Source organism: Ictidomys tridecemlineatus, unplaced genomic scaffold (genome assembly GCF_052094955.1).
Source record: "Ictidomys tridecemlineatus isolate mIctTri1 unplaced genomic scaffold, mIctTri1.hap1 Scaffold_61, whole genome shotgun sequence".
NCBI classification, from domain to species: Eukaryota; Metazoa; Chordata; class Mammalia; order Rodentia; family Sciuridae; genus Ictidomys; species Ictidomys tridecemlineatus.
Window position 1 is genome coordinate 1465 of NW_027524175.1, and position 288358 is coordinate 289822.

Here is a 288358-nt window from a genome sequence, read left to right on the forward strand (position 1 = left end):
GGGGGCGGCCTGCGGGGTTCGGGGGGCCCGCCGGCAGGGTGGGGGGGGGGCGGCCGGTGTGGGGGCCTTCAGCGGCCATCGTTCCGGCCGACCGGCTGGGTGGTGGGGGCAGCCGGCGAGGTTGGGGGTCCGGCCGGCGTGGGGGCCTTTAGCGGCCTCGTTCCAGCCGACCGCCGGGGTTGGGGGGGGCCGGCCCGCGTGGGTGGGGGGGTTGGCCGGCGTGGGGGCCTTCAGGGGCCTCATTCCAGCCGGCCTGCGGGGTTGGGGGGGGCGGCCGGCGGGGTTGGGGGGGGCGGCTGGTGGGGGTGGGGGGGCCGGTCCGTCAGCTTTGCAGGGGCCTGCCAGCGTGGGGGGCCTTCAGCCGCCTTGTTCTGGCGGACCAGCGGGGTTGGGCGGGCCGGCCAGCGTGGGGGCCTTCAGCGGCCTCTTTCGGGCTGGCCGGCTGAGTGGTGGGGGCTGCTGGCGAGGTTGGGGGGGCCGGCCGACGTGGGGGCCTTCAGTGGCCTCTTTCCCGCCGGCCGGCGGGGTTGGGGGGTCGGCCGGCATGGGAGCCTTCAGCGGCCTGTTTCCGGCTGTGTTGGGGGGGCGGCTGGTGGGGGTTGGGGGGCCCACTGGCGTGGGGGCCTTCAGCGGCCTCGTTCCAGCGGACCGGCGGGGTTGTTGGCAGCTAGGGCTGTGGTGGTGGCGGCGGTGGCAGCAGCTTCCTTCCCGCCACGAGGTAAGTCAGCGGGGCTGGGGTCCGCTTGGGGGGAAGTAGGGGCGGCGGCAGCTTCCTTCAGGCGGCAAGGTAGGGCGGCGGGGCCGGGGTCCTGGGGGGTGGGCAGTTAGGGCACTGGCGGTGGTGGTGGCAGCTACGTTGTCACAGGGTGTCCGAGCTACCGGTGTCCGGGAGCTGCGGGGCCTTTTGGATGCTCCTATAACTTGGCAGCTGGGGCTGCGAGCTGTCTGTGGGCTGCCTTCCCCACAAAGGGCCGCAGAGCTGTGTGGTCGTCTGCGGCAGTAGCGACAGTGGCAGCAGCTCGCCTATGAGGGCGCAGACATTTGTTGCAGTTCTTGGGTCTTTGTTGTTTTTCCTTGGGCTTTTACCCTTCTTTTCATTAATTTTGGATAAAATGACCCCCGTGATGTAAAGATAGAGCAAGGAACATTGGTGACATGGGGAGCTTTGCAGAAAGTGCAGTTTGGATTCTGCTTTTTCATTGGTGATGGCCAGATGAATCTTCACTGCTGGCCCTGGAAAAGGCTAGGACAGCTTGTTAGTTGAGTTTTAAATTTCCCAGTTTGTGTTTAAAGGTTTTAAGTGCATAGAAGAGGAATGTTCGCCTTAAGTAAGCATATGAGCGGATAACAGGGAATGTTTTCCTCTGGAAAGGGAATTTGGTAGCTCTGACGCATGTCAGTCTGTGAATATTTAGACCTGTAGTGACTTTTTAACATTTTTCATAAAAATCTGTTATTTACAGTGTGTCATATGTTGTTAATACTCCTTGCCTTAAGTTCCCCAGCAAATCTTTTTCATGTCTTCTGAGAAAGTAGACAATTGACAGATTATCCAAGGAATGGAAAAAAACGTGAGTGGGTTATTTCCACAGTCCCTGAGAGCTGGCATTGTAAGACTCATCCTATCCCCAGTAACATTTTCATACAATAAATGTGAACACTTTTGAAGCCTTTTTATAAAGATACAATTTGGGAATGATATTAAGATAAGGAAAAGCTCTTAATTGATTTCTTAGATTAACATGTCTTCCCTTTTCTCTTTTCTGTTCAGTGGCCTCGTTCCTGCTGGAAAACTTGGAAAACTTATCACTTAGAAAACTTCATGAAGATGGCCAGTGATAAGCAAATGTCCGATGATGATGACAGCCCCAGCACCAGCACTGGCAGTTCAGATTCAGACCAGCAAGACCCTGCTGCTCCAGAGCCTGAAGATCATGAAGAAAGAACCTTCTGCCACCCAGTGGAAGAAGAGCACCAAACTCTAGCAAAACCACTGCTAAGTTATCCACTAGTGCTAAAAGGTAACATTGTCAGGTTGTCTTCCAAGCAATTAGATGCTTCCTTTCGTTTCCTTTTGTGAGTTATACTCTTGAGTGAAATTAGCATGTGTCCACGTGGGTGTCAGTCCAGGCATCTGTGGTGGCAGCTTCATAAAAAGAAATGTGTCACTTTTCATGAAAGGAAATGATCAAAAAAGTTTATATTTGCTAAAAAATGTTGAATGTCAGGAATTGGTTTTTTTTGAAAGCAGATTTTAAATTTGCTTAGTTTTACAAACAAGTCTTTAAATCCTGCATAATAGATATAATTTTTTGTAGTTATAGTTATCCCTCTTTGTTCTTGTGAGAACAAATAAAACTGAAAAGTAGCCATTAACAATCTCAGGTGTCACTTTGCTGTTAAAACTTTGCACATCTTTAAAACTCGTGGATGTTCTTGACATAGTAGTGAAAATCAACAGCAGGAAAAAACATTTTGTTGGTTGTAAGTGAAAGATTATTTGTTTCCTGCTGACTTTTATTTTCTATGATGGCAAAAAAAAATCCATCAATGGGACTCCATCAGTGATAGTGGTTGTATTGAGTAGAACTCTTGTATCAAACATAAAATGTACCTATAGCATTACCTAATGTTGATGTTTTGTTGTTTTTCATTGATCACAACTAAAAGAAAAAGAAAATATAAAAACTTATTATTGTATTTTATAGCGATTCATGTTCTTATTTTTCTATACATTTTTACCGTCATTGCACCATTAACCAAACACTAATGAACTTGAGAATATTATATTGAATAGCAGCAGTCTTTGAAATAATTTAAAATTCTTCTCAGTGTGTTGTAATCTTATGGAGAGAACATTAAACAACTTTTGAAAACATTTTAAATTTCAAGAAAATCAGAGAAATGCTCTTTTTCCCCTTACCTCAAGGCCCTCTTTCCTCCAAGAGTATGAAATTTAAATTTACGTGCTGTACCTAAGATCAGAGAAAAGAAATGGTTAAGATTGCTAAAATAGTCCTTGGAAGTTTTTCATTGGTAAAGGTATTTGTAAATTTTAAACTTTTTTTTTAAACAGATAAAATATTGACAAAACTATTAATGTACTCTTGCAATAGCTTTCTAATTTTTACCACAGTAAAAGTGGATTGAAGTCATTGTCAAAAATATTCTAGTGCTTTTTCTCCTTCCGTTTTGTCTTATTTGCATATAAGCTTGAAAAGAGAATTTCTTTGGTAAGAAGAGTTTTAAAATAGATTTTATATCTTTTTGTTGAGTAGTAGTGGAGGGCTTTCTCAAATCAGGTGTAAATGACTTATCTATTTACAGTAGCAAGTGAGAAAAAATCTGCAATTTTCTGTTAAGGAGTTTGGGTTATGCCTCTGAGAACAAAGAGGAAGCAGCCATGTTAGCATTACTGAAGGCAAAACCAGCCTTGCATTTACCTGCATGATGGTAGAGGGCATTCTGATTTTCTGGTTATTCTGTAGACTGTCTCAAATCTTTTTTGTCTGTTCTCATTTCACTAATGGAATTCAGAAGGATTTAGCTGAAGTAACCCTTAATCCTCTCCTAACTGCAGGTAAGAAACAAATTTTGTTGTTTTGATTTCTAAATTGTGGAACAATATCAGGAGATGAATGTATTATCCTTGTATGTATGTGCAGCAGAAGAGGCTAGCTAGCTATGTTTGCTTCCTTAAAGCTTTGCAAGTGCTTTAAACAAAAATTGCCTAGGTGAATTAAATTAGGAGAAAAATACTATTAGCATGTATCATATATTCTGTACTTATGAATATAGTGATCTTGTGCTTCTTGCTGAGATTTGTTTGAGTGGTGTTGATTTTTCTGTTGTTTTTCTGTGGAATATATTTATTCACAAGTATTTTGTAGAAACCTGTAAGGTTTTAAGATTTAAAGTTAGTGCTTGTGTGCAATCTGAATTGATTTTCCAAATTTAGAAATTTTTAAATATGCTGTTACAAAATGTAAAAGCATTAAACAGGAGTATAGTTGTATCTGTTTGATTTATTCAGTAACTTGCCTAAAGGAAAAATTTTATGTGCTAAGCTATGGTTGTAGTTGTTATTTTCTAGAAAACACATTGTTGGAATTATTTACATTTTAAGCAAATATCCTAATGACTTGGGAAAATTCTTAGCAGTAAATTAATTGGAATTGTGAGAAGAATCAAATTCAGTGGAACTCAGAATTTAAGATTGGTTGACAAATTGTATTAAAAGTAGCTGATTGATTTTTTTATTTGTGTCTTATATAGTGTTCTGTTTATTTTTGAATGGTGACTGTGTGGTTGACAAAATTTATCAAATTTAGAGAGCAATATTATAAATAAATTGCATAGAAGTATGTGCTCAAGAATGAGAGGGGAAGGGATGCTATAATTAAGGAAGTGTTATGATTTGATATAAAAATATTTTGGTGTTTAACCTGTGTTTTTGCTACAAATTGTGTTTGCTCATGTTGATCAGCACCATCTCTGAAGTCTACTTGAGACATAATAAGGAATAATCCATTTGCTATTTATTGTGTTAACCAGATCCCCAGATAAAGGGGATCTGATCCTGATTTATCCAGTGAATTAACAGTTTTGCTTATATTTGTAGTCGCAGCCATTTCAGTTTAAAAGGAGACATGAATGTGAATTATAATTATTATATAATTATAATTATAAACAGAGTGATATTTCAGATCTCAAAGTATTACTTAAAAAGTATACTGCTCAATAGTGTAGCCACTAGCCACATTCTGACTATGGACCAGGATGTTGTGGTTAGTTGAAAATGTGATATGCTGTAAGTGTGAAATGCATACTGGATTTTGAAAACTCAGTACAATTTGTAAAAGAATAAATATTTTAAAGATATTTATTACATGTTGAAATAATATTTGGCATGTTTAGTAAGTGTTTTAAAAATTGTATTTTTATCATTTTAGCATAGTTATTAGCAAATTCAAAATTACGTGTATAACTTGCATTATAATTTTGTTGAACAGTATTGCTTTAGAGAAGAAGTAAATCAGTATTTCTTTTAGCCTCTAAATGGTGTGTCAAATCTGTACCATGTAGGAGGTCAAGTTAAATTTGTTCTGTGGAAGAATCACTTAACTTTCAGAGTATATTCTGATAATTTCCATTATGAAAGATGTAAAGATCTGTCAATTTAAAACTCACATGTCTTAAAGTTGCATGTCAGGTCAAACTTTTTTAAGGGTTTCTGTTGATTTTCTGCAAATGGCTTAAACCAGTGTATGAATATACATCTAGAGAACATAGTAGACATATTGAATGCTTTCAGAGCAGTAATGTATTGGTACATTTGGTAAAGGAATGTACTTTAAGTGTTTAACCCAGGACTGTTTCCACAAGGTCACAGGATTATTTTAGATGGAGTAAAATCTTTCTGTGAAATAGAAAGTAAGTTTCACTTATCGCATATTTTTTCTCTTTATATACCAGATTTCATTTAAGTTCATGAAATAATGCTTAACATTTAGTGATTTAACTAGTGAAGCAGTAAAACTTTGGGCTTGGCTTGTGCACAGTATCGTGGAATACTTATATCTATTTTCTTTTGTCACAGTCTTTGGTGACTGTTGGCTATTGAAACGGACATCTTTTAACTTCTCTTGTTCTTTAATATCTGAGTTTCTTTGTGGCTGTGTGATTCAGGAAAAAAAACAAATGTAAAATACAAGTTTCTTAGGAAATTAGAAGTTGTTTCTTACTACTTTGGGGAGAGACTTTTTTCGATATACCTCATATGTAAAATAATGCAGATGTTTTGTGTGTCTTTGATTTCTTCTGGGTAGAAGATTACTTCTTGTAATTTTGATAGAAAAGCCTAAATTTGTATTGTGTTTTTGCTTTCATGCCAGAAAATGCAATAGATTTTGGTATTATATTTCTTTTAACTCATAGCTGCATAAATGAGAATTTTAGCTTTATGGTGGTTGTATTATTTAGATTTTTTAATTTATGTTGTAATTAAAAATGGGATTCCACAGTCATAAGTACATCTATAATTTGTGGGTTAATATTGCATGAGACCTTTAAAACCTTATGCTTGCTACTTCCAGGTACAATTATTTAATTATGGCTTTTGGTAAGGTGTGTGTGTGTGTGTGTGTGTGTGTGTGTGTGTGTGTGTGTATAAACTTGTCAAAGTATGTGACAGTGTTAATTATCCCTCAGGGAAGAAATGTTAATTGTATCTGGGTACATTCAGGAAAATGTTGAATGAGATATAGGAAAACTAGATTTACTTGTACTAGGGAGATTTGTCTTAAACCCCATCTTTTGTTTTAATTAATAAGTTATTCTTTAGTTACATAATTAGGTCTATATACACATCCAGGATGGCCTTTGGGTAGATATCATTGTCAAATTAAATGCAGGACTTTAAAAGTGTTTGATTATATGTCAATAGGAATACTTCTTTTTCTTTTAGTAAAAAAAGGTTTATAAATATTTAATTTCTAATGATTTGATGGTATTTTAGGTTTTAAGTATTGAAGGCCTGTGGGCCAGTGCATTTTAAACACAGGGAAATAATATATGTTTTTTTGGTTTACGTTTATACTTTTTACATTCTATATTTTAGATTAGGGTATAAAAATCAATTCACCAGTAAGGGGGAAGGGAAATTATTATGAACATCCCTTTGTTTTACAGAAAGTTTTGGACGATAGTTGTTTAGTAATGTGTTGACATTTATGTTCTATTTTTCAAAGGATGTGCTTCCTTTTTCACTTACAGTCAGCACTTGTGTAAACAGCAAAAGTTTAGAAAGGTGCTGGATTTCTAAGTTAATCTTGAATTTCTTTTCCTGTATAGAGGGTACAAACATGTACTCCTAAATATTAATGGGTTTGGACTGAATCTATGTTAAAGAAGATATTCAAGAGTAATTGTAAATCATTTTTGGTTAAGGAGAAGGCCTTATGGGGGGGTAGATATTACAGCTTCAAGTTTATATTAATCATATGTTGACTATCAAAACCTGAAATCAGCTACAATGATACTTGTAAATATTATAATACTTGCAAATTTTGTTAACTTCCCTTTTTAAAAGAAAGAAAAAGAAGTAGCATAAGTTCTAAGTCAGATGTTGGCAATTTGCACATAAGAGTAATTTTCTGAGGATAAACTGTGTTTCTGATGGTTGCCATATCTCTCGCTATTGTCCAGTGTAGATTAGAACTTTGCTAATTAAAGGGTGATCTTCAGACTAGCAACATCTGTATCACAGGTGTGATTGTTAAAACTCAGTATGTTGTTTTCCCCTAACCAGAAGTACTGAGTCCAAATCTGAATTGAGTAAGATTGCTAACTGAATTGTATGTCTATTGAGGTTGGAAAAATCCTGCTACTGAAGCAAGACTGTTCAGATCCATGCTGTGCCACTATTGGCATGCCACTTTATAATCCTGCTACTGAAGCAAGACTGTTCAGATCCATGCTGTGCCACTATTGGCATGCCACTTTATATAAGTTATGGGATATTTTTGTTCTTCAGTTTCCCAAGTTGTAAAATGAAGATTAAGTTGATCTCCCCATTGTATAATTTTTGTGAGGATGAAATGAATTTCTTGAAAGTTTTGTTAACCACATAAATTGGATCCCTAAAGTGGATACAGCATGATAAAAGTAGGTGAGACAGTTTATCAGCATGCCCTCACTCTTGCTGGTGTTTGCTCCAGTGCATCCACATCCTACTTATAGGAATAATTGCATCTTAATTCATCATCTAATTATTCAGTATATATCAAGCAGTTTGTTTTTAATGTGAATAAAAGCAGGATTTTAAAAACTTGTTAAAACAGAAAATTAGCCTAAAAGTGTTGATCATAGATGAACAAATACTCAATCCCTTCCAAAAAAATATCTATAAACTTAATGATACTTAAAAAGAATGCCTTGGGGCTGGGGCTGTAGCTTAGTGGCAGAATGCTTGCCTAGCATGTGTGAGGCACTGGGTTTGATCCTGAGCATCACATAAAAAAAACATAAAATATATGCATTCTGTCCATCTACAACTACAAAAAAATGTTTTAAAAAGTATTTATAAGAATACTATGACTATGACTGCCCAGTAAAGTATAAAAAAAAATTTTAGATAGTTGTATTAGTTAATGTTTTCCCCTCTTTAAATATCCCATTTTAAGAGTTTGTGATTTCATTCAGAACACAGTAATTTCAATATTTGTAAAATTTACACTCATAATAGTATAGTTTACCAATTACTTCAACATAATGTAGTGTAATTCCAGGCAAAACAGTGAGTTGGAATTCGAAAAAAATATTAAGTAACTCATATTCGTTACTTTTTTCATAATTGTGATATTTAATATTAATCACTTAAAGATTATTTAGCTATCATTTCTATTTGCTTATAGAAAGTAGTTGATAATTACAATAATCCTAATTGTGTCTCCCATATATGCCAGTGGAGCAGAAGGACTCAGTTACCATTGAATAACTCAAAACATTTATCCAAAGAGTGATTGATTGAAAATAATATCTCCCCCACATAAGGTCACATTTTTATTAGCTGTCTATTATGTTCAATGACGATAATGTAAGGAGAAAGTGGGTGAAAACCTTGGGTACTTTTTAAAAACCTAAATGGTTATTTCAAAGCAACATGAAGTAAATTGTTAATTTTCTTTCTGCAAGTAAATGATTGGTACCTTATTCTCTCCTTGAATGTGTTGCTGTAACAAAATGTAGATTATGTTTAATTATGAGGAAAATCAACAAGTCTTGCTTAGAGTACAAGAGCATTCAGATTGAGAAAATTGAATGGGAAAACTTTATCTTCCATTCTTCTCTTTTCTATAAATATGATATAACAAAACCACTTGTAGATCTATTAGATCTACAGGCATATAAAGTGATGATTTTTCTTTCCGTATTACTTTAGACAATAATTGTATTTGGCGGGGCTGGGCTTGTGGCTCAGTGATACAGTGTTTGCCTAGCATGTGCGATGCCCTGCGTTCAATCCTAAACACCACATAAAAATAAATAAATAAAATTAAGCTATGTGTCCAACTACAACTAAACATTAAATTAAAAAAAGAATTGTGTTTGGGCATTTTATTAGAATTTAAAAGATGAAATATCTTTAAACATTTAATGTTTTTTTGCATCTTGATCACAGAAGTTTTTGCCTCTACCCCATATTCATAGTCTAGGAGATAGTTGACAATACCTGGAGACATTTTGCTTTTCAAAACTTGGGGGAAAAGGCTCTAGTATACAACAAAGAATTGTCTCCCTTCAGGAGATCTTACTGAAATAAAACATATATATGTTTCTGTTATGTTTTACTAGGAATATTGAAGTAACTTGTGACTACAGAATGCACGTCGCCTTTGTATTTTCTTAGTGATGAAAATAAAAACCAAATGAAGAACATGGCTTTCTCTCCAGTGTGTAATTTAATGTCAGAATCTAATATAATGTAATCATCACTTTCTGCAATCATAGAAAGTAATGTAATTGCCTCTTCGGTAAAAGATGGGAAGAGAGTATCAATATCAAATTTGGAGAAATGGTAAGAGTAAGGGAAGCATCTAGAAGAGATGGGAAGGCTCACTCTCTAACCACAAATTCTGCACACCTCTAGTTTTCCACCTCCTACCACATATCAGGCTTTCTAAAACTTTACTTTTTATTTTTTGCCTTAGATAACTTAACTAAAAATTATTCCAAAATTATGTAAAATAAATGTAATTTTCCATTACTAAACTTTTGTTTTCCATAACACATTAAAGGGAAAATTAAATAATAAAAACAGACATAATAAATTCTTGTTTGATATAATCATTTAAATATCTTTTTTAGACAGCAGTAATTCAAACAAAATACTTCCCTGACTTAAAATGTAATATTTTATATTAATGAATCAGGAGGCTAAAACACTAAAATTGTCAGACTTAGTAAATCCTTCAAATATTTCATCTATAGAGGCACAGTACACACTTAGTGTAAATTATAAAAGTTTTTTTTTAAAATATATAAATTCCAGGTCAAAATATATCAAATCAAACATATATCAACTTTGCTTCTCAATTTACTTCTCAATTTACCTCTCAATGTAATCATATTTTGTTGACTCTAAATAACATCGTCTGGTAACTGATAGTGACATTAAAATTTGTATCATCTTTCTGCTAAAATATAGTAAGCTCTACTCTGAACCCCTCATTCATAGGTCTTACATCTGTTATCCCATCGTCAGCAATAAAGCCAATGAGATTATTCTAAAATGTAAACGTCCCCATGTTATTCCTGTCTTTGCTTATTAAAGGAGCAAGCAATGTACTCTCTAATTTCTCTTTTGCCTATTTTCCCTTTGATATAGAAATATAATGTGCATTTCAATCAAATTAAAATCTTTCAGTTCCCTTAACTGTCTAATATATTTCTAGTTAGGCAAATGATGATGCACCTCCTGAAATCCTATTTTCTTTTCACAGACCTCTCAGTCTCGCTCTGCTCCATCTGTAAATATCCAACTCCTCTTTGGGATCCTTATAAAAATCTCCCTTTTGTGGATACACTTTATACAGTCAACTTGATGACTTGATGCTTCCCGTCGGTTCTATTTTGGAAATATTTGCAAAACTGCATTTATTACCTCATATCACAGTTATTCATTCACGTCACTATTTCCATTTGCTGACTATGAAAGAAAACCTTTCTGGTTTTGGCATCCGCCTTGGCAGCAGCAGTCGGAGAAGACAGCCTGGAAGACCTCCTCTTGGGCTTTTACTTAGCCTCACATTCTTCAGAGCTGACCTTCCTCTGGAGCTTCCTGGCTGAGAGCACAAGGCTCACACAGGTGCTGCAGGCAGTGGCTTTTGGGAACCTTCTGAAACTGTGCTGCCTGGCCACTGCTGCTGTTCCCACCACATGAGTTGCTGCGACACACCAAGTATTCAATTATTTTAATGCAGTTTTTATCATAATTGAGACATAACTATAGGCAATTTTAAATCTCTAAATTTTGTGATTTTAGCTACAACGAACCTTATAAAAATCAAATCCTTACTCTTATGTTTTGTTTATTCTGCTTTCTAAATAAGTTCTCATTTTGTCATTATTGCCAGTGCTTACAACCCTCCTTTCTCTTATCTCTAGCCTAGAGAACAGTGACCTGCCCCTAGTTGCTCTTCCTGTCATGAGCCTCTCTCAAGTGTGCCATTCTCCCCTCTCACAAGCATTAGTTTCTAAAATAAACATTTAACCATGTCATACCCACAAAAGTGAGAAAGTATTCTATTATTTATACAATAAACTCAATATTTATTCATATGTCCCCCAGCTCTTCCAAGCATGATCACAAATAGTCTTCCAAATTCCCCGTAGGAACAAACTCAGCCCCACTAATACTTGTTCACATAATTCCTTTGCTTCACACAATTCCTACCTCTTCTGATTTTTATTGCTTCTCTGTCTCTATTTATGGTTAACATTTGCCAACATAGCCTCCATTGCCTCTAGCTCTTTAAGCTTCACCTTGAATTCTCTTTTTTTCATGCCCCAAAGAATTTCTGCTGCACCATCATTGCTTTCCCATCCTAATAGAAGTGAGAGCTTATTAATCTAATATCCATATACTTTTTCAAAAGCTTTAATCATAACATTAAGTGTGCTTTGTCTCAGTTTTTACAAATAGATATCTTCTCCATTATGATGCAAATTCTTTTAAGATTGGTATCATATTGTATCATTTTTTATATCATCAACATCTAGTATATAAAAGGAAAAGTGAAAGAATAATCTAAATATAAAATATATCTAAAGTTTCTAGTTACTGTGTATTATATCCAATATTCAGAGCTATAATATTAGTTCTATATTTTGTGACAAGGAACTTCTTACAATAATTCTACAGTGCAAGTGGACACAAACTTTAAAGCCCAAATGAAAGCCCCACACCACTTACTTTCCCCAGTAATAAATGCTACTTTGGGATTATGCTAATAAAATCTAACCTTCCATTAGATACATGATTTCTGACTATTCTTTAATAAATTACCTCTTAAACAGAGTAAAATTAGAATAAAATAGACAACAATGTTCTATTACAAAAATGCGTTTCATATTTGATGTTAGAATACAACACATTTGTTTTCTAAGTTAGATTCAATAAAGATAAGGAGCTTAAAGTTATCTGGACAGAAGAAGAGAAAGGAATCAGTCATCAGTTAGAATGAAAGAAAGCCCATGATTGCACTTGAAAGGGTGTTAGCAGAAGCTGTCCAATAAATTCACAGAAGATGCTTCTGCTTTAATAAATTGTTGTGCTATCAGCCAGGCACGGTGGTGCACAACTGTAATCCCAGTGGCTTAGAGGCTCATGAGTTCAAAGCCAGCCTCAGCAACAGCAGGGTGCTAAGCAACTCAGTGAGACCATCTCTAAATAAGAATACAAAATATGAGGGCTGGGGTTGTGGCTTATAATATAGTGTTTGCCTAGCATGTGTGAGGCACTGTGTTTTATTCTCAGCACCACATATAAATAAATAATAAATAAAGGTCCATCAACAACTAAAAAATATCTAAAAAAATGCAAAATAGAGTTGAGATGTGGCTCAGTAGTCCAGGGCCTCTGAGTTCAATCACTGGTACCCAAACAAACAAACAAACTGTTGTACTATCAAATCCTTTTGTAGCACTTGAGCTTCACTTTCTCTACTTGTGCTGACAGATCAAGGTTTTGTTTGTCCCAAATCTATAATTTGGTGCCAATTGTCTGTTTATCTTCTGAGCATGAAAGGGAAATCTCAGCCTTGAAAAAAATTTTATTATTAGTGTTATTATTATTGGCCTGGTAAGAACAACAATAGTACTTTTATGAAGCATAAGAAAATTTAGGGTTCTAAGACTTTATTCTGGAAAAAAAAAGTAATTTTATAAATATTATTTCATGTTCAAAGTATATTCATATACAGCCTTACATTTTCAAATGACCAAATAATGAGGAACACTTAAAAATAATGTGTTTCATTATTCACATAGGTGGTAATAAAGTTGTAGCTTAAATTTTAGCATTAGTACTCATTCTCTAATTTTGTGTTATTTCTATTTATTGTCAAACATCTAACAATACTTTAGGAATAGGATGTCAATTTTTTATGTTCATAAAGTTCAGTGTAAAATAAAAAAGAATTATCCTCTTGATTATGGCTAATATTTTCTGTATAATCTTATGAATCATTACTACTGGATTAGCATTTTTCAAAACCAGGATCAAACATGTTTTTTTTCAACTTTATTACCTTTTTATACCTATTATTAGAGTAAATAAATTGGCATCATAACTTTAAGTTAATTTTTTTTCACATAATGGATATGCTAAAATTAAATCCATTCCTTTATATAGACTTGTAGAAGCTACAAGCAATTTTCTGATGCTATAAACAATGTCACAGTAATCTTCATATATAAATACTATATATATATATATATATACATATATATATATGTGTGTGTATATATATATATATAACTTGTTATATTTTGGAAGAATATTCATGAGCTAAAAGTTGTTCATATTTTTTAGTATTTTTTAAAGTCAGAAAATACATTAATTTGTTCTTTGATTAGTCCAAATGCAGCTTAAACTTTTCCCATTGTCCTCCATCTTTTACAACACAGTTGTTTTCAGCAATTTAATTGTGGAAACAGTAAAGACATTACACTGAAACAACTCTTAGTAGGCAAAAATTTTTAAAAAAATGTTATCACTAAGAGATAATCTCCATTGATAAAGCAGTGGATGAGTTGGTATTTTTATTTGATCAAAGTTATTACTCTGATCTGTTTAATCTGTTCCCATCTTGAACACCCTTCATTCTTCAAACCTCATTCCTGCTACTCTCTCTGAATTGGCCCCTGGGCTCCTCACTGTTGCTCCCATCAGGCCAGGCCCATTTCATTCTGTTTTTGCTCTTTCCTCTGCCTCAGACACTTTACCCCTAGAACATAGCTAGCTCCCTTATTTCCTTTCATTCTTTATAGAACATCCTTTTCTCAATGAAACCTTCCCTGGCCATCTTATTAAAATGCAAACCCTGCTCCTTTGAGACATTTCCTATCTTCTTTCCCTTTTTTCCTCTTAGCATTTGGCATATTATTGAAAATATTGTTACACTATTCAATATTGTTACATTATTTATTTATATTGTTTATTGTGACTTCCAGTGTAATGTGGGCTTTACAGGGAAAGGCTTTTTCTTCTGGTTTGCTCTTAAATCTGGACTGTCTGACAAGTTGCCTGGTTCATAGCAGGCACTCAGGAGTAGTATTTGTTGACTTAGTAAATGAGTAGTTGAATATTAGATTGTAGTTGACTGGCATATCAATATTTATGGATTTGAAAAACAACATGAAATGAAAAAATAAATAAAAGCCCAATACCCATGATAGTGTTTGCATTTGGAAAGTCAGGGAGGGAAAGGAGATTGAAGAGATTCCAAAGCAGCCATATTGATATCATTGCCTTTCTCTTATTAAAAGAGAATTTGGCCAGGCACAGTGGTGCACACCTGTAATCCCAGCATCTCAGGAGGCTGAGATAGGAGGATCGTGAGTTCTAAGCCAACCTCAGCAAAAGTGAGGTGCTAGGCAACTCAGTGAGATCCTGTTTCTAAATAAAATACAAAATAGGGCTGGGATGTGGCTCAGTGATTGAGTGTCCCTGAGTGCACTCCCCAGTACCAACAACAACAACAAAAAGAGAATCTGAGCAAATATTACAAAATGTTATAATGTTATAAATGTTATAAAAACAAAATTCTGGATGTTTATTACATTATTCTCTGTATTTTTCCAATTTGTAAAAATATTCAAAAAGTTTTTCAAAGTAAAGATTCAAATAAGACACACAAAGGCACATGTCTTTCATACTGTATTCCTGATTTTACATAATTAAAAAAAATTACAGTGAGTAGGGCCTTAGAGAATTACTCTCATTCATACTTCCATTACTGCTTTGCAGATAGACTTCATTAAATTCTTTGCAGGACTTAATTTTATTTTGTTTAGTGTTGTTAAAATTATATTTTTTCTTTATATTCTAATTTGCTATGATAAAAAAAGAGAAAGTACAGAAGGTTGTGAAGTAAAAGGGAAGACTCAGCCTGGGAACCTTTTAAAGATGTTCTTACCCTCCCCTAAAGTTACAATTTAGGCAGCCTAGGAGTGTATCTAGTGGTCTGGAGATGGTGAAGTTTTCCAGGTGGACTTCTACATCTAAGTTTTTGAGTAATTTTTTAAATGTCTAATTTTATGCATCAAGAAATTGAGTTCAACAGATGTGAAATGACTTTTCAAGGTGTCATTGCAAGTGAAGGATGAAACTGGATGGCGCTTGCATTAGAGGGTGATAAATTTGTTGGTATTTCCATTATGAGTCATTCTTTTGCTTGAAACAGTATCTTTGCTGATGACTACACCTTGCATTTTGTGGGTACTCTATAAATATTTGTAGAACAAATGAATTGATAATGTTCTGAATACTGAAACCCAGTCTATATACTGGTTTTCCAGAGATACCTCTTGCAAATTTTAATCTATTATCAAATTTAGGGAAGAATATTAAGGCTTTCTGAATTATTTTGAAGACTTTCATAGAGTGTTCCTGGTTTTGTTTCTCAGACAAAATATTTACTAATTTTTAAGTTGGGATGTTTTATGATATGTCATATGATTGCAAAAAATTTGCATAGATTAAAAACATACAACCACTAGTTAAGTATTCACAAAATTCGGTAACTATATATGTAAGTAAGCTATTTTTCCTTTTTATTTTACCAGATAGAAATATTCATTGAAGAATATTTTTACTTCAGAAGCTAAAATAGAGCATGCATCTAGGCATGGTGGCACACACTTATGATCTCAGAGACTCAGGAGGCTGAAGCAGGAGGATCACAAGTTTGAGGCCAGCCTCAGCAACTTAGTGTGAGCCCCTGAGCAAATTGGCAAGACTGAATCTGAAAATTAAAAATAAAAAGGGCTGGGAATGTGGTTCAGTAGTTAAACCCCTTTGAGGCCCCTAATGCCAAAAAAAAAAAAAAAAAAAAAAAGGAGAGCATGCAAGGTGTGTTCTTTACTTTTCTAAGAATATTTTGTTTGAGAATTATGAGCCCAAGTCTATGGGGTCTAAGTCTAAGATATAAGCTATAGAGGCAGGTACTTTCCATTTCTGCATGAGGATGGGCCATTTTTGGTTTCTTTGGTTCAGATAGGGGAGACTACTAGAGGGTCACCTGTCTCTAGACGTACTTTCAGGCTTGAGAGAGGATAAGTCATTGTGCTTTAAAAAATGAGAAATTTTATGGTATAGTCAATAGAGATATGTAAATGTTTATGTGCGTATTGTGTTTTGCTGTAGTTTACAAGATACAAAATAATAGACTCACTAAAGTCCTCAAGAGATGGAGTTCTGAAGGGTATGTTAGATTCTTGTTTGTGAACGATAGAAACCTGACTCAGGTCCTTGGTGTAGGTAGTAGAGAGAATCTGTAGGCTGTTGTACCTGAGAAGTCTAGGGGTTGGCTTCAGTGGTGGCTGGGCAAGAGCTGTGTGTGTCCTTCTGTTTCTCAGCTGTGTTTCCCTGTTTTGTCAGTTTCATATTTCGTTCTTTTTTCTCTTTTCTGTTTGATTTTACAAAGTTGTTTTTTCCTGTATCTTCAAGTTCGTGGATATTTTCATCTATAATGCTTCATTTGCCTTTCTTAACATTCAGGTGTTTTTCATCTTAAATACTTTAATTTTTATCTATAGAAATTAAATTTGGGTCTTATATTTCATGTCTTTACTTGCTTCTACAATGAATGGAATGTGATTATAGCAACTGTTGTAATATCCTGAATTCCATCATTTGTGTCATTTATGGGCTTCCAGTTGATTGATTTTTCTCACTATAGAACACATTTCTTTTCTTTGCATACCTGGCATTTTTTATTGGAATTCAACATTGTGAATGTTACTTTGTTTAGTGCTGCATATCTTTGGTTTACTCTGATTACCTTTGAGCTTTATTTTGGAATACAGTGAAATAACATACAAGTAGGTTAGTTTTTAATAATCTTGTTTTTTGCTCTATTATGTGGGGCCATAGTGTCATTAACCTAAGGCTAACTTTTTCCTTCACTACTGAGGCAAAACTTTCTGAGGACTTAATGCTCCCTGAATTCTGACATTTTCCACTCAGGTTTGTGGGTGTAGCAGCACTGTATGAGTCCGACTCTTGTACTGTTAGCCTTTCTGATAGCTCTTTCCCTGATAGAGAGCTCTTCCCACAGACATGTGCTGACAGTGCTCAGCTGAAGACCCATTGAGGACTCCTTGAAGTTCTCTCGGCAGCTCTCCCCTCTATGGTCCTTGCTTCATGAACTCAAGCTTGCCTTAATCCTGCCTCCCACCTCTCTCTCCTTAGCTGAGAGAGACTGCCAGTCTTTGAGTAGTGACTTTTTCCTGGGCTGAGGGTTTGTCTCAGTACGCTGGAGCAGTCTTAAGTCTTACTTTGTGTGTTTCTCTTCTCTCAAGGATCACTCAAGTTTTCTTGCCCAGTGTCCAGTGTTTTATAAGCCAGGGAATCATATCTTTTTTGTTTTTAAAAATCATTTTAGGCAGGATGGTAAATCTGGTCTCTGTTACTCCATCTTGGCCAGAAGAGGAAGTTTGAGTATAGGTTCTTGTGACTTCATTTAAAAAAAGACTTTTAACCACATGATTTTATTCTCTTTTATGGCTGAGTAAAATTCTGTTTTGTATATATTTGCCACATTTTTGTTATCCATTCATCCACTGAAGGGCATCTAGGTTGGCTCCACAGTTTAGCTATTGTGAATTGTGCTGCTATAATGCTAAGTGAAGTTAGCCAATCCCCAAAAAACTAATGCTGAATGTTTTCTGTGATATAAGAAGGCTGATTCATAGTGGGGTAGGGAAGGGGAACGTGGGGGAAATAGACGAATTCTAGATATGGCTGAGGAGTGGGAGGGCAAGGGAGGGGCAGGGGATTAGCAAGGATGGTAGAATGTGATAGATATCATTATCTAAAGTATATGTATGAAGACACAAATTGGTGTCAACATACTTTATATACAACCAGATATATGAATAATTGTGCTATATATGTGTAATAAGAATTGTAATGCATTCCACTGTCATTTATTATTTTTTTAAATCACTCAATAAAAAAATAAATATACCCTGTCGCTATTTAGATAATATACACAGGATAAAGTTTTAATCATTGGGAATAAGTTATGGTCCTTCAATATGAGGGATGAACTGACAATTTCCCTCTCCAATTATCTTCTAAATTAAGTAATTTTTATCAGAAAGTGACTGCATACCATATATATACACCAATGCACAAGCAGAAGCATGTCATACATGAAAAAAAAAAAGAAAGAACAAGTATAGACCTTTGCTTGGCTGTGTATGGACATTCCACTCTAGATGTGCCCTGATCGTCTCTAAACTTTACAGTTATATATATAGAAAGTAAAGCATATTCACATTAAAAAAAAAAAAAAAACTTTGACTTTGTAGTAGGAGCCCCAAACCAATATCCGTCATAGCTATTAATTCTAATGAAAAGAAACCCCTGTCAGTTTCTATATAATAAGCCTAAGGCTCAGGCTGATTTCAGTTGGGTCATGTGTCCCAGCATGGATCAGTTACAGTGACCTGGGAAGTGGTATGTTTCCACTGACCAATCAGAGCCGCTATCCCTTGTTGGGATGGTGCACTAAAACTGATAGTACTGCCATGCCATATCTATGAGGAGTGGGAAATGTTTACCCCTAGGTGAGGGGATGCTAGACCAAAAGATAGTAGGGAATGTCCATATATGATAGAGAATGAGAGTGTCAAAGAAGAACAAAAATTTTTATGGTAATTGGGTTCAAGAAACTGAGATACTTTAATCTGAGCTTCATTAAGCTTCAGCACAGGGGGCTGGATAAACCGCTTTCTCAACCAGCAGAAGTTACATGGGGTCCAGGGAAAAAGATCCAATAGGTGGTGAGAATAGTAGGGGAAAAGAAGAAAGTATTCACTATAAGTTTAGCAGGTATGTTTTATGATCTAACATTATTTCTATTCTGTGTTTTATTTTTTTAAATGTAGTAATCTGAACTTGAAAGTTGACAAATATCTAGTGGTAGGATTTTCCACCTTTTAGTATATATGAGAGATCTCTTTGTCCTCTTATACTGCAGGTGTCAGGAAACAGGACTTCTACCCTCTAAGGGGAAGCAGAGTTTAATGAAATGCATAGTCTTTAGAATAAAATCTTCAGAATTCGTAGGTCCACAAGAACACAGTACTGACTCTGAATAAACGTGCCAGTGATTCTTTTAGCAAAAAACTACTCCTTTTTAAAAGGTTCACTTATTTTTGATTTTTCCACTTAAAGGGTTCACTTATTTTGATTTTCTCCCGGGTTCTCATCTAATTAGAATGTTCTTTGTAAAATGTGTAGGAAGGGGGCTGGGGATGTGGCTCAAGCGGTAGCGTGCTCGCCTGGCATGTGTGCGGCCCGGGTTCGATCCTCAGCACCACATACCAACAAAGACGTTGTGTCCGCCAAGAACTAAAAAATAAATATTAAAAAAAATTCTCTCTCTCTCTCTCTCTCTCTCTCTCTCACTCTCTCACTCTCTCTTTAAAAAAATGTGTAGTAAGTAGGAAGGAGATCTGGACTAGGTATCATAAAATCATTGTTCTTTAGTTTGTTTCTAACTGTGACTTGAGGCCAGGTTCTGGCCTGTTTTTTTTACGGTAGATTGTCTCTCTAGAGGAGACATGGTACCTAAAATGGAAGTTTGATTTGTGAATAACTGGGAGCTGGGTTAGTTAAATTCGCTTTCTAGACTAAGATATTAGATATAATGGATTTTCCAAATATTGGAGTCAGTAAGGATTTGGGTTCTATACCAAAAAACAAAGACAAGAAGCCAAAACCTTACCATTTGAATTGAGAATAAAGTCAGTGATTTTTGGACCTTTTCTTAAAGCTAGGAACTACACTTACAGATAAAATAAAAGCTGATTGAAGGGGAGAGATGGAGAGAAGAGTTAGCCTGACTACACCTGTTATTTGAGCCTGTGTTCTTGGAGGCACTGGGAATGCTGGCCAAGCTGGTTGCTCCTTCCAGCTCCAAAATCTTGATTTCCAAAGTGTAGGGCATGTCATGACTTAGTGAATATTATTCCCTTAAAGTATTTTTTAAAAGTTTGTTTCTTATAATGAATTACTTTTATTCACAAAATACTGTGTTTAGTACTTTATTAGTAAAATATAACAGAAGTTAAATACTTCGCTGGGGTACCAAAATCTCTTAAGCAAAAATATTTATCTCTAGTTAATTGTTAAAAATCACTTGCCTATTTATAACATTCTACTAATTCATTAATTTTATTTCTTGAGGTGTTAACATTTTTATTTATTTTTCATGATAGGGGCCTGATCTAACATTTTAATTAATTCATTTTCAAACAATATTTTTCCTTACCTATTATTTAATTTAAGCATATTTTTGAGAAAAAAAATTAAATTTATCTTTTTGGAACCGGGTCATTATCATTATCATTATTGTGCTGCTCTTTCTATGCTGGGGGAATATGACTGGGCCCTGGAAGCAAACATAAAAGCTCAAAAACTCTGTAAAAATGACCCTGAGTGAATCAAGGATCTAATTCAGCAGCATGTAAAGTTACAAAAACAAATAGAAGACCGACAAGGTATTTCACCTAAGATTCTTTTGGTTACAGTTGAGTTTTCTTTAAAGTTTCAAAGGTGGGTTTCTTGGATTAACAGAGGATCATAAATCAGTTCTCAGATGATTTGTGCTTATTTTGTTATGTTATCTTCAAGTTACTTATGTTTTCTATATCTTTCTGTGTAGAGTTAGTAATATGTTCCATTAGGTTATTATACATGATTTGTATTTTTTATTTGAAACAGCCAGTAACTAAATTATTTATTCTTCTATAGAAAAATATTCTTTTCAGAAATTTTGAATAAAATAAATGCTTTTGAAAGGAAATTGTGTAAAACTTTTCATCATTTAAGTTATTTCTAAAAGAAAGGGCCCTTCAATAGAGTTGCTTAATTTGTTTGCACCAAGTTTGCAAATAATTCTATAGCATGTTGAACATCTATAATCAGAAATTGGCTGTGCAGGCTAGGACTTGTAAATTTCCATTCTTCAACCTTGTTTTCTGTACTTAGTCATTTTTCTTTCTCAGTGCTTGAAAAAGTTTCTTTACACTTTGAGTATCTAGGTCTTTCCTTTTTTTTTTCTTCTTTGGATATTCAGTGTCTATCGAGCTGAGCTGAGCAGTTTTGTAACTAGCGGATGTTGTCATCCAGCTGTTAACAAGATTCTTAGATTGTGAGCTCCTTGAAGACAGGTACCGTCTCTGATTCAAATCAATATATTACTGTCATCTTGTCAGTAATCACATGCAGTGGGATGTCAGACATGGTGTACAACAGTTTGTTGACACCATTCTGAAATTACTGACATCTAGGATTGTAAAATTGTTTTGATTTATTTTTCAACTTTCTAAAGTTGTTTGATGTTCTTAACTCAGCTTAAAGGAAATTTGAAAATGTGTTGAAGTCTGTTTTGCCAATCCATTGATTACTCTGTGTGTGTGTGTGTGTGTGTGTGTGTGTGTGTGTGTGTGTGATTGACTTTTATAGGTCGAACACCAAATAAGAATCCAATTAAAGCTTTTTATGAAAGCAGGTGAGTTAATATCAGATCAGTAGCTACTACTTGGAATTACTTTGCCCTGTGAACTTAAGAATCACTTGTGTTTGTCATTTTAAAAACTTAAGCGCAACTATAGTAAATTTAGGGATGGGAGAATAAGAGGGTTCTTTTTTTTTTGGTGTGTGTGTTTGCACACAAAATATCAGGTGATCTGTGAGTTGTCAGATTTATTTTATTGAACCACTTGGATGATTAGTAGCCTAATTTAGTGAGAAAAGAGGAGTGGAATGTTAATTTGAAGTTATTGTGCTTGACGGGGAGCAATTGGTCACGGGGTCCTGGCAGTAGAGAGCTGATACACAGCCTTTGCCTCATGCCCTTCCTCTCTGCCCTGGAAACGTTGCCCCAGCCTCTTGATACTTTTCAAAGAGCACAAATCGATTTAGGAATGCTTATAAGAAAATAAATAGCCAGGATTCTACATTTGCTTATTTGGCAATTTAAATAGATTAAGCCTTTCTCCCTTGATAAGCACACAGGATAGTGAAGCTGTTAATATGTGAAACATGAAGATTTATTTACTTTAATATTAGAACCCAGAATACTAGCCTTGAACTGGTTTTAAATAGTACTTATGTATAAAGGCTTATCTGAGAGGTAGAGGATCTTTTCAAAACAGTGGTACCTTGCTTTCAAGGAAGAAAGGCTATAATTGCTGCAACCTGTTTGTTTGAAGGATAACTTTTAAAAATGCTCATTAATTAGTAGGAATAAAGGGGTCATTTCTTTTATCCCATTTTAGGGCCTATATACCTAGGAATTTATCAGCACCTGCTTTTAGTACTTCACTTAACTTTGTTGAGACGGAAAGAGATCTCAAAAATACTAACTACAAGATGGCAAATGGTGGTAATCAGAATCTAAAGGTAAGCTCAGTTAAAAACTTAAAATTATTTCAGCTATTAATAGTAACATGTTGGTGATAGTGGAAACCAACTATTTTGGTGGTATAAACTCTTACTTGTTGAGATCAAGAAAATTATTCTTGTTTTGGATTTTGTTTTGTTTTGTTTTTGGTACCAGGGAATGAACCCAAGGGTGCTTAACCACTGAACCACATCCGTAGTGCAATTATTCCTCATAACTACAACCAATTATACCTCATACAACTACATAAAAATAATATATTTAAAGTCACAGAATTTCTTCTGAAATCACACTTACATATCTTTTTTTTTTTTTTTAACCAGGGATTGAACCAGAGATGCTTACCCACTGAGTTAACCACATCCCCAGCCTTTTTATTTTTTTTTATTTTGGGCCTTTCTAAGTTGCTGAGGGTGGCTTTGAACTTGGAATCCTCCTGCCTTGGCCTCCTGAGTTGCTGGGATTATAGGAATGTACTGTCAAGCCTGACTATATTTACAGGTATTAAAAGTATTTTTTTCTAGATATAATTTTGCCATTTAGTCCATTTTTATACCCTCCTTTTAGGTCACCCAGCCAGTCTCAGGAATGAGTGACAATGGGGTCTGTTGGCCAAGTCACTTCTGCCCCTCCCTGTGTTTTGGATTTGTCTTTTTCTCCCTTTTCTGATTTGTAATCTGTTTGTGACCTGGCACTGTAGCAGCTCACCAGCCAACTTGTGCTAAGCTGGTGTGCCTAGGAGGCACTCCTTCCCCACCTCTGCCAGGGTGTATCTACAGCTTCTGTTGCCCTTTCATGGCTGTGCTCAGTAGCAATCTTGGTCTGATGGTTTTTTTCAGAGCACCACATTAAGGCTTCTAGCCTGCCTCTGAGGTCAGGTGACCCAGATAAATGTGTCTGAGTTTTCCTCTACCTGTGATATACATCCAACACTCAGAAGCTATCACTAAGTCACATTATATTTCTCTTCAAGATTTGAGGAAAGAAAAGATCATGATGTTTTGGCATTGGGTGGGTGATGGGCATTGAAAGGAACTTTCTTAATATACCGTTAAGTCCTCAAAATTTCCAAGAGGCTGTATTAATTTAGGGAGAAGAGCACAGGAATAATGTGGTAATATTCAGTTTAGTCATTGTCGAATAGCTGCCACATGAGACATTGTTCTAGGCATCAGAGATAGAATTGTCATTCAAGAATTTGTCATTTGTCTTGATCTCTGGTCACTAGTTATCATTTTGTATGCTTACTTATACTTTTAGACTTAGTAACTAGATGCATATTTTAAGCGCTTGAGTGAATTCTATCATATTCTACTACAAATTCTATTACACGGCCATTGAATTCTTATTTTTTTTAACAGTACATTATAATTATACATCAAGTGGAATCCATTGTTACATTCTCATACATGCATATAACAATTTGGTCCATTTCATTCCCCAGTACTTCCTCTCCCTTCACCCTGGTCCCTCTCCACTACTCTGCTGGTCTGTCTTCTATTTTCATGAGACCGGTCCTCTTTTTTTCTTTATTTTTTCTCTAGCTCCCAAGTGTGAGAGAATATATGACCCATGACTTTCTCAGTCTGGCTTCTTTAACTAAACATGATGTGCTCAGGTTCCATACATTTTCCTGCAAATGGCATAATTTTGTTCTTCTTTATAGTTGAGTATAACTCCATTGTGTGTATGTATCACATTTTCTTGATCAGTTCATCCATTGATGACCACCTAGACTGGTTCCATAGTTTTGACTATTGTGAACTATGCTGCTACAAACATGGATATGCATGATCACTATAGTATATTGACTTTAGTTCTTTTGTATAAATGCTGAGTATTGGTATAACTGAAATGGCTATATTATTTTTACAGTCTCACTAGTTTTATTTTCATGGGCAGGTGGTAGATGAGGCTTTGAAGGTAGATGATTGTGACAGTCATCCTGAATTTTTACCACCACCAAGTGAGTATTTTTTCTTATATAAATCGTTGCTGAGTTGTCATAGTATTACCTAAACTTTATGCCCTAAAATTTGTACAAGCCTCATTTATATTTGCTCTTGTTCTCATTTTAATTTATAATGCTTCTGTATAAGTCAGCTTTCCATCACTATAATGAAATATTTGGCAAACGCTAGCTATGATGTAAAGAGAATTATATTATGGCTCATAGTTCTGGAGATGTGAAGATATGGTGCCTGTATTGGCTCAGTGCTGGTAAGGCAGTGGATTGCAATGGCAGGGAAAATGTGGTGGAGCAAACTCCTCATATCCTGAGCCAGGAAGCAGAGAGAGAAGACAAGACCAGGCTCCCACATTCCTCTTCAAAGGCATTTCTCCAGCGATTTAACAAACTTTCTTCAAGATTCTACAGCACTTCTTAATATTGCCACCCTAGCGACTAAGCCTTTGCACGTGGACTTTTGGGGAACACTCAGCATAAACATGGCAGTTTTTATTGTTAAGAAAACATTGAGTATTTGAAATCAATGCTTGGTCTTTTCATTACTTAATACATTTAATTTTGGAACTTCAATAAGAAGAATGGAAAGGAACACTTAAGCACATAGCATTTCTTGATCTGTCCTTAATCACTTTTAGGCCACCTTTGTTTCTTGTTTTTGAAAGTTTTCATTATTATCTCCCTTTCCTTAATCTCAGCAGCCTTTATTTCTTTTTTTTTACATTTTCCCCCTAATCAATCTCCCTCTGAAATTTTTAATACCATACGTACTGCTTGTCTGTTTACATACAATATGTTCATCTGTGCTTTATATATAAAAAGAACTAGGCTTTTTCGTCTCCCAACAACTTAATTTTTTCACTGTATTTGGGGTAATACTCAACTCCTGTTGAGAATGGATGTCTGTTGTCAGGTGTGGTGGTGCACACCTGTAATCTCAGCATCTTGGAAGGCTGAGGAAGGAGGATTGCAAGTTCAAAGCCAGCCTAAGCAATTTAGCAAGGCAATCAACTTGGTGAGATGCTGTGTCTAAATTTAAAAAACTTTAAAAGGGTTGGGGATGTGGCTCACTGATTAAGTACCCCTGAGTTCAATCCCTGGCACCAAAAAAAAAAAAAAAAAAAAAAAAAAAAGAATGGATACTTTAGTCCTTTGGAACTACTGTAGCAAAAATACTATAAACTGGGTAGCTTTAAACAACAAACATTCAATTCTCACATTTCTGTAGGCTGGGGAATCCAATATTGTGGTGCCAGCAGTTTTGATATCTGGTGAGGCCTCTTTTTCTGGTTAATGGATGACCTTTTTTTGGATAATGGGAATTGAACCCAGGGACTTACTATTGAGCGCGATCCCTTGCCTTTCTTATTTTTTATTTTGAGAAAGGGTCTTGCTAAGTTGCTGAGGCTGACATTGAACTTGGGATCCTCCTGCTTTAGTCTCCAGAGTTGCTAGGATTACAGGGTGTACTACTGTGCCCAACAGTAGATGCCTAACTTTTTGCTGTGTCCTCACATAATAGAAGGATGGGGGCATCTCCTGGGGCCTCCTCTTATAAGGGCACTAATTCCTGTACAAGGTCTTTACTTTATGACCTAATCACCTCCTCAAAGTTCTACCTCCTAAAACCATTGGGGATTAGATTTCCAACATAACAAATCTTGTGGAAACACATTCAGCCCATAAGAATGCTTTAGGCTAATTCCTTTTTAGTTTTAATTTTGAGGAAATCTTTCTCACGTGGATTAAATGCTTCTCTGTTTTTTAAAACAAGAGTTTAAGGAAATAGACTTTTTTTAATGATTCTAAAGGTTATTATACCCAATAGTTATTTATCTCAAGCTTTCATATAGAGTACCTTTCAAGGTTATTGAAGTGAATTGTTGGCCTCCAGTTAGTGATACCCTGTTGCTCTCTTTACTTTCTCTCATTTGTTTTCTTTTGAATGGCTTTGTTTCTATCCATTTTTATCTTTTACTACCTACATTCTGTCTTCTCTGGTGTCTAATTCCACATGTTGAACCCCTGAACATTTGCAGTTCGTTAGCAATTAGTGTGCTTACAGTGAGTGGGAACTTAGGTGTTTGTCTAACCTATTGTGATTCCAACACCATGTGAAACATCTTTGAGGATTAAACTTTTTTTTTTTTAGAATGGTAGTTTTTAATTTGTTAATATTTCTTAGGCCATTTTTAGCAGACAACACATTTAACTAATTTATTTAAATACTATCTTCTCATCAGTATCCACGTTCAGTAAAAGAACTTGAAATCCCAGGATTAGGGTTAAATAGTTTCGCCCAACCTCACAAGCAGAAATTACACTAAGACACCTGTACCTTTCGTTTCTGAAGCTACTGAAGCCAGCTTGGGCTCCACCCTTCTTATTTCATTGACCTTGATTGGCTCTGTGCTGTCCCCACAAACCTAGCACATATTCTCTGTCCTTCTGCCATGCTCACTCTTCCATGTAGCTTTGAATGTGTCACTCCCCTGCTACACAGAGGCTTGATTCCTGCCAGTGGGATAAAGGCTAGCCTGATGACTCATGGGTATCTGAAGCAAAGGGTTTGCGAACACTCACCCCAGCCTGCCTTTGCAGTCATTTTCTAGCCTTCTATCTTGCTAGAGCTCTTAAGATTGTACAGGTTTACTTAGTATTTATAAATGAACTCTACTCTTGGGTTCCAACCAGTCTGTCCAAATCATTCATCTTAAGACCAAAGAAAGGCTGCATCCTCACCAACCCTTTCCCCAACCACTCTGCCTTAGGTGGGTGATTTCTTCCTTCTGTAGTTAGGAGAGAAGTCACTGGCTGTGGAATTAATGTGTCAATAATGTCATAGACTTTTCTTATCTTCATTACTAAAATGATGTGTCCTTTCTTTCTATCTGATTGTAAAATCATTTCCATTTTACAGTTTAGATAGGTGAAGTGATGAGCTCATGGTTAAGCATCAAGGAAGTAGTAGAGCTGGAACTTGAGTTCAGGCATTCTGACATTAGAGCATGTGTTATTAAGCAGGATGCTGTACTGGTTGTACTTAGAGGGAGGTACAGTATTACTGTTTTATTATATTAATATAATTATTGAGATGGTACCTGAGTTTATGAATTGAATTATGAATTTAGTGTCATTTTTGGAGCCATATGGATGCTTTACCAATTCTAGAAAAACTAATAAATTTTATCTCATATACCAGAACTTGCTTTTGTATGAAGCTTTTAAAAGTACAGGGGCCAACTTTTACAACTTAATAGTAAAAAGACAAATAATCGAATATACAAGTATATAATAGACATATCTGCAAAGAAAATATAGTGATAACCCATTAGTACAATATTGTTAACCATTAAGGAAATGCAAATAAAAACACAGTGAGATACTGGTTCATACTCTGAGGATATGCATAGATATTAAGTGTTGGCAAGGGTATGGAAATATTATAACATTCATACTTTGCTGGTTGTAATGTAAAATGGTGCAGCTGCTTTGGGACAATAAGATTGGCAGTTCCTCAAATAGTTAAACATAGGGTTACCATGTGACACAGCAGTTCCACTCCTAGATTTGTACAAAAAAAGGAAAACATGTTCTCCCCAAAACTTGTACATGAATGTTTATAGCAGCACAATTCATAATAGCCCCAAAGGGGGAACAACCCAAGTATCCACTGATGAATAGATAAACAATAAGTACTGATATATGATACAACATGCATGAATCTTGCGAACACTGTACGAAATAAAAGAAGCCAGACACAAAGATCACATGCTGTATGATTCTGTATATATGAAATATCCAGAATAGGCAAATCTGTGTACAGAGACAGAAAATAGATTGTCTAGGTCTGGGCATTAGGGGAAAAAGATGAGGAACTGCTAATGGTATTGAGTTCCTTGTTGGATGATGAAAATGATCTAAATTTAGATTGGTGATGGTTGTACAACATTTTGGATATATTAAAAGTCACTGAACTGTATTCTTATGTAAGTTTTATTATATTTATATCAACAAAGCTGTTACAGAAAAATAAAGCACAGAGATTATTAGATTTTTCTCTCATTATACCATATTGGGATGGAGATATACAAGTTATTGTCAACAAAAAACCAGTACTGAAAGCATGGTGTTAGTCTCTTGGGGGCTTCTAATTCTCTAGAGTATTAACAAATACATGTGGCAGAGATAGATGAATGTGAGTGTTAGGATTTTAGATCAAGTTACATTGAGAAAGAGATGAATCATAGGATTTTCAGGCTTGCCCTAAGGCTTATTTTTATCTTAATTTTTCGATTTCTCTTAATTCTTTCCTTTTTTTCCTGGTTTCTGGGCTGTGAACCCAGAGATATTTTACCACTGAGCCATTCCCAGCCCTTTTTTGTAGATTATCTTGAGACAGGTTCTTGCTAAGTTGCTTAGGGCCTAAGATGATAAGACTAGCCTTGAACTTGTGATCCTCCTGCCCCAGCCTCCTAAATCACTGGGATTACAGGCATGCACCATTACACCCAGCTTCCCTCTTGATTCTTAAAGGAGATTTATAAAAACTATAAATTACAAAACCAGTTTTGATGATAACAGAGGACAAGATTTTGATTCTGACTGAAATTCTAAAAACAAGAATTTTGTTCATTTCTCTTTGTTTACATATCTTTGTATCAGCTTCCTTTTAAAAGGAAAATCTTTAAAAATTGTATACATATAATTTGTCCTGGGTAAAAACATTCATTTCTATGCTAAAAATGTTTTGATGGCAAGAGGAATCACAAGCATTTTTTATTGACAAATCAGTGTTGTGATACTATCAGATTTGCTTATTTTGCTTTAGATGCTGTTAGAGAAATTTGTTGAAGAATGCAGGTTACCTCCAGTGCCAGATGCTATTTGTTGCTATCAGAAGTGTCATGGATATTCCAAAATCCAGATATACATAACTGATCCAGACTTTAAGGTAAAAAATGAAATGTACAATGGAACATTAACTTGCAAAGTCATGCCTTAAAAATGAATCCAGAATAAATTCTGTAATTGGAGGCACCCAAGTTGTCACCCTGCTTGCCCCTTACCCTGGACTTTTTTAGGTCATCTCACATGGGAAGCCAGGGACACTGAAATAAATGTTTGGGGCTGGTGTGGTGACCATAGAAGACAGGCTAGCTAATTTTATTTCCTCCTCTAGCCATGTTTCATGTAACTGCCTCTTCCTTAGGAACATAGAAACAAAGTGAGATTGTTACCTCTAATTTGTTGGATTTCTAATGCCTTGTAAAAAATTGAGTCCAAGAATATAAAGGCCAGTGCAATCACTGAATTAAACCCAAAAACCTAACTTGTGCTTAATTAAGTGATTAACTTTTTGGTTTATTCAGGAAGATAACTGTCCTACTCTTAGATTAGTAGATCAGATGAAATGTTTGTTAAGATATTTGATATTCTGTAAAGGCTAATGCAGATGTCAGCTGTGGAAATGAAGATTTTTGCCAAGTTCTGTATCTATAGAACTCAGCATTTTGTAATACAGAGTATTTTATCCCTCTTCAAGGAGATAGATTATGTAGTTATATCTGCCAAGTGAATGCAACAGTTCTTTTTATCTTAATATGTGTGCTATGAGGGAATGAGTAAGTGCATGTGCATAGACATCTTTAAAATGTGAATTAAAATGTTTTGAAATCCAGGGTTTTATACGAATCAGCTATTGCCAGTATTGTAATATAGAATTTCACATGAACTGCTGGAAGTTTAAAACAACCACCTTTAATGATAAAATTGACAAGGTGTAAACCACAATAAAGATTGTCTGGATTTTTAAAATATGTATATTGAATGTTTAAAAAAAATTTTAAAAAGTCTTCAAGTGAATATAAATTCCTTCTTGAGGATTCTAAACTTCATTAGAAAGTTTTAAGTTATGATTTTAACAATAAAGTGGAAAATGAGTTTTTAAATTTTATACAAGTATGAAGGGAGTAACTGTAGAGGCCTTTAAAAATTATTTAACTAACTTTTGTATTGTGATGTTATAATCAGAAATAAAAATTTAATTTTTTCTTGTTTTAAAATACAGATCTTAAATTATGCACTGACAATTCAGCTCATCATAGATTGAAAGCGTTGATGTAGAATTAAGGTTCCAACATTTTAGTTTTTTTTACCAAAATTGGTTAAGGTAATTTGTCCTAAGAAATTAACTTAAATTTTATACTGCCATTTCTCAGGGGTTTATTCTTATTATCAATATAATGATTAGTTAATCCATTAGTTAGAATACTTTGGAAGAGGGCACAATTTTACAGTCTTATTTCCTTGTTACAATGTTTATTTCTGATATATATAATCTGTGGACTTAACAAAAAGCCTTTTTTAATAGCCCTATGCAAACCATTATCTCTAGTGGGAAAAATGTGATTATATTAGGTGTCTTTTAGCAGTTGGAATTATTTAAGTTTGGTAGAAACTAATTTTCACATAGATAGCTAGAGATATAACTGTAACCCTGGAGCCACTTCTACTGTCTTTTTACTTACATTGAGTTTTGTAAGCTATATACTCTCCATTAGTTGTCTTAACCATTTCCAGAATTCTAAATACCTTCTATTAATTAGTCAGCTTTCACTATGATATGCTGAAGTAATATACAACCCAAATATTATGACTAACAATGAGAGGGTCTTTTCTTGGTTATATTACTTGTCCTGAAGTTTTGTCGTTGTTGGCCAGGATTGAGCTGCAGCCGGGTCTATTCTCTGTGGCCATGTTCTTTATTTCCAAATCCAAGTTGTACTTTTTTTGGAACATGTTTCTTTAACAGAGGGAAAAGAACAATAGCCAGTTCACACTGTGTTTCCTAGAGTGCTCATTTAGACCTGGTGTATGCTATGGCAGTTTGACTTCCTTTACCACAAAGCAAGTCACAGGGACAGGTCTGCCCCATACGTGTGGATACAGTCTTCCTATAAGAAGGCTCTGAAATAGCAGCAATCAGGCACTTTCGTTGCCTCCCTAAAGGAAATTTCATGGTATATTTTGAATGTACTTTGTGGTTAAAATAGTATATGTGTTGGGGCTGGGATTGTGCCTCAGTGGTAGAGCACCCACCTAGCATGTGTAAGACACTGGGTTCGATCCTCAGCACCACACAAAAATAAATAAAATAAAATAAAATAAAAGTATTGTGTCCATCAGCTAAAAAAGTAGTTTAAAAAATTGGTATACATGCATAGATTTATCCCTCCTACACATACCATTCTTCTTTTAAATCAAATAGGATTTTCTACAAGGAATTTGTCTTACCCCTGACTGTGAAGGTATCATTTCTAAGATTATCATCTTTAGCAGTGGTGGTCAAGTTAAATGTGAAGTAAGTATCTAATAAAGGAGAAACTTTATTAAATTTGTAACCAAAATGTTTACACCTGTTGTGTGATTTGAATCTCGTCTTTTGTAAGAAAAAAAAAGTTATATCATTTTAGAAAATAAATATTAGGACATGCATTGCAGTGAAGCATTTTCACATTCTTTTATTTCCTCCTAGGAAAAGCATACTTTTTATATTGTGGTTTTACTCTTTTTGATAACTTCCATTTTATTAATACCCCAAAAGGGGTAGTGGTGGAGGTGTGGGTTTTAGAGAAGGGGAAGAGTGCCTTGAGGGATTACCTTTAACATCACCATCTGAATGTGGCAGGAGTGGGTAAATTATAATATATATATATAATTTATTGGATCTTCTGCTTACCCTTAATTATTTAAAGTTTCTTCATAAAGTGTGTCTACTCTCTTCTTTCTCTTTTCAGTAAATTATTTTGCTAAAGCTTTCTGGGCTTTTGTCTGGGTCAAAACATCATCACTGTTCTGTATCAAATTGAACATTGTGTGTGCTTCTGAAATATTTGTTACTTGTGGTTTTGTGCTTTATGTCATGGGAGTATGAGACAAATTTTGAATGTCTTTGTTTTATTTAAGTTTGAACACAAGGTCATAAAAGAAAAGGTTCCTCCAAGACCTATTCTGAAACAGAAATGTTCTAGGTAAGATTTTTATCAATCAATCAGTAGTTTTTATATTGTCTCTTAGTATATAACTCTGTTAAATGCAGATTTCTAAATTGTGCTATTTTTTAAAATTGGCTGTGTACACATATATAAATAAGTATTTTAAAAATTATTTTTATGGATATTTAAAACAGAACTAGCTTTAGAATGATTAAATACTGAAAATTTGAAAAAGTCACTATTTAGTGGCGGAACTTGTAAGTAAAATTATAACATTTCATGTTATGAAATTACTTATCAACAGATTTGGCATTTAACAAAAATTATATAGTTAGCTTTTGGCTTTTAATTTCAAAAGCATTTTTGCTTTTTTATGTTTCTCCACTTTAAACATTTTGAACCAATGACTATTTCTTACCTTGAAATACTTAGTGTATTGTCAAAATTATTCACCTCTGTATCTTTCTGTTCAGATCAAATAATTCCAATCCTTTTTTCTTTTCTTTTCTGTCCTGCTTCTTGTTTTTCATCCTAAAAAGTGATTTTTTTTCTTATAATTTGTGACCAAGAAAAAACAAAAGAAAAGATGTATAGAATTATTTGTTGAAAAGGAATCAGTGTAACCAAATCAACCAAATTCCCATGTTGTTATTGGGTGAAAATAATATTTTATTATGGGATCTTGCTTGCAGAGTACATGTACAATTCTTATTTACCCTACACAGTAATTTATATACATTATGTACATGGAAATAACATCTATACAAATTATACATAGCTTTCTTAATTAAAAGTCACAGCCTATTGCTTGGAGAATGTTTTCTATAGTAGGCAACAGAAAGTAGTTCATTGAGCAATTAACAAAGGTAAATTGTCACTAATTGTAAATGTTTATCAGCCTAGAGAAGCTAAGACTGAAAGAAGACAGAAAATTGAAAAGAAAGATCCAAAAACAAGAAGCAAAAAAATTAGCACAAGAAAGAATGAAAGAGGACTTAAGAGAAAGTAATCCACCCAAAAACGAAGAACAGAAAGGTATGCAGAAGTCCAAACATGATAAGAATAGTATGCATTTGCTTAAACGTACAAATACAGAATTATAAGGCTCATATTATTATTTAATTGAAGTATAGATTTCAGTTAGTATTTTCATACTATCACTAAAATATAGAATTCAGTTAAAAGCGGCGCTCCCAGGGTCCTCCGGGGCTCACAGGAAAGGCTGTGCACACCCAGCGCACGGGGCGGAGCCTCTTGCAGCCAGATGGAGGGCGAAGTGCCGGGCTTCTTAGTAGCCTTCCAGGCGAAGGGCCAACCGGAGGCGATGAGGACGAGGGTGCAGGAGCAGGACTTACAGCAGTGCGGCCTGACAGGTAAGTGGGCTGCAGGAGAAGGGCCGCCCAGACACGCCACGTGGTGCACACCAACTTTTCGGGAGCGGGGTCTCCAAGGAGGTTTTCCCCGTGGGCGCCGGGGCTTCCCCTCCACCGGTAGGGGGTGGGTGGAGCTCGGCCTGGGGCACTTCCGGGTAGGGGGGGGGTTGGCGAGGAAATGTGCCTGGTGGGGCCCTAAACCCCGGTCCAGGCGCTCTGGCTGTGAGGGTGGCGCTGCGGTCCGACTTGGAAGACGCACCGCCCCTTTGACTCTCCTGAAGGAGCCTGCGCGCCCCGCAGGTGGCTGGCCGCTGGGTGGTTGTCCTCCCCGCACGTTCGGACCAGGGACGCTCGCGCCTTCCTGCGCGGTCAGTCCGGGTCCCGTCCTGCCCTGGGGAGACACCGCAGTGACCCTCGCAGGCCTCCCCGGCCCGTTCCTCACGGGAGCCTGGGACGGTCGCGGCGCCCGTGGGAGGCGGAGTCGCCGTCAGTCGTCTCACGGAAGCTCTGGTGGGGGGGGGGGGGCTGTGCGGCTCGGTGGAGAGGGCTCGGCCCGCCCCTGACTGTGGGGTCCCACCCGCGGTTCAGTGGCTCCCGCGGTTCAGTGGCTCTCGGGAAACGAGGTGCCGCCGGCTTCCCGCAGAGGGTGGTGGGCGGGTGGAGAGGGGCCTGTGTGCGCGCGCGGCTGGTCCGCCACAGTGACCCGGAGAGACTGCAGGGGACTGCGGAGGTGGCGGGTCGCCGGGGAAGCCTTGGGAAGAGCAGTCGGGGTGTAAACTACCAGGCAGTGCAGGGAAGAGGGGGAACACTGGACCCAAGGGTAGCGACTGGTCATCCTGTTTGTTAAAGTAAATGGATATTTTGGGAAACTGTTTGTGAGCTAAGATTTTTCTTTTCCTGATTCCAGCAGTGTTCTTTGTAAAACATTTGGGGAAATAGCCTATGCCTTTGGTGGGTTCCTGGATTCCTGGTCCTGGAGGTAGATACCACCGTCATGAGCCAGTTCTGTGATGGTTATCCAGCAGTTGTACCAGGAAGCTAAGCCGGGGGCTGCTTTTCCAGCCCTTCCTACAAAAAATTTTATGGTGACCTAATTCCCTATATTAAATCCTTTTCTGTCTAACTTCTTTTTGGATAATTTTTTTTTTTACTTTTGCAGTCATCTTCTAAGTATTAAATATTGTTATCTTTGTATAGTTTCATATCATTTTAATTAAACATGTTATTATATACTAATTACAGATTCACATGCAGTTTTAAAAAAAGAGATCCCATGGAACCTTCCTCAGTTTCCCCAGTGATAATATCTTGCAAAACTTCTGTAGAATATCATAGTCCAGACATTGACTGGAGTTTTAGAACAGAGGCCTGACTCTGGAGAGCCAACAGATCATTTAGAACAAGAGGAAGCTTCAAACTGCAAGGCATCCTGATCTCACAAGAGGGGAAGGTTAATCATGGCAAGGTCTTTTGGGCGCGGGTACCTGGACTGCCTCATTATAGTCACCTCCTCCTAATCACATCTGGTAAAGGGTGAGTGATTAGATTGGGTAATCCAGGGTAACTCAGTATCGTCTCCCCACCTCCAGGCCCTCAACCTTAGTCAGGGCTGTGGAGTCCTTTTTGCCAAATAAGGTAACATTCACTGATTCTGAGGTCTGTGCATGAACTCTTTTGAGGGTCACTCTTTATCCACCACTTTAACCTTTTACTTTTTTAAATATATATCTTTATTTTTACTTATTATTTTATGAGGATCGAACCCAGGACCTCATATGTGTGACGCAAGTGCTCTTTCCACTGAGCTACATCCCCATCCCATCAACCTTTTACTTTTATTTTATAGAGATAATTATAAATATATATATAACATAAATATTTATAGTGTCTTGCCATCCTTGTTCAGTTTTAAACACCCTTTATGTAGCAGCATCTCCATTCTTAACCCTGCTTCTCTGTTGGCGCACAGTGTAGTCCTGTTTTCATTTTGTCCTTTAGCAGGAGCAGTCCACATCCCAGTTGTACTAGGTTGTGGGGAGGCCAAATAAGGTGCTGGAGACAGCATGGGAGACATGGTTTATCTGGGAAAGCTTCTAACAGATCAGTGACGGTTCCAGGAAGAGTTCCGTGGCAACAGACTGAACAGATAGCATCTGGGTCCCTGAAGGTGCTTCTCCAAGCAGTACCTCTCTTGCTCCTGGTGTTTTGCCTGGTGGCTCTGGCCAAACAAGTGATATGTATCCTTTCCACAGAGCCCTCAGTTCTCTGCCCAGCCCCATTAAGGGAGGAGGCTTACATGTTAGACTGAGGAAGCAGTGACATCAGCATTAGTTTGTGTGTATGACCAGCATACATGCAAGAAAGTAGCTTTTTACAGATAACACTAACTTGCCCTAGTGCCCAGTGTGCATAGAGAAAGCCAGTGTCCCTCAAGATGATATGTATCTGGACTTTCCAGCCTAGGCTTGATCTCATTGGTCCCTTAATTTTGCTAGGTTTTTGTAAACAGAAAGGGAGCATTCAGGATCATGATGTTTTACTGTCCCCCTTTTCTTTAAGGGACAATATAGCAGGAATGGCAGATTTAGATGAGTGCCATTAAGCAAGCATATGAACAGTCCATGTGTTGTTTGTCACATCACTTCCAGGAATACTTATTTCCAGAAAAGGACAGTGGCTTGAGACTGGGTATTATAGAACAAATCCCAGGCTGAGTTTCTCATTGATCAAGAAGATTATATAACAGTGACTGGCTATTTCAGGGCTTTGAATGGTAACCCAAGTCTGCCCAAAAAGAAATTTGGAAATCAACTAATGTTTGTATACATAGAATGTCCCAATAAAAGATAGAGCCAATAAAGTTTGACATTAAGGGAATGTAAGCCATGTTCTTCATTCAAAGCCTTAGAGCTTAGCCCACATATGTGCTGAAATGTCTGCTCTCTGGTTTTGCTCTATTTTTTATTTCTAGGAGTTCATTTATGCCCTTATCAACTGAAGGGAGTCAACTGGCTAGCCCAGGGATTCCACTGTCAAAATGGCTGCATCCTGGGAGATGAGATGGGCCTTGGTAAGACCTGCCAGGTATGTTACTTTGAAGAAGCACTGTTTACCTACACCAAAACACCTCCTCACAACTCATTACCATATATATATATATAATATATATATATATATATATATATATATATATATATATATAATTTTTGGTACCCCAGATTGAACTCAGGTGCACTTAAAAACTTAATCATACATCCAGCCCTTTTTTGTATTTTATTTGAAGACAGTGTCTCACTTAGTTGCTTAGTGCCTCGCTAAATTGCTAAGGTTGGCTTTGAACTCATGATCCTCCTGCCTTAGCCTCTGGAGCCAATGGGATTATAGGTATGTGCCACCACACCTGGCTTAATACCATCTTTAAGTGCTGTTACATATGTGTGTGTGTGAGGGTGTATGTGTGTGTGTATGTATATATATATATACTAGAATGTGAAATGCTTAACTTTTAAGAGATCACAACCTTGGGATTGATTTTTCTAGTTGTAGGGGTAGTTATTAATTATGTCATTACCTTTATATGAGCATTGACATGTGTCTGTGAGAAAAGTTACTTGAGTTACAAGTGCAGTTAATGGGCCCAGGTTTAGGGCTTTTCTCTGTGTGAAGCATATATACTTGCCCAAGGACCAAATTGACTGTGCTCCTTAGTAATACTATATGAAGTTAACTGTATTATTTCTAATATTACTCTCTCTTTCTCAGTGGGGGTGGGTTGGGGTCGGGCTGCTGTCCATTTTTCTACAGTGATAGAGAAATATGGAGGAAGTACCCTATGTTTTCCAAAATAAAACTTAGACTCTCTGACCTTAAAAGGGGAGAATGAGATGTGGCCCCCTCGGGCATTGATCTAGTGATTAATGGTGGAGTGTTGAAATTGATGCTTCTGCGAGAATAATAAGCAATACTGCCCTGGGTTGACACATGGCCTTTGATTAATGGAAAATTCAGTCACAACACCTCTTGGGTTAATCACATAAGGATTACTTATCTGAAGGATACAAAAGATATCTTGGTATAATCATGATATACGTCAGAGGCAGCTTGATCAGAAATCAGGAAGATAAAAACTTTTCAATCCCAGGAAAGTTTGACCAGTGGTCACTGGAGAGAATGAGCAAGGGTCTCATCATCCTTTTAGAAGTTCAACTGTCCCCTCCAATGCTCACTATATATATAAACTTTAAGCTGGAGCAGCGGTGCACATAGGCTAGTCTGATCATATGTTGAAGCCTCCTTTACTTAGGCCAGATGTATCTCATCAATCTTGGCATTATTCAGAAACAATGCAACCACTTATATAAGGTCCCCTGAGATTCATCACTTCTCTCTCTTGGGCAAACAAATCTGTTCCTGGTATATTCCTGAACGAGAAATATGAAACTAAAATCAGTTTCCTAGAGGTATCCTCCCTATAATCTCCTTTGTCTCAGTCATTGAAATTGTCCTACTGACTTCACAGAGAGCCAGCAAATTCCACTTGTCCTTTGCCTTTCCACCTCTACTTTAAATTCTCTAAAAAATATACCAACTCCAAGTCTGTTTTGGTAAAAGAATGTTTAGAAATTTTGCATCTATATTATGAAGGATATTGTTTTGTGATATTCCTTTTTTATACTAATTTTGTCTGGTTTTAGTATTTGGGTAAAGCTGGCCTCATAGAATATATTGAAAAGTGTTCCTCTTCAATTTTCAGCAAGAGTTTATGTAAAATTGTTCTCATTTCCATTTTAGATGTTTGATAAAATTCACTAGTGACTCTAAATTTATTTGGTAGACACTTCTGATTTGTGGTAATAAAAGACAAACTTTCTCTAAATTGCTTCTTCAGGGAGCACTCAACAGAATGGTTTTAATCCAGTTAAGCCACTTATTAGAGGGATGCTCTGGGCACAATTTGGGCTGGGATAGTTAAATGAGAAAATCATTTCCTTTATAAGATTAATATGATTGTGTCAAAAAAAATGAACTGCCACTCTGTCATCACAGCACTCTAACCACAGCCATAAGCAGCAAGGTATGTTTTACATCATTGAAGTTACAGTGCACGCCTAGCCTATATGGTTTCTATTCATTAATGTAACATTGGCACTGTAGTTTTGCATTTTATTATATTCACAATCATTCAACTGGCATCGAGAATTTATAATTTGCTTAAACATCCTATTGATGAGGAATCATGAGTTCCCCCTTTTTGGGGTTACTTAAATTAATTTTGATGTGAACACCTTTGAGCCTATAGTTTTCTCAGGATTTTGAATTTGATCCTTAGGGCATATTTTTTCCTCAGAAATAGCACAGTATTTGGGGATGCAAGCTCTTCACGTGTTTTTGTTTGTTGAGAGCAACTTTAGAGACATAAGTGTACTCAAACATGTCCTGAAGTATGCACATTTGGCTTTGCAAAGTTTCATTTCATACTCCTACTTCTTGTGAGAATGATTTATTGTCTGTTTTCTGCATTTGAATATGTGTTGTAGATATATGCATGTACAACTATGGCATATGGATCTCTCTATACAGTATGATTATAATGCACCCATTATGAAAGACCAAAGGTTGTATCTGTTTTGTTCACATATAACTTGAGCTTAAAACTTGAGCCAGTAGAAGGCACCCTCTAAATGGTTATAGAAAGAGGGAGAAAGTTGGGGAAGAAGGAAAGCACTCTCATCAGAGCAGCCGAGCCAAGGGCCAAGGCTGTGATGTGCGGGTACTGTTTGCTGTCAGGTCTTAGCACTTCTGGCTTAATAGTTTCAAAGTACTCCTGCTGTTTTCCAACAGGTGTATTGGTTTCATTGATTTTTGTTCTTTCCTGATGTTTTTCCCTTTGGTTCAGTTACATAAATATTGAGCCTCATTGCTCGTTAACTCTTGAAGTAATTAAACACTATCAATTTCCTTAGCAAAGACACTGAGCTTACCTGATGTCGTTCTAAGAACGTACTAGTTTCCTAATATGTGGAAGATTGTATGGAATTTCTTTATAAAGCAAGTCATGTATAACAGTTTGTGTTCTCTGCCTATGGTTGTGGGAACTTTATGGTTGTGTCTCCTGGAAAGGTGATCAAAACTGCCTGCTTTGTTTCAGACGATTGCTCTCCTCATTTACTTGACGGGAAGGTTAAATGATGAAGGACCATTTCTGATTCTTAGTCCTCTGTCTGTTTTGGACAACTGGAAAGAAGAAATGGAAAGGTACAGAGTAGATGTAGCTGAACTTGTATTGTTTATGTTAAGATATTTTTCTAGATGATGAATAGAAGATCATAAAGCAAAATCTTGTCATATTCAATGATTTTATTCCAGAAAGGTTGAACTGAAACAGTGTAGGCAAGACACAAGATCTGATAGGGGAGGATCCAGTGGGTGTTACCCTTCTACAATTTAAAGGCTAGTACTTATTCTCAGTAAATTTTGCTGATGTAAAGGAGAAACTGTCCTTCTCACAGTAACATAGGAAGTAACTAAAGTGAGAAACATCATTGCATTTTTAGTTAGCACAAGACCCTCTTAGACTTGATCCTTCTCCCTGCTTAACACAGACCTTATCCTGGGGTTTAACCATTATTCTAGGTACAGTTCTGTGACCAGCACCTAATGAATGGCGTCTGCACACTGCAGTCCGCCCATGACATGCACACACCATCTCATGGCTGTGGCATTTGGGTTCATCTGATTCTTTCCTTGGATTTAGATTTGCTCCAGGTCTTTCTTGTGTAACATATGCAGGGGACGAGGAGGAAAGAGCCCATCTTCAGCAAGACCTAAAACAGAAGTCACGTTTTCATGTGCTGCTGACTACTGATGAAGTATTCATTCGTTTCTCCTAACCTGGGACCTTAGAAGTTGTAGAACCCACTGAATTATATTGACTTTTTTTTTTTGAGAGCACACATTTTTCTAGGAGGACATCCACCTTCATCACATTGTCAAAGAGGGACTGTGACCAAACGAAGTGCAGGATCACTGTGCTTCAAGGTAGCTAGACATATTTCCCTCTCTACTGGTGGATTAAGTGGAAAGCTTCCCAGAAAGTGGCACTTTAGCCCTCTTTGTTGATGAACAGGAGGAGTCAGGTAGCAGGGCAGAGGGTTTCATGTACAGAGGCATCATGTCTGATAACCGGGGGATAGGAATGCAGTATGCCTAGTTTCAGTCTTGTTTTAAATCCTTATCTAAGTAAGTCCTCCCCCCAGCTCTTCTTGGCTACTTAATATCCAACTTGTCTTGTTTTGAAGTCTCTACTTAACCATAACTTGTATCTGTTTGTGTGATAGTGCTACTTAGAAATTGTGCTTAGTTTTTAACTTAGTAAACAAGTTAAAGGCTTAGATCCTGTGGTTTAAGAGTTAACAAGAAATAATCAGAATTTATCAATACCAGTCTTTATTTTTTTAATTCTTTTTTTTTTATTTTGGTACCAAGGAATGAACCTAAGGGTACTTAACCACTGAGCCAATCCTCAGCCCTTTTTGTTTTTGAAGACAAAGTCTCAGTAAGTTGCTAAGGCTGGCTTTGAGCCTGCCACCTTCCTGCCTGAGTCTACAGAAGCTGCTGGGATTCAGGTGTGGGCCACCATGCCCAGCAATACCAGTCTTTTTAATGTGTCTTCCTTAATTTTTCAGATTTGCTTGAAAGATGCACCGTTTCTAAAATCGTGAGTATACTGTACCTTGTCAGAAACTGTGCTGAATGTGTGGAAGTCTTGTCTTTTCTTACATTTTTTTGATACTTGGCCTCTTTCCTGATATGTCTGGTCTGTCTTTGGGTCCTGTGGATGTATAGGCAGGCATGGTGGGAATTCTATGATCTAACCTCTACTCATTAGTTCTGTGTTATTGGGATGGTTTCTTAATTTCCATCAACTTCAGTGTCCTCATCTGTAAACTGGGGGTAGTTACCTTTTGTACTTTGGATGACTGTTGTGACAACTGAGATTAAATCTACATGGTTGATGTTTAGCAGATTACTAGAGATTTTTATTACTAGCAGATTTTTATCATTTTTTGGTTTTATTTTGGTACTGGGGATTGAACCCAGGAGTACTCTACCACTGAGCAACATCTCCAGTCCTTTTTATTTATTAAATTTTTAAATTTTGAGACAGGGTCTTTCTGAGTTGCCAAGGAAGGCCTTGAATTTGTAATCCTCATGCGTCAGCTCCCAGAGTCTCCAGGATTACAGGTGGGCCACTGCATCCAGCCTGGAAACTGGATTCTTTACACTGTAACTTGCACAGACACGTTCTCAGGACTGCTGCTTGAGATTTCACTGTAGTATAGGAGCCTTTTCCTGGCAATTACCAAGCAGCAGTCAGTGCTGTAGAACTGACTATTTGGAAAAGAAGCTTGAAGTATACTTGTAATTTGTCCATTTAACTATGTCTTGTTACTGGGGATTGAACTCAGGGGCATTTACCACTGAGCTGCATGCCCAGCCCTTTTCATTGTTTATTTTGAGATAGTCTCACTAAGTCGTTGGGACGGGACTCAAATTTGCAATCCTCCAGCATCCCAAGTAGTTGTCATTGTAGGTGTGCCCCGTTGTACCCTGTGTGCATCTTTCATACTCAGAAGGTTTTGTTCTCAAAGGGCCTTATCAATATTTTAAATATTTTTTCCTCATCCAGATTGTTGTGAATGAGTTTCTGTTTTACTCTTACTTTGATGACTGGGCCCAAGATTTTATGATTCCCTCCGGTATTTTGTTTTACTTAATTTACATTTAAATGAGCATATGATGTGTTCCCTCTTTTTCTTTCTTTTTACTTTATTTCATTTTATGTCGTGTCACGTTATTTCATGTCATTTCATTTTATGGTTCTGGGCATTGAGCTGAGAGCCTCCCAACTGCTCTTCCACTCAGTCCTTCCCCCAGCTCTTCTTGGCTACTTAATATCCAACTTGTCTTGTTTTGAAGTCTCTCCATGGAAAGGGAGAGTTACTGGTAATAACCAGGAAAGTAAATTATAGAGCTGCCCCATGGTCTGTACAATAGAGGGATGAGGAGTACAAAGATATCCATGAAACATGGTACTATCTGGCAGGTCTCAGAAGGTAATAAGATTGGGACATAAATGTTCTTGGGTACTTTATGTAAATTGTCCCATTTTGGTTTCATGAAAATCCTAGTAGGCAGAGATTATTATTCATTTTACAAATGAGGAAATTAAGAGATTAAGAATCCAAGTAAGGCAGAGCAGACATTCAAACCCAGCACTTGGTGCTTTGGGCCTCTTTTTTTTAATGTTTATTTTTTTAGTTGTAGTTGGACACAATACCTTTATTTTATTTATTTAGTTTTATGTAGTGCTGAGGATCAAAACGAGGGCCTCGAACATGCTAGGCAAGTGCTCTACTGATGAGCCACAGCCCCAGGGCCTGGACCGTGTTTTTAAGAGAGTGTCTCTAAGTAGGTAGAAGCATTGAAATGTCACCTTATTCAGTAGAAACACATTTTTACATTTCAGTCTGTTCTGAATGCATTTCTGGGTGGATTTAAGAGCCTTAGTAATAAAGAGACATTTATAATATTGACTCATATCAAGAATCCCAACAACATAGTTGTTTCTTTTAGTATGTTTGTTAATGTTATATTTCTCCATTGCTATATTTTACATTCTGAAAATAGGCAATGTGATAAAATCTGCACTCAAGAGGTTTATGAAGGCCATTTAAAGTTGTATGTTATCGCCATGAAATATTGAAATCTTTTGGACAACAGACAGTAGACTTGTAAAATCTTGGATCGAGAAGATCAGGAGTTCCCTTGTTGGACTCTCCATTCTTGTGTTGGAATTCCCTCTACTTTCGTTTCCGGGAAACAATCTTTAATTTCCTTTGATGAGTGATTCAATCCACTTTCACTCATTGAACCAAAATCCACTTCACTTAGCCTTTTGCGTTAAATAAGCATTTTTAGATGTTTGTGTATATACATATCTGTGTCTAGTCCTTCCAAAGGAATAAAACCTAGTCTGTTTTGAGTGGAACTATACTATGAATGCTCACCACCTATGTCATAACTACTATCCAACCTCATGGGGACCCTGTCTCCTTATAATCCTAAATATATCCCCTGCTTATTCTGCCCAGTGCTCTCCTTGGACTTCCTGCCCTCTCTTTGGATCCCCAGTTCAGTCTTCTCCTACTCCACTCTCATTAGCTGAGTGTCTATCTCTGGCTCTCTTCCTCTCAATTTTCTCATTTTTTCTTCCTCTGAGGAGGAAGGCTTCCTTTTTTTTGTTGTTGTTTTTCTGCAAATATTTATTGAATCATGGTCCAGATGAGGCCATAGGGATAGAGAAGATTAAGACATTGACCTTGACTTTCAGGGGTGTGTAGTCTTGTAGCAGATGCGGACAAACAGAAACAAAGGCAAAAGGGTGGCATGTGCTCACCAGTAGGTAGAGTGCCAGTGTATTTATTAACCTGCCCACCGCCTATACTGTGAGCCTCTGTGATCAGATTTCCCACATTTAATTCCTTCCCTCCAAAATTCCTCTTACAGTGCTTGTGGGACACAAGAACTGTGTAAACATATTTATTAAATGGTTTAAATAAGAGGGAAAAATGGGAGATGCTTAAAAAAGAGTTGAGTAAAAGTGAGGAAGAAGATGATATTATTAACAGCTAGTACTTATTGAGATTTACTGCTATAGTTTGGATCCTATATATCTCGCAAAGGCTCATATGTTAAAGTCTTGGTCCCCAGCATGAAACTGGTGAGAGTGTGTGGAACCTTTGAAAGGTGAGCCCTCATGGGATGTCTTCTGGTCATTCATTGAGGATGTGTCCTTGTAATGGGTAGCAGGGATCCAGCCTCTTCTTTGCTCTCTCTGTCCCAGCCTTGAGATAGCTGGCTTGCCCTGCCATGCCCTTCTGCCATGGTGTGCTTAACAGCAAGGGGTTCAGCTGATGGTGGACTGACCCTCCAAAATTGTGAGCCAGAGTAAAACTTTTTACTTTATAAACTCATTATCTCAGCTACTTGTCACAGTAGCAGAAAGCTGACCAACACATTCATTATGGGTTAATTATCTTTCTTTGTATTAGTTTTTTTATTTATGTATGACAGCAGAATGCATTGCAATACATATCACATATATAGAGCACGTTGTTTTCATATCTCTGGTTTTATACACAGTATATTCACACCATTCATGTCTTCATACATGTACTTAGGATAATAGTGTCCATCACATTCTATCATCACTTCTAAACCCATGCCCCCTCCCTTCCCCTCCCACCCCTCTGCCCTATCTAGAGTTTGTCTGTTCCTCCAATGCTCTCCCTCCCTACCCCACTAAGAATCAGCCTCCTTATATCAAAGAAAACATTCAGCATTTGGATTTTTGGGATTGGTTAACTTCACTTAGCATTATTCTCCAACTCCATCCATTTACCTGCAAATGCCATGATTTTATTCTTTTATTGCTGAGTAATATTTCATTGTGTATGTTTGCCACAGTTTTCAATCCATTCATCTACTGAAGGGCATCTAGGTTGGCTCCACAGTTTAGCTATTGTGAATTGTGCTGCTATAAACATTGATGTGGCTGTGTTCCTGTAGTATGCTGTTTTTAAGTCCTTTGAGTATAGACCGAGGTGTGGGATAGCTGGGTCAGATGGTAGTTCCATTCCCAGCTTTCCAAGGAATCTCCATACTGCTTTCCATATTGGCTACACCAATTGCAGTCCCACCAGCAGTGTATTTTCTCCCACATCCTCGCCAACACTTATTGTTGTTTGTGTCCATAATAGCTGCCATTCTGATTGGAGTGAGATGAAATCTTAAGAGTACTTTTGATTTTTATGTCTCTAATTGCTAGTGTTGATGAACATTTTTTTTTCATATATTTGTTGACTGATTGTATATCATCTTCTGAGAAGTGTCTGTTCAGGTCCTTGGCCCATTTATTGATAGGGTGGGTTGGTTGGTTGGTTGGTTATTTATTTATTTATCTATCTATCTATCTATCTATCTATCTATTTATTTATTTATTTTAGTGTTTAGCTTTTTGAGTTCTTTATATACCCTAAAGATGAGTGCTCTGTCTGATATATGAGGGGTAAAGATTTGCTCCCAAGATGTACACTCTCACAAATTGTTTCTTTTGCTGAGAAGAAACTTTTTAGTTTGAATCTGTCCCATTTATTGATTCTTGATTTTAATTCTGGCACCAAAGGAGTCTTATTAAGGAAGTTGGGGGATAATCCCACATGATGGAGATCAGGGCCTACTTTTTCTTCTATTAGATGCAGGGTCTCTGGTTTTATTCCCAGGTCCTTGATCCATTTTGACTCGAGTTTTGTGCATGGTGAGAGATAGGGGTTTAATTTCATTTTGCACGTGGATTTTCAGTTTTACCAGCACCATTTGTTGAAGAGTTTATCTTTTCTCCAGTGTGTGTTTTTGGTACCTTTGTCTAATATAAGATAATTGCAATTTTGTGGGTTAGTCTCTGTGCCCTCTATTCTGTACCATTGGTCTACCAGTCTGTTTTGGTGCCAATACCATGCTGTTTTTGTTACTATTGCTCTGTAGTATGGTTTAAGGTCTGGTATAGTGATGCCCCCTGCTTCACTCTTCCTGCTAAGGATTGCTTTAGCTATTCTGGGTCTCTTATCTTAGCAGATGAATTTCATGATTGCTTTTTCAGTTTTTATGAGGAATGCCATTGGGATTTTGATTGGAATTGCATTAAATCTGTAAACTGCTTTTGGTGGTATGGTCATTTTGATAAAACATTAATTCTGCCTAACCTAGAGCGAGGTAGATCTTTCCATCTTCTAAGGCCTTCTTTGATTTCTTTCTTTAGGGTTCTATAATTTTCTTTATACAGATCTTTTACCTCTTTCCTTAAGTGGATTCCCAAGTTTTTTGTGTGTGTTCTGGGGTTTTTGTTTTGTTTTTGGTTTTGTTTTTGTTTTATTTTTATTGTTGTTGTTTTGAGGTTATTGTGAACGAGATAGTTTTTCTCATTTCTTTCCAGAGGCTTTGACACTGATATACAGAAATGCTTTTGACTTATGATGTTGATTTTATATCCTGCTACATTCATTTATTTACTAGTTCTAGAAGTTATCTGGTGGAACTTTTAGGGTCTTCTAGGTGTAGAATCGTATCATCATCAAATAATGCCAATTTGAGTTCTTTTCCTATATGTATCCCTTTGATTTCTTTCGTCTAATTGTTGTGGCCAGTGTTTCATGTACTGTGTTAAGTAGAAGTGGTAAAAGAGGGCATCCCTGTCTTGTTCCAGTTTTTAGAGGGAATGCCTTCAATTTTTCTTCATTTAGAATGATGTTGGCCTGGGGCTTAGCGTAGAGAGTCTTTATGATGTTGAGATATGTTCCTGTTATCTTTAGTTTTTCTAGTGTTTTGAACATGAAGGAGTGCTGTATTTTGTCATATGCTTTTTCTGCATCTATTGAGATGATTACATGATTCTTATCTTTAATTCTATTGATGTGATGACTTACATTTATTGATTTCTGTTGAACCAACCTTGCATCCCTGGGATGAATCCCACTTGATCATGGTGCACAATCTTTTTGATGTTTTTCTATTCCATTTGCCAGAACTTTATGAGAATTTTTGTATCTTGTTCATTAGAGATACTGGTCTGAAGTTTTCTTTTTTTGATATGTCTTTGCCTGGTTTTGGAATCAGGGTGATATTGGCCTCATAAAATGAGTTTGGAAGTGCTCCCTCTTTTTCTATTTCCTGAAATTAATTAAGAGTATTGGTATTAGTTCTTCTTTAAAGGTCTTGTAGAACTCGGCTGTTTATCCATCCAGTCCTTGGCTTTTCTTGGTTGGTAGACTTCTGATAGTATCTTCTATTCCGTCATTTGAATTTTTTTTTAAGAGAGAAAGAAAGAAAGAGAATTTTAATATTTATTTTTTAGTTCTCGGCGGACACAACATCTTTGTATGTGGTGCTGAGGATCGAACCCAGGCCGCATGCAAGCCAGGCGAGCGCGCTACCACTTGAGCTGCATCCCCAGCCCATCGTCATTTGAAATTGATCTGTTTAAATTGTGTATTTCATCCTGATTGAATTTAGGCAAATCATATGACTCTAGAAATTTGTCAATGCCTTTGAGGTTTTCTATTTTATTGGAGTACAAGTTTTCAACATCATTTCTGATTATCTTCCTGTTTGTCTGTAGTGTCTGTCGTGGTATTGGAAGGAAGGCTTCCTTTTTATAGGCCAGCCTTTACACAGACGTTTGTTTTAATTTTTCAGGTATTGTCCTTCCTTACCCACTTTTTTGTTTGACACACTTAGTTTTACAAGTGCAAAAATAATGCAGTGGGATTCCATAATGTTTACCAATAAAATTAAAAACTTAAAAGTCTTATAACGCCCACTTTATTATCTTTTGCATGATTTTCACATTTTTAAAAGGATATTCAATATTTATACCTTTTTCATTATTGTATTTTGCAGCTACCATTTATCATTTTATCACCTATTATTAGATAGTTTATTTTCATTTTTTGTTATTTTAAGTTAATGCATCTAGAATATCATCCAATCTTTTTCCATATTTTGGATTTTTTAAACAGCTTTCCACCAGTAGCATCTGTTAAAAATATGATTCTAGTACTGAAACTTCTTGAGAAATTGCTCTCGTGACATACCATACCATAAACTTGCTGTGGCAGCAGCCCCCAGTGACCTCCACGTTAACAAGTCCAGTGGCTGCATCATCCTGGACATCTCCGTGATCCTGTTCACCACTCTCCCATTTTAAAGTCCTACTCCTTTAGCTGCTGTGACATCACTGTCTCCTGATTTTTCTTATGGGTTTGAATCTCTGCTCTGCTCTTATGATCTTTACCTAGTTACCTAGCCTTTCAGAGTTTTAGTGTCCTTGTTGGCACGATTATGGTTACTTGTCTTATTCCTTGGATTAAATTACACACAAAGCCACAAGCACAATGTCTGTTACAGAGTACAATATGATAAATGTATCCTTCCATTTCTGTCTCTGGCTCCTTACTTTCTGCATAGAGCTCTCTCGTATGAGGGGAAAACAAAGCACATGGTAACCTTTCCAGATAGGAAGGTCATGATGCCAGGTATGCTTCTATCAGAGTGGGCTGTTAGTTTTTCTAACAAGTCATAATTGTATAGTAAGATGTGATTGTGAAATATATTTGAGCTACATGAAGCTGAAAGTTTGGATTTTCTCTCACAGCTTCTCCTAGAGTGTTCTTGTTGTGGATGAAGCCCACAGATTGAAAAGCCAAAGCTCTCTGCTGCATAAGACACTCTCAGAGGTAAACTCAAAGGATAGTCTTAGTTTTTACACACACCCCTTCCTTTTTTAATAGACTTTATTTTTTAGAGCAAGTTAGGATTACAACAAAATTGAATAGAAGGTAGAGAGTTCCCATATATCCCCTGCCCCTTTACAAGCCTAGCTTCCCCCATCTCAGCCTCTCCCTGAAGAGAGATGTTAAAACTAATGAAACTACATTGGCACCACAGTGTCACCAGAGTCCGTAATGCTGGATTCACTCGCTGTTGCATGTCCTGTGAGTTTGAACAAACAGGTGATGGCATGTTTCCACCCTATAGTATCATGCAGAGCAGTTTCCTGGCTCAGAAATCCTATACCCATCTGTTCACCGTTCCTTCTCCCCTCTAACTCCCCTTTAAAACCACTTAGTTTAGTCTATACAGAGCCAACTAAATTGAAACTTTATTATTATTATTCTAATTTGTAATATATGATAGCAGAATGCATTACAATTCACATTACCCATATAGAGCACAATTGTTTATATCTCTGGTTGTACACAAGTAGAGTCACACCATTCGTGTCTTCATACATGTACTTCGGATAATGATGTCCATCTCATAAATTAAAACTTCTGTATTAAGACTTCTGCAGAGCTAAATAAACCTATTTTGGAGGGCAGTGACAAAAGTAGTATTTAATATGGCTAATTACTATTCCTTTCTCTTTTATATAGAAGATAACATTTACTAAAATCTAGTTATCAAATGAGTCAGACCCTACCCCAATAAAATGCATTGTATTTTTGGAGATGTTTCAACTCTCTTTTGAGTGCTTTTAATTTTTCTCTCTCTCTTTTTTTTTTTTTTTACAAATAAAGATCTTATACTCCTGTCTGCAGTTGTAGATGCATTGGATATACCTTATGCCTCCCCCAATTTACCTATTTAGAAACTTACCTTTCACGTGGAGTCATGAAGAGACCAATTTCTTACAACATATTGCCTTCAGTCTCTCGTCTGTTGTATTTTTAGTATGATACACTTGATTGCATTCCCTTCTCTTGATCTCTTGTATCATTCAGCAAAGTAGATGAGAAAGATCATTGTGGCCTGGAGCTGCCCTTGTTTCTGAGAAGCCAATGAAATGTGAAGTACCTTGTTGACTTGAAAATTTGCTCATTCATGAGACCACACTTGTTAATTTCTGAGATAATCAAAATTTGGTCCTCATCCTATAATAAATCACTTAAATTTAGAGGTCATTTAGAAGAAAATCTTAGACCTGGATTATGTATTTTAATATTTATTGGCCTAAAAGTTGCAGTGTTTAGAGTTTTTACTGAAGATATCATCATTTTTATTAGTTTCAAATATTGTTATTTCCTGCCTGGTAGGGCATCCTCTATCTCTGCTGTCCTCTTTGCCTTTTTTTAGGGACCCTTGATTACATGTCCTTCCCAAGAGTTTGTACTCTATATTTAAAATAATACACATGCATAGGATGTGACTTTTCCACATTACTTAATTCTGCTGGTGTAAGTTCTTGTTAATGTCAGCTCAGAGGTTGACCTTGCTTGGCCTGATATCTGTTGTTACTGTTTTTCTTCCTTCATTAGTCTCTTATCCTCCGTGTTCCTGTCTGTTTCTCAATGTTTTTCCTTTTTCTCTTGGAAATGCTGGGGTTTGACCCAGGGCTTCATGCATGCTAGGCAAGCGTTCTGCTGGTGACCCACATTCCCAGCCCTGTTTCTCAAAAATTTACAAAATCCCTTTTTATATTGGACTGTCCATGGCTTACTATCCAGAAACATCTAGAAATCTTGATATCTTGACTCTGATATATTGCAAAGTTTATGAACAGACATTGTGTCAGTGTAAATCTTGCTGTTTGCTTGTAGCAGAGAGGCCTGATGCTATAAATAACTTTGGCTTCTTAAACTCTTTGAATGAATGTGTTTACTCAGATACTCCCATTAATTCCCCCATGTAGGTCATAACATAGTTTGACTCCTCACATAGATTGCATTTAGTAACCCTAGTGAATACTCATGTAATACTCAAGAGTTTACAACTCGATGTCACTTACATGCTTACAAGAGTGTCTTCTTACAGATTATTATCCCCTCCTTATGGTCGAAACTGGAGAGGTATTATTTCTCAATTAAATAGAGTGTACAACTTGAACCTGAGCCTTCTGATTTCATTTGCCTTGGTTCATTGTGTTATATCATGTCCCTCTGTGTTCAAATAAATGTTGTGATGGGTCACTTGGTTTTGCTTACCAGTGGTAGAGATTTTTAATTGTGTTAATTTACATATTCTAGTTCTCGGTGGTCTTCAGTCTCCTGTTGACTGGAACTCCTATCCAGAACAGCCTCCAAGAGCTCTACTCTCTCCTCAGTTTTGTGGAACCTGACCTGTTTTCCAAGGAACAGATGGAGGATTTTGTTGAACGTTACTGGGATATTGAAAAAGAGTCCAAATCAGGTTAATTCCCATTTAGCAAATTATCCCCAAGAGATCTTGACACAGAAACTTCCCTAATGCATAAGAGTTGTAGATTGAAAAGGAAGAGAATCAATAACTGGAGAATGCCTTCCAGGGAGAAAAACCACCACAGATATAAGGCAGATGATGGTCCCTCATGTGGTATCCACTTGTTTGCTATCCATGGCTCTTACTTGTTTGTTACATGATTCTGCAGTGGGGCTTATTGGTTCACTTTTGGAAAAAGTAGAAAGTACCCACTGATATGTGTGCTTTTTTAAAAACCAACTTCTAATTTTTTTTCATTTTTTTTCTCTTTGTGGTATGGAGATTGAACCCAGGGGTGCTCTACCACAGGGATACATTCCCAGTCCTTCTGTAAAAAAATGGAGACAGGGTCTTGCTCAGTTTCATAGGCTGGCCTTCAGCTTACCATCCTCATGCCTCAAGTTCATGTTACCATGCTGCTTCAACTTGTAATTTATAAAAATTATAGACTTTGTTAACTTTCCATGCCACTTGCCAGTGGAGAAAAGTAAGTGCATGCTATAGACCCAGACTACTGTTAAGAATTCTACAACACTGCTGTTTTCTTTTAACCAGAAGTTCGAGATGATTGGGATGTGGAAGGGAAAAGGGAAGCCTTCATTCGTATAACCGTAGCTTTTTCTTATACCTTTGCCACTCTGCCTTGTGGAACATTCCCATAATATCTGAATACCCTAGGATGATTGTCCAAAACAGATGGCAGGGGGCCTCCCAATGATTATGTGTGTGCTGGTTAAATAAGAGTTGCAGAGGGTTCTTAGAGCAAAAATTCCCAAACCACAGGGTAAAGATGACTAGCAAACCTGCTCTGATTGATTACTCCCATGTTTAGAGTTGTCAGATATGGGACATCTAATTACAAATGACAAGGGACACACTGGTACTGAAGAGCTATGAATTGTTTATCTGAATTTCACATTTAACAGGTTGCTTGTATTTTTGTTTTCTGTTTCTGGTTTTCCTACATGATGTATACTTCCAACTTAGTGTAGCTTTTGAAGTCTAAGATGCCTGTAAAAGAACAAGGGATTAGAAGTTTTTAAAAATCCACTTTTAATGCTCGCCATTTTCACATTCACTTGTGTGTCCATGGATAAGTGGTCTGATTTCTCTGAGCCTCACTTAACTGTCATAAACATGGAGACAGTATTGCTCACCCTGCATTTCTACGCTGTATGCTGATCAGTGAGATGGAATGAAGAATACCCTGGAAAACAGTGTCTTGAAAATGAGATTATTCCTAAGAAGAATCCAGTTCTTTGAGTGTTGTAGTTTGGGTATTAAAAGCCAGTAACAAGTCCAGAAGGAATAGGAAGAAACCAGGATAGGGAGAAATGATTGGTCCTCTAATTATGGTGGTTCAGCTTATAATTTTTTGACTTTACCACTTTACAAAAGCAGCAACATTCAATAGAAACTGTACTTTGAATTTCAAATTTTTATTGGTGTACCTATTTGTACCTATGTTTGAGGTACATATTTATACCTGTTGATGTTTTGCATAGTGATCACTTAGGTCATTAGCATATCATATAGCAAAACCTTTATCATTTCTTTATGTTGAATATATTCAAAATTCTAGATTCTAACTGGTTTAAGATATAAAATGCATTATTGTTAGTTATATTAGAATGTTCAATATAATCATCAGGGAAATGCAAATCAGGAACATAATGGGAAACCTCCCCCCCCCTTAGAATGGTTATTACAGACACCAAACGCTGGCAAGGCTGTGGTGGAAGTGGAACTCTGAGACACCCGGGTGGGAATGGAGATGGTATGGCCATCGTAAAAACCAGGATGGCATTTCCTCAGAAAACTAAATAGAACTGCTGTACAATTCAGCAATCCCATACTGGGCATATAGTCGAAGAAGGGGATCGACATGTCAAGAGATGTCTGTGCTCCTGTGTTCATTGCAGCACTCTTAACAGTACCCAGAGTGTGGAGCTCACCTAGGCGTCCATTAGCAGATAAAAAGGAAATGTGGTGTAGATACAGGATGGGATGCTCTTCAGCCATAAGAAGGCATGAGTTTCAGTCTTTTCCCAGACTTGGGATAGGTTGTAAGGTAATGTCCTGTGAGGCGGGGTGGCAGCAGCGAGGCACCACTCCCCAATGACTCAGCGACCCTGAGGGTAAGTAACTGATACCACACAGTGCTCTGTGTTGTCAGTTGTTTAGTCACAGGCATTCAGCACATTACATGAAGTATTCACAGTTTTTCATAGAAGAGGCTTGGGTTAGATTATTTTGCTGAGTGGACTAATGTAAGTGCTGAGCACATTTGAGGTAGGGTGGGCTGAGCTGTGGTGTTTGGTATGTTAGGTCCGTTCAAGGCACTTTTTACATCTAAGATATTTTCAGTTTGTGATGGGTTTATAGGAATGTAATCCCTTTGTAAGTCCAGGAGCATCTGTAACTGAAAACTTACTGTACAGACTTAGAACGCAGAATTAGCATGAAAATGAGGAAAGTGAGTTGCTCCATGTTCTCTAGTAGTTCGGCGCCTCTGCTGTATTTTTGTACCACACTCTTTTATGTTGTTTCCTTCCACAGCAAGTGAACTTCACAACCTCTTGCAGCCGTTTCTGCTGAGGAGAGTGAAAGCAGTGGTAGCTAAAGAACTTCCCCAAAAGACAGAAGTAGTGATATACCATGGCATGTCAGCATTGCAGAAAAAATACTACAAGGCTATTTTGATGAAAGACCTAGGTATTCAGAGGACACTTGGTCCATTAAGAAACTAAATGGGGATGTGATTTTTGTGCAGGGAAATATTTATGATTACACTCACTTTGTGTAGCAAGAATATAAGGTAGAATTTTGTATTCTGAATGATATGCCAATCACCTGATGTGGAACAATAGCAGTGTTAAGTGTAGCTCAGACTTGGTTGTTGCATGATGGAATTTCTCTTTTTCCTCTTGCATGGTTTTTCTTATGCCTGCAATATAGCAAACACTTTTAAGTGTCTACTCATGATTTTTATCCTCTATTTGCTTTTTTTTCTCCCATCTTAAAACCACAATAGCAGTTAAAGAAGAAATTTTAGAAGTTTACAATTGTTTTAACAAAGCACTGCTAAGTTCACCTTGTAGACTTCCTTCTCAAAACAAAGTGAGGAGTAAGAAAATCCCATATGGATATGATTTTAATTCTCAGTGCAATTGATTGCCATTTGGGAGGGTAGTATAAACTTGAGGGAAATACTATGAAATGAGAAAGGTTATGTTTGTGTTTTGTTTGTGTTTTGATTTGTTAGTCCCTTTTCCTCTCTATCTTCAAAATTTCAGATGCATTTGAAAATGAGATGGCAAGGAAAATTAAACTTCAGAATATCTTATCCCAGCTTCGAAAGTGCGTGGATCACCCGTATTTGTTTGATGGTGAGCCAGTGTCCTGTTTCCCCCCATTATTTTTCATTAGTAGTTCTGTAACCAAAATCATAGCCAGAGTCTTCAACAGAACTGCTGCATTTATGTGTCTACTCTGCTTCTTCTCATTTTCTGTATATTAATGATATCTCGTGTTATTCATACTGAAGATTTCTTCACATGTCCCGTAATATTCCTTAAGCTGCTTTCCTTTTTCTCTCTTAATGCAGGATCCATTGCATTTGCCTGGACTCTACTTTTCTGCAATCTAGAAATGTTTCTAAGATTTTTTGGAGGGCAGGGAGCTTTTCTTTCTTTCATGATAGTGACAGTTGTGGAGAGGAAAACTGGCAGCTTTACAGAATGGGTCATAATGGCGATTCATCTGACCCTTCTTTAGGATTGGATTTCCTTTTGTCTTGAGCCCTCTCGGTCACTACGCCCAGTTCTCTGTGTTCTCTGTGATGCCCAGGCATTGTCAGTTCACGTTTCGTTAACCTCTCAGATCCCTTGACACAGCAGATGGCTTCCTCCTTGGGATGCTCTTCACTCAGCTTCTGGGTAGCAGTTTTTCCTGCCTTTCTTCCTGTCTGCATGCTCCTGCTCTATGTCCTTTGCTCTCTCCTTTCATCCTAGTGACTTCTGTACATGTCCCTCTAAGCACTGCTCTTGTTGCCACAAATTTATGTGTAGTGTTTCATTTTCATTCCCATTGGGGTTTTTGGATGCACTCTGATGGCTGGCCCTGGAATTCCTTAGTGTAGAAAGATTGCAAAAAGTCTGCTGTACTTGTTTTAAGGAGTCTGCCAAGTACCATTAGGAGCTGTTTAAAAGTTTAACAGAACTTTAATCAAGTGCACATTAGAACTTTTTTTTTAAGGGAGAAGGGCCATTAGGAACATAGATTTTGAAGGACATCTTCCAGAATATTCTGACTGCCGCCTGTACCTTGAGAATCACTTTTATACACACCTAAGCCTATTTCTTGATTTCTTATCTAGAGTGAGAGCCTTAGAATTTCCTTTGTGGATCTTCTTGATCTCTGGCATCTTCCTTTCCCTCAGTTTCCTAAAGAGTGAGTTTGTTTCTTAGATAAATACTTATTAGACTTTTTGGATGTGCCAGGCTCTGCAGTTGATATTAAGCAAATAATTAGAAAATGCCTCGAATAGGTGAGACTGAAGGGCCTACTGCATTAGAAAGAGCTTGGGCTCTCTCTGTTGCCTACCTATTGGGTTTTCTACTTAAGAATTTTGCCCTGACTCAGGGCACACAATTAGGATTGGGCTCTCTGCTTTCCAGGTGTGGAGCCAGAGCCTTTTGAAGTTGGAGACCACCTGATTGAGGCTAGTGGGAAACTTCACCTGCTGGATAAGCTGCTGGCATTCCTGAATTCCAGGTAGGAATAGGTTGACATGTACTGCTCTTGGGGAGTGACTAGTTCAAACCTGAGTAATGAAGAACTTACTGATTCTTGAGACTGATTCAAGTTCCCTTTTTTAGAAGCCTGGAATTCAGGGCCTACTTTCTCTGCAACTGTACACCCACCCCATTCTATCTCATCCAACCCCACTCCTCCACCTTGATCCTTTCTTTCCTGAATTCCTGCAGCATTTAGGATCCCAGTCCAGGACTTGGCAAGCCCTACCTTACTCTGCTACCTTGTTGATCAATGTATGTTCACCTCATCTGTCCAGCTATGTTGGTTGCATCCACAAGGATGAGTCAACATTGAGCATTTCTTTTAAAATTGCCTGCTGGTTCCTTGAATTGAACTGACACATAATAAAGGTTGAGTAAACATTGGTTCTTGTTAATCTTTGGAATTTGATTTAAACTCAAGGCGTAGTTGGGGAATACTCTTTCCCTGAAATGCAAGTTGGGTATCAGAAGATGACATTTGGTTAGTGTTCAGCAGCCTGGTATCCAGCATGTACATCTTCATCACCACAGGAAAGGGGGAGTCTAGGAAAAGACAAGAGACTCAAGAATTTCAGAATTGTGCCTTTAGGATGATTGCCCCAGGTGTGGCCTGAACTAACTTAAAACTTCAGATTTGTCAAAATTGCCCAGTCTTTTGCAAATTAAATAATTGCATGTCCTGGGGCTGGAGTTGTGGCTCAGTGGTCGAGTGCTTGCCTAGATAGCACATGTGAGGCCCTGGGTCCAATCCTCAGCACCACACAAAGATAAATAAATAGCTCAGTGACTAAGCACTCGCCTCACATGCGTGAGGCAGGAGATTCGATCTTCAGCACCATGTACAAAAATATAAATAAATAAAACAAAGTTATTATGTCCATCTACAACTAAAGAAATTAAAAGAATAAAATAGATAAAGGTATTGTGTTCAACTATGACTAAAACGTAAATATGAAAAATTGTTAATAATCATAATTACATGTCTTACTGTATTTTATGGCCTTTGACGTATCTACCATAAGTGTGTGTGTTAGAGATGGAGAAGAACCTATAGATACCTTCCATCCAAGTTTTTCATGACCTCGAAAGGTCACGCCCAATGTCATATAGGTAGTAAGTGGCAGAGAGAGATAAGAATCCAGGTACTCACCTTCAAACTCAGTGCTTTTTCCAAAAATATGGGGCTAGAGCCTGGCCGATGTTCTCCCTAACTCTTGGTCTTACTCTCCTGGCAACATTAAGGTAAGTTCGTTTTCTTAGAAAAAAAATTTTTTTGACAGCATTGTCCTTGTTTGTTCAGGCAAATTTAAAACAATGTCTGATGATAAGGGCTGTCACCCTGATTTTGTTTCTTCTACATTATTTTGAATTATCCTTTCCTTTATTCACACTCTATATGTAAGTTTCTTGTGTACCATGGGGGATTGCTTCTCTAACATGATGCTTTTCGACTTTTCTAGATGGTAATGACTTGTACCGCCAAGTGGGAATAGCAGTAGATAGCCTTCCATAGCTCTTCAGGATCTTGGGGAGTGGGTGCACACACATTTGTACCTTGCCTTTACTCTTCACATGTATATTTATTTTACTATTGAAATGAAACTTCTGTCTTCATTGAGTGAAGTGATATTCCGGAAAGAGGATCCTTGGTTACGACAGGGCTTCCACACTCCCTGGTGAATTGACAGGTGCCCTGGGACTGCTCTGAGGGATGCAGCTACATGTGGAGGCACTTTGTCTTCTTGTATAAAGTATTCAGAGTTTCTGAGAAAGTTACAGGACATTGATATTTCTACTTTAGCATTTCCCTTATGTGTAAAGTTATCCCCTTTGGTCATGTTGCCTGAGGGTCACTCCCCGTAAACACTACTAGAGTTGGCAGTTTCTCCTTTTCTTCTTCTTGCCAGGGGTCATTGCGTCTTACTCTTCTCTCAGATGACCCAGATGTTGGATATTCTCCAGGACTATATGGACTGCAAAGGTGACTCCCCTTGGCCACTACATCATCTGAGAGTCATAAGGGGTGTGGGAAGGTTACCGAGGAAAAAGTTAAAGACAAAGAAGGTGAAAAGTCTGAGGAGAGGGGACAGTGGTGTGTGAAGCAAGATCAACAGCAGGGTAGAGACGCATGGGCAGAAGTAACACCCACATTCTCACCAGGTGATGTAGGTGATGGGTATGGAGCAGACATTGTGAAAATGCTGAGTGGCTTCAAAAATGTGTGAGTCGAGTTTCAGCGACAAACACTTGCAGTGTCTCTCGACAGCTCAGCAGTTGTGTACTTATGCAGGATTAGTAAGAAAGGGAAGATAGATAGTATGGAGATCCCACAAATCAAGCAGAGGGAGGGTGAGAGCAGTTATTTCTGTGACAATAGGGGATGTAGGCAGTTACTTGAGAACTCTGCTTAATATATAATAAAATTGATGTGGGATAATGGGACAAAGCTTGAACAGGGGTTGATTTTTGAGCCTGTGGGAGAGTATCAGCCGCAGAAATAACTGTTTTAAAGTTTAGTTGGGAGTGGTCTCTCAGATCTACTTGATGCCCCCCAAGTACTGCAGTAACTGGACACTTCAGCTACTGGCACATTGAGGAATCTCGAGTACCAAAACATGAATTGAGATTATAATTCCCCTTCCTGACCTGATGCGTGGTGACAAGTGGAGAGCCCTAGAGCTTCACTAAAAAGCAGGTGCTGGGTCATCAGGTAGGCTCCCAAGCGCTTGTCTTACTGCTTGCCTAAGTCAGGATTGTGTCTCAGTAGTCACCAACTGCCAGTGTGTGGATATTTAGGGTGGCCTGGGAAGAGTCAAAACCAAATATTACCTATGCAAATGCCAAAGACTTTGGCTGCCTGTGGTTTTAAAACCCAGGATAGTGTGTTATGGTGATTTTTTTGGTGAAGTGATGAATTTTTTTTTTTTATTGGTTGTTCACAACATTACAAAGCTCTTGACTGAAGTGATGAATTGTTCCCCTAAATTTAGATCTTTCAGACTGGGGTTGTGGCTCAGTGGTAGAGCCCTTACCTGGCATGTGAGAGACAATGGTTTGAATCCTCAGTACCACATAAAATAAGAAACAAGATCAAGTTATAAAACAATTGATATTTTTCCTTTGGGCTTTATTGAAAGTAGGGCAGGCTTGGGTGTGGAAAGGACAAATAGGCATTGGCTTAGGAATGACTCGATTATTTTATTTCCTAAGAGTCCTTGCAAAGAGTAAGGACCTGTGTGTGGTTGTTGTCTTCTCTACGTAAAGGCTACAGCTATGAGCGTGTGGACGGTTCTGTGAGAGGCGAAGAGAGACACGTGGCCATCAAAAGCTTTGGACAGCAGCCCATCTTTGTTTTTCTCCTGAGCACCAGGGCAGGTAAGCCTATGGGTGTTGAGGAAGCAGACAGTCATCCCACCACTGGTACATTTTCCCCTAATTCTCTGAAAGGAGAGGTTCTTACCAAGGAGTATTGAAAAAAGAGAGAATCGAAGCACTTACGTAGCCTAGTACTGGACTTCTCGTGTGGAGCTCTTTTCTGTTCAACCTGTGAAGCTGTGATCGTGAGAAGGGAGGCTGAAACCTGGGCCTGTTGGAAAGTAATTCTAATCCACTTAGACCACTGACCAGGAACGTCCTGTTTTGTTTTGTTTTTAATTTGGGGGAAAGTTTTATTCACATTCATTCATTCTCCTTTCTAGCCATGAATTTGGAAAATAAGATAATCTCTTTTCTAGTTTCCCTTCCTCCAGGAGTACCTCTGAAAGAGTGTTATAAAGTTTAATAAAGATTTGTTTAAAATATGACTAGAGTGAAACTGACAGCTATTTATAATTATTATGGTATTGTCCATATGACTTAATCATAAATAAATGACACTTGTGGTTTTGCCAGTTGCTTTCACATAGTATTAAATAATTTGAAATCGGTTTGGGGAAATGGAATTTTTCTTACATTCTGAATCAAAAAACCCTAAATTAATTTTGAATTCATAGTCTGGGTTTCATGATCTTATTTTTTTGATGGTAATCCTGATGGAATAGATATAGGAACACAAACAGGAATTGTGTCCTTGATGATAAAGAGATTAATGTCTTTATGGAATGAAAGGTCATCCTTATGTAGAAAGCACTTAGTAAGTGCTTTGTACTATATGGGTCTATAAAAGAATTGTTAGATATGACCCTTGAGTATCAGGAGATCATTTCTCTAGTGTGTGTCTTAAAGCCAATAATAAGATACAATCAGATTCCTTTGGTCCAGTCTCTTCCCAGGTCATATACCACACCCTGTCATTCAGTCCCATTGTCTCATGATTATTCTTTGGGGAAGCTCAAAGGATGTGGTCAAAGGCATGGTCAGTGTTGGGAGAGGAATTCCATTTATGTGTTTAAGATTTTTTTTTTTTAGAGGAAGAGAGAGAATTTTTTTAATATTTATTTTTTAGTTATCGGCAGATACAACATCGTTGTTTGTATGTGGTGCTGAGGATCGAACCCAGGCCACACGCATGCCAGGCGAGCACGCTACCGCTTGAGCCACATCCCCAGCCCCGCGTTTTAAGATTTTATTTTTCATATTTAGAGAGCAAATAATGTTTGAAACATCTAAAATTAGTTAATCTCCTTGGAGGCCTCAGAGTAGATTATCTAGAAGCTGAAGCAGTCCTGGACATTAGCCTTTTTCACGCACTAACTGTCATACGTGCCATCGTGTTGTAGCTATACCTGTGCCGCGTTTTCATTTAATGTTTCCTTCCAGCTTTCCACGGGGTTGTTACCACATATTGCCGGCAGATGGCAGCGATAGCTTAGGAATATGTCCCAAACAACTAAATGCAGCTTAAAATATCTTTGGTGAGGAAGGGCTGCACTAGCCACTATTAACTCAAGAGAAAGATAATTTTTTTTTAACTTTTTTAGTGATGACAAAGCAACTTTATTATTATTATTATTATTATTTTTTTAGAGAGAGAGAGTGAGAATTATTTATTTTTTTTAGTTTTCGGCGAGCACAACATCTTTGTATGTGGTGCTGAGTATCGAACCCGAGCCACACGCATGCCAGGCGAGCATGCTACCGCTTGAGCCACATCCCCAGCCCAAGAAAGATAATTCTTATGGAACACAAACACATTTTCAAATGATATGACTGCCTTGATAATTAGCATACAGTGGACAAAAAGGTTCTGGAGCCTGGCACATTAGTGCATGCCTACAGTTTCAGCTACTCAGGAGGCTGGCTTGAGCCCAGGAGTTCAAGGCCAGCCTGGGCAACACTGTGAGACCCTGTCTCTGTCCCAGGAGTAATGACCTCAGATTCTGGAATATGGGATGGAATCCTGACTGTTTTATCTTCTAGTGGTGCAACTTCAAATAAATCCCTTAATGTAGCTGTTTCCATTTCAGCATCTGCAAAATGAGAATAGTGCTAGCAAGGACACAGGGTTGTTGTGAGGGTTAAAAGAGTCAACACATGTAAAGTGCTTGGCAGTAGTAAAATAGAAGTGTAGCTCTTATTATTGGGTATAACTTAGCCTTTCTCCGTATTCAGTCATTAGTATTTCTTTATTCCAACTTTGATTTTATAGGAAGACTTCAATGAGAACGTTCCTGCCTGGCTTGTCTTACATCCAGCCAGGAGTTAGTAGTCCTGTAGAAAGGAACCCTTCATTCAGTTCTTGGAACAAGCCCTTTTAGGCCTGTTTTAGCAATGAGCTCCAACGACCCTGGCTAGAGTGTGTTCTGTACAGTTTCCACATTTATCAAAGAGAAGCCTGTGGTTTGCTTCTTAGTACTCTAAATTCCTGAACCCAAAGTGCTCTTTTGGCCTTTTCCTGCACCATTGGAGAAAGACCAGAGAGTTGTTGCATTGAGTGTTCTTGTCTTGAACTGATTTTACGACATCTTCTTTGATCAGTGTGGAAACCAGTACAGGAAGACACTCTCAGGTTTTCTCCACTCAGAGGCAGGTATCATCTGCTCTAATCATAGCTAGTGTCAGGTCTTCCTACCTTGTTGAAGCTGCAAGTGTGGTCATGTGTGTTTCTTACTGCCCACTGCAGACCTCTCGTTGTTTTAAGATACATTTTTAGTTGTAGATGGGCACTGTTTTAGTCAGCTTTTTCACCTCTGTGACCAGAACCAACTGTGGAGGAGGAATGTTTATTGGAGGGTTCATGGTTTCAGAGGTCTTAGTCCATAGAAGGCCGACTCCATTCCTTGGAGCTCCAGGGGAGGCAGCATCATGGCTGGAGAGTGTGACTGAGGGTAGCAGCTCACATCATGATCAGAAAGCAGAGAGAGAGAGACTCCACTGTCCAGATACAAAATATATACCCCTTATCCATGTGCCTGCTGAACCCCTTTTTCCAGCCACACCCACCTGCCCCAGTTACCACTCAGTTAATCCCATTAGCAATTCATTCACTGATTAGGTTAAAGCTATATCCCAGTCATTTCTCCTCCAAACCTTCTTGCATTGTGTCACATGTGAGCTTTTGGAGGATACCACATCTAAACCATAACAGATGATACCTTTATTTTATTTATTTTTATGTGGTGATGAGGAAGGAACCCAGTGCCTCACGTGTTCTATCACTTGTGTTTTATCACTGAGCTACAACTGCAGCCCCCAGACCTCTTATTTTTGTAGCTGTTTTCTGAAAGAACTTGTATCCTTATTCACAGACTGTTTGAAGCAAAATCCAATCAAGGTTTTCAAACAAATATTAAATGTCTTCGTGCAATTAACTTAAGCATCCTTTTCTTCTGCTTACTTCTCATTCTGTTATATTTGATAATTAAATTTTCCCAGTTCACGCAATGAAAGGTGAGGTAGCACTTTTGACCACTGTAGGGTGGTCAAAACCTGAAGTTTGGGGCAGAAATTTCAGTTTGAAGGATGAAACCAGTCAGTTGGACTGATTTCAGATTTTCAGTAGGACCCAGTCCTGCCTTGTGTGTTTTCTAGTTCCTTATTTGTGTGTTGCTGATCATGCTCCTTTTTTGTATGGTTTTCAGGTGGAGTTGGCATGAACTTAAAAGCAGCAGATACTGTTATTTTTTCTGACAGTGATTTTAATCCTCAAAATGACTTGTGGGCAGCTGCCAGAGCTCACCGAATTGGCCAGAACAAGTGAGTGAGTTAGTCATTGGCACCTTTCTGCTCTGTTGGCTTGCAGCTGTGGATTGGGGAGGAAGGTGGACCATGTAGTCCTGACAACAGTGCCACGTTGGAGTTAGAGTCCACTGGGTTTGAACCCTGTTGTGCTGCTGGCTTGTAGAATCATGTTGGGGGATCAGTGGTCCCATGATCAGTTCAGACTCACTTTGTTGAAAAGAACAGTTAAATTCCAAAATGATTAGAAGAAACTTAGAATTTATTTAGTTCATGTTTCTCACGTTAGATCCTAATTCAGTTTAAAAATGAAGTTAAAGCCAGTGGGTGCACATGCCTGTAATCATTATCAGCATGGGAGACTCAAGCAGGAAGATCAAGTTTAAAGCCAACCTTGCAACTTACCTAAACCCTGTCTCAAAACTTTTTTTTAAGGCTAGGATTATAACTTCATGGTAAAGCTCTCCTAGGTTGGGTTCCCAGTATCACAAAGAGGAAACAAAGTTGTGTTCAGCTACCCTTTGACTTGAGGTAACATGCCTGCCAGGGGTTATCCTGGCTACGGATGAAGGCCCAATAATGGTCACTTCATCTTCCTTCCTCTTCCTCTTTTGGGGAAAAGTTCAGACAGAAGTTGAGGCCAGATTTCTCTAACAAATGCTCAGGTCCCAATGAGCAGTGTCCTTTTCATTGTTCCCTGAATGTGTCATTTGGTTTTGCTTCCTTTTGGGTGTATTTTCCTGGCATGCTTTTTTCCCCAGCTTTGCAGACTTCTAACACTGCTCTCATTTGACTCCCGTACAGGGCTGTAAAAGTGATCCAGCTGATTGGCCGAGACACTGTGGAAGAAATAGTTTATAGGAAAGCAGCCTCCAAACTGCAGCTCACCAACACAATCATAAAAAGAGACCATTTTACTCTGGGAGCCCAGAAATCTTTGGCTGATCCTGACCTCCAGGTAAAATGTGTTCTTTTTAGAGTCTCATGATTTATAACCAGTACTATCTTTGGATGAGAATGCAAATAAAAGATGAGAATAAAATAAAAGCATTAACCACCCATTGTTGCAAATTACACATTTTTTTCATTGGCCTAATTCTTACCCTCTCAGTACCTAACTACATGCAAGGTGCCATACAAGCTAAAAATGAGGGTGGCATTTAAAGGCAGAGAAAATAGAATAAAGAGAATGAGCTTTGAACCATCTAACTTGGATTGAAATTCACATCTTATCCCTTATTGGATGTATGACTTTGAGCATGTAACTGAACATCAAGAATCTAATCTCTTTATGGCTTCTAAAGATGAGTGTGCCACGAGTTACCTCAGAGAGAATTTGTTTAAGTTAAAAAAAAGGAAGAAAAAAATTTTTCTTCCTTATTTTTAAATCAGTGATGATTAGTTCCATAGCTCCTCTTTAATCCCAGACGCTTTGAGTAGTGACTTACAGTACTCATTCCATACTCAGAGATGAGTGAACAAGATTAGGAATTCAAAATTATGCCATAGGATATAGGGATGAAAGCACTAGAGTTAATTTGTTGAAGAAGGAAAAATTAGATGGGAGTCAAATGCTGTCTTAGAATATCCTAGAGAACTCTCTTTTGGTAGGAGGTTTAGAGTTATTCCTTAGCAGCAGCCTTTGAGATAAAATTGAACCTATATTATAATATACCCCAAGTCCTTCTGAGGGATTAGATGCAGAGAGATCAACCCCTAGTGTCTAGTATGATTCAAGCATGAAGAGAGTAATAAATGTCTGAGAAAAGGTAGTAGCTGTGGGAAAGTCTGCTGTAGGAAACTGCAGAGAAATGACAGGAGTTGGCTATTGTTTTGAGGCAGGCAGTGAGAGAGAGCAAGTTCCAAGATGGCTTTAAGCCTTTAAGCCTGAAAGATGAGAGTAGAAAGTAGGAAGATAGGGATAGAAATTAGAAAGATGAAGATAATGTAGGCTTTAGTCAACAGAATTTGTAGTAAAAATCAATATACATTATTGTTAGAGGGAGACTCAGAAAAGAAAGGAATTAGAAAAATTTGCAAGAAAAACCAGGCTTTAAAAGGATCAGCTTATCAAACAAAAAATTCAAGACGTATATGAAAGGGAAAAAATTACACAGTATTACAAGCAGAATCATCAAATTTACAACTAGCCCAAGCATGAGTTTAAAAATGGCAGTTTTCTCACATCTGTATCTTTACACATCAGCATTGCAGACAGGGAAGGCGCTGTTTTTGTTAGGGAGTCACTCACCTGCAGGAAAGGGTCACAGATTTGGGGGTACTAGAACCCGAAAGAAGAACCCTAGGTTTTGTTTGTTTGCTTGACTTTAGTTTATCTTAGAGAGTAACTGGAGTCTTTGGCCTTTTGTGTTTTGAGTCTTCTGCATGCTCATCTGTCATGGTGGCCGGGCAGGCTGTGCATTTTATTTTCACACTATTGAAGAGGCAATTTCAAATGGAAGGTGAAAGCTTGAGAGAGTGGTGCGTGTACACTGTAGGTGTCTAAATATACTTCTTTACAGGACCTTGGGAGAGGAGCTCATCATGGGCTGTTGTGAAGGCACAGGCGTCAGGAGTTAGAGGAGATGCTTCCCCAGTGGAGGGAGCTCCAGGCATTCAGTCAGGGGTTTCCCTGTGGCATTAGCTGCTAGCACATCATTGTGAAATGCACAGGCACAAACTCTGCCATGGGACCAGATCCTGGGGCCAGTAAAAACTATGGGCTGGTAGAGAGGACCTCGGTGGGACTTCCTGCCCAAGCCATGGCAAGAAATCACACTCTGGTTCTGTCTTGATTCTTTCCTCCCCACCAGACTGTGAGTTATTTATGGTTGCCAGGAACAAGGGTGATAACTCACTGCCTTGTCTCAAAATACAGCAGGACATTTTTTTAAGTTATTAAAAGAATCTAATAGTAAAAGACGTGGTTATGGTTTGATAAATCTAAGCAGTATAGAGCAGTGAAGTCCTGAAAAAGGAAAGCAGGTTCCTTGTTTTAGAAGGAGAACACAACAGAAACAGAGAACAGATAAAGATGCGGTGAACACTTATTGAATGCGTACTGTGTGCTAAGCATTGTGTGTCGTGCACTTTTTCCAGTTGTTTTAGAAGAAGAATAACAAAAAAATGAGATAGACGTTGTCTTTACCTCCATCTTAAGAAATTTTCCAAACATCAGATTCATGACTCTAATCCGAGCACTCTTTAACTTCCAACTACATGCTCTTAGTTACTATAATAAAGTGGTTTTCATTTAAAAAATGGGTAGTTCCTTAAAGACATGTTGTGAGTGAGCAGTAGCGAGGGAAGCCAGGAGACATAGTCCAAGGAGTGGAAGAGGGAAGGGTCCCAGTATGGACTGAGCCTCATCATAAATACTTGGCTTTCTTTTGTTTTGGGTACTAAATGCCAAAGCCATTTGGCTTGGTTATATATATGTACACCAAAGTTAAATATAAATATGACAGGTATGGTTTTGCTTAGTTTTTGTCATAGTTTTCATCTCAGGTATTTTCAAGCTAAAGTTTCCAAGTTACAGAATAGGCAATCTAGAGATAATTAACCAAATCTAAAAGGGCAAAATGAAAATGAAGTCCCATGATGTGGATCCCAATTGGTTCAGAATTCCTAAGAGATAGTACTTAGGGAGGTGGAGAGTTGCAAGTAGCAAATGAAAGCCAGGTAACACTATCTAAGATTCTGGTTCCTGTAGCCATAGGAAGTAGGCTGAGTATATCCCCTAGGGGGAGCAAGAGGGCAGGATGGGGAGTGCCGCAGGATTATCCAGGGAGACTGAAATTGAGAAAGGGCTTTTGGGTCTGGTGATCAGGGTGGTTATGGTTTTGCCAAAGTGGGTCTCATAAACCACTGTAGTATCAAAGCGGCTTGGCAAGGACAGGTGGCAGCTCATGGTGAGATGAGGTATTCAGTGGCACCTTCTCTTTATAAGAGTTTGGCAGTGGGAGAGGTAAGAAGGTAGCCAACAGGTTCTCTGAGTTCTCTCAGGACTGCTGGAAGTGCCTGTAAAAAATGCTGGTGAGAAGTGCTATAGAAGATGCTGGAATCATTTTATCTGCCCCCACTCCTCAAAAAAATTGGAGGCCCAAATTTTTTTTGGTATTGTAAATAATTGTCAAAGTCAACATCTCTGATCATCATTTATCACCTCTCTGCTTATTCCTCATCCAACTTCAAAACAGCCTGGCAGGTGTCATTTGTGATGGAAGAGAAGAAAGTCCATCAGGGAAAGAATTACCTGGTATCATTTAGACACTTAGCAAGTCACACATCCTCATCTGTGTTTTCATGAGAACTAACTGGGTCTCTCGTTTTCTTCATTCAAGTTGAGTGACATACTGAAATTTGGCTTGGATAAACTGCTGTCCTCTGAGGGGAGCACCCTGGAGAAGGGAGACCTGGAGTCCATCCTGGGAGAGACAGAGAATAGCCAGTGGGCCTCTGATGCCCTGCCTGCAGCTGGAGGAGGGATCAGAGAGCAGGAGGAAGGAAGTGAGTTGGGGTTAGGTGAGCCAGTGTCCATCACCTCAAGGTAGGGTGTGAGTGAGATGCGTCCCCACGGGAAGTCTGGGACCTTTCTTTCCTACCCAGCCCTGTAGTCATCTGATGACATTCTTAAGGCTTCCTGGTCCAAGAACTGCCAGAGTAATCCTTGTTCCCTTGAAGCTGGACTTTGAATCCAAGTGATGGTATTAATGTTTATGGTCCTGTCAGTCTCAAGGATTAAATTTGAACCTTTTCTCCCTTGACACAGACATCTTCTCTGGAGTTTATTTGGTAAACCTCCTATCTTTATGATGGTGCTTTGCACAGTGATTCCTCTTCTCAATAGTAGAATGTTTTTTAAATTGCAACTGATATTTATGGACATTTATTGTGTTCATCAACAGTACTGACTATGTCATGTGCTTTAGGTCGTTTAAGACCCATGAGGTGGGGGGCTGGGGTGGTGGCTCAGCGGTAGAGCACTCACCTCGCACGTGCAAGGGCCTGGGTTCAATCCTCAGCACCACATAAAAACAAAAGTAAAAATAAAGGCATTGTGTCCAACTTCAACTAAAAAAATACATATTAAAAAAAAAAGACCCATGAGGTGTAGGAGATCATTTTGTCTTCCTTTTTCTTTTTTCTCAAATTTGGTGTCCCCCCCTTCTCTCTCTCTCTCTCTCTCTCTCTCTCATATATATATATATATAATTTAGTTGTAGATAGACAGCATGCCCTTATTTTATTTTTTTAATGTGGTGGCTAAGGATCGAGCCCAGTGCCTCACACATGCTGAGTAAGCACTCTGCCACTGAACTACAACCCTAGCCCCAATATTTATCTTTTTGTCCATTTTCTGTTCTGAAATATTTGAATTTCAGACTTGAAAGGGTTTTTTTTTTTGTTTCTCATGATTATTTTTAAAATGACTGTTCTCCTGTATCAGCAAGAGGGAGTCAGTATGGGCTGGTGTGAGAGGGTTTTACGGACCTTTTAAAACATTTTTATTCATATATGACAGCAGAAAGCATTATAATTCTTATACATATAGAGCACAATTTTTCATATCTCTGATTGTATACACAGTATATTCACACCCAGTTCCTGTATTCATACCTGTACTTTGGATAATAATTATCACATTCCACCATCATTAATAACCTCATGCCTCCTCCCTTCCCCTCCAACCCCTCTGCCCTATCTAGAGCTTGTTGTTCCTCCCATCTCCCACTCTCTATCCCACTATAAATCAGCCTCCTTATATCAAAGAAAACATTCAGCATTTGGTTTTTTGGGATTGGCTAACTTAGCATTATCTTTTCTAACTCCATCCATTTACCTGCAAATGCCATGATTTTATTTTCTTCTATTGCTGAGTAATATTCCATTGTATGTGTGTGTGTGTGTGTGTGTATGTGTGTGTATACACACATACACACACACACACACACACACCCCACAGTTTTTAATCCATTCATCTATTGAAGGGCATCTAGGTTGGTCCCAGAGTTTAGCTATTGTGAATTGTGCTGCTGTAAACATTGATGCATCTGTGTCCTGTAGTATACTGTTTTTAAGTCCTTTGGATATAGATTGAGGAGATGGACAGCTGGGTCAGACGGTGGTTCCATTCTCAATTTTCCAAGGAATCTCCATACTGCTTTCCATATTGGCTGCACCAATTTGCAGTCCTATCAGCAGTGTATGAGTGTGCCTTTTTCTCCCACATCCTCGCCAACACTTATTGTGGTTTGTATCCATAATAGCTGCCATTCTGACGAGTGAGATGAAATCTTAGAGTGGTTTTGATTTGCACTTCTCTAATAGCTAGTAATGATGAACATTTTTCATGTATTTGTTGACTGATTGTATATTATCTTCTGAGAAGTGTCTGTTCAGGTCCTTGGCCCATTTATTGATTGGGTTATTTTTTTTTTTGGTGTTTAGCTTTTGAGGTTCTTTATATACCCTAGAGATTAGTGCTATATCTGATGTGTGAGGGGTAAAGATTTGCTCCCAAGATGTAGGCTTTCTATTCACCTCACAGATTTGTTTCTTTTGCTGAGAAGAAAGAAACTTTTTAGTTTGAGTCCATCCCATTTATTGATTCTTGATTTTAATTCTGGCACCAAAAGAGTCTTATTAAGGAAGTTGGAGCCTAATCCCACATGATGGAGATTAGGGTCTACTTTTTCTTCTATTAAACACAGAGTCTCTGGTTTTATTCCCAGGTCCTTGATACATTTTGACTCGAGTTTTGTGCATGGTGAGAGATAGGGGTTTAATTTCATTTTGTTGCATATGGATTTCCAGTTCTCCCAGCACCATTTGTTGAAGATGCAATCTTTTCTCTAGTGCATGTTTTTGGTACCTTTGTCTAATATAAGATAGTTGTAGTTTTGTGGGTTAGTCTCTGTATCCTCTGTTCTGTGCCATTGGTCTACCAGTCTGTTTTGGTGCCAATACCATGCTGTTTTTGTTACTGTTGCTCTGTAGTATAGTTTAAGGTCTGATATAGTGATGCCCCCTGCTTCACTCTTCTTGCTAAGGATTGCTTTAGCTATTCTGGGTCTCTTATTTTTCCAGATGAATTTCATGATTGTTTTTCTATTTCTATGAGGAATGTCATTGGGATTTTGATTGGAATTGCATTAAATCTGTATAGCGCTTTTGGAAGTATGGTCATTTTGATAATATTAATTCTGCCTATCCAAGAGCAAGGTAGATCTTTCTATCTTCTAAGGTCTTTTTTTGATTTCTTTCTTTAAGGTTCTGTAATTTTCATTATATAGATTTTTCACCCTTACTGAGATTCTTAATTCAAGAGTTCCTTCTAGCCTGGCACAGTGGTGCACACCTGTAATCCCGGTGACTCCAGAAGCTGAGGATCATGAGTTCAAAGCCAGCCTCAGCAAAAGCGAGGCACTCAGTGAGAACCTGTCTCTATTAAATACAAAATAGGGCTGGGGATGTGGCTCAGTGGTTCATGCCCCTGAGTTCAATTCCCAGTACCTCCCTCCCCACCCCATCCCACCCACCACAAAAAAGAGTTCTTTCTCTCATCAATACAGAGAAGCACAGTGGCTTCAGTAGGGTGCTTCCTTTACTGGTAGGGAAAGGGCTGGGTGAGGCTTTTGGTTTTGTCCTTCTGAATTTTCTCCCATTGCTTCTCTCTTTCTCCCTGCCATAGACTGTCGAAGGCTGTCTGCATTACCCCTTTCTCACCCGAGGGCAGAGCGTCCCTAGATGTCTGACTGCGTCTCCTTCCAGCCCTTCCTTTGAATTCCTAAGCAGCCACTGCTCTGAACTACCAATCTCAGTCATCCTGGGGTGACCTCATTCTGGAGGATGAACTTCATCTGTCTGGCACTCCTGGAGCCCCACTGTCCTGCTCCTGTGCAGTCTCTGTCTGCCTCCCCAGACCAGTGAGGGCTTCAGAGCTCAGCTGGTTTGGGATGTTCATTCTCTGTTTACCTCAAGTGGAAGTTTATAGTAGTTCCCGACTCCTAATTTTGTGGTAGGCTTAGATTAGGGGTGGTTTCATTATCCTTGTTGACTGGTGTGGTTTTTATGGAATATATGGAGAATTCAAAATCTAGGCAATTGGCATTATTTTACAGAACACAGTTCTTGGACTTTTCTTGTGTTTTATCTTTAAAATTTGTTATGATACTATCACATTTATATTCTTCAAGAACTCTTTCTTGTTCTCAGCTTGTTGTTTTAATCGTATCCTATTCCCATTTCAAGGATATAATATCCTCCCCGAGGACATTTATTATAGCTTTTTAAAATATATCTCAGGGAGGATATTTATTATATCTTTTCAGAAAGTGTTACCCTGCCCACTGTATTATCTCTTTTTCCTCTATTTGCTTTTCCTTCTTCCTCCTCTTTTTAAAAGTTTTGTTTTGGAGTCTCTCGTTCTTGTTAGCAGTTTATCTGAAACATCTGGTGTCCTCTGATCATCCCAAAGCTGACAGGCAGCTCTGTTGTGAACAGGTGGGTGGCCTTTGGGCCTCATGCCAACAGCACTGGTTGGCAAGCCAGCTCTTGCACTGGGGGAGTCAGATTTGAAGATTTCACTGGACAACTCATTGTATCCTAAGACGAGTCCTATACCATTACAGTGAAATTGGTGGTTTAAATTGGAAAGACAGGGAGCTGAGGGCACATGGTGCTCTTGGTGTTTGGTGTGCTGATCCTCTCAGTTCCTCCATACTGTGGTGCCTGTGCTTGTGCATCTGAGTTTTTGGAGGACTGAAAGGGTTTCAGTTCCTGCAGTCAGCCCCAGCTAGATACCAGTGTTTTGGTTCCACAGCTCTTTTGAATCTGTTGTCCTCTTCTTATGCACTTTTTATCTTCCAAAGAATTTGTGCACTGTTTCATCTACCATTGCCTCATATATCTTTTTAGAAATCTGTGTATTGTCCTTTAGCTGTTTCAGGTGAGAGAAAAAATAGATGTGTGTGGTCATATTTTTAAGTTGTATTTGGTTACCTTAGTACCAAGTTTCCACCCTTTTCTGTACTCATCTAGATTGACTTTATTTACTAGAACAAAATAAAATTGCAGTGTTTTCAGAAAGATAATTATGTATCTCAGTCTACCTACAAAAAAGTTACATTTTTGCAGACAGTTTAACTGTTGGATTCTCTACTTGGATAAAAATTTGGAATGTTGTCTTCGATGACTGTCTTGATTCTCTTTGTGGTAGATGGTTCCTCTGGCAGGACCCAGATGAGGGTCTAGACCTGTGGGCTCCAGCTGCCTCTTCGAAACAGAGTGAAGACATAAAGCATGGTTAAAAATAACAAATGAATATGAAAGAGGAGTAGTTAGAGCAGCCCATTCACAATTAAGTATAAAGTAAGGTTGCTTTATCTTTAATGCCAAGTTTTTTAAAAAGCACAGTTATATGGTAAGCTGAGCATTCCCAGAAACCTGCCTTGGGAGCATACGCAAAACCTAGCCCCGCCCAACTCCTCCTTTGAAGGTGGAAATGGAGTTGCCCTCCCCTTGAGCCGGTACTGGTTAATGGAAGTGAACCAGGAACTGAAAATAGGCTACTGCCTTCCCATTTGTTTGGCCAGCGATTTACATCATTCTGTCTCATCCAGAAGGTGTAAGATTTCCATTGCAAATAGAGATTGTGGAGAGGGGTCAGCAGCTGGACTAGGGGAGTAAGATGTTACTTTTCCTGGTGGTCCTTTGGATTTTGCTTTGCTTTCCAACGCCCTGTGCAAACGGAAGCATGGCTGATGGTTCTTAGGAGAAAAATACATGAATAGTCTTTTAATTGGTTCCTTGATCATTCTTTTCTCTTTTATTACAATTTTAACTTTTAAGTGACTCGGCTGCCTTCTCTACTATTTGGTCATGAATTTCTTTTTTTCCTTCTCAACAAGGATTGTTCTGGGGACCCAAGTGCTGTCAGCTTTTATAAGGAATGTTGATTACTTTATATGAAATAGGATGGAAGGAGGTTGATTAAACCCTGTGAAATGAGAGACAGTTGGGGAATTCTGGGAAAGATGGCAATGGACAAAGATTAGTGGGATCACAATGTACTTCTACAATATTTGTGAGAGGGATGTGTGAGATAAGGATCAGATTTTTTTTAATAGCATCAGGTATCAACCAGCACTAATGAGTGAAAGCTAAAGGGAGGCAGCTTGAAAGTCTTTGCAAGAAAGGATTTTGTTCATAACTATAACTTCACAAATAATGACTCTCCCAGGATTCTCTGAATTTCCCCTCTGAGAGTGGACCATTTGAGTAGAACCAGAGTATCAAAGAAGAAATTTTAAAGTCTAGTAAAAATTTATATGTGGATTTTTCAAAATGCTACAAATAGTTGATTCTTTGCTGTCTTTAAACAATATACAGTAATCACAAGAAAAGTTCCTTCTGTTCTTTGTGTCATTAGTTCTTGGCCTCACTCAAACCTAAGTGATGATGTGGAGGAAGAGAGCACACAAGATAACATGGCTATTAGCTTCCAGTTTAGAGGCTTGTCCTGGCGAACATTTCTTCTCTTTTCATGAGGTATAAAAATATAACCAAAACCCATCAGGACACATTTTATATGGCTAAAAATTTATGCTTTCATGAAAATAGGAAAGAGTATTTCTGATTTTTCTTAAAGTTTTCAAATACATCTAAATAGTAGATAGAAAAGACAGTGGAATGAGATTACCATCATTACCCTAAGTACACATATAAAGACACAACTAGGGGTTGGGGATGTGGCTCAAGCAGTAGCGCGCTTGCCTGGCATGCATGCAGCCCGGGTTCGATGCTCAGCACCACATACAAAAAAAGATGTTGTGTCCGCCGAGAACTAAAAAATAAATATTTAAAAATCTCTCTCTCCCCTCCCTCCCTCCCTCCCTCCCTCTCTCTCTCTCTCTCTTAAAAAAAGACACAACTGATGTGACTCTGTATACAACCAGAGATATGAAAAACTGTGTACCATATGTGTAATATGAATTATAATGCATTCTGCTGTCATATATAACAAATTAGAATTAAAATAAATAAATTTTTAAAAAAGATTTAAAAAAGTGGGAAAATCAGAAACTAATATCATTCCATGCTGTACATATCACTTCCCTTTCTCAAGTACAATCTGGCACAAAATGTGTTGAGAAGAGATTCCCCTCCAAAAAAAAATCCACTGGGGCTGGGGATATAGCTTAGTTGGAAGAGTACTTGCCTCACACGCACAAGGCTCTGGGTTCAATCCCCAGCACCACCAAAAAAAAAACAAAATCTGATATTACATCCAATGGTATGAACAAGATTTAAAAAGCCACATAACCATACTGAGAGCACAAAGCACACAAAAGGCTTTCTAGATTCCAATCTAGAAAAAAAAAAAACATATCCCAAGGAAGGAGAACAATGTTCTTGCAATTACTTTTCTCTAAGGAGTGTCTTAGTATGGTGATGAATGACCTTTTTTAACCCCCAGCACTGAGGATTGAACTGAGGAGTCCTCTACCACTGAGCTACGTCTGCAGTCATTAATGTTTGTTTTGTTTTTATTTTTCTTGAGACAGAGTCTCACCAAGTTGCCCAGGCTCTCCTCAAACTTACCATTCTCCTACTTGTCAACCTCCTGAGTAGCTAGGATTATAGGCATGCACTATTGTACTGGCTACAAATTATGTTTTTAAATCAGGAAATTGTCATTTAGAGAATATTATTCCCATAAGTTCTTTCTATATAAATTATTATAGAGCAAGCTTCACACAACCAATTGAAGAGACATTATTGTTAATAGATTATCCTATATTGTAGTTAATCGTATGGAAAAGAAACAATGTAGCAAAAATGAAATCATAAAAACAAAGACATTTCACATAGTAATGTAGATTAAAATGTCATACAACTATAAATTCCCCCAAAATGCGTGGACCAAGATCCTACCCAAGATTGAGACTTGAGGAAGGACTGACTGTATCCTTTAAAGGCACAAACTGATTTTTTCTTCTCTGTGGTACCCTGTACCACACTGTAAAGAAGCCCAGGCTATCTTGCTGGAGGGAGAGTCCATTTGAAGAAAGCCCCTGACATATGAAAGACCACATGGAAAGGGAGACTACAGAAAGCCAACAGTCAGCACCTTAGTTCCGGACATACAAAGCCATCTCAGACCTTGTAGTCTAAATCAGGCGTATGCTGTATGGGTGAGCCTAGGTGACACTGGAGCAGAACCTTGGTTAAAGTCTTGACTTACAAAAGTATGAGAAATAAAATGGTTGTTTGTTTAGTAGTGGGGATTGAATTCAGAGGCTCTCGACCACTGAGCCACATCCCTAGCCCTATTTTGTATTTTATTTAGAGACAGGGTGTCACTGAGTTGCTTAGTGCCTCGCCATTACTGAAGCTGGCTTTGAACTCTCGATCCTCCAACCTCAGCCTCCTGAGCCACTGGAATTACAGGTGTGCACCACCACTCCCGGCAAATGGTTATTTTTTAAAGCCACTAAATTTTGGAATTTTTAAAAATATAACAATAGATAACTAAAACACTGTTTATTGATGATTTGTAGGGCTTTTATTTAATGACCAGTTTTATTAAAGAATACCCCATTTATTTCTACTGTGATCAGCAAACAAACTGAAATTCAATATTTAAAATTTTTTGCCAGGAATATAACCTATCTTGCAAATTTCCATGAGGACTAGAAAAGAATATATATTCTGGAGTTGTTGGGCATTGTCAGTCAATGTCAATAAGGTTAAGGTGGTTGATAGTTTTGTTCAGACTCTTGTGTATCATTAGTGATTTTTTTATAGTGTTACTATCAGTTGTTAAAAGGGTGTTAAAAATTCAAAGTATAGATTTGTCTCTTCAGTTTTGTCAGCTTTCATATATTTGGGGCATATAAATGTTTGGTTGTATGGTGTCATGTTTCTGTGTTCTTAAAAACACATTATGGTATTATGAAATGTCTTTCTTATCTCTTATAAAACTCTTTATCTTGAATTAAATTCATCTGATGTTAGTATAGCCTCTGCATTCTTCTAGGCTTACTATTCATGATGTATTTTTATCTATTTCTTGTTTTCGTTCTATTCATATTTTTATTTAATGTAATTAAATAAAATTACATTAAATAAAAATTAAATTTTTTTAATTTATCCATTAGCTTTTAGCTTTATTGCTTTTCATTATTGTTTTAGCAATGTTTCCAGGAATTATGAAATGCATTCTTTAATTTATCACAGTTTTCATAATTTAAATTGTGTTACTTTCTCACATCTCCCCAAGTCCTTTGTGCTTTGTTGTCATACATATTACAGCTGTATACCCTATGTTTTTTACCATAGTCATGTTTCCAAGAAATTAAAAGAATAAATATGTATACATATTGACTTTTATATTTACCTACATTTTAGTATTTCTAGTACTTTTCATTTCTGTTTATGGTGCATTGTCTTTAAAAATATCTACCCCAAATTCTCCACATTCCTGTATCATGTTGCTTCTCTCATTATGAAGTAATATCTATTTTCCCACCCGCTGAGTCTGGGCTGGTCTTTTGTCTTGTTTTAATGAACAAAATATATTTTTGGTGAAAGTGATGCCATGCCAATCCTAGACCTAACACCTTGGGAAGGTGTATACCTTCTACTTTTATCCTCTAGAAATCTAATCAACAAATAAAAAATTTTAGAATGACTGAATGACTAAAAGCATTTGAGGAGATAAGCCTTACCCAACCAGTTGAGCTAGCAGACATGTAAACAAAGCTATTTTGTCAGTTCTACCTTTGGTTAAACAATCCCTGCTAAAGGAAACCACATAAGCACTAGTAAATACCTAGAGCAAAGGACCCATCAGGTTATGTAAAGCCAAATCATAGAATAAGGAGAAATAACAAAGAATTTTTATTTTAAACCATTAAGTTTATTACACAGTGAACTAAAACACACAGTGCATCTGTTTCTACCTGATGGATCATCTCCTTTTATCCTGAAGAGGTTCTTTTAGCATTGTTAATAGTAGAGATCTATTGATGTTGAATTTTCTTACTTTTTATTTATTTGAAAATGTCTATTCTGCTTTCAGTTTTGAAGAGTATTTATCCTGGATTAGCAGTTTTTGTCTTCTAGCACCTTAAACCTTTCCGTTAACTTTAATCTCTCATTTCTGATAAGAAGTCAGCTATCATTTTAGTCATTTTTACCTATGTGTAACACACCACTTTTTTCTAATTGCCTTCAAGACCTTTTTCTTCCTAATTGATTATTTACAGTTGACTCTGATGCATCTAGATGTGATTTGCTTTGTAACTAACTTTAGTATTCACTGAGTTTCCTAAATCTGTTAACATCTTTTTTGTTAATTTGAGATAATTTTAGCCATCATTGTCTTAAATATTTTTTCTGTACAATTTATGCCTCTATTCTTCTAGAAATCTAATTATATGTATGTTAGGTCACTTTGTCCTGATAGTAACCAAGTCTCTATTTTTTTCTTTCTGATTTTTAGACCAGATAATTTTTATTGGTCTATCTCCAAGTTAACTTTTTGCTGTTTTTGCACTATATAATCTGATGATAGATTTGTTTCATGAATTTTTCATTTCAAATACTATACTCTTTATTTCTTTTAAAAGAAATTTTTCATTTATATGTTGACACCCATATCTACTTATTCATTATGATTAAGCTTTTCTTTAATTCTTTGAAATTAGTTATAAAAACATTATAAATTTTTTTTCTGCTAATCCTAACATCTGGGTCAGCTCACGGAACTTTTTTTATATGTGACATTTTCTCTCGTGGTTCTCTGCCGAAGTCTGGCTTGGCACAAATCAGGAGCCACTTGTCAAAAAGAAACTAACTTTATTTTTAGAACTACAAACGCCAAACAAAACAGCTCCAGGGAAAAACCCTCAGAGCCCAACTGCCACCACCGGCTTCCACAAGCCTCTCTCCCCCACACCAGCCTTTTCCTCCCCCAATCCTCCTCCTCTTGAGGCCGATTGGCTGGGTTGCGTGGGCAGAGCCAAAGAAGTCACCCAATGAGCAGCTCCGTGGAGGAGCCAATCAGCTAGATGTTGCTGGGGCAGCTGTGAGCCAATCATCAGCTGGCAGTCTGAAGGGCAGGGAAACAGCCCAATGAACATCACCACAGAGGAGCCAATCAGCTAGATGTTGCTGGGGCAGTCTGAAGCTTGCTGGCAGCTGGAAGTTTGCTGGGGCCCCTTTGGCTGTGGCTCTCAACATCTCCCCCTCTCTGTTTAAACAACAAGCATGTGGCTTATGGACCGTGCCTGCCTTAGGTTGTCCAATACATATGGTCCTTACCCGTCTTCGGATGAGCTGACCTCAGGGCGTCAGCCTCCTGTCTTAGGTTGGTACCATTGTAATTGGATCTTACCCGTCATTGACTACCGGTCCAGTACAGCCACACCTGTGGAGAGGTCTCAGCGGGGGGGGGGGGGGGGTGAGGTTCTTTGCCTCACCTCTGTTGACCCCCAAATTTTAGCTGAATGATCATGACAAGCAGAAGGGAGGAAGATATACCAAGTCAATTGACGGTTCTGTAAGCAGTTCAGTGTAAGTTCTGTAAGCAGTTCAGTGATGGCTATTGCAGAAACTGTAGATTAGTTTTATCTTTGTCTTCACCGGCACAGGGATGAAGATAGGAATTCTGGCAATAATGACTAAAGAAAAAATTAGGTAACATTCCAGAAGACACTAAAAGAAAACAATTTTCTTAACAATTTATATTATCTTCATCGGCACTGGGATGAAGATAGAAATTCTGGCAATAATGGCTAAAGAAAAAATTAGGTAACATTCCAGAAGGCACTAAAAGAAAACAATTTTCTTAAAAGAAAACAATTTTCTTAACAATTTATATTATCTTCATCGGCACTGGGATGAAGATAGAAATTCTGGCAATAATGGCTAAAGAAAAAATTAGGTAACATTCCAGAAGACACTAAAAGAAAACAATTTTCTTAACAATTTACATTATAGTGAAGAGAATTACTAAATATAATGAAAACTAAAGGTGAGAGTAAACAAACAGATCTGTTAACCTCCTTTTTTGTTTACATATTAAAACAATTCTTAACAGTTATTTACCCAATTTAAATTAAACCATTTAAATCACGTGAATAAAAAAAAAAAAAATATTTGGATCCATCTTTTCATGAGCGCTCATCATATATGATATAAGGAAATACGTACATTGGACATACATAAATTCAAACATATAACACAAAACACAAGTGTGCACACATAATATAATACATACAACACATAACATAATAGTAAAGGCCTTATAACTTTTTACAGGTAAAATCTCTATTGCAATGTTTAAAAACTCTATAGTCAAAAAAAAAAAAAAATAGAACTGATCAGCAAAACATTAACCTAGGTCTGTATGAGCTCAAAAAAATAAAATAGAACTTCATGATATGGGAAAGGGCAATAATAAAATAGATATTGAAAAAAGCATCCTGGTTCTGTCGCAGATGTAAGGATAGCCAAATTGGAGTTTTGGATATCAGCTATTATGGATTTGAGCTAAATCATCTTCTTTTTGGTCTGTAGAAATCGCTTTAGTTAATCTCTCTGGAATCCAAATCGGCTGCTGTTCTCTCTGTGGAAACACAAAAACAGACCCCCGACTCCAGACAATCACTGGGTCAGGATTTTAGTTAATCTCTCCGGAATCCAAATCAGCTGCTGTTCTCCCTGTGGAAACACACAAACAGGCCCCCGACTCCAGACAATCACTGGGTCAGAACCTTGGTTAATCTCTCTGAAATCCAAATCGGCTGCTGTTCTGGGTCAGAACCTTGGTTAATCTCTCTGGAATCCAAATCGGCTGCTGTTCTTCCTGTGGAAACACACAAACAGACCCCCGATTCCAGACAATTACTGGGTCAGGACCTTTCCATTGTCCTGTTAGAATATCTTTCCAAAGTACCTTGGGCTTATGTACATTTTTTGGACACATATGCCTTTCTGCAGCACTAAGTCCTGATGAATCCAAATTTAAAAAGTTTAGAGTAAAAAGCGTTATTTTAAGTTTATCTTTGGGGAATATATACCCCTTCCCAATTCCATCTTTTTGCTTTAATAAGTACATTTTAATAGTTTGATGAGCTCTTTCAACTATGCCTTGACCCTGTGGATTGTATGGGATTCCTGTTATATGAGTAATGCCAAATGATGAGCAAAATTGTTTAAAAGAAGTAGACGTATAACCAGGGGCATTATCTGTTTTTAACTGTTTTGGAATGCCCACAGTGGCAAAATTTTGTAAGCAATGAGCTATAACATCTTTAGTTTTTTCGCCGGCATGAAGGGAGCCCATCAAAAATCCAGAAGAAGTATCAATTGTAACATGCAAATATTTTAATTTTCCAAATTCTGGCAAGTGTGTGACGTCCATCTGCCAAATATGGTTAGGCATCAATCCTCTAGGATTGACTCCAAGATTAACTTGTGGTAAAAAGGTCACACAATTTTGACATTGTTTTATTATTTGTCTAGCTTGTTCCTTAGTTATTTTAAAACGCTTTTGTAAAGTATTAGCATTGACATGGAATCTTTCATGAAAATTTATAGCTTCTTCTAGTACAGAGAAAATATGTATGTCACGTGTAGTTTTATCTGCTAAATCATTGCCTAAACTAAGGGCTCCAGGCAATCCTGTATGTGCCCTGATATGTCCTATAAAGAATGGATCTTTTCTGTCCCAGATTAAACTTTGTATAGTGGAAAACAAAGAGAAAACAGTAGAAGAAGGGGAAATTCTACCAGCATCTTCAAGGGATACTATAGCATTAACTATATACTGGCTATCAGAAAATAAATTAAATACAGAATCTTTAAACATCACAAAAGTTTGTAATACTGCATTAAGCTCTACCTTTTGAGCTGATTGTTTGGGTACTAAAAATGTAAAAGTTTGATTAGGTGTAATTATTGCTGCTGTACCATTATTTGACCCATCAGTGAATATATTTGGAGCATTCATGATAGGTGTTTTTCTTGTCATTTTTGGAAAAATTACAGGATGCAATGACCAAAAAGACAATAAAGGATTAGATGGTAAGTGGTTATCAAATGAAACATTAGATTTGCACATTATTATTGCCCAAGTATTTAACTCATTAGCTAATTCATCAATTTGATTCATAGTATATGGAGTAATAATTTTATGGGGAGAAATTCCAAACACTGCCTTTGCTGTTTTTATTCCTTTGAGTATTAATTGTCCTACAGCCTCAGGATACCTAGTAAGAATAGTGTTAGGAGAATAAGATAAATGTATCCATAATAATGGACCTTCTTGCCAAAATACTCCTGTAGGAATATATTTTGTTGGTAGTACAATAAATAATAAAGGCAAACTTATATCAATTCTATCCAAATGCATATTTTCCATATATGTTTCAATGATTTTTAATGCCTTTCTTGCTTCAGGCGTTAACATTCGGGGTGAATTTGGATCTGATGGACCTTTTAGGATATCAAATAAAGGTCCCAATTCTCCTGTTGGAATACCTAGATAAGGCCTTATCCAATTTATGTCTCCTAATAACTTTTGAAAGTCATTAAGTGATTTGAGTTGATCAACTCGTATTTGAATTTTTGGTGGACGGACCATGGTTGAGGATAATAGAACTCCTAAATAATTAATTGGAAAATTTAATTGCACTTTATCTATTGCTATCTCTAGATTATAATTTTTTAATAAGTTTGTAAGTGTGGCATAACATTCTAGCAATGTGTTTTTAGCTTTGTGTGCCAATAACACATCATCCATATAGTGAAATATTTGTAGTTCAGGATTTTGATTTCTAAGTGGCTGGATTACTTTGTTAACATAAATTTGACACATAGTTGGGCTGTTAGCCATCCCTTGAGGGAGTACTTTCCATTCATATCTCTGATCAGGACCTTCATGATTTAGTGCAGGGATAGTAAATGCAAAACGTGGACTATCCTCAGGATGAATTGGAATTGAAAAAAAACAATCTTTAATATCTATAACTAAAACATACCAAGTTTTTGGCAAAGCAGACAATTGAGGAATCCCCGATTGAGCAGGTCCCATAATGACCATTTCATTGTTAATGGCTCTTAAATCTTGCAGTAATCTCCATTTACCAGATTTCTTTTTGATGACAAAAATGGGAGTATTATGGGGAGATACAGAAGGTTGTATATGTCCTTCCGCTAATTGTTGTTTGACCAGATCATGGGCTACTTGTGTCTTTTCTTTAGTCAAGGGCCACTGAGGAACCCATACTGGTCTTTCTGATTTCCATGTAATTTTTATTGTCTCAGTGGCCCTTTGTGAAAATCCAACCCATGTCTGTCTGTTCCTTGATCTATTTGTATTGGTGCTGCTATACATTGTTCTTGTCTTTCTAATCTTTTTCCTTTCCTAAAACCTTGTCTAGCCATAATAGTGGGTGCATTTTGATTGATATTATTTGTTAATGTCAAACCTAATTGATCTAAGACATCTCGTCCCCATAAATTTACGGGAAGATGATCCAATACATATGGCTGTATAGTTCCTTCACATCCTTCAGGATCCTTCCAATCTAATAGCATTGCACTTCTATCGGGATTAGTCGCCACTCCTAGGCCTCGAAGCGATTGAGTGGCTTGTTGTAATGGCCAATGTTTTGGCCATTCTTGACGAGAGATGATGCTAAGATCTGCACCTGTATCCAGTAGCCCATTAAATTCATGTCCTTGAATATTTAGTTTTAGCATGGGGCGAGAATCTAAATTTAAAGAAAGCATAGCCCAATCTACACCTGTGGAGCCTAATCCCTTGGAACCTCTTTCTACAACATGACTGGAAAATTTATCATGTAGGCTTGGTATTATTAGTAACTGTGCTATTCTATCTCCTGGTGAAATTACTGATATACCCTTTGGAGAACTGGCTATAATTTTTATTTCACCTTCATAATTGGAATCAATTACCCCAGGACTTATCAAAAGTCCTTTTAGAGTAGAAGAGCTGCGTCCCAATAATAAGCCTACTGTTCCTTTGGGAAGAGGTCCTTTTACCCCTGTGGGAATGATTTGAACTCCCATCTCTGGAGTTAGTACTGATTTGGTGGAGGCGCAGATGTCCAACCCTGCGCTCCCTCTGGTTTGTCTGATGAGGGATCTGATGTGCTGGGCACTACCCTGATGGGGTTGCTGGGGTTGCTGGGTTCCTCCAGTGCTCCGTATATTTGTGGTTTGGGGCCCCGGAGCATTGGGGCCCCCTGTCCATTTTTTGGCAACGGAGCCCGATGCCTTTGTCCACGATATTGTGGATAAACACCTTGTCCTTGTTCGTTTTTTGATAATGGAGTACCCTCTATGGTGGTTTGAGGACGGTATTCATTAGCCCAATATAATGGAGTACCCTCTATGGTGGTTTGAGAACGGCATTCATTAGCCCAATGTCTCCCTCTACGGCATCGTGGGCAAATACCCGGTATTCTACTTGTTTGATACCTAGTTTTGTTAAACCCTCCTCCTATGGGGCAATTCCTTTTAAAATGTCCTGTTTGTTGACAATTGTAGCATGTTCTTGGCCTGGCATCTAAAGCCTGTTTTACTGCAGCTGCCACAATTTGCCCTTGTTCATTAATGTCTCTGGCATCCAAAACTTGTTTTACTGCAGCTGCCACAATTTGCCCTTGTTCATTAATGTCTCTGGCATCTAAAGCCTGTTTTACTGCAGCTGCCACAATTTGCCCTTGTTCATTAATGTCTCTGGCATCTAAAGCTTGTTTTACTGCAGCTGCCACAATTTGCCCTTGTTCATTAATGTCTCTACATAATTTAATATATGTGTTTAAATCTTCCTGTTTCCATGGTCTAATGATATCTCTACACCAACGATTCGCTTGGTCATAAGCCAGTTGTTTTATAAATGGCATTGCTTGTTCTGTATTCCCAAAAACTCTGGTAGCTGTTTGAATAAGCCTATCTACAAATTCAGCGTAAGGTTCATTAGCTCCTTGTATTATCTTAGATAATTGACCTTGTAAACCTCCAGGTTCTTGTAAAGACTTCCATGCCCTAACTGCATCTACAGCAATTTGTAAATATACACCAGGATCATATGCAAGTTGTTGCTGCCGATCCTCATAAGGTCCCTTTCCTAACAACATATCTAGATTTCTCTGAGGATAACCAGCTGCTGCATTTCGACTAGCCGTCTCCTTGCAAAATTCCTCATTGGCAACCTTCCATAACAGGTATTGTCCTCCATTTAGCACAGCTTTACACAAACTAGCCCAATCTGCTGGCGTCATGCTTAAGTTGGTAATGGATTCGACCAAGCTTACAGTGAAGGGTGCTTGAGGACCATAGGTTGCTACAGCCTCTTTTAGCTCCTTCACTGATTTGAAATTTAAACCCTGGTAAGTTCGCTGCCCTCCTACCTCAAATACAGGGCATACTTGAGATCCTGTCTCAGGATCCAAACTATCAACTGCGGGGGTTGGGAGTCTCTTAGCATATGGAGGTGGTGCTGTTGATTGGACACTTATGCCCTCTGGTGATAGAGTGCTGTTAGTAGCAGTCTCCTGTAGAGGTGGCGCTGTTGGTTGAACACTTATGCCCTCTGGTGATAGAATGCTATTAGTAGCAGTCTCCTGTAGAGGCGGTGCTGTTGGTTGGACACTTACGCTCTCTAATAAAAGGGTCTTATTAGCAGTCTCCTGTTTTAAATTTTCCCCTGATAGATTTTTCTGCTCTAAACTTTCTTCCTCTGTCTCACTATCTCGAAAGACCTTCTCTTTCACTTGAATCTTTTCCTCTTTCTGACTAACTTGAGAGACTTCCTCTTCTACTTGAATCAATATGTCTTCTTCTTCCTCTACCTCTGTCTGAACTGAAGGCTTTGGACTAAGCAAACTAGATACCAACGTCCACAATGACAATGTGCCAACTGGCAGAGTCCCTGGGTTGTTCTTTTCTATTCTTTTTAAATCTTCACCATGATGGTTCCATTGTGATATATCTAACAGCTCCTCCTTAAAAAGCCATGGGCTATATTCTTGTATTACATCAACGTATGCCCTGACTGCTCTTGATTTTACTGGGAAGCTTCCTTCCTCTAACAATTTACTTAACACTCTTTCGGTTTGTTTTTTACTAATTGCTGATCCCGTATTTCTACTATAATACAACCCAACAAGATGACGCCAAACAAAACCGAGACAGAATCCAATAAAAAGGGAACCACACAAAATCATTATAACAGCCTTTCTATCCTCCTGACATATGCATCCGTCCTTTCTCCCTATCTGTTCCTCAAACGCAAATAGTTTTTCCTCAGATGTGAGTGGTTTTTCTTCCCTCTTACTCATCTCCAGGGACAGGAAAGTTAAAACAAAAACGAAGCAAAACAAAAGAGGAGACTTAGAATGGCTCCCCATCCTCTCGCCCTGCCCTCAGGGGCGAGCAGTTTACTTACCCTCAGTTGCTCCCCGTGCGAGCCACCAAATGCCGAAGTCTGGCTTGGCACAAATCAGGAGCCACTTGTCAAAAAGAAACTAACTTTATTTTTAGAACTACAAACGCCAAACAAAACAGCTCCAGGGAAAAACCCTCAGAGCCCAACTGCCACCACCGGCTTCCACAAGCCTCTCTCCCCCACACCAGCCTTTTCCTCCCCCAATCCTCCTCCTCTTGAGGCCGATTGGCTGGGTTGCGTGGGCAGAGCCAAAGAAGTCACCCAATGAGCAGCTCCGTGGAGGAGCCAATCAGCTAGATGTTGCTGGGGCAGCTGTGAGCCAATCATCAGCTGGCAGTCTGAAGGGCAGGGAAACAGCCCAATGAACATCACCACAGAGGAGCCAATCAGCTAGATGTTGCTGGGGCAGTCTGAAGCTTGCTGGCAGCTGGAAGTTTGCTGGGGCCCCTTTGGCTGTGGCTCTCAACAGTTCTCATTTTTCTATCTTCTTTGCATTCTGGCAAAATTTAATGATATTCTACATGCCTATAATCCCATCGACTCAGGAGGCTAAGGCAGGAGGATCAAGAGTTCAAAGCTAATAAATTATGCATGGCACACATTGTTTAATTTTGCATGTAACTTCTTTTTAGTGCATCAATGAGGTTTTAGTGACATTGTCATCCAACACTTGGCCTTTGTTGTTCAGGGAATGCCTTCATGATTTTAATACTGGTTTTCCTATTCAGACTGTGGATTGGGTTTGAATATACTGTTATCAACCACCTGGTCTTTTAATTACTCATCCCAGTAAACTTATAGTTTTTGAAGCATTTGTTTCTCAGATTCATGACACTGTTAGAACCTGAAGTAGTAGCTAATGGGTATCTGTGAATTCTTTTTTTTTTTTTTTTTTACTTGTAGTAGATTGTCTGAAACAGGCATATTCTCCTCTGTGTTTATCCAAACCTCCCTGTCATGTGCACTACAAGTTACAATTTGGAAGTTACTGTATTAAAATTCTGTCTGTTCATGGTTCTAGAAGAGTGATGTTCTCTCCCAAACACTGGTTACTACAGCAGTATTTTTAATATTGTAAAATAAGAATAAAGGCTCTGAAGGCCAAAGATTTTAAAAAAGTCATTTTACAAATGTTATGTTAAATTAAAACTGAGCTTTGCTGTAATACTGTTTTCTCTTCAAAATGTGATGGTACAGGAAAGGTGTTATATGAAGGGGTGGTATTGCAGGGGAGCATTTTATATTGAAGAAGTAAAAAAGTTATAATATTTATAATTTTGATGAGTTTATTTTTATAGGGAAGATTTTTCTCCCCTGAAATTTTTTCTGGTATAGCAAAATGTTTCCATTATTAAAAATTGAAATTGTTAAAAAAAAAAGAGTTCAAAGCTAGCCTCAGCAACTAAGGGATGCACTTAGCAACTCAATGAGACCCTGTATCTAAATAAAATGCAAAAAAAGGGCTGAGGTTGTGGCTCAATGGTTAAGCACACCTGGGTTCAATCTATGGTACCAAAAAAATTTTAAATTATATTCTGGTCATTTATAGATAATATATCATAAGAAGTCTGGATTATATTGTCTTCCTATAAAGGATATTCTGTTTTATGTGTCATGCAGGCTAATTACTGGTGAATTGTTTTGATCATATTAGATTTGGTATTATTATTATTATTATTATTATTATTATTATTATTATTATTATTATTATTATTATTTGGTACCAGAGATTGAACTCAGGGTACTCAATTACTGAGCCATATCCTGTTTTGTATTTTATTGAGAGACAGGGTCTTGCTGAGCTGCTTTAGCACCTCGATTTACTAAGGCTGGCTTTGAGCTCGTGATCCTCTTGCTTCATCCACCTGAGTCACTGGGATTATAAGCATATTCCACCTCGCCTCACTAGGTTTGGTATTTTTCTTTATTTCCATATTTCATGGTGCATTATACTTGTACATAATGGTGGGATTTGTTGTTATGTTTTCATACATATGTACAATATAGTGATAAAACTTAGCCAATATCATTCTTGAGTATTTCTCTTTTACCTGCTTTCCTCTCTCCCCTGATCCCTTTCCTCTATTCTACTGATCTCCCTTTGATTGTCATCAGATTCCTTTCACACACACACACACACACCTTTCTTTTCTTTTTTCCTTTCTGGCTGCCACATACATTTTCAGCATGAATCAATTTTGATTTCAAATTTAGGTCTACCATTTTCCCTTTACTCTTTTGTGTGTGGTTCTTTTTGCTAAGGCTTATTCCTGAACTCTTAATTAAGTACCTGATATATTAGTGAAGCTGTTGCAACCTGACTCTGCTGGAAACCATTTCTTCCAACATTGCCATTTAGCATCATCTTCAGTCTCCTTTATAGCAGTCAAACTCTGCTAAGCCTTAAAGAGTCTCATCTGGTACATTCCTATCAAAAATGAATTTCCTCCAGGCTTTTAGTATTCTCTCTCTAACACACACATAATTACATTGCACCCACCATAAATAGCTCAGACATTCTTGTCCACAAAATTCCAACCACTATGATAATCTTGCACTTTGATAATTTTCTCCTTAACTCAGTATGACCACCATCTTACTTGAGCTTCATCTCCCTAATTGTGTTTTGTGCACCAGGCCTACAGTCATGTCTGAAATTAATACCTGAAAATGTTTAGTTTTTCTAGTTTTATACTCTTTTGTGTCAGGAAAACAAATCAAGTACATTAGATCTATAACAGTTTCAAGTAAAAATACTAACTTATATCTTTGCCCATCAATAGTGGTAGAGACAATTAGGTCACAACAACAATTTCATTGTCCATGGAACGAAAAATTAATTGAAAGAGTAAACCCAAAATGGATATCTGAAAAATAAACTGGTCAAAATTAGTAAGGCAATCAGACTTAAATAATCATATATTTCACCAATAGCACTAGCTTAAATGTATGAGTCTACAATAACTAGAAAAATACATGTTAATGGCTAGAGTCATAAAAGTTTCTATTATGATAGGCAGTCTCTTATGATGCTTTAATATTATATGATAGTTGTGAAATGATTACAAACTAATAATGAACATAATCTATTTGAAGATTAAAATGTTCTTCCCTGTATTATCTACAAAGTTTAGATAAACCTCAAAATGCCCTGGAAAAGAAATTTCTTAAGTCTCATCAAAATGAACTGCCAGGTTTTTTCCTACATTTGACATGACACAGTGCCAAGATTTCTAGTCCTGAATACACACTTTCTATAGGGAAGAGACTTTTATCTTGGCAATTAATAGATCATTTATCTCATTTCATACAGCCAATTTTAGTCGTAAGAAAAGAAATGTTTATGTATTTATTCTGCTGACTTTAATCTATAATCTAATCAGGGATCAACAAACTTTTCCTGAAAAGAGACTGATAATAAATATATTAGACTTTGTAGGCAAGTCTTCATTGCCACTCAAGTGCCAGTGTAGCACAAAACAGCCTAGACTGTGGGTAAATAATATAAGTTTCTGTGTTCTAATAAAACTTTGTTTACAAAAGCAAGTGTTATTGTTGGACATCGTGGTGTGCTCCAACAGTCACAACTACTCAGAAAGCTGAGGCAGGAAGATTACTTGAGCCTAGGAGTTTAGGCCAGCCTGGGAAATAAGAGAGAGAGAGGGGGGAGGGAGGGGAGAGAAGAGAGAGGAGAGAGAGGGAGGGAGAGAGAGAGAGGGGAAAGAATGAAAGAAGGAAGGAAGGAAGGGAGGGAGGGAAAAAAGGAATAAAGAGAACAATTAAAAAAAAACTGTCAGGCTCATCACTGTTCCAGAGTATTAATGTTTATGCTCACAATAGATGTTTGGCTAGGCTGTATACATACATACATACATGCATACATGAAAGCAATTCTGTTCTTTTGTTTGCTTTCTTTTATTTTTTCCATTTTTTTGTTGATACATTATAGTTTTAAATCATGGCAGTATTTGTTGTTACATATTTCCACATGCACAATATAACACTCCAGTTTGGCCTATATAATTCCCCAGTATTTTCCCTTCACTCCTCCATCTCCTGGTCCCTTTCCTACACTCTACTGATCTCCTTTTGATATTCACTTTCTTTTCCTTTTTCCTCTCTTGCTTCCACATCCGAGAGAAAACATATGCTCCCTTGATCTTATGAGTTTAGCTTATTTTGTGTAACAGAATGTTCTCAAGTTTCATCCGTTTTCCAGCAAATGACATAATTCATCTTTATGACTGAATAAAGCTCCATTGTGTGTATATGCCACATTTTCTTTATTTATTCATCCTTGATAAGCACCTAGTTTGGTTCCATAGTTTGGCAACTGTGAATTATGCTGCTATAAACATGGGTATGCATGTACTACTCTAGTATTATGACTTTAATTCTTTAGGATAAACATTGAGTAGTTGTATAGCTGGGTTATATGGTGGTTTCCTGCCTAGTCTTTTGAGGAACCTCCATACTGATTTCAATAGTGGTTATATTCATTTACAATCCTATCAACAGAGAAAAAAGTGTCCCTTCTTCACATTCTCTTTAGCATTTATTATTGTTCATATTCTTTTTTTTAAGTAGTTGGACACAATACCTTTATTTTTATTTATTTATTTTTAATGTGGTGCTGAGGATCGAAACCCGGGCCTCGAACGTGCTAGACAAGCAATCTGCTGGGGTTTTTTTTGTTTGTTTGTTTTTAAGGGCGGGGAGAGAGAGAGAGAGAGAGAGAGAGAGAGAGAGAGAGAGAGAAAGAGAGAGGGAATTTTAACATTTTTTTTATTTCTTAGTTTTCGGCAGACACAACATCTTTGTTTGTATGTGGTGCTGAGGATCGAACCTGGGCCGCGCGCATGCCAGACGGGCGCGCTACCACCTGAGCCACATCCCCAGCCCCAGCAATCTGCTGTTGAGCCACAACCCCAGCCCCATATTGTTCATATTCTTGGTGGCTGCTATTCTGACTAGAGTGAGATGAAAGCTCACTGTAGTTTTGATTTGCATTTCCCTAATTGCTAATGATGTTGAACATTTTCATAGATTTGTTGTCCATTTTTATTTCTTCTTTTGAGAAGAATCTGTTTAATTCATTTGCCCAATTAAGCTAGGTTATTTGAGGTTTTGGTATTAAGTTTTTTAAAGTTTCTTATATAGTCTGGATATTAATCCTGTGTCAAAGAGTAGTTAGCAGGGCTGGGGATGTGGCTCAAGCGGTAACACGCTCGCCTGGCATGCATGCAGTGCAGGTTCAACCCTCAGCACCACATACAAACAAAGATGTTGTGTCCGCCGAAAACTAAAAAATAAATATTAAAAAATTGTCTCTCTCTCTTTTTTTTAAAAAAAAGAGTAGTTAGCAAATATATTTTCTCCCATTCCGTAGGTTCTTTCTTCATGTTACTAATTGTTTCCTTTGCTGTGTAGAAGCTTTTTAATTTGATGCCATTCTGTTTATTAACTTTTGTCATTATTTTCTGAGCTTTAGGAGTTCTAATAAGAAAGTCATTGCCTGTACCTATATGCTGGAGTCTCAAACCTATATTTTCTTCCAAGGATTTGCATAGTTTCTGGTCTGATTCCTGGGCTTTTGATCTCTTTCAAGTTTGTACAGGGTCTAGTCTTATTTGTCTACATATAGATAACCAATTTTCCTGGCACCATTTGTTTAAAGCCTGTCTTTTCTCCCAATATATTTTTGGCATCTTTGTCAAGAATCAGATGACTGTTAACTATGTTGGATCTTTTTCTGTGTCTTCTCTTCTTTCCCATTGGTCTATGTATCTGGTTTTATGACAGAGCCATGCAGTGGTTATTTCAATAGCTTTGTACTATAATTTGAAGTCAGGTATTGTGATGATGCCTCCAGCTTGCTTATTGAATTAGAATTGTTTTGGCTATTCTGAATATTTTATTCTTCCAAATGGATTTCAGGACTGTTTTTTCTAGGTCTGGAAAAATGACATTTATTATTATTATTATTATTTTAAATTTATATATGACAACAGAATGCATTACAATTTATATTACATATATAGAGCACAATTTTTCATATTTCTCTTTGTATACAAAGTATATTCACACCAATTCGTGGGTATTTTGATGGGAATTGCATCAAATCTGTATGTTGCTCATAAAACCAATTTCAAACATATACAATCATATTAGTAGTGATTTTAGTGTCCAAAAAGAGATCTACTAAACAATAATTACTGGGCTGGTATGGTGACTTGTAGTCCTAACTACTCAGAAGGCCAAGCCAGGAGGATTGCTTGAGTCCAGGAGTTGGAGATCAGGTTAGGCAAAATAGCAAGACCCCCATCTTAAAAATAATAATAATTACTGATGTCAAAACACATCTCAATCATTATGATAGTCACTAACTCTTCATTGTTTTCCTTGAAACTCTAATATACAATTAGTGAATGTCAATTTAGGACTAATTGTGCTTGTGCCTCAGCCCTACTCATCATGCCCAGCCTAAACCTCCATCTTCCCTGGATTTAAGGACAAGATACTTGTTTAAATTCCACTTAAGTTATATGATCCCTTTACTTAAAGTCTAATATTTTATTCATTTTTATTAAGTCTAAATCCTTATGCTTGATTTTCAAGGAATTTCATAATCTGACCTAAGCACACAAATATGTCATCCTTTATAGAATCCTTTCCTCTTAGCAAAATGAGGTGTCCTTACTGTCCTTTAAACATACTTCTTTCTGCTGAGTCTTTTATGCTGTTTAATTCACTTGCCTTTTATTCTCTTTTTAGAATCTGAATCCTATGTACTTATCCAGGTCTAGCTCAAATCCCAAGACTCATCCCTTACTTTTAACTCTTTAGTGTTTACAATTTGTACCAAAATACATTTTAGTATTTATTTTGTGGCAGGGTAGGGCCCTTGCCACCCTCCCACTACACTAACTTTTACCAAGGAGGAAACTGGTGTTACCAAGAAAGACCTGTTTATAATTTAGGAGTTCCCATTCTCGAGATTATAATGAGGATCTAGAGTCACCTCCACCCTTGGAGATAGATCCAAGATTGGGGTCCTTCGGCACAGGTGTAAAGGTTGATCCATTGCCTAAATCTCTTACATTGGCACAGAGGATGATGTACACACACACACACACATACACACACACGCCAAAACTCAGGAAGGAAGGAAGGAAGGAAGGGAGGGCGGGAAGGAAGGAAAGAAAGAAAGGTGGGCGGGCGGGGGGGAAAGAAGGAAGGAGACCCTTTGAAATCCATTGAGAAATGATACTGTTCTGGTCAACCTCACAGAAAATGGATATTTCTTGTCATTTTCTGACTTACCATATTGTGACCAAGCATAGTGCTATTATTTTATTTTTCTACTAAGACCTTTACTAGGATTCACCTGGTTTATAACTTTCTAATTTTAAATATAACTGAATCTGCTGGAAGGTGGTGGCAGAGTCTGTAATCCCAGATATTCAGGAGGCTGAGGCTGGAGGATCGCAAGTTTGAGGTAATCTTGGGGAACTGAGCCAGACTCTGTTTCAAAATAAAAACTAAACTGGGCATGGTGGCACACATCTGTAATCCCAGTGGCTCAGAATTGTGAAACGAGAATTGGGATTTCAAAGCCAACCTTAGCAACTTAATGAAGCCCTGAGTAACTCATTGGGACCTATCTCTAAATAAAATACAAAAGAGGGCTGGGGATGTGGCTCAGTGGTTTAGTTCCCAAGAGTTTCATCTCTGATAGCAAAAAAAAAAATTAATAATAAATGAATAAATAAAATAAAAAGGGCTGGGGATGTAGCTCAGCAGTAGAGCACCCCTGGATATTTGTACTAGGGAGTACAAAAAAAAAGAATTTTCAATACATATTACTTTTTGTCTAGTTTATTTCACTCAGAATCTCCCTGTTTTTGCTATTATCAATAGTTCTTTATTCTTGCTAAGTATGTTTCCAAAATTTATTATCTATTTTCCTATTGATATACATTGGGGATTTTTTTTTAAGTAAACCAGGTTATATTTATACAGTGGAAAATTATTAAGCAATGAAAATAAGAAGTACATTCACATTCAACAACTTGGATAAATCTTATAAAAATACATATGGAGCTAAAAAAGCCACATACCAAAGAACACATGTGTATGATTACACTGTATAAAGTAACAAAACAGCCAAAACTAATCCTTGTTATTAGAAGTTAAAATAGTGCCTAACTCTGGGGGAGCGGAGGGAATAATTAGGGGAGCAATGAGAAAGGGCTCATGAAAGTGCATTTGATGTCCAATTTCTTGACCTGGGTTAGGGTTCAGTGGATATGTTTACTTTGTGATAATTCATTGTGCTATACGTGATTTTCTTTTGTCATATTTAATAAAAGAGAAGCTCTATTAACAGTAAAAAAATCAATCTCTACATTCATGTAATAGTTAGTAATCAAATGTCTACTATATGGTTAATATGAGTATAAGGGTTCTGAGGCATGTAAGACAGACATGTTCCCACAGTCCAACATTGGGGATTTTTTGACTATTACAAATAAAACCACCATGAATAGTTGTGCACAAGTCTCAGTGTGGATGTATGCTTTTATTTCTCTGGAGTAAATATCTCGACAGATGTGATTTAATTTTTAAAGCAACTGCCAAACAGTTTTCTAACAGTTTGTGCCATTGTTTATACTACATGTTATAGTCTGCAGTTCTAAGAGAGATACCATAGTCTTCATCTTTGTCAACATTTGTTATGATGAGTCTTAAATTTTGTCCATCCTACTGTATGTGTAATAACATTGCAGTTTTGATTTACATTTCAACTTATGTTGGATATCCTTTCATGTGCACATTCACCATATTTGTGTCTACTTTGGTGAAGAAAAAAAGTCTTCTGCCCATCTTTTCAAATTGGGTGATTTTTCTTATTAATAAGTTGTAAGAATCATTTGTATATCCTAGATATCATTCTCTTGAGAGAGATATGTTTTGCCAATACTTTTTCCTAGTCTGTCAGCTTACCTTTCCATTTCCATAACAATGAATATACAATAGACAAAGTTTGTTGTTGTTGTTGTTTTTGGTACTGGGGATTGAACTCAGGGTCATACCACCACTGAGCCACATCCCCAGTCCTATTTAGTATTTTATTTAGAGACAGGGTCTCACTGAGTTGCTTAGTGCCTCACTTTTGCTGAGGCTGGCTTTGAACTTGCAATCCCCCTGCCTCAGCCTTTTGAGCCACTGGTATTACAGGTATGCACCACCACGCCCAGCATGAGACAAAGTTTTTGAGGAGAGAGAGGAAAAAAGAGAGCACGAGGCAGAGAGAGCTAGTTAGTTTTAAAAGCCTCTGCCAAGCAGCTTTTTATATTTTCTTCCAGAAGTTGTATAGGTTTAGCTGCTACATTTAGGTCTGTAGTCTATTCCTACCAGTAGTGTGTGAGGGCTCCCATTGATCCACATCCTTGCCAACTTATTATTATCTTTTTGATTATAACCATCTTGATAGATGTGAAGTAGTATCTCACTGAGGTTGTACATTTCCCTAATGGTGCTGGGTATACTTTCATTTGCTTATTTGCTTTTGAATATTTTCTTTGGAGAAATGTCTATTCTAATTTCTTGCCATTTGTCTTTTCATATTGAACAATAAGAATTGCTTGTATATTCTAGGTAGTTATATTCTAACTACATGAATTGTAAATGTTTTCTTTTATGATTGTGTTTTCACTTTCTTCGATGGTAGCCTTTAAAAGTTTTAAATTTGATGAAGTTCATTACTTTATTATTTTTTCTTTTGGTGCTTGGGCCTTTGGTGTCTTAAATACAAAGTCATTGTCTACCCCAAGACTTACCTATGCTTTCTTACATTTAGTTTTGGTTCTTACATATATATGTGTTGTCCATTTTGAATTCTTACATTTATGTCTGTGGTCCATTTTGAGGTAATTTTTATGTGGGGTAGGGCTTAACTTAATTCTTTTGCATTAAAGACTATATCATTTTGAAATATATTTTCATTTGGAATGCAATTCTAGGATATCAGTTTTTTTTCTTTCAGAACTTGAAAATGTTGATGTACTGTTTTCTGGTTTGCATGGTTCTTGAATGAATTTTGACATTTTAGTTTCACTCCTTTGTACATAATGGTATCTGTTTTCTGTAGATGCTTTTCAATTTTTTTCTTAGCACTGGTTTTAAGCATTTAGTGTAAATTTGTGTCATCTTTATCATTTTTCTTATTCATTGAGCTTTTTGAATCTGAGTGTTCATCAGATATAGAACATTTTTATTTATTATTTCTTCAAATGTGTTTTTCCCACCTCTTTTAGGAACTACCGTAACATATATATTGGACTGGTTGAAGCTGTGCATACTGATGCTTTGTTCAATTCAGTCTCTTTCTCCGTGTTTGATTTTGGAGTCTTTATCACTGCATATTCAGTTTGCTGATATTGACTTCTTCAATGTTGAATCTGCTGTTAATCTCATTCAGTGTAATTTTCACCTTAGCCATTGTTTTATCTGATTTTATCTAATTTTATCTAATTCAGACATTTTTATATCTTCTTTTTCTCCTTTACATGCTTATGCTTTTCCATAGCATCTTGAACATATGGTATACAACTGTATTAATGTCCTTGTATAATAACTCTATCACAGTGTAATTAGTGATCATTTTTATTAATTTTCTTTTCAACATGGGTTATATTTTCCTCGCTCTTTGCATGCCTCATACATTTTTATTGGATTCCAAACATTGTGAATTTACCTTGTTCAGTACTGGATATTTTGTATTCTTTTAAATATTCTTGAGCTGTGTACAGCTTTTTGCTGAACTATCTTGGAAACATTTTGTATTCTTTTAAATATTCTTGAGCTGTGTACAGCTTTTTTTCTGAACTATCTTGGAAACATTTTTATCTTTTTAAGATTCGGCTAGACAGGAGTTACCTTAAATCTTGGGCTATTTTGTCCCTTTTACTGACTATGTTACTTGATGCCCTTTTATTATAGATTTTCCATTCTAGCTGGTGATTACAAAAATTGATCTGCATGCCAACAATCACCACCACCTTCCATTCTGTTCCTTTCTGAAGGTTCTTTCTCTGGCCTTACATGTGAGCCCACTGTTACATAGCCGCAGACTTCAGGAGAACCCTCCATAGATGTCTAGAGAGCTAGTGCATGTACACACTCTCCCTGCCTCTGCAGTTCTCTACTGTTTCCTTTATTCTGCTCTGGGACTTCTAGCTGCATCGGTCTTTTCAGACTTTAAAATCCATCTCTTCAACTCAGGAGATTTTCTATTTGAGTTTCCCTTCTCTGGATGTGGCCTGAAAAATTCTTTCCAGGGAGTAAATTGGGATAATCCTAGCACTCATCTCTCATGCCTAACTTTATCTTAGAGGTCACTCTTATGCTGCTTATTATCTAATATCTGAGAACTGTTGTTTGTATTTTGTCCACTTTTTTTTCCAATGTTTCATATGCGAGGGTAAATCTGTTGCCCCTCTTGGAGAGATTTAGTCTTCCATAAATGTTTAACACTATTCTCTGGCACATCATTTACAATAGATGAGGTTCTTCCTGGTAACAGCAGCGGTAGGCCTACTGAATGCTCCTAGGCAAGTGCCTTCACAAATTTCCAATGGTATATGTTATTATCCTGCCAATTATTTGTTTCAGATATGTTTTTCTTGTCTCATTTAGATTGTACTCTGACATTAGGAACCCTTCATATCTTAGAATTTTATGTCCCCTCCACCCAAACTGGTCACATTTATCTTTAACAATTACTCAACCCTTACCCCGTAAGAATTCCCTTTGAGGTATTAAAGAATAATTCACTTGAGATTATTTATCTCCATGCCAACAATCACCACCACATTCTATCCTGTTCCTTTTCTGAAGGTTTTTAATATAACCTTATATTAAACATGTTAAACATCAATGCCACATATTTAAATGCTATGAGTAAAAGTGAATGCTGATTCATCCACTAATTGTATGTATCCTGGTAGAAAGAACTACCACTACCTTATTGTGGCCAGTTGAGAAATTTTCTTCTCATTATCCACCAAACTAGTTAATATGTCTTTAAGGCAATAAGTTTAAAAAATAATACTGATAAATCAAAATATTGAAAACTGTACAAACTAAGCAGCTAGTTCTTCAGTAACTGGAAGCACTGACTATGCATATAAAAGTATATCTGATTATGAGTCAAAGTAAATATCAAGAAGGTAATATGCAATTAGATCATTTTGCTCTTCTGATTTTTCCACCAATGAATTATCATTAATTTCTATTCTACAATAAGAAAAAATCTAAAACATACCATATTCTATAATAAGAAAAATAAGAAAAAATTAAAACTAGTTTTAAAAGATCTACTTAAATATTCCAGTATCATGTAACCAAACAACTACTCTCCACACAAGTATGTTTTTATTCAACAAACACATTCAGGGGTACATTCCTGGAGTTGAGGATGCATGCTGCTGAGAGGTGGACCTTAAATGCCTTGTTCTCATAGCTTATTTCCTCTCAGTACTATTTATATATGGGGGCTTAATAGTTAATATATGTGTTTAGGTTAATAGTGTAGTATATTTATAATATTATTGGAACCATGAGTTTATCCAACAAATCATTTGTTAACTCTCTCATACATTCTAGGCATTTCCCTAGTCACTGATGTAACAGTAGTGAACAAAACAACTAATTTCCTGCTCCTGTTGGAAATTGTGTTTGAGGTTGGGTCAGAGCAGTCAAGTAGATAAACAAATGTAAGGCAAGTGGTAAGAGAAGTCTAAAGTGGTAAGGTAAGTCTGAAGAGAAAGAAAGGCAGGGTAATGGGCTTGATAGTCATGGCAAGAGGCTCTATTTTGTGTAGGATGGCCAGGAAAAGCCTTTATCACATGAAATGCCACTGTTACAGAGACATGATAAAGTGAGGGGGTAGTTAGCTAGTTAGATGATTTGGGCAGTTAAGGTTGAGGCAAAGTTGCAAGTGTAAATGCTCTGAAGCAGGGGTGGGATTGGTGTATTTAAATGGAACTAACAGACAAGAGAAGAATGTTAGGAAATGGGGAGAAGAGGATGAGGGGAGTCGCATTGAATAAGAACAGTCCATAATAAGGCAGGGCAATCCATAATAAAGTCATGGCTTTTTTTTCTTTTTTTTCCTGATACCAGAGATTGAACCCCCAGGGGCACTTAAACACTGAGCAACACCCACAGTCCTTTTTAAAATATTTTATTTAGAGATAGGGTCTCACTGAGTTTCTTAGGGACTCACTACATTTCTGAGGCTGGCTTTGAACTCAGGATCCTCCTGACAGCCTCCTGAGCTGCTGGGATTACAGATGAGTACGACCAGGCCTGGCTAAAGTCATTGCCTTTTATTTGGAAATGGGAAGCTATAGGAAGATTTTGAGCAGAGAGACACAATCAAATTTATATTTAAGAATATCACTCTAGTTGCCATCAGGACAATAGATATTGGGGAAAATGAGGGCAGAAGCAAGGACAGAAGAAGGCTATGAAAATCATTCAGGTGACTTATGATGTGGGTTTGGCCTGTATATTGGCTTAGCAGATGCAGAGGAGTGGTCAGATTCTGGGCATGTTTCAAATGCTTATTTGGAAAGAAGGAAGTCAGAAAAATAAATAAATAAAATGCTTTATAATTTATATCAAATTCTAGAAAATGCAAAACAATCTATGATGACAGGAGATGTTTGGAGACAGCCCAGAAAAGGAGAGGGGAGGGATTACAAAGAAGGATGAAATAATTTTGATTTTGGTGATAGTCTCATGGGTATATTCATGTCAAAACTTATCAAATCGTACACCTTAAATGTGCAATTTATTGTAGGTCAACTATATCTCAATAAAATTATAAAAATAAAGACATAATATTGTCTAATGGACTGGAGTTGGAATGTGAGAGAAAAGAGATCAAAGGTGGTTTGTAAGTTTTGGGCTTTGAGCACCTGGATAATGGGAATTAAATTGTCATTCTTATTTCTGAGATAGGGAAGACTGAAAGCAGATTTTGAGAGAAAAATGAGTTCAGTTTTCAACATGTTGTTAGAGATGCCTACTAGATACATTTTATAACATAATAAATACATGGTAGAAAAGAAATGAAGAATGACTCAGACAGTTTCTCTGTATGATCCACTGGTTCTCCAGAAAGCGCAGAAGTACACTGGACCAACGGGGACCTCTCATGGCCCTGTAGACAAATGTTTGTGCACACCTTTTTTTCCCATCGTTTTCTTTATTTAACATTATGAACATGGTAGACTACATTCTTTTCTCTAAGTTTTAAAAATTCAGTTAATTTGGAGAAACAACTGATGGGTTCATTATTGGAGGTTGATGAATAACTTTAGCAATAACTATAGTAACAAGCCCTTGGTCACAGACAAACGAGAATGGCTCCAGGATGGGAGCGCAGACACTCTTCCTTGGGCTGGCTAGCTTGTGCCTTTCCCCCCTTAACTGTACATATCAGTAATTCAGCTATATTATGATTTAAATCAGATTTTGCTCCTCTTGTCAGAAAGTACAATTGCTTGTTAGTTGATAGGTTGTGATGAAAAGGAGTCTACTCCTTGGGCTTGATACTTAGCTCCATTGCTCACTGGATGTGTGACTGCCTCAATTTACTCTAAAATAAGGATTGGAATAGGACCTACTACTACTGTAAGGTACTATTGTTATGAAGATTAAATGAATTGATATGTATAAAACCTTCAGAATAACAACTGGACATAAAGAAAGCATTCAAGAAATGTTAGCTACTAGCTTTCTTCTCTGACAATCGGTTTTGTCAGTTGGTTCCCACTAAGTTGTGGACTTTTTTGGACCAGGACCAGATATCTTGTCTTTTGATTTTCATCCATTCCCACACCATGCTAGGGCTTTGTCCAGCGTCTGGCATGAATGGTAGCACAAAATGAGAGTTAAAAATATGCTTTTGAATTAAATAATTTCTTCCCTTACGGATAAAGATAAGAATCTCAAGATCTTAGCCTGAAGACTAATGTCCATCTCTCTGCCCCCACCTGTCCCCGCCTTAAAAAAAAGCAGGCCACTGTCTCCAGTTTACACCCTCACTCACAGTTCCATTCACCTTCCCCTTTCCTAATCAGAGGGATCTTGGGGTGGGGCTTCAAGGAACCTCTAGGAGTTTGAAGGGGAGGGAGCCTGGAACCATAGACTAGCTGTGACAAGTCAGGGGTGGGATTTGGTAGTTCAGAAAAGGAGGTACCAGACCAGGAATGGGGGATGGGAGTGATGGTGGAGTGGGCTAGTTCAGGATGAACCAGAAATGAGACGTTGAGGAAAGCCAGAAAGGACCAGTTGGCGGGGGGGGGGGGGGGGGATGGGTGGGTGACTACTAGAATCATGTGGAGGGTCGCTTGTGAGGGCACAGAAGCAAAGGCAGGTGATTGGACGAGAAGGAGAGTCCTAGTTGCCAAGGCAGCGACTAGAGGAGAAGGTCTTCAGTTGAGGAGAAGGTCTGGACTAGAGAAGGACGGAGCTCCAGCTCCGTGTGTTCTCCAGTAGAGTCTGTGGACTGACCCCCAGATATCCCTGCTGAAGTGTCACCCGGGAAAGGCGTAAGCCTTCCCTGGCGCCACCCCTCTGCGCTTGGCTACCCACACGCCCCCTGAGCCCCACCTCCTACGCGCCCACAGACGCCCGCCACAGCCTACTTCACCGGCTCACCCAGGTGACCACAACATGGCTGTGGCGCAGGTGCTGGTCTTCTGGCTGTTCATGGTGCTCTTCTGGCTGTTCGTGCTGCGGCCGAACTGGCGAGTGCCGGGCCAACCGGACCCGAACACCGGCCAGCGCTGGTCGAAACACAAACTCTGTGCAGACGACAAATGCAGCAGTGAGTGCGCAGGCGGGTGGGCAGCCCAGGGTCTCCACTGTGGCTCTTTGGGGCCGCATGGGGCTCCGATCTCCCGGTCCCCAGCCCCGAGGGCTGGGTGAGGAGGGTCGCAGGATGACGGGTGGGGAGCAGGAGTGACAGAGCCTCGGGACTCTGCGTGTGTCCCCTCTGGCTCTGCTGGCGCCCCAGCCAGCCCGCTCGGGTTGTGGGGGGCTTTGACTCCCACTTGTTGCCAGCGTTTTATTTTTCTCTACTGACTGAGGCGGGGGTTGGGAAACACTATTCCCCAGGGACAGCTCTCAGTTTATTCCCTTCCAGGATTCGCCTAGGATCTCAGTGGGTGATGGGGTTGTGCCCACGCTGTAGCAGAGCGCTTTTCTGCCCCCTCTACAGGGACCTGGGCCGGTGCAGTATCAGGGCAGATGCTCTCCAGGGCTCGGTGGCCCTAATTCCCGCCGCAGGTTGATGGTGGGGCTCCTTGGGAAAGGCTCACTGGCCCCTTTGTCCTTTTGCTGCACTGGGGATTGGCCTGGTTTTGCCTTTTAACAGGGACTAGAGTTTAGGCTTGGGAAGAGCACCGAGTCCAGGCACGCAATGTGTTCCGAGGTCTCGGCCCCGACTCTGCTTCAATCCTGTCATTTCTGTGCATAGAAGCCTCCCTTCATATTTGAGGTAGGGTAGCAGGTGGGCCAATAATCTTTTGCTTTTGAAAGAGGCCAAGGATCTGCACCAGCCACCTGGGAACTGCAGCCTCTTCTGTGCGCAGGAAGCGGACAGAATTCCTGGATTGGAGGTGGGCAGTGGGGAGGATGTAGCCATTCAGATTCAGATGAAGAGGTTTGTTGCAATAACAATAAAAAATACTCCAAGATTTTTATAAGCCAATTCAGTTTTAGACTCAGTCACTAGTATTGTTGGAACCTCTTTCCTCTATATATTTACTGGCCCAGAATACTTCTTATGGACTCCCGCTTGGTTTCTAGTAACCTTGCAACTTGATGACCGTGTTGTCCATAAATTGTAAGCAGTACATATTTTAAAATATTCATGCTAAAAAGGCCAAGAAGTTTACCATTGAGCTCTTTATGTCTAAATTGGTGTTACCAAAACCAAATTTTGTAATTTGAATTGTTTGTTCCACTCCAATAAAGAAAAAAGATGTCTCCAATATATGTTAAGAAGTTCCTAGAGGTAACCCTAAGGCTGGAATAAATAAACACTCAGAGAAGCAAAGCAGCTGCCATGATATTTTCTTTCATTTTTGCTATTCTTTGCTATTGAGCGCTATCCTACGTGGGATACCTGGACAATCTCATCACTGATGCTTCGTCAGTACTAAGACATGGTATTGGTTAGGTTCAGTGGGGTAACATAACTTGAGAAATGGCCTGTGTCCAAACAGATGTGACCAAAAACAACAGGTGGGTCTGTGTTGCGTTGTAGGAAGTAGTGAGGTGTGTATGTAAGGTGTCCTTGTGTGCCTTCCAAATAAGTGCTCCAAAAAAAAAAAAAAGAACTAAATAGGTGCTCCATAGTATGCATTATGTTGTCACCTAATATATTACTGATTTATAAATCCTCTATGACCTAAGGGGGAACAAGAGAAACATTGCCATTTCCACTTGTGATGAGAATTCCCCACCTTAAAGTGTCTCTCACCTTCAACTTGGCCTCTTAATTACATATGAATTAGGATGCTGACAGTTCTGAAAATAGTCCTATTTTAGCTTCAAAAAAACAAGTTACCCTCTCCAAATCTGTGTTTGTTCCTCAGACATATATTTTTATAAAACAAACATTCTCGTGTATTTTACTGCTAATTGGCTTTTAGAAAAAGTGTTATTTCCATTTCTTTGTGCTTTTTACATACATCTATTGTCCATTTCATCTTAAATCAGAAACTGTCTATTTGGTCAACCAAAAGAAAAATGTTGCTTCTACCAGTTTCTAGATCAATTGTGATCCTAGTCCTGCATTTTAAGCATGAAGGTATTGCCTGACCTTTTCTCGTGGTTAAACTTGTTCCTTGTCAGATAGGATACCCACTTTTGATTTTGTTTATTAAAAAAATACGAATGAGGATGTTTTGAAACAATCTTAATGTTGGATATAGTCAACAATATTTGCTCAGAGAAAATATATTTCCTGGTTATTTACCCAGATCCTGAACCCAGAGACAGCAACTCTGCTGCAAATGAAATTGACAGTGTTTACGGCTGCATGATAGTACTTGCAGCCACTTAAAGGTAATGTCTTTTAGCAGTTAGTTCAAGTTAATTAACCCCTTGGGGGTTCCTGGATATTCTAACCTCTTCCCTATTACCTCTGCATGAAGCCATACTTAAGCCTGTCCATGTCTACACTTGGATTTACATATTTGCAAAATGAAGCTTTCTATGATTATGAAACAGAAAAAAATTGAGGAGGCCTGCAAGAACCAAGAGTTTCACTGAAACCAGCTATGGTTGGTGGTAGCCACTTTGCTTTTTATTTCTCAGCACAGAGAAAAATAGAGAAGCTTCCTTTTCCCTCGTCTAATTGCAGGGAATATTGTATTTTATAGCAATAAAATCTCTAAGGATTTTAGATACTTTGAGCAGGTGAATTAAAAGTGATTCCAGAGAGTACTGGAAAAACTTGATTTTTGTTCATAGTGGGATTCATATTTCCTGATGAGTCAATATGGACTGTGAAAAATCAAATCCTAATGTTTGTTTTTTTCTTTTTTCAATGTTTATATACAGTGTTAATGTATCGAGGTGAAGCTGTTGAAGATTTCACAGGACCAGATTGTCGTTTTGTAAATTTTAAAAAAGGTGACCCTGTATTTGTCTACTATAAACTTGCAGAGGTATCACCAGAACTTTGGGCCGGAAGTGTAAGTAAAAGTTTGACAGGTGTTATATTCTTAATTTTGATGGGTAGCAGTGTAGATTTAAATGACTGATTTCTTGGGGTCTTTGTAGAGTTAACCTGACCTCTTTGCCAGGCCCTGTGCTCCTAACACACCTAAGGCCTGGCACAGCATAGAAAGTCAGGAGACTTTCTGATACAGAACTGAACTGGTTGTGGTTGCTACCCCTCACATCAAGTTCCAGAAGGCTCTACACATCATAAAGGTCGTCATGGTGAAAACATGACAATTCTTAGCTTTGCTGTTTCAAAAGGGAAGGATTCATGGACATTAGAGTTAATCCTGTAAATTAAGTCTGAGATAGTAACTCAGGCATGCATATTTAAAGTTGATTTTTTGTGTATTTTACCTAATCAATTGTGCTGTTTTTACTCTAAAAAAGCAGAATATTATGTCCATTGTATGCTTTTTCCCCCCCCTTTTTTTCTTTTTTGCAACTTCTGGGTCATCCATTTCCTGCTTTTCCTATATTCTATGCCTGAAGGTTCCCCCAGGGGTTCTACTTCCAGCCAGTTGTATGGATCTTCTGATGAAAGACATGACATTGTTTATATCATGCTTTGATATTTTAAATGGGGAGATTCACTAGGAGTGTCCTCCTAGTGGCTTATGAGTATTGTCCTTTTCATTTAAAAAAATGTGATATGTGGATTGTTTACGTAAAATAGTAGCAAGGGTCTTTGATGACTGTAGGAATGTTCCAGTTTAGAGACATTCCGGGTTGCATCCTTGAAAGTTCTCACCCTAAATAAAACACCACACAGCAGAAAATGAGACAGAAAATAAGAGTAATCCCTATGGAAAACTAGTTTCATTTTGTTGCCATTTCTGACTCTTAGGGAATGATCTTGAAACATGGTGCCTCTAGGTACAAACTTTATATTTAGACAGAGTCCCAGTTGCAGTACTCCATATAAAGAACCATCTATTGTTTCTTTCAAGTATACCAAATAGGATTGGTAACCTTTAAACTTGGAACTGTTTTTCCATGTACCTAAGTGGCATTTTTCATGTAGTAGTCGTCTTTCTTTCCTTCTTTGAGCTTTTGGATAAATGGGCTTGATTTGCATTTTCTCCTCTCACATTCTAGCCTGTTAACTCTGTTCATCCCTAGGACTCTTGCCATTCTGGGTGGCAGCACTCATCCTGTCTTCCTGAGGAGCCCTGCTTTCAGCACCTGACCAGAAAGGATCTTTGCCGACTGATGAGTGTTTGGGTGGCACCTTGTTTGCATTGCTCCTCTGGCATTCATTTGTCCTCTTTGCCTTCAGTTAGGTTGTGTTTCATCTTAGCTCCCTATAAAATGAAAAACTCAGTTAGGAAAGGACCCCTGTCTAATCCATCTTCCTTTTGAATATTTCCTTTCAGGGAAGTGGCACTTAAGTACATTTGTTCTGATAGTAGCTTATGCAGAATTTGTTCTCTTGTGGCAGTTCTTGGCTCCCCACCCACAAATCAAATCAACAGCACCTTAGCAGGGATGATGTATGGAAGCAAAATTAGATATAAAAATTATTTCCAGTCATGAGCCTCCATGATTCTGCATCATTTTTTTCATATCACAAGAAATGGGATACCACCCAGTGTGTAATTATGGAGCTTTATATAATCTATGGTCTCATTTGACACAGATTAAGAAGAGATAAATGTGTTCCCTTTCTCCATACATCTCTGGTTTCTTTCCCTTTTCCAAATTTAACCTTAATAGAATTTTCATCAGAAGGGAAAAGTGTATTTCCCCTCAGACTCGCCTCTCATGTCATAAGTGTTATACTTAAGAAATTAAAAACTCTTTAGTTTTCAAAATGATTCTCCTTTTGAGTTTTCAGTTTTCATTCTGCAATGTTGTTGGTTTTCTAGAGTCTCAGACTTTATCTGCAGTGATGAAACTTTTAATTGCTCCGTCTTATCTAATCTTCATGGCAGTATTCTACCACTAATACTGGCTCTCAGATGGTTTCTAGATATAACAAGAACATTCATGAATGGGGATATTTTAGAGGTAGTGATAAGATGCCTTTTTAATTTTCTTTTTTGTGCATTTGATTTGCCTATCAGTTTCCTTTAATTATTGGCAAGAATCTTCTGTTCCTTTTAGTCAGTAGTTAGTAATAGGAGTGTCTTTCTCAAGGGGAACTTTATATACCTTTTGTACACTTTATGTAACTTCATATATTTTAACTGTTGGTGCTGAAAATAAATGGGGTTCTTTTCTGCAGAGGATTTATTTTGGGTGAAACTGAAGTTTGATATGTGGTTTCATATGCATTATATTGTAATTTTATTTTCTCCCCTGCTGAGGGCCATTAGGAATGAAGCTTCAAAATTTCTTTGCTAGCGTACCCCATGTTAAATGGATTTCACTGTTGACATTGCATGTAAGGTGACCTTGCTCAAGGACCAAGGCGGATCCGGGTTTAGAGCTGATCAGGTTTGAAGAAGTATCCCACTCCTTAGGGTGTTCCCGGTTTAAGACAAAAGGAGTTTTAGGGAAGTTGGAGGTTGAAGATTATTGCTGCTGGGAGTAGGGCGTGCCTGCAGCCTGAGTTCCCGCTGAGTTCTCCTGGAGAAAAAGTTTTTAGGAGGTGAATTGTTCGGGAGATTGGATTGCCCCCGAACATGTGTGGAGGCGGTGTGAGTCGGGAATAAAGAATTTCTGTTTGAATCTACAAGGCTGTGAGTGCCTCCTGATTCTGTGCCCAGCCAAGACTGCAGCATTAATTATCTCCCCCCTTCTGATTAATTAAACAACAAGCAATGTGGCTAAAGGACCGTGCCTGGTAGGTTGTCCAATTCAACATATGGTTCTTACCCGTCATGGGAGAACTGACCTTTAGACGTCAGTTTCCTGTCTTGGGTTGAATCCACTGCAACCAGATCAACCCGTCACTGACTACCGGTCCAGCATTCAGCCATGCTGTGGATAGGCCTAAGAACCAGTGTGGGTGGGTGAGGTTCTTGCCTCACCTCTGTTGGCCCCCAAATTTAACCTTGGTGCCAGTGGGGGGGTGAGGTTCTTGCCTCACCTCTGTTGGCCCCCATATTTTAGACCATCACTAGTAGAAGGGAGGAGGATACAGAAATGCCACGACACCAAGCCAATTGACGGCTCCTTTGGAAAAATTGTGTCACTGGTGACACCATCAGCAAAGATGCCAGCATTACCACAATTAACATGGGGTGCGCTGGCAAGGAAATTGCATCACTAGTGACACCATCAGCAAGGATATGCCAGCAGTACCACAATTCGCTGCACCAGACGATAGTTCACAATGCATGCAACTCATATATAGTCCAAGCAAGTTCTGCAAGCAGTTCAAATCGGAGGAGTCTATCAATATGTTCATTTCCTCCCAAAGTAAATCAAGTCCTTGATTGAGCATTACTTGTTGAGTTATATTCATTGATGCATCAGTTTATACAGTTTACTGTGATAGCTGTAGTTTGGTTTTCTTAGTCTTCACTGGCACTGGGATGGAGATGGGAATTCTGGCAATGATGTTAAAGAGACATTATCCTGAACAGAATTATTAAATATAATGAAAAGGAAAAGTGAAAGTAAACAAACAGATCTGTTAATCACCTTTAAAAACAATAGTAAGCAAACAGATCTGTTAACCACCTTTGAAAACAATCATTAACAGCTGTTTACCTAATTTAGATTAAACCACTTAAATCACGTGAATAAAAAAAAAAGAAAATTCGGATCCATTTTTTCATGAGCACTCCTCATATAAAAATATGGACATACACACATACTGACATGCAACACAAAACAGTGCACTCATAACATACAACACGTAAGACAATAATAACAGCCTTGTAGCTTTACCTAGGTAAAATCTCCATTGCAATGTTTAGAAACTCCACAGTCAAAAAACACAGTCAAAAAACAAAGCTGATCAGAAAAACATTAACCTAGGTTTGTATGAGCTCAAAAAATAAAATAGAACTTTATGATGTGGGAAAAATGCAATAATAAAATAGATATTGAAAAAAGGCACCGTGGTTAATCACTGTCGCAGATGTAAGAATAGCCAAGCTGGAGCTCTGGATATCAGCTGTTATGGATTTGAGTCAAATTATCTTCTTTTTGGTCTGTAGAAATTGTTTTCGTTAGTGTCTCTGGAATCTAAATCGGCTGCTGTTCTCCCTGTGGAAACACAAAAACAGAACCCCGACTCCAGACAAACACTGGATCAGGAGCTTTCCAATGTCCTGTTAGAATATCTTTCCAAAGTACCTTAGGCTTATGTACATTTTTTGGATACATATGTCTTTCCGCAGCATTAAGTCCTGATGAATCCAAATTTAAAAAGTTTAGAGTAAAAAAAGGGTTATTTTAAGTTTATCTTTGGGGGATATATACCCCTTTAAGATCCTTTTAAATTTAAGTCTTTCAAAAGCATTTTGCCTTAGTTTTTAGAATTACTTTAGACCTTTTAATTTTTAGATGTGGTTTGAAACCATAGTTGTCTTAGCCCTTTGTATTTTCTATCTGAAATACCTTTACTTGACATTTTTAACTATTTTCTATCTTATTTCTATCTTCTAGTTTTCTTCTAAGGTTTTTATATTTACCCTTAGTTGCTTTCTTCTCTCCTAGTTTTCTTTCGTTTCCTATTTTGTGGGTATAAAATTCTTGTCTTTCTACATCTTTTTATCTTCCTATATCTTTATCTTTCTACATCTTCTCTCTTTTTTTTTTACCTTTTTGTACTTCTGTTTTTGAAGTTTTCCACTTCAAATTTTTAATCTTCTTTATCTAATCTTTTATCTTATTATCTTCCCATTTTCATGGGTTATATTTTTTTTTACTCCATCATGAAGGCATCTTAACCACCTTCAATTTAACCTTTTAAAGCTTTTTGCAATGTACTTAGACATTTTACAACTTTTTACTTTACCAAACAAAGATTATCTCATCTCCCTCTTTTTAGTTTAATAAGTACATTTTAATAGTTTGATGAGTAAAGCAATCTTTTTTCTCGCCATGAAGGTATCTCAACAACCTTCAATTTAACCTTTTAAAGCATTTCATTTATCATCTATACTGTACTTTTAAATGTACTTTTTCACCACCTACAGCTTCACTCTTTTAAACGAGGCTTAGATTTTGTTTAAATCGCTTAATATTAGTTTACATGGCTGCCCTTTAACCAAAGGCTCTTTTTTACTCCATTAGGAAGCTTTGTCTCAATCTGCCATGTACAAATACCTTTTTTTTCTTTCTACCTTTCTCAAGCTTTTAAATTAAATCTAGTTTCCTCAAAATCTTTTTAAATGGCATTTTACAACTTTTCACTTTACCACACAGAGATTATCTCAACTAGAAAGATTTATTTTTCCTTTAACCTTTTATATTAAAATATATTTCCACATCTTGAATCTTTTTATATCTCTTTTTTAACCATTAACCCTTTTTATAAATTCACATTCTAAAACAACCCTTATAAAATTACTCCACTTTAATAAGATGAAATACTTTCATGTTTTTTAAGGTACTGTTATACTGTAATTGAAACCCAGCTGAAACTTCTTATACTCTCTGTATATAAATTACACATGATAGAATCTTAACACTTAGTAACCTTGTTTCAGCAAAGACACAGACCAAAGCAATATTAAACATTTTTCCATTTGCCAATTTATGAAAACACACATAATGTTTAAATATATTACCTTATGGAACTTAATAAGTAAAGAGTACTTGATTTCATATTTAGTGGTTGATATTTTAACATTTTAGCTTTGTAAATGAATTAGCTGTCTGTAAAAACCAAGACAAGTATAGTGAACAGAACTAGCCATCTCTTGTTGAAGAAAAATCCTTCTACAGGATACCATAATGGTCCCATTGATACACTTAATAACTCATCTTTATAAAGCCATGGGCTACATTTTTGTATTGTATCAACATATGCCATAGTTTTTCTTGGTCTTACTGGGGTACCTCCTTCCTCTAACAATTTTTCTTCCTCGGAGGCGAACAACTTCAAACCTTGAGTCAACCATTTTCCTTAGTTTGCCTGAGAAAGTTCTAGGAACAGGCCACTTGAAATGAAAAAAAAAATAAATCAAAACAAGAACACATTGTTTTTTGAAATGGTCACCCATTTTTTTGCTCTCCTTCAGGAGCAAGCAAATTCACTTACCCCCAAGCTTCAGACATCCCACGTACGGGCCACCATAATGCCGCAGTCTTGGCTGGGCACAGAATCAGGAGGCACTCACAGCCTTGTAGATTGAAACAGCAATTCTTTATTCCCGACTCACACCACCTCCACACAGGTTCAGGGGCAATCCAATCTCCCAAACAATTCACCTCCTAAAAACTTTTTCTCCAGGAGAACTCAGCAGGAACTCAGGCTGCAGGCACGCCCTACTCCCAGCAGCAATAATCTTCAACCTCCAACTTCCCTAAAACTCCTTTTGTCTTAAACCGGGAACACCCTAAGGAGTGGGATACTTCCTCAAACCTGATCAGCTCTAAACCGGGATCTGCCTTGGTCCTTGAGCAAAGTCACCTTACATGCAATGTCAACAGATAAATCCATTTAACATGGGGTACGCTGGCAAGGAAATTTTGAAGCTTCATTCCTACTTGACAATGGCCCTCAGCACTCCCCAAGTGCTTGTAAAAGTAGATTTGGACAAAGCTAGGAAAGCATATACTATCAATACATCTGCTATAGTGGTAATACATTTTAGAAATTTTTGTATTGTTTTTACTTATTAATTTTTATGACTGTTGTGTATTGGTTAAGAAAGACATAAATATTGGTTTATGAGCAATGCTACAAAATGTACAGGTAAATTCTTGCTAGAGGTTATTTGGAATTGCATTTATAACCAGCTTTGATTTACATAGTTTTAACCATATAGTATCCAATAATCTTCTATGCAGATCTTTTATTTACTTCAGAAGTCTTAACTTTATATGCTCTGTGTTGAGAATTAAGCTAAATGTAAAAAAGAAAACTTCAGTGGTTGGAAATGTTGCTTTAATAGTTCTGTACTTAATTTTTATTTGAAATAATAATCTCAGTGTAATTGTTATAGCAACTTTCTTTCTTGGTTATACCTTATATCTATCTATTATGTGTATATTTCCTGCCACTTCTGTATTCCTTGTACAGAATGTATCTGATATTTGTCTCTTTTGCACTATAGGTTGGCCATATGTTTGGATACTTTCCAAAAGATTTCATCAAGGTAGTTCGTGAACATACTAAAGAAGAGCTACAAATTCCAACAGATGTAAGTTATGGATTTCTTTTTTGTTCTCAATTGTAAACTGGCTTATAAATCCATCAGTTATATTCAGTTAACTGCTTCTGAATGTTTTATAATGTGTTTGGGGGGCAATCTAACATTTGTGTGTCAGATTTTCATTTGAAATCAGACTACCTGTAAAAAAAAAGTTTGAAAGGCATTCTAGGGTGATTATATTATAATCTGAGAGTTGTCTAATATATTGAAACAGATATTCTAAGAGGCAAATAATTTCATTTTACAGGCAAAACTCATTGGATAGTTATTAGACATTTTAAGTATATTTAGGTTAAATTAATAAACTCTAACTTTTATACTAGGCTAGAAATATGTACTTACAAAGGTTTTCTTATTCTTAGTCATATACGGGATCATAGTCATGTTATAGATTTGGAAAAGGGGACCTGAGCGTTTCAGGTGATGTTCAGTCTCAGATCTTTTAAGGCCCCAACTGCTTCCTTTATACAACATTCCTGTATGGTGCTCTGACTTAAATTGATTTTGTGACTGAAAGGATTTCGTGTTCTAGAATTCTCACTTCAGCTGATTATTTTCTAGAGTTTTAAATTGTATAGTAATTGATGCCCACCAACACTGAAACATCTTTGGGCAGCTCTTTGTAGTGGCTGTAGAATATGCAAACTGCTAGGCTAGGACAGTTCTTAGATTAGATGGACTGAATGGATAAAGTCATCCTGTTTGTTGTTGCTGTTCCTAAAATTTCTTTATAATCTCAGGGGCCATAAAATCACTTCTGTTGCTTGTTGGACTTCATTGTTGGTAAAGAGAGTTCTTGGGATTTAAGCTGTGACAGCAGTTCACTGATTACAGAGAACTCATTTGTTTTGAACTCTGCCTTCTCATTGTATTTCCCATTACATGCATCCCTCATGGCTTAGAAATGCATGTGATGAGGAGAGGAAATCACTCATCCCTACTACATTGAACTGCCTCCCCCACCCCCGGAACCCCCGCAGAATATTATGAAGATTTAATTAGGAATGGAAATTTTTTAAAAACATGTCCATTCATACTATGGCTCCTTTTATATCAATTTGCTTACTAGTAGCAAGAAGGAAGACTAGATAATATACACATAATCCTGAGAGAGATCTTAGTGACTGTGAAACCCTGATGAAGAGAAAGGTGTATACCTTGTTGAATTTTGTTTTCAGTTTGTTCTTGTGGTAATAATAATGTGAGGAGCCTCCTTAATATCATTCTTTATTCCATTCAATGTACTTGTATCTCAGTAAGATACTTTAAAACTGATTCATTTTTCTCAATGCTGCAGGATCTTCCAGCTTCTCCTGAGCAAATGATTAAGAGTTAAATTTCTGAAACATAGGTGTAGATATTAAGAGCTGGAGGATCCTATAAGTGATACCTTGCCTTTCCCTACTTATGTTCAGAGCAAATTGAGAGAGACCCAAGAGTCAGGCAGTTGGAGACCAAATTGTTACCATTTTTACTCATTATGCTTTTTAAAGAATATGACCCATGTTAAAAAAAGAAAGAAAGAATAGACTTTCTAACACCGTAGACTAGAAAAAGACAGATTTACTCAGCCATAGATGGAGTTAGGCAGTGGGGGTTGGAGGAGGGTAATCTGGTTGACCTCAAAGATTCTTTAGAACCAATCCTGAATTTGGGAGCGTGGATGAGTTTGCTTTTGTGATACTTTGTTATTGACACATTAATGGTTTTCTTTTCCTTACAGGAGACAGATTTTGTTTGTTTTGATGTTGGAGGAGATGATTTTGATAATTATAACGTAGAAGAACTTCTAGGATTTTGGGAATTGTATGATTCTGCAAATGAAGATTCTGAGAAAGCTATAGAAAAAGTGGGACAATTTCCTGAAGTCTCCCAGGATGTTGAACCTGAACCTAAACCAGTAGTAGCAAACTCACAACAAATTGAAAGTGCATTCTCAGAAAACACTGTGGATCTTGAGGAACAATTTTTGGCTCAGAAGAACCATCCTCATGCAGATAGTCAAACAGATAATGCTCAGGGTGAACAAACTTCACTTGAACTTTTTGAAGAAATACTATCAGATAAATTGAAAGTGCCAGAAAGTGAAAAAAACAAAACCAGCAACATTTCTCAGGTCTCAAACGAACAGGAGAAGACTGATGCTTATAAACTTTTGAAAAAAGAAATCAATCCTTATCTAGAAACCAAAGAAAACAAACAAGAAATGAGTATAATTTGGAAGATTTTAAAGAAAACTGAAACCACAGCCAAAAGGGTAGACATGATGGACAAGGAACGAGGTGATATGGAAATGGGAAAGGAGGAAAGTCCTCTGGCAGATGAGGCTTCTTTATAAATTTGACTGTATAGTTCAGTCATCCTTTAAATGGGATGAAAACAATTAACCCTCCCGTATCCTTGCCCAGTTGTTCTCATGGGCTCATGCCAGGACATGGAGGGCAGTGTTGACGTATCTGGAACTGTGTGCTGAGGGGGAGTGCTGATCATTGGGCTTAAGTGGGGGTAGATAGTGTCATCCATCTGGCTCAATGCATTCTTCTCCCTTGTAGAGATGCAGCCATCCCATGAAGATGATTTTCCTAAAGAGAACACAAATCGTCTTAATAGAAATCTTCATGAAGAGCCAAACCTCCTGCGTCATCATTTTAATATGAACCATCCTGAAGAGCCCAGCCTCTTGAATCAACCTGTGACTGAGGACATGGGTGTTTCAGAAGTGTCTCAGATCCCAAATACTGAGAAAGTAGACCCAGGTAAAGCTTGCCAATTTTTCTCTACAAAGTAGAGGCATTACCATAATAAAGGCTTTCAAGGATATTTGTTGCCAAAGGTACGAAATAGAGCAGAGAGTGATATAGGTACATGTGAGTTCAAAAAACAAAATATCTTAAGTGAGAGAAAAGCAAGAATAAAGATGACTAGAAATCAAAAATAGGCCAGAGACTGTAACTCACCTAAAAGCAAATGTTTAGGTATGACTAGCTTGTGTAAACCATTTACAACTAAAATATTTTTCTTCAAAGGCCTTATGCTCTAAAACTGTAGTTTTCAACCAGACCAACAGCACCAGAAACTCTAGGGGTGGGACCCACAATCTGTGTTTAGTAGGCCTTCCAGGAAAGTCTGGCCTAGTACAAGTTAGCTTGAATAATCACTGTTCATAGTCTCATAAATTCTGTGTTTTTCTTCCCTTTTCTTCTAAATGGAATATAATATAGCTCAAGTCCTGTTTTGACTTGCTTCCTGGACATGGTAATTAAACTTTTTCAAATGCAGTCAATGGTCCAGATCTTTATACTATATACTTACAGCAAACAGTACAGAACTGCAATCGATTTTAGATTGACACTTACGAATACTTCATCATAGTGCACAGTATCCAGTGGGAGATGAGAAACAATTTTTCAAAAAAATCCCCAATAATGGCATCAACAGCATTCTACTTTTGTGTTGCTCACTCTCATTTTATCAGTAAATTAGATGATGACTAATTGTTTATTTTAATCCATCCAGTATGGTGCTATGAAGCCATAATTACTGTATTTTGTGTTTTTAAAGGTTCTGGTCTGTAAGCATAGCTATAAGCATTATCCTGCACCAGTGCAGGGCTTGGCAGCACTGATCTGAACCTCCCCCCCACCATCTGCACACACAGAGTGTAGGAGAACTCATAGAAAGGGGGGATTCAGTTAATTTGAGAAGGAATAACATATGAGTTCTCCCATTTTCCAGAAGACATTGCATCCATATATGAACACTACTGACTTCTGAACTGTCTTTAACTCTATAAGGTTATGAAAATGAATCACGCACCATTACAATTTGTTATTTTCATGCTCCAAAACTTTCAAGAATAGGGAAAACTTGACTTACAAAATTAAGAATGAATTATTTCCCTGGCCTTTTAAGTTCCACCACAAAATGATGTCAATGACCTTTAATAGGTAAAATCTTCCCTAATGTCATTTAATGTGTCTCAGGTGCTGAGATGCTGAGCCAATGGGGCAGACTTCACCAGCAGTCAAATTCATAGACCAATAGTGAATGGAGGGCCTGGGGTTGTAGCTCAGTGGTAGAGCGCTTGTCTAACATATGAGGCACTGAGTTTGATTCTCAGCACTGCATACAAATAAATAAAATAAAGGTCCATCAAAAACTAAAAAAAAAAAAATTAGGCAAAAGCTTAAAAAAATAGTAGTGAATAGAATCTCAGGGTTGAGAAAGACCTTAGAGGCAACTGGTCCAACTTCTTAATAACTGCATGCTGGACTCCTGCTGTTTAATCAAACATACCCCAGGCTCATGTAACTCATACTGAAATTCCACCCCTACAAGCTCTCAAGTCTAACTGGAATTCTACCTCATTCACAGAGCCTCAATGCAGGTCTGTACCCAATTCCCTTTAGTCTCTCTTGGTACTACTGTGTTCTTTTTAAATAGTTGTCATCTGTCCATTCAATAAATAATTGTTGAGTATCTCTGCCAGGTGCCAGATACTGTGTTAAGCCTTGGCCCATTCCACCTGCAAATCTGCAAACCAAGACTCCCTCTCTTTCAGCTTTCCTAAAATTTTAAACACAAAGTTTCACCAGCACTAAATCCATGTTTTTTGAATGTGACCCTGTCTATATATCTCTGGTTTTAAAAATTTTCCTTGAGTAAATATTGTTCTGGTAGCAGTTGTATGGCCATGGAAGTAGTGGAGAGTAGACTGGAGATTGTTCATTTTATAATTGAAGGGTTTGACAGCTCTAATTAGGATTTTGAAGTTTTCTTCTCTGTTGTGTTAATTGTCTTTAGGAGAGCCACATATTCCAGGCACTGTGACTCATATATTTAGTGAAACACTCGATGAATATTGAAACTGAAGAGAGACAATTCTTATTCTATAGCATAAAATAAAATAGCAATTTCCCCTTTCAATTTTAGAGCTACTTATAACAGAAGGTACTCCTGTTGATGCTGCTGATACAGAAAACCAACTAGAGATAAAGGTCGAAGAGCCAGCAGATGCCACCCTTTTGGACAACATACTTTTCTTGTTATATTCATTCTTGCTTTATTTGTCTAAGATGGTAAGTTTGACATAGTTTCTTCAATTAGAATGTTGATTATTTATTAGTTTTTAAGTGGCTTCTGGTCATGAAGTGAAAAACTTAAAATGTCTTTATGAAAATGACTCTTGACCCTTTGAGTAGATAGCTCCTGAAACAAAAGCCATAGGGGTGTGGCTTTAATGGCTACTTGGTTTAGCACATGAGGAAGATTTGCTGTTTACCAAGGCTGGACATTTGCACACCTGTAAAAACTTGGTTCTTCCCCTCAGAACCTTTCATTCTGGCAGGGAGATAACAGCATTCACTTGAAACACAGTAAGATAATGGCAGAAAGAGAGGTATTTATTCGATGGTAGAACATTATTGTCCATAAATGCATTTATTATGGTTGGAAGGGTGATCAGTAAGGTCAGAAAGTGGTTGAGATGTGATTGAAGCACAGGCAAAAGGCAAACAGGAGTCTGACATGTGGTTTGTTGTTGATTAGACAGGCTGGGGTGGTGGGGGAAGCTGGCAGTCAGAAGAAATGTGTTCAGAGAAATGGAAACATGAAGAAAGGATATTTGGGGAGGGCAGGAGAATGTGAATAGTTGGTGTTGTAAAGTGTGAAGTTGGAGGGGGATGGGCCTGTTGGAGAGGCCAGCAAATCTTAAAGGAAGTCATGAGCCAAAGTAGCAGACCATTAATAGTGGGGATCCTTAGAAAGTTTTAAGAATGAAAGGAATTAGGTTAGATCTGTTTCTTAGAAAGAGTCACTTAAGGCTGATCTTTCTAAAGAAAATCATGATCCAAACAAGACATTTAATCTGTCTAGAAGCTTATCTAAGCATTTTAGGACTTACCTCCCCCCTATTGGTATTTGTTGATATTGGACTTTTAGAGTTTAATTATAGGAATGAGAAAGCTTTTAGAGGTTGGAGGATAAGATGGTCCTAGGGCCATTGTGACAGTAATCCTCCTCAACTGAAGTTGTTTCCTGTAGGTTGTGTTATTTCAAGGCTTGTGTAAGAAAGATGATGTTGTTGTTTTCCTTGTAAAATGTGTAGATTTTGAAGCCAGGTAGATCTGGTTTCAAATCCCAAGGTTATCATTTAGACGTGTGGGCAAATAACTAAACTTTTGAAAAAAGTTTTCCTCATCTGAAAAATGTAGATAATGCTTACTCCAATCATAAGAATTAAATGATTTGACAAGGTAAAATGTCTGGTGAGGTGTCTGGCATTTTGAAGGGTTTTACCCCTACACATGCCCTAATTCTCATGTAGACAGTCAGAAGGTGATATAAAGACAATGAATACCTGGGGAGGAAAGACCACCAGGGTGGAAAAGATGTGGTGGGGAGAAACAAATCATTTTTCAGTTGGCTCCATGTTTGTTCATGATGGTGGCAGCCACCTGGGTAAGGGGTATGTACGAGCCAGGCAGTTAGAATAATTATATTTCCAGTGATTAAAGCAGTCTTCTACAGTCATAATTTGATTATCAGAATGAATCAGCATCACTTGGAAAGTTAACAGCCTCATGATATGGGAAGGATTTCTTTATTCATATTTTTTAGGTATGCACAGAGCCCTCCTCTAGGTCTAGGTTAGGGGACATGAATGTGGTGCAGGTATGGTCAGTGATTGTACGGTGATAGGTAAGACATAGACGTGAGTGGCAAAGAAGAGGCACAATGTTAGGAGACTGATTTGAAAGGAGATTTCAAAAAGGCATTTTGATGGCCCAGTATGTACAGGACATTGTGTGAGGACTAAAAGAGTCTAACAGGTGTAAGGTATGATTGTGATTTTTGAAAGCCTTAAGAAAAGGACTTAACAAATATATGCAAAAATTATGAACAAGTCAATGTAAAATCTTAAACAAGTAGTATGATATCTGATAGGACTGGAGAGTAATAGGCTCTGATGTGTTTGGGAGATGTGCACCAATCAGATTCATTGATCAATGGAATCTTAGCAGAATCTTAGTGTTAGAAGAAACCTTGGAAGGCTGTTAGTCTAGTTTCTCACTCATTGCTGTTATTTTCTTTACTGTGGCCCTGACGAATAGTTATGAGGCCTGTACACCAGTATTTCCTAGCATGAGTCACTCTCTTACAAGGCTATATGTTCTTCTGTTGTCTAGTTCATCCTTGTATTGACTCCAAATTTTCCTCCACATGATTTCCTCTATAAAATTGAATTCTTTTCTACATAGAAATCCTTTAAATATTTGAAGTTATATCTTAATTTAAAAATTATTTTTAGTATTTTTATCATGGAAACTTTCAAATAAGAGCAGAGAGAATAGTAGGGAACTATAGGTAACCATAACATACTGTATATTTTAGAATACTAGAAAAAAAGATTGTGAAAGTTTTACCATAAAGAAATGATGTTTGAGGAGGTAGATATATTTAACTGATTTAAACATTACATAGTGTATACATGCATCAAAATGTCATGTTACCTACTTCAATAATTATAATGTTTGTTTCTATGTACTAGTTAAAAAATAAATTTAATTAGAAAAGCTTTAAAGAAAAGCATAGAGAATAGTATAATGAACCCACGGGCCATCACACAACTTAACAGTAATTCCTTGATAGCCAATATCAGTGAGTTTTTAAAATTTGTTCTAATTGGTTATACATGATAGCAGAATGCATTTCAATTCATTGTATATAAATGGAACAAAACTTTTCCTAGTTGTACACAACACGTGTAGTCCTACATGTATCTCGGGTAATGTGGTTCATCTCATTCCACCATCTTTCCTATCCCTCTTCCCCCTCACCTGTCCTACCTCCCCTTTGCCCAAAGTTCCTCCATTCTTTCCATGCCCCTTACCACCCACCTCACCCCCATTATGGGTCAGCATCCACTTTCAGAGAGAACATACAGCTTTTGGTTTTGGGGATTGGCTTACTTCCCTTAACCTGATATTCCCATTCACCCGCAGATGCCATAATTTTTTTCTCTTTTAATGCTATAAGTAATATTCCATTTCATATATGTACCACAGTTTCTTTATCCATTCATCTGCTGAAGGGTTGGTTCCACAAAACTATGGAATACTTCACAAATGTGGGTGTCATCCTTGCTCGGGGACTATGCTGATTTTTTCTGTATTGTTCCAATTTTAGTATATGTGCTGCCAAAGCAAGCACACTCTGAGTTTTAACAAATGTAGATACCCATGTAAAAACTACCATAATAAAGATATAGAACAGTTTTTTTTTTTCACTAGAAAAGGGGTTTCCTTGGGATCCTTCCCAGTGAGTGCCTTCACCACCTGTTCCAGGCAACCATTGATAACTTTTTTTTAAACTATAGATTCATTTTTCCTACAGTACTGTTTCATATATATGCCACTATAAGTGGACTCATATCTAGGAGTGCAATTGCCTCCTACGTTTAATGTATGTTTTTGTCTTATGTGATACTGTCAAGCCATGCTAAAAAATGACCACAATCATTTTATACTTCCACCAGCAATTTAGGAGACTTCCACTTGACTTCATCTTCACTAGCACTTGGGCCATTTTAGTGGGTATGTCTTTGTGAGTGTATTTCCTGATAATTAATGATATTGAGTGACCTTTTTTTTTCTTTTGAGATAGGGTCTCACTAACTTCCTTAGGCCCTTGATAAGTTGCCAGCCTCACACTTGGGATCTTCCTGCCTCAACCTGGGATTGATTGCTGGGATTACAGATATGTGCCATGATGCCAGGATCAAATACTTCTTCATGAGCTTGTTGACCATACTGTTTTTGTACGTCAACTCTCTCTGGCTAGCTGGAATCCAGACTTCTCCCAGCTCAGTGCCAACTGTGGGATTGGTTAGCTTATAGTTGTTCTTGGCCCTCACAGGTACTGCTTAGAATGTAGCCCCAAACTGAAGACCACCTCCATGCAGATTTCTGGAACTCTTTTTCTTTGTGGCTCCCATGTTTCTGGTAGTTTTCTCTACATATTTTTGGCTGCTTAATCTCCTGGAACTCTGGTCTCTCTCTCCTCAGTGAGACTGTTGTGCCCCATTTGTGTTCCCCTTTTCAAACTGAGGTCTAGAGGGTGCCTCCAGGTAGAATGCTCACCTATTTGTTCTCCTGCTCTTAGGGGTGACAGTTGCATGTTCCTTGTGGCTTTCTATCTGAAAAATAGCTCTTTAAAAATCTTTTTTGACTGGGCATGATGGCACATGCCTTAATCCTAGTGGCTCGGGAGGCTGAGACAGGAGGATCACAAGTTCAAAGCCAAAAGTGAGGTGCTAAGTAACTCAGTGAGACCCTGTCTCTAAATAAAATACAAAATGGGGCTGAGACTGGGGATGTGGCTCAGTGATCAAGTGCTCCTGAGTTCAATCCCTGGTACCAATATATATATTCCAACTTTCTGGTTGCTTTCAGTGGGAGAACAAGTCTCATATAAGTTACTCTCTATTGATTTCTCCTTTTGTTGTAACTTTTTGCAATAATTGAAAAAAATATGTTTGTGGGACTTCTAGGATATATTGTAGTTTGGGTGAATAAATGACATCCCCCTGGTACAACAATTTAACCTGTTTTCTCTATTGCCTTTTTTTTTGGTGGTGCTGGGGATTGAACCTCGGGCTCCATGCATTCTAGGCAAGTGCTGAGCTAACAACCTCAGTCTCTCTCTGTTGCTTTATATTTCTTGGAAATTGGTAGTCAGGTTTAGGTTCAATTCTGTTTCTTATGAAAATTTAATAGGAAATATTGCATTGACATCTGCATGTCCTCTCCTTTGATGTTGACTACTAGTCAACAGTGACCTTGGTGAGATTTGCTAATATATTACAGGTTGCAAAATAGCAATGGTCTGAATTGCTGGGATTTTTCTTTCTTCATTTAAAGGCTGGGATGCCTATACAAATAAAAATTTATGATTGATTATTCTTTCTTTTTTTTGGTACTGGGGATTAAACTCAGGGGCACTTGGCTAATGAGCCATATACTCAGCCCTATTTTGTATTTTATTTATATACAGGGTCTCACTGAGTTGCTTTAGCAATTCACTTTTGCTGAGGCTGACTTTGAACTTGCTATCTTCCCTCCTCAGCCTCCCAAGCTACTGGGATTGCAAGTGTGTGCCACAGCGCCTGGCTATGATTGATTATTCTTTACACAGATATTCGGTTTGTATAGTTAAGGCAGGAGATAAACATTTGATTCCTTTTCTTCATTTAAACACTTTTCAGAATAGTAAGGTATTATTCTAGCATTATCAAATGATACCCAAAGTGGCTTTTGAAATCTTTTTAACTTTTATTTAAGAGTCAATATGATGTCATGCATTTAAAAATATTTGGTGTGTTTAATCCAGTTAGGAATAGTAATTGTTCTTATCTGATGCTCAATTTCTCCCCCTTTTGCCTTGTAGAAGCCTCTTTATCTTGGCTCCTGGGACCCTTTGCCACCACCTAGTGGTCATTGTTACCTGTTTCCCTTGCTTTTGAACTATGAGATGTTCCAAGTTCATCTTAAACATTTCCTATCCAGACCTTGAAGGAACTATTTCTCTAAAAGAACTTTGGTTTCTTTCAATAGGAAATGATATTTAGAGGCTACATTCCAAGTACTAGGATTGCTTATTGCTCAAATTGACTGTCATTTGTAAGCCATTTTAGTGAACAAAGCTCAGAAATATGTGGGGATTTTTGATCATGTCATTTAGATAATTCCCATGAAAATTCAGGATGTTAGAGAGATTTTACTTCACTTCATCTATCTTAGATTTGTGTTTTCTTTCTCTGATGTTGGAGTTCCAGTTTTCAATGACATAAATATAATTGTTTACAGTCTTGTGCCACTTAATGACATTTTGGTCATTAGTGCATAATAATGGAGCTAAAAAATTCTTGACACCTAGTATTTTTAATCTTTTTTGTGTTTTGATATGTTTAGATATATAAACATTTACAATGTTACAATTGTCTACAGAATTCAGTATAATAATATCTTATAGGTTTTTATCCCCAAAGCGATGATATACCATATATGAATACCTACGTGTGGAAATGGCTATATTTTCTAGGTTTGTATAAGTATACTCAATGATGTTTACACACTGAAATTGCCTAAGATGTGTTTCTCAGAATTTATTCCCATTATTAAGCAACACACGACTATATTTATGTTGTTTAAAATACTTTCAGGAATGTATTCCTGAAATGAAATGAAATTCTCTTGTCTTTAAGCTATATCCCACTAAGGTATGTTTGAAATAATTCATTTCTGTGGTTTGTCACCAACATGATATCACAGGTTGTTTCATTCTTGCTTTCAATATTTAGGTGTTAATTTTTAAAGATTTTTTTTATTTATTTTACAATTATTTAAATATTTAGAAGAGCCAAAGTTAATTTGTGAAAATAAGTTGTTTCTGTTTTCTGGTACTGGTGATTGAACCCAGGGCTCCTATCCACTGAGCCACATACCTAGGCTCTTTATTTTTTATTTAGAGATAGTTCTCACTAAGTTGCGTAGGGACTTGCTAAGTTGCTGAGGCTAGCTTTGAACTTGTGATTCTCCTGCCTGATTTTGAAAGAACTCTAGCTTTTGTCCCAGTTCTGTCTATCCTGATATTACTCTCTTTTATAGTTAACTTTTAAAATTTATTTCATTATGCATTCTGCTATTAAAAAAATAAGCAAATGAGAAAAGGGATATGCAGCTCAGTGGTAGAGCACTTGCCCACCACACAGGAGGCCATGTGTTCAATCCCCAGCACCATAAAAAGAAAAAGAAAAGCAAATGATTTTTACATCTAGCTATGATAGCTTTATATAGGTACTGGCTTCACCTTCCCAACTGAAACAACTAAAATAAATATGAAAAAAACCCCACAAACATATAAAATTTTAAGATCCAGTAACATTGAAGATCAAGCAACAAAGAATGATTCTGGAAACATAAAGAACAAATGCTATGAGCTCTTTAGTTGCCCCAGCTTTTACTATGTTAAGAGATTCCCAAGCCATGACAAAGAAGGGGAAGTCAGGCAGAACCAGAGGATACCATGAATTGAGAGATGGTGCTGAGATTCCAGGAAAACCAAAGTGACTAGAATTCACAGGGTGGAGTACCAAAAGAAGGTTGCTACATTGAGAGACAATTCTGGAAATCTGTGAAAGGCTCTCTGAGTGTTCAGCAGGGTATTGATCTGCACATAAGTGTGATGAAACTGCTTAGCAAGTCAGAGAAACCATCTTAAGTGATTAGAAGGAACAGGTCTTAACACAGGGACCAGAATAGCACCTGGAAAAAACTATCTAAGGAAGTTGGGTAGAATAATCAGAAGGGTGTTACCTCGGACTGACTATTACAATTTATGTCATACCTAACAAATATTCAGACCCAAGAGAATCAAATTGTTTCCAGTAATTTAATTGTATACGAAATATTAAGAATAGTAATTCGTAATGTATGGCATCGAATCAGAGCTTACCAGGCATGCAAAGAAGCAAGAAAAATACAATCCACAATGATGAGGAGAAGAATCATCCAATCAAAGCCAACTGAGAACTATCGGAGATGTTAGAATGAGGTAATGGCATTTTTTAAAAAGTCATTACTACTATATTTCGTGTGTTAAAAAGGTAAAAAGAGATATAGAAGATATATTTTAAGAAAATCAGACTTCTAGAGTTGAAAATATATGATAAACACAGTGGATGGGATTAATGCCAGAATAAGCATTGTGATGAAATTGTTAGTGAACTTGAGGACATAGCAGGAGAAGTACCCCAAATGAAACAGGGAAAATTTCTTCTGTTAAAGAAAAGTGAACCAGAGCATCAGTGAGCTGTGGGACAGTTTCAAGTTGAGCTATGAGAGGTATTCAGAAAAATATTTTAAGAAATGATGGCCAAAAATTTGTGGAAACTGTACATCTGCAGATCCAAGATATTAAATGGGACTACAGTACAAAAAGCATGAATAAAGCTATATCAAGGTATATTATATCATAAATAAATTGCTCAAAACCAGTGATAAAGAGCAATCTTAGCAGTTAGAGAAGACATTTATGTAGAGAAGAACTAAGGATGACATCAGATTTCTTGTCAGAAATTAGGCATAAGAGAATATAGTGGAGTGATACCTTTAATATATTTGAAGAGTAATAATGTTGGCCAATAATATCATGCCCAGTGAAATATCTTTCTAAAATGAAGACTTGTACTGACATACAAGCTGAAAGAATTCACCTACACTTGCACCAAGACAGCAGATGGAAATAATGGAATAAAGGAGTAAAGAACACTGAAAATGGTGACTGTGTGCATAAATATTTAAAATAATTTTTCTTATTTGAACATTTTAAAAAGTCATTGACTGTTTAAAGACAAATATCAGTGTAGTATGGGACTTAGAAAACATGTAAAGTAAAATACATGACAACAGTATAAATCTCAGAAGGGTAGTAACTATTGTAACGTTCTTATTGAATATGTGAAGTAATATAGTATCATCTGAAGGTAGATTGTGACAAATTAAAGATGTATATTCTAAACCCTGAAGCACTAAGATTAGAAAACAGAGTTATAGCTTAATAAGCCAATAGAGGAATCACTAAAAATACCGATAGTGGTATTTCTGCAAAAGAAGACAGAAAGAAAAGAAAAAGAACAAAGAACAGAAGGAACAAATAGAAGATTATATTAAGCTTACACCTATGCACGGCAGTAATCCTATTAAGTGGAAAGTATCTAAATACATCAGTTAAAAACAGAGATTGTCATATTGCCTAAAGAAGCAAGACCCAAATAGATGTCTAAGGGAATAACACTGTAAATAGAAAGACACAAAGAAGTCAAAATTAAAATGATTGAACAAGGTATCTCATGTTAAACACTAGTCAAAGGAAATCTGGAGTAGCTACATTAAACCAAAAGAGGTTGTGGGGCAAAATATATCATCAGGACTAAAGAAAGTTATTTCCTAATGATAAACGAATCAGTCAAGATTATATAATAAACCTAAATGCTTGTACTTTTAATATTAGACCTTCAAAATACATGAAGTATCAAAATTGATAGAATTATGAGGAAAATGATGAATCCTATAGATTACATTTAGAGATTTCAATATCCTCTCCTCAGCAATTGGCAGAAAACGAAAAATAAAAGTAAGGTTGTAGAAAGTGTGAATGACATAATCAATCCATCCATTTGAAATTAATTGACATTTATAGAAAACCCCCAAGGAGCTTAGTGCACATCGAACATTTACCAAGATAAACTATATTCTGGATCTTAAAAAAATTATCAGTAAATATAAAAGTATTCAAAGTCAGGCAAAGCTTATTCTCTGAACACAATAAAATGATAAATCAATAATGGAAAAATCTGGAAAATTCTCAAATATTTGAAAACTTAAGTGCCAGGCTGCTATCTGCTATCTATATCTATATGTATATCTGTATCTATCTATCATATATATATATTTGGTATAAATGAACAACACAGTACATTTATTTTTATGTGGTGTTGGGGATTGAACCCAGTGCCTCACACATGTGAGGCAAGCACTTTACCACTGAGCTACAACCTTAGCCCCCACTGCTAAATAATTTTTGAGTCAAATAAATCAGAGAAGAAATTCATATTTTGAGTTGAATAAAACTGAAAACAACATATCCATTTGTGCAATGTCACTAAAGTGTTATTGGAAAACTTATAGCACTACCAGGCCCAAGATAGCTTTATTAAAAAATAAGTCTCCAGTCATTGACTTAGTTCCTACTATGAGAAACTAGAAAAGGAAAAATAAGTTAATCTCCAAGTAAGCAAGAAAAAAAGATATAATAAAGACCATAAGTCAGTAAAATTTTAAAAAAAAGGAAAATAAGAGAAAATCAATGAAACCCAAAGCTAGTTCTTTAAGATGCATAAAATTGATCAACATCTAGTGAGGGAAATAAAAGAGGAGACACGGGTTACCAATATTCGCAATCAGAGAAGGGATATCACTACAGATTTCACAGATACTAGACTGATAATGGGGATATTATGAACAGTTTATGTTAATTAACTTGACAATTTAGATGAAATGAAGAAATTTTATTTAAGCCACAAATTGCAAAAGTTCACTCAAGAAAAACAGACAATTTCATAAACCTTGTTGACTATTAAAGAAATTGAAGGTATAGGTAAAAACCTTTCTTCAAAGAAAAAAATATAAGACCAAGATAGCTTTATTGGTGATCCAATTAAACCTGTAAGGAAGAAATGATATTAATTCCTAATAGTAGTAGTAATACTAAACCCTTGTAGAATATTAAAGCAAGGAAATAGTTCTCCTATGAATCCAGTGTTATCACTACACCAAACCAAGACAAAGATATAATAAGAAAAGAAAACCACATACCTCTCATGGGATCTCCAATGAATCTGTACAGAAATTCTAAACAAAAATTTAAGTCAAATACAACAATATGTAAAAGGAAAATACATCATAGACAAAAACTAGACGGATGATGGGGATTTATGTCAAGAATCCAAAATTTATTTAACATTTGAAAATCAATGAAATTTACCACATTGATGTACCTAAAAGCACAATCTTTGTGTTTAGCTCGAGAGATACAAAACAAGCATTTAAAAAATATAGCAGAGGGGGAAAATGTTGGGGAGTAATATTGGCCAAATTATATTGTTATTTTGTGTGCATGTACAAGTAGGTGACAATAAATCGCATCGACATGTAAAAAAAAATCAGCCCTGATTATTAATTAAAAAAATTTTTTAGATGTTGATTAACTTTTATTTTATTCACTTATTTATATGCGGTGCTGAGATTTGAACCCATTGCCTCACACATGCTAGGCAAGTGCTCTACCACTGAGTATCAACCCCAGCCCCTCAGCATTGATTATTGATGTAGAAAAACAAACAACAAACTAGGAATAGAAGGGAGCTTAAAAACATCCTCTGAAAAAATGCAGCTAACCTCATACTTAATGGTTGATAATTGAATACTTTTCCCCAAGATCAGAAACCAAACAGAGATGTCTACTCTCATTACATCTATTCAGCATTGTACTGGGGTGCAGTAAGGAAATAGCTAGTATACTAAGGCAAGAAAAAGAAATAAAATGCACTCAGATTGGAAAGGAAGAAATAAAATTCTCTTTTCTTTTCAGATAACTTGAATATATATATAGATACAATCTGGTATGATCTAGAAAAAAGCTATTGTAAGGTTGACAGATAAAATTTACATCTAAAAGCAATTATATTTTCTATATATTAACAATGAATAATTAGAAATTGAAATTTTAAAGATTTCCATGTACAATAGAATAAAAATATGAAGTATTTAAACATAAACGTGGCAAAAACTAAAATGTATATATTAAAAACTATAAAATATTGCTGATAGAATTTAAAGAGAACCTAAATGGAGAGATATACCTAATTTATGAGTCAGAAGACTAAGGTGTCCATTCATCCCAGTTTAATCACCAGAGTCAACATTATTCCAATCAAAATCCCTGCAGAGTTTTGTAGAAAATGACAAGCTGATTGCAACGTGGCTTCAAGACTTAATCTAGGGCTGGGGATGTAGCTCAGTGGTAGAGGACTTGCCTAGCATATGCAAGGTCCTGTGTTCAATCCCTAGTACCATACAAAGAGGAAAAAAAATATTCTAAAGCTACAGTAATCAGGATTGCAGACAAAACATCAAGAATTCAGAGATAGATACACAATATATATGGCAACAGTCATTGACAAAGATGGAAAGACAAGTAGAGAATGGAAAGTTTTTTCAGCAAATGGTACTGAAATTACTGCATATTTATATGCAAAATATTGATCCATGCCTTGCATTAGACACCTGAATTAACTCACAGACTTAAATATTAAACTCAAAACTACAAAACCTCTAGGAAAAAAAGTAAGAGAAAAAATTTTGTTGAACTTAGGTTTGGCAAAGATTTCTTAAATTTGACAACAAAAGCATTAAAAAGGATTTGACAATGTGGGATTCATCAAACTAAAACCTCTGTAATTCAAAATACACTTTGAAGTCAATGAAATAGACAAAACACAAGCTGGGAGGAAATTACTGTAAAGCATTTATCAAGACTTGCATCAAGGATATATGAAGAACTCTTAGAACGCATTAGAAAAAAATATAGTCCTGTAAAATAACACTTCATCAAAGAAGATAAACAGATAGTAAATACATTAAAAATGCTTGACATAATTATCAGGGAAATGCAATTTTGAAGCATAAGAGTTACCACTACACACTTATTAAATATCTAATATTAAAGACAATTGTGCTGCGTGGTTGGAGAAGAGATGGAGGAACTGGATGGGTACACATCTGGTGGGGATATAAAGTGGTAGAATCACCTTCTTAAAAAGGTAAACATACACCAGTCATATCCAACCATTCTTTTCCAAAGAAAAGATAAGTTATATAGCAATAGGAGGAATTTTATATCAGTGTTCTTGGCTATTTTATTTGTAAAAGCCCCAAACTGGAAAAAAATCCAAATGTCTATCAATAGATGATAGACAAATTGTGGTATGTACATGTAATGAAATGCTACTCAGCAATAAAAATAGATGATAGATAAACTGATGTAGATGAATCTCAAATTATGCTGAATAAGAGAAGCCATAGAAAATACAATATATTATCCCATACACATAAAACTTGAGGAATACAAAGCAATCTATTAAGATAAGACATTTTGCTGGAGGAATGGGAAAGTGGGGGGCAAGAAAGAGGGGTGACAAAGGGCAAAATTACCTAGAGAATGAGAATAATTTTGGAAGTAAAGGATGTGTATATTATCTTGATTATAATGGTGATTTCATAATTTCATGTTAAAATTCATCAAATTGCACACTTTAAATACATGTAATTTATTGCATGTCAGTTTTACCTCAAAGCTATAAGAAATAATATATTCATCTTTTTTCATTTTCTAAGATACAAATAGTATTCTATAAATATTTTTCTCTACTTCATTTTTAAAAAATGTATTCCGGAAACCAGCTCTTAGCAGTATTTAAAATTATTTTCTTTCTTCTTTGGTTTATTCAACAACTTTCATTGATGACGGTTGTTTCAGCCTTTTGTGACCATCTTGTATTGTTATAATTAATGCTTGAATAACATAGTTTTGTAAATACAAGTTTTAAACATTTGTTGTTGTATTCCCAGTATCTTTAGAAATTAGGGCTGGTGGACTATAGCTCAGAAGTAGAGCACTTGCCCAAGATACCCTTCCCCAGCACTGAAAAAGTTAAAAAAAAAAGTGGGATTGTTGAGTTAATAGGTAAATATATAAGCAGTTTTGGGAGATGTTGCCAAATCTCATTCATAAGGGTTGTATCATTTTGTATACTTATTAGCAGTGTCTGAGAATTTGTATTCCCCCACATTCTCTCACCTACTGAGTATGTTTTCAAACGTTTGGATCTTGCCAATGCAAGTGAGAAATGGTGTCTTGGTGTGGTTTAATTTGTATTTTGTTCATTATGAGCTAAGCAGAGCATGTTTCCATATGTTATAGCTATTTGCATTTCTTTTCCTGAGATCTGTTTATTTCTTCAGCCCATTTTTGTATAGGTTTGCTGGCCATTTTATTTATAATGTTCTTTATATTTCAGGAACATGATTCTTTGGACAATAATATGTTGCAAATATTTTTTCTCAGTTTGTCATTGTCAAACTGCGTGTGTGTGTGTGTGTGTGTGTGTGTGTGTGTGTGTGTGTGTGTAGCAGGTTTAGATACAGCCAGGAAAGATTTTTTCAATGAGGCAGGTTTTGCCCACTCATAATACATAGAAAATTTCACTTAATATTTTCTAGTACTTGTTTATTTTCTATTTTTACATTCATGTTTCTTATCCATTTGTAGTTTATCTTTTGAATAAGTAGAGAAAAATCCAATTTTATAATTTTCCATGTGGTAACGCTACTTATTAGAAAGTCTATTTTCCCCAAACTAACTTTTATTGTACCCCAAATGTCCAGTTGGTTCTGTTTCTGGATTCTCTATTCTGTCCCACAATCTCTATGTATTCCTGGGCTTGGACGAGGGTACATGAATTAATTATATAGTCTGCCCTCCCTGTACCCTTCATTGCTCTTCTTTTTCAGTGCTTTCCTGCTTATTCTTGTTCTTTTGAATTGAATATATTCAACTTGACGACAGATTTTTAAAGATCCACAGATGTTCATTTCCTCCCCAAGTTAAATGTCCCCAGTTTCTTCAATTTTTAGCACGTGCTTTTCGGGCTATTCATGATTCTGTTCTTTTCCACAAGTCATGCAACCCTAAAATGTGGCATCCAGAAATGAAGCCACCGGCGTGGGGTGATAATGACATGATTCCTTAGGGTTAGGCTTTTTTAAAAAGAGTGTCATCCACGAGTGAGCAGGGAAGGAAAGCCCAGCAGTAGTCTTTTAGAAGGGAGCAGGAGAAGCTTCTCCTCTTCTGTCTGCACTTTTGGGGCAGGTAGGTACCTGGTGTCTCAACACGTTGACAAAAGGGTTTTGCTCTGGGAGGGGCTGGGAGGCCTGACTTTCTCCTTTTTCCTAGTCTCTGCCTATAATCCCCTTCTGCTAGTTCCCTGGCTTCCTCCAGGGCCTTCTAAATCGCCGGTCCTCTCCTAGTTCCGGGGACAGGTGAGCCTCTTTCCTTCTGGAGTCCTTTCATTTGGACTCTTCCGCTTGGCTCTACTGGCGCTGTCCCCCGCCGGGCTCCGCAGTTGGTTCTTCCCGCTCCCCGCCACGCCCCTCAGCATCCTCTGTCTGCTCACTGCAGTCCACCCAGGGGCTTCCTCTGATGACGGGTTTCACGTGCCTTGGGCGGAAAGCGCCTGTGGTGGAGGAAGGCAAAGTTCACTCCCAGTACCCGCCCCCTGCGCTGGGTCCTACTGAAGTAGGAAACGGTGAAAGAGAGGGTCCTGTGCTGTTCTGCAGGGAAGCGTCGCTTCCACTCAGCTGTCCCTAAACCATGGACTCAGTACCTGCCACTGTGCCTTCTGTCACTGTTTCCCTGGGGGACCCAGAGCTCCTGGGACCCCTGTCGGGTGGCTGAGTTCTGGCAGAGTGGGTGCACTGACTGTCGTGGCGACGGAGAAATGGAGTGTGTCAGGCCCAAGGCAGGCAGGACGTGACTGTATGGTTAAGCGAGGCCGGTGAGAGTGTACTTGAGCTTTCCCCACTTGCACTTTTTTTTTTTTTTTTGACGGAATAGAGGTGACAACCTCATGGTATGTTCTGAAATGCAGCCAACAATCCAAACAGCTAATGTTACTACAGGTCTTTTCCCTAAGGAGACTGCTGGGGAATTGGGCCCAAGTGACAGTTATCTCCTATTACGTGTAGAGGGCGGTGAAAACAGGGAAGAGTAGGCAGGTGTTTACTGCACTGCCTTTGAGCAACCATTTAAAATTAGGCTCTGAATTTTATAGAAGGATGTTAAATTCAGAGAAGTTTATCTAAGCCAGTTTTCAAGAGTTGTCTGAAATTACATGTCACGTATCTGTATATAAGAGTGGAATGGAAGTAAGATTTAAAATCTTATACATATATCGTCATTGTTTTTATTTGTTGCCATAAAATTAATTAGTTCTTTCATATATTTAAGTTTTGTCTTAAATGAATATTTTAAATTATAAAAACCAGGTTATCTAAGAGAAAAGAATGATCCAGAGGGATTCTAGCCAGGTGTTAGACAATGTGATGATATAGGGCCTGTTACAAACTGGAAATGTATGCTCAATTTAAAGTATTTAGATTCGGGCTGGGGTTGTGGTTCAGTAGAGCGCTTGCCTAGCATACATGAGGCACTGGGTTCGATCCTCAGCACCATATAAAAACAAAACAATGTGTCCACCCTAAAACTAAAGATACATAAATAAATATTTTTAAAAAGTATTTAGATTCATTATACTTGAAAACACTGGAAGCAAACAAAAAATATGAGACTGCCAGTATCCTCTCTCTTGAAGAAGCTATTGGAAAATATTGAGGAGGTGGATTTCTGATGAGGAAGTTGGTTTAGAATTGCCATGATTCTTTGTGACTGTTTTGTTATAAATTTAAGGTTTCCCATTTCTTCTAATTTGTCTGTTTAAGCTGTTTACTACATTGCCTGATGATACTCAACCTGGGCCTGATTTTTATGGACTACCATGGAAGCCTGTAGTATTCACTGTTTTCTTTGGGATTGTATCCTTTGTCATTTTCTCTTGGAGAACTGCTCTTGTGAGTAAATTAACTTACTTATACCTTAGCACATAAGCACAAGGATTATTTTATATAGTCACTGCCCCCCCCTTTTTTTTCTTTTTCAATTGCTAAAACACAAAATAGTGGTTTAAGTCAAACTAACATTATAAAATAATTTAGTGTGGGTGCAGTTGGTAGAACTGGTAATTCTTACAGCCATCCTGACCAGTAGTTTCATATGTATCAGAAGTCTTAAAAGTGGGATAAAAGATGGGATAGGTTAGATAAATATCCTTTTATGTAGCATATATGTCTAGTAATCTATCTTAAAGAAATAACTATGCTTTGAAGATTTTTGGTAATGTTTTTCAATGGAACAGTGTATTAGATTGAAGACTTAGCACAACATAATTCATTTAGGGGTTATTGTATGTTCGATTAGTGGAATAGTAGGCAGATTTATTTATTTCAAAGCTTTGAGGTACAGAAAATGCTCACAATTAAATGTGAAGTGGGAAAAAAAAGCAGAAACTAAGATTTAAATGTTGATGAACTGTATGTTAATATAAACATACAAACAGGGGGAAATGCTGCAAAGAAATACAGTAAAATGAGAAAAAGGAGATGATATAATTTTTCCAGTCTTTTATATAAATTTTTCCCAGATTTTATGATTTGATCATATGTACAGAAAATACCTTTTTATTTGGAAGTATAGATTATGTGTTGTCCAAAATCCATTAAATGTTTTGTTCATTAAGGTTTTTTTTTTTCCTGAGCAGAATTAGTCTATCTCTGTGTATGTGTGTACATATATGTATAAGTGTGTGTGTGTGTGTGTGTGTGTGTGTGTATATATATATGTGTGTGTGTATATATATATATATATATATATATATGCGCTTATACATACTTATGTTTGTACTGTAGGTCATTCTGTTTCATAGTTATTTAACATAATTGGAAGAAAATTATTTTAGGTAAATGGACTTTGCATATGAAAAGCCTAACAGTTAAAGAGGCCAAAAACATTGGATACAAATCTTTTCAAATCTGAGTGTTCTTTTTCTGATTTCTTAATTATTTCAGACATATCATTGTTAAGATAAGTTTCCTCTCCTTGTACAATTGAGTGTAAAATCTCTTAAAAAGTATTCCCTTCTTAAATAGAAGAATTGTTTGCCTGGATTCCTGTGAGGAATTTTCTAATCTCATTGAACTTTTTCTCAGCTAAAAGTAAAAAGGAAATAGAAGGATAAAGAGAAGGGAAAAACATGAAAACATTTTATATTTCTCTCTCTTGTTTCTTTCATTTCAAGAACCCTGGTACCTGTTTCTCTTTTCACTAGGTTATGTGGGATGTGGTTCCTAGCTTGTTGCTCCTCAGTTTCAGCATTTGACTTTAAAACTTTAGTCTCCCTACCTTAGATGACTGCTTTTATGCTACTTCCCATTTTCCTCTGTTGTCATTTTGAGTAAAAGGTTAGCAAGGCTATGACATTAAAGAAATGTTCATTTTTTTCTGTGTTGGAGTTTTCTGAATGCAATTTCCTGTTACGAAGATCCCCTGGATGATCTGTGGACACATCTGAATATCCCATCACCATTTATAACATTTGAAAGGACAAGTAATATGCTAAGTTACAAAGAAATTTAGTGATGTTTTAAAAAAATTTCTGCTTAGGTTTTATTATCAGGTAGTTTATTGCTGTTTTTTGGAAACGATTGTTTTTGTCCTTTCCAGAATATGTTAATTGTCATTTTTCTTATTGCTTGTGCATTTTCTTCAAGCAGTCTTTCCTTTCAGATTTCTTGCTATATATTTAGTGGTTTGCAGAAATAAGATGATGTAGCCTCTTAGTTTCTAAATTCAGCCAATAGCCAAATTTAAATTGGAGTTCTAAGATGTTTTCTGGTGAGTGAAAGTGGCATATCTTAGTACAAAGATTATGCATTTAATATTGTTTCCTCAGATTTATTTTGAATAGTCATTGTTTCTAGACTTTATCCTGGTTATTTAGAATTGTCAAGTAAATGATTTTGAGTATACACACACACACACACACACACACATACACACATCTTTGCTGTGAAATAAGGTACATATCTTAGTGTTTTTATGTCAGAGGCTATTTATGAAATATCACTACCAATTAAATTTAAAAGGCTTGTTAACCTTTACTTATTTTTAATCCTATAAATTATTATCCTGAACCAGAATGTTATTAAATTCTCACTTGGTTATGATTCTGACTATTGTTTTAGGAATGCTGTTTCTATTGAGCAGATGTTTGACATCAAATTTAATCTTTTTTCTCTCTTCTAGGTAAAAGATAGAGTATATCAAGGTAAATTTTTAGGTTTCTTAAACTTGTAATAACCCTTTGTATTGGTGTTTGATGTGTGTTTTATTTATGTTAGAAGTAGATACAGTGACTTTTAATGTCTATTATCTTTTTTACCTCCTGAAAATTTTACTATTCCTAGGTTGCTAGCATGGATAATAGAGTAGATGATGATGGTTCCAACTCTGAGATAGGAGATAAAGAGGAGGAACAAATTGTGGATAGGGAGATGATGATAAGTTTTAATTTGGGGCAGATTAACTTTGAATATTGATGTAATGCAGATGTATTACATTTGAAGAGTATTTCTATGCTAATGATTTAATCATGCATTAAGTAATTGAGTAGATAATTTGAAGAATGGTAATGTGAATCAGTATGTTTTCATTTCTGTTTTTCTTTGCAAAGAATTAAATGATTCCATTTCCGGAAAAGAAAGTGTTTTGAGAAGGGGGGAATATCAAGCTACAACACTTTACTGTATTTCCCATCTGTGAAATAAGCTTAAATTGAAATATCATTTTGGATGAGAGGGGTTCCTGGGATTGAACTCTGGGGCACTCTACTGAGCCACATCGCCAACCCCCTATATTTAGAGACCAAGTCTCACTTAGTTGCTTAGTGTCTCGCTCTTGCTGAGGCTGGCTTTGAACTTGGAATCCTTCTAGCTCAGCCTCCTGAGCCACTGGGATTACAGGTGTGCACCACTGCACCCAGCAAAATATCATTGTTCTTATATTTTTCTTAAATTCTAATAATTTTTATACTCTTATTGCTAATAAGCATAGATTGCTTTTTAAAAGCATAATAGTTATGCTAAGAAGTATTTCCTCATAGTACCATATAACATGTCTTTGCTTTTAGTAGATTGAGTAATTGAATTTCATTTAGTGATTGTAATAATCTTGTGTATTTCCCCCTTTTAGTCAATGAACAGCAAATTTCCAAAAAGGTGAACAATTTCATGAAAGAAAATGAAGAACTAATGCAGAAATTGTCAAATTATGAACAGAAGGTATAATTATTTTTTTCTTTCTTTCTCCCTTGGTTCTAGCTTGAATCATTCCTACCTGTTTTAATTTAAAAATCATATTTTAAAATTTTTGTTTCATTATTTCCTACAAATCATCCAAATTCTAAACAGTCATATGTATTAAGTACTGCTTTCTTCTGGAAAGGGTCACTTGTCTGGAAGTAACTTGTATGGTAGCACTATAATTTGTGTATCTTAATTCTGAATGCTTTATTTACATAGATGAAGGAATCAAAGAAACAGGTCCAAGAGACCATGAAACAAAATATGATTCTTTCTGATGAAGCAACTAATTATAAGGTAAAAATCCCTTCTTTGGGGGGAATTACATTCTAAACTCAAAAGTAAATGTAATGAGTGAGTAATCTTGACACCTTTTTTTTCCAGGATAAAATGAAGCTTCTTGAAAAAGCTAAAGAACTTCTGGATGAGGGAGGTAAAAGTCTTCATGTTATGTTAGAATCTGAGAGAGAACAGAAAGCTAAGAATCAGGACTTGGTAAGAGTTTTGCTGCTAAGTATTACTGCAATTTGGCTTTTGAAATATTTTGTAAAATTGGTTAAGTTGAACTTAGTCCAGCTGTTAACTAAAGTAAGATTAGGAGTCAAGGAAGTTGAACCCACTTCTGCCCATTTTGTGGAACTTTTAAGTACTGATACAACAACTTAAAAAATTTTTACTTACATATTTCATTTTCAATTTCTATAAGTTTCTGTAATTACATAAAAGTTGCAAAAGATGGTAGAGAGTGTGTTCTGAAATATCCTACCCCCAAGTAAGCTTGATCACCTAGCTGAGGTAGTATTTATCAGATTTCTCCACTGTAAAAATTCTTTCCAATCCTTTTCATATTGTATTCTTTGGAAGTTACCATGCACAGCCCACAGTTAAAGTATGAAGAGTTACAAGCTCAGGATGCAGCTCATGGTAGAGCACTTGCCTAGCATGCATGAGGCCCAGGATTCAATCCCAGGCATTGCAAACAAAGATTGCAGATTTATGTCCACTTCCTTAAGGAGCAAGTATCTTTATAATTTTTTTGGAATTCTTCTGTATGTGAGATTAGTCTATTCTTCCTTAAATTTTATCATTTTTTACTTCAAATAAGAAAATTTTAAAAATGATCTTGGGAAATTTTTTTCTCTACCACTAGAAAAAAATTACTAATTTGAACTGGTTTACTTGAAACAGTAATTAATTAGTTAATTTTCTATGCTTTAAAACATTTTATTTACTTATTGCATTATGATTTTCTATACTTTGAACTTTTTTTCTGGTTATCTCATAAACAGTAAGGTTGTGGATGCCATGAAATATTTATGACTTCATTTTCCCTCATCTCTTTCAGTTTTTGATTTTTTGCTTAGTCCAAAGCTGGATCCCCTGCATTTACCTGATATGTAATGGGATGGCTTGACAAAAATTTTGTTGTGTTTATCTTTTTTAGTTTATATATATGTATGTGTACGTACACACACACACACACACACACATATATATCAGTATTTCTACTGAAATCCTAATGCATATTTTGTGTTCTGTTTTCACCTGGCAGATAATGGAAAATAAGAAATCTATAGAGAAGCTTAAAGATGTCATTTCAGTAAATACTTCTGAACTTTCAGAGGTAAAGCTGCCAACTATTGCTAACGGATATTAGTACTACATCTTAGTTTTGTTGCGGACCAAAAATTTGAGGTGTGCTAAAATGTGCAAAAAATGAGAACTATATGATGTCTTGTTTGGGAAAGTATAACTTTGTTTCTTCTTTGGAATTAATTCACTAACTGTAGTGTTTTTCATTAGCTTCAAATTCTCCTTACTGAAGCTAAGCTTCGTGAAGAGAAGGTGAAGTTGAAATGCTGTCAGCTTCAGAAAGAAAATACCATGCTTAAGAAGGAGAAAGAGCAGGTAAAGAAAATTTGATGTCATACATAATGTAAACTAGAGAAGTGAATATCATTATCTTGTATCTTTCTTGGATCTGTTTCTGAGGTAAGGAATTTTCATGCAGGACCTTTTCTAGATATGCAAAGTTTAAACAATGCTCCCCAAATTGAGTGCATATATATGGTCTCCATCTGTTTTGGATTTTTGGATTATTGCTTTTCTTATCAAATGTCAATCAGTTATTAACTTGCATAGCCTCAAAGAAAATTTTTAAACCAGAAAATTAAGTATTTTATGATCCTCTTTTGAATAGTTACTGATTCACCGGCCAAGGGAAGATTACATGATAAGGAATCTAAATTTAGGAGACAGTCATATGTGCCCAGCCATTCCTGCTGGAGATAAATTATTTGAATTGGCAGCAATTTTCTGGGGAATGCAATAAACAGGCTCAACTTCCTGATAGCTCTGATGTTCTTACTGCAGCTGTGAGAGTTGGGGCCACTCTGCCCTCTTCCTTAACCAAGGTCTCAACCCCCTCGATTGAGGCAGGCCACCGAGGAGTATGGCTCTCTATTTCTTTGTCTAAGTCTTGTAGTCCTGATATATCCAGTGCAGAAACCCCTCCCTAACCCATAGGAATTCATGTGTTTTGACTTTTCAGTTGCAGCAGGAAGTAAAAGACTGGAGTACATCACATGCTGAGCTCAGTGAACAAATGAAATCATTTGAGAAGACCCAGAAAGATTTACAAGTAGCTCTTAGTCAAAAAGATGATACTATTAATGTAAGTTTATACTCCAAATACATGTTTCATCTCATGAATTCTCCTGAAATCTTCTGAATTAAAATCGAGAGTCTTCCAACCTTTTGCTTCTTTTCCTAGGCTTTGACTAATCACATTACACAGTTGAATCGGTTTCAATGTGAATCTGAATCTGAGGATCAAAGTCGAGATGAGTCAGATGAATTAACCAATGGAGAGTTAGCAGGTAAGATCAGTCTCAGGGAGGTTGAATCCTTTTTTGCTTTCCTGTCTTACAGATGCCACTTTTCAGCTGGCTTAATTTTTTCTTAAGCTTCAGGGTTGTAGACACATATCACTGGATCTATAGATATGTCTGTTGCATTGGCAGAGGTGGGTTGTTGGGGTATAATGTAGCAATAGGCATGTGAAGAACACTGACTTTTTCTATCCTATTGAAAACTAGTAAGTACACTGCAGCTACAATAGTCATATCCTATACCTCTAAGTATTGAACATTATACAGTAAGAGAAATTTATTTCTTAACTTATGCAGATGATACTTGATTTTGATACTCATCATCTCTATGGCTCTGTGGTTTTAAGGTCCACAGTCAGTCCGGAGGCAGTTGGAACCATAAACTAAGGCTGTGAGAACAGAGGCTAGAGACTATCAGAAAGCTAGAGACGGAGTGTAACAGTGTTTACTGATGAGGAAAATATTTCCAGATGTTTTCTCCCAAGTTGGATATTGCTTACATAGCAAGTATTTCAAACCACACCTGGTAGTAGATTCAGGGAGAAAATAGAGGATTGAATCTTTCTAAACAAGACACTTATTGCCCAGGTGAAGATAGATCTGAGAGAGAAGAAAAGCTTTTATCTTACAAGAATAGCATAGATAACATTTTAGTTGTGCAAACTAGAAATTCACCTTTTTTTTTAAGACAGACACAGTACTTTTATTTATTTTTATGCTGAGGATCAAACTCAGTGCCTCACACATTCTAGGTGAGCACTCTACCACTGAGCCACAACCCCAGTCTGAAATTCACCTCTCTCTCTTTTTTTTTTAAATCTAAGCTTGCAATTCTCTTAAAAGTCATTAGTCTAATCAGTATAATTATTTAATTGATTTTTTTCTTCCAGTATTTGAACACAATCATTCTTTAGTTTAGGGAAGTTAGGAGAATATAGAGTTAAAAGTAAGGAAAGAAAAAGCTAAAGTCTTTTGTTTTTTAGGTGATCGGAACGACAAGATCAAAGATCAAATTAAGCAGATGATGGATGTCTCTCAGGTATAGTTCTTTGTAAGAGTCCCATAGTACCTGTGAATTCTTCCTGTGCCTCACTTTTAAGAATACCTCTCTTTTCTGCAATTTTTAGACAAAAACTACAATATCAGTAGTTGAAGAGGATCTAAAACTTTTACAACTTAAGCTAAGAGCCTCGATGTCCACAAAATGTAATCTAGAAGGTGGGTTCTTCTTGAGAAGAAATTGCCATGTTGGAAAGACTTAAAAATTTATTGGAAAGATAAAGAATGGCTTCTTGCTTTTATGCTTTTTACTTTTCTTGGCACTACTCCCTCAAACAAGTTCTTAAGTCCTTGTACACATATAGAGATAAGCTGTTTTATCCTTTACAGACCAAATAAAGAAATTAGAAAGTGACTGCAATTCACTACGGTCTTCTAAAGTTGGACTGGAAGAGGAATGCAAAACTCTTAGGCAGAAAGTGGAGATTTTAAATGAACTCTACCAGCAAAATGAGATGGCACTAAAAAAGTAAGATTTCCATTGTTTGTTATTGTTATCATTGTGTGAACTAACAGATAATTTTATCTAGTAGAGATTTGTCTTTTTTCCTTTGTGTTTTGTTTCCTATAAGTTGCATTTTTCTTTCCGTCATCATTAAGAGTCCTGAGGTAGTTGGAACCATAAACTAAGGCTGTGAGGACATCGTAATCAATTGTCAAATTCATATGAAGGCAAGAAGTGGTAAACTGGTATTAACAGTCACTGATGTGGAAATACCTCTCAAAGATCTAGACCCTTTCTATGATCCCACTATTTTAATTTCCTTTCATTGTGATCAGTTATGTAATTCTAATATTTTGAACTTGTATCTCTAACTCTGGACCTTTAAAAATACTGAGTGTTTTGGAATGACATGTTTTAGTAGAATAAAAACTTCAAAAAGGAATAATATTTACTTATTGATGGTACAAGTTTTGGACTTGAGTATCTCAGATGTTCACACTAAAAATTGAACTGTGGCAAGGATTTTAGGAGTTACGATTACAGAAGTACTTGTTTGTAGTATATATTTATATATTAATCTTCTCAGTGTGGAGCTAGTTATTTTTTGGAAGTTCATTTGTAGTTTTTAATCCACAAAAATACTTGAATTCTCTAAAAATAGTTTTTTTGTGTCAGATTTTATTTGTTTGCACCTGATTTATTAACAAGATATATATATATATATGTATATATATATATATATATATATATGTATGTATATACAGACCTTCTTATAGACCTAACTATTTTTAGGTATTTTGACTTCTGTTGCCTAATTAATGCATTAAATATTGAAACCTTTCCATTAACTTTTCTAAAATTCTGTGATCTCCAAGCGACCTTTTTAGAATCTCAAATTTTTGTTCAGGCCAGTTCTAAATGCCTGGCCTGTTTCAAAGAAACATTTCTCATTTTATCACTTTTTTTTTTCAAAAGAACACTTGTTTTCTCTGTCCCTACTAGTAATATGAATGACCTAAATGGCAATTAATTTTCTTTGTAATGCAGTTAAATTGTAGCACTATTTTCCTCAACTCCTCCAAAATTCATTCAGTCATCATCTGTGGTTTGTACTCTTTTTTTCTCATCCCCAGGTACTATGTTAGTTCATGCCTGTGTCATCTTTTCTGTTTCTAACCTAGGTCATCTGTCTTCATTCTCCATTATTTATATTTTTATATAATTTATTTCAAATTCTTAGTAATTTTCTCTATAGCCGCTTGAGTGGACTTTCTAAAATATAAGTCTGTCCATGTCAATATGTACCTGTGGTTTATGAAGAATTTGCTTTCTATTTGATGACCTGTTCTTTTTTTCTTCCTTGTATCTTTTTATTTTTTTATTTTTTTTATTTTTTTTTCCTTGTATCTTTTTAATAGTTTAAATATTTTTAATTATTTTCCTCATCACCTGTATAAGCTTGATATAATCATAAATTATAATGGAATTATAATTATATAATTATAATTATAATTTTATTCATCTTCTCATAATTTAAAGGCCTTGGTATATATTCTGGATTTAATAAAAACCTGACATAGATTAATAGGTTTATTACTTGTTTTTATGGGCTTTAAGTAGCTCCTGAATCAGATAACTGTTGTGGCATCGTATGTTAGTACTTCATATACTGTGAACTCCACAAGACATTCATTCAATTTATACACATATTTAAAGTTTCTGTAGTTCTGCATTCTACACTGTTGGTTTCTTATTTGAAATTATTTTCATTCTATTTGAACATTGTCCTTTAATGATAGATTTGATTAGTGTATCAAAGTAGTACAAGGATAAACAGAGAATAGTATTTTATCCACTAAATATTGCTACCTTTATAATCTGTATTAGGTTGACATGAACTTCATGATTAGAGTTAAAACCAGTTTCTATTTTTAAAGGATCTTTCTTTTGGCTACTGAATTTTGACTGTTACTTAGTTTTAGCAATTTGAAAATATCCAATTAATTACCATCTGTTTTAATTTTTTTTCTTTAAGGAGTCCATTATCATTGTTGTTTGGTCTTATCTCCCTCCCCTAGTTCCTGTAGTCATTTCTCTCTTTTTTTAACAGTTGTATTGGGAAGTGCCTAGGTGTAGTTTTCCCCACCCCACCCACTTTTTCCTCTTGCAGTTATGTTGCTTGGGACCATTAAACATTTCTTGAATTTTCGAGTCTTTTTCTAAATGTTGATTTTACCTCATTCTCTCTTCTGATTATAATAATGCATATTAGAATTTGATTTCCCCTGCCTCCTACATACTGGATTTACTTCTTCTGGATATTTTCTTCTGACCTGTCTTAAAAGCGGTAGGATTTATTTTACTTCCCAAATCTGATGTTAAAATCATTCATTGAGTTTAGGATTTTAAAAAGTTCAGGGTTTAAAATATTATTTTAGTTGTAGATGGACATAATATTTTATTTTATTTTTTATAGGATTTTTTTAAGAGAGAGAGAAAGATAATTTTAATATTTATTTTTTAGTTTTTGGCGGACACAACATCTTTGTATGTGGTGCTGAGGATTGAACCCAGGCTGCACACATGCCAGACGAGCGCCTTACTGCTTGAGCCACATCCCCAGCCCGACACAATATTTTATTTATTTTATGTGGTGTTGAGGACTGATCCCAGTGCCCCACACATGTGGGGCACGTGCTTCACCACTGAGCCACAACCCCAGTCCTATTTCAGTACTACAGCTCAAACCCAGGACCTTGAGCCATGTGCTCTACTATTGAGCTACCTCCCCAGACTCCTTGCTCTTTCTCATAAGGGACTAGTGTCTTACTGCTTTCCAAGCTATCTTTAATCTCATCATTCTGCCTCTGCCTCCAAGTATCTTCGACTGTATGTAGGTCACCACACCCAACTATTTCTTGGTTTTATAGTTTCTAATCCTTTGACAAAATTCATAATCTTTTTTTTCCTCTTTTGTGGTGCTGGGGTTTGAACTCAGAGCCTTGTGCATGCAAGGCAGCACTCTACCAACTAAACTATATTCCCAGACCTGAAATTCATAATCTTGACTTTACTTTTTTGACTATATAAAGCACAGTGATTTTAAAACATGTGCGGTTAACCCCATTAGGTGGTTTCCTTTTCTGTGGGATTTTTTCTCACAGAATTTTGTCTTATGGAGTGCCTGGTCAGTTTTGATTGGCTAACATTGTTGTGATAATTATACATGAAATTTGAGGACTAAGATGAAGTTATCTTCTTATAGAAAAGTGTTGAGGTTACTTGAGTAAGATTGTCACTTCAAACTTAGTCAGCAATTAAGATAATTCAAAAATGACTTGTCTTTTCAATGTTTCAGTATTGTTACTTTTGGATTTTTTGCCTGTTCATCACTTAAGTGTGCAGTACTTTCTAATCTAAACTCAAAGGCTAGGGCTTTTATTAAGGGTCCCTTTATTTGTAGCCCCAAACACTTCTTTTTTCCTCTAAGCCCAGGAATTTGATGAAGGCTTAGTTCAGACTCATTATATCTTTGTGTTATCTTCAATATGTGGGTAAACCTAGGAGAAAAGTACGTTAAAGTGCCAGCTTTACTTGTAATTCTGAGATTCCTTTTTCTAATGGATCTTGGCCACATACATATATCTTCACTGCCTTTTTAGCTTGTATCCTTTCAAACACAATTTTATATTCTTATAAAGATGTTTTGATTGTTCTTAGTGCTCTCAGACTAACTCTTTGGTAATTGGAAACAAAATTCTCTCTGTCCTTCAAGATTCAGTTTTCTCCATATTCCTTCTTAAGCCAGTGGGGAAAATTATTATATTCCTTTAGGCGTCATTTATACCTGAAACAGTGAGCTCTTTTATTCTTTAGCATCTTACAAGGTAACTAGTATATTATAGCCACTCATAAAATACTTGCTGAAGAATTAAATGCGAAGCTATATAAGAATATATAATCCCCTTTTTCTATTTGGTATCAATAATCCTTTTTTACTATAGTTCTTCTGATTTATGGAAAATTAAGTTTCAAGTTAATTATCTTTTGAATTGGAACTATGGCTAAAGTAGTACAAGGATAGCAGAAAATAGTATTTTTAAAATCATTAAATGTGGCTACCTTTGTCTCAGTAGATGAACATCTTGAGTTTCATGATCAGAGTTAAAACTTGTCAGTAGATAATACTCTGATCGTGGGTCAGTTTGGCTTCTTTTTCTGGTTGACAGACATTATCAAAACTCAGATTTGTCTTTTTGCTTAATTGCAATTCTTTTGAAATATATATCTAAAGTGTGAAAAATGTTCTGTGGCTAATTGCATAGCTAAAAGACATATTCTAGAAGATTTTTTCTTTGATTGACTATATCTTTATTATGGTACCAGTCTTGGATTGAGAAAAGAGTTCCTCCATGACAAAGATATACTTAGTGTCCTACCCATGGCAGAAACGAGAAAAGAATTATCCCTTGCTTTATCCTAATATGTTTAATTATGTTAGGTTTATCAGTCCTGATCTTCCACATTGAAGTAAAGTGAGTTTTTATTATCTTACACACAGGAGACTTGCCCTTGGGGCACATGTTGTTTTCACGTTTATTTTATTTACTGGTAATTAGAGAATTAAGAGGAAAAATTAGAAAATGTAAGTGATTTGCCAGAGTTTGATTTACGAAATTGCAGGTTTGAATTCCTATTTTATGTGCCTAAGCATTTTATAGAATTGTGGGAAGTGATATTCACAGAGAGAAACTTTTGATTTGATAACTGGCTTTATTTTAGGAAAGTGAGCCAAGAAGAATATGAGAGACTAGAAAAAGAGCAGCAGCTTTCAGCTGCAGATGAAAAGGTGGTTTCCGCTGTACAGGAAGTTAAAAATTACAAGTGAGTTCAGTTTCTAAAGGAGGGTGTCAATGTCTAATAAACTAGTGGTGGCTTTCTTTTTTAATCTTTTTTTACATTATGTAGATAGAAGAAAATAGCATGGAAGTATAAATAACGAGAGGATATGAATACATTCAATTCACACAGGAGAAAAAATAAATTTCAACTTTACAAATGAAAAATGTTAACAAAAATTTACTTATACCCAATGGGCAAGACCATAGGGAACTTGGTCAATGCAAACAGTTCTGGGGGTTTTGTATGTTGTAGTAATTCTTTAAGAAATCAGTTTGCTGTGTGATGTATCAAGACCCACAAAAGTGTGGCATTTGATAGACCTTGGAAGTCTTTTATGGATATAATTTGAAAAAAAGAAAAAAAGTTTTAAGGAGGAAGATATTTCTAGCAGAATTACTTGAGAACACACTGATGAACAGTTAAGGAAATTATAATTTATCATTCAGAATCTCTAGCAATTAAATGATAAAGAAGTTATTAGTATTGGGTCTTTATTTTATTTATTTATTTATTTATTTATTTATTTATTTATTTTTGGTGCTTTACTACTAAGCTACATCCTTAGACCTTTTTTTTTTTTTTTTTTTACTTTGAGACAGGGTCTCAGTTGCATAGGTTCCCACTTAATTGCTGAGACTGACCTCGAACTTGTGATCCTCCTGCCTCAGCTTCCCAATCATTGGGATTACTGGCATGTGGCATTGCACCTGGCCTGTAGTATTAGTTTTGATCACACTGGATTCATATAACTATAGAAATGTTTTTCTTATGTATGATAAAGTCTTTAAATGTATAGCTGATGGAATAAAGGGAAAATGGTCAGAAATGTTTCAAATGTTATTCAATTGTTGTAATTCTTAGGCGGAGAATTGAAGAGATGGAAGAAGCATTACAGAAAACCAAGCACTCGTTTAAAAACCAGGTAGTCATTAATACTGTCCTGTAGTTGCAGAATTTCTTGATATCTAATACAGACAATTATAGGCTATTATAATGAGTCCCTAAAAACATATTTTTTAATGTATTGTCTTTTTCAGATTGCTATGCATGAGAAGAAAGCTCATGATAATTAGGTAAGATTTTTTCCCCCTTTTCTTTATTTTGTGCATAGCCTACTGCTACTGAATTTGAATATTTTCTCTTTAATAGCTCAAAGCTCGTTCTGCAGAAAGAGCTATAGCTGAAGAGAAAAGGGAAGTTGCTAATTTGAGACAGAAGTATGTGATTTTGGTATCTTCCTATGTTTTATAGTGTTTTAAGGTTATGCTAGATATTATCTATGAAGGAATAGATTGCTGTTTCATAATTCAGTCCATTCTTTCTCAATATTCAAGACTATTGGAAATGACCCAAAAGATCGCAGTGCGTCAAGATGAACCCGGGATTGTAAAACCTATGCTGGGAAAACCAGATTTACAAAATCCTCCTCAGAGAGGTAGGGGGCACTTTGTAAAAGGAGCTATTTTATTTCTTGGTGCAGAATGTATGTAAATTACTTTTTATTTCTGTGTGTAATGGTTATGAAATAATCTGAATGATTTGCTAAAGCAGGAGATGAGGGTTGGTGTCAGGGAGAAGGCTGCCTTAAAGTAGTAAGGTCTTTAGGTCCACTGAGCCATAATGGCTCTTTTGGTCCATCCCCCATGAGTGGTGGAGAATGTTCCCCTCCACTGACAGCAGAGCCAGCTGGGAGACCTCCTTCTGCTACTCTTAATCAAAAAGATATGCCTAGAAACGGATTTGGTGAACATTCACATGTTGCTTTAGAGTAAACTGCTTCAAGGTTTTTTTTTCCCCTTTTGAATATTCTAATGAAAACATTGAATTTGGGCCTGTACAATATATAGAAGATAATTTCTTACTTTATCTTAGTGAATGTTTTCTGGAAAATCTGTTCTAGAATAGAAAACATTTTTTTTCCCTGGAGGTCCCTGTATTGTTTTTTTCTTTTAAATTTTACACTGCGAAGTGTAAACCTTTATCTTTAAATTAAATCTCTATGGTGTTCCTTTCCCAAATATTATAAAAGTAGCCTTAAACTTTATGTAGCATACATATTTCCAACATGAAATACTGAATCTTATTTCAAATTCTAAATAGGACTGTAGTCTTGGTTATACAGACTAAAGAAAAGCCAGCCTACACGTACTTTAAGTCTATAGCTTAAAGTTTAGGACCAGTACTTATTAATCTCCTGTTCTATCACCCCAAGGCAGTTCTTTATTTTACTTAAGTCTCTTCATAAATTGTGATTTACGTATTGGGCAACCCATTTAAAAAATATTTTTAATTGTAGATGGACATGATATCTTTATTTATTTTTTAAATGTGTGCTGAGAATCAAACCCAGTGCCTCACACATGCTAGGCAAACACTCTATAACTGAGCTATGACACCAACCCCTGGGCAACCCATTTTTCATGTTGCTTTCTAGTTATTGTTGAACCCTGACCTGTCCACCAGTGGTTTATTTCTTCTGAAAAATACATACAAGGGCTCTGATCTTTCTTTCCCAAGGTCAATGGATGGACCTTTACCTCGTACTGGTCTTCTGAGGCATCTGGGAAACCCGTTGCCTCTGGTAAAGGGACCAAGTAATTTCAAAGAATCTGTAATTGTGGATGGAGGATTTTTATTCTTTTCATGTTAGAATAGTCTGAATCCATTCTTTGATCTCTAACAGACTCAGGATGTGGTCCAGCTCACATGAACAGCAGCTCCAGAAGTTCTTCTCCAGCTAAGGTGACGAATGAGGGCAAGGTAAGTTCTGTAGTTACTGTGAATCATGTGGTCATGCAGGAACATGTAGCTTTCCTACAGTACTTGCTCTTTGCTTTATCCTTCTTTGTGTTCTATTTGTACTATCCCATTTGTTTTTTAAAAAGCAAACTGTTCCCCAAGAACCTGAGACCCCCTCAGGCTCCACCCTTACTTCTTTGACTGAGCATGCAGTTGGAGTAAGTACTTAGAGGTTGAGAACTGAATTGGGTTTTATTCTGTGCATTTATGGGAAGGATATTCAGAGCATGACACTGATCTTGTTTGCTTTAAACTGCATGCAATATTGAGCTTACTTTTCTCTTTAACTTGGGAATGTTGCTTAAGTGTGTACAACTATAATGAACTACAGAATGTGAAAAGTTATCACTCTAACTTTATATGGTGTTTTGTGTTGAATGTTCTAAGGCAAAGTAAATTCATTATAAATTATATAATTCATCATTTTTATTTTTGTTTGGAAGAATGTTATTTAAGAATTCCTCCATTTGTGCAAACCCTATTTTGAGTGATTTGAATTAGATTGGTATCAGATTTTCTGTGAAACAATGATCATCTGAAATGACCTCTTGAGCCAGTCCCAAGAAATGGTCTCATTTGTTCACATAAGTGTATTCTCTTGTAACTGTGTTGCTATTATATCTAGTAGGTCTTCTGCAGCTCTATAATAAAATAAATTTTTAATTGTTTAGTTTCAAACCCACTACTCATAGGAAATGATAAATCAATATCTCAAATGGTGTACAGTAAATGAAAGTAAATATTAAAGGCTTGTCTTCCTAATTTGTGTATATAGCACTGTGATGGAAAATACTTCTCAAGTTCCAGTGTATATATATTCCAGGAATATACATCTCTGGAGAAATCTAAGGGCAGCTTAGATAAGACCCCAAACCCCTTTGTAGTAGAAGATTTAAAAGAGAGCAAAGACCCATTGTTAGAGAGGAATAGAGGTGGGAAAAGCATGGCTTGGAGGCAAACCTGGGATTGAGTTCTTTAATATGCAGTGTGGCCTTCAACAAATTATGATATCCCATTTGCTTTTGTTCCCTCTTATTTAAAACAAGACAGTCTACTTAAAGATCTCAGAGGTTGAATAATATATGAAAGACTTACTGAAGATATAGTAGAATAGTAGCTATTATTACATGAGTAGAGAATGGATTTTTCATTTTATTCTGTTCATTCTTAATATGGAAGTAATGAGCTATTGTGATGAAAGGGAAGTGATGGGGATGGGGGGACTCCCTTTGAAATAGATTGTAGTGAATACAGCATGACATACTGGTCAGAAATCACCTCTGTTAATAACCCCTGCCAGTCCTATTGCCTTTCCCTTTCCTGTGCAGATATAATCAGTAACAAACTGCTCCCTCTTGTGGCATCCTTCCAACTTCTGTAAGCTGTCAGTGGGAATACACAGGAGGGGTGGGTAGAGTTTTGTTGCACTGATGGTGTTCTCTGGACAGGTTTTGGGTTTTAGCTTTTATAGGTATTGGTACTTTGTCTTAATACATAGGAATTTTAAAACTTTTAACTGCTTTCAAATCTTAAATTGCAGGTTCATATGGCTATGAAAGGGCCCCCTCCTTTCTCAGGGGTACCCTTCATGGGACCCCCGATGGGACGGCCTCCACCACCTCCCATTTGGTATGGACCGCCACTTCAGCTCGGTGGGCCTTTTGGGCCTCGGCCAATTCCTCCACCATTTGGTATGATGATCTGAACAGTAGTGATTGACTTATAAATCACATTCATCTTCCACTTCTATTGCTTGCTAAAACAGTTGGTTGCTATCTCAGGTCTTAACAATGAAAGGATAAAGCTGAGTACATTTTAACTTTTCCTCCAGTTTTCTGGGACATATGGGACACTACATAATCTTATACTGAGATAGGCAATAGCTATCTCTCATAGACAAGGATAAGGGGCTATATACAGAAAAGCCAGAAATATTACTTCTGCAGATGTTTGTTGAAAATCTGTTGATATGCACTGCAATAGATGGAAAGGTGGATGAGACGCATGCCATAACTTAAAATTTTGTCACAGATATGAAAATCCTATAACATAAAGTTTGTAATCACCCATAATGGAAGCATAAGCAGTAGGTTATAGAATATAGAAAAGGAAAAGTCAAACCCTCCTTACCTTGAAAAAAGTCAGAGGGAAGTGTTAAAGAGGATTTAACAGTTACCTAATAAATGTTCCTGGTTTAATTAGGTGGCTGTGGAAGGCCTTTTCCAGGAGGGCATGCGTGCACCTTGATTCTGATGGCATGTGTAAAGTCCATGCTGAAATACTTCATGAATTTTTAATGGATACACTAATAGATAGTGAGCTTTCCTTTTATCAAAATTTCTTTGATGTAGTAAAGTTCTTATTTCATAATCTATCATCTTGTCATGGTAATACTTCCAAATATAAATGGAGCTCTTGTGAGATAGAAATAATTCTGCAATTATATAGTAGGGAAAGAAAAAAGACAAGCCTGGAGCTAGGTAGAGCCATGTTAAATCCTTAATATGTTGCTTCATGGCTGGTTGGTCAAAGGCTATAACCTAAACTTGTTCCATCTCAGTTTGCCTCATCTGGCAAGTCAGGATGTTCACCAGCTGATGTTCTAGGCTTGGGAGAAATTAAAGACTATATTAACATACTTGAAATCACCCTAGTTCAGAAATTTCTGGTATTTACATAACTTCCTTTTTATTTTCCAGGTCCTGGTATGCGTCCACCAATAGGCTTCAGAGAATATGCACCAGGTGTTACACCTGGAAAATGGGATTTGCCTTTTGACCCTCGTGATTTTTTTCCAGGACCTGCACCAGCACCATTTAGACCTTTAGGCTCATTTGGCCCAAGAGAGTACTTCATTCCTGGTGCCCCATTACCACCTCCAACTCATGGTCCCCAAGACTATGGGCCACCACCTGCTGCAAAAGACTTAATGCCTTCAGGCTTTAAAGATGAAACTCCACCTAATTCTCAAGAGTAGTGAGGGCTGTTCACAGGCCTTAAAAACAGGGCCCATAAAATTAACCTCTGACACTTAGTCAGAGTTAAAGGATTATTGGATTATTGGCTTCAAAATATAAAAGTTTATTTTAAATGGTTTATGTTTTCAGAATGAAGCTGCCTTGGTGCAGTATACATTTTGAGCCAAAATATTTTCCCCCTAAATATCCCCCACTTAAGCTAGAGTATCCTTCCAATTTAAAAATGTGCAATAAGGAATACCTTTGTTTTAGTTAATGTAGCATATACAATTGCTAAATGATTTAGAATGTCATAATTATGGACATTTCCTGTGGAAATGCTTTAAGAACATGTATTTCCATTATCCTATTATTAGTGTATTCCAGTTGATAACAGAGAAATGGTGTTTTATAAGCTTGATATTTTTTCTCTTTCAATATCTGGTCGCAGAGACTGTTGGGCTAAAAATGTTTACTCAAAGATCATAAACATCATTTTCCTTCTTGCTGAAGTTCTTTGTTGTAATAGTTCATAAAAATTGTTTATTAATATTTCCCAAGTGTCTGTTGATTCATTGGATCGTCATGAGATTTTGTGCCATTGGGGAAGCATGTAAACGCACTCTCAGAACTGAAGATAGTGACTTGGCAGCATATTCCCTGTTGCTCACTGTTAAGGAGGCTGGACCTTGGTCAACTGTGGACTTCTACAGAGGATTTCTTTTACTTGTGAGAAGTCTTGTGGCTCTATTTTTGTAGCACATTCATGTACTTTTTTCTAACCACTGTCCATGTGAGAATGCTTTTCTGAGAATGAGTTTACATTAGTAGCAAGAGCTACTGCTTTTGCCATTATTGCATTGTAACAGTAAAATATAAGGTGGTATGTTGTGTCTATAAAAAATAAGGAAATTTCTTTTTAAAAATGTACACAACACACTCTTCTCTTTCCCATACCTTCCCACTGATTTTCAAGGAATATGATAAAAAAAAATTAGAAAAGTATAATCCTCTAAGAATGAATGAAACTCTAAGGCCTATAATGTCTTTACTCAGCAACTACGGGCTGAATTAAATTCTTTTTTTTTTTGATAGATACTCAAACATATTTTATTTAAAAAACAATTAAAGCAAGTCCTGGATCTGTAACTACTGTCTTTAAAACAATGTTTCTAAGAACTAGCTCTCCAGAACTGTAATTTTAATTACGGCAATTTTAACAGTACATTTTAAGAGGTTTAAGATTTAAATAAAATTATAAAAGCCTGATACTTTTGTTTACTGCTAGACCATATTCTTCCATTCTTTTAAATTCTAGAAAGTAATAGGATTGTTGAAACCTAGAACATAACATATCATTGTTTTTTTATGTCCCCTAAGTATTCTCAAAATAGGGGCAAAAGCTTCAGTGTGAAACAAAATCTCTGTGAAACAAAATCTCTAAACTACTGAAGATAACTCAGAATAAAAATGAATTCTTCCTAAAGGACTCAAATTCTATCTACATAACCTCCATTTAATATTAGAAGCAGCAGCTGTGTGTAAGAGGAAAACCATATAATAGCTTATGCCATTTTTAACCATGTAAAATAAAATTTAAGTCACAAACACATTTTGAATGTATCTTTCAACCTCTACAGGACACAAGGCAATGCTGAAGTTACTTAACTTCTAATTTTAAAATAGCATTTAAATAAAGGTGATGTCAGCTAGGAAGATAGATTTTCAAGAAAAGGCAGATTTATTATTTTATTCAAAGCAACAGTAGTTTTCCCTCTAAAGCCTTTTTTGTATTTATTCTATTAGTAAGTTATAATGCGTTCTACGTAGTTTATCTGAGCAGTTCTGAACCCACCCATAGTTGCCTCTCCTTACATCCATCTGATTGATTGTACCACTTCTGTAGCAAAGCCCAAGGTAGCTGCCCATATACAGGTTGTGTAGAGAATACTGTCCCTTGATTCAAGTATACTTTTGTATCTCAAAAGTTTTAGAAGTCCTCTCCAGCAAGTTGTGTTTGAATTTAGTTACTAAAATCATTTCATTTGTGAAGCAGTAGTGTTTCAACCTGAAAGTATTATTGCTATAGTTGTAATTATTGTCCAGTAACTCATCTCCTCCCACACTAGAAAGTAAATTTAAACAACTAATTTGTGAGATACAGATTGCTTTGTGTTAACTGCTTCAAGATAAAATCACCTTTTTTTGGGGGGGGGGAGGTTTGGTCATTCAGGTCTGAATTAAAGCTAAGCTGATGACAATGTTCAATTTAAGTTTGTTTAATGCTGATGAAAGACATTCATACAAAGCATCCTCTTTTTTTTTCATATAACCCCATTCTTTGGTGGAAGCTGGGGTTGTGGCTCAGTGGTAGAGTACTTGCCTAGCACAGACAAGGCCCTGGGTTTAATCCTCAGCACCACATAAATAAATAGAGGTTAAAAAAAAGCATTCTTATGTGAAGGATGCTAAATGTTTCTTCATATAAATTATCACTTTGAGGGGCTGGGGTTGCATGTGAGGCACTGGGTTTGATCCTCAGCACCACATATAAATATAAAGGTACTGTGTCCATCTACAACCAAAAAAAAAAAAAGGTTTGTTTTTTTTTTAAATTATCACTTTGATATACATGTTTTATAGTATGAGAGAACAGAAAGAACAATGTATCCGTTTTGCTACATTTTAATAGCAGATTTTAAGGGAGCAACATCAAACATCAGTAACATCAAACAAAAAGGTACTGAGTACTCCACAGGGTACAGACTGCTGCCAAGCACCTTGGAAAGTTTACATGACATGGAGAAGATGAGGCCCTTCTCTTGAGAAGTTTACAGTCTGGAAATTTTGACTACTCAGAGTTTCAGTTGAGTGAACATTTTATTAAGGCAAATTCTTCATTTCCTAGAACTACTGTAGACTGAACTATTTTTGCACTTGTGAAATTAACCCAATCCAGATGAAAGAAAAGATTAAATTTGGTTGATAATTCTTTCAGGCTCATATAGTTTTATGAGTCTAGTAAACAAAACTGACCTAACAGACAACTGAAAAATTAAAGACTAGATCTCTTGAAGTGCAAGGGCTAAAACAACTATTATTTGTTTTAAAAAGCAAACGGATGGTATGATTAGGGTTTACACTATTTTAAAAATAGGCCAAGTATTGCATTCCCTTCATGCATTGTTCATTTAAAATAGTGAATATTAAAATACGTGGGTTCTACATGTAACCCACAAAAAAGCTCCTCACAAATCTTTATGTTCTGTGTATCAAATATGCACCTTGTGTACTATGAAAGTTTTATTTATGTCTCATCAAGTTAAAAGTAATGTAAATAGTGAAATTATAATAGGCTAATGACCTGCATATTTTTATATGAATGTCAATATATCTAAATAGGAAATAAATGGCAGTCATATCTACCTATATTAAAAAAAATAAAATATCTTTCCAGATTTTTCATACTTGCCGAAGTCTGGCTTGGCACAAATCAGGAGCCACTTGTCAAAAAGAAACTAACTTTATTTTTAGAACTACAAACGCCAAACAAAACAGCTCCTCAGGGAAAAAACCCTCAGAGCCCAACTGCCACCACCGGCTTCCACAAGCCTCTCACCCCCACACCAGCCTCTCAGCCTCCCACAATCCTCCTTCTCCTGAGGCCGATTGGCTGGGTTGCGTGGGCAGAGCCAAAGAAGTCACCAATGAGCAGCTCCGTGGAGGAGCCAATCAGCTAGATGTTGCTGGGGCCGCTGTGAGCCAATCATCAGCTGGCAGTCTGAAGGGCAGGGAAACAGCCCAATGAACATCACCGCAGAGGAGCCAATCAGCTAGATGTTGCTGGGGCCACTGTGAGCCAATCATCAGCTGGCAGTCTGAAGCTTGCTGGCAGTTGGAAGTTTGCTGGGGCCCCTTTGGCTGTGGCTCTCAACACATACTCATCACTTTATAAAGACAAGGTATGCAGGTTTTAAGGTTTCACAATCAGTTGTCAGAAAAACAGCAGTTGTTCCTAAAGTATCTCATTAGCATCTGACTCAATTTTTTAGATGACATGATTTAGAAGATGTAAACCCACTCCAAAATTTGTAATTATTCTGAGAGAGATGGTTTTAACGTTAACCCTAGAATCATTAATGTTAACCCTAGAAACAATAGCAATGTGATGTAGAACAACTAATCAACATGACTAAAAATGTGCTCACTTTCAGAAAAACAATCTGGTCATCTGGAAAAAAAAATCACAGCTACAATCTGGGGAACACTCCCATATAGGATATTGATCTGATCAAGGCACACTATTTCTAAGTAGAACTATCAGATGAGGGTGAATTTAGGCCAGCTCTAAGGAACAGCCTATAAGACAGACCATAACTGATCCAATTTCCTTTCAAAGCAATCTGGTACTATCCTACCCACTTCAATTCAAAAGTTTGAAGTTAATTCAAATCAAAAGACCATATTGGAGCAAAAGTGAGCAAATGTGTAAATCCTAGCACATTCTTATTGCTGTATTAAGTTTGAAGATGAGCATACCTACCACAGCAGTATTGTTCCAGGAAGCAGGGTAGGAACAGTGGTAAATTAGGAAATAGACTATTAATTGCACAATTAATAGGAAAGTAAAAACAAGTTTCAAAATCTACAATAAACCTGTATCCAAAGGAGTCATAACAATGAGGTGCTGGACTTTAGTTCTGTGGTACAGCTTTGCAATGGACTCACTGGCCTATAGGTAAGGCTCACTTCCTGCCTCCTGAAGGATGAATATGCTACACAGAGCTATGATGGTTTCTACTGAGTGGTAAAATTCACAGAAATTAGACATTACTCATGTCAGAATCATTCCTTGTGCAAAGTTTGATGTAGATGAAGATAAAGTGGTTTCTTGGTCAATAACTGCAATTTCTTTTAAAGTCAGTGGGTTTCTTGTATCTGTAACCACAATAGATTTAAAATACTTTGATGATTGATCTACTCCAATGTTACATTCTCGATAAGAGGGACTAAGAAGAAACATGAACTAGTAACCATTAGAACAGTATGAATCCTATATGTATATCACTTACAGTTCTATTACAGTTGGCCCAGGTTTAATCTCATCCATCTCCATGAAAGCAAAACATTTGGTGCTGGTAAACCTTTTTGTAAGCTTGTAGTGTTTGAATTCAAAGAAGATAGCTGCACCTAAGGAATTAAAACAAACAACATAAGCCAGAGACCACACATTTCTTATGTGTCACCAGAAGCCTATGATTTTACAAAGTAACGTGTCAAACAGTCTGATGACACAACTGTTGATAACTCACTGTGGCTGTCACTCCAAGCTCTGGTACTAGCATGTCTGAGTGACATTTCTCCATATCATTTAATTCTACAAAGTACAACAAAATTTTATAGCAAGAATGTAAGTTATGTACACAGGTAGAATCATAAACTACCAAAGAATATAAAATATTAAATACTACAAGAAAAACAGAAGTTACTTAAGTATCAGCAGTACCTATAAAAATGGTTTCAATAAGCACCAATATTAGATAGAATAGAAATTTAAGAGTTCCTTTAAAAAAAATTCTACCTTATATCATTTCTCTCCCTCCTGAAACAACCACGCCCAGATTGTCCTTTCCATATTCTTACAAACTAACTGCCAGTTATACTATCTTTTTACCCAATGCATCTTATTGAAAGAAAAAAATAATTTAACTGTTAGAAAGTAATCATTAGGTTCCTAAAAGGACTTAAGGTAATTATTAGGGAACCTGCTTCCTTAACTCTGTATTATGAGAAAAACTTCCCTATCAAATAATATTTAACCACATTATTACACAACTAGATAATGCAACTGCTAATTCTCATATTTTAAAAAAATTGATTTGACTTTAAGTCAATATTCATAACTATGTGACATAAGATCTTGTGTTAAGTACACTATGAACACAAACCCAGATAAGTACTGTGTCCTTAAGAAGTCAGTAACTGATAATTACAAACCTTTGGTTAATTTTTCAATATGCTTCTGGAGCTCAATGTCCACATTAAAATGAACATATGTATCTTCTTTTCTTGAAGCCACAGGAGTATCTTGCACAGGAGTTAAATCTATGCCATTCAGATCTGGAGAAAAGTTTCTGCTTATGAGCATTCACATATACAGACGGAAAATATAGAAACTGCAAAGGTTACAGTTCCTAAAGAGGCATGGAAAGAGCTGAGAGGAGATTCTCAGGTTAAGAGATTCCTATTTGGTGTGAGCAAGTATGTGACAGTTGTTGAAGTTCATGGGGTATGTGGAGAGAAATGAATATAGACTGGATAGGAGACCTCATGAAGGGGACAAGGAAGCCTTTACATGGCCAATTGGACAAAACTTGATCTTCATAGTGAAGTGGTAAAAAGAACAAACATGTTTTTCTTAGGGAATAGCCCACTATATTTTTCTATGCAAAAAAAAAATCTGGAGTATTTAATTTGCCACAATGGAGCTCTGCCACCAATTTCTAACTTTGATCAAGTATGACTTATTTAGAAAAGCCTTTAAACCTAACCTTATCATAATTTCCCTGTTAAGAACCAAAAATGGATGAGAACAGCCAACAAAAACCCTTTTGTTAATGAATAATTTTTCATATATATTATCTAAATTCTGGTTATACTGTTTACATCATACCCTGAATTTACAACAACCAGATGGTACGTTATATATAGTTTTAATTTTCTGGTTTTTAAAATCTCAGTTTAGTCAAATGCAACATGGACTCATTTAATAACTCCTCAGTGTTTATGTGTTATTCATTTATGTGTCTCAAAAAGCTCAAAAACAATTTAGTACATTTAATAATTAAAAAATATTTACATAAAAATATTTCAGTTTAACATATTCAAAGGTAATTTAACATTTACAACATCATTAAATATTTTTGTGTTTTAAGTATACTTTCTGAATGAGTATGCAGTTTTACAAATGGCCTATCAAACAATGTAAATATTTTCCAGTATACTATATATTTGATAACTGGTAACATCGGAATTTAAAAGTGTACCAGTATTAGTGCTGTGGATTCTGTTCTTTAAATAAATGTTTTTCTTTGTGGTCAATTGATAAAAGTTCCTCCATTTAATTTCAGCACCAATCTTTTCCTTTGGTGCAAAACTATAGATTAAAATAAGCCGTTTGTACTAACTATAGTTATTTCTGTAAAATGGTATAATTTATTCCTTAATCACATCATCATCCCACGGGATTGCTTTCAGGGCATGGATGTTATGGACGCACCCTACTTCCCTGTCCCCTGATTTTCATCTGCCTCTGTAGGACTCACCTAAGTAGATACCTCAGTAGTACAGGAAGAAGAAGGGGTTGAAGCAGGAGAGATGGGAAAACAGGACATTGGGCTTTGTGGAGAGAAATGAATATAGACTGGGTAGGAGAAGGTGAGGGGTGCTATTGTTAATCTACATCCTGAAGGCTGTAGCTGCTTTTAAGGATAATGTGTATGTTTAGTCTGCACGTTAGATGGAATCTGAAGAGCAAAAATCTATACAAACTCAAAAGCAAAAGTGAGTGTATAAGTAGGAAATATTTTTTGTAAGTCTTTCGAACTATGTTCTGTTATGATCTCTTCTAGGATTTTGCCTCATTATAGAATGCATTAAAGTAAGTTGTCACATATACAAGATCATCCCCTGTCAAAATCTTTGTCCCATATGAGAAAAAACATAATGCAATTTGCCAGTTATTTACCCTTTACACTAACTGTAATATAGGGATCGATGCACTGTCCAGCATCTTTCAGACCAATTTTCTCAATCCTGATAGTGAGTAATGTCATTCCCGGTTCTGATGGCAACCTTGGTAATAAAGTACCTGGCAACAGAGAAACCTCAATAAAAGTTAGCTCCACCAATAATGCAGAGTAAATACTTTGACAAACAGAAGATATAGCCTACCTCTTAGGAACTAGCTAGGCATTATGTATTTTTATTTCCAAAATTCATGAACATCTGATGTTATACATTTTTAGAAAAATATTTAAATTTACACATAATATATCTGCATTTCCCAACCATACAATCACCTTTAAGCAGAAATAATAATTTCTATAATAATAGTATATAGTATGTATAATAAAAGTATGTTAAAAACATCACTTGAGGAAGCCCAATGATACATAATAGTATAATATGCTCACATAATATTTATATTCAATATGTACTTCTATATTATATTCAGCATCTTAATATGAAGTGGTAGAACAAAGACAAGAAAAGCTTTTAAAATACTTGTTATACTGTTCTAAAGTCTGAGACATTTAATATCACAGTTGATCAATACATTCTTCTCTTTAGTTACTCCTAATAAAGAAAATAATTTACAATTTGATATTTATGTTTTAATTTAACTAGATAGTCTAACTTCTATTCTTCATTCTATTTTGTATGATTTATTCCCTCAGAAATTAGTACTATACAGACTGACATATAAAATGGCCATTTGTATAACTGAACATTTTTTCCAAAACCAACTAAAATTTTTAAAACTAAAACCCACCCAGAACAACATGACAACATTCACCCACCAAGAACATATGAAGGAAGAAATCAACTGTTCAGTATGTTCCCTTTTTTGAAACTACCAATAGAGAACAGATGCAAATAAGCTGATTTTAATCAAGTATGTATACAGAACCTCAAAATACACTTAACAAAAGATTTTGGTTGATGTTTTTCAAGTTTCTATTCAACAATGTGTTATGCTACTTTTAATGATGAGTTATTTGAAATACATGAAGTAATCAACACACTACATTTGAAAATACACATTTGATTGATGGCAAATGTGGCTTGAGGAAATTTTGGGAGGTGATGGGAATGTTCTGAACTTGTATAGTGATGGCAGATGCAAAACTCTATAGAGGTGTCAAAAATCGATGAATTTTATACTTACAGAAGGGAAATGTTATGAAATGCAAATTGTACCTCAACAGTGCTGTTAAAAATGTATTACTTTCTAATTTAAACAAATATGAAGACAATACAGACAAATGAAATAATAGGAAGGCCTGGAGGCTGCATTCCACTGTTGCATTAACAAACCTAAATGGGCTCAGGCTGATATCATTAAATATATACATAATACCTTTTATGCATCTTTGATTGACAAATGAGGGTACTTTTAGAAGAGGGGCTTGTACCTGGACATCTGGGATGAACTTCAGAAAGTTAAGAAACACTTCTGAAATTTTATGAAAAATGTGAATATGTATACATTTATATTTATATATATACATACATATTCATATGTATGTATATCATATATGAATTTTTCTGCAGAAAAGTTCATTCTATTATGTAGTACATGGCTGTATAAATATGCTACAGTTTATGTACACATTCTTGTGTTGATAGACATTTGAATTACTTCAAGTGTTTGGATATAGTTAACAGGCTATTATAAATACTCTTCTAACATCTTCTAGTGCCCATAAGCACCCATTTCTGAAACAGGGGAATCACTAAGTCACCTGGCATGTTACCTCCATACCTACTATGTAATGACAATCCATTTCCCAAGGTGGTTGTGCCAACTTTTATTCCTAGCCCAAGTGCAGTAGTGTTCCCATTGCTCCACATCCTCACTAGGTACTGTTTTCTCAGATTCTTCATGTTAGCCAATTTTGGTATAAAGAGATCAATCATTTTAATTTGCATTCCTCTGAAGATTAATAAGGTTGAGCACCTTTTAGAATAAATCAAATGTATGATTTCCTCTTTTCTGAAGTGTGTTCAATTATTTTGCTCGATTTTCTATTGAGATGTCTATCTTATTGAGCTGTAGGAGGTCTCTATTATTTTGCTGGACAAATGTTTTACAAATAGCTTCTTAGTAGTTTTCCTTTATAAAGACTTTTTGTTGAAGTAGAGCATATACATTTTAAAATGCGCAAATTGTTAGTACAGTTTGCTGAACTTCCACAAAGTGAATACACCTGTATAACTAGTATCAGATCTAGGAAAGATATGATCAGCCTCCTGGGAGTGTCCTTCCCCCCACCCTATCCAATTCACTCTTCCAAAAGATAGCAACCATTGCTAACTTCTAACACCAAGTGTTAGTTTTGAATGTTAAGAATGACTTTTCTCTGCCATGGTGTCTTCTGATTATGATAAATACTTACTGATAGTAATATTAAAATTTCTTAATATCTTCCTTTACAATCAGTGCTTTTTATGTCATATTTAAGAAAACTTACCCCACTCCAAAATCATAAAGGTATTATCTTGAAAGCATAGTTTTGCCATTCACACTTAATTCTATATGTCACATAGAATTATTGACTACGGTGTATAGTAGGAGCTTTAATTTTATTCAATTTCACATAAATACTCAATTGTCTCAGCACTACTCATTAAAAAGACTGACATTTTCCACCACTGATCTGCAGTCCCACCTCAATCATAAATCATGTGGCAATCACTTTCTGAGTTTTCTATTCTGTCTTACCGGACTGTTTATCCTCTTACCACTAATACAGTATCTTAATTCTACAGCTGTATAAAAGGTCCAGGAACTGCAATAAAAATTCAGATGAGTTTCAGAAAGAGTCTATCTTTATAAACTGCTTCTTCTAATTTATGAACTAGTATATATCTTTACATTTTAAAAATCATAACAATTATTTAATAGAATTTTATTTGACCTAAAAGCCTTCAGAAATAAAGACCTACAGATCCAGGGAAAACTCCTGTTTTTTTGTTTATGTTCCATGAAGAATGTATGGCCATGTAGAAATGACTGGAAAAGGGGGTGTGAGCTAATGGTAAAAGGCTGCCAGGGTCCCAGCAAGCCCTGTCTGGTCAGATTCTTCTTGGCCTCTCTGTATAGCTTTCTTTCCTACTGGACCTAAGGCAGGTCCTGTCTGGAATGAGGGTTTGTAAGGGAGGGGTAAGGGAGGGTAGGGGGACAGTAAGGGAATAGCAGGGAGGGAAGGAAAGAGAAAGAGAGAGAGAGCGCTTTCTAGGTTTTATGACTGGCTTTGGGAGAGAAGAATGAATGGACAGGAAGGCAGGAGGAGAGCAGAGGCTTTGCTGCTGAGGTTGCTTTTGGGATTCCAATCTCCTTCAGTTAGAAGTTCTCAGCAGGCCAAAACCTCACCCTTTGGGCTATCATATTCTGATCTGACCCTGCCCACCTTCCCCCTCTCTCTCTCCCTCCTCCTCCCTTTCTCCTTTTAAGAAGGGAATGTGTAGATCTTTCCATCTTCTAAGATCTTCTTTGATTTCTCTCTTTAGGGTTCTGTAGTTTTCATTGTATAGATCTTTGACTTCTTTCATTGATTCTCAAGTATCATTTTTTTTGAAGTTATTGTGAATGGAGTAGTTTTCCTCATTTCCTTCTCAGAGGCTTTGTCACTGATATACAGAAATGCCTTTGATTTATGGGTATTGATTTATATCCTGCTCCTTTGCTGAATTCATTTACTATTTCTGGAAAGATCGACCTTGCTCTTGGATAGGCAGAATTAATATTATCAAAATGACCATACTACCAAAAGTGCTATATAGATTTAATGCAATTCCAATCAAAATCTCAATGGCATTCCTCATAGAAATAGAAAAAGCAATCATGAAATTCATCTGGAAAAATAAGAGACCAAGAATAGCTAAAGAAATCCTTAGCAGGAAGAGTGAAGCAGGGAGTATTGCTATATGAGACCTTAAACTATACTACACAGAAATAGTAACAAAAACAGCATGGTTTCAGCACTAAAACAGACTAGTAGGCCAATGGTACAGAATAGAGGACACAGAGACTAACCCACAAAATTACAATCATCTTATTTTAGACAAAGTTGCCAAAAACATGCACTGGAGAAAACTGGAAATCCATATGCAACAAAATGAAATTAAACTCATAACTCTCACCATACACAAAACTTAACTCAAAATGGATCAAGGACCTAGGAATTAAGCCAGAGACTCTTTGTCTAATAGAAGAAAAAAGTAGGCCCTAAACTTCTTCATGTGGGTTAGACCACAACTTCCTTAATAAGACCCCTATGGCACAAGAATTAAAACCAGGAATCAATAAATGGGATGGATTCAAACTAAAAAGTTTTTTTGTCAGCAAAAGAAAACAATCCGTGAGGTGAACAGAGAGCCTACATCCTGGGAGAAAATTTTTACCCCTCACACATCAGATAGAGCACTAATCTCTAGGGTATATAAAGAACTCAAAAGCTAAGCACTGAAAAAACAAGTAACCCAATCAAAAAATGGGCCAAGGACTTGAACAAACACTTCTCAGAAGAGGATATACAATCAATCAACAAATATATGAAAAAATTTTCAACATCTCTAGCAATCAGAGAAATGCAAATCAAAACTAAGATACAACTCCAGTCAGAATGGCAGCTATTATGAAGACAAACAACAATAAGTATTGAAGAGGATGTGGGGAAAAAGGCACACTCATACATTGCTGGTGGGACTGCAAATTGGTGCAGCCAATCTGGAAAGCAGTATGGAGATTCTTTGAAAATCTGGGAATGGAACCACCATTTGACCAAGCTATTTCTCTCCTTGGACTATACCCAAAGGACTTAAAAACAACATACTACAGGGACACAGCCACATCAATGTTTATAGCAGCACAATTCACAATAGCTAAACTGTGGAGCCAACCTACATGCCCTTAAGTGGATGAATGGATTTTAAAAAATGTGGCATATATACACTATGAACGTTTTTAAAAGAGAATAAAATCATGGCATTTGCAGGTAAATGGATGGCATTGGAGAAGATAATGCTAAGTGAAGTTAGTCAATCCCCCAAAAACAAATGCCAAATGTTTTCTCTGATATAAGGAGGCTGACTCATAATAGGGTAGGGAGGAGGAGCATGGGATGAATAGATGGATTCTAGATAGGGAAGAGGGGAGTGAGGGAAAGGAAGGAGGCAGGGGATTAGCCTCCTAATGAATGTGATGGACATCATTATCCAAAGAACATGTCTGAAGACACAAATTGGGTGTCAACCTACTTTATATAGAGAGATACGAAAAATTGTGGTATATATGTGTAATAAGAATTGTAATGCAAAAAAAAACAAGTACATGAATAACGTGAATTGGCGTGAACATACTTTATACAAAGTTAAAAAAAATTGTGCTCTATATGTGTAATAAGAATTGTCCATTGTCGTGTATTAAAAAAAATAAAATCAATAAAAGAAAAAGAAGGGAATGGGGAGTGGGTAGAGAAAAACTGTGGAATGAACCCAAACTAACTTTCCAATGCACATATGTGAGTACACTATAATGAAACTCATCATTTTGAATATCTATAAGATACTAATTTTAAAAAATGTAAATAAATAGATCAGTAAAGTGGATGAAAGGGAACAGTGGGAGGGAGGATGAGGAGGGTGAAGGGACTGAACTGGAGCAAATTATATTCCATGCATTTATAATTAGTCCAAATGAATCTAATGTCAAGAATAACTATTATGAACAAATGAAAAAAAGAATAATGACTTCACTGTTTTTATAAAATGCATTCTCATAAACAATTCAATTGAGAGAAATGAAAAAAGTAAAAGAGAATGTATAATTCAACATCTCACAAACCATAACAATTATTAAGTCACTCTTCCATCTTTTTCTCTAATTTCAAGATGGCTCCAGTTTCATTTTCTTTTGATATTCTTTTATTTTTCAACAAAGGTTTATTTTCTACATAAAATTCTTATATTTCTTTTGTTGAATTTATAATAAGGTCCTTGATATTATTTAATACTACTATAAATATTATAATAGTTCATTTTCTAAGCAACTATTACTTGTTTGAGATAGAATTGATTTGTCTGTACAGATTTTATATCCAGGAACCACATTATCTTATTAATGAGTTATGAATAGGTTTTTGCATATATTCTCTATATATTCATAAATATGCAAATAAAGAACATCCCCCCTTTTATATTTCATTTTCTTGTCCTAGTGCAGTAGCTAGGGCTTCCAAAACAATGCTGATGAAAAGAAGTAATAGATAATCTTGTTTTGTTCAAATTCATCATTAAATGATTTTGGGCTGTAAATGTTATGTAGCCATGTTTTATCAAGTTAAGGATGTTTTTCTGTTCTTTGCCAAGAATTGTTTAAAATCAAGGCTGTATTTCAAATTTAACTGAAAACTTTTTCTGCATTGTTGACAACTTTATGAAATCTTTCCCCTTAATTTGCTAATGTGAACTACCTTGATAAATTCTGCTAACAATAATTTGAAAAATCACTCATTAGTTCAGGGAGATTTTCTGAATTATTTTCCACAGCATCCTATGTTTATTCAGTCAATCTTCATTTGGCAGTTACATTATTTCTATTTTTTTATCATTATAAAAAACACCTAAACAGAGAATCTTGTGTATATGCATATGTTTTCCCCTCTTTTTCCTGTATTTTGGGGGTGCATCTTCAGAGTAAATTCTCAGGAATGGGATTGCTAAGGAAAAAATATGTACTTATATTTTGTTAGAGAATGCTCAATTCCCCTCCAAAGGAACTGTACCATTTTTCTATTCCCACCAGTGATTAATAAGTATCTATTTCCCCTAAGACTCTCCAACAGTAGCTTTAATTTATGTTTTTATTAAAAATAAAGTTGAGTATCTTTTTATATGTTTAACGGGTATTTTTAAAATGTGTGTGTGTGTGTGTGTGTGTGTGTGTGTGTGTGTGTGTGAACGCTCACGCGCTTGCTCATATTGTCTGTTCCTCTCATGTATTCTGCTTTGGTTATTACAATTAAAATTTTTCTTTATACATTAAGAATGTTGGGTTGGGATGTAGCTCAGTGGCAAAGTGTCTGCCTTGCATTTGCAAAATCCTGGAATCGAACCCCAGTTCTAAAAAAGACAAAAAAGAACCCACCCCACCCCACCCCCAAAAACCCCCAAGAATGTTACCTCTTTTATGTATTACCTCTTTACTACCTGTTTTGACATTCAAAAGATGATTGCTTTACAACTTTCAAAAAGTCTTTTTGATGTTAAGATTATTTTTTGCCAAGTTGATATTAAACTTGTTGTTACTTTGGGGTGAGTCAATTTTATAAGCTGTCATTATCTAGATCTTTCAGTTGAAATGGTAGGGCTGATGCTACATTCCTTACCAACAATCTTTTTGCCTGAGACTACACAGTAAGGTTTAATGTAATCATTATGCTTCAGATAATTTAATATGGAGGCAGTGATTTCAAGTCTGAATTTCTTGTTTAATTCAAGGTAGAATGTCAAACATTGTGTTCCATAATGAAGGAAGCTGACTGTAATTAAGATCATAGATTACATAGAAAGGTGCCTATTTAAGGTGTTTCAGAATGCTCTATGATGTGCTCTCTCTACATGGTCAACTCCTACATACTCAGTGAGTCCTAAATCTGGCCAGATTTATTGAACTCCCTCAGCCCTTCTTTTTTGCCAACCTACGACATTGGTGCACATCTCTAATCATAATCATGTGCTTTTGGCTCTGTCTTGCTGACTACACAATAAGCATCCTGAAAGGTGTGGGAACTGTTCCTTTTGTGGTATGCACAAGGAATAAACAGATCTTTGTTGAAGAAATATTTTATTGAATGAATGAATGAATTTCCAGTTCTAGAGGTTATCATGCTCTAGTAAACAAATGGCTAGAGAATCTATATCAATGAGTGAAGAAATAATAAACATAAAAAAGATCAAATACTAGAATAATACCATACCATCTATAGCTCCCAGGTAGATGAAAAAGGGTGCATGTTTTTGCATCAAAGATAGAACCATGATAGTTGTAAATTGAGCCAATGCATTAAAAGGAAGATTTCTAAGTGAAGAATTAACATATCCAATTACATAGTGTAATATGAGAACAAGTCAACTACATTCATAAAATTCGAAGACTAACAAGGATAAGAAAGAAATCACTACACACAATCCAGTGTAAACTGTGCTATTCCAGCTAAATCATCTCCTCTCAGATCTAGAGCAAAGATCAGAAGAAATGTTCTTCCACATGGAACTGCTATGTAAATAAGAAATAGCTAACACTTGTGAGTATTTGTGTTGTGCCACATACTATCCTACTCCTCTCATCTAATCCTCACAACAATAGTTTAGTTCTATTTTTCAGAGGTGAAAAGTGAGGCATAGAAAAACAAATTATCCATAATCACACAGCAGTTTGGCTACAGAGTCCATGCTTTTAACCGTCATGTCTCATTTTAACATTTTTATTTTAATTGTCCCTAAAGCCTTAAAAGGAACTGCAGGAGAACCTCCCCATCTCAAGCTTCTGCAAAGTTCCTTTTGCCATGTAAACATAACAGTCACAGGTTCCCAGGATTAGAATATAGACATTTTTGTGAGGCCACTATTTGTGCCTCATACTTTTAAATATGGAAAACTCTAAATAGCTACAGCTGTCCAAACCAAGTTTTCAATAACATCCCAGGGATGTTATTGAGCTGTCACTAAGAACTCCCAAGTAAGGGATTGATTAAAAAATAGTAACATTTGAACTTTGTACACTGAGCAGTGCACATTCACAGGAATGGACAGAGACCGAGTAGCCCAGATAGCAATATGATAGGTCTTTAACACTCATATAGCAGTGAGCAGCAGGACTGTGTTCATTTGGTTAATTCCACTTTCAGTTTTTACTGCAAGACAAAGGAAGCCATTGGTAGCTGGTGAGCCCCAAGTTGTACTGAACACAGAAAGCACGTCTTTTTCTGACTTATCTGCCCCCAACCACCTCTTATGCATCAACCAGAGCAAGCATGCTCTCACTGGTGTCAAAAAGAGTTGGAAGGAATTACTGAATTCAGTGTGATTTTCTGTGAGAGGAAGATTCTAAGCCTAAACCTAAAGACAACTCTGATAAAATAATGACAATGAATTGGAAGGTTTGGAACCATTTTACCACACTACTGTAATAGGGGATACCAAAAAGTCCATCTTGTTGATGGAAACTGTTTATTAACAGGTGGTACTTGGGTAAAAACTTAAGTTGCTCTATTTCATTGTGCTTCATCTGTGGAAAACAATTTATGAAGGTAGCTATGGATCCCCCAAATGGCTGTTTGTTAAACATAGACAAGTTTGTTTAAGAATGTTTTAAAAACTGTGTAAAAGCATCTGACCTAGCCAAGAATGTTACAGCAACTGCCACTGTGGAGAGGAAAGGGAATTGTGCAAGTAAGGCCTCTGCCTCTGCTGGGCACCCAACAGCACTGACAGACCGAGCAATGAAACACCACTGTACCTGCAACAGGTACAGAAAAACAATGGGAGAACATCTGAAGCCCCTCACCCCCCCCCGCCCATAACTTCTTTGTTCTAAGAGGGTGCTGAGAAAAATGAAGGTCTAAGTATCAAGTAGGATGGCCTCACATTCAATAGTCTCTGTGTAGCCATAGAGATCATGGAGAATCAGACAATAAAAGGACCACCAACCCGAGGATGAGTCTGGAGTGACATGGATATGAAGGTCAGTGGGATCCTTAAGGCCCTGTCCTCACATGCAGAAGAGGAAGTCATTCTTTTCTTTCAACTTTTTATTTTTGCTTTTTAAAAATTTCTATTGTTTATATCTCATATCATACCATAAGGACAATTTCTAGTCCAAAATTGGAAATGGCATGACAGTCTTTGTTCCAAAATAGTACATTATTGTCTAGGTAAGAACATTAAAAGAGGAAAATTACCAAAGATTATATTTTTTTAAAACACTGATTTGAATTTGCTTTTTACATGATATTGTACAAATGTTTGTCACAGGCATTTACTTCAATAAGAGGTGAGTCAGTCTTCATTTTGCCTTGGTGCTTGGTGAATTAAATGTCATGAATAAGGAGTACAAAATTTGTTGTCCATACTTTTAGGACAGAGATGGACCTGATATCTAAAATGTAAACTAAGCATTATCATATGTGTGTGATTATATATTTATGTCTTCTTTGTTTTAGATTTATCATACTTGCAATTAAATTCAGATGTTTGATACTACCAATTCAAAGTCTGTCACACACATTTTTAAGTGCACATTTCTTTGTAATTTTAAAATCCAATAAAAAGGATATATATAAAATAATATTTTCTATTATTTTGGGATAATTTTAACATAATTTAAAATAATGGTATTGTCAAATCATTATTTGGTCATAACATTTTGTAAATGGCACAAAACATGAAATGGGTCTTAAAAATCTAGCAAGAGAAAAATTTTGCAATTTGTACTGCACATCTGCAATTTGTACACACATACAAATTGTGTGAAAATATGAAAACACATGCACAATTTCTTTTGGTTGGTAACTGATTAGTAGTTGAGGAACTGCTCCAACCTTTCAAGATAAAGAGTAAAATCATAAGAAGTTTATTCACTTTGAAATTATATTAAAAGTTTGATAAAAATCTTAGGGGTCATTAGCATTCAAACAATAATATTTCTAGGTCTGTCAAAAATTATACTTTATTAAAGTTGTTTGTATATAGGTTATATGAGTATATTCTTGTTTTTATTTTCTTTATTGACTGGTACTAGAAATATGTATTTTTCTGTGTTCAGAAATATGTGATTTGGATAATGGCTGAATTCTTAAGTGTCACCATCATATCTGGAAAAAAATAATAAATACTCTCACAAAACCTAAGATGAATCAGTGGGTATATGCTTCATACACAGATGCCATTTAGCATGCAAGGAAGAGTTACTACAGGTGTTGGGTTAAAAATTTGAGTGGCCAGAGGACTTTCAAGAAAAAGCAGGCCTGGGGCTGGGGATGTGGCTCAAGCGGTAGCGCGCTCGCCTGGCATGCCTGCAGCCCGGGTTTGATCCTCAGCACCACATACAAACAAAGATGTTGTGTCCTCCAATAACTGAAAAATAAATATTAAAATTCTCTCTCTCTCCTCTCTCACTCTCTCTTTAAAAAAAAAGAAAGAAAAAGCAGGCCAGATGTTGCTTAGAGCCTTGATGAAGAGCCTACTCAATAGACATTTCCTATGAACCAATTTCTGCAAAGCTCTGGAGAAAACCTTTTGACTTCAAGTGACAAGATTCATGGATTAAAAAACAAAACAAACAAAACAAAACAAACTGAGCCAGACATAGTGCTGCATGCCTGTAATCCCAACAACTTGGCAAGTTAAGGCAAGAGAGGCCAGCGTGGGCAACTTAGCAAAACCCTGTTTCAAAATAAAAAAATAAATCAAAGAGCTGGGGATGTAGCTAGGTGGTAGAGCATCCCTGACTTCAATCCCCAGTACTACAAACAAACATGTAGAAACAAATTATAAAAAAGAAATCTTTCAAAACTGCTTGAGAGTAATAGAATATTAACAAGCCTTAAAACTATTGAAAAACAGCTAGGAGAACTACCAGATAACATTGAATGGTACTTTCCTTTCCTTTCAATATAAGTACATGACTGGATGAGGGACTCTGGCTCTGACTGTTTGGCTCAGTCTGAGAATTTGAGACTTTGAGAGAAAGGATGTGCTCGGAGAGCCAGAGTCTATCTGCACACTTTGGTGGTATTTACTGTTTAACCCTAAATATATTCTGAAATTCTGTGAAATAAGGATGCCCTAATATTCATGGAACAGCAATGAATATTTTGTTGCAGTTTTCAACTTCCTATATGCATGGGTAAGAAAAAAACTGCACTTTAGCTGAAAATGAAATACATATTTGCTTAACTCTCAAGTTCAACTCAGAATTGAATATTTATGCAGGAAAGAAACAAGTACAGGTTTGATATTAAAGAAGTAAGATTCACTCTTCATTTTGAGTTTCAAAAAAACATTTTTTGTACATATCTAAGACTATATAAAAGATGAATAACCAATACAAATCTAGAATAATGTTGAGATTGCTAGGCTTATGTTTAGGTCACTCAGAAACGTTTTTTTTAAATTTTGTCTAAAATTGTGACATGGCTATTTGTGCACGTGGTACTAGGAAATGAATGTAGGGCTTCACACAGGTGAGGCAAGCACCCTACCACTGAGCTACATCCCTAGTTCTTTCTATTTTGAGACAAAGTCTCTCTAAGTTGCCCCCACTGGCCTCAAACTTGCAATCCTCCTGCCTCAATTTCTCAAGTAGCTAGGATTATAAGCATATAATCCTGGCCAGCTATTTTTTTTAAATTTGTATTACTTTGGTTTATCATTTAGAAGCTTTAATATTCAACATGATAAATAAATTTTCAGGTAATAAATAATAGGTTATAAATTTTTATCCTCTATTTAAATGAAATCTACTGAGATTACCTTAAGAAAATTAAACTACTATTTGGATTTAAGCCAGTTAGTGTTTAAAGCAGTACAAAAAAGTTACTGTCTTATGAGAATTGAAGGCTTTGAAAATGATAATAATGTCAAAGAAAGGTTCAACAATTTTTTATTCTTTTCAAGAAAGGTTGGATAAAAATCCATTTTTGATTTTAAATGGGAATAAACTACTCTTGATCATACCATATTCATATATTATACTTTATCTCATTAGCTTAACAGTAGTAGTGTTTACCATGTGTGTTTGTCAAAACTTATAAAGCTGTACATTAAAAAAGATGCCTTTTATATATGTAAGGGACACCTTAATAAATCTTTTTTTAAAAAGATCACAATAAGCTAGATGCTATAGCACAAGCCTGGAATCCAGGTGACTTGGGAGGCTGAGGCAGGAGGATCCCAAGTTTAAGACTAATCTCAGCAACTAAGTGAGGCCCTAAGCAACTAAGTGAAATACTGTCTCAAAATAAAAAATAAAAAGGGCTGAGGAAGTGGCTCACTGGTAAAGTACCCCTGTGTTAAATCCTCAGTACCAAAAAAAAAAAAAAGTACAACAAACTTACAATTATATAAATTACATAAAATAAAGGTAATAAAAATGTTATAATTCTTAGAAGCACCCTGCCATGATAATGTAGACACAACAGCCTTATCACGAATGAAATCTTGGATGTCCACAGTATAACAATTTTTTCCCATTCTACAATTAAGTTAAAGGTCAAATTGTCCTTCAATGACATTTTCAATTTTATAATGACACAGGCCCTGGAAAATATGATCAAAAATCAAATATAGCCAATTGAACTATATGTACTCTTTCTTACTTTGAGGAAAATAATTCATGGAATAGAAAGGTTTAGTGAGCTTTCTGTATCTCTGAAATAAAATACCAAAATGCTATATCAGAATAAAAAAATCTAATTACTTTGGGCTTAATCTTTCATAGCAAATAGACTTAATTTACAGAGTTTCTTTTCAACTCAGCAACCTGAACCCCATAAAGACCTGTCCATTTCATGACTTACATCATCTGCTTTAAGGATCTTGTTTGCTACAGAAGTATAACTAGTGAACAAATAACCAAACCCAGAAATTTATAGAACTGGAATCTATTTCAATTACAGCATGTGGTTTGAAAAGGAAATAAAAAATGCAGAAAAATTTTAGCAAATTTATTTACCTCATCATCTCAGCAATCTTGAATTTCCTACAAATATAACAAGTAAAATATAGCTCTTTATTCATAAAGACAAGCAGATTGGAAATAATTACCTTGTACCAAAGAAACACTAACAATAACATTTTATAGTGATTGTAATTTTTCTAATAATCCTATGGTGTAGGACTGTTAGCATCATTTATAGGTGATAATGAAAATACAGTAGCCACCAGTACCCCAGCAAATGAAAAGTATAATGCCAAATGATTTGTATGTGGTGCCTAATTTTCATTGTAACCCTATGAATTAGACATTGTCAACATCTCCTTTTATAAAGAATTAAGTACAGTCACTTAACTACTGATTGGCAGATGTTAGACTCAAAAGCGCAGGTATCTTATTGGTCTAAGCCTATACTGTTTATATTTCAAACGTCTTCTACCAAAGAGTATTTAAATTACTGGAATATGACTTTAATTATGAAGTTTTCTGGATGATATGTATATTATATTTAATTATACCATAAAGCATAGAGTCTTTTAAAAAAATGCATCACAATAGTACAGTGCTATTTCTACACTTCCAAAAATGAACTAATTCATCAGAAGTAAAAACTGTGCACTGTATAAGAACAGAAGAAAGTATAGAAGTAGAAGAGGCAAATAATTTACTCAGGGTGCTTGACTAGGGTATTTTACAACCTTGTCAAGATCTTCCAAAAATAAAAAGGACTTGCTATGTATTCTTTATTTCCCTGTTAAGGGCAACTGTTTAGTATCTATTCCTCCAGGTCCAGGTTTCACAATCATATATGATTATTTAAAGAACAGCTAGATATATAAAGAAAAGAATTAACATAGCAAACAGTTACTCTTGAAAGCCTACTTACAATGTTGGTCTATGGCTAGCATCTGGGAACCTGGATTTCAGCAGGATTCCCATGATGCCCTGTTAAGAAGATCACTGTGCCTAAACCGTCCATGCAAACAATATGGTTTGTGCTGAACACTTGCTTTCTTCCTGGAGTCTGTAGTTTTGGTTCATGCTAACCCCAATAAGTGTCTTCTGCACTGAATCTCTACATTGCTTCCCCAATAGACAATATTTTTTCATTTCACAGGTGTGAAAGAATGTTGAGAGAATCAAATACATATTTGACTCTGCTGGGAGAGGACTCTTAGAAGTTTGGTTTCCTCTGGAATTTGCCTGTGTGCCTTTACCCTTTGCTGATTTTGTTCTTGTGTTTTCTTGTTGTAATGACTCAGAATACAACTGTGAGTACAGCTATATGCTGAGTCCTGTGGGTATTCCTAGCCAATCACTAAACATGGGATGTTTTGAGGATCCCTGACACAAATAGTAAGATACTTTCACAATAAACCGATAGCTACCGCTAACAGAATGGCCATGATAATTTGCTTAAGATTGGCAAACCTGGAGATGTTTTACCCGCCACTAACAAGTACAAAAGTAAGTTCCAAACACCTGACCTTGAATTATATAATGTACATTTTTTGTACCCACCAGGCACTCTAGCAGGAAAAGAATTAGGAGACCCTGCTCCAGCACCACCTTCTTCTTCATCTTCTTCAAATTCCAAATGCTCTTCCTCACCAGGGGCTAAAATTCTCCTATATAAAAAAGGACAGAAAAATTAGTGAGCTACTCCACTTAATACACCAGCTAACCCTCATAGCCACTAACTTCCCAGATAAGATGCTGATTATTAGGTTGATGTTGATATAAATGTCAATGTCAATCATCTCATTGCTACCAGTCATATCACCAATACCAAATTTGATAGGGAAAAAAATACAGAAATATTTGAAAAACAGGCATAAAATAGATAATAAAATCAGAAGACAAAATATGGATGCTTATTTATTTACCTTAATGGGCTAGGCTGAACATCAAATGGAAATTCTTTATTATATGTGAGAATATTTTTTAGGACTAGAATAAAGACATAGACAAACATTAGTCTTATATCTTAGTCTTACATGTTATGTAAGTCTTATATATTAGTTAGTCTTATATGTTATATCTTAAATTGATACTTTTAATCATATTTTATAGTGTATTAAGCACACATTAATATATGTATTTTAAATTCCGAGCTTCACTATCATTTTAAGACTCTGCAATTGACTACTGAGTGTCTTAGCAAAATAAAAATGTCCATAGTGGACTGCAGGTACCAGTATTTTCAGAGTACTGTAAGATCTCCAAGGAAAGTCTCAGAGCCCTCATAGAAAATGAACCATAAAATAGTTCTCCAATGTACAAGGTCCTAGGTGATATGGGGTACCAGTGAAAGAGAATACCTCTTCTCCTGAAGTATTTTAATTAAAAGATTGATACTGAAGATGACTAATTAAAGAGAAATAGATAATCACATCTTATTCTTTATCCTAAATAGATTTCCCTCAATACTTATCACACTGGTAAGGTTTGTAGCAGCAAGGTTATAATTCCAATATTCCTTTTATGATGAAATTTATTGTATATGTGTGCACACATATATACATGCATATATATATATATATGTGTTTGTGTATATATATATATATATATATATATATATATATATATATATATATATATATATATATATTTACACGTGTGTACACACACATACACATACACACACACACACAGCAGACTTTCTCCTCAGGGAAGTCATCAAACAACATAATGCTATCACTTCTTGTGTCCTGGTTGATTACTTTCTGGCATGTAAGCCTACAGACAGATGTTCTACAATTCTATCTGTATCTGGAAAAGTATTTTATGAAATTTATTGTTTCATTTCCCAATTTATGGGTTCCTAGTGACTACCTGCAATTATTTTAAGGTGAATATTTAGCATTATTAATTGGGCAACCCATGGTTTTTACTCTAATTACTCAGACTTTAATTTTGGAGTCTTGCAGATTTCAGTTAAAAGGAGTATGGCATATTGGGTTCCTAAATAAGGAAATTCAAAAAGAACAGGTTGTAATTACATTACTTATTCCAATAGGAGTCAATCATACAGTGAGAAAGAAGTTGGAAACTTGTACCCAGATTCTCATTACTCACTCTTATTCTCTCTCCCTTTAGCTCTTCTTCATCCTTTATCTCTTTCTTCTTCTCAACAAATGCATACCGAGTACTCACAATGTTCCAATCACTGTTTTAGGTGCTAAAGATACACAGTAATCAAGAACTCATATTTGGACCTTAGACCTTACTAAGGAAAAGTAAACAATAAATATGCCAACAAATAAACAAGATAATGTAAGATGTGATTAGTGGTATGAAGGATACAAGCAGGATGCTGTGTAAAAGCAGAGAGAACCTGGTAGAGTAGCTAAGGTAGACAGGGTGCCTTTCAAAACTAAACTGTAAGAAGACATTTGAGCCAAGACCTGAGATGAGAGGAATCATTCATAAGTGGCTCTAGCATAAGGCTTCCCAGGTATTAAAGAACAGGCTGGAGCAACAACAAAGGTTCCAAGTAGGAAACAGTTTGCCTTATTCAAGGCACAGAAAGGACTGTGGGAACTTAAGTCTGACAAGCAAAGGGGAAGCAGCAGGAGATCAAAGTAGAAGGTTTAAACCAAAACCTAGCCCTACAATTACAACAATAACTTGAACATTTACATAAATACTCTAATCTCCCCAGTTCTAAAATGAGAATGCTACTTCCTTTACAGGCTATTGAGAGAATTACAGCCTAAATAAATGTATACAAAATGGCAAGGGAAAATCTAAAATGGACATTCACTCTCTCCATGACCTTTTTGATCTAGTTGACTAGAATCCTAATATTTCTTATCTCACTAAGAAGTACTGTTTATTTTTTAATACAAGAACATCTTTTCTATACTTCTGCATGATCATTGTTACTAAACTATTAAATCAACTCAATATTAATAAGTAATATTAATAAATATTGATCACTTACACAACAATGGAATAGATACCAAGAATGGGGACCAGGTAACAAAAAGATCATGTCTCACTCATACCAGAAACAAACACACAGATATGATCATATTTTAATAAGAGTTTAATGAAATGAGCAAAAAAAATCAACCATTAAAAATGTATATAACAATAATTTTTAAAAGCTGATCCTGTTATGGTGGCATGTGTCTGTAATCCCAGGTACCAAAAGCCTGAGTCAGGAGGACTAGAAGTTCATCTGCCTAAGCAATGTAGGGAGACCCTGTCTCAAAATAAAAATAAAACAATAAAAGGGCTGGGGTTGTAGTTCAGTGGTAGAGTGCTTGCCTTGCACATGTGGCAATGGGTTCAATCCTTAGCACTACATGAAATGAATAAATAAAATAAAGGTATAGTGTCCATCTACAACTAAAAATGTTTTAAAAAATAAAAATAAAAAGGACTGGAAATGTAGCTCAGTGGTAGAGCACCTCTGGGTTCAATCCCCAGTATGTCAAAAACAAACAAAAAAGTTGAAAAATATCTTGGTTATTAAGAATATCTTGGCTGAGTGTGGTAGTGCACACCTGTAATCCCAGAGGCTTAGGAGGATTAAGAATTCAAAGCCAGCCTCAGCAAAAGTGAGGCATAAGCAACTCAGTGAGACCCTGTCTCTAAATAAAATACAAAATAGGGCTGGGGATGTGGCTCAGTGGTTATCTTGCATTTGTATTGTAACAGAATAATTAAATAGTATTTTCATTTCTTTGGTATCAAAGCTCTGAAGAGGAAGTATTTGCTTTAGAATAATAGCTTTGTTATATTATTTTTACAAGTTAAAGTACTATGAAACATTTAATTTATGTGAATAGCTTTAGAACAAATTTAAATAGCTTTAAAACAAATTCTGTTTTACTTTCTACAACTGTATTATAGGTTTACATTTTCAACAACTATGGAATAACAGATTCTATTGTTCTTTTAAAATAGCTTAAACTTTACATAGAGTTTTCTTTCTACCAATACTAGCAATGATGTCTTAGGAGGAATTGAGGAGGAGCTTGAATTTTACAAAAGACATTATCATAAGTATGAAGCATTGGCTGATTTGGTAGGACTTACACACTTTGGATCACTACATGGCAGACATCTGATGCTACTCCACCATGGAAAATTCAGCACTCCCAGCCTTTCTCTTGGAGCACAGACCTACCAACCTCCTGAAGCTAACCCTCAAAAGATGACACACAGGCAAATATCAAAATGCATTTTGCTTTTGGTGACTGACGTGTTTCATTTTCGTGGTAGGAAAATGGGCAGCTGCCTCAATTTTGAAAGGTTATTTTTTAAATTATAGGAAAAGATTCCTTCAAAACATTCAAATCTATTTAACTCAACACAATCTTGCCAAGTTCATACTACACTTAAAGCATTCAATAGGCTCTGGGGTGGGGGAAGAGTTCATTCAAATCTCTTTGAGGACTAAAACAAATACAAGTGAAAATAACACATGTGAGAATCTGACAATGGATAGTTAAAATGATTCTATACAGGAGAGGAGGCAGAGTTTAATTTTGCCTCTATAGAGACAGCAGAGAAAGCTTTCAGGGAGAGGTGGGATTTCTGTGAAGCCTTGAAGGGTGGCTTAACAGAAGGGAATTTTGCAGGGTGGTGGTGGGGAGATATGCTTGAGTAAGCAGCAGTACATTACTGCAATTAACATAAGAAAAAATGGCTCAGACTTTCACAATCATAGTTTTAGTATTTTCAGCAGAATTTAAAAGATTTCAAAATGTTCAAGTAAAGAATACATCAGCCTAATAAACCAGCCAAGAGCTAGTGATGTAGCTCAGTGGTAGAGGATTTGCCTTATATGGGAAATGCCCTGGGTTCGATCCCCAGCACCACACACACGCATTAAATTTAAAAAAAAAAAAAACTTTTTTTAAAAGAAAGGAAACCAGTTAAGTTCAACATATTAAAAGTTAGAATTCACTATTTTCCTTAGAAGAGGCTTAACATTTTAAAAAGAAAGCTTGAATAAGTATACTTAATCTGAAATATTACTAAATACCAATTTGTAGAAAATATTTAATTCCAACTCAATAATTAACTCACAACAAGTGCCCTGCTTGGATAAATTCCAAATTACAGAGTCTACCCTACTGAAATACAGAATACTCACTTATGTTTCTTTGAGAAGCAACAGCAAATTAAAATCATCTAAAAAGATAACTATCAAGAAGGGAAAAGTACAAATGAAAAACATTATATAAAGTATAATAAAGTGGATCTCCAAAATACTCTTTCCATTTCTATTCCAAATCTTTTTTAAAAAGCCAAAAAAGTAATAGATTTTAACCTGATCTTCGACTAATACATGGGTCAATAATTTCTTAGGAATTTGAACTGGAGAGCTGTACTTAGGAATGATGTAGTACAGCACCACTACAGGTATTACTAACAGCATAGTGAAAGAACCAATCCAGGTGACCCTAAAACTCATTGCTGGGATTTACAAGCTAGTGTCGGTGTTGTCCTTAGCAGAATGTTACTGAGAGGATTCGAGTGCTTAGCATATAGATGCTATTCTAAAAAAAAAAGGCAATTAATGAAAGATCTTGTGAGGCAATAGAAGTACTTGAGTATGCTCAGAGAAAGAGAAGAGATAATAAATATATGAAATAAACATCCACAGTCTTTATGGCCACTTTGTGTATCTATAAGATTCTTAAATTTTGTTTGGAAACAAACAACTAATAGGAAATAGTGACTGAATAAGAAGCCAAAATCCTAATAATTTTTATCATAAAAAACTGAGGGCTGGTGACATAGTTTATGGTAAAGCACTTGTCTAACATGCCCAAAGCCCTTAGTTCAATCCCCTGCATCATCTCTCTCTCTCTCTCTCTCTCTCTCTCTCTCTCTCTCTCTCTCTCTCTCTCTCTCTCTCACACACACACACACACACACACACACACACACTCACACACAAACATAATTTTCAGTAGAACCACCATATAAACAACTGTTGCAATCTTTTATTTAAAGCCATCAATGTGTTTTTCTCAAAATAATCTTATATGTAGCCAGTCATAAAAGATCATATATCATATGAGTCCATTTAAATAAAATGTCTACAATAGGACAATTTATAGACAGAAATCAAACTAATGGTTTCATAGGGCTGGGAATTGGAAGGGATTTTAGGGGGATGGCAAGAAGTGAATGACTGCTCATGGGAATAGGGTTTCTTCTTGTGGTGATGAAAATGTCCTAAAATTGATTGTGGTGATGTCTGCATAACTCTTCCAATTTACTAAAAAAATTGAGTGATACGTTAAATTGGTGAATTGTGCTTTATATAAATTATATCTCAATCTTATACAAAGTATTTATTAATGCTTTTGAGAAATAAAGTTTTAGGTATAAAAAACCCCAAAATTTGTGAGAAATATTACATTGATTAGTATCCTTATATACATTGGATATAGGCATAAGAACTATTTCTGAATATAAGTTGTGTCTCTTATAACATCTCCAACTCTTATGATCTAGGGCTGGAGATGTAGCTCAGTGGTGAAATACTTGCCTAGCATGTGTGAGGTCATGGGTTTGATCCCCAGAACCACAAAGAAAACAAAACTTTATGATCTGGATTACATAAAGAAACCAAAACTATTAAAATGACAGAATTCTTGCCATATTCAGAAGAATGGTGTTCTGAAGAAATGAAATATGATCATCTAAAACTGTGGAAAAGCCACCAGAATCACAACAAATCTGCTATGCATTCCTTTGTTGTTGTCTGTTGTTGTTGTTAACTTCTCTTTTCCAACCCAAACAACAGAAAATCAGATCCCCTTCAGTATACTCTGAGAATCCTTTTTCTATCCTGGATCTGCAATACAATCACATTTCAGCTATCTCAATAATATATGTCTTTGTTAGAATTGCTATAATGAATTAGATATTGGCAGTTTGTGGAATTTATAGGAACATTCTATTTAGTTCTTTTTTTGGCAGGGGGTACTGGGATTAAACTCAGGGGCACTTGACCACTGAGCCACATCCCCAGCCCTATTTTGTATTTTATTTAGAGACAGGGTCTCACTAAGTTGCTTAGTGCCTTGCTTTGCTAGGGTTGGCTTTGAATTTGATATCCTTCTGCCTCAGCCTCCCGAGCGGCTGTGATTACAGGCATGCGCCACTGTGCAAGGCTCTCTTTAGTTCTTAAATTAATATTTTATCTCTTACTCAAAGCATGTTTACATTAAAAGGATTGCACTAGTGTGAACTGAGATACACTGACAAATGTTCTGAGATTTAGGCCCTGCTCAGTTACTGGAGATTGAAGTGAAACAGGACAAACAAATCATTTCATTTCTTTCCTCAATAGAGAATGTGATCACAAGTCTGAGACTCCTTTCTGTTTGAAAATGCTTTGATTTTATGATTCCCTACTTAAAAATCTTACTTAGTTGGATAAATAAAATCTACTATTCCCTAGTCACATAAATGCACTGAGATGTGCAATCTTATCTCAATAAAAAAAGAGTACAGGAGCTGGGTTATAGTTCAGTTGGCAGAGCATTTGCCTTGCATGTGTGAGGTACTGGATTCGATCCTCAACACCACATAAAAACAAACAAATAAAATAAAGGTATTGTATCTGTCTACAACTAAAAAAGTTTTTTTTAAAAAGGCTACATTAACTTACATTCATTCAGTTATTCACACTGTGCCTTTGCCCATACTGCAGACAGTTCTAAGAGAGCAATCATTTGAAACAGCAGAAAGGCTTTATTTGGGAATATCCTAACCAACAAGATAACTGAAGGAATTGTTTACTTTTTAAAATTTTGAAGAAGGGAAAAAAATGGAGACAACAAAAAAACACTTTGTAATGCATTCCCAACATTCAGACTGTAGTTTTCAATAACATGTAATGTGAATGGGCATTAATGACTGTAACCTTATATTCTCTACTGGACTCTACTGAAAATGTTTATCAAAATAATTATAATCTTATTAAAGCCATTAAGACAAATTAAAGGTTAATTTGGATATTTAGATGAAGTACAACATATATATTCTATAATAAAGATTAAATCCAAATGGTAATTAAAAATACAAATATTGTAGGAATTTTAAAAGCACCAAAAAATAAGAGAAATAAATCCAATCACTTTCTGTGCTAAACAATCTTAATATTCACAACAGATAAAACTCTCTTCCTAAAAAAATATCACTAAAAAATATAAAACAAAACTTACTTGGTTCTAGCTTCTTCAGGTCCTCCAGTTTAAATTCTTCCTGGGACTGTGTGGACTAAATTTAAAATATGCATATTATATCTTTTCATTACAAAGATTTCACTGCACCCCATGTCTTTTAAATGGCAAGAATAAAATATTTAAAATAAATATATTTCTTGTTTTAAAGGTAGAAAATAAAAAGTTCCAAACTGATTTTTGGAATATTCAAGCTAATAGAAACAGAAAAAATTAGAATCATATCTTTTATTTCTACCGTTTACAAAGTATGAACTAAATCATTTAAGTGTGAGTTCAACTGATGAATTCCAATTGTTATAAAACCCTTCTGAGATAATATTGCTTTGGGCATGAATGTCTAATATCTTATCAGAACAATTTAGAATAATTCATTTAAAAAAATCCATTTATCTGTAAAGCTGCACTTCGCAATTCCAAGCATGTTGCAATTTTGCCTATGGTTTTCTGTAGGAAAAAAATGCTATAAATCCCAAGATAATTTTAACTGTCAGTTACTAAAATCAAGAATTTTTATTTATAAGAGATCTATAGGGACTGGGATTTTAGCTCAGTGGTTGAACACTTGCCTCACATGTGTGAGGCACTGGGCTCAATCCTCAGTACCACATAAAAAAAATAAATAAAACAAAGATATAGTGTCCATCTACAATTTAAAAAATTTACAAAAGAGATCTATACTTCTTTAAATAAATTATTATTCCTTTTCTAGCACCTTGCAGATTTTAGAGAAGAGAATCAGAAGACAAAGGGCTGAGAAGTGGGAGAGAGATGAGTATATATTCTCTTCTAAACTAATATGCCACAACCAATTCTAAATCAAGTTTGGTTTGGTGATAGGTCTAGATATGATTTAATTATATATAATTTAATTATATATTATTTTAATTATATATAATTTAATTATATATAATTTAATTAGATATGGTCTGCAGTTACACCTGGCAGCCAGAAATGCCTCCTGGGCAGGTATTATAAATAATATGTTCCTCAGAAATCAGGCTTCCAGGAAAGGAGGAGGTACAGACCACTTCATAGGTAGAGGTCACTGGAGTTTTAGGAAGGAAAGACCTTTTAAAGTCACTTAAGAGTTCTCTAATCTCTCATTTCTTATATAAGGAAAACCAGGCCCCAGAGCCAAAGCCAGGATGCAAGACTTAAGTCTTCTGACTCTAGGTCTCAGCTCTCTCCCCTAGGTCCTGCAGCCTCCTGGATCTTTTGGAGTACAAGATCTGGGGGTCTTTATAACCAAAGACAAGCTGGACAGCTATAAATTAAAGAATCAATAGCATTATCAACAACAACTCTAGTCTCAGAATAATAAAGAAAATGAAGAAAAAGTTAATTTTTTCCTCATCACTTAACAAGGTTCATTTTTTGATATTAACCTGTTTGTTTTGTAATTTTAAAATGTTTTAGGAGGTCAAAAGACTTTAATCTCAGGCCATGTGGTTCACAGGTTCTACTCCTGAGCAACAAATGCTGGAGAAATCTAACTAATTGAAGGCAAATAGGTGACTAAAATATGGGATCATTAAAACTTTTTTACATTTTTTATTGTCTTCATATTCATAACATACTTCATTAACTATTAATTTATGTACCTGGATATCTAAGATTCTATTCATCAAGATTTAGATATTTTAAGTCTTAATTCAATGATGCCAGCTGATCACTTCCTAATCAGTTCCTAGATAGATTTCACAAATCTTACAGAAGTGGGATAGTGTATAGTCTTTGTTCCTTTCCTTAAGCATATCAGCTATTTCCTTTGTGATAATTATTTTCCAGGACTAACATCCTAAGTCTCTTAAATCTATTGTGGATATTAGCACTTACTAAGGAAAAACGAAAAACACCCTTTCAAATTGTAGTAACATAATTTTTTTTAAGTAGATTTTAAATATTTTAAAAATACAAATATATTTGGGCAAGAAATACAGCTAACCCTCTGGGGGCTTTTTCTCCCCAAACTCCTGGAACTAAGAATCAATAAACACAGGCCTATGGATTAAAAACTTGCTTAAGTTTAATTAAAAAGTTATGCAAAAAATTACTCCCATTTCCCCTTGTGCAAAAAAAGAAAAGTATTAATAAGACTGAATTAGGTCACCAGGGTTTTCACACTGCCTTTTCTTAAGAGATGAGGAAAAGGGGGATAGTAGAGGATAGGAAAGGTAGCAGAATACAACAGTTACTAATAGGGCATTATGTAAAATTGTGGCTGTGTAACCAATGTGATTCTGCAATCTGTATTTGGGGTAAAAATGGGAGTTCATAACCCACTTGAATCTAATGTATGAAATATGAAATGTCAAGAGCTTTGTAATGTTTTGAACAACCAATAATAAATAAATAAATAAATAAATAAAAATAAAATAAAATTTATTCAAAAAAAAGAGATGAAGAAAAGACTAACACATATTTTTCACTATCTACAAGATTAAAAATTGACTTAACACTACTTACTCTGAGCCAGGAGAAAATGGGTGTTGTTTCCTCCCATTTCTTCTCTTCTTTTAGAATAAGTTACTTTAAAGTATCCCCTTTTACATAATCTCTATCAGGGAATCAACTTGACATACAAAAATTTTAATTCAAGGAAGAAAGAACAGTAGTGAAACATTTTGCAATCTTATATGTTTATTTAGCTGACAGATCTGTATGCCAAGTTCTTGACTTGACCTAATTTTTTTTCCATTTGTTTTTTGGTTTGGGGGGTTTTGTGTGTGTTTTCCTTTTTGGTTTGAGAGGTGATACATAAAGAGTTATGAAAATTCAGAGTTAAGCATTGAGGTGGAATGCACTTATTCCCAATCCTTCTGTTTTTCCAAGTGACTCGGAACAAACTCCAGTCTATGGGTTACCCATGCTTTTCAACTAAAGTGTGGATGACTTCCATTAGAGTTAAATAAGGCCTAAATAGTTAAGAAAAGAAATTCATTAAGTGATAAGTTATATATCTGTATAAATGTTCACTTAATGTTAGGCAAAGCATGATCAATCTGATTTTTTTTTACTTAAATATAACAGTTTTTTGTTTATTTTTCTGCTTAATGGACTCAAGAGCAATTTCATTTGGAATTGAATATATCTAGGTATTATTTGATGGTACCTTTTGCTCTTCTGTGAATTCAGAATTGTTGTGTTGAGCTTGGGCCTTTTTTTGTAGATGTCTTGCTAATCTGTAAGAAAACATTTTTTTTTTTAAGAACTGAAAGCAAACTATCTCAACTGCAACAAAGTAAAACAAATTAAATCTCTTAAAAACAATAAAGTACATAATACTTCGTTCTGTTATTGAAGTAATTCCACATTTTCAAGGCAAATCTACATTATCCTGAGAATCAAACTTTTTACAAAAAAAAGTTTGTACAAAATAATGATGCAATAAGATACTTTTCATACCATTTCACTGGGACAAATTTCAGAATCTTAGAGCTGTAAAGAATCTCAAAAAGCACATAATTCAACTTTCTTTATTATGCACTAATTTCTTCTATAAACAACCAATAAATAGTTTTCTAGATTCTACTTTAACACTTCCAGTGAGCACCAATAAGAGTATCAACCATAGATACGTTATCATTCTGTCATAATTAATTTCCCAATAATATTTGCCCAAATCCAAATTACAGCCATGACAATAACTCCATCAAAATATGCTTTTGAAACATTTTTAATGGAAAATAAAGAAAAGCCATCCACCAATCAAAAACAGAAAATACTGCTTGCCCAGTTATCATCATATCTAAAAATGGCAGGTAGGCCTTGAGTGAGTTTTCCAGGATGAATTTATGATGCTAGTCCAAGCTCAACAGTGAAGATCCAAAGCTATTTCTGAGACAGTAAAAGGCAAAAGTTTACTCTTATGAAGAAAGAGGGGAAAAAAAAGACCAATTTTAGACACAGTATTTGATTAGACATGTTTCTAAACAAGATATAAAAATGGCCAATAAACACATGAAAAGATATTCAATATCATTAGACATTAGGGAAATGCATATCAGAATCATAAAATAATTACTTAGCACCCATGCAGATGGATATAATTTAAAAAAAAAAGAGATGAAGAAAATAATAGGCGTAGGGAGAGTACGGAAAAAAACTGGAACCCTCATGCATTGCTGATGGGAATGTAAATTGGTGCCAGCCATTGTGGAAAAGTTTAATATAGTTAAATACAGAGGAATTGTATGCTCCATCAACTCCTAGATGGATACATCCAAAAAACTAAAAATAAATGTTCGCACAAAGCACATGTACACAAATGTTTATAGCAGCATTATTTGTAATAATCAAAAAGTCATACAACCAAAATGTCCATCAATTAATGGATGAACAAAACGTGGTACATATATTCAGTAGAATATTATTCAGTCATAAAGAGGAATGAAACTCAGATAATATGCTAGCTACAGTATGAATGAACTTCAAAAAGATTATGCTATATAAAAGAAGTCAGATGTAAATGGTCATGTTATATGATTCCATTTACATGAAATGTCCAGGAAAGGTAAATTCATAGAGAAAGAAAGCAGATGAGTGGTTGCCAGGATATGGAGAAATTTAGAATGATTGACACCAGGTATGAAGTTTCTTCTGGGAGTAGGAGAAATTTTTAGGAATTACAATAGTGATGGTTATAACACACTGTGAATACATTAAAGACCACTTCACTGTACACATTAAAATAGTGAGTTTTATGGTATATGCTAAACAAATGCAAGAAAAAAGCTAGCAAAAGATTTTGAAAATAAGATTGCTATTTTGGTTGAGGTATAGGAGTAGGAATGGCAGCAAGTGCTAACTAGAAAAAGGCAATTAAAAAAAAGAGTTAGTCAAATTTTCATCCATTTACTTACTTGCTTCCAAAGCTGGAAACCACACAATATATTTTCCTAAAGTGTCATTCACTTACTCACAGTCTCACAGTTTTATGAATTCTTATGCAGGAGAAGGTACAAATAAATATGGCCCATTGTCCTTTTTCTGGATTTGCTTTCTTTTTTTTAAACTCTTGCTGACCTATGTGGACTCTTAAAGGAATTCATGGTCTATACACCCTTAGCAATGTCAACTATACATCCCTGAGTTCAGGGAAGTTATAGTGTAATAGTTTCTTTATTTGAATATTTCTACATATAATTTGCTAAGTGTGGCTATCAACCTAAGCAGGATTCTTTTTTTTTTCTTTAAATAGTTTTGTTTTGTTATTTTTTTAGTTGTAGTTGGAACCAATACCTTTTATTTTATGTATTTATTTTATGTGGTGCTGAGGATGGAACCCAGTGCCTTGCACGTGCTAGGCAAGTACTCTACCAATAAGCCCAAGCTCCAGCCCCAGCCCCTAAGCAGGATTCTTGTCAGGAAAAAAAAAGTATAGCTTTCAACTCCTGTTTAAATACTAATAATCAGGGCTGGGGTTGTGGCTCAGTGGTAGAGTGCTCGCCTAGCAAGCACAAGGCACTGGGTTCGATCCTCAGCACCACATAAATGTAAAGAACACCTACAACTCAATAGGTAAGAGATAATTCAATTTAAAAAATAGGTAAAAGATTTGAACAGACATTTCACAAACAAGATTTACAGAGGGAAAAATAAGCATATGAAAAGACATTCAACATTATTAGACATTAGAAAAATGTAAATTAAACATATAGTTAAGTATACTGATAATGGCTACAATCAAAAAAAATAATAATAAATGCTGCTATACAGAGAAACAGAAAACCCCTTCATACTGCTGGTAGAGATATAAAATGGTACACCCAATTTGGAAAATTTGACAGCTACTGTAAAAAGTTACAAACTGAACATATGACTCAGCAATTCTACTTATAGATATTTATTCAAGAGAAATGAAGAATATGTCCACATAAAATATTGACATGAATGTTCAATGCAGTTTTATTGATAATAACCAAAATTCAAATATCAACCAACTAATGAGTCAATAGGCACATAAAACATGAGACAGCCATACAATTTAATGCTGTAAATTCACCAATAAAAAGGAATAAAATCATAATACATGCTAACCCTAACCCTAACCCTAAACCTAAACCTAACCCTAACCCCCAACACTAACCCAAAACCCTAAACCCTAACCCTAACCCAACCCTAACCCTAACCCCAACCCCTAACCCTAAACCCTAAACCCTACCCTCACCCTAATCCTAACCCTAAACCCCAAACCCTAACCCCAACCCCAACCCTAAACCCTAACCCCCTAACCCTAACCCCCTAACCCTAACCACCCCAACCCCAATCCCAACTCTAACCCTAACCCTAACAACCCTAACCCTAACAACCCTCACCCTAACAACCCTAACCCTCACCCTAACAACCCTAACCCTAACAACCCTAACCCTCACCCTAACAACCCTAACCCTAACAACCCTAACCCTCACCCTAACAACCCTAACCCTAACAACCCTCACCCTAACAACCCTAACCCTAACAACCCTCACCCTCACCCTAACAACCCTAATCCTAACCCTAACAACCCTAACCCTAACGACCCTAACCCTAACTACCCTAACCCAACCTAACCCTAACCCTAAATGCCTATTCTGTCTCTAGAAGCAGGTTTCTGCTCTCAAGGTTTTTGAGACAAGATTTACTTATATAATTAACCAGAGAAGAAAATAAGGCTATGTATAATGAAATGCTGAATTAGCTAAATGAACACAAATGAAGTAAATTCAGAGTTAGGACAGGATCCAGGCTTGAAACAATTGGCTATTTGCAGAGATAGAATGTGGATAAATAGGTATCTTAAGATAAACAATAAAGCTGGGCCTGGTGGTATACACCTGTAATCCCAGTAGCTTGGGAGGCTGAGTCAGGAGGATCATGAGTTCAAAGTCAGCCTCAGCAAAAGCAAGGTGCTAAGCAACTCAGTGAGACCCTATCTCTAAATAAAATATAAAAAAGGATGGGGATGTGGCTTAGTGGTTGAGTGCCCCTGAGTTCAATCCCTGGTACCATCTCCTCCACACAAAAAAAAGATAAATAAGAAAGTTTTCAAACCCTGCTCTACAGGAATCCTCAGGATCTTGTGAAGGGCAGGGCTACTATGTAAAAGTGGAGAAAGGAAACTGCCCCTGCTCCTACCCTGGACTTCAATCAAAAAAGCTCTACTTTTTCTTGAAGTCTGATACTGGGGCTGGGGATGTGGTTCAGTGGCAGCAAGCAAGCCCTGGGTTCATCCCCTGCACCACCAAAAATAAAATAAACAAATAAATAAATAGCGTGACAAGCTCCTTAATTTACAAATGCATTTTTTTTAAATCCATAGAGAAATGTCCCAAAGCTATGCAACTAATTAATGATACAGAACCCAGGTCTCTCAAATCCCAGTGCCCTTTTCACACCCAGCATTTCACAGGAAGGTGGATGGCGGTCAGTGCAAGTAAAGATTCTCAGGACATCCCAAACATTACAGCAGAGCCCCCAAACATTACAGCCAGGCCAAAACGTGGGTATACTGCCATGTCACAGGTCTCAAATTGGGACAAGCTTGGAGGAGCATAGGAAGAAGGACCCAAGAAAACTTCAAAATAATACACAGTCACCCTCCTGAAACAGGTCTTGAAGTTTTAGGGAATCTTCTAAGAATAAAACCTGCTCAAAGAAATGCTATATTTGAGGTGGGTCCGTGATGGGATTTCCTTAGCAGAATCATTGAGCTGTGTTCCATAAGGGAAGCAGTAAAATGTTAAAAATGCAGGAAAAGCCTGAACTCAAGGATGAGTTTGTATTTGTTCCAAAGCAATGCTTACACTGCACAGTTTTCAGAAAAGCACTAAGAGGGTGCACCCCTTTCCCCAGGCTGCTGGCTGCAAGCAGAAATGTATAAGCTCCACCAGCCTCTAAGCTTCTACAGCAACACAAGTAATAAAACTGCTAATTTTACTCTTGTGCTCATGTAAGAAGAACTATTATGGTACTTTAAAAATGCTTCTACCATCAGTTGGCTACTCCCCTCAGCATCCCTTCTACACTGGTATTGTGACCACCTTATTATTGGGGAAAATAACTGTAGAAGTCAATACCAGAGTCAAAATAAAATGTCTGGAACTTATTAAAATACTCAGTCCACACAGCAGCAGCAGCATGAACACATATCTCCCTAGCTAGTACTCATATGCTTATCACATTTAATTTACTAAAAAAATTTAATTTTCACAAGGAACTTAAAACCTAGTAAGATCCATCCAATCATGTCTCAAGCAACACATTTAAAATGAAATTCCTACCTTGCTCCCCAAAAAGCACCCATTCTCAACTTCCTTACAACTATCTGTTCACAGCACTATTCTTCTCTGGATAACCAAAGCTCAAAACTTTAATATTTTCTTTGTCTCTAACTAGCTGTTAAACACTTTAGAATAAGTGCTTTGGTTGCAGCATTGTCCAGAACAAAAACAAAAGACTTCAACACTCCCTACTGCCTAGCAAATAAAAGCAAACTCTTCCACCAGGGCAGGGTACTCAGTGCTCTGTACAGAAATGCCCCAACCTGCCTTCCTCCACTCTCCAATATACAGCCCAGGCAACAGCTAGTCCAAAAGCCTGTACTTACTTCCCAATATACTTAGTGCTTATTACAGGATAAGATCTGGGGAAAGTCACTTAATCTGAACATTATTTTACTCCACTCTAAAATGGGCATAATAATGCTTGCCTGAAAAGTCTAACTGAGGTAATGTAAAATGAGTGCTGTCATAAATTTTAGGGCACTATAAAAATACAGACATTATCATTATGTCACAGTTATGGTAATTTTATTTATAGTTCTCTTGCTCAGAAAAGAGGTGAGTTAGCCCCAATAAAACACAAAATAACAAGAGTTTAAAGATGGAAGCAATAAAAGAAATACAAAACAAATGTAAGATCATAAAATGGAACTGGGAATGAGTCTAAGAAAAATGCACACCACAACTGCATGTAGATTAGCTTCCTTTCAGGTGAAAAATTTGGCCTAAATACTGTATTTGATTTGAAAATGAAACAAAGTCAATTAGACAATTCTATGTCTACAAGATTAAAAACAAACCCAGTGGTAAGAAATAAAACAGTTCCTATGACAAAATGCTGTTCTTCCAAGTCATGTAATTGGACAGTCTCCTCACAGCCCTCACAGGGTGTCAGTGATCCTGTTGCTGTTCCATGATGTCTGCATCCCTGGCAGCACTTGTAACGCACATGTGGCTCCCAGAGACCCCTCGTTAATCCTAACACACCACTTCTATCTCCCCAGGCTTTATTTCAGGACTCTCCAGCACCCCTGCAGGGACAGCACCTGCTGGCCTCTGAGCACAGTCTCTCTGCAGCAACCTTCCATTTTCCCACTCCTCTAAATTTATTTTGCTCAGCTCAAGTCTCACCTTCTACATAAGGCCACTCTGAGCAGCAGGAATGTAGGAAAGGGAGAGATGGAGGCTGGAGAGTCAGCAGGGCCCACCTGTGTGGCTCCATGGAGATACTAGGCTCTCCACACAAGAAAAAAGGAGAGGAGAAGGAGAGAGGTGGGAGTGAGCCCAAAGTCCTGTGTTCTTATCTGTTAGAACAGTTCAGCAATGAAGGCAGGTCAGGTCGGCAGGTCAGTTACCACACTAGAGTAAGAACACGGTGCTGGGTGAAGCAAAGCTTTACAACAGATTCTATCTACACTGCCTTCAGGCCATAACAGGCTACTACGGATGCTCTGGTTGATTCTAACTCAGACATGCCTCATTTCTTCTCTGATTTTCACTTCCACGTGTTTTAATATGCAATATATACCTTGTTTTTAAATTTCCCTTGCTGAAATAAATAAACCAATCTCTTCACAGTCTTATATTTACTTGTTATCCCCAAAATGACAGACACAGGACCAGATATACAGCAGGTCATTTTTTAAGCTAAAAATTATTTAAGACACCTATTTTTTAAAGATAACACCTTGTTGCAGTATAAATCAGCAAAAAGAAGCAACTTTTTTTTCATTAAGCAGACCATTAAAATAACTGCACTAAACATGAAGACACCCAAGTCACTTTTTCAGTGCATGCACACAGCCATCAGTACAACTCCAATACTTAGACCACATCACATGTTAAAGCAAATGTGTCTGAAAACATGTAACACATTTCCTTCCCAGCCATTCCAGTTTATATTTTCTATTGCACAGACAATGCTCACTAGGGAGAAAAATAAATCCTACCATAATTTGTTATTTCATTCATTTAATTTTATACACTGTTTCTACAGTTCTAACCTAAGACACAATAAAGTTACAGAGAATTATGAATTATGTGACAAATTAAACTGTACTTGATATGATTTTCAGTACTGCAGGCTATATAAAGCTGACAGAAACACTCATATTAAGCTTAGTTTTATACTTTTCACATTTTTCAATTAATATAATGTATCCTCTCTAAATATCCAGTTTCCTGGACAGAACTTCGAAAGACAAGCAAAACTAGTTTGCTGATTCTTCTTCTGCTCAATTACTAGTCCTGTCAGCAAAATTTGAGCAAAACTGAAAACTTTTGTCTGCTTAAACTGGGGAAGGCCCCACAGAAAAGCTCTGTAAGATATCCTCTCACTCAATGAATTAACATCCTACAGTGAAACACACAGAACCTTGTCAACTACACACACTGCATATTAAGAGCTTCTTCAAACCACGACTTGTGAAACGAAAGAAAATTTTCATATTCCAACTTCTACACTGTGAATAGATCAGTAAGCCAGGCAATGGCTCCACACGCTATTTTTGTTGCTATTGCTATTACTGATCAAGAGTGTGTAAGAGCTCATTGTCAGTCTAGAACACAGAAATACTTCAGCACAAAATAAAATCAATTTAAACCAGTTACTCAGTCATCTTTATTCATAAAGATTATAACAACAATGTGCAAAAATATATAAGGAAACTACTCCTGTGCAGCTTGGTTGGGTGAAATGTGTACAGATGTTTCCTATATTATAGGTTATATACATAAGTCAAATTTCCTATATAAAACTAAATTTGGGAGTTGGGGAGGAGACATTTGAATATTAATTTATTTTTAAAGATGCAGATAGGACTTTGTGCAATGTATTTTTGTAAATGTTTTTCAAAATATTTGTCTTTGTTAGTGTTTCTTTTGCTGCCACCAAATTGGTAAGATGCTATTGAGATGTTTAGAGAGTTTAAGTTTTTAAAAGTGCACCTGATATTTCAGATGAATAATAAACAGTATATTTCTTTTCTCAAAAAATATATAAGGAATCTACTATCCTTTGTGAACTTTAATTACCAACTCTTTTAACCATCCCCAAAGACATTTCTACTATTTAGGCAACATAACAAAGACAAAAATTAAGCAAAATTCTGGCCCAAAGGGTCTCTCCCCCAAAAGGGAAAGATCCATTCACAAAGGATACAAAAACTCAAAGTAGATGTGTTACTGAATGAAATCCACAACTTTTAACACTAACCCTAACATTAGATTTCCTCGAAGGAATAAATGCCTGCTCAAGCATTTGGCATTGAAGAAGATATGGAAAACAAGAACATGGTGACAAGGAAGGGGCAGGTTTTGTCCATGACCTGTTTTGTTCTGTAAACAATAATTATCTGAATAATTCTAAAAGCAGAACCTCCTTTAGGAGAAACACAACTTTATACTAATCAACAAAACCATGTCACTGAACCAGCACTGATGTGTAAACGCAAGTTAAGGCAGTTGCCCACCATTATTTTTAGTAGTGCTTAAAAGAAGACTAAAATGCAAAACGTAGGGCTGTTGGTTTTCAATATAAAAACAAAACAAAAAAACAGTAAGTGAGTGGTCAATTTTAAAACACACACAACTAGATTCAAAATCAAGCAATACAGATTCAAGAAACATTTCAACTCCTCCTTTTTTTTTAACAACAAACTTATTTTAAAAATTTTAAAAATCTAGTTTTATCATTTTAGAACTACCAACCTAAGATATTCAAGGTTCTCTTAAATATCTTTGGAGGCTTGATGAGAGTAATTTGACACTCTGAACCCTGAAATTATTCCAAAAGCCACTAACCAGATGAGTGACATATAAACAATTACTTCAACCTAGGCAGTAATGAGTACATCTTATTTCTTCTGCTCTTTGCTATACACTGATGCAGAGAATAACAAATTAAAAGTGTGACTGAACGCAACATCATTTATACCTAAGTAACAGCCACAGTTTGTGTTTTCCCTGACTACTGGTGTTTTTGACTATGACAAAATGAAAGAAATTTAAAAAGTTATTTTGGGGAAAGAGGTTAAAAAGTACTTTTAGTAGCTTGGAAGCAGGACAGTCCTTTAGAAATTAACTACATTTGATCAGCTGTCATACAAATGCTCGAGATTTGCACCATTACAGTTAACAAGGGGGGCAAGCTGACAAAGAATCACGAGTGGGCTTTCTGGTGAGACGCACTCTAGATGCCTGTAAAAGAAGCCAGGCAGCCAGGCAGGAGCTTGGAAGGGTTCACCAGCAACCAAAATACCCTACCACACTTGGCCCACAAGCAAGGTGAGGAATAAAGCACAGCAATTTGATCACATTCCCACAGCAGTTTTAGTCATTACCATAAGACACACTAGTTAAAAACATGATGAAAAATGCCTGAGAATCTACTAATACATAAAAATCATAAAGTGGAACCATAACCTTGCAATAGAACTATTTAAAAAATCATCAATCAAAACAAAAGGCTCAAATTTAGCCAGACTAATTAAGAGAAATTCAAAAATAATTCTAATTACGTTTTTAAAAATTTTAAAGCACATACTTTCCTGTAGGTAGTCCACCTTATTTTAAACACTAACTTCAACCTAAAACAATATACTGCTCTCATTCTCTTGAATTCAGCTCAATGCATTCAAATAGGCTCTAAAATAAATGGCACCTCCCTAAATGTGGACATTACGCTGATTAAGAAACACAGCTTCTTATAAAAATTTGAGGAAGCACAACAAACCCATCTGAAATAAGCATGTATATGAAACACTTTTATAATTATCCTTATTTAAAATCCATGCTCTTCTCTTGAGAAGAAATGAATTTTTACTATAGCATGGAAAGCTAATCACAGTATAAGGCTAGTTAACAACACCCATCCTTTTTCTACATTAAAAATATCTTAACAATGAAACTTAATGTGTTACCTGAAATTTGTAAAATGCAATGTGTTTTTTATCATCCCGGATAAACTATCTACAGCCTCAGTAGCGGTTAAATTGCAGCTATAAAGGAAACTATCCCAAGATAAATGGTTTCCCTATGAGGAGGCTTCATTGCTACACTTCACCTCAGGACAATGAATCAAAGTAACTGCACCTTGTCCTCTGTTCAATGGCATCATCAGTCTGACCACATGTTGGGAATCGGGTGCAAAACATGCTATTTAAGGCATAAAACCATATTATTCTTTTTGTTCATCAGACCTCCTGCTTCAGGTCTCTAAGGCGGTCATTCACCTGAATATTCTCCAGAAAACTAGTTATTTCCTCCCTGATGCATTCAGGGCCTACCTACTGGAAGGGGGGCAGGATGGAGAGCACGAGTTATTTTAAGTTAGCTTGCTTTTAATGCTTTAGCTGATCAAATCTTAAGATTTTGTTACAAGTTAAACTAAAGACTACTGTCCCACAAAGTATCTGGCTACCACCACTCTTCAGTGACCTACTGTGATGGAGGGTTTGACCTTAAATACCATTCCCTGAACACTCACCTTAAGAGCCCCCCACACACACACACACAGACACGAAGAAAAGTGGATTGTCTGAACAGTTTACCCGGGAAGGACCAACCATCACGACCCCGGTTCCTGTAAACAGGAAAAGTGATCTGCCCTTCCCGGGCCAACTGTCCTAAATCACCTAAACCCGAGATTCTCTGACAACTCGACGCTGCGGGGCAGGCGTGGGAGAGGAGGGTCGCTCAGGGCGGCAGACGCGCTCCCCACCGCCGCACTCCGTCTCTGTGCCCGACCTAAGGGGATAGAGCGCCAGCGGGCGTCGCCTCGCGGGCTCAGCGCCATGGGGCACGGGAGCTCGGCCGCTGGCTCTGGGAGCTGAGCGCCGAGATCTCGGGGGCGCCGGGCTCCCCCGCTAGCAGGGGCCGGCGCTGGGTCCAGGCTCCCGGCCCGAGTCCGAGGCCGGGCGGGGCCGTCCCTGCGGCCCGCGAGGGTGTGTGTGTGGGGGGGTGGGCTGCCGGAGCCTGTGGGCTGCTGCACATGGGCGAAGGGAGAATATAAACACAGCGTTGGGCTGTGAGTGGCCTCCTCACCGGGCCGCGCCCCACTCCACGCCCTGGACCGGCCCGTGCCCCTCAGGCAGCGTGGGCGCCCCGCCACCCGCGTCCCCGGGCCTCACGGCTGGCGACAATCCCGCCGAGGCCGAGGCAGACTGGAACCTGCATGCGGACCCCGACCTGGGCACTCCGGCCCTGCCGCCCCAGTCCGCCACCGCCCTCCACGAACTGGGAGCGCCCGTCCACATTGTCCTCCAGGCAGAGCTAGGGATTGAGCCAGACTGCCTTTCCTCCCTGCTCCCTGTCTTGGTGCCTGCCCAGCTGCCTCCCACCCTGCCTTCCTCCTGCACCTGCATGTTCAGTCCTTCACTTGGTCTCCAGGTGTTGAGGTGCCCCCTTTTTTCTCTGCATTTATTGATTCCATTTCTGCTCTTCCTCTCCTTTCCTGCTGCTTCCTATCCTTCCTCATATGCTTTTTCCAGATAAACTCTCCCTGCATTTATTCATCAACCCTCGACAGTCTGACAACTGCTCCAATCATTTTCCTGAAATCACTTTACTGGAAGTCACTGATGACCTCCCAGCTGCCAGATCTGATGACATCTTCACTCTTCATCTTGGCCTATCTCAGCAATTTGACAATGCCGATGGTTCCTTCCTTCTTAAAGCCATCTCTGCCTCTGTCCTCAATGACAGATTGCTCTCCAGTCTCTCCTCTTACCTCTCTAACCACTTCTTGTTTTTCCTCACTGGATCCTATTCTTCCCATCTAACATAATACTCTCCAGGGACCTGTTCTTGCCCCTCTGTTCATGGGGCAGACAAGCTTATTTGCTGTCAGCTTCTCTCTCTGAAGGTGACTCCTAAATCTGCAGCGTTAGTCTTATCTCTTCTCTGATTGTCAGGTGATGCTACATTTCTCTCTCTTACTAGGGTATAAACCATGCAAGGACTGGGCTCTAACCTCATTATTTTAAAAAATCTCTATCTTTAATATTATAGTACAGGGCCTCGACATAGTCTATGCTTAGTATCTCTTTTAAAACAGACTTTCTTGCATTCTTCCATCTGTATTATAGTGACCATCCAATGCCATGTAAAAGTCTCCATTTATCCACAAGCATCAGTCACCTGTACCTGGCATTGCTCTAGGCACAACATTTTCTTTGGATTTTTGGAATATTCTAAAATCAATATACATTTAATTCAACCTTATAATCTTTCAAGCAGCATCTAAAATCCTATATTTTATCTACTATAAGATGCACTTTTCTCATATTTTGATATCTGAAATCAACATGTGTTGTACAAGAAGGTAATTGTCATAGTCTATTTGGCAGTATTTTTAATAGTAAATAAAATAATGGAAGATCTTATAACCAGTGATATTTTTAATTCTATGAAATGAAATATTGTATTTTATTTTGAGAGGATTTAAAAATATCCTTCTAACATTTTCTATCAACTCGGAAATGTTTAATAATTCTTAGTGTACTGGTGGGGTTTTTTGTGTTTTTTTAATGCAGGAAAAGAGATATTTAAAGGCTTTTCAATATTTAGGTTAAAATGGTGATTTCCATTAGGACAGGTTCACACATCCATATAGTCCTCTGCTTCAAATACACAGCAATGATGGGTAAAATAGATAAAGAAAAAACTAAAAAGAAGAAGTCTGAAATAATAATTTCCACAAGCTAGGCAGAACACACCAATGCAAACCATGCACAGGTCTGTTGCTTTGGGGCTGCTACTCTGCAGCTCAGAGCAGGTGGTGTGCTACTAAGGAACACAAAGATGCCAGTCACTGCCCCATCTCTTTCTCTTTCACTTTCACACACACACTGCACCACACGCATCTTTTGTAATTGGTAGGTTCTCTCTATAATTTCATTTATTTTAATAGATTCATTTTTTTTTGTAGTGATGCTGGGGGTTGATCCTAGGGCCTTCTATATGCTAGGCAATCATTCTACCACTGAGCTACATCCCAGCCCCTTAATAGATATATCTTACATAAAAATCAGAACTGCAACATTTTATGGTACAGAGAAGTTTCATGTTTCATGTTCCCCACTTCCTCTCCTCTTTGGGAAATTCTTTTTATTAGCTTGTTATGTATCCTTCCAACACCTCTCCTTGCAACTTTTTTTTCTTGCAAAATAAGAAAAATACATGTACATCTACATATAGACTCTCCTTTTGCTCCCTTTCTTAAAAAGCTAGTGCACCTTACATGCTGCTTTGTATCTTGTGTTTTCACGTAACGGTACCTGCAAGAGATTCCTCCTCATCCAGACATGGAGATCTTTATCATTCTTTTTCTGTGGCTCTGTGTGATTCCCTGTGTCCAGCATGGTTTACTCAACCAGTTATCTCTTGGTGGACAGGCATATTTATAAATATAGCCTGGTGCACTGTGACAGTGACTGGTGTCACTGCATACTCCCAAGAGCCTTTGTAAACAGAGGCTGAGTAAAGCCTCTGCCTAAGTGCTGCCTGGGGCTGCAGCTTCACAGGAAGTTGAGAGGAGAACAAGCAGGAGGACAGAGACACAGCCTTGCAACAGCAAGTGTGTGGAACCACCTCCCCGAGCCCCTAACCTCCATCCTGAGATCTGGGAGGTAGAATGGAGGTGACCAAAGAACTAGGAAACAGCAAATGAGAGAGAGTTCAAAACATATGTATGTATGCAGGGATAACAATATATATATCAAAGTAATGTGTGTAAATGTTAATATCACATAGTAAATATTTTATTAAAATTAAATACTAATAAATAGTAAATTATATTCAATTCATATTAAAGCAATTTATCCAATTTTAAAATCAGTTTTGTACCTAAAATCTAGACCAGGATTAGTTCCCAGTGGTTTAAAAATGAAAAATAAAAGTAAAACTTCTAGAAGAAAACATCAATGATTTCCTTTATAAGAAAGCTATTTCAGGGGCTTGGGTAGAGTGGTTGTCTAGCATGTGTGAGGCCCTGGGTTTGATCCTCACCACCACATATAACTAAATAATATAAAGATATTGTGTCCGCCTACAACTAAAAGTGTATATATATATATATATATGTTAAAATTTTTTAAAAGAAAGCTAGTTCAGTAATATTGTCAGAAAAGAAACAATTAAAGCCAAAAAGGAATAAAAATGCATTGTAACAAAAAACTGAATCATCAAGAAACTCTAACAATTATGAATTATATGAAACTAACAACCTACCTAAAGAAATATAAAATAAATAAAAATTGCTCATTATGAAGAGAGATCAGTAAAATCACAAGCATAGAAGTTTATAATATAAAAGAAATTATACCTACTGTTATTACTTCACCAAAACTACAAACTAATCATGGTACTCATCCCCTATCATTATAATCAAATCAGTGTGTTAAGATTGAGCCTAAACTGTGTGTACCACTAGTGTCCAGCCATGTCTGGACATATCTGGTAGGGAAAGAAATGGAAAGTGTGTGCTCTTGAAGACCAGAGAAATGTACTGGGAGAAAAAACTGCTCCAGGTGATCCTGGTGCTGCCAACTTGACCATGTCCATTTTGGTCTCTTAAAAAAATAGGTGACTAGGATTCAAGCTTTATGTCTGTCCTGAGGCTAAACTACCAGCTCAGAGTCCCATAAGCCTTCATCTGTGGAGTCCTATGGAGAAGTAGCTCTAGTTGCAGGGATGATATTAAAAATAGGTAGCACCTTGTGTGTTGTGACTAGACAAAACAGGCACCTCTGTTTTGTGGTACTTCGTCAGGACGTGCTAGATGGTTTCTGTACTGGGGCACACCTGATGGATTTCAGCCTGTCCACAAGCTCTCCTTTGACACTTCTAGGAGGACAGGGGAGCTCTGATTCCCCTTTGACAGAGTTGAACACACAAAAGGGGGAACTCTGCCTATTCTGACAAATGGGATTGCAGTGCTTGTGGGAGAGGGACCAGCAGCACCAACCAAAAGTAGCAGCGGGCTAGTTATGGGCTTCTGTTCTTCTCTTTCCAGAGATATCATTTCCAGAGAGAAAAACTACAAGACCTCTCCCCAAGACCATTGTAGTCTATTGGTAGTCACCAGGATGGATGAAGTACACACTATGAATGAAGTATATGCTGTCAGGGGAGCTCAGAGCAGGTGCCTTTGACTCCTAACTTACACCAGTGCAGGTGAGGAGTAGATAAGAGCTAGTAAACAGAACCCTTGGACCATCACTAGTTTTCTGATTGGGTGGCTGACGGTCCCCTCATGAAGAAAATGCACAAGAAAAGCGTCATGGCTAGAAGAAGGACCAGCAGGTGTTAGTAGAAGGAATATAGCGGGAGGAGATGGTAAATGTAACACTTTCACTTCACTTTTAGCCATCCTTGGGCCAGAAGGATCATTTCAGTGCATGGTGGTCTGAGGGACTGAAGTTCAGAGAATTGGTAACTTGCCTGAGTCGCTAGGACTGAAATCTCAATGTAGTACCACTTGCATTAGCTCGCCTCCCGCAGGCAGCTGCCCCAACCTAGGAAAGGGAAAGTCCAGTCCTTGTCATTGCCAGAGAGTTCTGATTACTATTTACTTTCTCATCTATTTCATATTATGATAATGTTTTCCTGGAATTGGATGATATAATACTAGAAATTGAAGATGTTTATTCGCAACAAAGATTACATATGCAGGCTTCCTGTCATAGCCTAGGGAAGTTGCTCACATCATTCATGATTTCCAGTCTTCTCTGAATATGATAATGTTTATTTTAGGAAATCTGGTTTTGCTGCTGATCTTCCAAAGGAAGGTAGGCAGAGGGGGGGGTGGCGGTGATATACCCTTTGGGTATTTATTGAGCCTGGAGTCCTCCCCAAATTAGCTTGCTGGGAAGTATTGCATGTGATGAATGATACAGTATTTAAATGATGCTGTAGACATTTTTCTTTGTAATAAAGCAAATTATTCTAACAAAACTATTTTGTTTCATTTCTAGATGCAAAATTCATGTTTGAATTCCATCTAGGCCCTAAAACTTTAAATTTTCAGAACAAGTTTTGTGCATTATTAAATTTTATACACCACTACATTATGCTTTTGAAACTGATTATACAATCTAATTAATTCAGAATATTAACTACAATTTCTGTAAAATGAATAGAGTAATGTTGATGGGGGTGATGTGTATAGATCCAACCATCTCTTCCCCTCTTCATAGCATCCCAATTATATGTATACCAAAAACTGTGTCTCTGAAGTCCCCCATCCAGTAGCTTCTATCTGAGGTACAGCCAAGACCAAAAGTCAAGTTTTGTTGATGTTATTGATGTTGTTTGTACTGGGGATTGAACCCAGGGTCACTTTGCCCTGGGATACATCCCTGATCCTTTTTTTATTTTTTTATTTTGAGATAAGGTCTTGCTAAGTTGCTGAGGCTGACCTCAAACTTTCAAACCTCCTGCCTCAGACTCCTGAGTTGCTGGGATTATAGTTGTGTACCACTATGCCCAAAACTTGAGTTTAAATACTTCCAGGTAGATTTAAATAAAAAAAATTAAAAATTTGCACTTCACTCCTAGGCAAACCCTGCCAACTCTCTGCCAAAAGTTAAAACCCTGGCTGGGATATAGCTCAGTTGGTAGAGTGCTTGCCTTACATGTACAAAGCCTTGGGTTCAATCCCCAGCACCACCACCGCCAAAAAAATAAATTAAAAAGCTAAAACCCTGGATTTTTTTGTTTGCTTGTTATACTTTTTTTTTTAAACTAGGATTTTCACAAGAGTCACATGATTACTAAATCCAAAGCAGATAAAATGTCCAATTAAAAGTGTGATGAGAGTAATGTAGACGCCAAGGAACCACCTCCCTAAGAGAAGTAAAAAGAATGTATTCACAACCATGGACAGAGAATAAAAGGGCCAAAGCTCCAGGTGGTAGTCCAGGACCATCCGGTGGGGCTGCCAGGCTGGCCTCAGGTCCCTGGAGACCCACCAGAAATGATCAAAATCATTTTTACCCTTTACTAATGAAGTTAGTGAAACAGCACACAGTGTATTTTGGTAGACCCTCCATAAAAATTAAAACATTAAATAAAAAAACCTAAGGAACAGACACCATTTTTAATTTTTTCCCCTCTTACCTCACTCCTCCATTAGAAAGATTACAACATTCCAAATCTAAAAGATCATTTTGGTTATCTAGAAAACAGACTGACTTACAGTATTCCATTTCCTCATCATGTAAAACAAGGAAAGATGTTCTATATCATGTTCCAATTCCCTTTCTTCAGTTTAAAATAAAGGGCCATATCTGGAGTACTTGATATCAACCATGTTGATATCAAGTACTCCAGATGTCTCACGGTCCCACCAGCCTCTGGATACAAATGAAGTTAAATTTCCATCAATAATCCAAAAGGGGGCTGGGTTGTGGCTCAGAAGTAGAGTGCGAACCTACCATGCATGAGGCACTGGGTCCGATCCTCAGCACCACATAAAAATTAAAAAATTAAAAAAAAAATAATCCAAAAGTTCTGTTCTCAGCACTGTCCCCATCATGGCAGGGCAAAGGCACACCCCATCCAACATTGTCCTTTCATATTCCACTGTGACCCTGCCAGCCAGGAGAAGGCTTCCTCCGAAGTCACACAGCCTCCAGCCCCTTGGCTTACCAAATGCCCCAGACCCTTGTGATCTGGCCATGCTGGATGTCTAGCTGAAGTGGGAGAGGGCATCCACCATCACCGTGTTCCAGAAACATCACTGTTCATGCCTCAAGTCCTACCAAGTACATTTAAGAAAACTACGTTGTCTTCAGGCCCACCTAAGAAACAGACACCATTTTTAATTCTTTCCCCTCTTACCCTGCCCTCATGTGCTCCCCCCCATCACAGAAAGAAGCACAGGTTCTTGAAACTGCCAGCCAGGGCTTAGCAGACAGACTCAACTGAATCTGGCTGGGATTATTCTAGAACATCAAGTACTATAATGGATATTTTTAAGTTCTTGGGGGAAAAAATACCAGAATTACATGGAGCATTGATTTTTAAAAAATACCAGTGTTTTTAAGAAGTAGTTTTGCATTCTTATCAAGAGGAGCACGCCTCTCCCACCTCTCTGAAGTTGCTCAGTGCTTGCTTTTTGAGGGAAGAGTGTCCTTTTGTGGAGGGTTACTATTTTATCTGTCACCTTGGCATCAAGCCTTCCCCTAGAACTGGGTTTTGACATGTAAAGCGAGAGTCAGCTTTCAAGTCTTTCCCACATGGATGGATGTCATAGCCCCAGCAGGACTTGTCAAAACAACTACCTGGTGTCCCCTGCTTTGCAATGAGGATTTCCTCACAGTCCAGTGTCACACATCAGTTGTGGGCCCTTGTTTTCTATACTTTTAAAGATCATTTTTACTTTTAATTAACAAATATAATTATGTGTATTTATAGGGAACAATGTAATGCTTTGACATATATTTACAGTGTGGACTGATTAAATCAGACCAATTAATATATCTGTCACCCCACATACTTATTTTATTGTGGTAAAAATGTTTTAAACCTACACTTTTAACAATTTGGAATACACAGTGTGTTTCTGTTTGTTACAGTCACTCTCTGTGCAGTAGACCACTACAGCCTTAGGCCACCTTGTTCTCTTGGTAAGAATCTACCTTCTCCCTGTCCACACCCACTGCCCACCTCTGGCCTCTACTCTCTACTTATGTGAGTTCAACTCTTTAGAGTCCTCACATAAATGAGACCATGTAGTATTTGTCTTTGGACTGGCTTATTTCATTCAGCATAGTGTCTGTACATTCATCCATGTCACAGGGAACAGGTTTCAACTGTGTATCTTTATTCACTACGTTTTCTTGATCTGCTGATGGACATTCAGATTGCTTCCCTATCTTAGCTATTGTGAAAAAACGTATAAACAGAAGAGGGATTGTTGGGTCCTATGGCAATTCTACCTCTAGTGGTCTGAGGAACCCCCATACCGTTTTCAATAATGGTTATATTAATTTACATTCACCAAATTGCACACAAGAGATCCTGCCCAGCCACACCCCACCAATATGTTTTGTCTTTTTGGTAGTAGCCAAGCCAACGTGTGAGATGATATCTCACTGTGATTTTTCTCTGCATGTCACTGATTATTAGTGATGATAAACATTTTTTTCATATCTATCTGTTGACCATTTGTATGTCTTCTTTTGAGAACAGTCTGTTTAGGGTCTTTGCTTATTTTTCAGTTGGTTTATTTCTCTTGCTGTTGAGTTGTTGAAGTTCCCTGTGTGTCTGTTAGCCCTTATCAGACATAGGGTTTGCAAACTGCAGACCTTTTTAGCTCCATGCATCCCCTTTGCCTGTCCTTTTGTTGGAAAGAAAAGAAGAGAGATAAGAAATGGAATGCTTGCCTAAGCCGATGTTGTGCAGGATTCCCCTCTACTGTCTTCCAGGTGTTGTGGAGGGTCCCCTCTACTGTCTTCCAGCTGTTCTACGGTTCGGTTCCCGTCTGGCAGAACGATGAGTCTACTATTGAAACTCTCTATTGAATTTTTCTGTTCTGCCATTATATTCTCCAGCTTCAGGGTTTCTGTATTTTTTCCTATTTATGATATCAGCTTTTTTATAAAACTTCTAATTTTGTTAATTCATTGTTTTCCTGATTTTATTTAGTTATTTATCTGTGTCATCTTGCATTTCATTGAGCTTCTTTAAGATATTTATTTTGAATTCTTTTTTGGTTAATTTGTTTATTTCCATTTCTTTGTAGTCAGTGATTGGAGTTTTGAGTTTCTTTTGGTGGTCTCATGGTTGTGTGATTTTTCATTATGCATGTAGCCTTGCATTGGTTTCTGTGCATTTGAAGGATCATGCCCTCCTCTCAGTCTTTAAAGATTGTTTTCTGCAAGTACAGGTTTCCGTTTAGTCTCTGGGCTAACGGAATCACCCATAGGATCACAATTGAGTGGGGTTTGATCCAGGTCATGTGGTGACAACAGACCATAGTTGGCAGGCCTATTCCCAGGGTCTCTAGGGGTACAGGTGCTATCTTGTGCCCGAGGGGATTGTTGTGTCTCTAGGAGTTTGATCTGTGGGGCAGGTGCTGAGATAATGGTCCCCGTGATGTTCACTGACTATGGACTCATTACCAAGTGTGCTGATGGATCTGGCTTCCTCTAGGTCTCTGGAATAACTCATTGTATGAGACCCTGGGCTGGCTATACTGCCAGTGATCATGACTGAGTTGGGCTGGAACTGAGACACAGGGAGATCATGTGGCTGGCTGTGAGCTGCAGTTTGCTGCCACTGCCCAGTGTCCAGAGAATATCTTGCCACTTATCACTAGCCAGAGGAAAGATCAAAACTCAAAATTCAAGGTGTGTTTTGTATTGAATGTGTACAACTGTTGTAGCATCATAAAGTTGAAAAATCATAAGTCATCATAAATCAGAAACCGTCAATGATGATAAACTTGGCATAGAGGAAGCAGATAAATGAAGAATAGTGATGGGGTAAAAGCTGCTCAATAGCTTCCAAAGAAATTCTAATCTTTGGTATAGAAATAGAAGTATTTGCATTGAGATTAGAAGTTTTCTGAGCTGCTCAGAGCCCTGAAACTCAGAGAGGTGTCCCATATACATTCCCAGCAGCTGAGGAACTCATGTGATGTCACGCTGCCTCCCATACCTGCTAGCAGAGCAACACAGAAATAGCTGTTCTCGCAGTTCATTTCTTAGGTAAAGAGTGAAAAAGAAACTCGGCTTTCTAGACCTTGTCCCAGGGCTGTGAATCTAGGAGTGATTAGATGCATCATGTGTCCCTTTTGGGAATGTCAGTCGTGGGGAGAGATGGAGATAATCAAACACATGTGTAAATTGGATTGTTACAGATAGTGAACATTTTTATGAATAAAACCAAGCACAGTGATGTAATGGAGAAGGATGGGGGTACCTGGGGAGTTGTTTTGTTGGGGTCCCTGAAGGAAAGCCTTCTGAGAAAGGGGTGGCACCAACACCATCCACCCTGCTGAACCCCTTTGTCACAGTGGGTCACCTTGTCCTTCATGTCTTGTGAATCTGGAGTACCCAGGGCTGAGCCTGACACCAGAGAGGCTCCTGAGCATGTGCTAGATGTCATGACAGGAAGTGCGTGACAATAAAAGGCCTTATTTAAAAATGATAGGTCAGTGGAAGAGAAATCAACAGTAATGACACAGTCTGCTAAAGGTCACCAGGCCTGCTTTGCCAAAGGAGATCCCTTCATAAAGACTGCTACAGGATGTCATTTTAACTTCAGAACTCTCTGAGACATACGCCAGGAATCAGGGACGACTCTTGATGAATTAGGATCCTGTGGTCACCCAGGTAGTAAATGGTCTCTTTCTAATGAGCAGCAGGTGACCCACACGTGTTGTGTTGTCAGTGACGAGTGTGGTACTTCTGTGAAGTGCTGGTGCTCATGGCACTGACACGGCAGCCTGGACTGGCTCCCAAGTGAGTGCTTTTGTATCCTTGCAGTGGTCCAGGGGAAAAGAAAATGCAGATCACATTCACATTTACAGACGGGGAAAGAGACTTCGAGAAATTCTATCTTGATGAACATCATCAGCTACAACAAGTAGAAAACTGGTGCTTTTAATCTAGGGTCAAGCGCTTGGAGTCTTTACTCTCATGGATTTTCATTTAGCCAAATATTTTTTCAAAGATTCATACCTGGTTGCTTTACTTTTTAAAATAATTATATTGGTTTCCTTTTTTCCAAAATATGAGCTTTTTATTGTATAAGATTTAGAAAATACACAAAAGAACAAAACAGGAAAGAGCTCAATGTATGAATAATTTAATTTTTTTCTATAAATTTACCAAGATGATATGTTTTTATTTTCTTTTTTTTTTGTTTTTTTTTGTTTTTATTTTCAATAAAGTGTAAAGAAAGATTCGGATTAAATCTATTTTTAGTTAAGTAATAATAATTCATACTTCAAATCAGAATGCCCATGATGTAGTTTCAAGCAAGATAGCATGAGGAATGTTTTCCCCATTATTTACTTTTTATGTTGATTAATCTTAATTTCACCAACTGCTGCATATTTTATCCAAAAAGAGATGTAGAGATTAGAATATGGACTGGATTTCTAGAAAAGATTGTCAGGTATCCCTGTGTGCTGTATTTCCTTAACTGTGTTCTCGGTCTACCTGTGTGTGCTGTGCCCCTGAGCAGTGTGCTACTCAGTAACACTGGAGCAACGGCAGCTCCTTAAGCAGCACTAGAGGTCCAGGATCTCCTGGACCTCTAGTGCTGATATCCCTTATCTCATTTAAATATACCAAGAAAACTTGGTAGGTACTTTAATCATCTCACATTTACTGATGTATAAATAGGGGCCCAGGGAAGCTAACTAATTTTTCATAATCAAACAAGTGAAAGGGACAAAGCCAAGATTTCAACTCATGAGTATCATGCAGCACTCATGCCTTCTTTTAGAACTCGATAGTGAGCAAGAAGCAACCCTGTTTAGAAATTCCTTTCCAACAGCAGCCAGGTAAAGGTGAAAAATGGGATAGAAAATAATGAGCACGATACACCTTGGATTTTAAACTATTTTTTCTTCTTTCAACAAATTAGAATAAGTGGTGCATCTGTAATAGAGGGGAATGTTAGAAAAATCTGTTTTACTCACAGTTCCCTACTAACCCAGACCATCAGAGATATGAACTTACAACTTAATTCTGGACTGAAACTAATTTTATTTAGAAGTATCAGATGAAATAATTGTAGCAACCTGACCAACACTAAAATTTGTTGTGACTGCCTGTGTTATCACCTCGTGGTCTGTGAGTCTTATAGAGGAAGTGATGGCTACAGTCTTCTCCCAATGTTTTGTTATATATATATATATATATATATATATATATATATATATATATATATATATATATACACACACACACACATATACATACACACATACACAATGTTTTATTGTTTCATATGTTTCATCTTAGTTGTAAAGGGTTTCTTAGTGGAAAGAATGTATACATATGGTCACATATAGTCATATTTGTATGTGTGTGAAAAATGTGTGTGTGTGTGTGTGTGTATTATAGTTATACCTACCTGTGGGGTTCATTTTGATGTATTCATAAATGCATATAATTTGTATGATTTCAACCACCCAATGCTTCCCTTTTCTTACCCACACCTTCCCTGTTCTTCTTCCTCGACTCTATTCTTTTTCTTCTATTTATTTATTATTTTTAATTGGTGCATTATAATAGTATATAAAAGTGGAATTCATTGTGATATAGAGATGCATAACACAGAAATTTGCAGAATTCCAGATGTTTGGTGAAAAGCAAATGTTCCTGTTTACCAAGTAATGAAGCACCAATGGATTATGTAGAGCCATGAGCCTGACAGTATTCCACACCAGATTACTGAAAATAGTCTTTGCAAAAACTCAGAAAGGGAGATGCTATTATAAGGAGCCATGGATTTCAATACAAGTAAATTAAATGAAATAAGATTTAGCTACTTAATCTATCAACATGAATTGAAAAAGCCCTCTGACCTATTTTTTAAGATTTTTTTTAATACCATAAGGTCTACCCTGTCATAGGGTTCTTACCTTGCAGTGGTTTTTATTACATTCACTGAGCTGCTCATGTTGACCCTTATTTTCTCTCTGTGTGTTCAGGAGCACTTATCTCAGTGAATTGTGCATTGTTGGTAATCTATCAGTATTTGCTTAATAATCCAGTTAATGAATGTAAATATGTAGCAGGAGGGGCCAGATAATCCTAGCTGATACAAGATGGAATAGTTTGTAGAAACTAGGGGATAATTAAGTACTCAGATACAGATTCCAGAAGGCGGCAAATCAAAGATAAAAGAAAATAGTTGTTGGTAAAGTGAGCTGACATGTAAATTCCTACACAAACAGCGTGGGTTTGTCAGCATCAGGTGAATTGTCAGCGATGGCATTTATCCCTTATATGCGTTGAATGACTTCCTGTGTGGCTTACATTCACAGGTACCTCTCAGCATCTTTAGAGGAAAGTGAGTTAACATTTAGAATTTTTAAAAAAATATATCATCACTTAAGAAATGGCAACATTATACTATTTAATGATAAAGTACAATGTTTTCCCTGAGGCATTAGTGATTTAGCAACTCTTAAAGCCAAAGGAAGGAAGGTTTGATTGTTATGTTGGAATCCCTTTTGGTGATTCTAAATTGTAAGTATAGCAAGACATTTTCACAGCAGCCTTCTTTATCTTAAAATTGAGTGGCATTTGGTGAGGCAGCTTTAGTACTTCTGACATGTCCCTTGCTGAGGAACCTTTAGTACCCAAAGGCATGGCCACCAGGGAGCCTCTCCTATCCTGTTTCACCTGGGCCTCTGAGGAGCTCAACTCGCAGGACTGGGGTCTTCCTGACACCCGTGGCCATCCCTACACACTTGCCCAGGCCCTGGCCACCTACAGGGGGCCCTGGTAAGTGAGGTTCTCTGGGGCTTTGGTCTGTGAATGTGTATGTTGCAAACTCTGCCCAATGAGTCTGATGCGTAAGCCTGTTAGAAACCACCACATCATCACGGATGAGGGGCTTTCAGGTTTCTCAAATCCTCTCCAACATTGCTATGATCTATTTTTTGGATTATAACTATTCATTCATTGATTTTGATGTTCAGATCCTTATTAACTAATGGTTTGAACATCTTTCATGTGTTCTTTATCCATTCATATGTCCTCTTTGGAGAAAAGTCTGTTCACATTCTTTCCATCTTTCTAAATTGGGTTATTTACTTTTCATCCTTGAATTGTGAGAATTTTTTATGGAGCCTGAATATAAGTCCCTGTTCAACACATGATTTACAAATTTATTTTCCCATTCTGTAGGGTTTTTTTCATTTATTTAATGTTTTTATTTGATGCAAAAAAGTTTTATATTTTGATTAAGTCCAAAGGATTAGTCTTTTATTGCCTGTGTGTGTGTGTGTGTGTGTGTGTGTGTGTGTGTGTTTTCCTAATGAATCTAGATAGATTTCTACTACTGCAACCTGTACTAGAATTATGATGAGTACTACAAGATAGTAAATCTGAACACTTAGAATTGGCTCTGGTTGAATTTTATATTATAAGCAGCATGCAAAGGCCTGAGATATAGTGAAAGATCAATGAATTCTTGTTGAACAGATTAATTCATCCCTTAATACTCTTCTTCAATAAGAACATTTAAAACTACCCAGAACAAAATCCTGAATAATTCAAGAAATAACAGTTTTTGCTCTTTGAATAATTAATTCTGGAAACTTCTTTTTTATCAAAACTGCTGATATACACTCCTTAAATTGAAATTTTAATTCTGCAAGCATGCATAAAAATATATTTCAACCATAACATCAGGAAAAGTGAGTTCCTGATTTTGCCTTGGAAACACCAGGATAAGTGATAAGAGATGCTTCATTTTTTTAATTAAATATTTATTTTTTTGTAGTTGTAGTTGGACACAACAACTTTATTTTATTTATTATTTTTATGTGGTGCTGAGAATCGAACCCAGGGCCTCGAACCTGTGAGAAGAGTGCTCCACCGCTGATCCACAAGCCCAGCACCCTTGTTTTTTTTTTCTTTTTTAAAAATGTGTTTGCTGGGGCTGTAGATGTGGCTCAATTGGTAGCGTGCTCGCCTGGCATGTATGTGGCCCGGGTTCGATCCTCGGCACCACATACAGACAAAAATGTTGTGTCCGCCGAAAACTAAAAAATAAATATTAAAATTCTCTCTCTCTCTCTCTCAAAAAAAAAATTAAGAAAATGTGTTTGCTGCCAGGTGCAGTGGCACATGACCATAATCTCATGGCTCATAGGGATTGTAAGTTCAAAGTCAGTGGGCCCCTAACCAATTTAGTGAGACCCTGTCTCTATAAAAAGGAGAAACTGCTGGGAATATCGTTTGGTGGTTAAGTTCCCTTGCGTTCAATCCCCAATCCAAAAAAAAAAAAAATCATCCATTGATGCCATCCTACTGATAGTGAGGTAGGCACAAGAACATATTGAGAAAGAGTAAGAACGTATTGGACCAAAAGTCAACCATGCTACTTCAAAGTAGTCAATAAACATTTTAAACTAATCTGGTCTTTTCCATGACTCTGAGTCTAACTTCATGTTTTGCATAAGCACAAAGGTGTTGTATCTGATTCTGCACCATTTTTTATTTCTATCAGGAGAGTACACTTTTTTTAGCCATTGAAAGATTTCTTCAAAGTGAAATATTTTAAAAAATGTATATGATTTTTGTCATACAGTTTTTCCACTAAAAATTTTAGTTCAGAGGCTTCAGCAATGAGAATTAGGTTAAAAAACAGCATCCCATGTGAAAACACCTTTTTAAAAAATAATAAATTTCTTTATTGTTTGTTTCTTTACTTTTGACATTTAGTTTTTTTCCTCCTGCTAGTTTTCTCTTCACCCAGGGTTTATTCTTAGGATTTTCATTACTTGAGATGGTTTTACCAGTTGGCGGTTTACTCCAGCTCTTCTCTGCTGCTCTTTATTTGTGTGTGTATAACAATAAAATGTATAGTGCAGTGGGCCAATCAGCTTTTAAATCCTCCAGGAGGCATACAGCAAGTGCTGACTCTATGGTAGGCAGTACACTAGAAGCAAATCTAAATTTTCCTTGTTTGAAACTTCTAAGAGAAGCCTTCTAAGTTTGCTGAAATAGAATTTCTGAAGGTAATTAATGCACAGAACACTTTAAAAAGTTTTTATTCTGTCACATGAGTTAAAGATTTTCTCAGAAGACATTTTACCTTTGAGATCCTATAAAAGTGGTATTCATTAATTTTTATGGATGAACATGTGTATGCATTTTCACGTAAATGAAATCTGTTATAGTTTGAGATTTAAAAAAGACCAAAAACTCTACAATGAGATTTTAAAGTTTGACATAGCAGTTTAAAAGTATAAGGGAATAGAAGCGATTCTATTAGTCATGTTTTAGTTGCTGTGACCAAAATACCTGACATAAACAACTTAAGGGAGGAAGGTTTCTATTCTGGCTCATGGTTTCAGAGCTCTCAGATCCGAGGACAGAACTTCCCCACCTCTTCATCATTTTCTACTCTTTAGAAAGACACTTAACACAGCCTCTGATTTGTTCTTCTTGGGTCAGATATTCCCACTGGCTGCTAAACTTCGCACTGTGTGGGTTGGGCTCCATGTGCCCTGTATTGAGTTGGCAGATAGGAGAGGTGATGTGGGATGTGGGAAGTGGGAAGTTGGAAGGGGAGGTTCAGGGCGAGGAAACTTAACTCACAGGCACACCACTGAGGGTGTAGATAAACTGTCACCCCCCTTGTTGTGACTCTTAATTTAGAGCAGTAATTCACTAACTAAAACACAAAAATTACATAAGATGTCCAGTTAATGAATGCATCACTGTGGCCTGTGTGCATGTTAGCCATTGCCTCCATAATATTGTGTAATAAAGAGCCACAATGTCTCAAAGTCCCTCAAGGGAACACATGCATTGAGGTATCACAATCAGGAAGCTCCAGGCTCAGGTGTAACTGGGAAGCTCTGATTTGGGCTGCAAATTTTTCAGCTGGGATTCCTGAACAAAAAATCCATGGTCCTCTTTCTGGAACTTTTATTTTTTTAATGATCATGACAGAGGTATACAGCAAACACATTTCAGGCCTCTACGTTGTCATATTTCTAAATCCAAAGCATGTGTCTTGGGTGAGTTCCAAGTCATGAGACAGGGAGGACCCTCCACCTTTAGTGGGAGGCACCCTGCAGGTGCTCCAAGGGAGGGGGCAGACCAGGGCCAATAATCCAATCTATCTCAGCCTGTAGCTCCAGTACAAGTCAAGCAACTCTTCTGTTTTCAGCAGTCTTAATAGAGCTTTCTCTATTTCATCATCTCCAGTATCTATTAAGTGAGGAAAAAAAGTGAAGAAAACATTGATGAACTGAAACTACATAGTCAATAACCTCTATCCTTTCCATCTGTCCATCTCGAAGATTCTAACAGATGGAAAGACTGCTATCATGGCCTTTTGGATTGGACTATAGAAGGAACAAAGCAGGAAGTAAAGCAAAGCATGTGGGAAAAAACTCACATTCAAGTTTTATTTTTAACCAGGTTTTTCCTACTTTTTTCAATTTTCTAATTTTATTAGCTTTTAAAATTATTTTTATTTTATATTTTTTGGTAAGTTTCCCAATATTTAACTAAATTAAATATATTTTAAATTTTCCTCTGATTTGATCAGTGTGGATACAATTACCCCCCTCCCTCCTTTTTTCTTGTAAACATGAGATGGCAAATTAATCTCATTTGCAAATTTTCTGTCATGCTGCTCTGATCATATCATTTCCTTGCTCCTAGACTTTCATTGGTTCTTTATTGCTTATTGAATTAAGTCCAACTACCTAGCTTGTTAGGAATCTTGTATAAATTAAATGTAATATGAGATGTGATCTATTTTGTGGTTCAAGAGGGACCATCAGGTCTAGCAGCAATTATGATTTTATTGAGACTTGAATATACAATTTTTTATGAGACATAATCATATAATTCTAAGATTTATAATCAGGAGAAATAGTTAATACAGACAACAAATACTTTTTTGGTGTTCAGCCAAAAAGTAATTTTGATCAAATTTGAAAAAATTCAGTAATTTGTCATTGCTAAAAACATGGATATAACTTTTCAGATTCATGTTATATAAGGATAAGGATCCTTTCTTATATTTAATTGTTCTCTACTATTAATTTTGAAGTTATAAAACACTGGTCATATACTTTAGAATAATGATTTCTCCTGTCCTCTGTGTCAAAGCAAGACATTTGCTGAGTTTTGAAATTTTTCTTCTCTTTTTATATTTGCTTTCTTGGCATTGGTGCTGTTGATCTCCACAGCTTTTGTTGTTTTCATTGTTGTAGAACTGAGTTATTTAAGGTTTTGATTTTTTTTCTGTTTTGATTGGGAATGGAAGGTGATTATGTTCAATCTCTTAGGTGCCTGAGCAACAGGTAAGTGAACCTCCAATTTATTTTGTATTACTCTGCTAGAGAGAGCTCCATCAACCTTGGTTGTGAGGGTATGGGTGGCATTGGTGCTTATAAACTCAGGTCACACTCGAGGTTCATGTCACACTGCTTTCATTTCCTTGTCTCTCAAGGGTTTTTTCTTAGTATAGAGTCAATTGATTACTTCTCTGAGAATATGTATATATGGTACTTAGGGCAAATGGAGTTGGATTAATATTACATGTGTTCAGGTTGCAGTTGTAGCTGGATATTTGTATATTGTATGAATGACTTACTATTGCTACCTTTCTGCATAAAATCTGAGAATGTCTTTATTTCATCTTCATTCCTGAAGGACTTTCTTTTTCTGGAAATAGGTTTGTGAATTGTCAGTCTTTTCTTTCAAGCCTTGATAAATGCACTGCCACTGTTTTCGAGACTTAATAGTTTCTAAGGAGAAACCCAACCCATTAAAGTTGTTGTTCTTTCATGTGTAATATGTTGTTTCTGTTGGGCTGCTTTTAAGATCCTTTCTTTGCCGTCAGTTTCTAGAAGTTTATGTATGGTGTGCCTTATTATAGATTTCTTTGTGCTTACCATGTTTGGTGTTTCCTCAGCTTCTGGAATCTGTTGATTTTATCAGATTGTTTTTCTGTGAATTTTTCTTTTGTCAGATTTGGGAAAGGTTGAGCCTTTATTTCTTGAATTCATCACCCTCTCTTCTTTCCTTACTGAATTCATTGACCAGACTATTAGATCTTTTAATGTTGTCTCACAGGATCGAGAGATTTCTTTTTTTCTCTGTTGTTCAGTTTGGATAATTTCTATTGTTCTCTTTTTTATTTTTCTATTTTTTCTTGGTGGGGTTATTTTTTTTTTTGTCTTTTGGAACTGGGGCTCAAACCCAGGGCTAAGTGAATGTGATGCAGACACTTTGCCACTGAGCTAGATTCAGCCCTGTATTAATCTCTTTTTTAGTTCATTGTTTCTTCTATTACCTACATTTTGCTCTTGAGCACTTCTAATGAGTTTTTAATTTAGATTATTGAATTTTTCAATTCTAAATTTCTATTTTTTTATATTTGTGTTTCTTTGATGAGATATTTTATTTTCTCATTTGTTTCAAGGGTGTTTGAAGGATCCTTGAAGAACTTTTTATACCTTTTGTCTTTGTATTTTAAAAGTCTTGTCATATTTTTCCAAAATCTTTGTCTCTCATATTGGCATCTACTGTGTGTTTCTTCTGAGTTGAGATTTTCCTGATTCTTGGTAAACATTATTTTAAGTTGATTGTGGGATCTTTTCAGTATTAGTTTTATTATCAAAGTCTAGTTTGTGTTTAAATCTTGTTACTCGTTACTACCTAAGTGAGACAGTGGTTAGGACTCTGTACCTATTCCTACCCCACTGTGCCAGTGTCTGCACACAGTTGGGGAAGGACCACTGTTTTCTCTTATGGTTTTTGGCTCTTGTCACACAGATTGTGTTTATTGGGTTTGTCCTCTCTTTGCCTTTGTATACAGAGAGCAGTCTCATCTTGTTATTGTTGTTTCTCTATATTTTTTGGATTGTTTCAGGAGGGAGTACCACTTCATTGACATTCTGAGCTGTAAGCTGCTTTGCCAGTCTGGGATATATAGGCAGCAAAGAAAGCAAAGCCAGCTACTCACTGCCAGTTCTTTTCTGGAGTCCTGAGGTCTTCATATAGTCCTACTTCATTTCCACTTTTTAGAGCTTCCTGATGTCCAATTCATCCATTTTCTCTAGAGTTTTTAAATGTAATAAGCAAGAATAAGATGAAATGAGCCAACTCCATCTGATCTTGCCATGCAGACTAATTGTAAGGTAGTCAAATTTGTCAACTCCTTTATGGTTTGTACCTTTTTTTGTTTTATTATGTTTTCTTGGAATTCCTAGTGCATACCAAGTTTATGAACTCCTGTATTTTTCTTCTGATAGATTTAAAGTTTGTTTTCTACATTTAAATCTTAAATCATTCCTAAATTTTTTTGTTGAGATGAGGAAGCAAAATTCTGCAAAGTTTTGGGAACCTAGTAGGTAGAACAATAAGGATGGCAAAATAAACATAGAACCCCAATATTTTAATATGTTTCAAACTAAAAACTAGGAATTAAAATATTTATCAATTTGATGTTTTATAATTTGTTGTTATAAAATTTATTTTAATGTTTTTTTAAATCAAGTGACCTGTATTTTCATACATAGCAGATTAGAAACCAGCTTGTCCTCTTGTCCAAGTCTCTTTATGTTACAGATTTTTGTCACTAAAGCTGCCATATTTCTGTATTGATTATACTTTGCTCTAGAGTATATTGCATTGTTTTATAGCTTACTTACATCTTTAACCCCTTCATCTCTTATCCAGTATTCTTTTTTGTTTTGAAGAATTATAAAGAAAAGAAATTTAAAATGCTTGTGAAAGTGTGGAATAAAAAACTAAGACATGAGAAAAATAATTTGTAGTGTATCTTTCTATCAGTACAGAAAAATACATTTTAACTTATAGATTTTGTGAAAGTCTCAGCCTCTTCCATCATAACTTAAGTTCATCCAAGATAAAACCATTATCTTGCTCAGTACAATTTTATATGCCTCTTTCATAAATCAGTTATGGATGATTTTTTTGAAAGTTTATAGTTCACCAAGGTGCTTAAGTGTAAATATAATTTTTAGGGTTAAATCTTTTTTTTTGCCATGCTGGGGATAGAACCCAGGTTTTCCCACACCCTAGGCAAGTCTTATGCCACTTGACTCCATCCCTAGTCTAGTGTAGATAGAGTTTTTAAAAACCAGTTGAAAAACCCAAAGTTTTTCACTAGGCACTGCTATCTAAGCTAGAGAAAGAGTAAGAATAAAGGCCAAGTTGGGTAGGAGAAGGGTATTACTGTAATACAGCTGATAAATCGAAAGAAAATAGAAAAATTGTGATCTTTAGGTATAATTAAGGACAAAAAGTGGGCTCTAACAAAAGAGGTGAAAGATCTATACAATGAATACTACAGAACCATGAAGAAAGAAATAGAAGAAGACCTTAGAAGATGGAAGGATTTACCTTGCTCATGGATTGGTAGAATTAATAGTATTAAGATGGCCATATTATCAAAAGCAATTTACAGATTCAATGCAACTCCCATCAAAATCCCAATGACATTCCTTGCAGAAATAGAAAAATCAATCATGAAATTCATCTGGAAAAATAAGAGACCCAGAATAGCTAAAGTAATTCTAAGCAGGAAGAGTGAAATTGGTGGTATCGCGATTCCAGATTTTAAACTATACTATAGAGCAATAGTAACAAAAACAGCATGGTACTGGTACCAAAACAGGCAGGTGGACCAATGATACAGAATAGAGGACACAGAGACCAATCCACAAAATTACAACTATCTTATATTTGACAAAGGTGCTAAAACAATGCAATGGAGAAAGGATAACATCTTCAACAAATGGTGCTTCGAGAACTGGAAATCCATATGCAACAAAATGAAATTGAATCCCACTCTCTCACCATGCGCAAAAGTGAACTCAAATGGATCAAGGAGCTATGAATCAGACCAGAGACACTGCGTCTAATAGAAGATAAAGTTGGCCCTAATCTTCATCACATGGGGGCAGGCCCCAAATTTCTTAATAAGACTCCTATAGCACAAGAGTTAAAACCAAGAATCAACAAATGGGATGAATTCAAACTAAAAAGTTTTTTCTCAGCAAGAGAAATAATATGTGAGGTGAATAGGGAGCCTACATCCTGGGAACAAATTTTTACTCCTCAAACATCAGATAGAGCTCTAATCTCTAGAATATACAAAGAACTTAAAAAGTTAAACAACAAAGAAGCTAATAACCCAATCAACAAATGGGCCAAGGACTTGAACAGAAACTTCTCAGAAGAGGATATACAATCAATCAACAAATACATGAAAAAATGCTCACCATCTCTAGCAATCAGAGAAATACAAATTAAAACTACTCTAAGATACCATCTCACTCCAATAAAAATGGCAGCCATTATGAAGTCAAACAACAATAAGTGCTGGCGAGGATGCAGGGGGGGGGAGGTACACTCATACATTGCTAGTGGGACTGCAAATTGGTGCAGCCAATTTGGAAAGCAGTATGGAGATTCCTTGGAAAGCTGGGAATGGAACCACCATTTGACCCAGCTATTGCCCTTCTTGGACTATACCCAAAAGACCTTAAAAGAGCATACTACAGGGACACAGCCACATCAATGTTTATAGCAGCACAATTCATAAATAATAGCTAGAATGTGGAACCAACCTAGATGCCCTTCAATAGATGAATGGATTAAAAAATGGGGCATTTATATATAATGGAATATTACTCGGCACTAAAAAATAACAAGACCATGGCATTTGCAGGCAAATGGATGGCATTAGAGCAGATTATGCTAAGTGAAGTTAGACAATCCCTAAAAAACAAATGCCAAATGTCTTTTCTGATATAAGGCGGGTGACTCAAAATGGGACAGGGAGGAAGAGCATGAGAAGAAGGCTACCATTAAATAGGGAAGAGAGGTGGGAGGGAAAAAGAGGGTAAAGGGGAGTTGCATGAAAAATGGAAGGAGAACCTCATTATTATACAGAATACATATATGATGTTGTAATGACAAAAAGAAAAAAAAGTGTGTCACATTACATTAGAAAGAGAGAAAGGGATGTGAGAGGAGGGGAGGAGTAATGAGGATAGGAAGGACAGCAGAATAGTATAGACAATATGATTGATGTATGTGCATTGCATGTATGTATTATATGTCAAAATACATTCTGCTATCATGTATGACTAAAAATAAATAAATAAATAAATAAATAATTCTCTCTCTCTCTCTCTCTCTCTCTCTCTCTCTCTCTCTCTCTTTAAAAAAAGAGAAGAAACATTAGTTTGGCAAACTTGAAATATAGGAGGCTTTAAGCAGAAACGGGGATGTTTGTGCTGTTGTTTCTGGTAGTATAGATGGGGATTGATGACACTACCTGGAGTCTGTACAGCTACATTAGCCTGGGGTTTCAATCTCCCTGCTCACGCTGTTATTATTAAGGTAGGAGCTTACCTTCTTTTGATACAGATTTGTGTGAGTGTTAAAACAAACCTGTGGATTGATTTATTTAGAAAAAATATTGTGATTTGGCTGTTTCTTTGAATGTTAATTTATATAAGAGAAAAAATATTTTCTCCAATAAAATTCAGTTTATATTGTAAAAATGTAACTATCAGAGATGATGAAGGGATTAGTTAAAGTACACTTTTGAGATCTTACTGTATTTGCCCAATTTCAGTATTCAGCTCTTCAGGATTATATTTATGTATATTTATGTAAATTTTTATTAACTTTTCCTTATCTAGGGAACACAAATATATGCTGCATAAAAAGGCTCCTTTATTGACCTTGGAATTTTAGATGTCATGCAGATATTTGGCCAAGCTGGACAATCACAATTTGACAAATATGGGGAAGGAGTCATTATAACAACACATGATAAACTCAGCCATTACCTCACTCTGCTCACTGAACAAAACCCAATTGAGAGTCAGTTTCTGGAAAGTCTTGCAGATAACCTAAATGCAGAGGTAAGATCTGATCAGTCAAAAGTTGGGATAGAATTGTCAGCTTTAAGAATAACGATAAAGGTTGAGTTGGTTTTTGCTTTGTAGTATTTAGGAATACAGATTATGCTATATAGTCATAAGACAAAAGAGGCTGGGGTGGTGGGGGGGCAATATTGTTGATTAACTCACAGCAGTATAAATGTAGACAACTATACTGACAGGAACTCATTGTTAAATGACCACACTTGCAATCTATGAGGTTTTGCTATAGATCAGAAATACAATCCAAAGTTTACAAATCAGGGAAACAGAAATAGCAATAACTGATATGTTTAGTGCTTAATTGATGATTAATATTTGTATGAAGTTTTTCTAAGGTTTATGAAGCTTTCTTGTCTTTATTAGGTCATTTGATTATCTTTGTTATGTAAAATGTGATTGCCTAAATTGAGCAAGAGTAAAATGTTTTATTTCAAATGTGTGTGTGTGTGTAGGCATGTGGGAGTATGTGGGGGGAGACTTTAATAATAGGATTTAAATAATGGACCTGGAAAGCATAGGTAACATCTCAACTGGTAAAGAAAATAACATTTTTACAATTTAGAGTATATATATATATCAAACTTTCAAATGAATGTTCAAAATTAAGTGCAATGTTTTCATGACATTTTTAATGACTGCACAAGTATTCAACGCTTTCCTACCTCAGTATCCTTTTTTTTTAAAGTTAACTCAAATAATTTAGGTAATTTAGCTAAGATGTAAATATTGAATAAATGAATGAAATATTCACAATCATATTTACAATCAAATATTACTTATTGTGTGCAAGTCTATCTGGTGTACTTCTTAAACAGCCTATAAAAATTCTATTCAGGTTATTTACAAGACTCTTTATAGAGAATGAAAGACACACTCTACATTATGTACTTCTTCTGTTAAGAAGCATATAGTCCAAAAGGAGAAAAAAAGACATGGAAAGAAAATGACAACTTTCATAGAAGTACTTAGTAGAAGGAGAAAATATGTTTGACCTGGGGCTATCAAAAAAGGCTTTTTTCATGATGATAATAAACTTAGTCTGAGTTCAGAGGATAGATAAGTTTTGGAAGATAAGTTTGAAAGTAAAAAAAAAAAAAGCATGAAGAGCACTGGTTTACCTGAACAAAATTACAGGACAACAAAAAAAGATTAGAAAATAAAATTTGACTCCAAAGAAAATATTATCATAGCTCAATTTTGGTCCCCATTGCCTATCCTGATTACATGGTGTAAGTATCCCATTATAAACACTCTTGTTTGGCCCAAGAGTGTTTATAATGGGATAAAATCTATTACTGTAAAGTGATGGTAATAGTAGCATAGGCTTGAGACTGCCTGGTGCTTCATGTACATTCTCTTATTCTGTCAGAGCTGCTAAGTAGATATTATACTCAGAGAGACATGTAACTGCCTAAGGTCACTAAGTTATAATTTTTAGAAAAAATATTCAAACTGTGGTCTATTTAGCTCTAACCAAGATCTTTTCATTGTTGCTTAAGACTTCTGTAATCTTATTAAAAATGTAATAACTTAAAAAAATACATTACCCTACATTAAGATTGTCCCTTCTTTTCTTCTAAAACCTGAACTAAACATTTTCCAAAATGGTAGCCATAATTTCTTTTAACATTTACAGTAAAAAAGAAAAAATAATCCTGTTTTTCTAAAATTTAGCTTAAAGAGCATGTCAAGGAATACTAAATCTTAGCACACCTAGAATTGGTTCTTGATAGTTTTTGTAAGTGGTAGTCACAATGTGTTGATGTTATTATGCAGAAGACACAAAGTAAGTAAAACAATGCTCTTGTCCTCAGGGAACTCTTTCCTGGGAACAAAAAAGTAGCACCAGTGAAACTGTGTGATCTAGCCCTGCGTATAAAAATAGCCCTTAAGTTCATCTCATATTAATTAAAGTACTTGCTAGAAATGTCATTTTCAGAAATGTCAACACACTCTGAGCACAATTCCATTTAGTGATATAAAGGGCATTTAAATAATGAAACATATAGATTGAAAATTTTTAGTTACTATAATGAAGTATAGCCATTGCTAAACTTGCTCATATCTTGGTTTACTGGAAGAGCTCCCTGTTACAGTAAATTTTCCTGTTAATGAAACAAACTCCTTTAAATTATAGTTGAATGTGAAATTAAACTTAGTCATCTGTACACATCAAGTGTGAAATTGGTTTATAACATAAATCTGTGCTGCATTCTTAAGATAATGGATTTGTAAGTCCTTAGACTGCAAAAAAAATCTTCACAAGACTCTAAAATATCACTAATCAACATAAAGATTATGTTAGGATAGTAATGTTGCCTTTATTAATATATTTGATTTCATGAATATCAATTTTGACCATGAATTTAGAAAAATTGGAGAAAATATTTTATGAAGTATAATTTAATGCAAACATTTTATGAGACATCTTTGCTGATTGATGCCTAATGGGGATGACTCCATAATGCTAAAGTTGAGAAGTAATAAATCCCTTTCCTATAAAGAGCCACTTAATTTTGCACTGTGAGAAACACTGATATATGTATTTCAGGCTAATTAAAATGTATTCATGTTGCTCAGTGTATACTCTGTTCTAATCCCTATATTCCATACTTTATAACTTTGTTAATTATTCTATATCCTAACATATACATTCTTTGTGTACACAGAGTTCTTGTCTCTTCAGGATGTTGTACATATACTGGCTCTTGAGTTAAAACCTCCACAGTCTGATTACCCTTCCCACCTCTGATTCTCATTACTCCTCAACATAGGCCTTCTGCCCTAGGAAGCTATTACTCTACTCACTTCACTTAGAAAGGCCCAATTTTCTTTTTTATGAAATATAGATGCTCTCATTGTGAAAATTCAATAAGTGCCTGTTCCAAGTTGGTAAGCAATATAGTATCACTATTTTCTGATGATCCCTTCATATGTAGCCCTACTTAAGCAGATTATATATATATATATATATATATATATATATATATATATATATATAATTAAAAATTATACTCATGATTATATTTGCTTATTTAGTTTCTAAAAACTATATAAAGTTGATAGAAACCATATGAATGGTTTTAACTAGTTTTTTTTAAAAACACATATGGTAAAAATAAATAAGATAACCTTAAAGACTAAAGTTTAAATAGATAAATATTAAGTGACACTTGAGTCTGACTTCTGAATTACCATTGGAGTTGATTTTATTATTGTTAAGGAAGAATTAATTTTATTACACTATACTCTAATGTCACTTTTACATGTTATATTTTTGAGTATCCAGTATTTGCTAGACTCTGTGGATGTTGGGCTTCTATTTGTCATCTTAATTACTTATACATGTCTCACCTCCATGACTAGAGAAGTGAGGTCAGGGACCATACTATTTGTTACCATATCCATTGTACCTTAAATTATACACAGGGTTTTCAGTGATTTGTTATGATTATGGAGATAAATGAATAAATTTCAAAAAGAGGGAGTATGGAAAAAATACTTGTTTTATGAAAGGCTCCTTTTTCAGATAGCCACTAGGCGACATCAAATATTTTTTTTTAAAGAGTGAGAGAGGAGAGAGAGAGAGAGAGAGAGAGAGAGAGAGAGAGAGAGAATTTTTTTTAATATTTATTTTTAGTTCTCGGCGGACACAACATCTTTGTTGGTATGTGGTGCTGAGGATGCATTCCAGGAGAGCGCACTACCGCTTGAGCCACATCCCCAGCCCGACATCAAATATTTTCAAGAAAATTTTTATTTTTGTCACTAGGTGGCATTCAAGGATTAGTCTCAAAATAAGGTGTACCTTTACATTTATTTTTTCTGGATAATCTCTTCCCTTTTAATGAATTTTTAGAAGATTTCCATTACATGATCTAATTTTTGATACCTACTTTTTCTTCTACTCTTATAACTAATAGCAATAGGTAATTATTGATGTTTATTTGATAAGTCTGATTTTTAAATTGTCCTTTATAAAATTTTTGTCTCTTGAGATTTGTATAGTATTTTAAAAGAGCATCATAAGGTCAAAACTGAATGAATATAGGTTGTTATTTTAAAGTAATAACATAAAGCAATAAGAGAATATAGGTCACTATAAAGGAATATATGGGTTATATGACAATACATTTTTTACTTGCAAATAATAAAATCAGAAATAGGTGAGACTCTCAGCTATTTATCCGTATCATCAAGGCTGGGGAGGCTGAGACAGGAGGACTGCGGGTTCCAAGCCAGCCTCAGCAAAAGCAAGGGACTGAGCAACTTAGTGAGACCCTGTATCTAAATAAAATAACAAAATAGGGTTGGGTATGTAGGTCAGAGGTCAAGTGCCCCGAGTTCAAGCCCTGGTACCAAAAAAAAAAAAAAAAAAAAGGGGGAGGCGAGAAAAGTAGCGAGAGACGCGCCGGGCTGGAGACACCAGCAGCGGCCACCACAGCGGAGCCAAGCCAGACTCGGGCGGGCTCGGCGGCGACAGCGAGACCAGGCGAGCGCTGGCGGCCTGGAGTGGCCTCTGATGCGGCGCAGCGTGAAGAGGCGCTGGCGCCGGCCCCTGGCTGCGGCTGCCTAGGGCGGCGGCTTTAGAGCGGGAGGAGGGGCCGGGCTGGAGGCGCGGGAGGAGAAGGTGGTGTGCTCCCGGTAGCAACTGTCGCTGGCCGACAGTACCAAGGCCATGCCTTCAAGCTGTTCATGCCCCGCAGCACGGAGTTCATGAGCTCGATGCGGAGCTCTGGAGCTTCCTCCGCAGCCTCAAGCACCACTTCTCCCCGCACATCCTGCGCAGCAAGGACGTCCACGGCTAAGCCTCCTGCCGAGCCCTGGTGCCTGACCCCCGGAACCCCTACCGCCCGCGGCCTGACGCGCCGGGCCGGCCCCGCGCGCGGACGCCAGGAGGAGGCGCCGCGGAGCCTGGGCGACCGCCGCGGGCAGGAGGTGGCCCTGGCTGCCCCCGCCGCCTCCACCGTCACCGCCACCGCTGCTGCCGCCGCCGGCGGCCCCCGAGGAGTCCTGCCTGGAGAAGCTCTCGGCGCCCGAGCCCTGCTTCGGGGGCCGCACCCTGGAGGAGACCTGGAGGGCATCCACCCCGACGCTGACCACCTTCCTCACCATCCGCGTCGGCGGCGACGTGTGGGGCGAGCGCAGCCTGGCGGCGGCGCGATGCAAGGCGCGCCAAGTCCTGCGAGTGGACCTGGAACCCGTGGTGAGGCTCCGCTACTTCCCGGTGCCCCGGGCTTGAGACGCCGCCCCGAGGGTGCCTCCTGCAGGTCCCCGCCCAAGATGGAGTTTCTGCTTGGAGAAATGAACGAGTGTCAGTCGAGTGTTTACAGACTCCACCAGGACCGTCCCCTAGTGCACTTTACGCTCGCGAGGAAGTCCCGGGATGGCCTCCCTACCCCGCGCCCCCGGGATGCGTCCCCGCGTCTGGAACTCCGGGACAGGTGTACCCTCTGCCGCCTCCCCGCACTGCGTCTGCGAAGGAGGAGACTGCAGGACTCACAGGGGAGGTCCCTTTGCTTCCGAACCCCAGATTGAGAAGTCTCCAGGACTATAGGGGCAGATTGGTTATCTCCCGTTCGGACTCTACCTCAGTGGTCTGGAAGTCCTCCGGAGAAGTCACTCTTTTCCAAAGGAATTTGTTTTCGTGCTTGTGTAATAAAAGCCAGAATTTGCTTGCTCTTTAACCCCCGCCTCCATTTTTCTTTTTGACTGCCACCCCTCTTTCTGGCCGGAAGATCAAACATGTTTTGTGGTGTTGCACTAGTTTGTGCTCAGGGTATTCTGAATCCCACTCGTTTCTGAATTTTTACTGAATTTCAAAGCTTTGACCAAGGATTTTTTTTTTTTGAGAGGTTCAAGCTTGACTGTTAGTAATGCAAGAATTTATATGGCTTTGATTTTCATGGGCTCAGTGATTACAAACAAAAGAGATGGAAAGTCCAATTGCTTAACGTTTTAAACTTACTTCCCCAAAGTAGTAGCCTTTATCTTTAAAAAGTAAGCATATCAGCCAATATGGAAAGAAAATTAGAAAGAAAATTAACATTCACATTATCATCAAGTATTGTTTAAATATAAAAAACAAATTTCATCAAAATGTCAACCAGATGCTGTGCAAAGCTTATCAGAGCATTTTATTCTCAACATCATAGTATATCGTGTTTGTTATATATATATTCATCCATATGATTTGACCAAATTAGCATAAATACAAACTTAAATTTTAGAATCAGCTTCTAACATTCAATGAATTTGTCTCATATATACATCTACCTATGAAACATTGAACGTATCTTTATACATATGTATGTATAATATTTACTATAGTATTTTTAGTATACTTGTAGTCCTTAAAATATCAATGATTCTACCCTTAAAATTTTGAAAATTAGAAACCTAAAACATGCAAATTAGGTGCTAAAATTTATCTAATAAAGTGCCATTTAAATGCACATATTTCAATGCATTAAAACTGTGATTAAAAAACTCTGTGAATGAGGATGACAAGAAATTTTTATATTGCCACATTAAGAATATTTCATTTTGTGTTTTTTTTTTCTGTTGGTAGGAAATCTAATTTCTAATCTCATTCCAATTTTAGGCTACAAAATTGTCATCTTCAAGCAATCTGGAATAACTAAACAAATAAAACAACCTAATAATTAAAAAGTATAATGTTGATATGTGTTTAGATGAAAATATACTGGCAATTCTCATAATGTAGTAAAAAATCAAACATACTTGAGTAACATTTGGTAAATGGCTTTAATCTGTTTACTTAGAAATCTTGCCACTTAACTTGCTCTTAATCCAATAATACAATAAGGAAAAAAAACAATGTAATAGAAATAAGAGAGACATCACAAATTGTGTGTTTGTGGATGGTTACTTGTTGTTCATTAACCAGATTTTAGGAGAGTGAAGTAGATGAGCATTTAACTATGCATACACAAATAGAAATATTATGCAACTTTAAATATTAGAAATTATTTTTTTTAACTTTTCAATATTTATTTTTTAATTCTCGGCGGACACAACATCTTTGTTGGTATGTGGTGCTGAGGATCAAATCTGGGCCGCACGCATGCCAGGCGAGCGCGCTACCGCTTGAGCCACATCCCCAGCCCTAGAAATTATTTTTTAAATACAGTAATTTTAAATGCATTTAACCTCCAACAAACATGATTAGATTTTGCTGTTCAACTCATTTGAACTAATACATTAAAAATTATTTCACACAACAAAAAAATCTTATTTAAAAATAGATTTTTTAAAAATTCCTAGCTTTTTTTAATTGCTCTTTTTTAAAACTTCAAGTATGCTTGAGAAACTGACTGTGGATCATGTACACAATGTAGGGTCAATGCTGTATTGAATTTCTAGACCATTTTCAGACTACCTTCTGGCAATGAAAGCATTTTGACCACTGAAACTCCCTATGGGTATATCTAACTATCCTGGTACAATGCACCATTCCCCATTATTGATTCTACAACAAACTGCTGTAGATTATTCATTGATTGAGTGTTTAAATATATTCTTTAGGAGCAAATAGAGGACTAATCTGTAAGCAGTCACATAAAATAAAAAGATTAGCAGAATCTTTACTTCAAAGATGCTTTGAGCTACAGCACTTAATTATGTGCATTCTTTGATTATATTGTGTCATATCCAGTAAAAATATGTAGGAATTCTATTTCTTTATATCACTTGATTCTTGTCTGCACTTCATTTTACCATGTAAGGAAATTAACTGATATTCTTGACATTTTTTTTCCTCTTATGCCTCGTTACTTTAGTGCACTTGAATGTGTCTAAATGATTTTTTGGCTTATTTGGGTTATCTGATTTCAGTTTGAATCTGATTGCCCATCTTGAAGTCAATATGGTTCATGTGGACTATTAAATAATGCCGTTTCTAGTTTGTGAAGTAAGATGTAAGAAATATTTTTGCCAAGTTTTCTTTAGCAAAACCTATCTTGCAACTTCTAAAATGTGGAGAAACATCTGATATAGTTGACTAGTATGTTAATAGGAAAGTGAAAGTATTTTATGATTACCTTTGGGCAGAGTGTGAAAAGAAACTTGGCATAGTGGCCTTTATGGTGAGGCATCCATTAATTGTTTCAGAAGTGAGTCTGTAGCTTAGCTTGTGTATAGTTTTTTTTTTAAAGAAGTCCTATTTGTTTGTTCTCTTGCCTTCATTTATATCTCATATGACACAAGTAGAGGAGGAAGCTAGGAGGAATTTTATCACCTTGATATATTTCTGTTTGATTTTTGACTTTTGGGTGCCTAAATGTGACTGGCACAACAAATAATAGTTTTTGGTATTTTTTACATTCCTTCCTAACAACCAGCAACTCATTTTCTATGTCACTAAAACCAGTAATGTCATGATTCTGAGGGCAAGCTTCATCATTGATAGTGCAAAGTGTTGCTGTTGTGGCGTGTATTTATTTTTGTTTGAGTACTCTATTGGACAAGTGTAACTTAAGCTAGTGGCACATACTTGTTGATTTTCTATGAGCAAATGTTAGTACTATTTTTCAGAAAACTCTTCAATAAAATCTTTTAAAATCATTGAATACAAAAAGTCTGAGCAATTTTGAACTCAAAAGGTTTTTTTGGTCGTTTTAAGGGTTGGGTTGCCACAGCACTCTTTAATTTGATAATTTTTAATGATTATATATACCTAACATTTGCTTTATTGGTGTGTTGAAATATTTTTTTGATAAACTGTTATGTCTTAATTGCATTAGAAAGCAATTATTTGTAGTGGAACTGAAGTGTTTCCCTGGACAGTTTAATGTGCATATGATTAAGATTTACAATTTGGTTGTACTTTGCTTTTTAACTTATTAACTGCAAATAAATTTTAGAGGATAAAAAAAAAGAAAAAAGAATTCCAAAGATGTTTAGAGAGGCTGAGATAGTCATTACATTTGTACTCTAAGATAGAGTAGGAAAAAGGGCAGAAAGACAGACTATTAACAAAGTAAGTTGACTGTACACATACTGCACACTTGATGCTTTAAAATATGATCTATTTTCACTTAATTGCTCAAATAAGTTAGTCACATTTGTTTTTTAACAGCCTCTACCCTTGGTATTCCCATACATGTCTGCATTCCAGAACCTGATTATTTTATGTTTTCTAGAAGTGGGCCTGGGTGGATGAGTTGTATTTAATTCAATTAAGTTGTATTTAATTCCTGAAGCATTTCTCATGATTTTAGAGTTCTAGAGTAGACCGTGAATAAACCAGTGGCTATGTACACAAAATGTTAAATATTTCTGTATGTGTTCTAAACTAACTCAAAAAGAAGTAGTTCCGTTTATAGTAGTTTAAGCACAATATCAAGGCTCAGAACCCTATTAATACCTAAAGGAAACTTGATACTGATTTCCAGAGCTATGAATTGCTGCCCAAGGCAGCAAGAGCCACCCTATTGCCCGACAGTAAAGGTCAAATATACAACTCAATCAATCCACAGCAATTATATACAGCTTAAGTCAAATCATCATCTCAATGGTTCGCTGGCCGTCACCTTTCAAACATTCCCTCTGGTAAATGCCAGGCATCATTCTGACTGGGCTGTGGCTCTCAACAATGCCAGGTAAAGAATGTCATCTATTCTACATAGCAAATCATAAAAAAAAAAAAACAATAAAATCACCTACTCTGAAATCCCACTTACAAGTCAGATTATATTGCTTTTTTTTTTTTTCTGTCTGGACACATTACTTCTATGTGATATTTTTCTTTCAGGTCACATTTTGCATCGTGAATATTGGACAAAAGGTCAAACAATGTGTTCATCAGATTCCTTCTGTTATGATGGAAGCATCCATTCAGCCTATCACACGGACTGTCCGCATCTACCCTGATTTCACATGGAATGATCAGGTAGAAGTGGAAAATATCTATATTAAACTAAAATGTCTGTACCTCAGATTTTACTACACCTCCCTACATCTTTCCTCAGAGAGCCTAGGGAACTTAACATTGCATCACTGGACACTATTTTAGTGGTTTCAAATCCATGAGAACTTTGCCATTTATTTTTGCCCTCTCTATTGACTCTCATTTTTGCTTACCAAAAATTCATTTTTAAATCATGATGTCTCTCAAAATACTGTTCTCTCCTTTTCTTAAACATTAGACTTGTATAGAAGGTATTCTACATTTTCTTTCTTGTCACCAGTTTCTTTTCTGCTGAGACCACTTCCTCAAGGATCTCTAATATCTGATTGACCAGTTGCCATAACCAGCAGATTTTTCAGTTATTTTTCTTCTCTGATTAGATAGCATTTTATACGGAATTCTTCACTAGAATGTCCTTTCTTGATTCTTATCATGTTTCTATTTCTACTTTTATTCCTCCTTTTCCTGCTTTAATACTTATATGATCTTCAATATCTTATATGTGTTTACCAACATACTGGTAAACATACATGTAAAAACCTACTTTGTATCCTCTTATTCTATCAATAGTTTTTCAGATATATCTTTTGACTAGTTACTGTGTTAGAAATTGTACATACAAAAGGCAAATAGGACTCAGTCTTCAGTTTCAAAAAACTAACTGGGGAAGGCAAGTAAATCAGAAACTGTATATAACAATGCTTACATCAAGTAGTCTTATAAAATTCTAGTTAAATGTATTTGAATACTTCCTATATTAGTTAACATTTGTATATCTTTAATGTAAATAAATTTTGTTCAGCAGTGTGTTCTAAAATCACCCATCTATGTTTTAATTTAATTCCACATTGTCATTAAAGCATTCAGACCTTTAATTCCTAAAGCATTCCTAATTCCTATTTTTTTCACAGTATATGAGCACTAGTTGATAACACCAAATTACAGTTAATATTTTTATAAATATGAAATTTTATATAAAATATAAAATTATATTTAAGTATAAGCTCATATTTGAAATTTTTGATTGTTTTTAAAGGAATGGAAGTTTCATTATTTTTGCACATGGTTTTCTACTATTGCTATTCATAATACATCCTAATTTAGTTTTATTAATTAATAGGAGAAAGTACTTGATTGTTTTTATAATTAACTCTCTTATAATGCTATTAGCTTCAAGAATGTAAAACCTAACTTGCCTCAGTCTGATTTACGTAAGGTAATATATCCTTTTGTACAATAAAAGGTCCACAGATCAGATGGGCCATAAGGAGGGACCAGTCTTGAGGTTAATAGTATTGTTCAAGGCCCAAGATCTTTCCACTTCTTTGCTCTGCCTCTTGCACAGTATTTGGGAGGAACCTGTGAAAGGACTTTTCATATGCCTAGAAATTAGTGCATGCTCTATCTTCACTGATGCAAATATTTACTAAAAAGAATGGAAAAGAAAATACCCTTTCTTTGTTTTTGTTTCCCTTTTATGAAACCTAAAAGCATTTTGTTTTCCAGAGCTCTATAAAAGTTCAACACATAAAAGGTTAGGAGCCTGACTTTTTTCTGTTGTGTATATCTTTGAAAAATTGATTTTTGAAGAGTCATACATCATGTAGCCAGACATATGGGAATAGTTAAAGATTAAGGTAAATAGACAAATTGAACTGCTTTAAATCATTTTCCTGGTTTCAGTTTTATGAAAGAGCTTATGAATAAAAGCTGACATTAAGCAATCACAATGGGCTCTTCTATATGTTTTGGACAGTGGTAAAGACTTTAGTGTCAGAAAGTGTTGCATCACCAATAGCTACATCAATTTGATTGGTGTCCAGATTTCAAAAATGTTACCTTGTCAAACCATAACCTTTTCCAAGTCTTTCATTTGTCATTGTTTTGTAGATTATATCATTTATTTTACATTACCTGTATCAGAAAGCATGGATTATGCATTATAAGATTTTTTTATTACATACTGATAGTTTTTATTTTTTTAATTAAATTAATACCATAGGCATTTGTGTTCAAGGAGACTAATCAAATATTTTGGAAGGAAGTTTGATTTCATGTAACAAACATTACTGTCACTTTACCTAAGGAGACCTTTGGTTCTTTTTTTGCTTTGGAAAAAGATATTTCAGAACCATTAGGAGAACATTTTTAATAAATTGAGTAAATATACTGAACATTTCAGGGTATCTAATACACTAATATCCTGTGGAGAAAAGCTAGCTGTTGAAATTTAAGGTAGTTCCTAGGAATTTGCACAGTGGCATGGTGACAAGCCCCTACTCTTATGAAAACTGCTATGGGATCTGTAATGTCCACACAGGAGAGAAAGGATGTGCAATTTTGTGGTCTCATTTGAAAGACCCCAACATAGTAAACTGCATAGAACTCAATTTAAATTTTTTTAAAGAGAGAGAGAGAGAGAGAGAGAGAGAGAATTTTTAATATTTATTTTTTAGTTCTCAGCGGACACAACATCTTTGTTGGTATGTGGTGCTGAGGATCGAACCCAGGCCGCACGCATGCCAGGCGAGTGCGCTACTGCTTGAGCCACATCCCCAGCCCGGAACTCAATTTATCTACCTCAGAAAGGAGAGAAGTCTTTGTAGCACCCGTAACCTATAAATCTAAGAAATTCTGTGAATATATGCCTTCATGTTTATGCAGCACCAATCTCCTTAAAAGTAATAAAAATAACAACGTCTATGATCATCAAGTTGATGTTGATAAAAATCCATTAACTTTTCATCATTATCATAGCTGTCATATCAAAGTAAAAATGTTTGTGGGGCGAGCTCACCTGCCCTGGTCCTGTGAAGAGGTAGATGAAAATCTTTTACATACCTCTTTGTTTGTTTGCCTTTTTTATAGTATGTGCTTGATTTTGGTACCACAGATGGTAAAAGTGTCATTTATGAAGACTATAAATATTTGCGCACAGATAGGTGAGCCCAACTTATAAGACATCCAGCTAACAGCCTTTTCCACAGTCTGAGTAAAGTGAGTGATGGAAATTAAAAAGCAAAAAAGAAACTTCTAGGAAATGTTGACCAAGTATTTTCTTGATCATGATCTTATTCTACATGAGCTAGCACTTGCATTTATGCCTCTCCTGGAGACTGATCCTTTATAAATGCATAATGTTTTCTTATCATTTGAAATACTCCAAATGTTACTAGAAATATGTATTAGAAATAATCTAGTGAAATTTGCTGAAACTCCTCAGGATATAAATGTATGAACTATTTCTCCTTAAGAAATTGGGGTATAAAGGAGAAAAACACCATCAAGTATATTTTGATGAATTTCTAGCATTTTTGTGGATTGGAAATCTCTGTGGAATTGGGTACTTCCAGCAATTTTATCCTCAGTCTTTCCTTATTTTCTCTCCAAGCACAAAACTATTTTGGTTTGACACTTTTGATTCAGTTAAAAGCTGAGATTTCTATTTTTTTTTAGATCAGGTTAGTTAAATCACTTTTTATCTGAATACAGTATGCTCGTGCATCAAAATATTATTATAAATTCATGCTCTCTTAGTCCTTCATTTTTATACAATTAGCCCATCAATTCAAAAATACATATACATCCTTTAATATTGAATATACATCTTCCTTGCATCTGTTCTTTTGGACAATGAAATCCTATTTTAAAATGCCTCCATACCCAGTGTTTTGCACATTTCCTTTAATTTTTCTCTAGGGGGACCATTTTAGTCTGATATACTCAAGACTGTAATGGAATTTATTTGTGAAATGGAGGTAGTTAAAACAAGAAAAACTTATTGATTTAATAATTTGATGGTCTCCTTTTTTACTCATCTTTATAACTTTTCTTATTATAACAAATCAGATTCATTAAAAGTTGTGATTCAAAGATAAAGTTCTTTTCCCCTGTTACTGGAAACAATGTAAATTCAATATTTTATTGTACATTTTGGCATCAAGTGTGAAATAACCTTTATCTTTAAGGTGTTGTCATTAGTTAAACTTTGCTCAGTTATTCAAGAAATTTAGAAAATTAAAATATATCCCAAAATATCCATAAAATTTGACAATGTAAAACTAAAGCAATACCCTAATAGTGTTAATGCACTATTAGAACTAAAAAAAAAACCTTGAATCATTTTAAATTTCTCCAGTATGCTTTATCACAGAATTATATTAAAACATTTTAAAGTTTAAGAGCACCTTTTAGGTCACTTGTGATGATAGATAAGCTTTTTAAAGTTTCTTAATATTTGCCATAAAGCAAGTGTCAATGAGCTTGAACTGCGTGCAAATGACTTTTTCCCACTTTCTACAGGATACTTCAAATCTATGGGCACTAGAGGGTGCTCTTGAAACTGATACTAACTAGGAGAAAACTAAACTTGTTCTTTAAATCAATACTATCAAGATCCAAATGTGTGTAGAATGAAATACTATATTGTTATTAGTTTTTGACATTGGGCTCCATGATTGTCTTTTGTATAACTTCCAAAATAAATCACAAAAACAGTAATTCAAGCTGAGAGCTCCACACTGAACTATTATTTGTTATTGAAATCAAGATTCTCCTCCTCCTCTACCCTTTTCAGTACTTTCCCTCTCTTTCTTCTGGAGATATAGATTGGTGATACATTGTTGTTAATGGTAAGGAAAAGGAGCTTGTCAGGCAATTAACATTTTCAATGCAATTTAAAGGCAACCAGCCACAAAATGTTGTTTCTTAAAACAAATGTGTCTAGAGACTGTGGTTCACCTTTTCCCTAGTGTTTGTGAGACACTGTGAGCATGCTTGTATGCTTGCACATGAGTATACACCATGCTTACATTGAAAAATATTGTTTTATATGAAAATTGAAGAATCTTCTCCCTTTCCCTGACCTCCTGTGGTTATTTATAAAGGCATCGGTGGTAGTTGCCTTTCTTAGATCTTCCCTGCAGGCATGATCAGATTCAAGCAGGTAGCTATTTTCCTTTAATTTTCCACAGCAAGCCAGTAATGCTTATGATTATTGTGAAGTCAGGAAAAGTTTAGTTTCATCAAGTGACATGTAGTGATACAATTATTTACTTAAGCACTTCTCATAAAATGTCCCACTGTAGAACCTAGTTTGTCAGATGCAGCTAAATATTAGCATCTTATATAAAACAAAAGTAATGTGGCCTCATGGAAAGCACAGCTGACAGCTCTCAATATGAGCAGAATGATCACTCTCAATTGTAATAGATTATGTAAGTACTGAACACAAACCCCCAGTCAATTCAAGAAAATAGGATGATGAAGGACTGCAAACTAATATGTTACAGATCTTCATTGATTAGACATTGATTAACCATTATTTTCCTGAATTACAAACAGCTAGTGGTAAAGTAACTGAGGCTTGTGATGTTTTTTTACATCTTAGACAGAGATGACCTCTTTATTCAGCTGATTGTGAGCTAATGCTAAACCAGGAGACAGCGACAGTTTGAAAATCCAGACTGATGTTGCTTTTTTTCTTCTTCTTTTTTTTTTAATAAATCCTCTCTGGCAGACTTCCTAGATTTCTTGTGTGTTTCTATTAGAGACAGATTTAACTAAATTTAAAAATGATCAGTCAACTTCCAAAATACAGAACATGTACCTGTGGCATAACTACACTTAAAGGGAAAATCATTTTATGGACTTGGTATTTACAAGCATATTGATCAGTGTTTATTGAAATTTTAAGTTAATTCTCTCTCCTCTTCAGTGCCATATTGGCAATTATAGACAATTTTAGAATGAACTGAATAGGAGTTTGTGTCTGTGGCTTATGTAAGCATACTGTTTTAGAAATATGTGAAATATGAATCATGGGAGGAAGAAAATGTATAATTTAATATTTGGTTCATATATAGTGGAATATTATGCACAATATCAGATTCATGTAGTGAAATCTTACAGAAGTATAGTAAAATTTCTTAAATCTATTTCAAAACATCTCTAATAATAAGCCCAATGTAAAAATTCTACGTTGGATTTTCAGGTAATTTTTTCTCTACTGCAATGAAAAAAAGAAAAAAAAGACAGTTACTGAAGTAAACTGGATTATTACTACATAAAACCAAATTACAATGAGACTAGCATCCTTTTCATTCTAGAGTATTCTATGCATTTTGAAGATTTGTGGAAAACATTATTTATAAGCATAAATAATTAATTTGTTCTGGCATTCTTCATAATAATAGTCATGAAGACTTTTGATGTTCCAGAAAGCTTAATAATTTGCTTCTCCATTGGAATTCGATTGTAAAGTAGCACTAATTAATATTCACTTAAGTGTTACAGATGTGTGATATATCAAGTTAGTTACCAAATGAGTAACTGTAGAAAATTTGTTCTGTGAAATTATATGAATTAAGATTAATGATTAAAGTGTCATTTTTAAAAATAAGAGAAATTCATTATCATTTCCAGTGTTGCAAGTCAATTTTAACATGTACATATTTTAGGGAAAAAGAAATTAGTAACCTTATCATTTAAATTAATATCGAGATGCATTCAATACCAGTCTTATTAGTTATCAAATTATTAGAGACATAATTGTAAAATTTCATTGTCTTTTGCCCTCTAATGCAATTGTAACTCTAGGTTAATAAATCAAATCTGTTCTTTATGAACATTGACAGCTTTAACATAATAAGTATATTAAAATACTTTTACTCAAATAATTTTTGTTTGTCTCACCTAAGATACTGGGCCTTTGTGTATGTACATATTAACTCAAGGCTTTTAGTTAAAGATATGCTGTACACTTTGGGATTTTAACTATGGGGCAGAGAGAAATATGCGAAATTCATTTCTAAATTTCAAATTTTGACTATTGAAAAGCTAGTCTTTGTTTAAGAAATCTGGCTGCACTCTAAAGGAAACACATGTTATGCTTTAATAGAGGAAGAATATCTAGTGAAAATATACATGTCTGCAACATTTTAGGAAAGAAACTAAGCATAACCTTGACTCACTGAATTGCCCTTAATTTAAAGTACATCAGTGGACACATGCTAATTATAAGTTGCCTCCTTAGTATTATTTTTGAGGGCTGATAAAAGTTTCCCCTTTGCTTTATATGGTGCTTAGAACTTAGGAAAGGGAATGTTGAATGGCTAGTGAAGCAAGAAAAAAGAACAAATGGAAAACCGTCCAACATCCATATATTCCAGGGGAGCTGAAACTCCAGAAAGAAGTCTAATAGTGTGCTGTTTCCTTGTCCATCTGTGTGCAGGTGAGAGTGCCACAGCAGGGGTCAGTGTGTAAATTTTAAAACCAAAAGCCTGGAGTGTTACAGAAGCAACAATGAACAATGATGTGATATTTCCACTTCAGCTTCCTTTTGGGGACATAAAAGCACCTCCTTTGGTGTTGGCTCAGTGTGTGTGCATGTGTGTGTGTGTGTGTGTGTGTGTGTGTGTGCATGCGCACATGCTCATACATGTGCATGTGCCTTTCTGTGGAGCTGAGTATGCTCCACTTTCTTCAAGCATATTTAATATCTTTACATTTTTAAATGAAAATGTAGCGGTCAATTTTAAACTGATTTGGATGGACAGCAATAAAATGCAAACCTCACTTCAAATTAGAATTTTCAGTGAGGATTTCTAATGCAAAGTAATTGCTGACAATAAGAAATTACAAATTACTAATTACTTAGTTCAATTAGACTTTTGTGCCTTTGTTCCTAAGTGGCAAGCATACAGCAACTCTTGCACTTTTATAACAATTAATGACACTAAAAATATTTAAACTGCCAACAGATATGAGTAAGAAGACATGAATTGAAACTTACCTAATTTACATACTATCCCTATTTTATATCAAGTAAATGGTATTTATTTTTTATGCTACAATTAAATATTACTGGTACAGTGAAATTTTTACAGAAATTCAAAGGGCAAAATATAACTGTTCAAAAGCTGGTCAGTGTTAATGTTCCCTTTTCTCTTATCACAGCAGTATTTCTTTTTAGAAGATTTTTAGAATATGAATTTCTATCTATATTATATCTGCAGTTATACATCAGTGTTAATTGAATAGCTGTACTTCTGCTTTTTGTTTTTTCTTCTTTATTGTCTATTCTGCTCATCTTTAATTTCCTAATGATCTATTTAGCATCCATATATTTTCTGCTTCTCTTCTTTCCCATGAGGCTAATTCAGGTGTATAAAAGATTTTTTGTAAGTTCAGCTCAATTTACTGTGTCTGCACTGATATCTTCTGGTTATAGCATACAGAGAAATTAATTTGACATTCCCAGTGCTATCACTTTTGGTTATTTTGATTTATTATATTATAAATATAATATATATAAATAAAAATATTATATATTTGCAAATATAGAATTTTAAAAAATGTTTCCAGTTATAATCAGAAAGATTTTTGTTTTCCTCTGTGTGTCAGCAGGTGAATAGACTACTGCAGATGCATGTAGAGTAAAAAAATGAGGAAGGCAAGGGATCCAATTATGTTTGTAATGATCAATTTCCCTATTAAGACTTTAAATATATTAATTCTTTTTTCAAAGCATGTAAAAATCCTGTTCATCTGTGAAAGGAAAATAAAAATTCTGATCAGTACTGAGGCAATTCACATGGTACCTTGTGCTTACAGAGTAAGGAAAATGTTTTTAGGTAACTAATCCAGCCATAAAAAGAAACACAAAAGGATGTTATAGAAAAACAAAATACAAAACAAAATACAATTAAAGTCTTCCAAATCAATCCATATCTAAACAAAGAATTGCATCAAAGATAAAAATGTTAAACTGGCTATTATTGTCCACTAGGAGTTTCTTTACCCCATAAGATTCTGCACGTGTCACTAGAAGTTCAGGCATCAGGAACTTCATTTCTTTTCTCAGTGTTTTGAAGAAGACTGCGAACATCCCATTAATTTCAAATTAAATGTATTTTCTTTATACTTAGTACTAGCTGTTTAAGATGGCATGTGTTTTGTCCTATTGCTACTAAGAGTTAATTGTAATTGGGTGAACAAAAATATTTTTATTCAACTGCCCAGTAAGCAACAGGAAAAATGTAAATATGTCTTGTTTTATTATATGAATGCCGGCATGGGGCAATTGAGTGACCCTAAGACTTAAGAAGAAACAGATTACTAGTGCTTTTTCCAGGGCTTTTACTTGATTTTTGCATTTCTTTCCCCCCTCACATCTGAGCAATGAAGCTGTTGTTTAGAAACAACATAGGAAACTAGAGTAAATGATGGCAGATATCTATCTTTTAAAAAATTTCCATCATTTCATCCAAGAATAATTCTTCATAATAGCAACATTTTCTGGAAGTGAATTCTCTGTCTTACATATAATTTTTATGTTCCATGTTTTCTTTATTTTTTCCCTTTTTTGTGCATTTCCAGCCAATACAGTCCCCAACCATCTGTCTTCTGAAAATGTGCATTTTATCCCATTTGATTCCATTGAGCCACTGGAAGAGGTAGAGTTTCATGTAAGAACTAGAAAAATTTTATAAGGCTGCAATTGCAGTGTTTCTCAGAAGGTTCACTATCATTTCAAAGAAACAATTTCTTATTTCATTTTTTCATCTTCAAACTGAGTTAACTTATGTCCTTCCCTGCCACAGCTTTTCAGTTAGTTACACTTCTATCTGGGTATACAGCTGAAGACCCAGCCGAGACAAGGGGGCTTACCCCTTTCTCCTGTACCCCCAAGGTGAGGTGAGCACATGTGCAGTGGATGCTGCTTGGCTTCTTCTCTTCCTTTACCCATGTCCCTTTCAGCTCAGCTATCCTGCCCTAGCTCCCTTGTAAGATATCTCTGGGCACTTGCCTCCCAGCTTGAGTACTGGTCTCCAAACCCCTTCTGTAGAAGCCAGGAAGAATATGTTCCTAGTGGCATAAGATCAGGTGGCAGCAAATTGATGGCCCCCCATGTGCCCTAAGCCTGAGTTCTCTATAGTGATAGCTGTCTAACTAAATTACTTATTCCACCTATTTTGTGCTGTAATGTCAGAAAACGTTATGATATGAATATAGAATGTCCCCCAAAAGCTCATCTGTTGTAGACTTTATCCTCCATGCAGCAATGTTCAGAAGTAGATGTTTGGAGAAATGATTAAATCCTGAAAGCTCTGACCTCACCAGTAGATTAATCCATGTGATGGATTAATAATTTGAATGGACTAGTGGGAGGAGGTGAAAATGGTAGGCAGTTGAGGCATGGTTGGAGGACGTAAGTTTCTGAAGGTCCATGAATTGCATATTGGCTAAGAGTGAGCACATTACAGGAGAATCACTTAATACCCAGGAGAGGGAGTAGGGAGAATGGGAGATGAAAAAAGAAGAAAATACCAAGAGGAGGAGGAAGGGGACAATTAAAGGAGTAGAAAGGAGAAGAGAATAATTTTATATGTTTTCTTTAAGACCGCTGAAATCAGTCTTTGGAATGAATAACTGACACTGAGAACCATGTTATTTATATCTCAAGTAAAAACTGAATCTCAACTTATCTCACATAAAAAAAATAGTTCAATTCACCATTAAATTTGGAAATGCCACTACGTTTCTCGAAAACAGAAAGCTTGATTCTATATCAGGTGAGGATCCAGCAAGTGACATTTAAAGATGCTTGCATACCTGTGACCCATCTGTTTGGCTCTCAGAGCTTCTCTGCACCTAGCTTTCAGGACTGTTCCCAAGGGAGTATCAGTGACCACTGTGTTTTGATTTCCTCTGCAAATCTTCAGCTGCCTCTCTTCTCCAATTCACTGCAACACACTAATGGGATGATAAAGATAGTGCTTCTCCCTCCAACTGATTGAGTTGTGTTTACTGGGCTATAAGATGGCAGAAAGCAAATTAGACACTGAAACTGAGAGGAACACACTTGGCCACATATTAAGATATTCTGGAAAAGGGTTAGTTCACCTCCAGAAACTTCACCCTACTCACCACTTTGGAGAAGCACCAATATATCCTGTCCTCCCACTTTCTTATTTTTGGAACCCTGTTCCCTCTGCTTACAGTGCATTTCCTGGCTCCATCCCTTCTCTGGGTAACACCTATTGTTCCAGGTGTCTCAGCAAAGAAGTGACTTCGCCAGGGAGCATCTCCTAACTCCTCAAGAGAGTGATCAGCCCCTTAGCACCTAAAATCATGCCCACTTTTTGATTGCTCTTTTCTTGTCTCTGCCCCCAAACTGATTGCTACTTAGGGGCTACTTAGAGATACTCAGATAGTGGATAATAAATAATTCAACTTGTTTTATCTGAACAAATTCATGTTATTTTATTTTACATCAAATCATGGAGAAAATGACATCTGCCCTTAGCAAAGGGCAAAAAGTCAAAGGCTTCTAAGATTCATTCTGTGTTACAATAGAACACATCTAAGCACCAAAAACAAAGCAAATGTTTTGCAAGAGGTAATTAGAGAATTTTGGAATATATTTAAGGAGATTTACCTTTAGCTTCTTGGCTGTTGCAATGTTTAATTCAACTGGTTGAATTTTGTAGAGAAAAAAACTTTGATGTACTTAAAGCAGTTTTAAAGAAATGGGGGGCCTTGGGGAATGAAAGCAAAGAAAAACAATGCAAATGTAGCATCTTTAAAGAATTATAAATTAGCTAGAAGCAATATCCAATTAGAAGTTTCCAAGTTGTCACTATGTATTTCTAGCTCATCAGCACGTCTTGCATATTCCAAAATAACCTCTTATACTACCCTCTTTTTCCCAAATTGGGGAAAGAAAGATGACATCTGGACTCAAAAATAATAAGTAAATGGTTTCTTCTTAACAAGGGTAGCTATCAGCTTTGCATATTCTTAGAACTGAAATTAGCTTTGGTCTACTTTCAATTTCCTAATGATTTAGATGCAAAATGTTTTTTTTCCCTTTTGAATTTCAAATAAAGAGAGTTATCATTATAAATAGCTGATAACTAGCAGGTTTTATTGAGCTGGTGAAATGTAGGAGTCTTGCCAACAGCCTCTCTGATGTGGAGATCCAGAATGATTCACAGAGGAGATGAATGGCTTCATTAGATACTGAATCAGGAGTCAGAGAGATGATGTCCATTTTATCTCCCTGGTTTGTGGCTAGGAGATTCTCCAAGGAGCAATGAGCTCAGGCGTTCATTTAATATCAGCCATGCCAGAGGCCTGGACACGTTCCATAAGACAAACAGATGTGGACAAGCCAAAGTCAATGCTAACCTTCAATTTCATGTTGTGGGAAAAACTTTCCTTGATGGTCATGCTAGAAATATTTATACTGGGTTTTTTGTACTATAAAGGCCAAAGGTCAGATATTTTCATGTTTGTACACTTAAAGTAAACATAAATGTTTAAGATAAAATATTTAGGATAAATATTCTAAAGCTTTACAAAAGCAATCATTGATTGTGGTTGATGGAAAAAAAATCAGTCATTATTTTGTACCTCCTTTTGTTTGGATCTCCCTTCCAAGCCATGAAACTCAGGTAAAGTTTTACTTCTTATAACTAGCTCACTTCTTATTCCATCTTCTCCAAGGACAGGGAAAAGATCTGTAATTTCTATCACCCATACCCTTCCAGCTTGCAATTTCTGTGATAGTTGCTGACTTTGGGAAGTCTTCACAAATTTCTCCTGGGATAACAATTTTTGATAGATTTTTAAATTTAAATATACTTCTAAGACATCTCCATGCAGTCATTTGTTATATCATGTAATAATGATGCAACAAGCCACCTAAAGTCAGAATTTAGTACCTACTCATAGGTAAGCATGATCAGACACTGGATTCCCAATAGTTAATGAAATTACACATTTTCATTGGTATCTACACATTTTATGATCCCCTATAAAAGTGGTTCACTTTTATCTGTATTTTATTGATGCTTTAATTTTGTATCATCTTACATTTCAGTGACTTATAGACATTTCAAATATAATATTTGATAGATATTACTTTGAAATCAAGCAAGATGGATTTATCTTACTTTAAAATGGGTAAATCAAAAATAACTAGTGAAAATTTATGTGGTTTATTATTGAGTGACATAGATAAATTTCAGTATAGGCACTAAGGGTTTGTGTAATATTTTCTTCTTCACCCATAAAATATGGAAAGCACTCACAATAGAGATATTATCTATGGTTCACAAATGACAAAGGGATTATGAATATATTAAAATCATATTGTAAATGTCAATTGCACAATATTCTCATTTCCCATATCATTTAAAAAATAATGCCTGAGTTTATTTCTCTGTTTATCATTATTGTTAATTTAGTCTGAATGTATTTTCATGGAATCTGAAATCATATTCTGATTTTAGTTAATAACAGATAATAATATAATAATAAATGACAAAAACAGAGATAAAACTATTTCTAGTAAGGTATTTCAGGAAATAATCCATGTTGTCTTTAATTCATGACCAATTACTAAAATATATGATCTTTTTAAAAAGAAAAATGGAGAGAAAAATCAGAATAAATACTCTTAGTGAAATAATTTTAACTGAGTCCTTCCCAACTGACTATACATCAAAATTCCCTGTGGGCAGTTTATAAAACCTACCCAAATACTGCAACCAGAGGTTTCTTCTGTAGACCAGAGATGATCCTGGCAATCTGTATTTTTAAGAGCTTCTACATACTTTGAGGTACTACAAATTGGGAAATCAACTTTTCATGGCTGGAGACCAAAAATGTTTGATCATAACTGCCATTTATGGTTCAGAGATACTGGAAAAACAAGTGTCACCTTCATGACACACATGCATAAGTTGAAGGAAAAGGTACTTTTCTTTTTAGGATGATGTAGGATATGAAGTGTTGAACGCTGATACCAATATGAAGTTGGTATTCAGGAAAGTCTGCCTCCTTTTTTCTTACTCCCAAAGACTGGCCCTCACACTAACACCAAAGTGCAGCTTCAGCTCTCTGACTTGCTAGGCTCCCACCTCCAGCATAAAGAAATGCCAAAATAAATGTTCTGTCCATTTCAGCTGATGGATCTTTCTAGCCACTAGGCCACCTGCATGTCTTGCAGGGACTTTCCAAATGCCATTAAAAATGATTCTGTAAACCAAATAAGTCCAAAGAACTTCTGTGGTCCTGAAACAAGGGTTCCAGGAAAGACAACATATTTAATGTGGGTAAGTTGAAAAGTAGTTCATAAAGAAATGATTATCAGGAGTCTATGGAGATAGCAACAGTATCCTGGAGGCCAAGATGCAGGTAAGGCAGGACACAGGCTGCCTGTGGCAAGAAGGGCAGAAAAGGAACAGGCAACTCAAACCTGGAGACTCAGGAGGCCCCTTCACAGGAACTGTGACACAACTTGTCCACAGTGACCTTTAGGAAGAAAGAACAGTAAGTCCCCACCCTCACTCTCCTCTTTCCTGATCCTTGATTGATGAAGCTCCCCATTGCTCAGAGGTGAGGGTCAGCTTCCCAGGGAACAGAACAGCCATAGCTGAGAACTGAGAGTAGACAGGAGGAGACGTGAACACATTCTCCCTAAGCCTAGTGTTCCAGAGTATCACAAAGAGCATGGTTTCTCACCTGAAGCCATTAAAATAGTTCTAATGCTTACTTATATCTTTTGAAAGCATTAAGGAAATCCAATTAATAACAAAAAAACATACATTTTAAATTGTATTGATTTGACCTGAGCATCTCTGTCTTTCTCATTCCTTCCTCGAAAACACCCTCTGAAATGAAGTTCTCACCACCCTTAAGTTGGCCATTATTTTTTCTTATAAGTACACAGTAGCTAATTCTGGACCCCCCCATCTCAGCCAGTTCCACTACAGTTCTTGCCCACTGCACTTCTGCTGTCCTGCAAGTGCTCAGAAACAACTGGTAGTTTCATTATCTGAGCAAACATCAGAAAGGTGTTTTCTACGAAAACCGTTGACTTATACTCTTGTTTATTTCTCTCATACTTAGTAAGAAAACAGAAAAAATCTGAAAATAGCTCAAGCAAAAAGCAAATTGTCTTCTATAAACCAGAGTAGGATTGCTTTTTCATATATGAAATGTAAATATTGACTGTACCTGACACGTGCTTTGGGACTGGTAGCATTCTAAGCTTTCTCAGATTTCTTTCTGTTTAATTTTCATAAAATACCCCTGTGAAGTAAGTAGAAATTGCTATTTCTTTAACACTGAAAAAAATTAAATGATTTCATAGAAAAAAACACAGCTACTAAGTGAAGAATTCCAAATTGGAATCCAGAATATATTCAACATAAATATACTTGTCCCTAAGAATTAAAAACACTGAAAAAAGTGAAAAGTATTTATCGACCAATACAAATATTTTCACACCAAGACAAATACTCTGTTTTTAAACACACCAATGGAGATTTATAGAAAAAATATAAGAAAAAAATATTTGTTTGTTTTGTACACTGTCACTTATAAAAATTAGTGAAATAATTGAACATAAGATAAAATTGTAAAAACAAGATAAAATTGAAATATTTGGAAGTGCTAATGACCTCACAAAAAAAAACTAAAAAGACTACTGCAAAATATGATTCAACTGGTACAAAATGAGAAAAACTGTGGACAATTTCTCTCTAATATGGAGCAACATGTAGACTTCTTAAAAGTAACTGGCAAATTTAAATAGAACTTGCTAGAGATCCTAGGGATGAGGAAGATAAAGGTCAACTTTCTTTTTTTAGATGAGCAGAAGAGGCTGACCTAAAGACAATAACACACATTGGCTATTTCTGTGATGTCCCATTAAGACTATTCACACCAAAGAATGTCCAAGATGCAATTAGGATGGAAAATACAGAGAATCAACTTTTTTGAAGGTGCTAACAAAATTCACCAGATCGGTGATAGATGTTAAGTTATGAACTAAAATATGTAATTTAAATGTCCAAGGGCAAGAATCAGAATCTCTATAGGTAATCTGATCATCCCAAATAGACAAAAGATGACAGAAGCAAGGATCATAACAATAGTACATTTCATAAATTAACTGCCTCCTATAAGCAAAAACAACTAGGAGGGGAGGCTGAAGGACCTGAGCTCAACAAGTAAGATCCATCATCATGTTTGGCTGGAGCAGCCATGGAAGATACAGGTAGAGAAACTGAGGCAAGAATAAGTGAAAAGGGGAAAACCTTTGAGTGTTGTCCATGCTTTTTATTAATCCAACTCATTTCTCAACTAAATGCTAAAGCTCCATTGCAGATAGTGGAAAAGATTCTGGAATCAGATTGACTTCAATTTGATTTTGAACTCTGCTCCAAGACTTGAAGTGACATCACTTATTTGAGCTTCAGTGCCCTCATCTCCAGAGATAAAGAAAAATAAACTAGTTAAGTAAATAGAGATATTCAGTTCATTGAGGTCATGATTTGTTTCTATGCTCTGTAAACCCTTTGTACACATCTCCAATGAGTCAGATGAATCCTAGAAATTAAAGGAAACTTTAAGACAATCAACTGATGGGACTGGGCATCTTTCGCTGACTATTACTTAGTTGTAGAGAGAGTAACTTGAGGCATTCAGGGAACAATGGTATTCAGCTTGTTAGACCAGACTTGTAAATATTAAACAGTTTAGCTCAGGTTTCCGTTGCTTATTTAGAGCTTTGAGTGGGAATCATGGCATGTTTCATCTTCTCTAAAATCACTTTACTTTTTGTGTGATGAAGCATTTTAAAAATAAATGATAGACTTCAGGACATTCTACCTCTAAACTTTTTGATATTCATGTTTATTAAGGTTTTCCTACATATTCAAATTTGCATTATCATAAGTAGAAATAACTAATTTTCTTATTATCCTCAAATGGCCAATTCCTATTTTAATTTCTGTAAATTTTCCCTAAAATGTCTCATTACTATCTTGTTCATACCAGAAACCAGTCTAAGACCTCACACTTCATGTGGTTACTATGGCCTAGAATTTTCCTGTAGTCTAAAAACCATAAATGACAACACACTTTCTCTTTGCAACCAGACCCCTTACTTCATATTTACTCTGCAGCCACTCATGATGAACCAACTTCTCCCCATCACAGGCCATCAAACTACTGCCTCTGAGATTGTGTTCTGTAAGAACCCAAATCCAATGGCCTCTTCACCAACATTCCTTTTGAATATTCTTCATCAACTGACACTACAAGCCACCCTTTCTTGAAACACAGTCGCCTTTCCCTGACTATTCCTTACCTCTCCCCTTTTTGCTCCTTCTTTTTTTGCCTCTCCTTTAAATGCTGATATGCCTGTATAATTTAGTTTTCTGCCCTTCTAGCTTGAAGCTTTTTTTCCTTCTTCTTACTCTAATGGCTTCCACCACAATTAAAATAGAATTTAATTCTAAAATATTGTCTTTGATCACAGTTTTGAATACCAGATTCTTAAAACAACTGTAGAGTTCATATTTCCCAAACTGATCCTATGAGTTTCTTCCTTGTTATTAGTTAAGGTATCATTTTATCATATAACAAAGAAATAAGCATCAGCATAAACAATATAGAATTATTTTCTCTTTAATAACAGCTGGCAATGAATCACACCTACCATGGTCTGAAACTCTGAGTCATATTGAACCTTTCCTCCCTTAAGTTGGTTTTATTAGGTATTTTGTTACAGTGATGGAAAGCTGGATAACATTAATATTGAGATAAAGTAGAGTTCTGCTGCCCTAAAGTGATAAATATCTAACAGATGAGGTGGAGGCTCTGTTCATTAGATTACAGCCATGTAAGGGGAAGATTACAACATGAATGGAAAGATCTGGGTTCACTTAGCCTTGCTTGCAAGAAAAATCAACTGCTCTGTCTCTGTGCATAATAGTGTTTTGTGAGCACAACACTTAGAAGTTCAATAAACACATTTATGTCACTATTCTGCATCAAATTATGAGTTTGTTCAGAAGGTAAACCTGACACCACTATTTCATTCAATAACAAAAGAGGAAAGAAAATAAATGTAATTTTGACACTCACTTCTAAAGCTGACATGAGTATAGGGAGAAAAACATCAAATATTAATTGAATATATTTCAGTGCAAAAAATTATTAATACACAAATGTTTATTTAATTACAGTACAAAATAAAGAAAAACTTACATGTTAGTAAAATGTATGCAGAAAGATTACCTTTTGGAAGTGATAAAGGAAAGAAAATTATTTACTTTCCACCAGAAAAAAAAAAGTAATTAGAAATAATGGGTATGTTAAGAAAATTAAGGTATTAGGGTATAATGTTTTAAAATCCACAAACTGATTTGACTTTATTAATGTTCATTGTGATTACATGAAATACAATAAATATGATTGTCTTAAGAGATAGATAGATAGATAGATGAAAGAAAAATATTTAGAAGTCAGAGTTCTTTTAATCATAGGTAAAATTGATACACTCAAATTCAAGCCAAAAGGTTAACTGGCTTAATATTTATATCAGCTGATTGTGACTTTAGTTGTCAACTGTTAGTATCTAGTTTCTTCATAAAAATATGATCTTATTTACTCATTTGGAAACAACACTCATTTAGTGATAATTTTCTCATTTCACAAAAAAAAGAAAATGATTATTGGAAGGCTTAGCTATTTTCTACGTTTCATGTGGTCAATGGGGGAATCAAAAATAGGACTTCAGCCTGTTTGGAGGAGATAACAAATGTTAAAAGATATTTGTGAACTCATGAAGCTATAAAAGGGTAGGTTCTGTACATGCCTAATTAGAACACTGAGCACTCAAATACATCTCCACTAAATCCTACTACAAATGACTTCTTTTACCATAGCATGGCACTGCCATTAAGACTGATATTTATTATTATTACAAAAAGACAAACAAGAGTTGAATTGAGGAAAATATATTATACTTTTTACAAATATGATGTCTCTACCATCTGCTTATAACCGCTTTAGGGATTTCTTTATTTTCCTGCTGCCATTTTGAACAGTTTGGTTGATTTCCCCTCTATTCACCCCCCAAATTTATAGGCAAAATTCCTTGCCTTGGTACTTAGCATTAAAAGAAAGATATTTCCATTTTCAGGGCAATGGAACTCAGTGCCCTACAGGAACCTGACAAGAGCCTCTCGGTGTGTCTTTCTTCAAGAAAGGTCTTGACTGCAATTGAGTCTGTGTGCATATCTCATTCATATACTTTGCCACTGAGATGGAGGCACAGCTGAGTAAATAATTTCAGATTATTTAGGTACCCAAGTTTATGGCAGAAGGTCTAAAGGAAATTGTTTTATTGCTACGTTGTTGTAATAGGGAAGGTGGCCCAGGGAAGGATATGAATCCATAATAGGCAGAACACATGAGTGCCATGGATTTTGCTCTCAACTTTTTAAATTATTTGGCAACAACATCCGTTTGCATATCTGTAATGATCTGATGGCTCCGAGTCCCTTAGTAACTACTCAAACACAGTTGTGCTATAAAAAAAATTGGGGGGCTGGGGATGTGGCTCAAGCGGTAGTGCACTCGCCTGGCATGCGTGCGGACCGGGTTTGATCCTCAGCACCACATACAAACAAAGATATTGTGCCCGCCAAAAACTTAAAAAATAAATATTAAAAAAATTTTCTCTCTCTCTCTCTCTCTCTCTCTCTCTCTCTCTCTCTCTGTCTCTCTCTCTCTCTCACTCTCTCATTTAAAAAAAAATTAGCGGCAGGATGCTGGAAGTTAAAGAGTAATTCTGGATGCTTTACCACACTACTCTCATGGGGAATTGTATTTCTGGTTTCAAAATTGTCCTAACAGGCCACAAAGAACTTCATGGTGGACTCAATTCAACATAAGAAATTCACAACCTATTCAGTTACTCTAACAAAGTCTAAAAGTTTCATTTTCAATGTAAGGTGCCAGCCCTTCACTGCAACTATTCCAGGGGAACCATCCTCCAAACTTCTCTGTTCAGTTTCTCCACAGTTGGCCATCAGCATGCAGTAGGAAAGAAAATTAACTATCTATGGCAGAAATATCTGAATAATCTAGAATACCCATAATCTATGCCCATGGTGAGTTGTATGTCCTCTGCTTAGGTGTAATATTTGTGTTTCCTAAGCTCTTTTAAGTCTGCCTATGTTACTGACTGACTGAAACACTGAGCCAGGCCAATCTTAAGCAAAAACATCACCTAAATTTCAACCTCTGACCCATCTTCTCTTTGTTCTACAATCAGAATTCTTCATTCCACCAGGCCCTCCACTAGGGAAAGAAAGGTACTTTTGTGTGATCTAATTATTAAGCAGGGGCATCTCTTCCATCTTATCATCCTTAGTCAGGAAGGTCAGTTCCTAAGCTTCGTTAGTCATGACTTCTTAGGAAATCCAAGTCTGGGTCCCATATTCAGGAAAACTCACATATATGCACAATTGTCTATGATACTTTAACCTTTCATGGATCCCAGAAGGCCATGTATGGATAGCCCAGCAGAGAAATCCCTGGAAGTGGGAAAATCCCTAAGTATATCTGAAATCAGACCTCTCAGTTTCAAATTACAGTTTTGTCCTTTACTGTAAATATTTCTGCAAATCAATTAAAATTCTTTGAACCAGTGTTCTCACTTATAATATGGCAATCATAATTTCTATGGTAGACACCTTTCTGAATTCTATCAATAAATAATGTTATGTATATCAAAATTTTGTAAATATATTTTTCTTAGGTACGTTAAAGTATGTGTTTTCATTAGAAACTTTGTGATTTTATTTCTTTTTTTTATCTAAAACCTGTTAAATATTCCTTTAATGCATTCATCTGTTCTAAAGTTCTTCCCATCTGGCTAGGCTCCTTCAGTCTGAATTTCAGTCTTCCTTAGAAACCCCTACCTCCAAACTGTCATAAATATATATTTTCACAAATAGAAATACACCTATGTCTATATTTTTGTATATTTAAATGCACAAAATTTCCATATGTGACTATGATATGTTCATTATTGTCCCTGAATTTGTTTCTATGACAAAATGATGTTCCTAACAATAAGGTATTGTTGATTTAAAGGATGTTATATCATTGGCCCCCTGTAAATATTTAGCCAAGACAGAACATTAGGAGTGTATACAATGTAAACAATATTTTCTCATAAGAGAAGAAAGGAAGAAAGGGAGGAAGGAAGGAAGGAAGGAAGGAAGGAAGGAAGGAAGGAAGGAAGGAAGGAAGAAAAAAGAAGAAGGTGCTAGGGTCCTATTATCCCCTTCAGTGGAATTCTTCCTCCTACTAGACTCCACTTCTTGAAGATTTCACTGCCCCTTAATAGCACTTCCCTGGCAACCACACATTTAACTCATGGGCTTTGAGGCCTCTTAATATCCAACCTAGAGCACCACATAATAAATTACCCCCAAATTCATCAACTTAGAGTGTCAGAAAATTTCTTATCTCACAAGAATTATTTAGGAGCAGCTTAGGTGTGTGGCTGTGGCAAGCTCTTTCAAAGTTAGCTGTTAGGTATGGGTCTGGGCTCATTCACCTGTAGGCCGATTTCGTTGATATTTCTATTTGCAAGATGACTCATTGTCACAAATGCCATATTGTCTGGGCTGTTAGTAGGAGGTCTTAGATCCTTGCTGTGGGAGAGCTCCACAGGGCTGCTTCAGTATCCTCACAATGTCAGCTCCAGTTTTGCCAGAACTAATGAACCAAGAGAGAAAGGCAGAAACCATGATCTTTCATGACCTAGGCTCAGAAGCTACCCTGACATTTCTGCAATAAGGTATCAATTACAGAGTCCCCTCACTTGCCTGAGGGAGGGGACAACTGCACAGGATTTGACTACCTGGAGGTCATGATAATGTAAGCCATCTTGGAAGCTGGCTAGCAGAAATACAACACAACTTGAAACCACAAAGATGCTCAGTGTGTGTGTGTGTTTGTTGGGGTATGGAGAATAGAAGAATTTTCTTAGACTCAGAGAGACCTACATTCAAGATAATGGTCTATTAATTAATAGGCAACACAATTAAACTCTCTGAACTTCAGTACTCTCAATTTTAAAACAAGGATGACAATATTACTGTGCCAGCTGTGTTTACCACTATCAACTTGTCCCACAGTTCTTGTTTTACTTACAATAAGGTGTGTCCACATGGCTAGAGGTCTGGCCTATAGGCTGAGGGAGTGTGATATGTGTGATTTCCAGGCTGAGACCATACAAACCCATGCAACATTCTCCTATCACATTTCCCTGAACCACAAACAAGGAGTTTGCATTTTTAGCATTGTTACCAGAGTGTTATAGGACTTCCCTTGACCTCCACCACCAAGTAACCACAGGGAGGAATTGCCTTGGAAAATTAGTGGGCACTGAATAAACTTGGTATGAGCAAGAAATAAACTTTTATGTTATTAGGCCATGGAAACTTGAGGGTCTGTTTGTTAATACAGTATGCCCTCACTTAGTCTAACTCTCATATGAAAAAAAATATATTTGTTTTGAGAATTAAAATGAAAAGTCTATGTAACATTACTAACACAGGTCCTAACACTTGATAAATCATGACGGGCAGTTATAAGTTTCTGATGATGTCCACTCTAAGCTCATTTCCTAATTAGCAAGAAAAATTAGAATGATACTTAGTTCACAGAATGGCTTTCAAGAATAAAGGAAATAAAATACAGGAAAACTTTTAGCACATAGTAAAGATAAATATATTTTTTTCTCTCTCTCCCATATTGTTAGTATGAGTGGTTCAGACGGTTTTTTTTTTTCCTCCTTTTGAACTCTGCTTCCTTTCCACTCAAAGCTCAGTGTCACTGGAAAGCTAACAGGGCTTTGTGATAGACACTGAGCTTTGAGTGGAAAGGAAGCAGGATTCAAAAGTGGGAAAAAACCCTCTGAACCACTCATACTGTATAACAATATGGGAGAGAGAAAGAAAAAATATATTTATCTTTACTATGTGCTAAAAGTTTTTCCTGTATTTTATTTCCTTATTTCCTTTATTCTTGAAAGCAATTCTGTGAACTAAGTATCATTCAGGAAAAAAAAAAAACACTTTTTCTACTTAAGACTTAACACACAAGTGCATGTCAAGTATGATAATAGTTTCATTAAAATATTACCAGTTCTGACAATAATTCAATGACTTCATTTCAGAATTACTCAAAATTAGTCATTATTTTCTTACATGTAAAGAAAAGGCAGCACATCTTTCTAATGGAGGCCCTTAAATGCCACCTTATCTCACCAGGTATTTCATCCCACAAACAGAGCTATGAAAGGTGTGAAGGCCCACCTCCTCTCTAAATACAATAATATGAAAATCTCAACAATAATTGGATCCTCTAAAAGAATATGAAAGAGACAATAAGGAGAATTTTATTCATTAAGGGAATCCAGCTGTTTGAGCACCAGCAGTCATCACAGTTTCATGGGACACGCTCCAGAGAGACTTCATCACCAATGCATTATGAGCTTTCAATGAACAGACAACATGTCTGTTCACTCACTGAAGAACTAGTCATGTGTGTCTTTTAAAGCCAGCCATTGCCCAGGTCACACAGCCTATTCTAGCATGCTGGTGTCAAGGGGATACAGCCTTTCAGCCACAGAAGGCTCCTGATAAGGAGTTCTTCTGTTGATGTCTTTCATTAGAAGGCTCCCAGCAATGGCCAACAAGGCCATTGCAGCATAGAAAAAGTAGAACAGCATGCATTTTCCTGCACTCTATCTTCAAGATTAGTGAGAAAATAAATAGCCCAGATCCATTCTGCTTTCTCCTCACTGTATCCCCAGATAAAGAGGAATGAGAGGCATGCACTGCCAACAGTTTAGATGCAGCATCTCCAACTAATCACCATCTGACAGACCGGCTCTGCTCTCAATATGTTGGCTGTGCAGTGGAATCAATGTGTGAGTGGTACTAAGTCATGGTGACAAAGTCTCCTGCTGAAGACCTTATCCAATGGCATATTGCAATATCACACTCTCTCCCTACTCTGTGGCCATGTGGCTCTTTACTTGTTCAAGGTTAAGCATTTCTGCCTTAAAGGCTGGATGTGTTTGAAGACCTCACTCAGGAACTCATCAACTGGTGTGCCTACATTAACACACACATACAAAACTGTGCTCACAACCGAACAGTATTTTAGTCAGCATTAAATGTCATAAAAGAAAGAGAAGCCATGCAGAAAAAAATGAAGTGTAAATACATAATTCATGTAGTAACAAATAGTACATTAATTGTCGTATATATAAAGTAACACCCTCCTTGGTACATAAAAATCCTTCTGTTAACATCCCTTATTGTTAATTCTTTTTCTGTTTTTATGATTCAAGCACTGAGCTACAAAACTACAACCATGGATTCAAGGTCCACAATTATATCTGTCTTAGACTTCCCAAATATTGAATTCTTTAACTGTAAACTAAAAGAACAGTTCTGTTGACATAACAATAATAATAAAAAAAAACTTTAGGTAATTATATTTTAAAGTAAATGATAACAATCACAAGGCAGAATTTATTTAAAACAAAGTTTGATTTGTTAATACCATTATACATCAAAACCCTGGGTGATTTTACTTAACTCATTAGGATGAAAAATAGATTTGTCACTCTGTGTCCTGTACTATTCCTACAATAGCTATTAGATTTATCAAAACAATAAAGTACAGATATACAAATTGTGATGACTTGAATCATAAATGTCCCCAAACACTCATGGGTTGAAGTCATGGTCCCTGACTGCTAGTGTTATTGTGAGGTGGTGGAAATATTAGCAGATGAGACCTATTGGAATAAACTTAAGTCTTGGGGCTATGCCCGTGTAGGGTATATTGGGAATCTAGCTGCTTCCTATCTCTCCTCCCAATGGCTATGAGGTTTATAACTTTGCTCCATCAGGTGTTCCCTGCCATGATGTTCTGCCTCTTTACTAGCCCAAAAGCAATGGGGTCAACTCACCATGGCCTAAAACCTCTGAAACTGTGAACCAAATTCAACCTTTCCTTATTTTATGTTGTTTATCTGAGGTATTTTGTCACAGCAATGCAAGCTAACTCATGACCATTGTTTGTCAAGAGAGGGTCCCTACCTCTAGTGAATGTAAAGTCTTGGGGAAATAATACACATGAACACACACACACACACACACACACACACAGAAAAAAACAATCTCTATTTTTTATATTCAAACTTTTTGCTTCATATGAGAAGGAAAAAGAAAAGGAAATGCATTTAAATTCTATTACTTCTAACTTGCAAATATCTCCCACATAAGATCACTCTTCTGCTAGTCAGCTAGTCTAATCCTCTTATCGTCATGTACTCCATAAAGGTCTCCAACAATATCCAGTCAACTGCCTGTCCATATTTTAAGTATATTCCTAAAACTAGGTATATTCCTAGGGCTTACTGACTTAAAACTTCAGTCTTACATAAAACCCAATTGAGTTGATGATACAATAAAATTAGAACTCATAACCTGATACAAAATCTTCTTTAGGGGTTCCTCTTATCTGTATTTTAATATAATCACTGACTTCAAACACTATATTATTTCCAGAGTGCCCATCCATCTGATATCTGCTTAACTATTTCCAAGTCAAACCAGTTTCCTTCACAGGATGCACTGCTGGGGTGAAAGTGTTTGGGATTTGCTTTCATTTGGTTTTCATTCTCTCTCTCCTCCTGAAAAGGCCTGAACTCTCTTCTTGTCCAGCAAATTTCTTTTTTTTTCTTTGTTTTTATATTGGTTGTTCAAAACATTACAAAGCTCATGACATATCATCTTCCTTACATTTGATTCAAGTGGGTTATGAACTTCCATTTTTTACCCCAAATACAAGTTGCAGAATCACATCGGTTACACATCCACATTTTTACATAATACCATATTAGTGACTGTTGTATTCTGCTACCTTTCCTATCCCCTACTATCCCCCCTCCCCTTCCCTCTCATTTTCCCTCTCTACCCCATCTGCTGTTGTTTAATTCTCTCCCTTTTTTTTCCCTTTCCCATCACAAACTCTTATATGTAATTTTGTGTAACAATGAGGGTCTCCTTCCATTTCCATACAGTTTCCCTTCTCGCTTCCTTTCTCCCACCCCACTAGTCTCTGTTTAATGTTAGTCTTTTCCTCATGCTCTTCTTCCCTGTTCTGATCTTAGTTGCTCTCTTTATATCAAAGAAGATATTTGGCATTTGTTTTTTAAAGATTGGCTAGCTTCACTTAGCATTATCTTCTCTAATGCCATCAATTTCCCTGCAAAATCCATGATTTTGTCATTTTTTAGTGTTGCGTAATACTCCATTGTGTATAAATGCCACAGTTTTTTAATCCATTCATCTATTGAATGGCATCATTTCTATTCATCCTACAAAACACAGTTTGAATTCTACCTCTTCAGTGGATCTTTCTTCAGGCTACTTTTTCTGTATTTAGAAACAATTAATTTTATTGTTATAATTTTTGTCACATTGCATTATAGTGCATTATATTATATTCTTCCTCCAGTGTAGAATATAAGCTCCACATGGAAAGAAATTCTGGATCATTATTTTTATATTAACAGCATCAAGAACAATTTTTGGCACATGGAGGATACTTAGTTAGTGTTAATAAATGAATAACAAAAAAGTGTATTCAGAGTTAGAAGAATTCAATGTGTTATGCAATGTTCAGAAACTGCTACATTAATATATGTGTAAAATATATGTAAATCAAATGTTTGCACATAGCATGTTTAATTGTAATAATGAAGTCAGGAATAATCACACTTCAACTCTTTTTTAACTGCAGACTTTCTTAAAATAGAATACACTTATGTTTTCCTATATTCTCTTTAACATACTCTAAGAATGTAGAGAAGACCATTATGTTCAGGATTCACTGAAATTATCGAGAGCAGAGAAAAATGAAGACAAGTTTTATCAGGAGATTTACTGTCTAATTGTGTTTATTAGTATTAATTTGCAGCAGTTAAATATTTCAACAAATAAAGCCATTTTAGTGGTATAATCTAAGATTTTATCATATTTAAGCAGTATTTTATTCAAAAGCAGTATTAGTTTAGGATAAAATCTGCCTAAAATGTAACCCAAATATTAGAATGGAGGTAAGATTGTCAGACTTAGAAAAGATAAAATAAGAAATCAGTAGAATTTTCAGTTAAATTCAAATTTTAGGTAAATTATGAATAACTTTTGGTATAACTACATCACATGCAATATTGGGGCCATACTCATGCCCCCAAATAGCTATTTATCTGAAATTCCATTTTAAATGGTTTTCTATTTTATCTGGCTACTTCACATGTAGCATACAAGATGAATAGCAATAAAGACAGGAAGGACTTAGCTGACCTAAGTTACTTTTTAGGGCTAGTTTTCCTGGTACCCCAGAGGAAATCCAGGGGCCTAACTATCCTAGATGCTCCATAGCCTTAAAAGACCCTTTCCTGCTCATGTGAGTTCAAATTCTCAATTGGGAAAAGTACAATCTGAGGTCATATCTGAGAAATTTTTTTTGTAAAAAAGATAAAAGATGATGTTCTCAACAGCAGTAACCTCAGAAATTTGTCTTGCTACTCTTTAAAAGTGTCTTCATGTACAATTATCATAAATATGTCCAGTAATGTTAGTCCTATGCTAATGAAGAATTTAAGTTTCTGAGCACTTCCTGAAATCCAGGAGCTATTGCGAGATTGTATAAGCATTATTGCTACCAATCCTCATAACACCCTTAAAAGATGAATGTCATTATCCTCACTTTACAAATACAGAGACTGAGATTTATATAAATTAAAATTCAGGAGAAGGTTGCACAATGAGAAGAGATGAGAATGAAACACGATTTTACTACATGTAGTTTAAAAGAACAAAGAGAATACTGCTATTATTTAAACTTGTTCTTCTCCTGGATCTGATTACATACTGAAGAAATTAAAATAGAATAATTCAATGAATGAAATTAGTAAATGTCTACTGAGCCATGTAGTACTCTCAAAATACTCCTCCCTTTCTGAGGATTTAGCCAGAGCCTCAGATTTTTTTGGACCTTTCAGTGTAATAGACACATGGGGTGTAAAACTAAAGTAAAGGAATTATGTTTGAAGTCCAAGTGAAAGATGTTTCATTCAAAATATTTGTCCAGTGGTAATGAAGAAGAATGCAGGAGGAAGTAGTCTTTTATCAGTATAAAAGTACATACAGTATGTATAGACTAAGATTGTAAGTTGTAAAAGATCATCTGTGTGTGTGTGTGTGTGTGACAATAGCAGGTGTTTCAGGTTATCTAGCTTCATTCAATACTTATTGAAATAAATTTTGCTACGTAAAACCAAATCAATCCCTTCTAGAGATTTTTCCATCAAGGACTAAACTGAAAGGTTCTTAAGTCAGTCAAGATATACTGGAAATTTATGCAATTTTTGAATATTACAATAACTTGAAGCATCCCCCAAAATACATGCTGATAATGAATTACACTAATTCCATAGTTCAATAATATTTAAAATATTAAAGAATGTTGACTAATTAACATACATTTGCTAAATTCTATTTCAGACAACTAAAATTTTTTTGGTTAATTTAAGCAACACTTAGAGAGGCTGAGTAATGTACCAGAACCCGAGTTAAAAGAAGATGTTGGCTAAATGAGCCAAAACATCTGACCAGTTATTTCTGCTGCTGATACCCAAAATGGAGCTGGAAATGCTGAGTGACAGAAAAGGTCATTCATGCTGGTAAAAGAGTAATGTGCCTGCTGCTACAGCTATGCCCCACAAATGAAATCTATGTTTGTGGTGACTTGGTTAATCATCACTACTAGAAGCGGGATTGATCTAAGGTCAAGTGATAAATCAGAGCCAGTATTAAATTTGTGTTCCTTGTTCCCTAGTTCTAGCACAGTGTACAAATCAGAGCTGTGATCAAATAGAGCCAGCCTAGAGTGTAACACAAATAATAAAATATGTTAGCTTAAGGTATGAGACTTCAGACATGTTAATATCTAGAAAGTTAACTGTTTGACTCAATTTATAATTATTTTAGTGATAATTATGCAAAAGAGTAGGCAAGACTTTTTAAAGGAAAATCAAATTAATTATATATATAATACCTACCTTCTAATTGAAGTAAAGCAAATACTTTATGTTCAGACAATAAGACTACATATATGGGAGGATTAATGTTTAAATATTAACCTTAGTTTCTTTTTTATTTATATATGACAGCAGAATAAATTACAATTCTTTTTTACACATATAGAGCACAATTTTCATATCTCTAGTTGTATACAAAGTATATTCACACCAATTTGAATCTTCATACACGTACTTTGGATAATAATGATCATCACATTCCACCGTCACTTATAACCCCATGGTCCCTCCCCTTCTCTCCCAACCCTCTGCCCTATCTAGAGTTTATCTAGAGTTTATATCTAGAGTTTATTCATCCCATGTTCCCTCTCCATATCCCAGTATGAATCGGCCTCCATATGTTAAAGAAAACATTCGAAATTTGGTTTGGAGGGATTGGCTATCTTCTGTTCTAATAATTTCAGTAATGAGAAAAATTCACCTGAGTTTCTTCCATACAAGCTATACAATTCTCAAACTTTAAGGGAAGCCACCCTCATATAGCAATACAATGTCATTCTGCCTTTGTTCAAAATCCTACTTAAAAAGATCAACAGCAGATTAAAATCTATACAGATAAAGCAAAAAATCATAACCAAAAGAAAAGGATGTGCTTATATATCTTTTATTTATTTATTTATTTTTAAATTCAAGCTGGTCAAAATAGGAAAAAAAAAGAAGAGAATGTATTAATTCAGAATCTTCAGTATCTTACACTGCTATCCCTATATTAAGACATAAATCAGCTGATTCTACTATCAGTAAAAATGCCTGCCTGGTCATATTAATACATTAAATAGTTCCATAACTGTTTGGAATTTTTTTCCCTCTAGCTCATCCCCATCTATTCTCCTGTTTTTTCCTAAGGATTCAGTTTCCAGCCATATGCTGGATGTACCACTATGCCACTGGGCAGCCCAAGGCCCTCTGCCCAGCAGTGTGTACTACTGCCTAGTCTATAACTCTCTTTTAGGAGCTATTTCTCCCACCCACAGCCACTCTGGGAGGGGGGCAAAAATACTATAAAATTCTAAATGAGTAACTGATATTCAAAAAGTACAACGTAACTTCAGATGAAATTTAATGTAATCTAAAGTCTTATATCTCTAGTTAAAACACTTATTGTTAAATATTCAATAGGAAATCAATTATTTAATTAGATGACTGACAATTTGAATCCAACCATCTTTACTTTCAAGCTTCTCTGAACTGTATTTTCTGAATACTTTGGGATTGCAAGTTTTCTGATGGTATTTCCAAGAAAAAAGGAAAATTATTATTATTATTATTAAATTATATTATGTTATTATTATTATTATATAATCATCATCATCCATTGTCACTCCTGAGCAATAAGTACCCATTACAAGCCCAGTGGTGCCAGCTGTGAGAAACAGCCCCAGATACCTGAGGCCTGGAGAGGGAAGTGTGCTCATTGGGTATAATCTCCCCTCTCTCAAGGCAGAATGCTCATTTATGAAACAGCCTACTTCCCATGAAGACTTTGAAAGAGGCAAGTTCAAGGTAGGCTTAAAATACCTAGGTTACTATTTTTTCCCTAAATAAAAAAATGAATAATAGAGCCAAAAGCACTCATAGAAAAAAAAGGGTTACAATTTGCATGAGTACTAAAAAATTGGCAGAAAGTATTCAGATATGAGAGAATCACCAATAGCACCACAAAGACAGAAGTAGGCAGGGAGAGAGTTGTGAAAGGAAATAAAAACTCCAACTGCAAACTGAAGAGTTCAAAGCAGTAAATGAGATCCTTTTAAATCTGAAAAAGTAAAGGAGTGGGAAATCTCTTAGCAGAACAATGATATAAAAAGGGTGCTTTAAAGTGTACTTCCTTCATTTATAACTAGGGTAAAAACATCAGAGAAAGATCGATGGAGTTTACCTCAAAGCTCCTCAGGTAATCATTGCTAAGTGTAAGCAATTAATGAAAATAATAAAAATAAAGTAAAATACACATAGTATAAAAACCTAGAAAATGCTTTTAAATATACATTTAGGAATGTATTCATGAGTAATACTCAGCTCTACAATATGTGTACAAAAAGCACACATACTAATGTTCTTGCCCAGGTATTTGACAATGTTCTTTAGAAAGTCAAGAGCAATATAAGGAAAACTGCTTACAATCTGTCCCACTGGGACCAAGTAAAATTTTAAAAAATCTTCTAAAACAAATATTAGGTTCTAACGGTTATCAAAAGTTAAAAAAGAAAAATGTTTAGACCTATAAAGTACAAAATGAAGTTCAGCGAGAGAACAAGGCCTTTTCTAGGTCTCTACATATGTCTGCCTGCAACCTTTACTTGGACAATTCCTTTAAAAACACAAGAATTTTTAGGGCTATGAAAGCACTCTGCTGATATTTTCATAGTGCTTATATTATCATTAAAGACCCATAGTACAGACCCATAGTACACATAGCACCAAGAATGAACCCCAGTGTAAATTATGGACCTTGGATGATAATGAAGTGTTGATGGAGGTTCACCAGTTGTGACAAATGAACCACTCTGGTGGGGTTCTTGATAATGGGGAGACTGTGCATGTGTTGGGGAAATATCTTCACTATCCTCTCAATTTGGCTTCAGGTGTCTTTTTCTGCTGTCTTTATCAGTTTTTTTAAAAGGAATAAAAATTAATTAAAAATATTATTTTAATATTATAAAAGCTATGAATTTTAGCATGTGTCACTCATAAGAGAAGAAACTAACATTGTTTCTGACAAGGAAACAGGGTAGAAAGAACTAATTAATAAATATCTGCAAGGTATGACCTTAGGTATGCTATGTATATGTCAACATCTTTAATACAAACAAATCAAAAGGTATGTCCTCTCTTGGCACCAAAAACAAAACAAATGAAAACAACCTGGAAGTATAGACAAATTACAACTAGGATGTTAATCTTTAACTCTAAATTTTGTACATATACTGCTGTCTTAATCAGTTTAAGAAAAAGGAATAAAAATTGATTTAAAAATATAGAAGTATTTAACAGTAAATACCAAAGGAAGACAAAAAAGACAGAGGCATTTAGTAACCTTCAGGCAGGATTACTCAAGACTGGCCCATCTAGATCAACAAGAGTGGAGTTGTTTGGGTCAGTCCAAGATAAAAAATAGATGCAAGCATCTGGAAAGAATTTGAACCAAAAGACCCTCTGTAATATAGAAGAGGACATAAAATATTGAGATTTTTTACTTGTTCTGGAGGACATTTTCTGTGAAAGAGAAATATTTAAGCAAATTTAAACTCATATTTTTAAATCAATATTTTTTCAATATTATCAAAATCTCTATCAAAATAGTCAGTTGTACTAAGAGCTAAACCCTTAAGTTTAGATTAGAGACATCTGAATTAATAAAAATGTCATCATTATTTTCATAGAATCAAATTTTAACATTCAACAGTCAATTAAATGTCAAGAAGTAAGCCTGAATAAATAGCATAGAGATATCTCTGCTTGATTTGATTGACCTATATACCTACCTAATATGGATTCATACACACACACAAAACACATACACACACACACACCTTTATATACATACACACAGAATTATATGATCAAGCATCTGCAGTGCTTCCAGATGTTAAGTGTGTGTATGGATTAAGGCAAAAAGAAAAACAACATGTTCAGCACATAGATGTCTCCTTATTAAGCTCCCACTTGTTCACAATGCTATCCAGGTATAAGGTTTGGAAGCTAGTTTATGTACTTGTCTAAAAAGTAAACAAGACAGAACATCAAAACAAAAGTCATCTAGCATAATGATACACAGCTGTGACAATTAATTGAAAAACATTTTAATGTCATAAAAGAAAAAATTCAATCTCAGATCGAAAAACTATTGTATTCCATATAAAAATAAAACAAAGATCTTCCCAAGTTTTCACTAGAAAATCAGGTAGGCCTCGATCAGCCTTATTCACACCTGAGATTCATCCTCTGTTTTAGTACCTCCCTATTGATGATTTCAGAAGGAAAACAGTAGAACTATCTGAATTTAATACTTTGGCTCAAAGCACAGGTAAATTTCTCTTTTTTTAATTCACCAGAGCACAGCCAAGGCAAGGCCACAATATTTAAATAAAAGGCAACAAAATATTTGCATATAAACAAAGGAAATCAACATAGAATGGAATGAAACTGTATAATCTAGCATATAGTTTCTTTGCTTTCAACTTAAAGTTCAGCACATAGATGTCTCCCCATTCAGCTCCTAACTTGCATAAAATGCCCAATTATATTTAGCAAGTTGAATATCCAAACCCAAGGGAAGTATTAGAGAGGTATGAAGTTAACTCCTACTTTCAGGGCTTAAGTCAAGGTCTGCATCATTTCTCAGATGAAAAGCCCTAAGTATGTCCTCCTACTTTAGGAGAGGTTCTACCTATTTTAAACTCAGAACTAGAATCTCCTGGAAAACAGAGTCATTTTTTCTTTTAACAAAACACAGCAAACTGCAGCAGAAGTATTTGTTTTACTAAAACTTAAGATGACATTCATATCAAGGAATGTCTGAATTTTACATGAGATATTTAATAAGTGAATTAGAATAAATTTAAATAAAAGAAGTATAATCTACACAATGAATCCTGACCTTCATCCCATTATTTTTAAAACTAAGCAGACAAATTAAATATAAATATAGTGTTATATTGTCATTATTCTAATGAAATGGCCAAGTATGGAAAATAAACATAGAAGAGTCAAAATAATTTTGAACCAAAGCTATAGATATAAAAATTATTCATTCTGAGTTAATGATCTACAAATAGTCTAAGTGATCACTGTGGTCTCAGAGTTTATGTTCTCTCAAAATTCATTTTAAACCTCATGCCCACTGAAATATACTAAGAAGTTTAAGAAATAATCAGGCCATAAGGACTCTGCCCACAAAAATGGGATTAGTGCCTTCCTAAAGGAGGCTTGAAGGAGTGTTTTCTTCCCTTCCACCATGTGAGAAACAACAAGAAGGCACCATCTCTCAATCAGAGAACAATGAATCCTGGGGCATTTTGATCTGGAACTTTTTAGCCTCAAGAATCATGAGAAATAAATTTATATTGTTTATAAATACCTAGCCTAAGGTGCTTTTTATATCACCCTGAATGAACTTACCCATGTTCTATCTTAATTTCTTGAAAGTTATTATGCACTGCACAAGAATGTTAAATTTTAATATGGTCTTATAAACTAAGCTACAGTAAAAGTAGGCATGCATTAGTACCAAAAAATTACATAGTATACCTAGTTTAGTTTTACGTAATATAAATTAATTTGTTTGAAATACAAAAATATTGTTAAATCATTGTTCCATAAAACACATTAGAATGGCAAAAAGGTCTTTTGATTAATATTCATTCAGAAGATTTCTATGTGTCATAAAATTTTATAATGTTCCTTGAAAGAATGTCTACTTGCAAAAGATAAATTGATTCAATCCATGCTTCACACCATATACAAAAAATTAACACACCATGGATCATAGACTAAGTGTAAGGGCCAAAACACTCAGAAAAAAACTTAGTATGAAATCTTTTTGAACTTAAAAAATGGTTTCTTAGATATAATAAGTTAAGTATAAATACTTAACTTAAATAAGTATTTAACTTAAGTATTTAGTTAAGAAATACTTAAGTTAAATACTTAAGTATTTCTTAACTAAATACTTAAGTTAAGAAAAAAGTATAAATTGGACTTCAATAAATTTAAAACTTTGTGCTTTAAATTATACCACTAATAAAATGAAAAGTTAATAAACAGAATAGAAGCAAATAGTTTAAAAGTCATAAATTTGGTGAGACTTGTATACAAAATATATAAAGAATCTTCTAATTAAAAAATAGAGGGACAAATATCTCAATTAAAAATGTGCAAAGAATTTGAATAGATATTTTTCCAAAGAACATACCAAAAAAGATCAATTCAAACTTGAAAAGGTACTCCATATCATCAGTCATGAGAGAAATGCAAATCAAAGCCACAATGGTACCACACTAGTTCATATCCACTATAGTGATTATTCAAAAAGATAGGCAATAGCAAGTGCTGGGAAAGAATATGGAGAAATTAGAACCTTCATGCATTTCTAGAAGATATGTTTCTTTGGGAAACAGCTTGGTGATACTGCAAATTGTTAAAAATTGAAATAAAATATGATCCAGCAATTCCAGTTGTATACCCAAAAAACTAAAATATATATCAACACACAAAAGTTTTTATACAAATGTTTATGGTAGCATCATCTATAATGGAACTAATGGAAACAATTCAAGTGTCTATCAACCGAAAAATGGATAAATACAATATGATATACCTATATAGTGTAATACTGTTTTATATTAAAACAAAGTAAAACTTCAATCATACTTCAACATGTATGAACCTTGAAAACATTATGCTAAGTAAAAGAACCCACATATTGTATGATTTAATTTATATGATGTATCCAGAAGGAACAAATCCATATAGACAGAAGCTAAATTAATTGTTGCCAGGGTAAGGGGAAGGGGAAAATGGGAAGTGACAGCTGATATGTGTAGGGTTTCTTATTAAGTTAACAAATAAAAATGTTCTAAAATTAAATGATAGTGATGGTTACACAACTATGGGCCCTTCATCACTAGAATAACAAAAATGAAAGATCACTCTATGATATCATTACACCCTACAAAATTACAGGAAAAATAGTTAAATGATACCATCACAGAAACACATCATCCCTTTTGTATTATTAAAGCATCACTTCTAATCAAATTGGAGATCAGCCTCCAAAGTGATCACAAGGTGATGAATTTTAGGAGTGTCTTTTATCTTCTCCTTCCTGATAAATGAGGTTCCAAACAAAACAAAACAAAAAAACTAAAAACAAACAAAATATACAAAAAAATGAGCACAATATAAAAGCAGGGTTTTTCACCCTTTGTTCCATAATACTGGTTAATAAAGAAATTTGAAATAGCCATAGCAATCCTTAAGAGGTAATAATGTACAAGAAAATGGCAACTATTGTCAAATAATCAGGAATTGAGAATCAATGACACAAGATATCTTAAAAGCCCTGCAATGACTGTCCAGAGACAAGAGCCAACAGAAGTTTTTCATAATGCTTTTCATTTCTTCCAGTCAGTTTTAAATTACTTAAGCACTATTGACCACTTATTTTTATTTCATGTCTTATTTTCAGATTTTCATTAATACTACCTGCTAGTATCTAAGAAAAATCACAGCAACAGACAATACTAAAAATATAGTAGAAACTACAGTGTGATGTAAATATGCCACAGGCCTAGAGAGTCTAACTCTTACTTCTGAGTTATTTCTGTAACCTGTTTATTTATAAGAAGTTTAAAGTGTTGCTTTTATTGTATTAACCTCTAAATACCCTTACAAAATGCTAACTAGTGAACAGTATAGGAATAGAAATACTTATAAGTGTCTTGTTCAGTTATTACATCCCATGTTGCAGAGCTCTACTTCTGAATTTTAAATAATAATAATTTCAACAAAAGTTGCATGAAAAAACAAGATATTGACTGGTATAAATATTAAATATTGTTTTTATTTCAAAATCATAAACTTAAGACACAAAATATTAATTATTTTTGTGCAGACATACTTCTGAGCTTTTCATTTCTACTTTCACATAATCATTAATATGAACCCTTCCTGAGATTGTGGGGTGTGGCGGAGCCTGGAGAGTGATGTGACTGTGGGCGTGGACCTGAGCAATGCAAGGCCTGCTTCCTCTGGCAGGCCTAGTAGCTCTGGTCGCACTGCGTGGCTGGGCTGCTATGGGCTAGGAATTTTCTACACTCAAGAAGAATTGTGGAAGAGTTCGTTTGACCTTCTGATTTTCAAGGTGCAGTCACCTGCCCTTGTAGCCACTCTGAGCATGTGGCTCACAGGAAGAACTTCAGGTGCCTGGTGCTGTGTATACAGGAGACCATGGCTATGGAAGAATGGCCTCAACTCTTTCAAATATGTGTGTGTGTGTGCAGGGCTGGGGATAGAACCCAGGACCCCACACATGCTCCGCAATGGCAATTTTGTGCATGTGTATGTGTGGTGGGCACTTGGGATTTAACCCAGGCATGCTCTACCACTGAGATATTCCCCCCCAGACCTTTTTATTTTTTCATTTTGAGAGGTATTGGTGAGTGGCTAAAATTGACCTTAAACTTGTGATGTTCTTCTCTCAGCCTGCTAAGTGCTGGGATTATAGGTGTGTATCACCACTCTTGGCTCAGTTACAGCTTTTTTTTTTTGGTACCAGGGATTGAATCCAGGGCACTTAATCACTGAGCCACATCCCCAGCCTATTTTTATATTTCATTTAGGCACAGAGTCTCACTGAGTTTCTAAGTGCCTTGATAATCTGCTGAGGCTGGCTTTGAACTAGGGATTCTCCTGCCTCATCCTCCCCAATTGCTAGGGTTACAGGTGTGCATTGCTCCGGCTCAGTTATAGATTTTAAAGACAAAGATGCATATATCTTCGAAAAGTTTCTTTGGATTTTTCCTTAAAAATACTGTGTGGGTGCAGGTTAACTCTTCTGTACCTATTGATTTTCTGTGTGAATGATCTGTACATGAACAAAAGCAGGGTGTTGAAGTCCCCAGCTGTTACTGGCCTGAAGTCCAGCACTCTAGAACAAATGGACCTAACAGACATCTATAGAACATTCCATCCAACAACTGCCGGATACACAATTGTCTCAATAGTGTGAGGAACATTTTCCAGGATGATCACATGATAGGCTACAAAAAAGTCTCAATAAATTTTTAAAAATTGAAATAAAAAAAGTACTGTGTGGGTTTAAAACAAATGTTTGGCATGATCATTTATTTTTAAATTTTATTTTCCATAAAATAAAAATACAGAAAATCACACACACACACACACACACACACACACACACACACACACAAATACGAACCCTTTCTCAATAACTCTCTTGGGTAAAAGATTATAACAGGTAACAGATAGGAAAAGGATACAAATGTCCAAGATTTAGCCATGAGATAAATATCTAGCATATATCCATGCCCATTAATTTGCTCAACTTGCTTAGTATTTGTCCTTAAGATTTCAAAAGCTCAAACTATATTTTAACCTCTGAGATATTATGTTAAAGTAGTATTTCACTATTTAGCAGCTCAAAATATGAATAATTTGCAATAATCAAGAAATAATTAAAATATATGTTTTCACTTTTCTGCAATTTTTTTGAATTTTTCTGAGCCTGTACTGATGTATCTATAAACAGTACCCAATTCTATCATTTTCCTTAATTTTATTAAAATTATACAATGGAAAGAGGTAAGAATAGTTCCTAACAAAATATCCAAAAGTATTTGTGTGTGTGTGTGGGGGGGGGGGCTGGGGTTTGAACCCAGGGCCTTGTGCATGTAATGCAAGGACTCTACCAACTGAACTATATCCCCAACCCCTTCAAAAGTATTTCTACCAATTTTAAATTTTAAATAGTGCAAGAAATTAATAGTCAAACATTTGTCTTACATTAAAACTGTAATAGATAAATGAAAGAATTTTTATGCAAAAGCTGTTATTAAGTTGCACAGAGATAGATAATGTGTCCTTCTACTTTGAGTAATAAAAGTAAAAGAATAATGGGCTGAGGTTGTGGCTCACTGGTAGAGCGCTAACCTAGCATGTATGATGCCCTGGGTTCAATCCTCAGCACCACATATAAATAAATAAAGCTAGAAAAAAGAAAAAGAATAAGGTTGTACATAGGCTAGAACTAAATGACCCTGACTTCCTTTCCTGAGGCTCTCAGAAATCCAAGTTAGTAAGCATCAGAGACAGTGAGAAAGTAAGTATGTATCCAAATGACAGAGTGCACAGGATTACAAAGTGGAATCTTTCTGTGCAAGTAGTATACATTTCACGTTTTTATTCAAAAACATGTTAATACACAACTTTCAGATCCTTTAATACTACAGCATTCAGTCTTTCAGTATAGTGCAACTGTCTACTGTTTACCTTAAGTTGCAAAAAGTTTGACTAAGTCACTACTCACCCACTGAAATGACAGAATTCAGGTTTAAGCTGTCAATGTGCTTCTACCTACTGCAACCACCACCTAAATGGACCCCTTCCTCCTTTTGTGTGAATTGTACTTGGGTTCCTATAAATATTGATTCTAGAAACTATATCTCTAATAAGAAATCCAGCTCTAAATCAAAGAATTTTCAAATAATGATTATAAGATATTGCTAGTTACATTATTGTAAACTTTGAATAGCCATTAATAATTTTTTAATGTTTTGTATAAATTATTGACACATAATAATGAGCTTCATTTTGACATATTCACAAATGCACACAACAGTTTTCTTCATTTCAATCATTAGTACTTCCTCCTTTCCTGCCTCCCCCTGATTCCCTTCCTCTACTGGTCTTTAATAAGTCAATTTTTCTTGTTTTAATAAAAGATATCTTCCTTAAAATATTGTTTTATAAATTTTATGGCATTAAAATATCTAGAGCACAATTACTAACCCCCTAAAACACAAATCAAATTAGAAGAGAGTAAGAAAAAAACAAAGTTCATTTCCAAAATTTGTGCTGTTAGCAAACAGTTTTTTAAGGTATGACTACACTAAACAGTGATCATCAAGGGCCGGTAAAATATGTGACACTACTGGAACAAGATTAGCACCTTAAAGCTGCTACAATCAGGACTCCTGCTGACATTTACAGAGTCTTTATTGATGTTGTGAATGGAGAATATGTTCCTTGTAAATCTATTCTGAAGTCTCAAAGCAGAGAAAATAGTGTTTGTAGTGATATCAGTGAAAGTAGTGATGCTGAATTTGATGATAGGAGGGAGTTTTGAGGAGTATTAGCTGTGAAGAAGTCAATTGCAGTGACACCAGTGAAAGCATTTTAGAAGAAGAACCACAACAAGAAAATCATAAAAATAAACTGCTGAGAGCCATAGCCTAGTCGGAATGATGCATGGCATTTTTGCCAGAATGGAGAGGTTGAGAGGTGATGCCAGCAAGCCATTGAGATGATGATGGTTATGTTAAGCTGTGTATTCAATTGTATATTAGAACCCTGCTGTCAGTCTAAGGCGCTTTTGAGTTCTCCTGGGGATTTCTGGTGAGTTGGTGTTGGTTGGGGAAGTGATGGAGGAGGGATTTCCAGTTGGTGGGTGGTGTGTCCCTGGGGAAGGCCGCATGCGTGGTGATCTGGAGAGTTTGAAAATAAAGTTTTTTCCTGCTTGAGTGGCTCGTGATTTGTGCCCAGCCAGGCTGTGGCAATAAACTTTTGCCATTATCAGGAGCACCTGAGGCTTTTTCTGGAACTGTAATAGAAAAAGAATTTTTATCCCCTTTAACACCACACCAAGTCATTGCTCATCCTGTACTACTCACCATTCTGGAACAAAAAGAATTTCCGTCAGAAGTATCAGAAGAAACTGCCAAAAGGGTTTCAAAGTTCAAAGCTGCCATATTTCAACAGAAAAACTAGGAAATGGGAGTTTACATCCTAAAGCCTAGTTGTGAATTTTTAGAATGTATAAGCAAAATACGTTACGTGTACTTTGAAATAAGGTGTTTTGAATTAGTTTGGTACAAGCTCTCTTATTCTTATCAGTGATATTACAAAAATCAAAGTAAATGTTGGAATACAGTAATATTCAACTTGTTTTGTTAATTCTCTTACTACTAAGTTGCCCTTACAATTTTGAATTATTTTTCAAAAAACACAGTTTGTACACATTGCTTTTGCGTTTTAAACTAAATACAAGCAGTTTTGCACCAGCTGTGATATTGTGTGTACCATAATGACCATTTAAAAGAATCTTTTAAGATATCAAATGATTCAACAATTATATTACTTGCTTTTGCATTTTAAAGGCACTTTTAAAAAAAATCTTCTTTCCTCATAGGTTTCCTAAGCTACGTGGCATTTTAAAAGAAAGAAAGAAGAACAAACAAACAAATACACAAAAACCCCTTTCCTTTGAATGTCATACTGTAATCTTTCAGACAGAAAGCTACACTTACCTGTTGGGAAAGTTTCTTTGACTGGAAGAATGGTATTTTGTAAAGCATTTCTTTTCAATTAAAATTTTTATGAAACTTTGTCTGTAAAATGTTGCAAACTTTATAATTTAGAACTGAATATGGAAATGTCTTTGATTCATATTTGTATATACCACACAACAGATTCTTGAATTCTTACAATTCCATAGGAACTACTTCTCCCTCTTCTGTATTATTTTCACTGGGATTACCTTTGGGAGAGAAGAAAAGTTTGTCTAGATGTTTTTAAAAAATGAATGAATTAATTTTTCAAATAAAATTTTTCTTAGGTTTTAATCTTTCCAACATTTTCATTCTTTAGGACTTCTTTATGACTACTAAATACCCAGATAATATAGTTACTTTGTTATTTTGTAGTAAAATTTCTTAAAGAAAAATTTAGTCTAACATTGAAAATTACACTGCAAGTGTTAATAATTAGCTTGATGTATGCTAAAATGTAGCTTTTAAAAAGCATTTTGCATTAGTAATAAAACAAGCCATCAATGCCAGTTCACCTTCTATTCATGGCTAAATATTTAAGGGTTAGTTATAGCTTCTTTAGTGAATTCTTGCTTAACCAAGATGAAATTATGTCCTAGAAAAGTAGAAGCTATTTGTAACTAGAACAGCACAACTGTAAAAAGTTTTATGAATAAATATTTTAATGACAAAGGGGTTAGCTTGAATCCCCAGTAATTAATGGATAAATTAGAAAAGAGAACTGATTTTGAAAGATCACCTAAAAATGTAGAAAATTTGTCCTATATTCAGTTCTGATCTGCTGTATGTTTTGTAGATAAAAACAATTTTTGTTTCAGTTAACCCTACTCCTAAACCAAATAGTGCAAACCACTCACAAAGGAGCTCTCCCTTTCCTTCCCAATTGCTATTTAAGTGATCCCCACTCCCAAAGCCAAACATGTTAGAAGAAGAACCTTACACCTGTTTGGTCTTATAGCATCCAGTCTGAATTTTTTGTCTTCATTTGCCACATATTTAGTGTATAGAAATGCTGAAGCTTTAGTCCATTTGTGGTTCACCCTATTCTACAGAACCAAGAATGAGAAAGCAAGCTGAGTAAAATGTGATTACTTATTCTATTTCCCTATCTCCATATTTTTTTTACTTTAAAATTCCATGGCAGCAATAGTATAAAGTAAGTAGCATTAAAAAAAAACAATGCCTGTCTAAGTGACTAACAGTGGTATACCAGATGACTTGAGTAACTTTGGTGCCTGAAACAGCTTAGTGAAAGACAAAAGCAGAGCTGAAGTGTACAAAAACAAACATGAAAGAGAAAATGCAGATTGGTACTACCAAGAACTGCCGGTTCCATTGCAGTTACATGGCAGAAAAAAAGACTGAGCTCAAAAAAGAAAAACTCAGAGCCACAAGTTTGTGGTATGTTTTCAAGTACTTAGCAGAACTAGGTCTAGGACATCATTTTCATGCCTATCCTCCTTGCCACTGACTCATGCACAAAATCCTACCAACCCCCATGTTGGACCTCAAATCACTGGCAATCTAATACTAAACTACCAGATTGGTGATGTTGTAAGGCACAGCTGAGTTAACCCATCACTTCATATAAAAGTGCATTAGTATTCATAAGCTGCAAATTAAATTGCTCTAAAAATAAGCTATCATTTGTTTAACACTTCCCAAAATGCCTGAGAAGGAAGGGGAGGGGGGTTTATTGCAGAGAGATGGAAGTGGGTGTGGTGGGGGGAGTGTAATAAAAAAGTGTGTAGGGGGAAATTAGTGTTTTCATAAAATCATGTACAAAAGAAACAGAAAGGCCTACAAAGAAACACTGCTCTTAGGGAATTATTTCCCACTCTCAGGTACTATGGAAGGACTAACTTCAAGGTCCTTAGACAAGTGACCAAATCTATACAATAATGCTTTTACAAAGGAAGTACTTTCTGGGAAGGCAGCTAAATCTTTTCACAGAAAAATATGAGAAAGCTTCAGAAACCAGGATCCTTAAGGTGTGAAACAGGAGCCCCTCCCCTCCCAACTGCAGCCCTGGGCCTGCCCCACTTTGGGAAGTCCTGTGAAACAGTGTTGCAGATGTGGGTTGGTTTTGCTGGAACCAAGCATCAGCAAGTGTCCCTAGAGTGCTGGAGGTTGGGGACACCTCCTAGCTGAAATAGCAATGCACATGGAGAGGTGAACAGTGCTTTTCCTCTGGGCAATTCTCAGGGCAGCAATACTATTACAGAGCTTCATTATTGAAGCCAGTCTAACAGCTTTTTGTTAAAGGTGGATTCAGAAAAAGAAGATCAACAATTATAATGAGTAAACCTTAGAAAATGCATGGGGTGGGGAAGACAGTTTTATAACTTTCCACATTGCCAAAATTACCTCCACTTTTTCATTTTCAAAAGGAGCATGTAAAACAACTCAAACATTAAGGAAAACCCAAGTTCCTTGAACTCTTTTGTTATGTGAATCCTACTTAAGGTGTTGTTTGAAAAATATGACAAATATGCATTTCTAGAAACAGCCAATCAAAAGTACAGTCACTAAAATCTAGATACAAACTACTTTTTTGTAGGGAGGGTCATGTATATGCACATGAGAAAGTTTACACCTTTTGTAAAGACAACCCAACATCTTGAAATATGTTTTGTAAAAAAAAAAAAAACCTGATTCAATCACATCCTATTAAGCTGTTTATTTCTGCACCCTTTGATTGAACATTAAGCTCACCTTTGTTTACTCCTCATCTGCACATATCACCCACACCACAGTCCAGTCCAACAAAATGGACACATTTGCTACTTTCATCACTATATTACCCAGCTTCCACTTACTCAGAAAACCAAAGTATTTGGAACAGAGCTGTTGGTTTATTTTATTTAGGGGAAAAATCAATATACAATAACAAACTTCAGTGTTTCTACTACTTAAAGTTAGTAAAAATCAGCAGAGGATTTTGGAGAAGTAAAATTGATCACTCTCACTCATTTAGGTGAATGAGTTAAAGTTGCACTAGCTTAATTCTATTTTAATAGGAAAATTGACACAATAATTTAAACTCTAATTTTAAAACATAGATTAGAAGCTCCAGGTTAATGTTTAAAAAATTAAATCTACTGTCTTAACTGCATGGTATAATCAAACTATCTTATAAGCTAGAAAAGAATATTTAAATTTATGCAGATTATATATGTATAATCAACTTATGCAATGATGGAAGAGGCTGGCTTTTAAAATAAACTTTTCAATTACAAGTCGCCAGAAAATAAAAATGTAATAAACAATTTCCCAACTCTCTGAGTTTTCCAATAAATAAAAGATATTTCCAGACATTATAATTTGCATCAAATACCCTGAACTTTGGGGGAAAACCAGTTAATTTTTGGTTAAAATACAATAATTTAAAACAAGTTTTATTAAAGTTAAAAGTGAGAAAGCTAAATAGTGATGGCCTCTAGATGTCAAAAGAATCATATTAAATTTATTGAATAAATTACTAAGATTAATTGCAGTCTAAAAAGCTTGGGAATAAAAGGAGGGAATTTAATTAAAATTAAATTAATTTAATGTCAAATGTTTTAATAGGAAGAAGCATACTTGAAATTAACATGAAGAGTAGATTTCTATTTTGAAAGAAAATAAGTGAGATAGCATTGCCAAATAATAGGAAATGATTTTATTTATGTAAATCATGGACAGATTCCATGTATTGCTTCTGCAATACTCTGGTGTTCTTTAGGGGTTTCCAGAATTTTCAAATATATCATCACTGGATAAATGCAAAAGAAACTGTTGAATAAAAAATACTCTTCATCATCATTTTCATAAATAAAACTCTATCAATGTTTTTAAAACTCACTAGACTCTATAAGCTTGCTGTGTTCCCCATAATATTTTAAAAGTGCAGTAATATTTGGGGAGATGTTCCATGATTATTTAATATTTTTATATACTAAGTCTATATAAAGAGTACTTCTCTAGCCATCTCTTGTTGAACTCCAAATCCCCCACTCTTCTTTATACTATAAGAGTGAATTTGTTCCCTATAAAAATGAAGAATGACTTCCAGAAAGCCATGAATTCTTTCACTACTTATTGGTGGGAGAATATGATCCAAAAATATTATGTTTACAGGAGTTCCAGACCATTATTTAAGTTTCATTTTGCAAGATATTAAAAGGTTTGCTTGCCCTTAGCTGTGCTACTTTGAAATCAATACTAGATGACAAAATAAAAACTAATAAAAGACAAAGGCAACTTTTAAAACACATGTTAATAAAAATAAGGAAAGCTTTTAAGAATTTACAGTAGAATCTGTAGAGCATTGGTTAAAAACATTGACTGTTTTTATAAGGCTAAAGTAAAATAAACCCAATGCTAATAATCAAATTCATTTAAAACTTTAGTTTCCCTTTAGTTTATCCTGTATTTAGTATAACATTATATACAAACCTAAAAGTAAGTAAAATGCACTGAAGTTCATAATATGGTAATCTTTTATATAAGGGATTGCACCCAGGTACACTTTACCACTGAGCCACACTCCCAGCCATTTTTATTTTGAGACAGGATCTCACTAAGTTGCAGAGATTGGCTTTGAAATTGAAATCCTCCTGCTTCAGCTTCACAAATATCTGGCATTACCAGGCATGCCACTGCCCCCATCATATCACATACATTATATTTTAATATAGAATATGGAACATTCATAAGATTAGTTCAACAAAATCTATAAAACTATTTTACCATGTTTTTAAAATTTGTTTCCAATTTTTACCCTTCCATTTCACTGTTTCTCTTATTTTAATAATAAAACCTTAGCCACCACAGTTTTGAAAGTACATGTGCATATCTAGATGGAGAACATAGTTTCCAGTCCCCATTATAATTAAATCTGGTTATATGACTAGATTCTGGCCAGAGATATGTGAGAAGAAGTGATATGTTCAACTTTCTTATCACATTCTTCAAAGGAAGTTGTTAGCCTTCTATTTCTTTCTTCTCTTCTCCTGTAAACAGCAAAATAATGATGTGAGCAGCTTTGACAGCAAGGACAGGATCACACACCAAGAACAGTGAAGTGCAAGATAGAAGAAACCTGGAACCCTGGACAGAGCCACCTCCACCATCCTGAACTCCCTACCTGCCTCTACAGTGTTAGATGAAAAGTAATAAACTTTAATCTTGTATGAACCTATCTTGGTTCCTCTTTACTGCTGTAACAAAATACTGTAAACAGGGCAACTCAAAAACTACAGAAATTTATTTCTCACAGTTGTAGAGGCCAAGTAGTCCAAGGTCCATGTGTCATAAGGCCTGTTGTCTGGTGAGGGCCTGTTTCCTCATAGCACTGCCTTCTTGCTGAGCCCTAACATGATAAAAAGAACAAGAAGCTCCCTTGGGCCTCCTTATAAAGGCACTAATCCCATCCATGAGGGTTCTACTCTTATGATTCAACCACCCTCCTAAAGGGGCTGCCTCTCACTACTATCAAATTGAGCATTCTGTTTCAATATAAGAATTTTGGGGGAACACAAGGATTCAAACCAGAGCAGATCCTTGTGTTTTTGTGTGACTTTGTCACAGCAGTTTATCTTCTTTGCTCATTTATAGACCAGACTTTAATTAATAAAATCACACATACTGGAGTTATTTATGTTTAAATGGTAAAGAGCACAAGTCCATAACCTATTACCCATGGCTTTATCCTGTCTACCATTCTCCTTTCCATCCACTGGGACATCTACTTATATTTTTGCTGCCTTTAGCAAGTACATGCTTATGCTTACCACCAGGCAAACATCTGATACAAGATCCTTCTTCCCCTGTTTCCTCCTCTGACCTGTTCCCTGCCCATCAGAATGTAACCCATGACTGTTTAGACTTTATGACCTTGGTGATAAAGCTTTGATTACTAGAAGGAGATAACAGAGGAAAGTGATTGAGAGAGTTTGTCCTGAAAGGACCCAACAAAGAAAAAGACCAATATATACACAAAGACCCCAGACCTATTCATGCTGCAAACCTCTTTTTAAAAGAAGAAAGCTTTGTTTGCAAAATTATTCCTTCTCTATTGTTGAAGGATTCAGGTTTTCCAACTAATTCCAGATATACATGCAGTGTTTTCTCTGCTGCAGCTCTAAGCCATTATAGGTACCTAACACATTGCTGATAAGAATTTGCTTTGAGTTGGTGATGGTTTGCTTGATACCTATACATTAATTAGCACCTCTTTTGACCCCCTCAATACTCAAAATAATGTAAGAAAAATCCCACTCTTTGTCCATACTATGTTCAGAGAGTATGAGGCTAGAAAAGTGAACCTGCCAAGAGACACAGGCAAAAGCAGATGAAGTCCCTTGAGTCCTCCAAAATGCTTCTCTTGGCACCACACCACAAGGCTTCATTTCTCACTGAAATGAATGTTATTGTACTCATTCTGTAGCAACTGACAGTAAAGCCCCCAATTCCCTGCCTGACAAGCAAGAATCCAGGGGAGCCTTCTTAGCATCTTCTAGGGCAGATGGGAGTTAACCATTCACAAGTAGGTCTGGTCCTAAGCAATTTGAGGTGTTAAGCAGCATAACTCATTGTATCAATGTTTCCTCACCTTTATATCCTGTGTCTCTTATTAATAAATGTGTAACAACTTCTTTAAAGTGATTGAAATTTCAATGTGAAACAAACATCTTGGCACAGAGTACCTCAAAATACACTCTTTTTCTCCACTAGTCCAAATTTTTGTAATAGTTTATCCTAGAGAAAATTGCCCCCAGTTGGAAGTCATTACTGTCTGTGATTTGAAATGTTCTAAGATGAGACTCTTTTCTGTGCATAGAGTCTGGTTCCTTCATTTCTGTGACTATTGAAATAGGACAACTTTGGATCTATCATTTTATGTTATTGGAGAAATTTGTCCACTGAATTCTTCAATTTAAGGAAAGATTCATATATTCCAGAATACAAAGTATTATTTTCTCTGGATACTGTTTTGTAAAATTTGTATATCTGTGTTGTAAGCACAAGATTATTGAATGTGCACTTAAATAGAAGAGAAACATTCCTCTGTATGATGAAATTTCTCAGCTCAACACCACCAACACCCTGTTCTATACTCACCTGAAAAAGCAAAAAAAAAAAAAATCCCCACAATATTTATCTGTGTGGTTGAAGATTAGCTCTAAAATGCCCTCAAATAGGACTTGGATGGCAGAAGAGAAGAGGCTACCATTCTCTGAGGATGGCTGCAGGTCATTCATGGGATTTACACTGTATTCCTTGATAGCCTTCATTTTGTTGATGTAGCCTGAAATTCCTAAGAATCCTAGCTGCTCCCCAACCAACTTTTTGACAGCATCAATTTTTTAGGGCTTCATTCTGAGATAAAAGATGATAGTTCCCTTGACTTTGACTTTCAAACTTTTATAACAGGTATAAATACCTAATTCCAATGTTAAAACACTCACACCAGAAAACATAAAGTGGATTCAGTTTTCCCAACTAATTCCACATTAGTTGGAAAAAGTAATGTGGAATTAGTTGGGAAAACTAAACTAATACATGCAGTGTTTTCTCTGCTGCAGTTCTATGCAATTACAGGTGCCTGACACATTGCTGATAAAGAATTTGCTTTGAGTTGGTGATGGTTTCCTTGATACCTAAAAATCTGAAATGCTAATGAGAACATCTACCCAGTAGACACATTTTACCTCACATTTAACCATTCCTATAGTACCCTAGCCTGGGCTTCCAGAAAGCTACTTTTTGGAGAAAATTAAGATGAATCTGTGGCACAATGCATTTTGAATTGACTAAAAATGATTTAGTTTTATTTATTATATTTCCTCAAAAAAAAGAGGTTTGTAAAACTAAATTCAACTCTTATATAATTTCTTGACTTGTAAATTGAAATTTTCTGTCCTAACATGAAATTTTAAAGAAATTTATCAAAATTAATGTGCAAGTTTCAGTCTAAAAACTGTGTCATATATTCTAACAGGTTACAAAAAAATGCAAAAAAAAAAACTCAAAAAGAGTTTATAACAAAGAATAAATAGCACAAGTTTTTGTATTATATGTTTCCAGAGTTCACAAATTATGGTGATTTAATTTGCTCAATATAACACCTTAATATAAACATATGGGATTACTCATGTCCTGATTCTTTAATTTCCATCTAAATTTACACTTTGAAGATTATGAGAAAAGAAGTCCTACTTCATGTCAATAGATATCCTCATGAACATATATAATACTTTAGATTTAAGTGTACATAATTAAATTGCTGCCTATGAAGATGCAAAAATATTTAAAATGTTGTAATTAAAACATTGATTTGGGTTAATACATTATTGGTATCCAGAAAATAATATGCTTTTACTTTATTACTTGTCTGAATTAAATAAATAAAAGAATGTACACATATGTATAATGTCTCAGCATAACAGCTACTGAGTATTAGCTTAGTTTTAAAATTCTAAATAAATGTGAAAATAGAAGTGCTTAAATAACTATTTGGGCATACCCATCATAATATTTTTGATTATATTTAACAAATGTATTGTGTGTAAAAACCTGGAAGAAAAATTCACTAAAAATATATATTTTAACCTTAATATAACCATTTTCTTTAATCAATACATAATATTTGTAAAACTGTGAAACAAATTGGCATATTTGTGCTGTTCTTTACCATTTAAAATAAGCAATGATGTATATAGGTATTCTCAAGTGTTTGGATGTATCTTTCAAAACTCCATTAGTAAATTGAGTCTGACATTATTCAATTAAGCCAGTATTTTAAAATACATCCAGGTTGTGGATGATGGGAAGTCATGGTGCTCAATGCAGAGCAAGATATTGTGTTGGATTTAAAGTTACTTAACATACTTTTGTGACTGAATTTATATATTTTTTATCAAATTAGCAGCAGCATGAACCAAAATGTCAAGTAGAATTGGGGAGAAAAATGTAAAATTGAAATTTAAAAATCCATAAGGTTTCCATTTTATTTTCTTCAATATGGAAAATAAGACCACTATTTGCAGCAAAAAATTGCCTTTTGATTCCTGAACATGAAATTTCAAAGGCAGCAGCTGACCCAAGGGGCCCTATTGAGGACTGAAATGCCCACTTCCCGTTTTCCAAGCCGGGCCTCTGGCTAGGCTTGACTATGAAGGGTATGTTTTTTTCTAATTTGTTCACCCCAGCAGGTGCCTTTTTCTCATCTATCCTCCAAGAGATAATGCATTTTCCTAATTGGACAGTCCAGAGTGTATGCTTTTTCTGTTTTGCACAGAGCATTAGATGCTTGGCCATCCTGCCTCTCTACCCATTGGACTAGGAGCACTGTGAGACCAAGGAGACCCATCTTCAGGGAAGTGATACACACACAAACTGGATCAAAGCTGACAGACTCAGGTTAGAAGGCATGTAATTGAATACAGTATGAAGATGGAAACTGATGAATTGTGCCCTTTTTCCACGGATTCAGCTGAATCTGCAGAGGTACCTTTATTTTCATAAAACTCTCTGTAAGAGGTCAGTTCCATTTAGAAGAGTTTAATCAATGAGAATTGATTTAAGAAATCACTTATTGTAACATGGGCAACATTCAAGAAAGTAACAAATGATAAGATTCCCCAGACACCAGCACCAGTGGAAACATTACCACTATTCTGTTGAAGAGGACCAGAAAGAGTCAGAGCAGTAGGAAGAGGCTGACATCATGAACTGAATGAATCATACCCAAAGTGAAGTGCCATAGAGGACAAGGAGAAAAAAATGCCCTGATTTTTCTCCTTTTGCCCTCTGTTCCTCTGTTTCCTTGCCAAACCCCAAAAGAAGACAGGACAGGGGAGCTCAGGCAACACAATCTTGAGTATCAGACTATTGGGGCACAGAGGAGAGCAATTGCAAGGTGAGACATTACTACCACAAGATGCAAATGACAACGAGGACAACCATGATGTTGGGGACAGGTAGATTTAGTGAGCCTTAATCTATGCTAAGGATTTCACCTCAACTTTATGAAGTCAGTTCTCTTATAACCCCTGTTATACAAATAGGGAAATTAAGGCAAAAGAAACTAAGTTACTTGTCTTCCATGGTACACAGCCAGTAAGTACACTTTTTGTGGTACACAGCTAGTAAGTACTGCTCTGAGACACATGTTACATAGTATAACATAAAACCAGTGGGACCTTGTCTCAAAATGAAATTAAAAAGGCTGGAGATGTAGCTCAGTGGTAGACTGCTTGCCTAGCATGCAGAAGTTTTAGGGTTTGATCCCTAATAGTATACCCCTTCTCCAATAAAATGGTTTCAAAAGAAATTACAAAGTTAGCCCCAAGAAGGCTTTGCTAACAAGCATTTTCAACTGAGAAATTCTAGTCTTTATTAGAGTTAAGCTCTGATTGTGACCTTATTTTTAACAGAGGGTCATGGTCTGTGCGATGTGTGAAATCCATGAAAGGTACCCCTAGGCCAACATGTGAGGCCCCTGAACTGAAATCTTGGCTTCACTTAGTGAATATCCTCACCTTCATCCCCCTATCCTCCAAGTACATACTGTCATGTTAGGTGGCAATAGTTAATATTCACTGGGCATTGGGCACATTTTGGGCACTGTGCAGAGTATAAGTTATGCTACTTCTCAATAAATCTATGAAATGAAAGGCAATTTTATATTTAAGAAATTGAGTTTTAAGGAGATTGAATGATTAAGCCACAAAAGTCCAGCTAGGAAGTTGTTCTGACACAAATGGTTTCACTCATGCTCTGAGTCTTTAAGCCACTAGTTCTCTGAGTATAGGAAACAGATGAAGATTATGAACCAGCCTAGAACTTTGGAAACATGGAAACACCCCTTGAAAAGCACAACAAAACTTACAAAAGAAGAAAGAAAAATCTGAAGCACTTTTAAATGTTAAATAAATTTAATCTGTATTTACACAACATATACATTTAACTATTCACCACATGGTACTCCATAAATATGTACATTTTTAATGTATTAAACACATTTGATAAACAATTAAATTTAAAAATAAGCTTTTACACAAAGAATAGTACCAGTTCAGATCGCTTTAAATCATTTAACCTAATTCAACAGAATTAATGATTGAAAGATGATAATTATTAAAATTTGAAAGCTTTTGATAATCAAAATATACTCTTTGAAATTGAAAAGGCAAGTCACAGACTGGAAAGAAGTATTTGCAATACAAACAACAAAACATGCACATCCAAAACATTAAGTCCTCTAATATATCCATTAAAAAGAAAGAAAACCTAATTTAAAAAAAAAATGAGAGAACTTGAAAAGACACCTCACAAAATATATGAAAATGGGAAAAAAAGCATATGAAAAAGTGACAAATGTGATTACTTATCAGGAAAATTCAAATTAAAAATACAAAGTACCACTCAAACAAAAGAGAAAATGCTAGTATTGGTAAGAATGTGGAGAAAGTATAACTGTTGCATACTGTTTTGGGGAGCATAAATTTTCAATCATCTTTGAAAAAGTTGGTCATATACTAAAGCTCAACATATGACTAACCCAAAACCAAATGTCTGCCCATGGAAAAAGGTCATTACATCCACCTAGACATTAACAATGATATTTATAATCTTGATATGGATACTAACCTCCAGTCCATCTATGATAGAGTGGGTATATTTTGAGCATCTTAGGTATACAAATATATTTTTTTCAAGTGACATTTTATGAAATCAATTTAGATCAAATAACTCAGATGAAAATTTAGCATTATATTGAAGTATACTAAAAGCATAAAATTCATTCTGGACTTTGAAGACTGTATGAAAATAATTCAGAATAGTTCATATATAATGTTGAATAAGTGCAGTAATAATAACATTTTATGTAAATTGTTTCAAATAAAATATATTATTAAGTAAATTCATTTTTCATTCTTATCTTTTTAAATATTGCCACTGATACTTTAAAATTTCACATGTAGCTTATATTATAATTCTGTTGCACAGTGTTGATATAATATATTTTGTGACAATATTAAAGGACTGAAACTAATTGATTTGCAGAGATATCTTCACCCAGCCATTGAATAATATACTATTTCCTCCAGTGTTCATGTAATGTGTACCAAAATAAAATATATTCTGGGCCAAAAATTCACTCTCAATGTATATCCACATACTCAATGATATAAGGGTTACTTTCACACTGACAACACTGGAAGTAAGCTAGAAATCAACACTGGAAGATAAATGGAGAATCCCCACATGTTTGACTGTTAACTGTTATACACATCAAAGACCAATGGGTCAAAGAGTGAAGCACAAAATAAATTAGAACATAGTTTTAACCAAATAAAAAACATTACATCAAAACTTGTGAGATATAGCCAAAGTAGTCTTTAAAGGGAGATTTGTTCCATAACACATATACTGGGAAAATCAAAAGGTTGAAAATCAGTAATTTATTCTTTCTCAGGAAATCAAAAGAACAACATAGATCAAAGTCAAAGAAAGATTGATGGAGATAAGAGAATAATCAATGGAAATTAAAAAAAAACACCAATAACAGATACAGTCAACAAAACCAAAGTTAATTTTTAAAAATAGAGATAAATATAATTTATAAACCACTGGAAAAAATGACTTTTTAAAAAGATAAAACTTGTGAGACATACCATAAAAGGATATTTTATTTATTTTAAAAGAACATTTTAAATCACATTATGTCAATTCATTTTTTAAAGTATTAAGGTGGTTTTGTCTTACAAAATGTTAATTGTACAATGTTTTATGTCATGCACATTTATCTGAAACTTCAAAAACTTGAAATTGTTCAATTGTGAATCAATTGATCTTTGCCATTGTTAAGGGCATCTTGTACATTCCCAGCAATCCTTTGGTGGCTTAATTTGAGATACTAATTTGTTTTGTGAAATATCTCCTTGGGTGTCTGCCTCATAATTCTTTTGACAAAATGTATAAAATGAAAAAAATAATTTCTTTTGCCACTTCATGAAACATAATTCTGTCTCTGTGTGTTTGCAAAAGTTTAAACTTCTTTATAGCTGATCAATGTTATAATCACAGATCCTGTTAAAACACATTTTTAAATGTTTTAGATATTTAATTTTGATTTTAAGTGATTAGACACTTCCCTTATAATGCAAGAAATTTATAATAGTTCAAATCTATTTTAGTTGTTCTTTGCAATAATCTTAACACAGTTTATCTTTACATACATTTTAACCTATGCACTGTACTATAATTAATATTTATTTAGATTGGTCTTTTGGACTGCTCTTTTTTCTTTTCTGCAGCATTCTCTAAGATTTGGCTTTTTTGTTTTGCTTTTATTTTGTTGGTCTAAAATGTTTACATTCATTTTTTTAAGGATATTTTGGCAAGATATAGAATTCTAGGTTGAGTTTTTCTTTCTTTCATTACTTTAAATATATCACTACTATTGTCTTATCTTCCATAGTCTCTTAGTCAAGTCAGCATTATTCTTATTGCTGTTCCCCTAATGGTTTTGTGTCTTATTTACTGGGACGGATTTTATATATTTTTTTCCATATTGTTTTATTTTCTGCAGTTTTAATAGAATGTGACTAAAAGTGAGTTTGTATTTGTTTATTTTGCTTTGGCTATCATGAGCCCATGTTGATGTATCAACATATTTAGAAAATTCTCCACAAGTTCTTTTTAATAATTCTTCTGGTTCATCAATTTTTTTCTCCTTTTAATCTGAAATTCTGATTAGAATTTTTTTTGCAACCTCCCACATTCATTTTAATTGTGTGTGTGTGCGTGTGCGTGTGTGTGTGTATGTTGCATCCTTTCTTCTTTCTGTGTGTCAGTATGGAAATTTTCTTCAGACTTGTCTTCCAAATCACAAATCCACCCCCACCTGGCCAGGAGCGGGCGGGGCTGCGGGCGGCCTGCAAGGGTGCAACGCCCCCAGTACTGCTGAGGCTCTAAAGAATCCGCGTCCCAGCCCGGGTTGCTACGCACACTGCTTCATCAGGGCCCGCTGGCACAGCCGCTTTGCGCCAGCGGCTCGCCAGGCAGCGCAAACTGAAAGTGCAGGGAGCACAGGGCCTGGGGCCTGAGGCGCTGCCCTGTCGCCGCCTCCTCCCCCCACCCTGTGCCTCCGCCCCCCACCCCAGGCTTCCCCCGGCGGCCCCACCCCCTGTTCCCAAACCCCTGGCGCTCACGTTCTGGCTGTGCTGGCGGGAGGCTGAGCAAGGACCCAGTGGCTCTGAAGGGGCTAGAACCTGCCATGCTCTGTGGCTGACTGCAGGACCTCCGCGGGCTGTGCTCTCCAGCCGCCGGGCCGCGAAGCTCTGTGCCATTCCTGGGCACAGACCCTCGGTGGGGCGTTGGAGGGCAGCGAGGTGCTCCCAAGAATCGCAGGAGGCGCAGACTCGCTGCTCCATTCTCACCAGAGACCTCAGTGCCTGGGGCTTGACCCAGAGGTGCAGCGAGCCCCTCAGAGCGGCAGAAGATATTTGACTTTGAATATTTAATATTCAAGATGATGTTAAATGAAGAATAAGAAATTTGTGTCTTGAGTTTTAGAAAGCAGGTTGTGGACGTAGTAAGTGAAAAATTTCTGTGCTGGGGATTTAACCCAAGGCCTCATGCATGCTAGGCAAGTGCTCTGTCACTGAACTACATTCCCAGTTCATGGGCCACATTCAGCCCATTATCTATTTTGATATGGCCTGCAAGTTAAGACTGGTTTCTACATTTTTCGATGAAAAACAAAATCAAAAGAAGAATACTGGAGCTGTGGGTGTGGCTCAGTGTTGGAGTGCCTGCCTGGTATGTGCGAGGCACTGGGTTTGATTCTCAGTACCACATAAAATTAAATAAATAAATAAATAAATAAAACTTAAAGTATTTTGTCCACCTTAAAAAAATAAAAATATAGAATGCTTTGTGTCATGTGAAAATTACAGGAAATTCGGGTTTCTGTGTGCATAAAGACAGTTTTATTGGAACCTAGCCATGCTCATTTGTTTATATATTGACTGTGGCAGTTTGGGGGGTACAACAGCTGACTTGAGTAGTTACCATTGAGACCACATGGTCTGCAAAGCCTAAATATTTACTATTTGGCTCTTTATAGAAAAAAGTTTGCTGGTTCTTGGTCTATTACACAGTCTGGGCTCATTAAGTACTTATTGAATATTATGAGCTGTAGCTACACCTTGTCCATTGAAGGTTTTGCAGGGAATAATTGCATTTATTTATTGAGAGAAAATTGATCACCTTGCCTTAGTATGAGTTTTTTTGACAGACCCCTATTGAGCCCAGTTATGATACTCTTACTATATCTAACTCTGAAGAATTCAGTTTCTGACAAAGTGTGTTATTAGATTCTATTCCTTTTTCAAAGAAGTATCCCAAGTAAGAGGTTGGAGCACAGCAAGAAAGAACATTTTTCTTTACTCAAATTTCAGTCTATCATGTATTTTGCACAAATATATATTTGTTTTATATTTGTAAATACTGGATTTTGTATAGTAATATGTTACACAGATACCATGTGTAAGGTATGAGTTGTTGAAGTATTTATGTTGAAAAATTGGGGGATTTTTATGGAATATATTAACATATTCCCTCACTTGATATTTATTGACCACCTATTATGTACAAATTTCACTACTGTTGTATTTGCGTTTAGGGTAAAAATGTTATATTCTTCCTTAAATAAAAGCTAAAATTGTAATTCAGGGGAAAAAAAGAACAAGACACAAATACTTCCCCATGGTTTCAATAGTGCTATTAACACCATCAACTGAAAATTTAATTTCAATTATTTTATGTTTCATTTATAGAGGTTCAGTTTTACTCTTTTTATGAATTCCAGGCCTCTGCTCAAAATTTTTATCCTCTGTTCTATTGAACATATTAATCATAGTTATTTTAAAGTTCCTATCTGAATGCTCCAATAAGTGAATCACACAAGGGTCTCTTTTTATAGTCTGTTATTTTTCTTGGTTCTCATTCTGTTTCTGTTATATATCAGGCTTTGCACTTTTTTTATCAGTTTCCACATTGTGTAGAAAATTTTGGAGAAACTCTTAAGATATGTATGGTGTGAAACTATTAAGACATGAATGGTGTGAAACTATTAAGACATGAATAGTGTGAAAATACATTGTGTACAACGACTGTCTTAAAAAATTGTGTTCTATATGTAAAATATGAAATGAATTGATTCTGTCATCACTATGAACAAATCAGGATAAATTAAAAAAATTTTAATTGAGGAAACTCTAAGTGCTGCTATATTTCTGGAAAAACAAAAAGGAAAGATTGTGGGTTGTTTTTATTCTGACAGGCAGAGAGATACTATTAGATCATTTTAATCCTTGTCCTTCTGATGTAATAACTAAAAGCCTGAGTTTTTAAGTCACCCCAAATTTGTGAATCTTGAATAGTCATCTGCTTCCTAGCACTAGTCAGTTGCAAAAATCTATGCTTACATATTTAGTCTTCCAGTCTATGCCTTCTACTAATCTTCTTGCATCTTAGATTTGAGTATATCAGATGACATCCCTGAC

The 288358-nt window shown here is 36.2% G+C and overlaps 1 protein-coding gene, 1 non-coding gene and 2 pseudogenes across 3 annotated transcripts; 2 read left to right on the forward strand and 2 right to left on the reverse strand.

The window, feature by feature from the left end:
- Positions 1-21750: 21750 nt before the first annotated feature.
- LOC144374199 (transport and Golgi organization protein 1 homolog) lies at positions 21751-152644 on the forward strand (annotated as a pseudogene). The gene is made up of 47 exons (XR_013433664.1): positions 21751-21809; positions 22579-22702; positions 23027-23204; positions 24606-24669; positions 29501-29623; positions 31940-32032; positions 32638-32702; positions 33565-33701; positions 37011-37123; positions 40188-40294; positions 40794-40908; positions 41725-41756; positions 49311-49392; positions 51682-51844; positions 54452-54607; positions 55189-55281; positions 56572-56668; positions 58599-58672; positions 59956-60066; positions 63711-63825; positions 64612-64765; positions 68151-68316; positions 104945-105078; positions 112288-112374; positions 114110-114668; positions 114939-115142; positions 117319-117464; positions 133563-133691; positions 135982-136003; positions 136927-137015; positions 137256-137333; positions 137421-137531; positions 138589-138660; positions 138840-138944; positions 139588-139710; positions 139810-139915; positions 140911-140966; positions 141055-141145; positions 141317-141455; positions 146214-146315; positions 147195-147255; positions 147371-147406; positions 147483-147550; positions 147668-147768; positions 149017-149093; positions 150673-150823; positions 151832-152644. The product of XR_013433664.1 is annotated as a transport and Golgi organization protein 1 homolog (transcript).
- On the reverse strand, positions 120491-120597 carry LOC144374201 (U6 spliceosomal RNA). The gene has a single exon (XR_013433665.1). It is a non-coding gene; the product is annotated as a U6 spliceosomal RNA (small nuclear RNA).
- Positions 152645-157142: 4498 nt separating the features above from the next.
- On the reverse strand, positions 157143-197330 carry LOC144374192 (axin interactor, dorsalization-associated protein-like). Its single transcript, XM_078037131.1, has 10 exons — positions 197148-197330; positions 196710-197059; positions 185928-185997; positions 183208-183259; positions 182795-182851; positions 175478-175541; positions 175113-175219; positions 159837-159959; positions 158087-158209; positions 157143-157279 (listed from the first exon to the last, which is right to left on the reverse strand). Exons 1-10 carry the CDS (start codon positions 197328-197330, stop codon positions 157158-157160), a joined length of 1251 nt encoding a protein of 416 aa, XP_077893257.1. The 3' UTR covers positions 157143-157157.
- Positions 197331-225119: 27789 nt separating this feature from the next.
- LOC144374200 (coiled-coil domain-containing protein 71L-like) lies at positions 225120-225968 on the forward strand (annotated as a pseudogene).
- Positions 225969-288358: the final 62390 nt, after the last annotated feature.

Coding starts and splice junctions, on each gene's coding strand:
- LOC144374192 (XM_078037131.1), bottom strand. CDS start 197,330: ATGTGGACGGGCGCTCCCAGTTCGTGGAGGGCGGTGGCGGACTGGGGC. Junction 159,960..175,112: donor TTTTCCTGCTAGAGTGCCTG/GTGGGTACAAAA, acceptor CTCTGTTGCCAG/GTACTTTATTACCAAGGTTG. Junction 157,280..158,086: donor TATTGAAAAATTAACCAAAG/GTTTGTAATTAT, acceptor TTAATTCCTTAG/GTGCAGCTATCTTCTTTGAA.